At 43.2% G+C, this 264,786-nt stretch overlaps 3 protein-coding genes and 1 long non-coding RNA gene across 8 annotated transcripts; 3 read left to right on the top strand and 1 right to left on the bottom strand.

Moving 5' to 3' along the window:
* The first annotated feature begins 34,403 nt into the window (after positions 1 to 34,403).
* LOC138788684 (laminin subunit beta-1-like) lies at positions 34,404 to 111,026 on the top strand. 2 transcript variants are annotated; one of them, XM_069966793.1, is made up of 35 exons: positions 34,404 to 34,614; positions 52,079 to 52,167; positions 63,605 to 63,780; positions 64,738 to 64,861; positions 67,081 to 67,154; positions 67,237 to 67,425; positions 67,756 to 67,819; positions 68,630 to 68,832; positions 68,950 to 69,070; positions 69,160 to 69,348; positions 69,513 to 69,692; positions 69,852 to 69,964; positions 70,048 to 70,127; positions 70,209 to 70,365; positions 72,724 to 72,876; positions 76,169 to 76,330; positions 83,993 to 84,114; positions 84,780 to 84,900; positions 88,226 to 88,418; positions 89,515 to 89,658; positions 90,196 to 90,427; positions 91,874 to 92,037; positions 93,523 to 93,747; positions 93,827 to 94,041; positions 94,767 to 94,863; positions 95,289 to 95,667; positions 98,960 to 99,144; positions 100,271 to 100,512; positions 102,159 to 102,362; positions 102,491 to 102,635; positions 102,750 to 102,957; positions 105,646 to 105,787; positions 106,088 to 106,264; positions 109,535 to 109,691; positions 110,221 to 111,026. In XM_069966793.1, exons 2-35 carry the CDS (start codon positions 52,113 to 52,115, stop codon positions 110,352 to 110,354), a joined length of 5,526 nt encoding a protein of 1,841 aa, XP_069822894.1. In that variant the 5' UTR covers positions 34,404 to 34,614; positions 52,079 to 52,112; the 3' UTR covers positions 110,355 to 111,026. The 2 variants fall into 2 exon arrangements, with proteins under 2 accessions (XP_069822894.1, XP_069822895.1); XM_069966794.1 differs by lacking the exon at positions 34,404 to 34,614 and adding an exon at positions 48,463 to 48,634.
* Positions 111,027 to 116,374: 5,348 nt separating this feature from the next.
* Positions 116,375 to 180,461, top strand: LAMB2 (laminin subunit beta 2). Of its 2 annotated transcripts, XM_069966796.1 has the most exons (36): positions 116,375 to 116,530; positions 119,291 to 119,423; positions 137,016 to 137,188; positions 139,954 to 140,089; positions 147,565 to 147,638; positions 147,951 to 148,139; positions 148,576 to 148,639; positions 150,352 to 150,554; positions 152,649 to 152,769; positions 153,031 to 153,219; positions 154,053 to 154,232; positions 154,990 to 155,102; positions 159,065 to 159,144; positions 160,622 to 160,757; positions 160,977 to 161,135; positions 161,552 to 161,679; positions 165,034 to 165,154; positions 165,496 to 165,688; positions 166,477 to 166,620; positions 166,707 to 166,938; positions 167,386 to 167,549; positions 170,203 to 170,232; positions 171,340 to 171,405; positions 172,812 to 173,036; positions 173,709 to 173,926; positions 174,096 to 174,192; positions 174,571 to 174,943; positions 175,418 to 175,602; positions 175,985 to 176,226; positions 176,449 to 176,652; positions 177,094 to 177,238; positions 177,563 to 177,770; positions 178,192 to 178,333; positions 178,428 to 178,604; positions 179,599 to 179,758; positions 180,293 to 180,461. In XM_069966796.1, the coding sequence occupies exons 2-36, from the start codon at positions 119,396 to 119,398 to the stop codon at positions 180,427 to 180,429; spliced, it is 5,436 nt and encodes a 1,811-aa protein (XP_069822897.1). In that variant the 5' UTR covers positions 116,375 to 116,530; positions 119,291 to 119,395; the 3' UTR covers positions 180,430 to 180,461. The 2 variants fall into 2 exon arrangements, with proteins under 2 accessions (XP_069822897.1, XP_069822898.1); XM_069966797.1 differs by lacking the exons at positions 170,203 to 170,232; positions 171,340 to 171,405.
* On the bottom strand, positions 134,480 to 188,214 carry LOC138788687 (uncharacterized). The gene is made up of 3 exons (XR_011362631.1): positions 187,762 to 188,214; positions 154,046 to 154,241; positions 134,480 to 137,206 (listed from the first exon to the last, which is right to left on the bottom strand). It is a non-coding gene; the product is annotated as an uncharacterized lncRNA (long non-coding RNA).
* USP19 (ubiquitin specific peptidase 19) lies at positions 187,858 to 244,536 on the top strand. 3 transcript variants are annotated; one of them, XM_069966799.1, is made up of 26 exons: positions 187,858 to 188,169; positions 195,354 to 195,631; positions 202,919 to 203,047; positions 203,278 to 203,414; positions 204,752 to 205,210; positions 207,416 to 207,761; positions 210,485 to 210,641; positions 210,745 to 210,816; positions 210,922 to 211,037; positions 212,135 to 212,343; positions 212,878 to 213,067; positions 213,213 to 213,346; positions 214,868 to 215,026; positions 215,289 to 215,399; positions 217,124 to 217,234; positions 217,417 to 217,518; positions 218,642 to 218,782; positions 223,429 to 223,547; positions 224,024 to 224,161; positions 224,612 to 224,973; positions 228,251 to 228,361; positions 229,662 to 229,878; positions 230,536 to 230,688; positions 231,687 to 231,850; positions 231,928 to 232,106; positions 235,212 to 236,187. In XM_069966799.1, the coding sequence occupies exons 2-26, from the start codon at positions 195,490 to 195,492 to the stop codon at positions 235,440 to 235,442; spliced, it is 4,389 nt and encodes a 1,462-aa protein (XP_069822900.1). In that variant the 5' UTR covers positions 187,858 to 188,169; positions 195,354 to 195,489; the 3' UTR covers positions 235,443 to 236,187. The 3 variants fall into 3 exon arrangements, with proteins under 3 accessions (XP_069822900.1, XP_069822899.1, XP_069822901.1); XM_069966798.1 differs by having other exon boundaries at positions 187,859 to 188,169; positions 212,129 to 212,343; positions 235,212 to 236,186; XM_069966800.1 differs by lacking the exon at positions 235,212 to 236,187 and adding an exon at positions 243,889 to 244,536 and having other exon boundaries at positions 187,864 to 188,169; positions 212,129 to 212,343.
* The last annotated feature ends 20,250 nt before the right edge of the window (positions 244,537 to 264,786 follow it).

The raw sequence follows: 264,786 nt of genomic DNA, 5'->3' as shown, positions 1-264,786 counted from the left end.
GGGGTTGAATCGTGGTCATGGACTCTTTTTTTTCAGTAATCTTTGAAAGTTTTGATACATGGCAATATGTATATTTTGTGCAATAGGTAAGACATATTTCCTAAGGTATAATATGCACTGTGATTTTGCTTCTCTGTATCGTTTTGATCGATTGGCTAGGGACTGTTGTACAAAGTTTTATTTTTATGATACAAACTTTTAGGCCTAAGATGGTTTTTGGCGATTTTGCTGGAGCCACTTGAAGTGCAGAATAAGGATTTGAAATACTGGAGAATGTCATGGAGTCATAGTCATAGGAGCATAGACCTTTGTATTGTCCTTTTTATAGTCCATATGCATATCCTGAAGAAAGATGGGCCACCATGGAGCTCGGTATATCTGAATGAATAAAGTGGAGCTTTTCTTAAGGATATACCTAGTGCCTCGGTGATTCTTAGAGTTTTACCATGAATATCATGGTTGGAACTTCCTATGAATTTTAACATGGGTGTCTGTGGTTGAAAGGATGGTGTTGCTGAGAAGATCATGCCTTGAGCAATATGAACTTTCCATTCATGCCTAGAGCTGCCACAGTGATTGATGAAACTTCAGAACCTCTATTGTGGTCAGATTTGTGTAACTGAAATTTTGTGAGGATGTCACTTAATGTGAATCTGTCAGCTACAGTTCTAACTATTGACAAGGAGGTCAAGGAGACACATGGTACTTTTTATACTTCCATCTTTGCTTCCATGATATAGAAACATTTTTATTTATTGGTGTCAGAGGCTTTCCCAAACTCCTGTATTAAGCTGGAATGACTCCTCAATCCCCCTCTCATCTATTTTCCTGTTTTATTGACAGCTCGAAGCTCAAGCAGGGATAGGGATTGGAGGGGTACTTAGAAGGTATTCCAGTTTGCAGCAATTCAGGCACTTGGGGAAAACCTCTGACACCTTGCACAGGAGAATTAAGGCATTTTCTACGCTATGGAAGAACAGACAGATATATGAAAGGTACCATCTGTCTTTTTCCTAACAGCCCTCTATCCGTGTCAGTTTGGATGTGCATTACAGCTGACGTTTGCTTTAAGAAGAATTCATTTTTTACAGTTTCAATGTCACCACTTTCTTTACTTCAGTCACAGACTGTGCACGTTCCCATAACGGACAAGATACCAGGAGTTCTTCACATGTCATTATGTTAATTTGTTTTCTGACTTGTCTCTGGCTCAGTAAATCAGTCTGTTTTGTTCACTACTAGTCTAGGGACCTTATAAGCTCAAATGGATTGAGCAGATTGTTGGAGGTCATGGACTAGTTGTGAACAAAGTACTGTGTATAGCTATGTGGTACCCTTTTTGCTTCAGCAACACTGTCTCCATACTTAGGCCTCCTAACTTGGAAACATGATGGTATTGGCCAATCCTAAATATTCAATGTTCACTTTATGGTCCTTTAATGTCTAGATACTATGATGCCTTTTGTTGATACTGTGTAAGGTCAACTAAAACCTAAGGCTTACTGTGAACACAAGGGTCTTGGTGAAAGAGGGTCTTAAAAAAAAAATAAAATACAAGCAGTTTTGAGCCCTCAAAACTATTCACACTTTTAAACCGAAGATAGGGAAAGTTACAAAAAACTTCTGAGATATCCTAAAGAAATATTAAACGTTTCTATCTGTCTCTGGAACTAGGTGTTGAGGTCCCCCTGATCTTTGGAAAAGTGTGAGAGATGCGCTTGGCCAAGTACTTTACTCCCTGGCTTGCTGCAGCAGACTGGGTCCATAGACTTACCATAGAGACTGTGTCTCCTGCAATGAGTTGGAAATGGCAGCAAGCTGAAGCACTCAGGAGAGTGGTTCTCCTGGCTCAACCAACAGTTAGTGGGGGTCTGAACACGCGTACAGTTATCAATCGAAACTCTTGAGGTGCCTTGTTGGATGCTAGAGCTGTCGCCTAGCTAAAAGTTGTGGCCGGGGCAGTGCTTGGTGCATGGAGTTCCAGCTACTTATGAATGAACGCTTCATCTGCACCTGCAGTAGCGCTAAAAACTGCTGGCAGATTCCCTTTATAGAGGTAGCCAGGCTTAGAAATACAGAGCTTAGAAATACAGAGCTGCTTTCTTCAAGAAACTGCACTGCTCTGATCCTCAGTCTGGGTGTAGTTTTTCAGCAAATATTGAAGAGAATGAGGCTGCATTGTAATACCTCACACATCCTGGGGACAAGGGTGCTGATGATTTTTTTTTTTGCAATAAAAGTAGTTTTATTGTTATCCAGAATAACCCCTTTAAGTTGACCTTTACTTTGGGTAAGGTGTGTCCCTAAATAGTCATGCACTATGAGATCCTTTACAAAATAATTTTATAGTCTAGAAAATGGCCCAATGTGGCCTGCTACACTGTTGGCCTCATTAATTGTTTGACAGCTATAATAGGGCCAGAAACCCTCATGGATCTAAGGTCTTACTAACTTTTTAAAAGTGTACCTTCCGTTTCAAAAATGTATAAAGTATCTATTTTTCTATTGTTTCCATGCAGTGTTTTTTTTTCTTTGTGAGTGTTGCTGTCGTGGACACATACAGCGAAGGAAGCTATTTAGTGGTATCAACCTCTGCCATGGAGACTGTGTGAAGGTTTCTAGTTGAGTGTGTGTGGTCTGCTGGGTCACCCACATATGGCCACTACTGTGTGCAGGAGACCATGGACTATATTTGGTGATGGCACAATGCAGACGAAAATATTTTTTGTCAATGTTAAACGTGCATGAGAGTTGCCGGGATCATTCCTTAAGTTTTATGTTTTACCCTCTTTCTGCCAAATATCTGTTTTTAATTAGAAAATAAGATCCTGTTCCCTCTTGCTCGGCACATTACAATGCTGTTTCTATACTATGGCCCATTTAATTCTTATTACCTGAGTTAAGGAATGGACAATATGCTGGAGACTTTGTAAACTATACAAACTATATAATATTAAAATCTTTCTCTCCTTTTGCACAAGGCCCAGGAGATATGAGGAGCTGATTGATGAGGTCATTATATTGTAGAGCTACTATAGCTGTGCCTTCCTGTAACAGGGATTTTCTCCTATTGTAGCTGTATGGCAGGGAGGGGGAACCTTTGGCCCTCTATCTGTTTTAAAACTAGAGTTCTCATCATGGCCTGGACAGCTAAACCTTTGGCTCTTCCAGCATGATGGGTGACCTAGTTTTTAAGGGAGGTTGGGAGAACCCTTACACCCCCCCCCCCCCAAGAATCACCACTGTTTCTCTAAACATGAACATCTGGATTACACCTACAGTGTGAGGACCACAACAAACCGTCCATTAGCTTCTTAGACCCTTTTAGGTTTTTTGAGTACCAGTTTCTCATTTGATAAATTATCCTAGCATATGCCATCACTGTTGGGTTCCCAGTACCCACACTGGTTTGACAGAACAGAAATACTGTGCCAGGCACTGTGAGAGACGATGTTTTCTTTAGATTGTTGGGGACGTAGGACAAATGCCACCAAGTGATGGCTTATCCTAAGTAGAGGTCTTAGCTGAAAATCCCAAAAATGTATACAGGTTTATATAAGACAAAGGCTAGAAGTTGTCAACCAGCAAATGGGGGAGTGAAATAATACCTGGCCTTATGAAAAGGGCTGGAAAAAAAAAATACATTGCTGGAATTGCGGTGTCTCACTACTTGGCAATAGATTCACTGTTTAGTATTAGGCTCAGTGCACACAGAGCAAAAGTGGCGGAATGCCGCCAGCCCCCTGTCATAATGAGTCTATATGAGGCGTGCACGCCTCATCTCTCTGCACTGAAGAATGAACATGTTCATTCTTCAGCGTGAAGAGAGGAGCCGCGCGAGCCTCCTATAGACTCTCATTATGACGGGGCTGGCGGCATTCCGCCACTTTTGCTCCGTGTGCACTGAGCCTTAGGCTAGGACTACATGGCAACTTGGGTCAGTGTGACTGCAACGTCTCACAATGGACATTTATGGATTTTTGGTTGCAAGTTACACTTTGCTACCATAGACCTCAACGCAACTTTACAACTTTTCTGAGATTTAGCTATTCTTTAAATTGCAGTTGTTATAAAGTTGTGCGACAGCAGGTGTGATTGTGCTAAGACTGGATAAGACTCTCCGGCTGATGGCTGATAAATGTATATTGGGGGTTTTTTTGCAGCTTTTTTTTTTTTCTCCATGGAATCACAGAAAAGTCTTTCTGCTGTGATTTTGGGAAAATGTTGTAGTCTATACTTTAATATCCTGCTAATTTCCGATCACTTTGTATGAATAGACGCTTAGACGTTACAGTACGTTTACTGATCACCCGATTCTCGGTGTGTGTTTCTGTAATTTTACTTTCATTTTTTTGGCGTATTTCGCCCAAAAGCAATGTAATTTTTACCAATATATTTTACAAATGACCAGTTACAGGGATATGTGCCATATACTTGCTAATGATGGCATCTGTTACTTTACTGACATAGCTCTTAAAAAAGACACATGGTGAGTAACAATAAACAACAATTCTTTGTGGCTACACCCCTCCATTCCAAACATAAATGGATTTTACGATTATTTTATTTGACTATCTGCTATGTTTCCCTAAATCATGGGTCTCCAAACTGCACCCCTCCAGCTGTTTTGCGAAACCACAACTCCCATCATGCCTGGACAGCTAAAGCTTTGGATTTGGCTGTCCAGGCATGATGGGAAATGTAGTTTTGCAACAGCTGGAGGGCCGAAGTTTGGAGACCATGCCCTAAATAGTCAGATTGGTGTGAACTATCAGGTCAGTTGGGTGTGAATGCCCACCTGACTATTCAAGTGCAAATAGTCAACCAAATAGTTAATTTTTTTTTAGATCAGGAGGGGCATAGCAAGAAAGAAAGGGAGGAAAAAAATATATGCTTTTTTGTTTTTTAATATTGACCACACAGCACATACTGTCATGACAGTCAAAACCAGTCAAAAAGTCAAAACCAGACATGGATCTCGTAGAAGGGAAAAGTATAAGTCGTCATAATTCCCATTCCTTTTTAATCCACTTCTAGTTTTGGTTCGAAAACAGCAGTGAGAGCTTGACATAAAAACTGCGACAGCAGCCTTAGGCTGGTTTCTCACAAGCATGTTTTCTGTTCTTCCTATTACATACATTTTTTTTGTGGGTGTGGACAGTAATACTGAGTTAATATTAGTCTTAATATTGGATCTATAATACTGATGTATTCCCTCAAAGTGTACCTGCCATTATGATTCTTCACCCGATTGGTGGGCATTCGCTCCTTTTGCCAGAAGTTCGTGTAACTATGGATATGACCCCGCAGGGTCAGTTTCGCGCACAAGCCCTATTGGGTCAGAATAGTGTTTGTACTCGAAACCATCCCTGCGTGGTCGTATCCATTTTAAGCAAGTGTAAGCAGGTCATGTCACTGACAATGCAGCCAACCAGGCCCTATTCACATGTCTGCAATTGTGGACAGAAAATAGGGTCACTTAGGAAGATTTATTAAACATGGTGTAAAGTGAAACTGGCAACCAATCAGATTCCACCTTTCATTATCAAGAGTCTGTGAGGAATGAATGGTGGAATCTGGTTGCTAGGGGCGACTGATCCAATTTCACTTTACACCATGTTTGATAAACATTCCCCAATGTATTTCAATGGCCTCAATAACCCATCCATAGGTGTGTACAGGGCTGTGATCCGTACCGCAGAAAAAGACAGGCCCTAGTGTGGACTGTAATTTGTTCACGAACACACCAATAGAACCCTATGGCATCCAGATGTGGTCCGCAAATAGTGACTAGATTATTATTAACCACTCATTTTTGCGGATCAGCTAAAAATGTGGATGCAATGCGGATAGAAATTTGCGGATTGCTTATGAAAAATAGCAAAAAATATACTGATGTGTGAATAGACGCTTAGGCTGGGTTCACACTATGTTTTTGCAATCCATTTTTTGCAAAAAACTGATGCATGTGTGTGCATCCGTTCTAATCAATTTTTCCATTGAATTCCATTATAAAAAACATCCGTTTAACACAAAAACGTAGTTGACCATTTTTGTGTCCATTTAAAAAAAATTGATGCGTTTTGATCCATTTTTTTTTTTTATAATGGAATTCAATGGAAAGACTGATCAAACGGATGCATGTGTCCATCCGTTTTTCATCTTTTTTTGCAAAAAAACTGGTTGCACAAACGTAGTGTGAACCCAGCCTTAATGTAGTCAAATGAATAATAGAGATGGGGAATAATGTATTTAGCCATCTTTTGAGAAATCCTGGTTAATACCCATTATGGCTAATATATTGCCAAGCTTATCCAGACTTTTACATTGACAGCATTACATGCCTTATCTTGAATTGCTGCAGATTTACCATTAAGGAGTCTAGGGAAATTTGGTGATGGTGCTGATAGGAAAGCTAATGTTTAAGGCTATGCTGAGGAGGTGGGATTTTTTTTTACATTTTAAGGCTATGTTCCCACACAGTATTTTTGGTCAGTATTTTACAACTGAAACCAGGAAAGGATTGAAAACACAGAAAGGCTATGTTCACACACTGTTAAAATTGAGTTGCAAAAATACTCTGGGAACATAACTCTGGGTGAGTATAGTGCAGTGTCTGAGGGTGCTCCATTCCTTCAGGCCCTGTAACGGTATAACACTGTGTATTAGATTAGCCGGGAGTTTCTCTTAGGTCGATTTTATAATGTTTGTGTACCTGAGGAGAAAAAAACTGTATAAAAACATTGAGGCCAAACATAAGCTGAAAGTCTAATATTAAAGTAAATTTTTCACTGCGTCCTCATGACAGCACCACAATGGAGGATGTCACCCTTGACCCTATCAGGAACAGGAAATCACAGAGGTTAAAAGGGCACTTCCCACAATCCCCCTCAGTGTTTTTCCTGTTCCTCACAGGATCAAGGAACACGGAGGTTACCTGTAATCCTGTGTGGTCATGGGTCCTGGGACGAAGGCATGGAGCGGCTTGTGGGTCCTTCCGGATTTCTTGCCTGGTGGTCGCATCTTAAGGTGCCTCCGGTCCCCCGCTCCCCTTGCGGCGCTCCCAGAGTTAATGCAGGGAAGCTTGAAGTCGCCGCGGCCCTCGGGATCCATGGCGGGTCTCCTCCGTGGATGCGTACGCACTGACGTAAGTGCGTCACGTGCGTAGGTGGCGTCACGCGCCCACCGGAAGACTCAGCCTGATGGGCTCGTTAGGTTTTTTTTTTGTTTTTTTTTTTTGAATGGGGGGTCATTTTCAGCTTTTTTTTTTTTATCCAGTTACTGATTATTTTTTTTTAATTTTTTTTTCTCACATAGGTTTTTATTGGCTGAAATGCATGTGTATGTGTGATGTTTTTTTTTTTTAGATATTTTACAGCCCATCATGTGAAAGACATGAAAAAATGCAAACAAAACTTATGTACTAAAACACACTATTTTGGAAAAAAACGCTACAAAAACATTGCCACCTTTGGGGTTTTTTTTTTTCCCCCCCCTAAGGCCAAAAAAGTAAAAATGAGTGTGTGAAGAAGGCCTTAAGGATTTATGTATCGCTGTATTGGTATCATGATATAATGCCCTTCCAGCTGAATGTTCAGGCTGAGCAAAATATTTATTTGACATCACTATCCACATACCGGGACTCATTCCGTTCATACAATACTGCGACATTTCAGACAAATCCTATTTTCTGTATTAAGTTATTAAGCTGCAGCCCAAATATTGTGGAGTGTGATTTATGTAAATTACTTTTAGATTTCTATTTTATGTTTCGGTTAATATGTATTTTTACTTATTGAAAAAAATAAAAACACTTAATGCATTGTGTAAAAAAATAAAATAAAAATAAAGCAAAAAAAAAAACAAAACAACTAAAACACTTGTGTGACCCTTCATTTGCATCATTGTTGGTCACATGTCCCCTAGCTTGTTGCTTGGCTTGTTACACATAGCAGTATAAGCATGTTTGGCCAATAATTTCCCTGGGTAATATGGCCTTACTAGAATCACCTTGGCCCCAAGGTGAATGTTTTTGAGACGTTGTCAAGCTGTAATTAATGCTCGAGGGCACATGAAAAGTTATTCAGACATTGAAATTTTATTTTTTGGGGGGAGGGGGTTTATACTGTATACCCACCACAGTTGTTGGCTTTTGTTTCATTAACCCCTTAAGGCTAGGGCCAATTGTCACACTTGCGTTTTTTCCTCCTCTGCCTTCTAAGACCCATAACTTTTTTTATTTTTCCACCTACAGGGCAATATGAGGGCTTGTTTTTTTCAGGAGCAGGTGTACTTTGTAACGGCATCTTTCAATCTGCCATAAAATGAGCAACAGCACCCCCAAAATATCATATCATATTTAAGGGATAAATTTGGGTCAAAAAATGTGATTCTGCAAATTTTTTTTTGGGGGGGGGGGGTCCATGTTTACATAATGCACTTTATGGTTTCCTTTATTCTATAGGTCAGTCTGAACACAGCGATATGCATGTTTACATAGGTTTTCTAACTATTTTTATTAGCAGTAACTTTTTTTGTAAGTAGGTGTATTTAAAATGGCCCTTTTGTGACTCTTAGGTTACAAACACACTTGGCGGGTTTGCAGCGAGTCTCCATGCTGCGTTTTTTCATCGAGACTCGCTGCAGATCCCGGCCCTATACTTTTAATGGCAGACAAACACGCAGCAGGGATGTACATCCCTGCTGCGAGTTTGTCTGCAGCCCACCCCATTAACCCCCCGGCCGGAGCTGATACTTCACCTGATCCCGGCTCCGGCGGTTCCCGATGTCTTCAGCAAGCCGGAGCGGGGACCAGGTGAAGTATATGCTCCAGCCAGCCGCCCGCAGCCCCGATCTCCCCCCCGCAGCCCCGGCCGCCCGATCGCCCCCCCGCAGCACCGATCGCACGCCCCCCCGCAGCACCGATTGCACGCCCCCCCGCAGCACCGATCGCACGCCCCACCGCAGCATTGATCGCACGCCCCCCCGCAGCACCGATCGCTTACACGCCCCCCTGCAGCCCCGGTCGCTCGATCGGGGGGGCGTGCGATCGGGCGGCTGCGGGGGGGGCGATCGGGCGGCTGGGGCTGCGGGCGGCTGGCTGGAGCATATACTTCACCTGGTCCCCGCTCCGGCTTGCTGAAGACATCGGGAACCGCCGGAGCCGGGATCAGGTGAAGTATCAGCTCCGGCGGCCGGGGGGTTAATGGGGTGGGCTGCAGACAAACTCGCAGCAGGGATGTACATCCCTGCTGCATGTTTGTCTGCCATTAAAAGTATAGGGCCGGGATCTGCAGCGAGTCTCGCTGCAAAAACGCAGCATGGAGACTCGCTGCAGACCCGCCAAGTGTGTTTGTAACCTTATAGTGCTTTTAGTTTTTCACCTATGGGGTCATATAGGGCATAATTTTTTGCGCCATGATCTCTAGTTTTTTTTTTTTTTGTAAAATTGTTTTCTAGATGAAACTTATTGATCGCTTTTTGTTCATTTTTCATAAAATGTAATTTAAAAAAAACTATTTTTAACGCTTATATTTTATTTGAATAGATCGGACGATTACGCACGCTACAGTATATTATGTTAATTAACTTTATTTTTATGTGTTTTATGTATAAAATGGGAAGGGGGGATGATTTTCATTTTTATTGGGGGTGGGGCTTTGGGACATTTATTAAAACTTTTATTTTTTTATTTATTTTTTTTCTTCACTTTTTAAGTCCCCTTAGGGAACTTTTACATTACTACTTTAGGTCAGGAACACTGATCACTGCTATGCCATAACATAGCAGGAATCATTGTTATCTGTGATCTTCTGATAGTCTGCCTGCAGACTGACTGCAGAGGAAGGTAAGGGACCTCCGACAGTCAGGCCATGCGATCGGGATCCCCGCAGACACGCTGCGGGAGTCCCAATCGGTAAGTGAGCGGAGAGGCTTCAGGCACTTACACTTAAACGACGCCATCACCAGGGCTTACATATACGCCCTCCTGTGTTAAGGCCCAGGCAGTGGGGGTGTAAATGTACGCCCACAGTCATTAAGGGGTTAAGATACAGAAATCTATCGCTAATGTGAACTTTTTACGTTTTCCATAAACTTCAAGCCTGCAAGCCAAATATCTTTAACTTTTTGTGAGTAGTGTATATATTTTAACCTTCTACTTGATTACTTTTAGATCTTATAAATTATACCTCTTCAGGTATCAAAAATTATGCAGTCTTTTTTTTTTTCTCCAAATCAAAGAGTTGAACACAGCTAAATCTGCCAATTTGGTATAATACTAATTTTATCAGTTAATCTATTGGCACTAGATATGGACAGGGAAGTTTATATGTTGATCTTTCTTTCAATTTCTTTTGCCAGTGGTTTAGGGGTGGTGCATGAGCAATCACTGAGGGAGGTCCGCCTAGCTGAGTCATGTGAGCGCATCCTTCAACCAGTCGTGTGGACCAGGAGCCCAGTGCTTAATGTTGTGGCTCACAACATTAGAGGCTCACCCTAACTGTTCTGAGGAGCAGTGACCGAGTGTGATGGGGAACTGGACCCAACTGATGTGTTGAACAGTGGCTTGTAGCCCATAGTGCACAGACACACAGGTCACGTGTTACTTCAGTGATAGTCATGCAGACCGATGAGTGGTGACACTTGGGAAGATCCCCTGAAGCAAAGTAATGTGCCGGTAACTCAAGCAAAATAAACTGTTGGTTGAAAGCGGCAGAGCTTGGGGTAGATCTCTATTCTACATACGGTTTGGGGATGAAGCTTCATCAGCGGATGGACTCTCTGGGTCTTCAGAAGTTTAGGATTAGTATTCATGGCTTAGCTAGGATGACTAGGATAGGGAATCGCTGAGAATGAAAGGAGGTACTGTAAGATTTGAAAGGTGCGGTGTGGGCGTCTCTGATTAAAAATCACCAGCAGTAGTTTGTATCACGGAAACTCATTTAACAAAGACACAATAGGATATGTTAAAAAGAGGTGCTTGGCAAAGCAATATCGCTGTACATACGGCTTATTCAAGAGAAGTTAGCAGCAACAACTGTTGGCGCAATTATTAGAAAATAGAAGAAACACAAGATGACTGCCAATCTTCCTCAGTCTGGGGTCCATGCAAGATCTCTCCTCGAGGGGTAAAGATGATTCTTAAAAAGGTCAGGAATCAGCCCAGAACTACATGGGAGAACTTGGTCTTTGAGGTAGGATCACGGTCTCAAAGATTACCATTAGTAACACATTAAAACATTTTAACATTTTAAAGTTCACCAATGACCATCTGGATGATCTGGAGAAGGTCATGTGGTCAGATAAGACCAAAAAAGAACTTTTTCATATCAACTTCACGTGTTTGGAGAAAGAAGAAGGATGAGCACAACTCCAGGAACACAACCAGTCTCAACTGTGAAGCATGGGGGTGGAAACATCATACTTTAGGGGTACTTTTCTGCAAAGGTGATAGGACGACAGCACGGTGTTGAAGCGAGGATGGATGTGGCCATGTATTGCAAGATTTTGCCCGACAAACTCCTTCCATGAGTAAGAGCATTGAAGATGGGTCGTGGCTGGATCTTCCAAAAAGCTAAAGTTTTGGCTATCCAGGCATGATGGGAATTATAGCTTTTTAACATCTGGAGGGCCAAAGGTTCCATATCCCTGTGCTACCTGAGAGGTATCCAGATAAAGGAGTAAGAGGAAGAGGAAAACATGGTTGAGGAGGAAGCTGAATGTACAGGAAACTTAGAGGGAAATGAACAATTTTTTTCTTATCCAATAACTGAGAATGAGGTTTAATGGCTGAATGCACAGTCAGTTTCTAATGGATTATTAATGGAGAAAGCAGAACAAAGAGATATCTTTATAGGCTGTCAGAAATACTGGGAAAACTAATAAATGTTTAACCCTTTTAGGACCAAGCCCAAAATGACCCAGTGGACTGCACCAATTTTTGTTTTAGTCCCCCCCCCCCCTCTTCTAAGAGCTCTAGCACTTTAATTTTTCTATCTACAGGGCCATGTGGGTTTTTTTTTTTTTTTCCAGGAATAGGTGTACTATGTAATGGCGGCTTTCATTCTACCGTGACATGTATGATAGAACCCCAAAAATATCATTTATGAAAATATAAATTGGTGAAATCTATGCAATATGGTAACTTTTAGGGGCTTCCTGTGTCTACGTAATGCACTATATGGTAAACGTGACATGATACAATTATTCTATAGGTCAGCCCGAACACATTCATATGCAGGTTTACACAGATTCTCTAATGTTAAATATATATTTTTTATTAAATCCTTTTTTTGCAATTAGTTATTAATAAAGTGGCCCTATTGTGACGCTTATAACAGTTTTTAGTTTTTCACCTGCCTGCGGCAGACTCAATCAGCCGAGCGTCGCTTGGACCGTACAGAGAAAAGTAAGAGACCTCCGACGGTCCCTGAAAGCGATCGGGACCCCCGCAGTCACACTGTGGGGGTCCTGATCAGTAAGTGACAGAAGCTGCTTCTGTCATTTAAACTTAATTGCGGCTTTGAAGGGGTTAATGACAGGCTGCATGAAAATTTACAACAGCCTTTAAAGGGAATCTGTCAGCACCTAGGTCCTCCTTCAGGTGCTGACAGTGTGCCGTAGCTGGCAGTCCCCTAGTGAGCATGGTGCCTTTTGGTAATTTGTCCTTGCAGTGGATTATGCACAATCCTACTGTAATGAAGTGTCAAAGAGGAGTTGTTTCCGGCACACCTCACCACTTCTTCCTCTTCCCGGCTGTCCGTCCTCCTGCTCGCTCAACTGTCAAGACAGTGTCTCTGATTGCAGATCAGTCCTCTGTAGGCAGGTTATGTCTGAAAGAAACACTCAGATATAGTTGAATCTCCAAGCCCAAATGTGTTGGACATATGGTCTAGGGGTAACTCAACTGTCTAGAGACCTGCCGGCAGTTCATTCTTTGGTTCAAATCCCATGATGGAAATTGAATATAGGTTTTTTTTTTCCTCAGTGTTTCATTTTTAAGGCTATGTTCACACTCAGTATTTTTGCTTAGTATTTTACACCCAAAGCCAGGAGTGGATTGAAAACACAGGCTTTGTTCACATGCTGTTGAAATTTAGTGGATGGCCGTCATTTTATGGCAAATAACGGCCATTATTTCAAAACAACGGCTATTATTTGCCATTAAATGGCGGCCATCCACTCAGTCTCAACAGGGATTTTTCTTTATGCAGCACTTATTTTTAATTCTACCAGGTTAGTGCTGCTGGATTTATCAAGAGGTGCATGTCTCTTAATAAATCCAGAATAGTAGGAAGCTGCTGCGCAACAGGCTAAAAAAAGAAATCTCAGAACCTTTTTTTTTTTTTTACTACTAATCCAGGCACAGAATTGATAAATTTTACACATGGGGAGTACAGGCATCCCCAGGCCTATGATGCACAGGGTGCAAACTTGCAAAAAAGCATCTGGGTACAGAGGAAACTTGCAATCTCAGTAGTAATTATTAACTCTAGTCACTAGATGGCACTCCAACCCAACAATGCCTACCATCACAATCGCTATCAAATACTGAGACTGTCAATTTAGGCTTTGTTTTTAACTTTTGTGTATAGTTACCATTATAGGAACAATGTACAGTTTAAAGAAGTTGGGGACTTTTTGTACTTGGTTTTGGCCCAGTGCTGGGATCCCAGGTAGTTGGTAGAATGAAGGAACGTAATAGCTGTTCCCACAATTAGCTAAAAAAGAAAAACCCTGTCATTAGCCACACATTTGAGCCTCTTCAGTCTAGCGGTAAGTTATGACAGTGATCACACGGCTAAATACAGTACAGTTTTTAGGGAGTCATCACAGTAAAGATTTTCAACCTGTAGTTGTAAACGATTAAGGGTAGCTTCACACGTACCGTATCGCTGCGTTTTTAACGCTGTGTTTTTATCGCTGCATTTTTGGTGCGATTTTTTTTACATGCGCGTTTTGATTTTCACATGAAAATCATGTGAAAATCAAAACGTGCATGTAAAAATCGCACCAAAAACGCAGCGATAAAAACGCTGCGTTAAAAACGTAAAAAGTTTAGATAGCTTTGGGGGTTTGTTTGTTCATATGTTGGGGTCCTTCTACACAGTCTGATATAGAGCCCTCTACGAATGCAAGCGAGCTGCGATCAGTGAGATCAGCACTCACTTGCATTGCCTTCACAAGGCGTGATAAATTGCACGGCCATTAATATTCATTGTTATCTGCACCTCTCCTGTAGACACGATAATCGATAATGAATTTTATCGGCTACACAAGAGATCATCATTGACACTTTTAGACGGGCCGATTAACGGCTGAATGAGCTTTTAGTATTGGACTTTCAGTAAAGGGAAATTTATGGAGATACATTCCCTTTAACGCTCAGACCTCGACCAGTCAAAACTTTTGGTGTGTCATGTGAGACATGTTTAAATTATGATTGTGCCTTCCAAGGCATGTATACATTGCCACACTGTCAATTCCAGGAGCCAATTGACTGGCACAGGCTACATTTACTTCTATGGCTCTAACTTAGCTAGTGAATACCTTTTGTCCGTAAAAATAAATGGGTCATCAGTATTCAATTTTAAACGTATTTTGGTCAGAATGCACTTGCTAATGTCTGTCACTTTCACAGGTCTCGTGGAGTCCACGCTCAACATGGCTAAGCTTTTTGTTGGCATTATGGGGACTGGCAGGAGGTTTCTATGTTATGACAGTAACGTATGATCTACCTCCTAGTTTCAACTACAGACGGCCTAAATGTTACAATTCTATTCAGTTACACAATGCTGGCATTGTATTGAGGGGCACTGTACTGGTACTTTATATGGCCTATTGTTCTACTTGTGTTTATAGGGGGTGCACTTTTATGGGAATCGGCTATGGCTCTCTGTGTAAAGGCAATCGTCCAACATTGCTCTGTGCATATTTTCCAACTCTGAAAAGCAAAAAAAAACCCCATGCATTCCCCAGGTTGGTCACATGACAGTAGATGGTCCTGTGCTATTGGGGTGGTACAATTATTTGCCTTATTGGTTTAATGTTTGTTGTTTATTCGTATTGTTTATTTGTATAGCGCACACAGATTCCGCAGCGCTTCACCTATCTGGTTTTCCTATTGATCCTGTGGCGATAAATGGGTTAATATCTTTTGAAATACATGCGAAATTTAATATGTTCACACTTAATCACCATAATTAGGTCTTAGCGCCAGGTACTTGCTGCCCATTGTGTAACTCCTCTACATGTGGTGAAACTCTTTTATGTTTGAGATCCAAGACTCTCCCCATGTCTGTATCACCCTTTTATATGTAACATGAGGCTGGAGTCTCTTGGATATTACATTCCTGCACAAAGAACTAATGGGCCCGTAAATGAGGTAGGAGCTGTCAGATGTTTCATAGATATACTATGTGTAGCACCAGCGTCAAGGTCCTCAGGATCAACCACAGTGCCTCCATTGCCAGCCATGGGCCTCCAGTCAAAGCTGCAGTCCCCCACCAGCACCAGCAATGGCATGGGACTTCCATTACCAGGTACAGTAATTTACCTGCTGGTGCTGTTGTCTTCTGAAACTCTTGTCAGTCTGCAAAAGAGGGTCACTGTCATTTAGGACACTTGGGAGGTCTGCTCATCTGATCCATTTTCTTAAAGGGGTTATCCAGCGCTAAAAAACATGCCCACTTTTACCCCTCTCTTTTCCCCAGGTCAGGTGTGGCTTGCAATTAAGCTCCATTTACTTCAATCGAACTTTTGAAACCCCACCCAATCTGGAGATGAGAGGGGAAAAAGCTTCCATGTTTTTGTTGCGCTGGATAACCCCTTTAATATAAGTAGGACCTGAGGTATCATGCAACAGATTATTACCACCTTCTATTGAATTGAAATGCCTAATAGTAGGCTCAGTGAGTTATTGGGGGGTAAGAAGAAAACCGCTGTCAACCAATTTATCCCTTAAAGTGTCACTGTTGTTCTAAAAAAAAATTTGACATGTCGAAAGTTTTGATCGGTCCAGGTCTGAGTGTTAAGACCCGTACTGATCGGGAAAACGAGCAGGGAAAAGACGTGCTGAAGAGCATGTTAGAAATAAACAGTTGGACTTATAATGGAGCTCTATAGAGCCCAACTTTTTTCTTAGTTTTCTAGCTCAAAGCAAGGAGCGGACGCGCTGAAGTGTTGTCTTCTCATCGCTTGTTCTCCTGATCGCTATGGTCCTGAACACTCAGACCCTGACTGATGAAAATTTTTGACATGTCAAAAGTTTTTTGTAACGACATTGACACTTAAAGTGGCCCCTGTATGATGGTTTACCTCATTGAGTCTTTTCATATCCTCCCACTAGGAAGACTTATCTATACCCCAAGCCCATCAGTTGGGTCATACATGTGTTTTTGTCTGTTGGCCAGTGTAAGAATAAAATGTAGTTTAAAATGGTAACTATGTTCATATTTTCTAATATGGATGCCCCTTGATGGTGTCCATATGTCCTATTCTATCTTTTGAAAGGCCACCTTAAGGGTTCTTAAGTTCTTGCCACAATATGGCGGCTTCCACCATGAATAGGCAGCTCTTATACTTTAACAACAATGCAAACATAAATCAGATAGATCATTCCAGTCTCTATTCCCTCAGAGAACATGTGGCTGGTGAGAGGGTTAGAGGGTGATGAATGGATTTTACTGCTCACCTATATCCCCTTCACATACTCCTTCTTCTCCATTATTGGCTCCATCACCCAGCTGGTTTCCAGCTCAGCGGGGCAGAGAGTAGCTGCTCGCTCTCAGGATAGGCAGTAGTGATTTTATGTTTATTAATAATTACCAGGGGAAAAACTGAGAACCAAGACGGAGGTCACTATGACAACCTCTCCCCGGACAATATAAAAGAAGCTCTGTGTACAGTGATGATCACTCCTGCAGCACACATGGTGAGGGATCTCTGCACTGAATACATTGCATATAGAAGAATATCTGGTTTATTTATGTTCTTCTAATGGAAAGTTGTCAGAGCTGGATACTGAGCACTAACCGGAGGATATCGGTCCACAGAAATGACTCTAGGAATAGCCTGCTCTGTCGCAGTGTCTGCGAAATGTTGCAAGAATCATCAGAAGAGGAGGATGAGGGTGATAAGAGTAGCCAAAATCTGACTTATATACAGCAGCTGCAAAGGTAAGTGGCAGACTGGACTACATTTACCAATGCATAGAATTATGGACACTTATAACCCACAATATTTTTTTTGCAATCAGTAGGTAAAATAGTGAGAGCTCACCTCCGTAATAGCTTGGTAGATCTCAGTCAATGGTGGAGGGTGCACAGGTCCGGGGTCGGCCAGTCGCCAATTCAGCAATACAAGAAAATGAGTGATGGTTCCAAATTTAAAATTTTAAAAACTTTTATTGCATATAAAAAATAGAATAAAAAGAGTTAATGTAGTGGTAGCTAAAGAACCAATGCGTTGATATGCAATAAAAGTTTTTGAAATTTTAAATTTGGAGTGCTGGGACCATCACCTATTTTCTTCCAATATTTGCCCTTGCGCATTTTTTCTGTGCTGCGCAAAACCTTGCAGTCTTCGCTCAAACTTTATCATTAGGCGTACAGGCCTTGATGAATCTTGCACATTAAAATCTCAGGCTTTCATGTATGACCTGATCTCTGTTTATAGTCTGTTCCTGGTTTTGGCTTCAAATCTTTGGCAGATAATCTGTCAGATAATCTTTCTGTGTAAAAGGCCCTTATTGGCTATCTCTCTATTAGCATAATTAAGTAATAGGAATACATCTAGATGATCAACTGGACCCTATAATTAATAATAGATTTTAATTTGTCTCCAAAGGATTCTGGGCCATGAAACAGCTGAATACTTTCTACATCCTCCACCAATGGAGCTCCACATCAGCCCTTCATTACAGAGCATCCTGGACCAGATGGATGGTAAATTAATATAATAATATTAGTATTGTCTTCTCTATCACTAGAGGCAATAAGCATGTACTTATAAGATACAAGTGTTGGAGAATATCACAAAGCTAGAGAGAACTAGAGATGATCGCAACTCGAGTTTCACCCATCTTCATTCACGCTGTAAAAGGAAATTGTTGCCTTTTACTGGATGCAAATCTTTATAAACGCATGTGACAGTGAGATGCATCCAAGGTCCACATCATCTCTTTCATACAAAGAAGCAGCCCACAGAATACACATGCTGTGACTAGTTTTTAACTAGTTTTGAATAATCAATGCTGCCCGGCCTCCTACTTGCTCAGCTGTCAGCCAGTGTCTCTGATTGCAGATCAGTCCTCTGTAGGCAGTTCACGCAGCCCAAATGGAGCTGTGGTCTAGGGGTAACTCACCTGTCTAGAGACCTGCCAGTAGTTCATTCTCTGGTTCAAGTCCCCTGATGGAAATAAAATAGAGGTCTTTATTTTTTCTCATTATTCTATTATTTTTAAGGCTATGTTCACACACAGTATTTTGCAAGCGAAACCAGGAGTGGATTGAAAATATAGAAAGGCTATAGAAACACTGTTGAAATTGAACGGATGACCGTCATTCAACGACAAATATCGGCTGTTGTTTTAAAATAACAGTAATTATTTGGCATTAAGTGGCTGCCATCCATATAATTTCAACAGTGTTTGAACAAAGTCTTTCTGTGTTTTCAATCCACTACTTGTTTTGTCCATCAGGGGAATTGAACTAGAGACCAAACTGCTGGCAGGTCACTAGACAAGTAAGTTACCTCTAGACCACAGCTCAAACACATTTGCGTGTTTCTTTCAGCCATAACCTGCCTACAGGGGACTGATCTGCAATCAGAGACACTGGCTGACAGCTGAGTGAGGCAGTATTGCTTATTCATGAAGAAGAGGGAGGAGTGGGGAGGTGTGGCACAAACAACTCCTCTTTGACACTTCATTACAGTAGGAGACCTGAAATTGTACATAATCCACCGCACAGAAAATTACCAAAAGGCACCATGCTCACTAGGTGACTGCCAGCTACAGCATACTGTCAGCACCTTAGGTAGGGCCCAGGAGCTGACAGATTATAAAGCTTATGGCTGGGGTTACATGACAACTTTGGTCCCATGAAAGCAAGTTTCATCCAAGTCACCAAAATATTTGTCGGAGTCACACGTAATTTGCATTTAGGTCTGCAGTAATATGCACCGATCATTGGCTGATCGTTTCTTTAGGTCTAGACCTAAAATCATCGTCCATCGGCCGTCCGTTGCTATGTGTAATAGGTATTTTGCGGCCGATTGCTAACAATTGAATAAACTGTTCATACATTACCTTCCATGCCCCTGGTCTTCTCCTGCCCTCTGCCTTCTTCTCGGCCCCAATTTTGACCTTTTCTTCACCATTTTATGACTTTTCCAGAAACACCAGGAGCAGAACAACTGTGGAGAATTCTGCAAGAGAAATCTAAACAGAAGTTAAAGGAGGAATATGGTGAACCAGTGTCACAGGACAAGGTAATTACCCAGTCAAAGTGCAAATAAATTTTTAGGCCCCATGCACACGTCAGGAAAATAGATTTGCTGACCCTTCAGGTTCTGTTTTTTCCTGTCCATGGCAGAAAATAGGTCAGTAAATTGCCTCTGGGTGGCTGCAGTTCACCTACATACTGTTAGTAAGGGCCATATTACGTGGGACGATTATCATGCGGAAAATCGCTATATTGTTGAATCTAAGCAATAATCGCCCTGTGTAATTCCAGGCAACAATCAAAAAAACTTTCATGTATTGTTGATTTAGATCTGACCCTAAAATCATTGTTAATTGCTCGCTGTAATTTCGCATTCGTTCGCTGTAGTTCTGCATTTATTCACTAATCTTTCAGTGTATTTGTACATCCTTCCTTCTTTTGCTGGGATCAGATGGAGTAAATGATCATAGTAACGATTGTTGTAACGATCGGAACTTATGACTATTGTTCTGTGTAATGCTGCGTTTATATGGAGCGAAAATTCGTCCAATCGATCGTTTAACGATTTTTAAGCAACAATTTGGTTTTTATAACAATCAGCATTTAGACAATAAATCGTTAGAAAAATCGTTATTACGATCGTTTTTAAGCTCGATTAAGCCCATCTTTTACATAGGGTAAATCGGTGAAAGACTGTTTACACAAAGCGATCTGCGAATTTTCAGCGAACGACGATTTAAGAATATGTTGAAAGATCAAAATGAACGATTTCTTGCTCATCGTTTGATCGTTTGCTGTGTTTACATGGTACGATTATCGCTCAAATGCCATCGTTTATGCGAGAATTCGAACTATAATCGTTCCGTGTAAACACAGCATAAGGGTCCTTTTACACACACACAGATATCTGACCAATTTATCTGACAGATTTTTTACGCTGTGCAGCGCTGTCTTACAATTTCTTTTTTTGTGGTTGAGGCGTTTATGTATGCTGAACTTTTTTTCCTCTGCTATCACATGATCTAGCTGCTGGACCACAAAAGGTGACAAAAACACCAGAAAATAGAACTATATAAGCACAACAATGGCGTATTTGAGAAAACCCGAACAATCTCATTAAAGTCTATAGGGGAAAAAAACTCCACAGTTTGCAAAAAACAAAACAAACACCCACAGCATGCTGCATTTTAACAAAACTACCACAGCGCCTCAAACGCACCAGAGGAGAGGAGAGAAAATCGCCACCCCAACAAACGCCATGTGTGTAAGGCAAATCATAAACTTCCATTGCAGCTAACATCTGGAAGCTGGCATTTTTATTGGTGTTTTTCCAAGATTTTAAAGCAGTGTGAAGCCAGCCTCAGGAAGAATCCTAAAGGGTGTCCATGCCTTATAGAGTTCTATGGGTCTGGAAATTTATCCAAACTTCCTGATAAGAAATCCAGATACATTTTCCTGACATGTGCATGGGGCCTGATCGGCAGTTTTAGAGACTGTCCAGACAGAAATAGTTTATCACCATACCTACCTTTCTGACCGCTGCATACAGGGCTCTTACTGACTGCTATATTCACAGTGTACACAGTGCATACACGGTTAGCAATCATAAAAAATAAACTAATGTTAAAATAGGTTTTATGCCATAATAGGTCATAATGTGTAAAAGGAAATACATGAGTAAAGCGAAAACTAAATGAAATATAAAATAAAACAGAATTGATAAAATAAACCACAAATAGCCCCATCCCTGATATATGGCCTATATAAAAACAGCAATAATGGAAAAATACGCAGTTTTATAAATGCATTTTAGTGTTCGAGCCCGCCCCACCCCCCGGTGCACCCCCCAGATACTTACCCTTTCTGGCAAGTCCCGCTCCTGGAGCCGGTCCCGGGACGAATATATCAGCGCCCGAAGCCGTGCGTGTTGTATGCAAATTACCTGAAATTATAAAAATTATTTGAATAACTGAACAAACAAAAAATTACTTAAAAAAAGGAAAAAGGGTCTAATCATAAATGGAGGAAGCTGACCTTGTCCTAACTGGTTAATGAGAGAAATTCCTAATTTCAGTATTATCAAAATGCAGTATTTAATTTGACCACCAGGTGGTGATACAGCCTTTACCCACTTTGTTCTGCATAGACAATACCATAAAAAGGCAATAATGTGTCTTATAGTAACAGTATGATGGTATTATTCAGTCACTGTTTAATGGTAATGTTTGTACCTGACGTGCTGCTATTATTGTCCCCAATCTAGAGGTGTTGATAATATTGGTCAGTATACAGTAATTTCTTATTCAGTAATAGTATGGTGATATTATTCAGTAACTATGGTATTTATAACTTTATCAGAGTTGTTGTTCATCCCTTTTCTTCTCCATTTAGCCCAGACTGCCATGACATCTTTTAGTTTTTTCTCCATAGTAGGCTGAGAGGTCGCCCACTGGCCTCATTTATCCACACCGTTTAAATAATGAGACCAGGTGGGAGATGACCACAACCTCTATAACTAAGTGCATGTGTGCCATGCTTTAAAATCTACACCAGCTTTAAGTTGGCATACCTTATGCCTATTGCCTTAGGTAGGCCATAGCCACTTTTTAAGAACTAGCGAGAGTTTTTGTGAATGTTTTTGCTAAAGTTTGTGCCTTTTCTGCAGGAAAATAAGGTAAGTATCTTGTTATTGAACTTTATAAAGACTGTTTAAAATTTTTCCCTTTTTTTTCCCCTTTTGTTATTAAGTTCAATCTGCTCAGGAACTTTGCTCAGCGCCCGATGATGCAGAAAGTGTCCAGGAAACACCACCGACTTATCTACATAAGGCAACTGCTGCAGTCTCACCAAGACCAAACTGACCTGTTACTTTCTAGTAATCCATTCCCTGACATAGATGACAACCAGGGGGCAGAGGGGCCTACAAGATTTCTTCATCAGACTGGAGAGTCTCATATACCTTAACTTTAATTTTCATATATATATATATTCATACTTCTCAAGTAATAGAATTCTGCCTGCCTATGTATACCACTAGGGGGAGCTTGGGAGCTTAATGCAAACTGTTATTATTAAAGCAGTGCTGTAATTTGAAAAAAGAAAAAACTTTGGATATGTCACACAGATATGTCTTAGGTTTTGATCAGCGGTAGTCTCAGGACCAGTCTCTAGATATCTTGTTGCAGGAGATGCATGGACTAATATTGGAGCCTGTCTCCTGTAATGAGTTGGGGGGTGAGTGAATAACACTGCTGTATGCTTGTCCCTGCCATATTAACAGATCGGCAAACATATAAAGGACAACTGATCCTCTAATAAATCAAGAGCATAATCTTTATTGATGAAACAAATAAAATAAAATGAAAATACAAAGAAAACAATGAATCCCGACTGGAAGAAAAAGATTAAAAACAATAACCACGAAGTGGTAGATGGAAAAGGATGTCCGCCTGGTACCCCTACCCCGGACATCCTTTTCCATCTACCACTTCAGTAATATACCTTGTTTATTATCCTGACCATTGGGTGTTGATTTACCTGTCTTTGGATATTCACTGCTGTACATTTAAACTTTTATTCATGTCCCTTGTTGGGCCTATATCCTGTTTGATGTCCTTCTGTACTACCCCCCCAGTCGTGATTTATTGTTTTCCTTGTATTTTCATTTTATTTTATTTGTTTCATCAATAAAGATTATGCTCTTGATTTATTAGAGGTTCAGTTGTCCTTCATATGTTTGCTGGTGTGTCACTAGAACCCTTCCATAGTTACATTTGAGCAACACCCTGTCCCCCATTTTGTGTATTTAAATTAATTTTGTTTTGGTTGTGGGGGTGTTTTGCATGACTTGAATTTTGTACATATTAACAGATCGGTAGGGGTCTCAGCACCGCTAAATAATGCTTTAATGTTAATGTATTTGTCACAATGGAAGTGGAAGGTCGGTGAATGTACAGATGTAATGAAGTAAGTTGTTAGTACTGTGTTTCCTCCCGCAGTAAGACCTAGCTGCATTTTGTAGGTTTCTTGGAGTAGGCTTGAAATATAAGCCCTTCTCCAAAAATAAGCCATTCTTACAGTCAGCAGACCGGATCCCTGACACTGGGTGCTGAGCATTGGCCAATCAGTGCCAGACTTGTTACAGAGGGGAGGCGGAGGTATACAGTATGGGGAGTGTTACTGCAGGGGAGGTGTATACAGTATGGGGAAGAACTACAAAGGGGAGAGGGAGTTATACAATATGGAGGCATAACTTTAGGGAAAGTTACAGTATAGGACCCTAACAACAGTGGGATATACAGTATGGCGGCTAAGTACCACATAGAGTGAGGCATAACTGTGCTTCTCTGAAAATAAGACTTATTCTAAAAATAAGCCTAAGCCCTTTATACTGAGGGAAAAATTATATATATACACTGTATGTGTATATATATATATATATATATATATATATATATATATACACACACACACAGTGGTACCTCGGTTTAAGAGTAACTTGGAGCGCTTTGAAAGAAGAGCTCACAGTTTTTCAAAATTGTAACTTGGTTTAAGAGCATTGCTTTGGATTAAGAGCTCCCTGTACTGTGGGGGAGGGGCATAGTCTGCAGCACTGTACTCTGACCCAGAAAGTCTCCCTCACCTTTGAAATCAGTTTAGATCCACCTCAGGCTGGGGCAGGACGGTGGAGGTAATCTCTTCATAGCTGTAACCCCTCTCTCCCTGGACAGAGTATGCTGCTATTCTGTGCCCACGTATGCTTTGCTCATTCCTTCATGCTCCCTGCAGTCTGTCAGTCCTTGTGTTTCCCCATCCTCTCCATTCCTACTATAATGTGCCTGCACTTACACTCAGCTATACTCACTGCTTCTATAATGTGCCTGCACTTACACTCAGCTATACACACTGCTGTGTAGAGAAATCTCTGTCTCTGTCCTCCTGCACAGCTCTGTGATTCTCACTTCCTGATTGGTCCATGCTGAACACTGCTCTACAAACTGCTGCTGTTTGTTCAGGTTTATGCACTTACTATACATTACATACATGCTGATTTGCTATATCGTACAGTAACATAGTATGACTTATTCAGCTGTTTCTAAATATTTGTCTCATTTGTTCTACATGTTATTCAGAATTTTAAAAAAATCATTATATTTGCGGTGTGGAACCAATTTTCTGCATTTCACTTATTTCTTATTGAAAAAAATAGCTTTGATTTAAGAGTGGATTTGGATTACAAGCACGGTCCCGGAAAAAAATTATGTTTGTAATTCAAGGCACAGGGCTATATTAGGCTTTGGTCTTATTATTCTTTTATGCAGTTGCAAACTGTCAAATATTTCTAGAAAAGAGTTGGTGCAAATGTATTTTACCATTTTCTTGTGCTGCATTTCCTTTAAGATCAATGATGTTTTGAGCAATCAATAGGAATGTTTGTTCATTGACTTAATAATATTTATTTTCCGTCTAATAAAAACCACATTGCTGTGCTCCTAGGAGTGAACAGAGAGAGCGAGCGCACATTGCATAGAACCTGCTGCAGATCTGCTGCGGATCCTGTACGTGTGAACGCACCCTTGGTGTTCACATTCACTGTATAATCCACATCCGCTGTCACATATAAATAGTGTACAGTAAGCTCCCTCTATTGATCACTGCAAGCAGACAGAGTTGTAATGCCTATGATTTCATTTTGAGTTCTGACCCTATAAAGATATTCAAAGAAGGGGTCCGTGGAGCCTCAGTTACCGTGTTTTGAGACTCGTAACTGAGGCTCCACAGACCCCTTCCTTGCATATTCAAGTTTTGTAGGGGGCTATCAGTGGAGACTCGTAAATGAGTACTCCATTGGATTTTCTTTTTACTGTTCTCCCTGAGTTCAGGGATTGTTGTTTTGTTGGCCTATAAAGATATTGCAAGAAATTTAGAGATAATTCAGCCCAGACCATGGATCTAAAAAAAAAAATCTGTTAAAAATTGGTGGGATTTAAGGTGTTTCTTAGTAGAGATGAGCGAACATGATTCGATCGAGTAGGTATTCGATTGAATATTGCGGTATTCAAAAGATTTGAATACAATCGAGTGGTGTGTCGATTACGCGGCAAAAATTCGAAAGCCCTCCCATCGCATTTGGCCCTTTTTTAAGCCAATCACCATGCAGGGAGGTCGTGAGAGACCCTGGGAGTACGCACGCAGCGCGAAAACTGCGTCTACCCTTATTGGATGGCTGAACCACATGACCTCAAATATTTAATAATTGACTTCCGCCTCTCGACCGCAGATGCGCTTTCAACCTAGTCAGGGAGAGTTCTTCGAACAGGGAGAGAGAGATTTTAATAGCTTTTGATTAGGCAGGATTACTGCTGAACCCAAAAGTCCTTTTCAAGGCTAAGATCAAGCGAAAAAGTCATCTCTGGAGTCTGCATCCAAAGCACTTCTCAGTGCTAAGAAATAGACGATATAACAGCAGCATCAGCAGCTCTATTCATTCCAGTACCCTGTGTGTACAAGTGACTTATAGTGTCCCTGGTTTAGCCCACTAAGGGCACGTTAACCTTATACCTATTGTGCCAGTAGCCCAGTAAAAAGCACGTGATACCTATTGGGCCAGTTGCCCAGTAAAAGGCACGTGATACCTATTGGGCCAGTTGCCCAGTAAAAGGCAAGTGATACCTATTGTGCCAGTTGCCCAGTAAAAGGCAAGTGATACCTCTTGTTCCAGTAGCCCACAAAAAGGCACGTCATACATACTGTTCCAGTGGTCCACAAAAAGGAACGCGATACATATTGTGCCAGTTGCCCAGTAAAAGGCAAGTGATACCTATTGTGCCAGTTGCCCAGTAAAAGGCAAGTGATACCTATTGTTCCAGTAGCCCACAAAAAGGCACGTCATACATACTGTTCCAGTAGCCCACAAAAAGGCACGTGATACCTACTGTGCCAGTAGCCCATTAAAAGGCACGTCATACATACTGTTCCAGTAACGTTCGTACAGCATGATGCGTGATACGCGCGAATAACATGACACTCTACAGGCGCACATTGGAATTATGTATGTAACGCTGCGCAAGAAATATGAACGAAATGTGTGAACATTGCCGTAAACCATTCGCAAATATTTTTCCTTCGCAACTGAGGAGAGTGGCATTATACAAGGATTTTGGGGTGTTGGGTGCACCCAAACATGCTCCCCCCTAATGTCCCAGTGTCATTCCGGAGGTGTTCGCATCGTTTAGGGAGGTTTCATGGGGGACTTTGATTTTGATTTCCAAGTGCCGAGAATTTTTTTCCCATAGACTATAATGGGATTGAATATTCGTTCGAATAGTCGAATCTCGTTGCCTATTTGATTCGAATTCTCAAAAGTTGAATATTATAACATTGAAACTCACTGTCTGTGCCCTACAACCAGAGATTTGTAGGCATCCTAATGAACTGGCCATGTCCGCCTTAAGGGTACGTTCACACCTACAGGATCCACAGCAGATCCGCAGCAGATTTGATGGTGCAGATTTGATGCTGTGTTCAGTAATTTAATTGAAATCTGCTGCGGATGGTGTAGCTGAACTGAGATGGTGTGGCAGAGCTGAGATGGTGTAGCAGAACTAAGATGCTGAGACGCTGTAGCAGAGCTGAGATGGTGTAGCAGAGGTGAGATAGTGTAGCAGAGGTGAGATGGTGTGATGGTGTAGCAGAGCTGAGATGGTGTAGCAGAGCTGAGATGGTGTAGCAGAGCTGAGATGGTGTGATGGTGTAGCAGAGCTGAGATGGTGTAGCAGAGCTGAGATGGTGTAGCAGAGCTGAGATGGTGAAGCAGAGCTGAGATAGTGAGATGGTGTAGCAGAGCTGAGATGGTGTAGCAGGGGTGGGCTGCCGGGGTGTTTGGGGGGGGGGGGCTGCAGGTGAGAGGGAGGGGAGGTGTCAGTGGTGGCGCGACTGAGCCCAGGCGGGGGGATGGTGCCGGCGGTAAGCCGTGGGTGATGGGGGGACAGTGAGCAGCGGTGCCGCCGGTAAGCGCTGCGGGCGAGCGTATCGAGTGAGATGCGGCTGACAGCAAGTGTTGGGGTGTGCCGCGATTGAGTCAGGGGCTGACGGGGCCGCGGTTATGGAGTCGCGGGTGACTGGGGGCTAGTGAGCCGCGGGTAATGGGGGGGTGCTGAGCCCAGCCGCAGGTGATGGGGGGACAGTGAGCCACGGTGCCGCGGCTGACAGCAAGTGACGGAGGGGGAGGGCTGCCGTGATTGAGCACACGGTAAGCCGCGGGTGATGGGGGGGCCACGGTCATGGAGTGATGGAGCCGCGGGTGACGGGGGGGGGGGGTTGGGGACAGTGAGCCGCGGGTGACGGAGGGGGGGGGGAAAATGTCGCCGGTAAGCGCTGCGGGCCAGCATCGGGTGTGATGGAGGGGGGGAAGTGCCTCGATTGGACCCAGACGCGGGTGGTGGGGGGACTGAGTCGCGGTGTTGCCGGTAAGTGAGCCGTGGGTGACAGGGGGAAAGTGAGCCGCGGGTGGTGAGATGGTGTAGATGGTGAGCCGGGGGTGCTGGGGGCACACGGTATCGGTGGCTGCTGTCCTCCTTTACTTAAGTTTGGCTTAGTTAGAAGTGCTAACCCGGCCCATTAAAGAGAAGGAGGACACGTGATGCCGTCTTGGAGGGTGCGGGCCAGGAGCAGGGAGTGTGTCGGGTTGGACTGAGAGCTGATGATTCTATGTGTTTGGTGAAGGTGAATGTACCTAGATAACAGCAAAACTGTGCAGAATCCATAATAACTTTATATTGGAAAGATTAAAAGCTAGGGGTGGGCAATGTATTCATGCAAAAATAATTTTGGGGGGATACCCCTTTAAGTTACCAAGCGATTTCCCCGAACAGGGTCATAAGGGCTACAATTACCTTATCCAATAAAAATTTCTCAACAAAACTCTACTGTCCACTCACATTCCACCCTGTCCAAGTATAGGTAGTGCTTCATCCGCAACAGCCACTTATCATGTCAGTGACTGGAGGGCAGGTTGCAGCCATTCCTGTAGAATACACCCCTTGGCAACCAAGCAAAAGGCATGAAGCACCAACGATACCTGTTACGACTCCAGGACAGCGTGAAAGATCAGCATCTGGTAGTTGAGTCTGCCTCTTGTTTTATCACTTTACTTCTCTGACCTCTACCTTGTGTGACACCTCTGCTCCATCTACTGTGCCATATACTGCAGAGCATTGGCCCTGAGTGTCAGCAGATCAGGCGTAAGCAGTCAACCATAATGGGGTGAGAGGACCCTGGGCCCCTCTGATATTTGGGACCAGTTGCTGCTGCGACCCTTAAGACTGCTGTAGCTACACCACTGAAGACAAGGAAAGAGGAGCAGGAGGGAGATACAGCTGCACCTCTTATTCCTTGGCGTGTTTGTGAGGTTGGGTGCTGTGACAGGGGAGAAGGAGCATCTTATTCAATACATAGCACAGTATTAACTTCATCACATCAGAGAGAACCTGCTTAGTAAGGAAGAAACGAGATCCAAATCATGAAGGTTACACTCATATTAAAATCACTCAAAAGTCTTATTCCCACTAAGTTTAACGCGTGAGGTGGAAGCAGGGCACCATATCTCACCAGACCACCAGATGGCGCCATCATGAGAACGCCAGACACAGCATAAGGTTTTTTGAAGAATGGAACAGCGAGCAATCCTTAATCTTCCCAGATGGGAAACGCACGCTTGACTGCTACTGAGCTGTGCTGCTGTCCTTAGCCCCCTCAGGCATGATTCTGTTGTAGTAGGATACCAAATGTAACAGTTTCGCCAACACACAAGGGCAGAAGAAGCTTACGGTCCCCTAGTAGCTTAAAGTGAAAATAACAGCAGTTTGGGACTTTTATGTTCCCATAGGTCCTGAATTTTATTAATATGTAAATGAGGAAATATTGTGCACTGGGGGTGGGACTACAGCCCTCAGTGCACCAATCCACCCCACTAGAATATTGAGGCAGCCCTCTGTATTGACATCATTGGCTGCATAATTATTCACGAGGAGGGGCAGATGGGTTCTCCAAGGGGGGTAGTTCTGCCACCAGTGCACCAAACCACCTAATTTACATATTAAAGGGGTTACCACCCAAGAGCAAAAAAATTAAATGCTAGCTGGTCTTATTAACCAAGCCCCCCTGAGTATTTTGAGCCGTCTCCTGTTTTTTTTAGCTGCTGCCTTTCCTGAGTTACAGGTTTTACTAAAAAACGATCTATAGCCAAGATAGGAAACTACATTTCCCATCATGCATTTCCCTGATTGGTCCATTTTCATACTTGCCGCCTTAGCTTTCTTTCCTGCCTACTATTGTCATTACTTTTGCACAGTAAACACAGGACTGTTTTGTTTTTTCTTTTACAGATTTTGCATCAAATCACCCGAATATCTATTCCATACTAGCTGATGATGTAGCAGAGCTGACGTGCACATGGTGTATCAGAGCTGGCGCGTGCGTGGTGTAGCTATGTGCTGCATAACAGACATCTTTTTACCGGGGTGGGAAGTGCAGTGTAGGTTAAGATCTCTGCTTGCTGACTGTGAATGGAAACATTCTGGTTCCATCCAAACTCTAAGAACATCTATAACACATTATATTACAATATACAGAGCTGAGACACAAAGACAGGTACATGTGCCTGCATCCACTGACAGCAAGCAGAGATAGAACTATAACTTTTCATATTACTGAAACTTATGCTACGTTTACACGGAGCGATAATTCGCCCAATCGATCGTTTAACGATTTTGAAGCAACGATTTGGTTTTTATAACAATCAGCATTTAGACGAATAAATCGTTAAAAAAATCGTTATTGCGATCGTTTTTAAGATGGCTTAAGCCCATCTTTTACATAGGTTAAATCGGTGAAAGACTGTTCACATGAAGCGATCTGCGAATTTTCAACGAACAACGATTTAAGAATATGTTAAAACATCAAAATGAACAATTTCTCGCTCGTCATTTGATCGTTTGCTGTGTTTACACGGTACGATTATTGCTTAAATGCCATCGTTTATGCGAAAATTCGAATGATAATCGCTCCATGTAAACGCAGCATTAGGCTCAGGGACACATGTAAGTCTATGAAAGCAGCACAGGTGCATGGAGATGATGCTGATAATATCGTCTGGAAGTCAGGTTAACAAGTCAATAGACAGCTAACCCAACCCCCAGAGAGATCACATGTCCTGTGACTACAAAGGGAGGGGGGAGAGGGAGCTGAGTAGAGGATTTTAGACATCCAGAGCAGATAAGAATTAGAAAATAAGTATGAAGGGTCTCTTTGCCTGTCAGTCATCCCCGCAGAAAGCGCTGACAGGCAGAGAACTGTGAGTAGTCGCCACCCCTCTCCCAACCCTGCGGGCAGGAATAAAACACATTTTTCCCAGACAACAGACACCACTGATATGGTAGGGAAGCTGCATAGGAGATCTATTGGGTGCATATGCAAGCTATATCAGCACAATTGAGCTGATTGGTTCCCTTTAAGGACAATCCAGGCTGGCCTTATGTGAAACTTTTTTCTAGCAGACTGAATATGCAGGAGGCACATAGAAAGTGTTATGGTGCATTCACACGTACAGGATCTGCAGCAGATTTGATCTGCAGCTTCAAATCCGCGCCATCAAATCTGCTGCAGATCCTGTACGTGTGAACGCACCCTTACAAGGTATCAGCAATGTAGTATTATAATATGATATAATGGTAAGTGAGCCCCATCATTATTATCGTGCTCCCTGTTCCCTTACACTAACAATGCAAGCATTGAAAACTCTAATACTTCTGATTGCCCTGCAGATGGCAGTATAGTTATGGCTACAGTTAGAGTTAGACTTAATGCTCTCTCTTCTGCTTTGAGCGTCTATAGAAATGAGATGTACCCAGGACATGCCCTGACAGAGTCAGCTCCGCTGTATATAGCCAACATCATTTGTGTAATAGTTACCCAGGTGAGGTGCTGGGGAAAAGACTTTCATATCAAACACGTCTTGCAGCAATGGAGGGGCAATACCAATCACGGGTTAAGGGAATTGCTATCTATGCAGTCCTCTGAGAGACACCTTAAAGTTGAACTTAAACTTAAAGGGGTAGTCCAGTGTTCTGCAGCTGGGGCTTCCACTGTTTTCTGCAGTGCCTCCACAGGCCATATGAGGCATTACACCAGTCATCATTTGAATTGGACCCCTGCAGCTAAACTACATCCTATATTTACTATAAACATGTGTATGTTTCCGCCATAGATGTAGTGGCAGATGTTGGTACAAGCCTGTGGCCATGTGTTTATCTAGCACTATGTACTCACCGGTTGCCTCTATAGACAGAGCCTCAGTCTCTCCCTCAGCACTGGATAGACAGCACAAAGCAGGAATCCACCTCCTACCTATTTACTAGTTTCCTTGGGAACCTTCCATTAGGAGACGTCCTGTTAACCCTACCTGTCCCGGATATACTCACTGCCTTATCTTATGCACTACAACAATAAGGAAGATACCGGGGACACATTTTATTGTGTCTTTGATGACTATTTTATATCTTTTTTTTTACTTGTTAAAGAGAACCCGTCCTGTTGAAATTGTGGTCCAATCTGCAGGTACCATGTTACAGAGCGGGAGAAGCTGAACAGATTGCTATAAATGTCTGTGAGAAACAATTTAGCAGAAATTGAAATTTATTCATATAAACCTCTGTTTATTCTTAGCTTAGAAGTCCAGTGGGTGGTCTTAGGCCTCATTCACATGTCTGTGTCAGTTTTTACGGTCAGGAAATACTGAACAGGAAGTCTTTCAGAAAACTTTAGGAAATAATCACTATTTCCTGACCATAAAAACTGAAGAGAAAAAAACAAACAAAAAGACATACTACTCTCCAGCTTGTCTTCCCGCTTTCTTCTTGCTCTGCTCATGTGTTGAAGTGCTTAGGGGAGAGAGCGGCCTCTTGTGGCCAGAGGCATAATGCTGCCTCCGACCACAACAGTGATTGCGGGACAGGAGAGGCTAATGTCTCCTTACCCTGTCAAACACAGTACCGCATTTATCTGTATGTGCTCTTGATTAGGAGCACATACTGTTAAAGGGCCAGACACAGCACCTAGCGGTACTTGACCGACTGCTGATGTATCTGGAATTCCGTGCAGTTTCCGAATGCCCATCTGGAGCTTTCCTTATTTTGTGGAACTGACATCAAAGCTTTAGCTGTCCAGACATGATGGGAATTGTAGTTTTGTAACAGCTGGAGGGCCTGAGTTTGACATCTGTGGTCTAGATGAACACATTGCTAGTTCTACTGATTTTTTCGCCACAAACATGTATATTATTCTGCTCAGCGCTGTCCGCTCTGCCTACAGATTAACCTGTATTTCCAACATCATGTGTTCCTTTTAAATATTATTGTCCAAGACATGGGAATGGTTCTCCCTGAAACAGCACCACTTTTGTCCATAGGTTGTGCTTGGTATTGCTATACCCAGCTGAATGGTGCAATACCAGACATGGCTATTGATAAGAGTGGCACAGTGTAAGGCATGGGTCTCCAAACTGCGGCCCTCCAGCTGTTGCAAAACTACATTTCCCATCATGCCTGGACAGCCAAATCCAAAGCTTTAGCTGTCAAGGCATGATGGGAATTGTAGTTTCACAACGCAGTTTGGAGACCCATGGTGTAAGGCTTCTACAAAGACAGCCAAACACGTTTTTTCTGACTCATGAATGTCAAATCTGCTCATTTGTATGTGAAACATCTTCTGTTTTACATCATAAATAGACTTTTTTTTTAAGGGGGGAGTTGTCACCTCTGTGGGAGCTGTAATGGCAGCCATATGTTTATATATTGTTTTTGGGGGGAGGAATATGCCTCACATTAATACACTCTGAAGTGCCTGGAAACTCCCAAAGTTCATTGGTGGTACATCTGTAATGGCAGGAGGGACTGGCATTGCTATTAAGCAGGCAGAAGAAAAAAGTGCTGGTCCCTTTTGCCATCACTGTGGCTGTAAACATTATGGGGGCACCATAACTGTCACTAATAAAGGGCAATGTGGTGGTCGCTGAGACGAGGGCACTACAATTATCACTATTTTAGAGCACTGTTATGGGAGGCACTTTGGCTGTACAGTCTTTAAAAACCTTTGACATTTCATAAAGACATGGCAGGTTTCAGTTGGAGTCCCTGGCTGATTGCCAGACAGACCACAGAGAAGCACGCGGTTGAGCGTTTCTCTCCCCACATTCTGTGCACGCCACATAAGATGGTCCCATAGACTTATATCAGAGCTGGGAAGAGAAGGACTTCAGTGGAAGCGCTTCTACCCACCTGTCCGAATTACTGCTTAATAAAGGTGGCACTATGGCTGTCGATAATATGGAGGGGGCATTATGGTTGTCATTCTTATAGTGCAGTGTCAACGGCACCATTATGATGATAATTGCACATGATCGGGCATGGTGACGGTCACGGTTATGGTGGCACGTTGGCTGTTACAGACATGGAGACATTGAACACTCACTGTTATGGTGGCACGTTGGCTGCCATGGTGTCACAGGCAGCATTAGTTGGGGGGGGGCTACATTTTTCTAGGGCATAAATCTAAAAATGCACATATTCTTCCTGAAGTCATTTTACCATAGTAGATAAGTATAGCATATTATTAAGATGCCCCTTAATCCATCCAGTCCACCCTGCAAGTTTATTCCATTTGCAGAAACATTACATGTGAGCGAGCCACAGAACAATGGCCGCAATATCAAAGCATAAAGCTTACAAAAGACGAAACCATACACCCATGTTTGTCTGTACACCCTGCCTGAGCAGCCACAGTCCCATCTGCTCCCTCCCAGTGCCCAGCTCAATCCCTGTAGAGGGGGGAAAAGAGGAGGGGGGGGGGGGTACGCTAATCTCTGTGAGGGAATCAGGTACTTGTAGGAAACAGGTAATAATAACCACAGGCGAGCACAGTGACAGGTCTCGCCCAGTTCACTTCTTGGCAGGGGAACAGCAGTAGCGTGCAGGATACACCCCACAGCTATGAAAAAAAATATATATCACAAAGAAGATAATCCTCAAGACTGAGAGGAGCCGTCTTATTCCAAGCGGAGCTCCTTGCAGTCCTAGCAAAGACATTCCACCTGGATAGCCTCTCCGAGCAGCAGGTGAGTCTCAAACTTCCTCATTTCTTGCTCCTTCAAGACTTTGTCCCTAAGTATAAACTAGGGAACAGATGACACTGTCACGGTCACCCAGCACTGTAACTTTGCCTGGTGCACATGGAACATGGCTGCATTTCGCACCTAAATCTTTGGGGCTGCAATACTTGTGTTGGTGCTACCTGTCAAGATCCCTGCAGTTGTGCCAACTCAGCTCTGCCCATACTGCTGAGAATAGGTGTATGACTGTGTGACGGGTGACTGAGTAAAGGTTGTGTTCTGTATTTTACTATAACCTGATGAGGTTAGAACATTATTATACTGCAGTATTATAGATACATAGGTGTATTAATATATATATAATATATAAAAGCTATTAATATATAGCTATTCTTAAGTGATACTTTTGGACTGTGGAAGTTCCTATAAAAAAAAGTATTTGAAGGAACACAGCACCTAATATTCTATTGTTCCATTATCAACAATTTCGAACTGATTGGCCATACTCTTATTTAATTGAGGGATTATATTTATATATACATACTACTGTTGTGATACTACTGCTGGGAGTTGTAGTTTCACAGCCTGCAGACTACTGTTACACTGGCACTCCCATTTGTGTGAAGTTTCTCATTCATTTCATAAAAGTACAAAGTGCATATTTACAGAGGACTATAATAATTCCTCCCTCAAGTCGGACCTTATCTGCTGTGGATTTTCCGATTTCTATGTATCATTTCCATCACACTGTATTGAATGAGATCCAAGTAACCACAGCTGTGTGTGCCAGGCCTGCTGGGACATGTGATTGAGCATGGCAATACCTGCCTGTTTTCACATGTATGTTTATCCTGTACAATGCAATCAAATATCTGTATTCATACCCCTGTCATATAGCTAAACGTTACAGTGAATCCTTGCAATGTTAGTTTAGATTTAAAACTTTGTTCTCATTCATTTCTTAATAGTGGCCTGAGCTTTGTTTCCCTGATATAGAGCTCAAAATCGCTGGCAGAGATTCAGATAAAATCCTGCATGCAGTCACCATTAGCTGGGTGCTTGTGCAGACAGTTTAATAATTGAGTTCAATGTTTGAGCAGTATATAGCAAGACCTTTAGCTCCCCCTAGTGATGGCTGTAAACAGACAGAACTCTGTCACTGTACTCTATGGCTATGCAGGAGTTTTCATTCAGGAAAAACAAGCTCTAACCAATTTTCCCTCTAAGCTTCAGCCACTGCTGAGCGGAACGGCGAGTGAGCTGAGCAATGCTCAGGCAAAGTTGGGCAAATCAAAAACTTAACACAGGAACATTGGTACCTTAGTCTAATATGACATAGAACATTAACTCTAGTGGAACAGTTGGTGTACATTCACATGTACATCTGTTGCAGATTGAATGCAATATTTAGAAATTTAGTTGTATTGGTTTACACAGCATCCAATCAGTATCTTTCGTGATTACAGTGCAGTAACATCCAGTGTCTCACATAGGGGCGTCTTCTCTGATCAGTCGTTCATTTTTCCTTTTCAACCTGGCTGGGTAGTCTTGAAGACTTCTCCTGGCCTCGAATCATCTCTCCAGAATCTGTGAGAGAAAAATTTCAGGTTTCTTGCTCCAGCACATATAGTAGTTAAGGCCCCCTGTGCCCCTATATAGTTTTAATCCCCCCTCCCCTCCAGGATGCTCCTAGTACTATATAATTAACCCACAACCCCTCCAGGATGCCCCAGTACTATAGTTGACCCCTGCCCCCTCCAGGATGCCCCTCGTACTTTAGTTAATACCTGTCCCCTACAGGATGCCCCTAGTGCTCTAATTAACTCCTGCCCCCTCCAGGGTGCCCCTAGAATTGTAGTTAACCCCTGCCCTCTCCAGGGTGCCCCTAGTATTGTAGTCAACCCCTGCCCCCTCTAGGGTTCCCCTAGTTTGTAGTTAACCCCTGGCCCCTCCAGGATGCCCCTAGTGTTGTAGTTAACTCCTGCCCCCTCCAGGATGCCCCTAGTGTTGTAGTTAACCCCTGCCCCCTCCAGGATGCCCCTAGGTTGAAGTTAACCCCTGCCCCCTCCAGGATGCCCATAGTGTTGCAGGTAACCCCTTCCCCCTCCAGGGTGCCCCTAGTTTGTAGTTAACTCCTGCCCCCTCCAGGATGCCCCTAGTGTTGTAGTTAACCCCTGCCCCCTCCAGGATGCCCCTAGTATTGTAGTTAACCCCTGCCCCCTCAGGATGCCCATAGTATTGTAGTTAACCCCTGTAGGATGCCCCTAGTGTTGTAGTTAACCCCTGCCCCCTCCAGGATGCCCCTAGTATTGTAGTTAACCCCTGACCCCTCCAGGATGCCCCTAGTATTGTAGTTAACCCCTGCCCCTTCCAGGATGCCCCTAGTATTGTAGTTAACCCCTGCCCCCTCCAGGATGCCCCTAGTGTTGTAGTTAACCCCTGTCCCCTCCAGGATGCCTCTAGTGTTGCAGTTAACCCCTGCCCCCTCCAGGATGCCCCTAGTGTTGCAGTTAACCCCTGCCCCCTCCAGGATGCCCCTAGTATTGTAGTTAACCCCTGCCCCCTCCAGGATGCCCCTAGTGTTGCAGTTAACCCCTGCCCCCTCCAGGATGCCCCTAGTATTGTAGTTAACCCCTGCCCCCTCCAGGATGCCTCTAGTGTTGCAGTTAACCCCTGCCCCCTCCAGGATGCCCCTAGTATTGTAGTTAACCCCTGCCCCCTCCAGGATGCCCCTAGTGTTGTAGTTAACCCCTGCCCCCTCCAGGATGCCCCTAGTGTTGTAGTTAACCCCTGCCCCCTCCAGGATGCCCCTAGTGTTGCAGTTAACCCCTGCCCCCTCCAGGATGCCCCTAGTGTTGCAGTTAACCCCTGCCCCCTCCAGGATGCCCCTAGTGTTATAGTTAACCCCTGCCCCCTCCAGGATGCCCCTAGTGTTGTAGTTAACCCCTGCCCCCTCCAGGATGCTCCTAGTATTGTAGTTAACCCCTGCACCCTCCAGGATGCCTCTAGTGTTGCAGTTAACCCCTGCCCCCTCCAGGATGCCCCTAGTGTTGTAGTTAACCCCTGCCCCCTCCAGGATGCCCCTAGTATTGTAGTTAACCCCTGCCCCCTCCAGGATGCCCCTAGTGTTGCAGTTAACCCCTGCCCCCTCCAGGATGCCCCTAGTATTGTAGTTAACCCCTGCCCCCTCCAGGATGCCTCTAGTGTTGCAGTTAACCCCTGCCCCCTCCAGGATGCCCCTAGTGTTGCAGTTAACCCCTGCCCCCTCCAGGATGCCCCTAGTGTTGCAGTTAACCCCTGCCCCCTCCAGGATGCCCCTAGTGTTGCAGTTAACCCCTGCCCCCTCCAGGATGCCCCTAGTGTTATAGTTAACCCCTGCCCCCTCCAGGATGCCCCTAGTGTTGTAGTTAACCCCTGCCCCCTCCAGGATGCTCCTAGTATTGTAGTTAACCCCTGCCCCCTCAGGAAGCTCCTAGTGTTGTAGTTAACCCCTGCCCCCTCCAGGGTGCAACTAGTATTGTAGTTAACCCCTACAGTAGTGCCGAGACTTTCATTGCTTGTCTTGTGGGTTTCTCAAGATACTTTTTAGTGCTTGTTAGTGGACAGAAATTTAATGTCACTGTCAATCACTTACTGCACTGAGGACTAAACAAGTGCAGTGATGAGATTCTACCCCCCTGTGTCTGCAGAGCCAGCGGCATAATGAGAAGTGTGGACAGCAATAGAAAACCATATTAATGGAGAAATAGGAAACAAGATGGCAGACAGCCTATGCATGCCACAAAATACTCTACTTTATTATTTAATAATAGCCTATGCTCACTAAATTAGCAATGTGCTGTTGTAATTGGGGTTAGAGACCACCTTACACCCTTCACATTTATTTGTCCAATATCACATGACTGACATTTATAAATAATTTACAGGGACTGTTTATTACCGAGCTGACGTATCTGAGCCTCCTATGTAGGGAACAACATATCTCCATATTCTTCATCACGTCTAGTATAGTAATTTTAAAGGTATCTAGGAAAAAATAAGTTCTGTGTTCATGTACATTCACAAAAAAACATTGAATATAAAGAAAATGTAAATACATTAATGGATAGATGGATTTAAGAAGAATGCAGAAGAAGCCACATCAAAGGAGACTATCCCTTTAAATACACACACACTGACGTATAAGCAGCAATTAACAATCAAGCGTGAACATTCTTCAAGTTCAGGTTCATATTCCTGTCCATAGGGGGGAACACATATAAGAATATAAGAAGGTTATTATTCAATCTAGTTCAACGTTGATAAACTGATAGTGACAACCGTAATTTCCTGAGCCAGAAATGTGATCTAAGTAGTTGTCACCTTCTTTCCCCCAGTCATCATACAAAATACTAGATAATTTCTTTCTATTGTTATGATCAGACTACTCACTCATAGTATGGGTATGGTGGCAAGATTTGCATTCATTACATTATATATATATATATATATATATATATATATATATATATATATATTTTTTTTTTTTTTTTATACATATATTGTGGATATAGGATATATTCTGCAGCACATTACTATATATAATATATATATATATATATATATATATAATTTTTTTTTTTTTATATAGTGTTGATATATTCTACAGACATTACACCCTAATCATTCAAATAATTGGATCCTGCTCCCTAGAGCTTAAAGTGTCACTGTCGTTTACATTTTTTTGCAGAAATTAATAGTACAGGTGATTTTAGGAAACTTTTGTAATTGGGTTTATTAGCTGAAAAATGCATTTTTATAATAAAAAAAGCAGTTTGAAGCTCTACCCCCTGTCTTCATGGTTTGCTATGGAGAGGGGAGGGGTTGAGGGAGATGAGGCACAAAAATAGGACAACACAGAGTTAATTTAAAGCTACATCACCGGGCTATCTCCTCTGAAGTCAGCACTGACCTCTGAATACCGGCTTTCACATAGTTCCCACTGTGTAATCCTATGTTCTCTGCTCTTTGCTTGCAACTAATCTCCCTCCTCTCCCTCCCCTCTCCATAGAACAGACAGGGCCCGGCTGATGTAAAAGAGTCGAGATTTCCTGATAATGAGCAGTGAATGAAAGAGAGGTGGGAGGGGGGGGGGGGGACCTGGGGAAAGTCTTTTTGAATGCAGATAATGGCATGTTTGGCTAATAAACCCAATTACAAAGTTTTTTAAAATCGCATATACCGTTCATTTCTGCAAAAAAAAAAAAAATACTGACAATGACACTTTAAGTCCCTATTACACAGGATAATGATGAAGAGCAGACGAGCGCTTTCCCGGTTGATCGCTGGATTGTCTGGGCAGCCCGTAGGAGATAGCAGTGGTCTGCTGCCGCCACTCCTATTCCGCTGAGTGATGGCAGCATATCATGTTGAAAGACAACGACATCGCTCATGTCGGCTGACCGTTGTATTCTAATAGCCGATATCGTTTCGTGTAATAGGGCCTTTACAATCTATGGGCTCAGGAACAGTTCCTCATACTGTGAAAAGATATGAATCTTTAATCTACTGTATTGCTTCATGGGAGTGATAGACTTAAATAAAGGGTCACATGCAGTTATACACGCAGCAATACACCTGGTGAGACCCTGAAGCAATTATTAAACTAAGGACCCCCTAGCTATTTTTGTTGATTTATACTCCTCAATTAAGGCAGTTTTTTTTCTCCTTGTCACTTTATACTGCAGCACCCGGTGGATGTCTTAGTTTCTTCAGGGCTATCCATAGCCAGGGTCTTTCTCTTCATAGGTCCTATAGCAACTAAGGCTATGTTCACACTATGTATATTTTCGTATAACTACAGCCGTTGTTGCCGATTGCAATACGTGAATATACGTGTCGTTGCCGCCTATGGAATCCCGGACGGAGTTTATTCACATAGTATACACTCCGGACGGGATCCCTAGCGGCGCCGCGAGAAACTCACATGTCAGTTTTCAGCGGCCGCTATTTATTGAATAACGGCCACAGAAAACCCTGTCAGTGCACACTATGGAGCGAGCGGCTCCGGCTGCTTGCTCCATAGTTTGCTGTGGGGAGTTCTAATGCAGGCACGCACGAACTCTGCGGCCCTAAAGAACATCCGGTCAATACTGCAGTACCAGCCGGGATGATCTTTTCAGAGACCGTCCGTTCCGTGAAAAAAGCCTAATGGTGCGTTTACACAGACAGAGTTATTTGACAGATCTTTGAAGCCAAAGCCAGGAACAGAATATAAACAGAGAACAGGTCATAAAGGATAGACTGAGATTTCTCCTCTTTTCAAATCCATTCCTGGCTTTGGCTTCAAAAATTTGTCAGATAAATCTCTCTTTGTAAACGCACCATAAGTCTGTGGTATGGATGTCCATGTCTTTTTAAATTTTTAAAAATATATTCAGACTTTCCAAGTTCTATAATTTTCTGGGTAAGCTGGGTGACAGCCAGTATTACTGATACCCTACAGGGGTTGTGAGCTTTCCAATAGCAAATCAATCTGCCTAGTTGTAAAGATCTGTCTCTGTAATATTTTCCTGCTCAAAGAAAGTTGATTGATAACCAATATGGCCACTAGTACTGCTCCCACCAATGATATTAGAGGAAACAGAGAGGGTCCTATTAGACAAAGTGATTTTTAACGATTAATGATAAACGATCGCAAACGAGATTATCGTTAACCTGAAATCGTTCACCATACTACACAATAATTTCATTAATTTCGATCGCTACAATGATCGTTACTACAATCGTTTACATCTGATCTCAGCGAAAGAAGGAGCAATCTGGAATTACATTGAACGATTAGCGAGCAAATGCGGACTTACAGCAAACGATTAAAAATGATTTTAGGGTCAGATCTAAATCAGTGATCAATGACACACAAACCACTTTTTGATCATTGCCTGCAATTACACAGGATCATTATCGTTCAAATTCGAATTTCCGCACAATAATTGTCCCGTGTAATGGGGCCCTAATGGTGGCCATCATTCTCAATCTACTTTACCTGTGATGCAAATGATATAGAAAAAAAACTGGTTTCAGAAACAGATTTGTAAATTAAAAAAAAGTTTTAATATTAAAACAAACATGCATTCCTACCAGTACTTATCAGCTGCTGTATGTCCTGCAGGAAGTGGTGTTCTCTTTCCAGACACGGTGCTCTCTGCTGCCACCTCTGTCTGTGTCAGGAACTTCCAGAGCAGGAGAGGTTGTCTAAGGGGATTTGCTGCTGCTCTGGACGGTGGTGGCAGCAGAGAGCACTGTGTCAGACTATAAAGAATAGACCACAATAGACAGCAGCTGATAAGTACTGGAACTAAAAGAGAGTAATTTAAATAAATTAATCTAGAAATCTCTATAACTTTCTGACACCTGTTCATTTGAACAAATTTTTTCCCCCACCGGAGTACCCTTTTAGGAAACATTTGTTTATAAATTTTCTTTGTTGTACCCAAAATGACGTCTGACCATATGTGATAACTGTGCTGTGATTATAAAGAGCTTTGCAGAGCTACATGCTCGAGCGATTCCTATGCATATTCTAGTCTATGCTTTAAAATGATAATAGTTTTCATCCATCCGAATTGGATTTTGGCGGAGGAATCTGGGTCACAGGTCAATCACACAGTAAGCAAACTGTGATCAGGCCTCATTTATTCTTTTGAATAGAAAACGGCAATCCTTCAGAGGACAATATACCCATAAACCCCTGGCAGGGTGGGCATGTCACAGAAACACACAATAGATGGTTTAAGACAAAGGGATATTTTTAATTAGCTGTATGAAATGTATTGACTCCAGAGAGGTTGCAGTTGTATCCGGCTCCACGTACTGTATGGGCCCACCAACATTTAGACAACAGATGTAAGTGACACTTAATGTATCCCATATAGAATGGAGCCCTAGGCAAAATTTTAGAAAACAAATTAGTAATTTTGCTATTTAATAATAATAAGAATACCTTCATAACACAACATATACAGCTTACATAATACCCTCATATGGATCAGTGCGGATATGATTTAACCTTTTTGTGACAGGCCTGCCCGGGATATGCCAGGAAATGACTGACAGATGTGGGTCCTTCTTTTGGGACGTCCACTTATTGCTAGAACAAGAGCCCTCATGCCTCATCTAACTCGTAGCTGGCCAGAATTCTAAGAATAGCCAAGTGGGTTGTTTTAGGCACTTCATATAACTTACATAGACCTTAATGGGGATTGTGCAAACAGTGAAGCACTGCAACTATGTGGTTTCTAAAATTCACAGAAGTACAATTTATCCATAGTTATTAGGTCTCCAATTTTTTTCTAACACAAGAACTCCAATTTTGCTGGCTGTTGCTCCGTGTAAAAGAAAAGGCAGCAGTGGACCACTGCTCTCTTCTGTGGGCAGAAGATCGTCCGGGCAGACCCTCTTGCTGCTCCCCGCGGGCCCCCTGCTTAGTGTCTGTGCCTGTACTAGCACCGGCAGCGAGCAGGGAACGAGGAGTAAGCGAGCAATGACATGACAGGTTGGCACTTGCTTGTTCCCTCATATCGGCCCGCGTAGTAGTACCCTTAGATTTACCCCCAACCTGCTGCTGTTCACTGCTCTTGATATAGCCTGGCTCTGACCTTGGCCCTAATACCTTGATGAAAGGTGCAAATCTCATCAGAAACGTGTCTCCATTTATTTGTTACCATCCATTTGCCACCTGCTGCAATGTTTTAATCAAGAAAAAAAAAGTTATTTTAGATATAAAAAATAGGACATCCTTAGACTTCACACCCCAGACTAACTTGCACCAATCCACTTGCTGCCTAAGGATCCACTAAGCCAAGGGACCATAACATTGTCCAGTTTGTAGAAGGCAACAATAGAATCCACCAGCACCTATTGTAGCGTTGTGTTCCTGTGACCTGGCTGGACATATCCCTGGGGCATCACTACAGTCAATGAATAAGAACCCTGCTAATTATTTGTCTCCAGGTAAGACAAATTCGGTGATATGAACTCTCTCACCGGGGTCATATGTTGTAATAAGATCAGCCTGGCCATTGTCTTTAAGGAAATATTATCCCACTGATGCTTCTTGGAGGATTATGTCAACAGGAAATATGAAATGTAATTGATGTTCTTGTTTAGAAAGCCGATGCTATCTCACCTAAATGTCTACAGACAGAAAGGACTGCGGCAGATAAATAAATGTGTAGGATGTCCTTATCTGAGCTTAACATATGACTTAACATGAGGTCATCTGTCTATGATCTTTGCCTTCTATTGATCTTAGCACAGGTAAAAGGGGGTCAATACAACGTATAACCTGCCCTATTCTATCCTTGGGGTTTATTCTAAAATTTCTTCCCTACATCGTGTTTGTCCCACTTCCCTCTGGAAAAGGTGTTCAGCAAAGCCAGTCTTCCCTGTAGCACTGTCATTTGGTGGATGCGGTTGTATCATACAGCTTGGTTCACACTACGTTTTTGCAATCCATTCAACGTATCAGTTTTTAATTGGATACTTTTAATGGACAGAAAAACGTAGTCAACACTATTTTTGTGTCTGTTAAAAAAAACATACCCATTTCGATCCTATTTTTTTTTTTAATGGAAGTCAATGGGAAAACGAATCCAAACTGATGAAACACAATTTCATCCGTTTTATGCATCCATTTTTTTTTCGAAAAACGTATGCGTTAAACGGATTGCAAAAACGCAGTGTGAACCCAGCCTAACCCTTCTATCTGGCTGGCTGCATATGTTGTATATACCCACTAATAGGATTCAGATATGTTCATGGAGACTCGTAACAATACAATAATATCCCCTGAATTCGGCAATTAACAGAACAAATTATAATGCGTCCTATAAACCTGTCATTTGTTTTAATTACCACGTAGTTTAGCGATTTATCCGGACCCCACACGTCCCCCCGTCACCATGGACAAACACATTCCTCTCACCGTTAATTAGCTGCTCTATGAGACATTGCCACCGACTTGTTGGTGTTTCCTCTGCTATTCATCCGTCAATTTGTGCACAATACCCACTTATACGTAGGACTGTTCTGAGCTCAGCCAACTGTGCCAGGATGACATCTGCTACACGGGGAGACAACCAAGAAGAAAAGGGACAATAATAATACTAATAATAATTAGATACTGTCAATCATTGCTGTGTTATTCTGCAGGGAAAAGGAAGTGATGACCACACTCAAAGACAGAAAATGGCCGCTGTATATACACAATGTTCTTTAACTCCAAGTATAAGGAAGAGTAGAACACCATGGTACCCTATAGGCCATGATTACAGAAACATGGCCTCTCCAAACAACAGGGTCAAACCAGGGTGCAGGGTATTTCAGCTCACCCCCATTCACTTCAATAGAGGCAATCTGCAAAACCAGTTACAACCCACTGACAGCTGGGGCCCTGTTTCTGGGCACTCATATTTTAAATAATCTTGTACGACTCCTTTGACAAATACAGATTGAGGCTATGTTCACACTACGTATATGTCCGGCCGTATATTTTTCGCGGCTGGACATATACGTGTAAAACTGTGACCGGGATTTACGCAAGTTGCGGCCGGCTACGTACGGTCCGCAAACTTACGCCCGTAATCTACGTCCGCTTCCCGAGTGGCGTACGTAGCGATCTGACAGCGGTCTTTTACTTGGATATCTTCGGCTAGCCCCGGACACCCCACAGAACCTTTTGGATCGGCAAATCAAAGTGTAAAAATGAAGAAATCACCACTCCGTACGGGACCGCATGTTACGCTACGGGCGTAAGTTACAGCATTTCCGTCCCGAAACAATGGTCTGGTTCATTTTTTACGGCGCCACATACGATCCGGGCGTAAGTTCTTACGTAGTGTGAACTGTGCAGCCGTACATCGTATACTTTCCATTGTACGCAAACTACGTAAATCTCCGGCCGCTTATTCACAGAGCGCGCTACAACCGGAAACTCACGTAGTGTGAACATAGCCTGAGCGGGGTTCACACTACGTATATTTCAGTCAGTATTGTGGTCCTCATATTGCAACCAAAACCAGGAGTGGATTAAAAACACAGAAAGGCTCTGTTCACACAATGTTGAAATTGAGTGGATGGCCGCCATTTAATGGCAAATATTTGCTGTTATTTTAAAACAACGGCTGTTATATTAAAATAATGGCCGTTATTTACTGTTATATGGCGGCCATCCACTCAATTTCACCATTGTGTGAACAGATCCTTTCTGTGTTTTTAATCCACTCCTGGTTTTGGTTGCAATATGAGGAGCACAACACTGACTGAAATATACATAGTGTGAACCCAGAGCGTAGTTTGTCATTAGACTCCTTACATCTCAGCAGTTAAGATAACGCATAAAGTACAGATAATACTTTGTAAAATCACTGTGCTCGTTCATAGGTTGTGTCTGGTATTGTAGTTCAGTTCCTTTGCCTTCAAGGTTCAAGTCTGCACTGACTTCTGCTAAACAGGATTAGATCAGTACTATCACTTCTTCTCTGTCTCACAGCCCCACGCAACTATTTAACACTTTTACCTTACTTTCTATGCCTCTCGCTAAAAAAATTATTTGGAAGTTGAATTTGAAAAAAAATATATATTTTGTTCTTAATTTTTGGGGAGGTTTCGTCTTTACGTCATTTGCCATGTGGTAAAACTTACATGCTATCTATGTTCCTCAAGTCAGTATGATTACAATGATACCCAATGTATATAACTTTTAATTTATTTTACTACTTTAAAAAAAATCTAAATTTAAAAAAGTGCATAAATTTGCTCTATTCCGACTCTTATATATTTTTTTGTCTATAGGGCTGTGTGAGGGCTCATTTTTATACCATGATCTTTAGTTTTTATGGGTACCTCACTTGCGTATATGCAACTTTTTGATCAGTTTTTATTCTATTTTTTTGGAATGTGATTTGACCCTAAATCTGCAGTATTGTGCTTATGCTGTTTACCCTACAAGAAAATTCTGTATAATAGTACAATGATGGAAAATATGTTTATTATAGGAAAAGGTGGGTGATTCAAATGTTTATTGTGATTAATTTATTTATATAATAAAAAAAAAACATTTTTGAATTTTTTTTATAGTCCCTCTGATTGCTCATTGCTCATAGAAGAATGTGGTACATCAGGGTGCCTTAAAGGGGTAGTTCACAAAAAAAAATCTTTCAAATCAACTGGTGCCAGAGATTTTTCATTAACTTCTATAAAAAAATCTCAAGTCTTACAGTACTTATCCGCTGCTGTATGTCCTGCAGGAAGCGGTGTATTCTCTCAAGTCTGACTCGATCCACCGCTCAACCTTATCTATTTATCAATTACAGTCAATGGCTCCACTCTCTGCCCTGTCCCACAAGTCCTCTTCCTTGGTATCACCTTCAATCCGTCTTTTAAACAGCACATCCAGGCCCACTTCCTGCTGAGTCCACCCCGAAAACATCTCTCAAAATGTTCTGTGTTGACTCTTCTAAATTGCTGGTGGATACCCTCATCATTTCCTGCTTGGACTACTGCAACATCCTCCTACTTGGCCTTCCATCAAAAATATTCTTGCTCTCTCCTATCCATCCACAACTCTGCTGTCAGACTAATTCACCTCTCCCTTTGCTCCTCCTCTGCCTCTCCCTAATCCCAATGTCTCCCAGTACCCAAATAATTCAATTTAAACTGTAACAAGGACATCCACAACCTGTCCCCTCCATACATCTCTGACCTCCCAATATGACAGTTCACATAATCTGCAATGCTCACAAGACCCCTCAACCACCTTACACAAACGCCCCTTCTCCTGTGCTTCCTCATACACTGGAAATCAGTACCCCGACACATCCAGCATCTTAGAAAATGTGAAGAAGTTTTAAATAAAGTTAATAAAGTTAAAATGCCAATTTTAGATTGGACTTCAGGTGGCTCAGGCGCTAATATAATATGACCCAACCACAACAGATTTATCAAACATGGTGTAAAGTGAAACTGGCTCAGTTGCCCCTAGCAACCAATCAGATTCCACCTTTCATTCCTCACAAACTCTTTGGAAAATGAAAGGTGGAATCTGATTGGTTGCTAGGGGCAACTGAGCCAGTTTCACTTTACACCATGTTTGATAAATCTGCCCCATAGAGTCCAACAGGGAAAACCCAATCTAAACAATGCATTGAAATGGCCACACAAACAATACAGTGATTGTTTGTGTGGCCCAGTCACATGATTAGTTGAGCCATGTTTAGGCACTGCAAGTGAGCGCCGATCTGGCTGATCAGTGCTTGTCTGCCACACATTATGCCTTGTTAAAGGACACTTAGTCATGTGTTAGTGCCCAATGTCACTATTAGTAAATTAAATGTCCCAACAGTGTAGTCGGGTGTGTCGCTGTTTTTGGAAGAAAGCAGCAATGTTTTTTTCTAATTCTGGACAACCCCTTTAAACATACATTAATTCCCTATAAAAGTCTGTACCCCCAGTTTACTGCTGGAGTTTATATGTTTATAAAGAGGCAATGAATATATTTGCAGCTTGTTGATAAAGCAGCTGCCAGTCCTGTAAAACTTTCCACCAGGCTTGTTTCAGGAAGGGGGGCTCCATACGGTCCCGAATAAAAAAGCAATGGAGACTGCAGGCTTAGTGTATGACCCACGGAGCAGAAAAAAATCAGTCTCTGCATTCCTGTAGCTTGGAAACCATGTGCTCCCCTTTCAGCCCTGCGCTCACCAGTGACAGTACCAATTTGAATAAGAATCACTCCATTTAGGATCAGGGCTGGAGGGAGGGAGAGCTGCCCCGCTAGTCCTGCTCGCTCGCTGCACTATTGCTTGTATGTTTTCACATTGCTAGTGTTCTCACGCTGTAAGTTGGTATAACACCCCCATGCATCATTGGGGGGCCGGACCCTCTCTGAGAGAGATAAGATACTGCATTTTCATTCTTTAACTTTGCAACGAGTTTTAGTCCTTGGCATCAAGTTTTAGAAGACACAAGTGTCTGTGACGTCAACTTCAAGGTAACTGGCTTCATGTCACATTTTGTCTAGAAATATGTTTAGGTTGGTACAATAAGAGATTATAAAGCAGCATAGGGTGCAGGACTAAGGGAATTATCTGTAGACTTCTAGAAATCTTCAGGTTGTCAGAGAACATATGTGAGAGGCTGTCCAAGAACAAATAAGTGATAGAGAATTCCCTATACTTTATATAGGCCCTTGTAGGTAAAGCAAGTAAAGATTTATGTAGTATGTATATCTGAATGAATAAATGTGTTTACTTTATCATAGAATTATTATTATATATGAACAGATGATATAGATAGATAGATACATTTATACAAGAAGTGTTTTTTTATATTATTGCATTTTTTAGCTTTATTATAAATTAATAATTTAATTAATGTTTGTTTTTTTTTTTTTACTTTTTCCATCTTCACCAAATATAAAGAACTTGTTGCCTTAATAAAGTTTATTCCAAATACACATTAATGTAAGAATTTCAGGATAAGCATAATATATAGTAATAAAGTTATAATCATACCTATGTTAATGTAATAGACGGGATTCTTCTCTGGCTCCATCTTGTCTATAAATTCTATTTGTGAATGAGACTTTTGGGAGTATGTACTTGTCTTTTGTGTCGTATATTATTTATTTATTTTTTGCTTTTTTATTATTTTGAGATTGTAGAAGTTTTCTGTATATTTTATTTATTTAAAGATAAAATACTTTTTATCAGATTTCCTATTGGTCATAAATGGGAATATTTGACCTTAATCCAACCAGAGTGTCCATATTTTTCACCATTTGAATATAAAAAGGGCTTCCACATGGAATAGTTTGTGTAATACTAGAAATACTGGGGCTAATTTTTTATGTAACTAGAAGTGAGTAAATGGTAAATGGTCCTTATCAAGGGTCTTCTTTTAGTACCACACAGGATGCCAAACCTTCAAAAGACAAAGGCAGCTTTCCTAGGCTTAGGTGGAAAAGGGTGAGTTACTACCCATCAATTTAAAGGGGAAAACAAATAAGAAAAATCTGTGTGTTAAAGCAGATACCTATCTAAAGTAATCAAATACTATCAAATACTTAACAAATATTTTCATAATTTTTTTTCCCTGAGTAGTGGAGTATACTTCCTCCTTTCTACCAGGTTCATAGCATACATGTGACATGTGGACCTCCCGATTAGGAGGTCATATATAGTATGATAGGGTTTGTAAGCCAGGTCTTTTAGAACTGGCGGACTGATGTTTCTAGAAATGTCTCTTATAATAAAATTTGTCTCAGTGAGAAGATGCATTGCTATTGAGTAGTCCATGACCACCACCTGCTGGGAGGGAGGATCCCAACAATAAGTGGGCTGACAGTCAACTGGGTGTGTGGCAAAGCCATTCATTCATTTATTCAACCAATCAATTCGTATGTGATGACTTCACTCTGGATAGTGAATAGCATTATATTTCATTGTGTCTTTACACCATCCATTATGCCCTAGAGGTTTATGGGGTAAAGGATAGGGGTCCATATAACTAGTGTATAAATAGTGTTAATATCCTTAAAAATATTGACCACCCTCATGAACAGCCTATATTTCCATTTAGGCCATGTAACACTTTGTAAAACACTGTCCGCTCTGTCACAGAATAGTCGGTGTTTGAGAAGATCATCCCGGCTGATACTGCATCCCGGCCGGATGATCTTCACTCCTGCTGAATCTGTGTGCGCCTTCATCCGAATTCACCGCTGCACACAATGGAGCGTGCGGCAGCAGCTGCACGCTCCATTGTGTGAACCGACAGGTTCTTTTTGGCTGCTATTTAATGAATAGCGGCCGCAGAAAACTGACATGTCAGTTTCTCGAACAGCCAGATGGAATCCTGGCCGGAGCATATGTGTATATGCTCTGGTCGGGATTCCATTCATTCACAGACAACATATGGTTTGTATAAATCACACAAATTGCAACCACGGACATGATTTATACAACACATACGTTGTGTGAACATGGCCTTACTGTGTTATATATTTTTGAGATATATGAAAAACTAACATGTAGTCTTATGAACCAATCTAACCATATGAATATATGATTCTACCCTTGATACACTTTATTTTTAAGGTTAATCAAAGACTAAAACCAGGGTTTGGCAGGGTCACTTATTGCTTTGTGGGCTGAACCATTAAGGAATACATTTTAGAGTTTGTCCAGTGTTGGAACATTTCTTTTCAGAAACAGTGCCACTCTTGTCCATAGGTTGTGGTCAGCTTAGTCCCATTTACTAGAATGTGACTAACTTGCAATACCAGACACTGCCTATGGGCAAGAGTAGTGCGGTTGCTGGAAATAGAGCTGACCCTTTTTTAAAATCCCGGACAACCTCAATTGTGTTTTTATTTGCACTTGTGATGGCACGAAACCCTGTGGTATTCAGGAGTGGTGCCAGCTGACATTCATGCCACTCCCGGTACAATCACTGCTGGTTACTCAGCAGCAAAATGTCACTTAGTGGTTTGCCAGAATTCATGAAATAAAAATAATGAAGTTTGGGTGAAATCACCTGTATTTTATATCCAGGTTATTTACAACATTCACAGTAAAGGAAATGTTAGTCAATAGGGCTATTCATTGTGTTTCATCCATATGGATTGCGTAAAGGGAATGTGTCATCAGAATATGACTTATTAAATAATGTTTTTATGTTATTTTGGTGAAATTTTTTCTCATTTTCCATTCTCACCACTGGGGCTAAAACTAAGCAGTGATAGATAGCATCAATACAAGACAATGGCAGCTCTCTGTGGAATGATCGTTTCAAATGTCACAGAGCATGCTCAATGATGTTTTACATTCATGTCTATGTCCATGCTGTAAAGCATGTCACTAAATGCTGTTAAAACAGCCTAGGCAATATGGCAGCCCCCATAACAATGTAAAAGTAGTGAAATAAATTATAATTAAATTCAGAAAATAGAAACAGATTAATTGTAGTATGTGATTCTAATCAGTAAAAAAAAATTAGGTGACATACTTTAATTGTCTCAGTCCAGACTTTTTACTGGGCTAGCCCATGAACAGGACCACAGTGTGCTTCCAGCTTCGAGGTCATGTGGATATGTCCTCAAAGTATTATATGCTTGATGTCTTTGTGTTGGAGTTTAGAGTTTGCCTTAGGAAATTTGCTATCAATCATCAGTAGAGATGAGCGAAACTCGAGCATGCTTGAATCCCAGTGGCTGAAGAAATTAGATGCAGCCCTAAGGAGTCCTGGAAAATATTAATATAGCTACTCCCTAGGGCTGCATCCAACTTCTTCAACCAGCGGAATTCAAATGCTGAAAGATCAGACTCAGGCATGCTCAAGCTGCGCTCATCTCTACTCATTAGTTATATACAGCCCATGTGATTCCCTCCTATGTATTGCCTATTGCCTTCATTCATTCTTTTTTTTTTTTTAGGTGGAACACCTAGAATTTGGAACTAAATTGTGAGATGTTACATAGGAAGATAATATGGCAACAGGGATTTATGTGGGTCCTGATTTGGGGTAAGTTTCCTATGTTTTCTGTGATTATAAAGTGATAAAATATATTTTCCATTGGATAACTCATCATCAGGGACATGTAGGGGAGAGTCTTCTCACTATAATTTACTGCGACAGAGGCAGGAGGAAAGGAGGGAAGATCCTTTTGGTGACTGAGTGACAGAGAATGAGTGCTGACATGGCTGACCCAGACTAAAGGCCATATTACACGGAACGATTATCGGACGTATTTGGCCGATAATCGTCCTGTGTAATAGAACACAACGATCAGCCGACATGAATGATGTTGGCTGATTGTTGTAGTCGCTTGTCTTTCAATATGTTGAAAGACAAACGACTGTGATAGCAGCGATCTGCTGCCGTCACTCCGCGGAATAGGAGTGGCGGCAGCGGACCACCGCTATCCTCTATGGGCTGCCCGGATGATCTACCGATCACCCGGGCAGCCCCCCCACAGCTCCCTGCGCCCCCTGCACTTACCCGCTCACTGCCGTTGCAGCAAGCGAGGAATGAGGAGCAAACAAGCGCTGACAGCTGTTCACACAAAGGGGGACATGTATGAAAAGGCGTAAATGCCTTATTTAGGTGCAGATGGGGCAGATCAGCGTAAAAATATTCGTAAATGGTATCTTTGCAAAAAAAAATTCTGCATCTTCCCCAGTGGGGCGGAGAGGGGGACGTTATGGTGGGTGCGGCCTCTGCATGCGCCGCATCTATCATTTTTCCTGTGGAAAAATTATACTGAAACCTACGCCAGCTCTGAGCTGGTGTAGGTATCAAAATTTTCGCATGGCCGAGCTCTGTGCGATCAGGATTTATGTAGAGGCAATGCCCCTCTACATAAATCCCCTGAGCAACGGAGCTGCGGGGACATTTGTATGCCCGGCGTAAAAAACGCCGGACTTCATAAATGTCCCCCAAAGTGTTTCTGTCAGTCTTTTTTCAACCAAAACCAGGAATGGATTGAAAACACAGAAACTGGGCAAATCTTTCCATTATAATTTTGCCCTGTCACTTCTGATTTTGGTTGGAAAAAAAACTGACCAAAAGAATGATGGAAATACAATGTGTGTAACATAGCATAAACCTGACCAGGTGACCAGGCACAGCTATGTACATTTGGTTGCAGCTCTTGCTATTAATTTCAATAAAACAAGCTGCAGTACAAAGTACAGCCACTACCAAGTGTATGGCGCTGTGTTTGTCAGGAAGTGAAGAAGCTGCAGTGCAAGTGCTGAGGACCCTTCAATTAGGTGATCATTCAGGGTGCCATAGGCCAGCAGTAAAAGTAATCCTGGAAAACCCCTTTAAATAATCAACTGTAACGCCTGGAGTAGTGGATCCACTGGACCGTCACCAGCGATGGCACTAACCTCACCAGGGAGCGGAGTCTAAGGGGCCGCTGGTTTTCAGCAGAGCCCGCCGCAAGGCGGGATGGACTTGCTGCGGCAGGCGACCCCCAGGTCGCTACCCCTGGCTTGGTTGCTAGTGACGGCAGGCGAGGCGTGGCAGGAGCAGTAGGCAGGAGATGGTGCTGGCAGAGGTCTGTAGGCGTAACCGCAGGTGACAGGCTGAACACAGGAGCAATGAAGTGACAGGGGAGCAGGAACCAGGAACAAGGACTAGGGACCAGGTAGCGGATAGGAATGAGGAACAAGGACTTGGGACCAGGTAGCGGATAGGAAACAGGAACAACAGGGAGCTGGGCCAAACGCTATGGGAAGCATGTAGAGGCTCCAACCCAAGGGACAGGGCATGCTGGGATTTATAGGGAGTGATTGGTGCAACCAACCAATTAAGGGCAGACTGGCCCTTAAAATCTGAGACAGCCGGCGCGCGCGCGCCCTAGGAGGCGGGGACGCGCGCGCCGGCCGGCACAGACGGAGACAGGAGCGGAGGAGAGGTGAGGCGCCCCCAGGGGCCGAACTAGCAGCAGCGCCGGGTCCCTGCACAAGGACCCCGGCGGCTGCGTGGGGCAGGAGGAGGTCGCGGCGGCGGCCCGGAACACGGGACGCCGCCGCGGCCGTGACATCAACCCTATTCCATGTTTATTGCAGCCTGTGATTTTTATTTCTGTACCAGTCTTACCCAGTGTGGACATTAGTTCCAGTGAGCTAAATCATAGCTATAGGAAAGCAGAGATGGGGTTAAAGGTGTAACGGACTAGTCAGAATGCCAGCTGTATACTGTACGTTTTGAAGCATGGAATATATGTCTTGTGATTCCTGAGAGGTGCAGTGGATGGGAAAAGAATGCAAGCTTGCTTCATTGCTTACTTTTTACAGGAACAAAATGTTCTGAACATCAGCTTGACATCTCAGCAGGGCAGTGTTCACCTGTAACCGTGTAGTTATATTGCCTGGTACCTGAGGGGGCCAAAGGTATGAATTTAATATATAGATAAATTACTTAAAAAGTCTTCCTGTAATAAGGCTCTACATATAGTATCACCAAAGGGCGCTATACACCACTGCTGGTAAACAGTTGTCACTTAGTTTTTCTGTAACAAAGTACTCTACAGTAATATACTGGCTGTAAGTTTGGGTCTATGTCCTGCTGAAGAATCCAATTTTTATAGTCAATTAGATTACCTTCCTGATGAGCAGTGACTTTGTCCATACCTGTCTAAAACTTTTGGACAGTGCAAGGTGCCACACCAATCTGAAATTCTATAAAGGTGCTGTACCTAGCTCTCTCCAGTCCTTTGGCTGAGAACACATGGTGAGCTATTCTATCTGCTTCTGTGTGGTGCGGTGCCATACGGCAGCCATTGTTGCCTCGGTGCAGTGTCTGTTGGGTGGTGGGGCCAAGGGGATTAGGTCTTGCAGCAGTGGACTACTGGGTCACTCCCTCCTTGGGCACTGTTATTGTGGCGATGGTGGTCTCCATGCAGCACTAAGCCATTGTAGGTTTGGGACTAAAACGAATCAGGAACTTTGAAGCGGCCTGTTGGCTTATACAAATTGTAACTAACTCCTGAGGTAAGTATTAAGTAATGCTGAGAAGCAAATATTCAGTGTCAGCCATGAAAATGTGCGGCCATGTCTGTTTTTTCAACATCCAAGGTATGTATACAAAAAGTTTATATATAATTTCACATTAGAGAGAACTATACTCCACCATTGATAAGCAGATGTCAGTACCCTCACATGTCCTAGGTAAATCAATTCTCCAGTTTTGTTAGTATTCTTTTGACTCTTTGGGGGAGATTTATCAAAGGGTGTAAAATTTAGACTGGTGCAAACTGGCCACAGCAACCAATCACAGCTCCTCTTTCCTTTCACCAGAGCTGGAAGCTGAGCAGTGATTGGTTGCTGTGGCCAGTTTGCACCAGTCTAATATTTACACCCTTTGATAAATCTTCCCCTATGACTCCAATTTCATGGCATCCAGTTTAGGGGAGACCTGCTTTCAAAGAACTGTAGTCATGGTCATTATCCTGTATTCTTAAGTACTGTTATACCCCAATTTAAGGAGGTTTGCCCTACAAAAGACTCTCCTTCTGGGAATGTCCTTGCATTCATACGCGTTTCTCAGTGGTTTGCATCAGGGGGCCTAAATATCAAATTGAGTGTGATGTAGATCTATTCTTCTATTGTTCAGATTAAAGTCAGTGTATTAAGATGCACAGTGGTCCCTCAACTTAAAATAGCCTTAGGATACAATATTTTCAACATACAATGTTCCTTTTTGGACCATCGTAACTTGAGACCAAACTCACCATGCAATGCTACAAACAGTCAGGATCTGCAGGACATGTGAATAAGTAGATGACTGATCAATAAAAGTGGCCATTTTACTGGTAAAACCCTGGTATTACTATAGTATACTATAGTCAATAGGGTCTGTCGGGCAATGTCGGTATCTGGTACACAATGTATTTCCTGGCACCGTTTTTCTTCTTCATTGTTCTGCTTCAGTGACACTGAAGGTGAAAACCCAAATTAAAGAAGATTGCGAAGTATATAATCATAGTATTATAAGTGATAACCAGCATGGTTTTACTAAGGACAGAAGCTGTCAAACCAACCTAATATGTTTCTATGAAGAGGTAAGTAGAAGCCTGGATGGCGGCGCGGCTGTGGATATCGTGTACCTGGATTTTGCAAAAGCGTTTGACACAGTTCCTCATGGACGTCTGATGGGTAAGTTAAAGTCTATCGGTTTGGAAAATTTAATGTGTAACTGGATTGAAAACTGGCTTAATAATCGTACCCAGAGAGTGGTGGTCAATGATTCCTACTCCGAATGGTCCCCGGTAATAAGTGGTGTACCCCAAGGGTCAGTACTGGGCCCTCTTCTGTTTAACTTGTTTATTAATGATATTTAGAATGGAATTAACAGCAATGTTTCTATCTTTGCAGATGACACCAAGCTTTGTAGTACAGTACAGTCTATGGAGGATGTGCAGATGTTACAGGTTGACTTAGACACACTGAGTGTTTGGGCGTCCACTTGGCAAATGAGGTTCAATGTGGATAAATGTAAAGTTATGCACCTGGGTACTAATAACCCACATGCATCATATGTCCTGGGGGGGTTACTCTGGGAGAGTCACTGATAGAGAAGGATCTGGGTGTACTTGTAGATAATAGACTACAGAACAGCACACAATGTCAGTCAGCTGCTTCTAAGGCAAGCAGGATATTGTCATGCATTAAAACAGGCATGGACTCTCGGGACAGGGATATAATATTACCGCTTTATAAAGCTTTGGTGCGGCCTCATCTGGAGTATGCCGTCCAGTTTTGGAACCCGATTCATAAAAAGGATGTTCTAGAGCTGGAGAGGGTACAAAGATGGGCAACTAAACTAATAAGGGGAATGGAGCATCTTAGTTATGAGGAGAGATTAAAAGAATTACATTTGTTTAGTCTGGAGAAGAGACGTTTAAGGGGAGATATGATTAACTTATTTAAATATATAAATGGCCCCTACAAGAGATATGGGGAAAAGATGTTCCAGGTAAAACCCCCTCAAAGGACAAGAGGGCATTGCCTCCGCCTGGAGAAAAAAAAAGGTTCAATCTCCGGAGGCGACAAGTCTTCTTTACCATGAGAACTGTGAATCTGTGGAACAGTCTACCACAGGATCTGGTCACAGCAAAAACAGTAGAGGGCTTCAAAACAGGGCTAGACAAGTTCTTAGAGCAAAATAATATAAATGCATATGTATAGAACTTATCACCCCTCCCCCTTCCCTGTATCCATCCCCTCCTTGGTTGAACTTGATGGACATGTGTCTTTTTTCAACCGTATTAACTATGTAACTATAATTTTGTATGTTTGTCTCTCTCTCTCTCTCTAATATATATATTAGGGATGGTCCGAACCGAGTTCGGTTCGGGTTCGTACGAACCCAAACCCTCGGTAATGATTCCCGCTGTCTGCCAGCTCCGTGATTCACAAGGGTGGCAGATTCAGTGGTTTTATGCACTAAAGAAGAAAGGTCATTATGGTAATGCCATATTTTAGATATTCATCATGTAATCATTGACATAACTTGGCACTCCATGGACTAAGCCAAGGCTGTCATCGCCATCTGGCAGACATGCGAATATCTGATACTTCTTAGGACTCTTAGTAGCCATAGAAACATCATTGAGCCTGTTGTACCAGATGCTGCAGCTGAATGTCACAAATGCAGAACTTATTGGTCAAATATTAGCAAATAAAGCTGCTTAAATACAAGATTATTCAGGGTGATTTACTGGAGACATCATCCATTGTGAGTGCTGGCAGGGGGGAAATACAGCATATAGGAGTCTCATACTTAGATTAGGGGACCAGTGACCCATGCTTTATACTTTTGCTGCTCTCTCTTCAGTATCAGCAATTCCATTAATAGATCAGAAACAAATCTAATTTTCTACAGTCAGGAGAAAAAAAATTACTTTTTTGATCTTTTTGATAAAGTTCTATTATGGTGATTTTTTGATAAAGTTCCATTATGTATCTCTGTACCAATATGTAATATTCTTCTGCACTATTCAAGTTCTAACAGGCTCATTTATAGCAGTTGGATTGTACAGTGCCTGTTGTACACATTACTAAACCGAGTAACAGAATTTAAAGAGGTAGTCCAGTGTTTTACAAAAAGGTGGCTGCAGGGAAACCTCAGGTCTGTACCCTCGATATTGTGTCTGGTTCCAGAGTATATGTCATCAAAGCAAAGCAGGAGAAGCATAATCCAACAGACGAAGGGCAAGACAGGCAGTGTTTACATGCAATCCCAAAAAAACAATTAGGTAGGCAATGTAGCTGATCAGAAGGTCAGGGCAGGTGGCAGAAAGACAGACATGGAACACCTTTGCACTTCACTCAAAACTATGAACCCTATTGCTTAGGCACTGAAAATGGCAGAAGGGTCCCTAGCACTCAGCCTACTATTATGGCTGGGTGCCCTTCACCACTTATGGGCCATTCTATCCCTGTTCCATATCACACTGGACAGTCTGCTGTCTTTGGGTGGTGGGGAGTCTCCAAAGACATCTGTGACCAAACAGTTATGTCCCAATTCATATATTCAGGTGGTATAACATCAGGTTGTAATGTCTTAGAGAAGTAATTTTCTGAAGAATGTATAGGGAGTACAGCATGGCTCATTTTAACGTAAGCTGCTTACACTATGTACAATTGCTATGTGTAATCCAAGAGATGTCTCGTAGTTGTCCCATTTACTCATACGCTTATAAAAATGGAAATATAAGATAGTGTAGTTGCACATACCAGGCTGTGGAATGGTGTGGGCTAAGGATATTATATATTTTTATAGTGCATACTATGGAGCAATGGTAGAATACGAATGGCCCTATCACCCAAGGAATAATTGTCACAAGCACTTACCAATAAATATACTTATAACGCAGTTGAGCCAGGACATGTTGGTCAGTCTGTCCATAGCAGATGAAAGATATAGGGATCTATAGCAAATTTACTATAGCTGCCTCAGGTGCCCAGCAAAAGTGGCAATTCAGACAGTTGCCCTAGGCATCTGTGTAAGGTAATAGTCACACCTGATACTTGTGGCGGTCCATTGGCTCCTCCAACATATAGGTAGACACTAGTATTATAAATGTGAAGCTTCTGGGCTTGTTACAGATCTTGCCACTGTGTACAAGCAAAAGCTGATGTGCCATCATTTACCTTCTCACCCTCATAATCTAATTTCTTGTACGCAGTTTTACCATATGGCTTGTGTAATGGGGTAAGGCTGAGCTTCTTGTTCAGCCACCATTAAGCACCACATCCAGCCACAAACAGGGATCTATCCTTTTTGATGAGGGCTGAGATCTAGAAGTCATTAACCTCTGAATGACAATAATGCCCTCCTTTGTCATATAGTCCAGTGACTCTTAGTGCTTGTGCTTGTACCGCTCAGCCGCTCCTAGTACAAGGTAATGTTTAGCTCAGCCAATACCCTATGTTAGTAAGCTCTTAACATTCCTCCCATTCCATGGCCATGATTAACAGTTCTCTAAACAGGTAAGAACATATTTAGATAAACCCATAAAATATGCCATCCATATTACATCAATGAGGAGGATGGCAGTTTCCATTGCCCTTTATGTCATTAAATCATTGGACTGGCTCCAATTCCTTCATGGGTGAGAACAACATCATATTGAAAGGTGACAGACAAGGCTGTTTGTTTTATCATATAATATATATTTTTTTGGTGTAGCTATTGGGGGTACAGAGGTATCAGTGACACGAACCACATCATCATATTAGAACAGACATATGATGGGTGGTGGGGGGAGAGGTGGTACAGATTCTGCATTGGAGTCCAGGAGCTTCACCTTATGCCTACATCTTTATGATGGTTCATGCAAAAAAATTGTTTATGATGAGTCCAACTCAAGGTAGAGAAATAGTTTACAAAAGTGTATCTTGTACCATTACCAGATATATCACATAGCCCCATTCATGTTAAGAATGTGTCACATATGATAGACTATGGCATCAATAAAATTTTTCCTTTACAGACATGAATAATTTTTAGCATGACGCAGAGAAGTATCAGGGCAACAATGCAAAATCTATAACACCCCACACTCTAGATGCCATTTATTATATTGGAACCCCCTTAGACAACAAGACCCAGGGGTGGTACCTCTGCAATACCTATATAACTGGGTGATGTAAGGAACTCAATAAGTGCACAGTATTGCAGGAACTGTACAAATATTTGTTTAAAGGGAATGTGTCACCTAAATTTTCTTTTACTGATTAGAGTCAGATACAAAAATTGTTCTTTTGTTTCTATTTTCCGACTGTAATTTTTTTAAATTTCACTTTTTCTGCATTGCTATGGGGCTGCCATCTTGCCTGGGCTGTTCTTAACAGCATTTAGTGAAATGCTTTACAGCAAATCTCATGGACATAGTCGACAATAGACAGACTCTGTCCCCTTGGGATAAATATGAAACATCATTGAGTGCGCTCTGTGACCTTTGAGAGATGCCATTCCACAGGGAGCTGCTCTGGTCTCCTCTATCTATTGGTGTCACGTGTAGGTGCAATGCTGTTCAGATCACTTTACAGCAGCCTCCTCTTATCACCACAGAAAGAACAGGAAGTCTCAGCTTAGTTTTGGCCCCAGTGGTGAGAATGAAAACTGCAAGATATCAGGATTATTTTATAATATAGATAGAAAATGGAAAATTAGGAAAATGTCACTAAAAATTCTTAAAACATATGTTTACATAAAAACATTATTTAAACAAAGTCATTTTCGAATGACACATTCCCTTTAATCAGAAGTCATTTGTTTAAACACTTACATCAAGACAGAAAAAACTACTTGTAACATGTTCACTGACACATGTGTCAAGTTTTTTTTCTTCCATGACAGATACACTTTAAGCAAAATCCTGCTAGTGTTAGATCTGTGAATGCCTCCTAATAAATCTGGCACCTCAGTGGCTGGCCCAGCGCTGAACTTTCAAAACTGCCAGCTCTGAGCTGGCAAAGATATCAGCTATAATTTACACCAGCTTACCTCCGTAAATCTCTCTAAATTTGCCCGGACACCATGGCCACGAAAGCTTTCCATAAAGTGCTACCCCTTTTTCTAAAGCAGCGAGTGTGGCGTAAACCCTCCAAAAAGTCGCAAATATTTGCCAACCATGTTTGACATGGCATGCACAGAATAACAATTTTGTCAGCAAACTGATTTGTTGAACAGAAAATAACACAAATGACACAAAACAACACAAAATGCTATTTTGTAACACAGAATACACTTTTGTAACATATTGCATTGACTTTCTATTTTCCATGGTTATTCCTGCTGGCAGCAACAAGCAGAGAGGCTCACAAATTCCCTGGGTGGCAGCAGACTGAACACTGACTTCATAAGATGTATGATGAGGTCTGAGGAGCGAGAAGAATAGAATAGCAGCAATGTGACGAGAGGCTTCTATGAAGAACAATTCAGAGTTAGTCAGATGTACTGATGCGGCCTGGACATTCGATTTAACACAGAATTACCCACCAAATATCTCCTGCCCAGTCTAGCGGATATAGTAGTGCTGCATATGCAGGGACTTATACAAAAACTATAGATGGGGGGAGGTTTTGCTCTGAGCAGTAAATGAGATTCCAGCTGCCATTTTTAGTGGAAGGTAGAAAATAAATGCAGTCATGTAATTGGAGGAACTAAGAGGACGTGGGACTGGTACTTATGGTTTGCCTAGCCTGTCTCATGTCAACACTGACCCTGTATAGAAATATACTAAACCCTATTTACTGTATATGGTCATGAGTAATAAAGATCAACTTAACAAAACCCCTCCTCCTGAATACAGTATACAATTGTTATGGATGCACCTCAAGAGTACTGTCATATTCACTGTCTGTTCCTAATTACAAGTTATGGCTTTGTTCACACAACGTAAAGAGACCGGTCGTTCCATGACCCGGACGGGTCACGGAACGTCCGGTCTTTGCCCAGATCATCCCGACCAGTACTTAAGCACCGGCCGGATGATCTTTTGGCCTCAGTGTTCTGATGCGGGCGCATTAGCGCACGCCTGCATCAGAACCTCCCACAGCACACAATGAAGCTAGCGGCCGGAGCCACTCGCTTCATTGTGTGAATAGAGTTTCCCCTACAGCCCGACATGTCACGATGTGTATACGCTCCGGCCGGGATCCCATAGAAGATAGGCTACGTTACACGCCGCACAAAGTATGGCTGTTGTTGCTGATGGCAACAATGGCCGTACTTTTATGTAGTGTGAACATAGCCTATAAGTGTATAGTGCGCACTGAGAATCAAACACCCTGACATACTGATGGTTAAGGTGGATCTCCTTTATTCAAAGATGGCGGCCAGTTTATATATCCTGGGGGGGAGGTGGTGTTCTACTAAGGCTCGTGTCAGTACTTCATTGGCTGAGATGCAAAAAAAGTTTCGTAGCACTAGTGTTACTAATGTAAGCTTTAAGGAATGTAACATCTCTACTTGTTTAGAAGGTCTGCACCATATTGTAATGGCTTCATTAAATATACAAAATATCACATCCTTAACACGAGTTACCTTACCAAGTGTTCATGCATTTTCTTATTTGCTTAAAGTGTAAATGATCGTCCTAAAGTTAGTAAGATGGAAAGTTGATGATCGTTTTGGAAGGTACAGAAAGCTGGTTTGGTCAATGGAAATGACCTAAATGGGCATGACGTAGAGACAAACCAAAAATTTTACAGTCCAACAGCACCAAAATGGAGTCCATATGGCCATTCAGTAATTGGATTTGGGCTGGAATGTCTACAATCACAATAGTGGGCTTCTTAGAATATAAGGAGACAAGGTGTAACGGCATCCAGCGTAATGCAAACCCTTAAAACTTATTAGTACACGTGAGCCATGTTATATTTGTTGGGGAAGTTCTGCCTTGTCTTGACTGTGCTCCATACTGTATATCAGCAGCGTGACCTCATATGACTGAATTATTAGGAGAGGTAAATAAAGGACGATAACACAAGAAGCAGAACCTGTTCTGTATAGACAGGAAGTTAATAATTGGAAAGAACCTTAAGGGAAGGAATTATAATCTTGTTTGAAGTCGTATGGAAGCAGAGATTTACATAAATGACAAGTTATCGGAGAACTCAATCTGCTCATCTTCTACTCTATAACATGCTGCCTGGGCAGGGCAGGAGAGGTTTTCTATGAGGGTTTGCTATTGCTCTGGGAAGTTCTTGTCAGGGACAGAAATGGCAGCAGAGAGTACTGTGCCATACTGGAAAGAATACACCACTTCCTGCAGGACATACAGCAGCTGATAAGCACGGAAAGACTTGATTTTTTTTGAATATAAGTAATTTTCAAATCTATATAACTTTCTAACACTAGATGGTTTGAAAGAAGAACAATTTAGCTGGAGCACCTCTTTAAATACGTAAATAAAAGTATTGTATCTATCTCATTGCAGTGAAAGCTCTAGGTGTAGCAGCTGAGGAGCCAGACCTAATCCACCATGGCTGTACAGAGGGAGGGTGTTATCCAGCCACGGGAAATCTTCTCATTGGACGTGCTGAGAGTCTCACTGCCTCCTCTACATGTGGAATAGAGACCCCTCAGGAGTACTGCATTGTCAGCCATCTTTCGGTATGATAACATATTCAGTAATACAGTAACAAGATGTCTTAACATGTCTGAAAATACATCTGAGAAAACACTCCTAACCTGACAACTGAGACCCCTATGGATCAGGGCAATTTAGCAGCGCATTTTCAATTTGCCTGCAGTGCCTCCACAGTGTAAATTAAGTACTACACAGCAGTCATGGAAATGCATGGGCTGTCCATGTAATAGGTCCTTCAGATGGTGAGACACTGTGTATAGCCAGAGTAGGGTATTAGGAGACTGCAGCATTTGATTCCTTTTCCATAAATACAAAATAATTATAGTTCTGAATGTCTATTAGTGATGGGCAAAAATATTAAATGCTTTTAGTCAGCTTAATATCACTGTCCGCTGACTCATCGTTTCCTTCTGAAGGCCCTAGTCCATTATCTCCATATGAACACACAAACCTTATTATAGTCTTGTCCTTGAAGACAAATTCTTGGGTTGGCTCTAATCTGTGAGATAACAGAAAAATGCCAAGGAACACGGCCAACACCTTATCTAAGCAACTGGCCTAACAATATGGCTTTGTTGCTGCTGCCGATACCTCAAGACAGTGAATGAATGAAGTCACCAGATGCGGCGGGGTATTTTCTTCTCTAGTGTTCTTCTCTAGATTTTAAGAGGGTCATCCAGGATTAGAAAAACATAGCAGTACCACAAAATCAGTGCCACACCTGCGCCACGCGTTGTTTGTAGTATTGTACAACTTCAATGAAGAAGTGGCATTGTTTGTGGAAAAAAGCAGCCATCCTTTTTCGATCCTTAACAACCCCTTTAAGTTAGTCCAAATCTTCCGGCAGGTTGGGCTCTGATATTATAATGAGACAACCAGAACAATGCCTATGGGGTTCATCGCAAAAGACACCATCAAAAATTAAGAAAAGTTGTGTCGATCATTGACTGTTCACCGATTACATTCAATTATCATTACAGGAGTCCGAGAAATGCTTTATCTGTGACTCACGTGTCTACAACCAGAGGGGGAGCCACAGAATTCAAAATGTGATTTACTTGACGGGACAGGAAGGAGAGAAGACATGGTGGCAGTCGGAAAACGGTAAGGAAATTAAAGACCCTAATGTCGCTCCTGCCAAATGCTACCAATTTCTGGTGCCATTTGTGCTTGTGAATGTTTATCTACTTGTAGTTATTTCTATTAGTAGAGCAGCAGTTTGTACTTCAGAGCTGTTTCTCCTACTGTAAATGGAGACAGGTATGTCTAACGATAGCCAACCATTTTAGAGTTATGGATCTTTTGACCTCCCCAACACCACAGCGTACACAAACAGAGGTGTATCTCAGTGGCAAAGCTAGAGGGGGTGTAGAGGTAGAAGCCACAAGGATGTTGGAGATTTTGCATCGGGGTCCAGGAGCTTCAAGTTAAAACTCCACTACCTCAAAGTTTTAGGGCCACAATGCAGAATCCGAAGCAAGGCCCCGGTCCATAACTGGTCATTTAAAGGGGATCTATCATTAGTTTAGGATTGTCTAATAGGGCTGGAATAGTGAGAATGACCATAACTTTGATATTCTGGTGTGTTGTTGCTTTACTGAGAAATCTTACTGTTTATTCATATGTGAATTAGGGTGTTGATGCACTAGGGGGTTCCTTTACCCCCCCGTGCCCTGATTTACCCACTGGCTCCTGCAGAACTCCTGCTATGAATATTCAACTGGCGCTCTGCTCTTGGAAATGTCCAGATGACATCCCTGTAGGCGCTGGCTGAAGCAGACTCCTCTTTTTCTCGTTTTCATTCACTTGACTGGAAGCTACAACAGTATTTGGGTGGATTCACGTGTCAGTCTTGTTTGTAGAAATTTGTGCGACTGTGACTCAAATCTGAGCCAAATTTGCAAAAATCCGTGTGATTGAGGTCAAGATAAAGATCTGCCATGTGTGTATCCACCCCTCAAATCCTGCATTCGATTTTGGGTTGTTTCTTGGCAAAACGTTATCCCAAATGTTATGAGTTGGTCATCACTGGGTAGCTTTAGCTATGATAAATGCTGAAACGGCTTCTCTGGCCTTATACTGTACTTGCCCAGCTGTTGGGAAGACAATCGCGGTCTGTGCTTCTCCCCAGCTTCTTCCAGTTCTCCTTCTACCAACATTAGCCATGTGAATGCTGGAAAATCCAGCGTGACCCAGACATCACTTAGCATTGTTACATATTGGCCTTAATTGCACTAAATCTCCCTATTAAATCCTCATTTGCATATATTTCCATATCGTTAAACAGTTGCCAGCACAGAAGCACAACACACACAAATAGGATTGAGGACTGAATGAATCATGGTGAGCAGGCGGCCTGCGGTCCACTGGCCCTCAGCCACCATTCTTACCATTTCAGTCACTTGTAATTCATAAAAAGAATAGATCCCTGGGCCAGAACGATCGTAAATTTCACAACAGCAAATCTGGGGCCATTAAAGGGATGCAGCACTTCTTAATGTCTATTCAGGCTGTGTTCATACATGCAGTAACGCAATGAAAATGCAATGTGAATGGATTGTTTAACTGCTGTAATTGATCATTTCATTGCGTTACTGCATCACTTCTTTGCAGTAATTATTCCTTTAATTGTCATCCATCCTTCATTGCCTTAAAGTGTAACTATGATTTTGGAAAACTGTGTGTATAGGTCAAGATCCGGGTGCTGTGACCCCCGCTGATCGCTAGAATGAAGGTGCAGAAGCGCTCAGCATCGCGTGCTCTGCCCCTTCATCTTCGCTTTACAAAGACGAATGCTTATATTAGCAGTCTATGGAATTATAATGAGAGCCTATGGAACTTCCAGACGAAAGTTCAGTAGACTGCATTCTAATTCGGTAGACTGCAGTTATAAGCGGAGATGAAGGGGCAAAGCACGTGATGCTGAGTGCTTCTCCCTCTTCATTCAAACAATTGGACAGCACCCCCACCAATACGCACTTCTGACATTTCGCTATGACATGTCAGTAGTTTTTACAAATGATGGTTACACTTTAAGGGTGGGTTCACATTCACACTTTAAGGCTATGTTCACACTACGTATATTTGAGGCTGTATGTTTGAGGCTGTATAGCAACCAAAACAAGGAGTGGATTGAAACACAGAAAGGCTCTGTTCACATAATGTTGTAATTGAGTGAATGGCCGTAATTTAATGGCAAATATGTGGCAAATATGTCACTCAAGTTGTCCTACAAACAGATATAATTAAGAAAGCTGAATAGATTTATATCATTTTGACAGAAGACAATGACTAGCGATTTGTTCCCATGTTGATGTTTCTAGGGGTTGAGGCAGTGAGTATACGGCTGGACCTGGAAGCTGAATTTCACTTTACTCATCTGATCATGAAATTCAAGGTAAATGTATTAACTCTGTTCTCTCTGACCATGACATCATTTAACATCCTCACATATTTCACCCTCACCTTTTATTTTCTAGACGTTCCGGCCTGCCGCTATGTTGATAGAAAGGTCAGCAGATTTCGGGCGTACCTGGAAAGTTTACCGTTACTTTTCATATAACTGCACTAAGATGTTTCCCGGGGTCTCCGTCCACGCTCTCCAAAAGATTGATGATGTCATCTGTGATCAGAGATACTCGGACATTGAGCCATCCACTGAAGGGGAGGTCAGTATGGGGCCATGAACCTGGGGATATAAAAACCTAGAAAGATGTTGGCAGAAATGACCACCTGGTCTATCTAGTCTGCCCTTTTAGTATTCCCTTTCTTATTATCTTCGAATAGATATATGTTTATCCCAGACAGGTTTCAATTTAGTTATTGTAGATGTACCTACCACATCTGCAGGAGGTTTGTTCCAAGCATCTACTACTCTTTCAGTAAAACTATGTTTTATCATGTTAATTGGTTTAGTTCTTTTTTTAAAATTTTCCTGTATTTTGAATTATTGTTGATCACCATCAGTGTCAACCCTGGTTCCTTTTCCTTGTTTGTAGGTGATTTTTAAAGTTCTGGATCCAGCCATTAAAGTGGAAGACCCCTACAGTGTGGAGATTCAAGGTCTGTACTGTCAGATGATGGTGAAGTATACAGAATGCAGGGTAATTAATACATGGGGGGAGAAGCCCACAGCCAGCTCTCATTAAATTGCTCATTGTGTAGGTCACCTAGCTTCCACAAGGCCTTGATCCATAGATCTTTAGATCTCAATTCTATAACTATGCAGATATACATGGTATTCAAAGTGTGGAGAACTAAAAAAAACTAATGACTATGTAGAATAATAAAAGATTCAAGAACTTGTCTTGTCATGTGGACTTCTTAGCCCTTCTAATTTGTCTAAATTTTTAGCCCTTCTAATATGTCTACATTGTTAGCCCTCCTAATATGACTACATTCTCCTTGTTTCTACACACTCTGACACTGTCCAATTGGTGGTGATGGTGTCAGTGTGTATGGACACTTATTGAAAGCGTGAGTGGTAACGTTCAATGGTCAAGATATTCATGCATTTCCAGGAAGACTAGATACTCCAGCATAATTTCATGGGTTATTTAGGCTACGTTCACATATAGTGATATTTTGCAATGAATTGCGCAATTTGTGATAAAATATTGATATTTTTGCTAAAATTCCATCAAAATTGCGGCAAAAATATTGTTAATTTTGTGTCAAAATAGCACACATTAGCCATACTAAAAGCAGAATCTTTTCCCATAATACTGTACATGACTCCACTCAACTCCTCCCGCTCTGTGACATTATGCCGATAAATCAGATATCATTTTTATGGTGATAGGTTCCCTTTAAGGGTACAGGGCTTATTTCAAATTTCATAACAGATTTACACAATGATATCATTCTGTTCAGAACTTCTCCAGATTACGAACCTGAGAATAAACTTCACTAAGCTGCACACATTGGGAGATAACCTGTTGGATCAGCGGGCAGAGGTCTTGCAGAAATACTACTATTCTGTCTACGAGCTGGTGGTCCGCGGGAGTTGCTTCTGCTATGGTCATGCCTCAGAGTGTTCTCCTGTAGAAGGCATTGAAGGAGGAGTGGAGGGAATGGTAAAGATAACTTGTCTCCAGTCTAACATAGGAAGAGAATCTGACCACACCACTTGTTGGTTGTAATCTGTCTATGCCTGTCTGATAACACAGTCCTACCTACTGTCCTATCAACAGATTCATGGGCGATGTATATGCAAACATCATACAACTGGACTGAACTGTGAGCACTGTCAGGATTTTTACCATGATCTTCCATGGAGGCCAGCAGAACCCAACAATCCTCATACCTGCAAAGGTAAGATGCCCAATGGACTATGTGGCCTCCACTCATACATCATGGCACTATGTCCACAATGGATACAAGTTGTGTTTGCTGTCTTCTAGAATGTAACTGTAACAACCACTCCAGAAAGTGCCACTTTGACATGGCGGTGTACCTAGCCACTGGAAGGGTAAGTGGAGGAGTGTGCGATGACTGCCACCACAACACAATAGGACGCAACTGTGAGCAGTGCAAGCCTTTCTACTACCTGAACCCCTGGTCGGATATCAGAGCTGAGACCGCCTGCATTCGTAAGTCAACATTCAGTTTTTTTGACCATGTGCATCTTGTAAGGTAGTGGTCTCCATCTGCAGCTCTCTAGTTGATGTGACACCACAATACCTAGCATGGCTGTCAGGCTGAAGACCTCTTTTGATGATGGGCCAGAGCTAAACAATGGACTTTTCTTCTGCAGCTTGTGACTGTGACCCGGTGGGTTCTCTGGATGGTGGTGTCTGTGACAGTCACACAAATGTCAACCTGGGGATGATTGCAGGACAATGTCGTTGTAAGGAAAATGTGAAGGGGGAACGTTGCGACAGCTGCAAAGAGAACTTCTATGGACTCAGCAAAAACGACCCTGAGGGTTGTCAACGTAAGGAATGATACCCACTAAATTGCCCACATTTTATCATAGTGGGGCACAATTTTAATCAGATTCCTCCTGTACTAACCAGGAGCATATACAGTAAAGCATAGGCCATAGTCTTGTCTTCCTCCATTTCTTTATGTCTACTTTGCCTCTTGTCCCCAGCGTGTAGATGCGACCCCCGGGGGATCATAGCGGGAAGCACACCGTGTGACCAGATAAGTGGCGACTGTTACTGTAAGCGTTTTGTGACGGGCCGATACTGTAACCAGTGTCTGGTGAGTGATCTCTGTATTGGATGACATAAGCATTTATACATAAACATAGAATTGCATTATTTTTTATTTCTATTTGGTAACAGCCTGAGTTTTGGGGTCTCAGCTATGACATTATGGGTTGCCGGCCTTGCAATTGTGATTTTGGTGGAGCATACAATAATAGGTAAGTCTGTATTTTTCAACCCATTAAATATCCAATTCATAATATATCCAAACTAAACTGTCTCTGCCTATCTTCGCACAGGTGTTCCTTTGAGGATGGTCAGTGTGACTGTCGTTCCAATATCATTGGTCGGCAGTGTGATGACGTACAACCCGGCTATTTCTGCATGCCTCTGGATTATTACACATATGAAGCAGAAAATGCAAAGGGGCTTTCACCTTCAGACCCTCAAACACCGGTTAGTTTGTGAGACCTATTGTCTTAGCCTAATGTAACACATATGTCAGTTAATGTAATACTAGGCATACACGGGCAGCATGTGGTACAGCTGTTTTACCATTGTCTTGCAGTACTGAGATTTATAGGTTCTAGAAACAATCAAAAGTAATATTTCTTATGAAGCTGGACCATTTTATATGTATTGTGACTCCTACAGGCACAGATAGACATAAGATCTGCTAACTGTGTGGTCACTACATTGTCACCTCATCGACTAGTGAGAGCACTAAAATCACTGTCACAAACCTAAAGGGTTAATGTAACAAAACAGGGTTTTCAAATTCTTAAGAAATGACAAGTTTGCTTGAAACAATACAATTTTGGCTGCTTACAGCTACCACTAGGTGGAGCTTAGGAGTTTACTCAATACAGCTTATACCAGTGTTCCCTTAAGCTGTGATTTTCCAGCTTTTGTAGAACTAAAGTTGTAGTTTTGAACCAGTTGGCGAATTGGCAAATACTGGTAATATATATCCCCCCCCACACACACACACACACACAGTGGTGCCTTGGATTACAAGCATAATTCTTTCCAGGACTGTGCTTGTAATCCAAAATCCAAAAATAATGTATTTTTTTTTATTCTGAGTAACATGTAAAACAAATTAAACAAACATTTAGAAAGCTTGATATGTCATAATATAAAAGTTACTGTACAGTATAGCAATAAGTTTGTGGAGTATAATGTAAAGTAAGTGTAAGTAAGTAAGCATAAACCTGAAAAACAGCAGCAGTTTGTATATACAAGATACAGATCCCCAAAATGCAGCAGAGTAGTACAACAGGCTAGAATAGAGAAGCAGGCCTGCTGTCAGAGGTCTGTGTGGTCACATGCATGACAGCAATGGGGAAGGGGCGTGTGTTCAGCATGGACCAATCGGGAAGTGAGATTCACTGAGCTGTGCAGGAAGAAAGTGACAGAAACTTTTCAGTGACAGAAACAGCAGTGTGTATAGCTTAGTGTAAGTGCAGGCACATTATAGCATCAGTGTGTATAGTTGAGTGTAATGGCAGGTACGATATAGCAGCAGTGTGTATAGCTAAGTGTGATTGCAGGCAGATTATAGCAGGAATGGAGAGGATGGGAAACGCAAGGGCTGACAGACTGCAGGAGGAATGAGTAGGGCATATGTGGGCAAAGTATAGCAGCACTCTCTGTCCAGGGAGAGAGGGGTTACAGCTATGGAGAGATTACCTCCACAGTCCTGTCCCCTGATGCAAGCCCCAGCCTGAAGTGGATCTGCTATGATTTGGAAGGTGGGGGAGACTTCCTGGGTCAGAGTACTGTGCTGTAGACCCCGTATGCAGACCATGCCCCTCCTCCACTCGCGCTCTCACCCAGTACAGGGAGCTCTTACACCAAAGCAATGCTCTTAAACCAAGTTATAGTTTTGAAAACTGCGAGCTCTTCTTGCAAAACACTCTTAATCCAAGTTACTCTTACACCAAGGTACTTATATATATATATTCAGAACAGGATGTTGGACCTAAAGGGTTAAAAAAACCTTTGCTTTAAGTAATTAATAACATATACACCTGTACATTTGCATATGAAACAAAGCTATCACTGTGTTTTCTACAATAGAAAATGGCACCATTGTGTTAAGTAATCTCAATCAACCTCCTAAACTACCAACTATGCCGCATTGGCAGCTTAAATGTATCTTGCCGTCCGATTAGTGAGATGGAGAAATTTCACCTGCCCTGGATTCCTAAAGGAGCCATTGTTAGGGGAAAGAAATGTGACTAAATAGGTGGCGGGCTGCCAGGGAACGCACCTTTCCTCCTGCCCTCTGTGCCCCATTTAAATTCCTCAGACTCGATATTAGCCTTGATTACATGCTAGAATCTCTGCATTCCTACATTGGGCCTCATCTGTGGTCTATGATAATAATATATATACTTTTGAATGTCTATGTTCTGCTGTCTGCGTGCTAACTGTGTGCTAATCCTCTATGTTTCATCCAAGATGCAGGGTTTTGTCTGGGCACATGCCTGTATAGTATAGGTATTGGGCCAGTTTGTTCTAGTTGGGGATTTTGATTTGAAAATAGTATGTCTACCTGTGTTCAGATGTGTGCAAATGAGTGCAAAAAATGCAACAAAACTACACATGTTAAGCAATGCTGTAAAAAGTTACAATAAAAAAAGTAGTTTTTCCACAAATAGTACCACCCTTATCCATGGGCTTTATTTGGTATTGCCTCCTCGCGCAGTTGAATACCAAAATACACGACAGACAGGGGCTCTTTGCTGGTGGTCTGGGGAAAAATTGTATCGTGGTTCTATATAAATGTTTATTTCATCTGTTCTTCAGGGCAATCTCAAACCAGAAGCTCCAACTGACTGTGTAGAATATTACAATGGCATTCAGAATGGAAAGAAAGTTAGACTACGGCGCCATCGCAGGACGATTCGTGTTCTCCATCAGAGGTCATCCCACCGGAAGGCTCGCCAGCTACAGCAAAAGGTAACATCCTGGAATATGAATGTTCCAACTTGCACCACAATATGCATAGTGCAGAGCCTGATGGGTGCGACATGACACAGAGATTTAAAGTACACCAAAGAGGGGTGTCATATATCTCCCAAAGAGGGGTGTCATATATCTCAGGCCCTACACTTCATTTATCAGATCCTTTAATATCAATAAAGACAAGTATGATTGTGCTCCCTAAATGCTGAGATGTAGTCACCATAATCTATGTGCTATGCCATACTTATGTTCACCTTTGGACTCCATTTTACTGCAAATATTCTATATAAAAAGTGGAGGCGCTGTGAGTAAACATCTATACACTTTGTACAGATGCCCCTTTACAAACTGTGTTATGCCTCAGAGCTGCATTCACAATTCTGCTGTGTGACATTGGAAGTTATCAAAGTTTCTTATGATGCAAGGGGAAGGGTTAGTTTTTTCCAAATATATAGGATGACTACAGAGAGCCTAGGGTAAGGTGGTATTTGCATGTTCTGCAACTATGGTCCGTACACGAAAGATGATGCCAGGGGCTCTGAATTAGTTTAGGGGTGGGTTTGCACGTTGCAGCGAAATCTGTTGCGGATCTCTTCATCTTCACTATCCATATGATTACATACTCAGATTTGTCATCCCTCTGCAAGTATGTAAAAGACAGACCCCTTAACCCCCATATATTACCGGGTCCACACTCTGGCTTGCTTCAGGGGCTCCTGACATCTGGATGTCCCATTCAGCCAATCAGTGCGCCGCCCCAGTAATGTATGCACAGGGCCACCGGGGGGGGGGGGGGGGGGTCGCTGCATTTTACATGATCACAGCGAGATGATCATTCCGCTGTAGGTATGTAATCATATTGAAAGTGACAGTGAAGGAATCCGCAGCAAATCCGTTACATGTGAACCCACCCTAAACCTTCGTGACTGTGTTGGTACTGTAGCATGAAGATTTAACCTGATTCAGAGTTTGGACCATAATCGCGGAACATATGAATGTCCCCCAAATATGTTAATTTCCAGGATGCAAATTGGCAAAAGAAGTTCTGTGCAGACACTGAACAAGCATGGAATGGTGGGAGACTGCAGCTCTGGAGCATCCAAAATTGTGAATGCAGCTTGAGTATAACACAGGTTGTAATTAGGGATCAGTAGAAGGTAAGTAATGTAATGCATTTACAGGTACCTTGCAGTAGTTGCACTATAAAGACCAACAATAGTGGGAAATATTAAATGAGGTTAATATGGCCTGTGTATCTCCAGCCTTAGATAAGGACTACATGGATACTTATGTTATGAGATACCTGCAGGCTGTATCTTATAGAGCAGTGATTTTCAACCTTTTTTGAGCCGCGGCACACTTTTTATACTTAAAAAATCCCGGGGCACACCACCAACCAAAATGGCACAAGACACTAAAACAGTACATATTATACATATAGTTAATAATATAGATTCTAAATGGATTTATACTCACTCAGTGTGAAACCTGGGCCTGTTTTCTTCTTCCCCCCCTGTGCTTCTCTCCTGTGCTTCTCTCCACCATACTTCTCCCCCCTACTTCTCTCCTGTGCTTCTCTCCACCATACTTCTCCCCCCTGCTTCTTTCCTAGCTTCTCTCCACCATACTTCTCCCCCCTGCGCTTCTCTCCCCCATGCTTCTCTCCTGTGCTTCTCTCCCCCATGCTTCTCTCCTGTGCATCTCTCCACCATACTTCTCCCCCTGCTTCTCTCCCCCCTGCTTCTCTCCCGTGCTTCTCTCCCCATGCTTCTCTACTGTGCTTCTCTCCACCATACTTCTCCCCCCTGCTTCTCTCCACCATACTTCTCCCCCCTGCTTCTCTCCACCATACTTCTCCCCCCTGCTTCTCTCCTGTGCTTCTCTCCCCCATGCTTCTCTCCACCATACTTCTCCCCCCTGCTTCTCTCCTGTGCTTCTCTCCACCATACTTCTCCCCCCTGCTTCTCTCCTGTGCTTCTCTCCCCCATGCTTCTCTCCTGTGCCTCTCTCCACCATACTTCTCCCCCTGCTTCTCTCCCCCATGCTTCTCTCCACCATACCTCTCCCCCTTGCTTCTCTCCTGTGCTTCTCTCCACCATATCTCTCTCCTGTGCTTCTCTCCCCCATGCTTCTCTCCTGTGCTTCTCTCCATGCTTCTCTCCTGTGCTCTCCACCATACTTCTCCCCCCTGCTTCTCTCCTGTGCTTCTCTCCACCATACTTCTCCCCCCTGCTTCTCTACTGTGCTTCTCTGCCCCATGCTTCTCTGCCCCATGCTTCTCTCCCCTGGTTCTCTCCTGTGCTTCTCTCCACCATGCTTCTCTCCTGTACTTCTCTCCACCATACTTCTCTCCCCCCTGCTTCTCTCCTGTGCTTCTCTCCCCAATGCTTCTCTCCTGTGCTTCTCTCCCCTGGTTCTCTCATGTGTTTCTCTCCCTCATGCTTCTCTCCTGTGCTTCTCTCCACCATACTTCTCTCCCCCCTGCTTCTCTCCACCAAACTTCTCTCCCCCTGCTTCTCTCCGCTGTTTCTCTTCCCCATCCCCAGGTTTCTCTCTCCCATTCCCAGGTCTCTTCCGGTTCCTCCTCACCTCCTCCGAGATGGTTGCTGCTGCTGTCCGCCTCACCTACTGGCCGCCCGTAGGGCCCGGATGTGCTCCTCCAATCAGCGGAGATCGGGAGCGTGGTGCACTGCGGCAGGCCGTAGCGCACACGTTGATTGGATGCGTGCATCACATCCGCCGCAGCGCACCACGCAACCGCACACATAATAATCCGCCACTGATCGCTGCGCATTGCCGGGGAACAAAACACAGGGGCACCATAGTTTGGGGAACTTTCCCTGTGGCACACCCGACCATGTGTCGCGGCACACTGGTTGAAAATCACTGTTATAGATGATCACAGAATTTTTGGTAAAAAAAAGTAGAGGTAAAAGTTGCAACAAGACCCAACACTTGGCACCTGCAGATGTACTGGATCCTTTGGGTACCTGTGTTCTTTGTTATGGACATGGGCTGCTCAGTGGTATACGCCACATCCTAACACATGGTACATGAAGTTCTTTATGTCAGTGGTATAAACTTGGTAAAGCTATTGTGATTTCTCCTTGAGAAGTAGCGTGAAATCTGTGGCAGCCAGGTATTCAGCCAACGCCCTGATGTAATTGCTTGTAAATCCTCTGTGTCTTATGTACACAGAATATCAGACAGTTCTAAGCTTGTGTCAGGCAGCAATGCCATCATCTGCACGCTGATAGAAACAATCTCCCATTTATGTTGCCTGCAGCCAGACATAGAGATAATCCACCGAGAACACTCGCCAGATCACATGATCACCTGGACTGGACCTGGGTTCGCCAGAGTCAGAGATGGAGCTGGTCTCTTGTTTCACATTGAAAACATCCCGTACCCAATGGACTATGACATCATGATTCGATATGAGCCTGAGGTATCGTCATATTTTTCTAAAACATTACACTAAGGTGTCATGTTTCTCCTTTAGAAGTGTGCAATAAAGATGTGTAGGCTTATAGGCCATGCAAAGCAGCTCTCTGACACCACTTTTTGGAGGTAGCTTTCTTTGGAAGTCAGTGTCTGAGTCCATTAAAGCGGCTATCCAGCGCTTCAAAAACATGGCCACTTTTCCCCCTCTCTTGTCTCCAGATTGGGTGGGGTTTCAAGCTCAGTTGCATTGAAGTAAATGGAGCTTAATTGCAAACCACACCTGAACTGGAGACAAGAGAGGGTGAAAAGTGTCCATGTTTTTGTAGCGCCGGATAACCCCTTTAAAATGCTTTAGAACACGACTGGGGATTTAAAGTGTGTCTATGTAATTTTTCCCCCCCAAAATGAAGGGGCATGGGGGAACACGATCACAACTCATCTCCCCTCTCCAGAAATTGATTGCAGCTTCCAGCCCGCGCCAGGCTCCGGGATATCCACCAAAGCCAATGTCACAACCTGGTCGATGGACTGGCCACTCAGCTGGTCAGTGACTGCGGTGGGACACCTCTACAGTCATTGACTGGCTGAGCAGCCGGGATGTGAATTTTTACCCCAGTTGCGACGTCTTGACAAATAGGGGGAAAATGTCTTCCAGTGGAAGTCCCGGTCACATGGCGGATCGCTGGAGCAGAGAGAGGTAAGTGTGGATTGCAGGCCCGGACTGGTAATCTGGCAAGCCGGGCAAATGCCCGCTGGGCTGGCCGGATTACCAGTCCTTGGGCCGCCCGGGGCTGTATAATAAAAAAAAAAAACATTATTAAAAAAAAAACAAAAAACGCTGCGGCTTGCTTCCCTCTGTCCGCCCGTCAAAATCATTACATGCGGGCGCGGGCGGGCTGCTCGCATCCTCCAGCTAACGAAATAGCCCGAGGAGCGAGAGCGCTCAGCAGTGCCCTCTGTCACCGCCCCATTAGCAGGACGTATACGCGCGCTCCCTCCCGGCCGCACATGGAGGTCCCCGGAGGAGGCTGCAGATACTGAAGCATCGGGTGATAGTGTCGCTGCGGGTGCTGGAGCTGTATCGCAGCGACACTGTCACCCGATGCTTCAGTATCTGCAGGGACCTCCATGTACGGCCGGGAGGTGATATTCAGCACGGTATGGGGGCGGGTCCGCTGCGGGAGTATGTGCGGTAGGGCGGGAGGAGAACGCAAGTGCCGGCGTGTGCGCACGAGCAGGTATGTTCCCTCCTGCCCCAGTCTGCTCCATGCCCCCCCCGATCTGCTTCATGCTTGTCCCCCCTAGTGTGCCCCATGCTCTCCCCCCCCCCCAGTGTGCCCCATGCTCTCCCCCCCCCCCCAGTGTGCCCCATGCTCTCCCCCCCCCAGTGTGCCCCATGCTCTCCCCCCCCCCAGTGTGCCCCATGCTCTCCCCCCCCAGTGTGCCCCATGCTCCTAGCTATGTCCCTGACCCTCATCTGTTCTTGTACTACTACCACTACTACTACTACACCCCTCATCTTTACCTGTACTACTACTGCACCCAGGGCCGGACTGGGGCTGAAAAGCAGCCCTGGCAAACAAACCCCACCAGCCCACATATACTGTATATCACCCACACAGTATATGAGCAGAGGGGCACAGTATATGGGGACAGTAGCACAGGATAGTGGGACACTCTGCATTACCCCCATAGTAAAAGTCGCCCTGCATTGCCTCAACACAAAAGGAGGCAAAGCTAGTGTGCCCGCCAACAGCCCCCGGGGCCGCGCTCATCACCTGCCAGGCCGTCTGCTCCCTCCAGCAGGCGCAGTGATATGATGTCATTGTGCTTGTGGGAGGATTTGGCCTACTAATCCACACGCACACACGGTTTGCCTCCTTTTGTGTTGAGGCAATGCAATGGGGATCTTACTGCAGCGACAGATACTATTTTAATGACGTTTGAGACAACTGTATTAATTCCCAGTGTAACAAAGCTCACCCTGTGCCCCCATGTAGTATACAAGCCCCCTCTGTGCCCCATAAAAGTAGTTTTCCCAAATATGTGCCACTCTGTGCCCCCATATAGTATAGGAGATCTTCTTTGTGCCTCCATCTAGGTGTGGAGGCATAGTGGATACGGGGTATAGTAGTGGAGGTATAGTGGATAAGGGGTATAGTAGTGGAGGTATAGTGGATATGGGGTATAGTAGTGGAGGTATAGTGGATATGGGGTATAGTAGTGGAGGTATAGTGGATAAGGGGTATAGTAGTGGAGGCATAGTGGATAAGGGGTATAGTAGTGGAGGTATAGTGGATAAGGGGTATAGTAGTGGAGGCATAGTGGATAAGGGGTGTAGTAGTGGAGGCATAGTGGATAAGGGCTATATTAGTGGAGGCATAGTGGATACGGGGTATAGTAGTGGAGGCATAGTGGATAAGGGCTATATTAGTGGAGGCATAGTGGATACGGGGTATAGTAGTGGAGGCATAGTGGATAAGGGCTATATTAGTGGAGGCATAGTGGATATGGGGTATAGTAGTGGAGGCATAGTGGATGAGGGGTGTAGTAGTGGAGGTGTAGTGGATGAGGGGTGTAGTAGTGGAGGTATAGTGGATAAGGGGTGTAGTAGTGAGGTATAGTGGATGAGGGGGTGTAGTAGTGGAGGTATAGTGGATGAGGGGTGTAGTAGTGAGGTATAGTGGATGAGGGGTGTAGTAGTGGAGGTGTAGTGGATGAGGGGTGTAGTAGTGGAGGCATAGTGGATAAGGGGTGTAGTAGTGGAGGTATAGTGGATACGGGGTATAGTAGTGGAGGCATAGTGGATAAGGGGTATAGTAGTGGAGGCATAGTGGATACGGGGTATAGTAGTGGAGGCATAGTGGATACGGGGTATAGTAGTGGAGGCATAGTGGATATGGGGTATAGTAGTGGAGGCATAGTGGATACGGGGTTTAGTAGTGAGGTATAGTGGATAAGGGGTATAGTAGTGGAGGCATAGTGGATAAGGGGTATAGTAGTGGAGGTATAGTGGATACGGGGTATAGTAGTGGAGGTATAGTGGATACGGGGTATAGTAGTGGAGGTATAGTGGATAAGGGGTGTAGTAGTGGAGGTATAGTGGATAAGGGGTTTAGTAGTGGAGGTATAGATGAAGGGTGTGGTAGTGGAGGTACAGATGAGGGGTGTATTAGTAGTTGTACAGATTAGGGGTGCAGTAGTGGTACAGGAACAGATGAGGGGTGTAGTAGTAGTACAGGTATAGATGAGGGGTGTAGTAGTAGTACAGGAACAGATGAGGGGTGCAGTAGTAGTACAGGTAAAGATGAGGGGTGTAGTAGTAGTAGTACAGGTATAGATGAGGGGTGTAGTAGTAGTACAGGTATAGATGAGGGGTGTAGTAGTAGTAGTAGTACAGGTATAGATGAGGGGTGTAGTAGTAGTAGTACAGGTATAGATGAGGGGTGTAGTAGTAGTAGTACAGGTATAGATGAGGGGTGTAGTAGTAGTAGTACAGGTATAGATGAGGGGTGTAGTAGTAGTAGTACAGGTGTAGATGAGGGGTATAGTAGTAGTACAGGTATAGATGAGGGGTGTAGTAGTAGTACAGGTAAAGATGAGGGGTGAAGTAGTAGTACAGGTACAGATGAGGGGTGTAGTAGTAGTAGTACAGGTATAGATGAGGGGTGTAGTAGTAGTACAGGTATAGATGAGGGGTGTAGTAGTTGTAGTACAGGTATAAATGAGGGGTGTAGTAGTAGTACAGGTATAGATGAGGGGTGTAGTAGTAGTACAGGTATAGATGAGGGGTGTAGTAGTAGTACAGGTATAGATGAGGGGTGTAGTAGTAGTAGTACAGGTATAGATGAGGGGTGTAGTAGTAGTACAGGTATAGATGAGGGGTGTAGTAGTAGTAGTACAGGTATAGATGAGGGGTGTAGTAGTAGTACAGGAACAAATGAGGGGTGCAGTAGTAGTACAGGTAAAGATGAGGGGTGTAGTAGTAGTAGTGGTAGTAGTACAAGAACAGATGAGGGTCAGGGACATAGCTAGGAGCATGGGGCACACTGGGGGGGGAGAGCATGGGGCACACTGGGGGGGGGAGAGCATGGGGCACACTGGGGGGGGGAGAGCATGGGGCACACTGGGGGGGGGGGGAGCATGGGGCACACTGGGGGGGGGGAGAGCATGGGGCACACTAGGGGGGACAAGCATGAAGCAGATCGGGGGGGGCATGGAGCAGACTGGGGCAGGAGGGAACATACCTGCTCGTGCGCACACGCCGGCACTTGCGTTCTCCTCCCGCCCTACCGCACATACTCCCGCAGCGGACCCGCCCCCATACCGTGCTGAATATCACCTCCCGGCCGTACATGGAGGTCCCTGCAGATACTGAAGCATCGGGTGACAGTGTCGCTGCGATACAGCTCCAGCACCCGCAGCGACACTGTCACCCGATGCTTCAGTATCTGCAGGGACCTCCATGTACGGCCGGGAGGGAGCGCGCGTATACGTCCTGCTAATGGGGCGGTGACAGAGGGCACTGCTGAGCGCTCTCGCTCCTCGGGCTATTTCGTTAGCTGGAGGATGCGAGCAGCCCGCCCGCGCCCGCATGTAATGATTTTGACGGGCGGACAGAGGGAAGCAAGCCGCAGCGTTTTTTGTTTTTTTTTTAATAATGTTTTTTTTTTTTATTATACAGCCCCGGGCGGCCCAAGGACTGGTAATCCGGCCAGCCCAGCGGGCATTTGCCCGGCTTGCCAGATTACCAGTCCGGGCCTGACTGCACCCCTCATTTGTTCCTGTACTACTACTACACCCCTCATCTATACCTGTACTACTACTACTACACCCCTCATCTATACCTGTACTACTACTACACCCCTCATCTATACCTGTACTACTACTACTACACCCCTCATCTATACCTGTACTACTACTACACCCCTCATCTATACCTGTACTACTACTACACCCCTCATCTATACCTGTACTACTACTACACCCCTCATTTATACCTGTACTACAACTACTACACCCCTCATCTATACCTGTACTACTACTACACCCCTCATCTATACCTGTACTACTACTACTACACCCCTCATCTGTACCTGTACTACTACTTCACCCCTCATCTTTACCTGTACTACTACTACACCCCTCATCTATACCTGTACTACTACTATACCCCTCATCTACACCTGTACTACTACTACTACACCCCTCATCTATACCTGTACTACTACTACTACACCCCTCATCTATACCTGTACTACTACTACTACACCCCTCATCTATACCTGTACTACTACTACTACACCCCTCATCTATACCTGTACTACTACTACTACTACACCCCTCATCTATACCTGTACTACTACTACACCCCTCATCTATACCTGTACTACTACTACTACACCCCTCATCTTTACCTGTACTACTACTGCACCCCTCATCTGTTCCTGTACTACTACTACACCCCTCATCTATACCTGTACTACTACTACACCCCTCATCTGTTCCTGTACCACTACTGCACCCCTAATCTGTACAACTACTAATACACCCCTCATCTGTACCTCCACTACCACACCCTTCATCTATACCTCCACTACTAAACCCCTTATCCACTATACCTCCACTACTACACCCCTTATCCACTATACCTCCACTACTATACCCCGTATCCACTATACCTCCACTACTATACCCCGTATCCACTATACCTCCACTACTATACCCCTTATCCACTATGCCTCCACTACTATACCCCTTATCCACTATACCTCACTACTAAACCCCGTATCCACTATGCCTCCACTACTATACCCCATATCCACTATGCCTCCACTACTATACCCCGTATCCACTATGCCTCCACTACTATACCCCGTATCCACTATGCCTCCACTACTATACCCCTTATCCACTATGCCTCCACTACTATACCCCGTATCCACTATACCTCCACTACTACACCCCTTATCCACTATGCCTCCACTACTACACCCCTCATCCACTACACCTCCACTACTACACCCCTCATCCACTATACCTCACTACTACACCCCTCATCCACTATACCTCCACTACTACACCCCCTCATCCACTATACCTCACTACTACACCCCTTATCCACTATACCTCCACTACTACACCCCTCATCCACTACACCTCCACTACTACACCCCTCATCCACTATGCCTCCACTACTATACCCCATATCCACTATGCCTCCACTAATATAGCCCTTATCCACTATGCCTCCACTACTATACCCCGTATCCACTATGCCTCCACTAATATAGCCCTTATCCACTATGCCTCCACTACTATACCCCGTATCCACTATGCCTCCACTAATATAGCCCTTATCCACTATGCCTCCACTACTACACCCCTTATCCACTATGCCTCCACTACTATACCCCTTATCCACTATACCTCCACTACTATACCCCTTATCCACTATGCCTCCACTACTATACCCCTTATCCACTATACCTCCACTACTATACCCCATATCCACTATACCTCCACTACTATACCCCATATCCACTATACCTCCACTACTATACCCCTTATCCACTATACCTCCACTACTATACCCCTTATCCACTATGCCTCCACACCTAGATGGAGGCACAAAGAAGATCTCCTATACTATATGGGGGCACAGAGTGGCACATATTTGGGAAAACTACTTTTATGGGGCACAGAGGGGGCTTGTATACTACATGGGGGCACAGGGTGAGCTTTGTTACACTGGGAATTAATACAGTTGTCTCAAACGTCATTAAAATAGTATCTGTCGCTGCAGTAAGATCCCCATTGCATTGCCTCAACACAAAAGGAGGCAAACCGTGTGTGCGTGTGGATTAGTAGGCCAAATCCTCCCACAAGCACAATGACATCATATCACTGCGCCTGCTGGAGGGAGCAGACGGCCTGGCAGGTGATGAGCGCGGCCCCGGGGGCTGTTGGCGGGCACACTAGCTTTGCCTCCTTTTGTGTTGAGGCAATGCAGGGCGACTTTTACTATGGGGGTAATGCAGAGTGTCCCACTATCCTGTGCTACTGTCCCCATATACTGTGCCCCTCTGCTCATATACTGTGTGGGTGATATACAGTATATGTGGGCTGGTGGGGTTTGTTTGCCAGGGCTGCTTTTCAGCCCCAGTCCGGCCCTGGTGGATTGGTTGTTATGTTCGCCCCTGCCCCTGCTGCCTTTCAGATTTCAGCCAGGGCCGGACATTTTTCGTTTAATATGCCTAGTGTCTTGCTTAGTATATTGAATCCCCAGTCATGTCCTAAGGCTATTTAATGGAGTCAAAAACTGACTTTCAGAGAAAGCTTCCTCCAAAAGGTGGTGTCAGAGAGCTGCTTTATCTCTATTTTTGTAACACATGGACAACAGAAAAGTTTTAACACCTGTTTAGAATTTTTCAATATCTGATTAATTGTGAATGTGTTCATGAATGTCTGAGACCTAAATAAAAAAAAAACTAGCCAATCTAAACAAGCAAAGCTGCAGTGTAAAGCATTAGGGAGGAGAAGCAGTGTAGAAACCTGAGCCTCTTGTGAGGCAGAAGATGGATCTTAGACAACCTCCAATAGACATGTGGATAAATACTTATTACTGATCTGTGTTCTGAACAAATGATATATTTTCTGTCTTAAGTCGGCTGAGGACTGGGAAGCCATTGTCAGTGTGTCATCACAGACATTACCCATGAGCCCACGCTGTGGAAACGTGCTGCCTTTTGAGCAAATGTACAAGGAAAAAATGCCCCATTCTGAAAGGTAAGAAATTATTAATAAAATATAGTGCTACAGGCATCAAGTCCTATATTTAATAGGTATCAGTATACTCCCATAGGCCAGTTACCAATTTCATGGTAGCGTGGTTTTTCTGCGACATGGATCTCAAAGGGTAGAGGGAGCTAATGTAAACATGCCCAAAAGCAGGCTTGTATATAAGGTCTTGTGGGTGTTTTTGGCACTGTGAGGATTAGAACACTGAAACCTACAGTATGCATCAATTTCTCTATGCTGAGATTGAGCATTATATTCCCCCAGCAGTCTGAATAAATCATAATTTCATCTTTGACTCCATGGTTTGTGCCCTCATTGTCTTTTTAAAACAGGAGATTCCATGATTTTAGATAACTAATTATATCTAAATGATAAGATAGATAGATAGATAGATAGATAGATAGATAGATAGTAGAGGAAAGTCCACAGCACTCCTTCTTAACTTTTCAGATCAACGTGAAGTTTATTGTTCAAACATAGTGCAGCATACAAAAGACGCAACGTTTCAGTGGCTACCTGCCACCATTTTCAAGCGTACCTATATCTAGATAGATAGATAGATAGATAGATTAGACAGACTAATGAAATGTTCTGAAACTTCCTAATGTATTTAGACGTTTTGTTCTTTAATCTCATATGTTCTTTATACCCAGGTATATTGTCCTATCCAAACCCTTCTGCTTTGAGTCAAACAATCAGTATGAAATAATTCTCCGCCTCCAGCGATTTGAAGCTCCAAACCGACATCCTGGGAATTTCATCCTTATTGACTCGGTAATTATACATTACACACTAAATATTGGGAAGGAATTGACATTTTTTTTAAAATCTTGCTTACATGTATTATGGTGCAATAATATTATCTCTATAGTCTTTATGAAATATTTGCTTAGATTTACTTCTACAGCCTCTGCAGTTTGTTGTGTGCCAATCATGTCTACCTCCTCTCTACATAGTCCATACGATTCTCCCTTACCAACTACCTTTTATGTGCTCTCTTCTCTATCCCCAGTATTTGAGAGCTGTGCTCTAGGGTTTTCCTTTCCCCTGTCCACAGTTTAAGCTGGTGTTTAACTAATCCCCCCTCCCTAATGCTATCTTTAGCAATGACAGAGCAGAAAGTCCATCTGACAAATGCATCCTATGTTTCCCAGAGTCAGAGAGTTGGGAATTTTTATTGAAGCCTCTTTAGAAAGTTGCTTCCCTTTGTAGTCAGGAACTAAATTAACAATTAAAAAAATAGTGCAAAAAGACAATCATAGCATTTGAAAGGACACCTGGCACCTCAAGAAGTAAATAAGTCCCCATCAATGCCTCCCCTTTACAATCCTCCCTAGCAAGAACAACACCTGAAAGTGACTGTCTAAAGGTTTAGATGAAAATGAAGTGGTAGTAACTGCTGACTGTTGGAGTGATTAGGGAATATGGTCATGTACCCCAAAAGTACAAAATAAGTTATGCAAGCACATACCGTCAAAAGTGGATCAAGAAGTTACTACACTTGCTTACTGTAGTATACAGTGTTCTCTACCAAAACATATGCCTGTGATAACAGGAGACATTCCCCACCAGCACCTTCCGTGTGAGCACGCCTGAGCTGCACTCACTGGTGTCTGATTTACACCATCAAAGAGAAGCAAAAACAATATCATTTCTTCCGCTCGAATAAACTGAAAGAGAGATAAAGAGGTTTCCCACGATAACATGAAAGATAGTCGCCCCCACACCAGGATCAGTCACCCTGTGTCTGGTCACAGCACAAGTAAAAGATATTGCATCTGTGGCTTTTGGTCCAGAAAAAGCTGCCAATATTAAAAATTTAAAAGGGTTGGCCACTTTGTAGTAAAAGTATTCAGCGTACAGTAGGTGTACAGTAGGTGTACTCACTGCCCTTACTGACAGCAGCTCCCCTCCTCCAGGCTGTGCTGCTTTGCTCTGTGGGGATCCTGTCCATAAGATGGCTGACATGGAGAAGCATGTGACCATGCCCCACCCCCACGGGGGGCAGGGCGTGGTCACATGCTCCTCCATGTCGGTCATCTTATGGACAGACCCATTACATTTCCTATAGAATTATACCTTAAAAAATAATTCATATGTTAACCCTGCCAGGTGTCTGTTTAGAGATATACAACTATATACTGAGGGTGGTGCAGAAGTCAAATGTTCCTTCGAAGTTTTGTTGCAGACACTTACACATGTGAAAGCACATGCAATTATTATAGGTTGTTTTGCCGCATTCGATACACGTGGTTATTGCATTCTTTCTATTTTTTTTTTTTATACTGAATTTGTAATTAATTTAAAGGGGTAGTGCGGTGCTAAGAAATTATTCACAAAATAACACACATTACAAAGTTATACAACTTTGTAATGTATGTTATGTCTGTGAATGCCCCCTTCCCTGTGTTCCCCAACCCCCGCCCGTGGACCCGGAAGTGTAGTGCATTATACATACCTGATATGTGTCGACCCCCGTCCGCCGTCTTCTGACAGTGATGTAATCTTCGGGAGGCCGGCCGATCCGTTCCTGCCGGCCCTCATGCCGCCCCCCCCTCTGTCGCTTCATAACTGTGCTCAGCCACGATTGGCTGAGCATAACTGTGCTCAGCCAATCGCGGCTGAGCAGCTGATGACGTGTGCCGTGTCATCAGCTGCTCAGCCGCGATTGGCTGAGCATAACTGTCGACACATATCAGGTATGTATAATGCACTACACTTCCGGGTCCACGGGCGGGGGTTGGGGAACACAGGGAAGTGGCCATTCACATACATAACATATGTGAAATGGAGAGAAGAGTGCAGCTGCCCCTCACACCTATTGTATAGTTGTATAACTTTGTAATGTGTGTTATTTTGTGAATTATTTCTTAGCGCCGCACTACCCCTTTAATCTTATATAAATCAACTGTGCAACGTCTACCACAAGCAGCAGTACAGCACAGATGACATGCAGCCAGCTACTAAAGCAAAACATTAAGAATATGACTTTGATGAGGTCTATACAAAATACTCCTTGTGACTTGCTCTTCAAATTAGTCATTATGCTGTATGGGAATAAATCCTGCTGCAGTTCTGAAAACTAAAAATTTTTTGCGTTGTGTACAGCTTCCGCTATGTGAGACCCTACACTAACTCACATCAAAAAAACAAATGGCAATTTATTACATCCAGTAGGAATAATGGGCCAAATGTATTAACGGATGATGTTATAAAGCCCAGCACTGCCATCATCTGGTGTGTACCAGTACTGCAGATAGAATTTCACATGCACGCTTATTACCTAAATGCCATACCTATTTTTATTTCTGCAGGCCCATATTTAAAACTATTGGATTTAGCACAATTTTTGAACTTTAGCACAATTTGGACCACATTTACTAAGTGTTCTAGACCCTTTTTGCAGATTGCTCGACAAGGGGCAAGGCTTTTTGGGAAGGGTGCTTAGTTCAATTGCTTAATAATCTCTAACATTTAATTACATGGCATGATCAATGGTGATTGCCACATGCAAAGAGTGAATTGACAGGCACTGTGCCAGTCAGGGACCTGCTTGGCATATGTGTGATATGTATATCAAAAAAGATTTTAAAAATTTATTTAAAAAAAACTCTTCATTCCCTAATAAATATTTAAATAAACCTCCCTTTCCCACATGGAATTGTCCAAAATGGTAAGATGCAACATTATCCCGCACAATTAACAGCATAAACAATATATATATATATATATATATATATATATATACAAAATAGTTCATTTTTGGTGACCTCAAATCTAATTAAATAAAAAGGAAACAAAAAGTCCCATCTACCCCTAAATGACACTGATAAAAACTACAGATCACCACACAAAAACATAAGCTCTCATATGAGCCCATAGATGGAAATGTAAAACCTTTTTAAGGGTCAGAATATGCCTTTAAGCATTTTATTGGTCCTGCAAAAAACAAGCTCTCATGTGGCTGTGTATATGGCAAAACAAGAGTTATGGAGCTGAGAAGTTACAAATGTGCCAAAGATTGCTGATGGTGGAAGGGGTTAAGATGCAACACCATGCACCAAAATTCTATAGCCAATGTGACCCTTGTATCCTCCAGCTTGTCCTCCTGCCAAAGTTCTCAGAGCTGCCTGGTTTTCATGGGAACGATCCTGTGTCTGTGCATCACCGCGAAGAAATGGAAAATTACAGGTGTCTGGAATCCTTCAAGATGGCTACAATGCCGACCCTGGCAGAAATGTGTATTAAGTTGATCTGCAGCATCTCGGCCCTCATCCATGATGGAGCATTACGTGAGTTATATGCAGAAACTGTGAAAAGACGTAATTTTTTCATTTAAAAAGTTTTGATATTGAAAAAACAAATTGTTGGTTGGTTTCAGATCACTACGCCAAAAGCTAAGTGTTGGATAGAATGGTATTAAAAATATCTTCATGGGATAAAAAAATATTTTTTTAAAAATCTAATTTTGTCAGATGCCAGAAGAACTAATTCTCAAAAATGCATAAGGCTATTTGTAAAAATGCAAATGGGACAAGCCCCTATGGATGTGAGGTTTGGGTGTCATCTTTTAACCATGAAGTATGTAGAAGTATAACAAATAAAGGATAGAAACATAGAAACATAAAAGATTGTCGGCAGAAAAAAGTCCACTGGGTCCATCTAGTCTGCCCTTTTAGCATTTCCATTCTTATCTTAGGATAGATGTATGTTTATCCCAGGCAGGTTTACATTCTGATTTTGTAGATTTACCAACCACATCTGCTGGAAGTTTGTTCCAAGCATCTACTACTCTTTCAGTAAAGTAATATTTTCTCACGTTGCTTCTGATCTTTCCCCCCAGATAACCTCTCACTGTGTCCTCTTGTTCTTGAGCTCAGTTTTTTTTAAACTAAAAACACTTCCCTCCTGAACCTTATTTAGTCCTCTTACATACTTAAAAGGTTTCAATCATGTCCCCCCTTTCTATTCTTTCCTCCAGACTATACAGATTCAAATGCTTAATGGGGTTATCTAGTGCTTCAAAAACATGGCCACTTTTCCCCCTTCTCTTGTCTCCAGATTGGGTGGGGTTTCAAACTCAGTTCCATTAAAGTAAATGGAGCTTAATTGCAAATCACACCTGAACTAGAAACAAGAGTAGGGGGAAAAGTGGCCATGTTTTTGTAGCGCTGGATAACCCCTTTAAATCTTTCCAGATATGGCTTATGTCTGACAACCTCTACCATTTTTGTAGCCCATCTTTGGACCCGTTCTATTTTATTAATATCCTTTTTTAGGTGAGGTCTCCAGAGCTGGACACAGTATTCCAGATGTGATGTCACTAGAGCTCTATACAGCGGGATCACAATCTCCTGGATGACTCTTTTTTTTCCTTTTTCTTTGCAGCATGTCTGTGTAACCTTCAGGGTTCCCTCAGTGCTGTCTGTGACAAAATAGGAGGACAATGTATGTGCAAGCCAAATGTGATCGGTCAGCGCTGCGATCAGTGTGCACCTGGAACCTATGGCTTTGGCCCTTATGGATGCAGCAGTAAGTGAATATCTAACGATTTGGCAAATAAATACCACCATGTTAGCACAACAACTACCATGATTCAGAAACCCATCCAAGAACCACATTTTACTACCCACATTTAATTTATGTGAATTCACATGGATAAGGTTAGGTTCACACTGCCTTTTTGCAATCCGTTTTTTTCATCCGTTTTTTGCAAAAAAGATTTTGTGTGCATCACTTTTGATCTTCCATTGTAAAAACGTAAAAAAACGTAGCTGACACTACTTTTGTGTCCGTCAAAAAAACGGATCCGTTTTTTTTTTTACAATGGAAGTAAATGGAAAAACGGATTAAAACGGATGCACACAAATGCAAAAACGCATTTAAAAAACGCATTGTGAACCTAGCCTAAGGGGTACTTAGAGAGAGGGGACCAGCCCCAGTTTTTCTTAGCCCCTATTATGTGGTAAAAACCTGTGCAGAACTCCCCCTTTGCTATAGAGCCCATTGTTTCTATGTATGCCATTGGGTATGGACTATAAACAGTGCTCATGTCTTTCCTTTACACAGAATGTGACTGCCACCCTCAAGGCTCCACTTCTCGATTCTGCAACCCCATAACAGGCCAATGTCAGTGCCATGGATATGTAGCAGGCAGACAGTGTGATCAGTGTTTGCCAGGTCAGTGGGGCTTCCCTAATTGCAAGCCTTGCCAATGCAACGGGCACACTGAAGAATGTGACCCCAAGACTGGAACCTGCATTGGATGTAGAGATTTCACAAGTGGCCGACACTGTGAGAGGTAAGTTGAAGGATACTGGGTAATGCTAGGGGGAAGGTAATGAAGCACAAGGCACAATGTTTCTTAGTACTGTGACATAATCAGTTTCAGTTTCTGACAACCTGAAGAGATGGCATGAGTATGTTAACTTGGTTTAGCCTCTGTTTTATTTGCAAAATGAATGTGCTTCACCGCCTACTCTATTTAATACAAGCTTTGCCAATTAGCATACCCCTCCCTTTTTTCACCAGCTCTCCTCCTTCACTTGAAATTTGTGCCCATAAGCCACGTCGACTAGCCAAGTATACTCTTTACCGCTGTAATACACGGTTTCTGGTTTTGCTCAATCCTGTCTTCCCTCCTGGAGAGGAAGACCCCATCTTTTGCAGGTGGTCCAAGAAGAACAGTTTTTGGGTTAAAACCTTCCTCCAGGCCTCTTCCTGGCTCCCTCTTTCTTCTCTTAAGCATCTCTTGGACCCTTCCGCAGTAGGCTTTTGGAGAGCCTTGCAATTACACCATTTCCTTTTTTCTCTTCCTTCTCCCTGTTTTTTTTTTCCCACTCCCTCACTTCCTTTGATTCTCTCTGCATGGACTCTGGCCCCAGGCGCCACTCTCTCTCCTCTGGGCTTCCCGCTGGAGTAACCTAGCCCTCCATACCTTACTGCCTGGAAGGGTGATCTAGGCTTTTCCCTATCAGCAGCCCAAGTCCCTTTCAGCAGCTGTTTGTCTATTTCTTCCTGTTTTCAGGAGGCGGGAGGCAAGGTGCTTACCAAATTGAACCATGTTCCCACACGTATCCATAGGAACTTCCCTGAGGCCTCACCGCTGTGCTGGAAGAAATAAGGACAAGAGGGATCTCTCTTCCATATATTTTGGAGCTTCTCAAAACTGGTTCCTTTCTGGAGTGAAGTGTGGAGCTTAGCCTCTACCTTCACAGACTGCCAGGTTCCCTTCTCTCCAACATTCTCTATCCTTCACATCTTAGTGATCCCAATTAATGCATATTGTCGATCCGTACTCCGCCATTTGACTCTCTTTTAGTAGCTATGTGGCTGCGTAAAGTGGAAGACCTCATAGCTCATATGATCGGATCTCCCGCTTTTTCCATCCTACTGGGAGCAATTCACTGAAACTGACGAGTTTAAGAGCCTCTTAGCACAGTACCTCAGACTTCCTCCTCCCAATCTCCCCTTTCCCTGTCCCCTCCACACACCCCTTTTCTTTCCCCCCTCCGATCTCCCTCTCTTTCGCACCCCCCTTCTCTATTGTTTCTTTCTTCTTACTTCTATTTTTGGTCCACTAGCTCGTTGTTGCCATTTTTCGCTGCTGATGTTCTTATGATCCATAATGCCATGTAATTTTTGAAGCTGTTTGCGCCATATCTGGTGCTGTTTGTAATTCTTTTATTTGAAAAACCTGAAAAAACAATTGCACTTCTGACTACAACATGATTGATATTTCCTTTAGGTGTTTGGATGGTTACTATGGAGACCCTATTCTTGGAACTGGCCAGCAGTGTCGCCCCTGCCCTTGCCCTGGGTATCCTGGCACTCACAACTACCATGGCAGCTCTTGTTATGCTGATAGAGAGTCCGGGCACATTGTATGCCTCTGCGCACCTGGTTATACAGGTAAGAAATATGTACAATGAAGTAGATGAGGCAAGGGCCAAACACTCACCCAATCATAGACAAACCATAGTTAGGGTCGTATTACACATAGCGATTATTGTTTAAAGATTTGCTATAACGATCAATTGCTAGTGAAAACAAGCAATTTTGTAGCGAACGATTCTGACACTGATTACTGTTTTAAAGTTGTTATATGGTCACTAATTGTTCCTCGGAACAACCCACACAACATATTTTATCGGCGAACGATTACACGAACAGATATGCGAACAATCTGCAAAATACCAACAATAATTTTTTAACATGTTGAAAGACAAAAATGAAAGTCATCATTCGTCGCTTGATTGTTGGGTGTTATTACATGGACAAATAATCGTTAATTTTCGATCGTATAGTAAATTTTTTAAGGATAATCGCTCCGTGCAATAGGGCCTTTATCCATAGACATTATAATAATGCTGTCAATTTCACCATCCTTACCTGGATATACTCAAGTCAATAAAATCTACACATATGTCCCTAGACCTATTTCCAAGTGTTGATAAAAATTATGGGGGAGATTTATCAAACATGGTGTAAAGTGAAACTGGCTCAGTTACCCCTAGTAACCAATCAGATTCCACCTTTCATTTTTCAAAAAGTCTGTGAGGAATGAAAAGTGGAATCTGATTGGTTGCTAGGGGCAACTGAGCCAGTTTTGCTTTACACCATGTTTGATAAATTTCCCCCTATGTTTATGTGATATGCATCCTTTGTGTAGGACCTTAAAGGGAATGTCCACTCTTGAACACCCTTATTTTTTTTTCTTTTAAATTGTGACTGTCATTATAACTTTTAAAATCTAAATCAACAGTAGATGTGAAATAAAGCAAGTTTGCAATATACATTCATTATTTTTTTGTTGTTATCATGCTGTAAAACAAAGTTGAATTTACCAGAAATCCAGGTCCAGTCTCTTGAAGGCAAATTTCCTGCTGGTTGAAAACAACAGACTAAACACAGGAATTCTGTCCAGTACAGAGTCAGGGCTCAATGTGTCCATCAGTCACATGATTGCCTTCTTTCTGTGAGCGCTCAGATGGCCTGGGATACACAGGACTTCCTGTTTTCTGACTGTTTCCTGTTGGTTTTTTTTTTGTTTGTTTTTTTTAAAGAGTCTGAAAACAGGAAGTGCTGTGTGTTCCATGATAAGTAAAAAAAAAAAAGAATGTAAATTGCAAAGTTGCTGTATATCACATCTACTGTTGATTTAGATTTTGAAAGTTATAACGACAGTGAAACTTTAAAAACTGTGTTGCTCATTTTCATAATACATCTTTATAGCACAAGGGGAGTTATTTATTTAATAATAAAATAGGGTTCAGTAAGGTCTTAGGCTCCCCCTAGAGGCAACTACAGACAGGACCTTAAACAATCAGGATAATAAAGACAAATGTTGCTTACTTTAGTACATTCTAATTCAAGACTATATATGTTTTGGCACAGGTTTGCGGTGTGATCGTTGCTCCCCTGGATATTTTGGGAACCCTGACCAAGATGGAGGAGAATGTCGCCCATGCCAGTGTAACAACAACATCGACCCCAGCGACCCTGAGTCATGTGACTCACGTACGGGCATGTGCTTGAAATGTCTGTACAACACAGACGGACATCACTGTGGAGAATGCAAGGCTGGGTACTTTGGAAGTGCCATTCTGCGCAACTGCCGCCGTATGTAGTTAGACCACTATGCTCTTTGTATCCATTGTGCCTTATTGGTACCTTGATTGCACCTCTTGTCTTATTACAGGTTGTACATGTAATGAGCTGGGTACACTGCTGTCTCACTGCTCCCGAGATACCTGTTATTGTGACCGAATTACAGGACATTGCCCCTGTCGAGCAAACGTTGTTGGCAAGAACTGTGATCAATGTGCAACTAACTACTGGAACTTTGGGGCAGACCTTGGCTGTGAGCCCTGTGCCTGTGTTCCCAGCCATTCCTTAAGACAGGACTGCAATGTGGTAGGTCTCACCGACACTGGTTGGTTAAAGGGGTTATCCAGCGCTACAAAAACATGGCCACTTTTCCCCCTACTGTTGTCTCCAGTTCAGGTGCAGTTTGCAATTAAGCCCTATTTACTTCAATGGAACTGAGTTTCAAAACCCCACCCAAACTGGAGACAACAGTAGGGGGAAAGTGGCCATGTTTTTGTAGCGCTGGATAACCCCTTTAAGCAAAGGGGTTCTTTACTTTTATAGAATGTAGGCCAATAGGTAAATATCTTGACTGATCATAGGAACCTGTAGTCCATTTGTCTATTCCTTACAGTGGAAGATCATGCTTCAATTTCTCACTGAGCTCCACAGTTGTCCACGACATTGCCCCCATCTCCTATTAGGAAATTACAACTTCATGTACAAAACTGGGGAGTAATCACATATTTTTGGCCAAACTGTTGGCCTGTGCCCTGCTGCAGTCATTGTCTTGTACCAACTTACAATGACTGATTCATGTCTGCTGAATGCCGACTGCTTGTAGTTACCATTAGGAGGGTCTTAGGAGCCCACTATACGTTCTTTTTGTTATTCACTTCAATGTATAGTTAGTATGCAGTCGGCTCTTAAGCACCCTCTAGTGGTGGCTTTAGAGAGGCGCTTATATCTAATTTTGTGTCTATACAAGAAAGACTGAGCTCTGACCACTACAAAGATATTTAAGAAATTAATTTTTACTTTGTTTCTTTCAGTACACAGGGCAGTGCTATTGTCGGCCTGGGTTTGGAGGCAGAGTCTGCTCTCACTGTCAAGAAAACTACTGGGGGGACCCACAGCGGAAATGTGAAGGTACAGGATCTGCCAGGTGTTTTATTGCAGCGTGCTTAACAGAGCTATATCCCTAATCCAATTTGTTCCCCTGCATTACCCAATGGCTGTTCACACTGCAGTCCCCATAGCTGTAAGCAATGGGATTTCCATTATTAGCAGCAGAGCTATAGCCTGAAGCTCCTAGGCCCATGACCAGCAGGATCCAAGAAAACTAGGCAGATGCATGCGCAACATTATAAAGTTTGGGGTTTGGTAGACTGGGATTCCACTGTGACTGCTGGCCTACAATGTACATAGGGCTGGTCCTGCTTGCAACCTAATAAGAATTCTGTGGAGGCAACCCGACTATTACATAATACTTATAGTGCTGCTAACTTCTGTTTTAGAGGAGTAGGTTGGGGGAAGGCATTGCTTATCTAACTACAGCTTATTTTCCTCCTTAGCTTGCAATTGTGATACGTATGGCTCTGAGATACAGCAGTGTGATCACCTGACCGGTATGTGCCGATGTCGAGAAGGGTTCACTGGACGAAGGTGTGACCAGTGCGCCAGAGGTTTTCGGAATAACTTTCCCAGGTGCTCTGCCTGTCACCAATGCTTCTATCAGTGGGACAGTATTATCATCCAGCTCCAGGACCAGCTCCGAGGCATCCAGAAGAAGGTGTCTGACCTACAGGAAGGGGGAGAAGCTCCAGAGATCAGCAATAGCCTCATAAGAGAACTAGAAGACAAACTGAGGAGTGTTAAACAGATAATCGGTGATGGAGGCATTGAGGGAACGCGCATGCTGGAGCAAATGAACAAACTGGTGAACAAAATAAGGTAAAACTGAAAACTGGCTCTGCAACTTTATAATGTAATTTATGTTTAAGTTTCCTCTATTGTCGGACCTCTGTGTGCTGTCTATGGCTTAGAACTGGTTTATGAATACAGTGCTATACAGGCTTAAAACTTCTCAGAGCTGAGATTTTGCGATATTTGTAACCAGTCCAGACAATCCTCTGTGAGCTAAACAGCCTGGGTTCATTAGGCTGTGTTCTCACATTGCAGTTTCATTGCCTTACTGCACCATTTCACTGCAGTACTGCATCATTTTTGTAAAGATTCTGTAGTACTGCGCGACAGTACTGCAATGAAACTCCGATGTGTGAATATAGCCTTATAGGAGGGCAGAGTTCTTTTTTTTATTTATTAAAAAAAAAAAAAATGCTCATAGCCATTAGAGGCAGGTTAGAAGTATAGATGAGCGAACCGGCCGAGGTTCGGGTTCGTATGAACATGAAATCTCGGCTTCTGATTCCCGCTGTCTGTCCGCTCCGTGGAAAGGGTGGATACAACAGGAGGACCGCCTGGAAAACTGGGATACAGCCATAGCCATAGGCTGTATCCCAGTTTTCTAGGCAGTCCTCAGGCTGTATTCACCCTCTCCACGGCGCTGGCAGACAGCGGGAATCAGAAGCCGAGAGTCCAGGTTCATACGAACCTGAACCTTGGCGGGGTTCCCTCATCTCTAGTTAGGAGCTTATTGCAAATTGATACATACTGAACCTAAAGCTTTTTACTGACTAAAGCAATTGCCGTTATTCTTATTTCAATCTGTCTCGCTAGCGCTACAGGACAAAAGCTAAAGCCCAGCAATGTTCAGCCTGTCAATCTAAGCAGGGTGGATGGTGACATGTCGGCATAGTGGCATTAAGGCCCAATTACACACATAGATTATCTGACAGATTTTTGAGATCAAAGCCAGGAATGGATTTGAAAAGGGGAGAGATCTCAGTCTTTCCTTTATGACCTGTTCTCTGTTTATAGTCTGTCCCTGGCTTTGGCTTCAATGATCTGTCAGATAAATCTGTGTGTGTAATAGAGCCGTTAGGAGAGAAGGGTCTAAACACTGCTGGGCTGTTACAGGGGAAGGCACTGGGGGCTTTATCTCCTAATTTACATAGAAGTTCTAAAATTCATAACTCAGCGCTGGAGCTACGGATTGAAATGAGCTATATCTCCTGATTCAGGGCAAGAGGCCCTATTGTACATTGCCTTTACTTTAGGGCCCGATTACATGAAGCGATAATCGACCGAATCCATGTAATAGAGACAGTGATCAGCCGATGAATCGATCATCAGCTGATCGTTTTTTAAGGCCTTGTCCTAAAATCCTCAGGCGATGGGCGTGCATCGCTATGTGTAATAGCGATACCTGGCCAAGGGCTGACAATTGAACAAACAGTTAGTACATTACCTGTCCACACTTTCAGTCTTCTTCTGCGCTCTGCATGCATCCCAGCGCTGCAGCTGCAGCTTCACAGACGGTCTCTGAGCTGACATCCAATCACTGCCTGAGGTGGTCTTGTCCAGTGATTGGTTGAGTGGCCTGTCAGCTCAGACAGGCCACCTTGAAGCTGCAGCCACTGAACTGGGAAACATGCAGAGCGCAGGAGAAGACCGGGAACGTAGACACATGGAGGGGGATTTACAAAGACCGCCGTACAAGAATGCTGGTCTTATATTAGGCCACGCACCCTTTTCTCCGGCAGGATTCACTAAGAGGTGTATGCCTCTTAGTGAATCGGGCCGGGCGCACGAATCTGTTTCCGGCGTACCAAATGTACACCTGCTTGAGGTGTAGGTTTGTGTCTTGATTTACGTTTGTGATAAATTAGGCGCGGAAGGACAGCCTGCCCATCGGGCGAGCCGGGCGTATGGGAGGCGTAGGCCAGGGAGAAGGGGCGAATCTGCACCTTCTCCCTGGCGTACACCTCTGGCGTAAGCTTCGTAAATCCCCCCATAATGTATTAACTGTTTGGGCAAGGGCTGCACAGACATAGCTAATGATGTCCATGCAGGACTTCATGCTAAACGATTATCAGGCCCTGTAATAGGCCCAGTAAATGAGTGCCAATCTAGCAGATTGGAGCTAGTTTATAACATTGATCTGGCCCCATTGGTTCATCTAATAGGACCCTCAGTCAGTAAAAAGCTGCTGACAGATCTGTTTTAAAAGGGATACCCAGCCTGTAAAATATTGATGATCTATTCTCCAGGAATTCCACCCCCTGCCAATCAGCCGTTTAAAGGGGCGTAGATGAGTACACCTGATTTTATCTTTCCATTGCCATCTGACTTTTGATCTTGAGAATGAAGGGAGACAGATAAGCTATGCCCTTTCTTCTAAGTTTTCCATGCTCCTGGCCACCCATCTATAAAGAGCACAGCAGCGAGCCCCCTTCAATTGAATAGAGCAGTTCCTTGCAGAGTGGGTGGTCCTGGCACCTTTACAGGGAAAGGCTATGTTCACATTCCGTAAGAGGCTGGCCATTCCGTGACCCGGCCGAGTCACGGAAAAGGACGGTCTCTGAAAGGATCATCCCGGCCGGATTATCTGTAGCGCTGCAGAGTTCAGATGTGGACGCATCCGTGCACGCCAGATCACATCAGAACTCCCCACAGCACACTATGGAGCGTGTGGCCTGAGCCACTCACTCCACAGTGTGCGCTGACAGTGTTTTCTGCGGCCGCTATTCAATGAATAGCGGCCGCAGAAAACTGACATGTCAGTTGTTTTCGGCGCCGCTAGAGATCCCGGCCGGAGCATATACCATGTGTATACGCTCCGGCCGGGATCGCATAGATGGCAAGGTAACATATTTTTTCATAATACTCACGGCCGTTGTTGCAATGTGCAACAACAGCCGTAGTTTTATGAAAAAGTACATGGTGTGAACAGTAAAGGGGATACAGCAATACATCAGAACTGCAGTCTTTTTATACTTAAGATTAGTGGGGTCCGAGAGCTTGAACCCCAACTATCAAAAAAGAAATATTGTTTATGACATTATTAAGCAAATAATTTTAGACTAAAGAAATAACAATAAAAAAGTTGCTATGTAGTATTTTTTCATTCCAAGTTTAATAATGGTGTTTAATCTCTGGCAGATTGTAATCCGTCATCCTCTACTGAGCAGGAAGATGACATTAGGACAGGGTAGAGAGTTAAATATAGACATCCAGTGTTTATGATGGCTGTGAGCGGCAGTGCTATTTATGGCTGAGTGTTTATGATGAGGCGTCTTTATTATGACCGTTTTAACGCTTTATGTTCCTTTTCTCTCTTCAGGACGGAGGTGGCTCAGCTTTCCTATCTTCTCCATTCTCAGGAGAAAAAAATGAATGATACTGAGGGCAAAGACAGAAAACAAAAAGGAAAACTCGAGAAGCTGACCCTGGACCTGATACTGGTCAATGACACCGTGTACATCCTGAAAAAACAGATAGAAGCTATAGCAGCTTTGGGCTTCAATGGTAATGTCAAGAGATGAGTACATTATGTCAGTACTGATGGCCTATCATTGGGATAGGCCACAAATATCACATCGAAACATGTGGTGCTCAGCCAAGTACCATGTCCCCTACGTTTTTGGTTAGGCACAGCATGAACACACACTGATCTGCAAATGATGGCCTAGCTTAAGAATAGCCCAAATTAGTAGTCTTTTTAGGGTCTTTAACCAGACTTTTCTGTGCCAAACCAATACTGTGGGGGTGCATGATGTTTCTTCCGCCTGTGTTGGTTGATATGAATACATTTTCAAGTATTTAAAAAAAAATACTAAAGCAGATGCTGAAACGTCCACTGAAAAGGTGAAAATTTTGAAGCAAATGGTCATGGTGAAAGAGTATATCCAGTTCTTGACTAATTGCTTGCTCCTTTGCCCCATGGTTATCATGGCTATGTGTCACAGCGCTGAATACCTAACTGTTCATATTACAATATAAACAAGGAGCAAATGTAAAAATGAGGCCTGTAGGAATTCGTTGTTTAACCTTTCAAAAAAAACACCTCTCTGAATTATAACTATTTTTTTCTGAACTATTTCCTATATCTAATGTATGTATGCTTTCATAGGACTCCATCTTTACAATACCCCTTTTCAGTGCAGTTTGGGGGAGTCATGTTCAAAACAATAAGCTATGTACGGAAAAACTCTGCATTAAAGAACTGCAGATTTGAATCTTTCATTTGAAGATAACCATTGCTATCAATTCATTTTAGTAGTGCACATTATCCTCTAAGAAATTACACACATACTCTGCCAAAATAAATGTAAAGTTATGCCAATGGAGTCCCCACAGACATCTGAGCAAACAAGAGAAAGAATCAAGTAATTATTCTATCGTTGATGGCGTGAGAAGGAAGGAAACATTCCTGCCCCCATCCTAGGACGGAGAAAAAAAGCAATAAGGGGCTATCCCATATTCATCTATCTATCTATGTATTCCTAAGTGCTTCTCAATGGAGTGACTTGTGTCTTGGACATGTAGAGTAAACAAATATAGAATTTTACCCAGTATACTGTGTTCACCACTGTGACATTTCCGTGTACTTAATCAATTGGCTTTCTCACTGTTTTGGTTTTGTATTTTGCAGAGTCATATGGCAGTATCTTGAGTTCTTACTCACAGTCTATAGATGCTGAGAGGCTCGCCAATGGTTCTGTATATGGAGCTGCCAGCCCTGTAGTCCAATCCAAGCAGACTAGGCTGGAGACGGAGAGGCTTCTGAAGGACAATCTGGACAGCTACCGGAGGAATATGACAGCCCAAAAAACATCCCTCAAAGAAATTCAGAAGAAGGTTAAAGATCTAAACGTCTTCCAGATCAATGAGAAGGTAACAGGTGCTGTTGTTTGGCTCTAGAGTGGTTGATTTAATGCTGCGTTTACACGAAACAATAATTGGCCCAATCGTACGATTAACGATGTCTGAGTAACGATTTTTTTTCATAACGATCAGCATTTAGACGGTATGATATATCGTACGGAAAATTCGTTTTGCGATCGCTTAAGCCTATCTCACACATTGGTTAAATCGGCGAACGACTGTTCACACGGAACGATCTGCAAATTTTTTGCGAACGACGATTTGAGAACATGTTCAAAGATCAAAATGAACGATTTCTCGCTCGTCGTTTGATCATTTGCTGCTTTTACACGTATGATTATCGTTCTAATTCGATCGGTATCGCGAAAATTTGCACCATAATCGTTACGTGTAAACGCAGCACAAGTTAGTGCTTTTTGTTAATCTTTATGTGTACTTATTGACAAAAAGAATAATGCACCCAGATAGAAACATCGGATTGCTGTAAAACTCATGCAGGTATGCTCACCCACAGACAGCAAAGCTTTCTCATTTATGTCACTGCTAGATTACAATACATCATTGCCCTCCCCTGTCAGCAGACTTGTTATCAATCAGGCATTTATGTGACTAGCTGGGATGCCAGCTTAGGCAACTAAGAGTGTGCAGGATCTACAGGTCCAGCCGCAGCATCTGTGGGCAACAGTAATGCCATCTCATCTTGTGTCCAGTATAGAGGCACCCAACAGAGTGCTGAAGCTTCTTTCCAATTGTATCATTTTCACCAATAAACGTAACCTTTGACTCTGTTATTGTAATCAAGTGCAGCTGCTATGGGCTCTACAAATGGGGGTCAGATTGGTTGTCACTCTCTGGACTTTTACTCTGAACCCTCAAATTTACAGCTGCCTGTGAGGATCTTTGCTCTTCAAACTTTCGAAAACTCCTTTTAATCTGTCCTTTAAAAGAGAACTATGTGATAACAGAGGTGGTAGGGTCCTCTGTTATGGATCCTCATCTCTTGGCCAGAATGGAGAGCACTTACAAAGAGAGTCTCTCCCTCTGGAGGATCTGTTCTATCCACAATATATCAACAACCCATTGATTTCAATGGGTGGTTAGTAATGCTTACCTTCCTCTGTGATGGCCCTGCAGGGTAGTTGAACACTTTTAAAGGTTTCCCCACATATAACTGCTGATCAGTGAGGGGGCAGGAGAGGGGCAATTTTCAATCACCTTATTATCAAGGTACTCTTCTAGCATGTAGGGACTGTTCAAAGTTGTAGGACTTTTTTCAGGATCCTTCAATAAACTGCATCAAAGTATAGTTGCTCAAAATGTAAGAAGAACTAGCCGAAATCCTTGAACACCAAATTGATTATTTAATACACCCAAAACATGCCAAAGATTAGCCCTATTTTCTACTATAAAAAAAAGCCTCCAAACTAAGGAGTTTGCAGTTGTATCTCTGCTTTGATTACGGTTTACATTGGACTATTGGCTTTATCAACGTGCACCACCAGAGCGGCTACGTTGCATACGGGAGGCTGTGTTCTTGGAATGCTGGGAGTCGTAGTGCCTGCTTTCCTTCTCATGTTTCATTACCCCTAATATTTAAAAGGCACGTTGTCCTAATGAGGGGTCACATGACTAATTTGGGGTATTTTTTTAAAAAGATTTGTGGTGCCCCTGGGGACAAGCCCTGTGACAACTCTCCGTGTGGTGGAGCAAACTGCAGAGATAACCAGGGCCTAAGAAAGTGTGGTGGAGAAAATTGTAATGGAGCGGTGCCTATCTCAGCCAAGGCTCTAAAGTCTGCACAGAATGTAAAACAAGACCTGGAAAATATGGGAAATCAACTCAATGACATCTCTCAGAAGGTATGTGGAAATATTTATGCTGCATAAGAATTCTATTAGTCATTTAAAGCTAGCACTGTAGGCATTTCACTAGTGCTTTAGGTGCTTCTTATTGGCATTGATTGTATCCATATGTAAATGTCTCCAAGATTCAAGAGGTGCAGGGAATTGCACAAGAAGCAAAAGTGCAAAGTGAGTCTACACTAAGCAAGGCCAAGGATACAAAGCGCCGAATTGAAGACTCTACCGAGAAACTGAGAGCATTTATTGGCAAGATAAAAGACTTCTTGACCGGTAAGAATGCACCTCAATAAGACAAGTGATTTTCTTACTCATTTTGATCCCATAACTTAGCATAGGGGCATCCGAATGAAATTTTGAAGTTTATAAATAAGTTCTTATCCACAGAGGAAGGAGCTGACCCAGAGAGTATCGAGAAAGTGGCTAGGAAGGTGCTGAACATCTCTCTTCCTGCCAGTCCTGGTGATATTGCCACACTACTCAAGGAAATCAAGGAGACCATCGGAAATCTCAGTGGGGTGGATGTAATCCTCAATAATACTTCTGAAGGCCTTGCCACAGCCAAATCTCTACTACAGGAAGCCAATGAAGCCAAGTAAGTGATCTTAAAGTTTACAAATTATTTTAATACTATGGAATGAGGCTTTATTAGACATTAATAAAAACTCTCGATGCTGGTAATAAAGTATCTCTGTGTCTGGTTACTTCTTGTTTAAAAGTCTACCTCCAGCCTCAATAACATTGCCACACCAGGCTGCTGACACACGTCAGAACTGCCATCAGTGGCATAAGGGGTCCAGACCGGAAATCTAAGAAAGGCTCCCTGCTGGATTCGGTTCATGATATCATTGTGCTCTATTATTCCAGGAGAGATTGATAATAAAAAAATATATAAGCAGAGAAGGTGTTAATTACTTTTACAGACTGTGGTTACAGTACAGTTAATCATAAGCCACCGTGTACATGGTCAGAGGTGCTCTGGCATGCATTCCAGATGTGTCCACACAAGATCCTTAAACTCTTATAAAACAACCTGCTTATTATCTAACAGATGTGACAGATGAAAAAATATAGATGACAACACAGCACTACTTTTTCACTATAGGGTTGTATTATTTAGGATTGTTCTAGCTTATCTCCAGATAAAAAAAAGTCAGATTCAGGGGCCACCAATGTCTCTTAATCCCTATACAGAAGGGCCTGACCCCCAAGAATAATAATGGAATGACTTTGGGTCTACTCGCTGTCTCACTTGCCTTTTAACATGTCCCTATAAAGAAGGCAGGATGCCATTATAAATATAGAAAAGAGGGGAATGACAAAAATTGGATTTGGAGCTTGACCTTAAGGACCCCATAGCCACAGCCATACATTACCAACTTATATTGAAATTTTATATTAGTTTTATGCTGAAATTGTATTAATTCCACTCAGTATATTCATGTTACACTTACATTAGGTTTGGTTATCATGGGAAGCTTAAAATATATGATTTCACCCATTTTTATTGAACTCCAGAAGGGCATTTGTTAAAGGATCTGCTTCTATCTTCTCTGGTGCCAGGGACTACAGGACACACATGCCTTGATGTGTCAGTGATGGTTTTGGCATTATGAGGAAGACCTGCATAGTATCATCCTTTTCAGAACACAGCCAATTTATGGAAACATAATACTACTGTGGTGTCCCACCATGGGTGTTTCTAGTATGGGCACCTGTCGTAAAAATCCTGTACTATAGAGTATAGTGGTAATGAAGTTACATTCTCTATTTTTACCACAGGATGTCACTATGTATTACTTGTATATATTACACGGCTGTAGTCATTTAAGGGTTACTGTTATGTTTGTGATTCTGTGCACCAATGAGAGAGACTCTTTCTTCCCTACCTATCTCTAATCTCTTTTCTTCTGTACACTCTCTTCTTCACCACTCACAAAGGTTGTTACATACACCCTGTAGGAAGTAGTCACATAGGGAGAGGAAGTGTAGGAGCACACTTAGTCAGTTCTTCTTTGATTATCTGAGGAGTAGCACATACAGATCAGGCATCCCTGCTGAACTTCCAGGTTCCCTGTCTGGGACAGACCAGCTATAGTTGTGGACACGTATGGAGAACACAGAGACTTTCTTCACTAAAGCAACACATACTCAAGATGCAGTGCTAAAGTCAGAGAACACCCCAACCCACGCCGGTGACACTGGAAAACTTTGGACACTTTGCTTAACTCAGGTAACTAGGACTGGGGCTTGTGTCATCCTCGTAGGATGGGTACCCCGACACTGCAGGGCACAAGGTGGTTATAGTGACAAAGGTCAAAAGACGGGCACAAGTATTCTTCTTCTTCTCAAGTATCTTCAAGTATCTCTTCTTCTAAGTTCCAGCAGAGAACACTACTAAGTTAGGTTGGGGCTCTCCAAACAAACTCTTCTCCACTTTCCTCTACTTCACGCAACTAAGGCAGCACTACTGTTCTACCTCACCTACTCAACATCTCTCAGCACAGATTCAGTGAAACTCAAGTTTGTACTACAGAAACTACTCGGTACTGTATCCTCCTGTACTTGCCAGTAAAGATCAGTTAATTTATTATACTGGGACTCAGTGATAATTGCACCAGCACCTATATACACAGGCTACACCGTCCTTGGGTCATTTTCCCCTTTCTGTTGGTGGCAGTACTGGGTGGGTCATCTCTCCACTCAGGACCACAGTGATAAGAGCCCAATGGACCCATAATAGCCCGGCAGGTCACCGACCATTGAGGACAGATATAGCCAGCCACACTAAAGCAGGTATACCATGACACCTGTGTGCTGAACCAGCACTGGCGTAATGACAGAACTTTAACCGGCTGAGCTATATTCCGCCGACCAACCACCATAGAAGTGGTGTCACCCGGAACAACTTGGTAGGTGACCGGTCGAGCAGGCACCACACTATAATATAATTACACAATAATATAATTTGACCATATTTAATGTATTAAAAAATAAATATTTGACGGGTGGAATGGACCCCCCCCCCCCACACACACAAATGTTCCTCTTTTTTGGTGGAGGTTGTGGGGGCTTGTTTTACTCTGCAGTACAAATGACATGGCATCTTTATTTTGGTGATACAAGTTTAGCAATAGCAAATTTATAGAGTTTTTGTTTCATTTGTTTCAGTACTTTTTAAAAATAAAAAGGCTGTGTAAGGGTCTTGTAGTTAAACGTGTAGTGCAGAGGGCTGGCAAAGGCCCAACGTGTTTCCCACAAGTAAAACTTCATTTTCTATCAGGGAACGGGCTGATGGGGTGAGTGAGAACATCAATGAGGCGAAAATATTTCTGGATGCAGCTGAGGACAAAGCAAAGTCTGCAGAGAAAGCTGTAAATGACGCCAAGCAGAATGTTAACAGGCTGAAGAACACTGTAGAAAAGGTGAGGATTTATTTATTGACAAAAAACCAACAGAGACAATGTGAAGGGGGCTAATAACAGAATTCACATCCGCCTGCAATGAAAAGCAGAGACTATTTTTAACTCTTAGGATATGTTCACACTGAGTAAATGTGGCGGAACTCTCCGCTGCGGAATCCCGCCTACCTCAGTGTGCCATAGCCCGTCCATGAGAGGGCTTGCCCGCCTCTGCTCAAGCCGTTCTCTGTGCAAAGAATTGAACTCGGAAGCGCTCAAACACTGAGGTATTACTATAGTAACAGGTTATGTTTTTGCTTTCAGTCCATGAAAAAAATGGCTTCTGTGGAGGAGAAGGAAATGTCCCTCATGAATCGCTTGGGAAATCTGTCAAAGAAAGTGGAAGAATTAATAAAGAAAGTTGAGTCAAACAGAGAGATGGCTACCGAAGCCAGTGAAAAGGCAAACAAAGCATTCGCAGCCACAGATGGACTTGAAGAGGTACAAAATTATTTTTGATCACAAAGATCTGAACATTTTGCAGTACAGCTACATACAAAATCTATATTCAGACAGCCACTAATGGTGCTGTCAGGAACAAGTATAATAATAATATAGTCATCGCCCTATCACACACTATATAATGCCTGGACCAGACAGATATGGTGTGTCTTGGGCTCAGGAAATGGCACAGGATGCAACTTTAAGTGTGAATGGAAATGGTGTATCTTGTGAATGGGTTCGTCTGAAATTAGGAATATAGGGCTGCTTATTTCTAGAAATCCACCATCCTTGTATTTAATTTTGATTTCACAGCTCAACCCAGTGACTTAGCTACAGAGGCTTCAGCAGTTACAATTTCACCACATATGCTTATCCTTATACTTATTCTAATTAGGTTTGTATGTCAACAGTTGATTTGGGTTTGCAAGGTGCTACAGGAAGCATTCAATGGCAGGATCCCAAAAACATCCCTGACCTAATCAGCGAACTGTAGATAATGCCGATGACTAAATGGGGGTTTTCATTCAGGAGGCAGCACTGGGCATATAGTGAATGTACCAATGGGGCAGGTGCCAAGAACTTTATAGGTGGTAAATGGGTGAAGCCTGATTGGACTTTTCTATGTGATTATAGGAAAATTCTGCCTGGGAGAAATTACTTTTTCAAAGTTTCTAAACAAATTCTCCAATATTTGGGACTTATTAGTGTCTGGCCAACTGACAAGGAGGGAACTTTCTGCTTCAGGAGTCCTGATATTAGTGATGACACTCTTTTTAGCAAGAGTGATATTGGTTCTTACCAGAGAAGAAAGATGAGGAGTGAACTGAGGATAATGATTTATTTGAAGCCCTTAAAGCAATTGTTACCGCCAGTACATTGCTTTAAGATCTTTACGGCCCAGGTGTTGAATGACACCTGCCATTTGTCTCCTTCGTGGATGCAAATCAAATTGTAGGCCCCTCAACAGTAAAAAAAAAATCTTTGTCTCCTGAATTTGGTAAAAAAGTTTAGAAATCATTGAAAAAAAAATTGTTCTCTGACCCTGTTAAGATCAAGAAAGTCAATACAGAGGTGCAAAATAATGTTCTTTTTTTTAATAAAGAATAAGCCATCCTCTACCTAGGATGAGGTTTTACCAAAGAACCTTTTTCCAGGAATCTTTCCAGGCCTTTCCCCATTCCAGGCTCATTGCACATTGGTCTGTGTGCAGGAAAAGTGTTCGCAAGTTGGTTACTGAAAACATCAAAAGATGGGTGTTAGGTTAGGAACCTGTTGAATTAAATAATTCCTTTTACCTTTCACTGAACCTATTATTGGTTCGGTTGGCTTGTGAGATGAGGTCATCCAGGGACCAGCCAATTGATCTATATGTTATAACTGGCTAGACCTTGCCAATAAGAACCTACATGCACATCCTTATTCAAACACAAACCTAAGGCCAAGGTGTTAAATTGACTGACGTACTGATAGCATAATTAGTTAGTTATAAGAGAAACAGATCACAGATCTCAGGGAGACCAGCCAAAGATAACACTGCCGGCTGCTGTTCAAAGCGCTCAATGCAGTGAAATCCTAGGTGCATTGCCCCCTGGGAAACATGAATATGCAAAAAAAGAGCCAGTGAAGCCTCATTTAAGAGTCTCAAAACACAGGAATAACCAGATATCCCTCCGTGTTGGTTTTGGTGGTTTCCCTACAGGAGACACCCCTTGGCTGGGTCCTTCCCGGAGGGATATCTGGCTAATCCTGTGTTTCGAGACTCTTAAATGAGGCTCAACAGGCACTTTTTTTGCATATTTATGTTTCCCAGGAAGCAATGCACCTAGGATTTCACTACATTGTGCGCTTTAACCTGCAGCTGGCAGTGTTTGCTTTGGCTGGTCTCTTTGAGATCAGTGGTCTGTGTCTCATATGACTCTACAAGGCATTGCTCCCACCTAGCCAGAATCCTGCTCCACACTGATGAGGGGCAAAACCCCGAAACAGCTGTCTAAGGATGGATACTTGGCCTTGGTCTTTCCCTTGTCATTACATTGACTTAAAGGGCCACTTAATATGGTGGTTTTTCCCGGAGTGATATCTGGCTAGTTCTGTGTTTTGAGACTCTTAAATGAGGGTACATGGGCTGGTATTTTCCATATTCATGATTGGTTAGTTGACACAAAAGGAGCATGGAGGGAGCTGCAGGGAAGGCTCAGCTGGATTCAAGGGATTTCCTATAGGTGACAGGAATTCTTGCAATTTGAACTTCACTGAGTCTTCTATTCCCAGAGCAGTGATGCCTGAGCCAGTGCTTTCCAGGACCACATGAAGACAATATATGCCACTTTAGCCCTATGATAAAGTGATCAAGCCAGAAAAAGTAGGCACATGTACACGGGGACTGCTTGTGGTGAAGGCAGTGGAATCTGTAGCAACAGGAGGGGTCAAGGCATCCAATATGTTCTAAAGAATCCAGATCAGTTAGTGCTGATGGCTACATTGCCAAGAAAGTTCATAAGCCAAATTATAGGCTTCAGGCAGTGGAACATCAGCAGGGTCCATGGCTTAAATAAACTAACATGAAGCCTACCGGAAATGTGAGCCCACTGCAGTCACTGAGTAGTAGTAATGTCATTGAACGGCAGTATCATTTTTGTGTGGAAGGTGTCCTATGTATGAAAGGTGTGTGTGGAATTTGCAACATTTGTTTTAAGTATAAGTGGTGTGGTATTTGGAGCTACAGCAAGTTACGTGTGAATGGCAGGTTTGTGATGTGTTCTACATAGAACAAAAGTGTGTGAAATGGGACCTATGTATGAGAGGTGTGTATGCAACATTTAAGTGTTGTGTGTGAGTGGCTCCTGTGTCTTTGTTGCCATTAGTGGCCTGAGGGACAACACATACTTCTTGGTCCTTTAATGTATCTGCCCCTGTTGATATCTATGTGTGGTTCTTTGGTGAAAAAAGGAGTAGACAAATACAAGGCATACCCTATTCTATTTACATAGAGTTAAAAGTCACTTATATGAGTTTCTCTGGTTTTAATAATATTGTGGGTCTCACAAGGAAAACAAATCCTTTAGGGCCTGCATAATAGTCATGTGTGCAGAGTGTGTATAGTATCAGAAGACGACCATAAGGCAGAAGTGGGAAGATGGAGAGCGAATAAAGGTAACAGCCTTGCTCCTTCTTGGATGGCCCCTTTAATCTGTGAACAGAATCTGGATTAAGATATGTCATGTCTGCCATTTCAGTCATCAAACTTGTTATTCAAAAATTTTTTAGGAGATGGATGAAGTTAAAAAGAAATATAAGGAGCTGAAGGACAAGGTTGGTGGAGTAGACTCCTCCTCGGGGACAGCCATGCAGAAAGTGAAGCGCATCACAGATGAAGCTCAGGATCTATTAAAGAAGGCAACTGATGCAAAAGCAAAGCTGGACGGTAAGTGACCACTTTTCCAGACCTCATAGTTTCAAGAAGGACACAGGGATTTCATGGGAATGTTCCCAAGAGGCTTAACCTGAAGCTCCTGGGCCCTACTGCAAAATCTGAAATGGGCATCCCAATTACCCTGTGCTATTCATAATACAGTGTTTTTCTCATATGGCAGAAGGGTCTTTGGGCTCCTGTAGGCAGAGCTCAGATATGTACCTAGCTATTAAAGCATTTTTTTTTTTTATCTCGAGAACCAAGCATGCCCATTCTCTATAAGGACAACACACTGACAGTAAGAACTAAGCAATACCTCATTTCCTCATGGTGCTGCAGAAAAACGGATCCCTTGCTGCCAGGTTGATCTATAGATTACATCTGATCATTGGTGGTCCCAGCTGCAGGATACCTTGTAATTAGCTTCTTGTTAGCTTCCTTTTCTAATAAAAAAGGATTGTTTTATGTAGAGAATCCCTTTGATAAGAAGGAACCATGGCATGAATCCATTGCTCTTATCCAATTCTTTTGTATGTTTCAGGTCTTGATGAACGGTTTAAATCTAATGAACAAGAGATTAAGTTGAAAATATTAGAACTTCAGGAGCTGGAGAATAAAACTTCCCAACTACTTGAAGACATCAGGGAAAGATCCATCATATATTCTACTTGCTAACAACAATGGCCGCCATAATTCAGCAGTCACATCATTAACCCTTCTCAGGGCACACACTGATACAGTGATGGTACCCTCATATGAACACTGTGGATCATTTCATTTATTTCTGGAAAAGTTGAGTAATAACCAATATGGTCACCATTACAGCTTCCATAGAGGTTGGAAACCAGCTTTCTTCATACTCCTGAATGGCAAAAGTGTATTGTAGTAAAGTGATACACTCACTCCTGCTGTATAACTAACTAAGCAGAGTTGTTCTTCTGTAAGTCTGGGAAAGCTGAGTGACCACCAGTAAACATGTTGTAATGGTGGCCACATTAGTTATCACCCAACTTACTTGAGCAATGGATGTAACAGAATAATAATCAATAGAGACGATAAAGAGAAAGGACGAGGCAAGAATATAACTCTAGATATAGGCTTAGAAGGCAAACAACAGTGTCTGATAACCGGGATAGAGAGTGTGACTTCAATACAAACCGCTAAGAAGCCTGTAAAAGACATGGATCTTTCCCATTTATACAAGTGCTCCCATGTATTTGCTTAGCTAAGCTGGAGACAATGTGATGTGCACCACCAAAAGCCAACACTCTTGTGTTTTGGAAGGTCACAGTCTGTTTGTTTGTACATGGTCTTGCATGTGGATTAAAATGTATCATTCAAAACTTATGAACTTCTGCTTTTTGTTCTTTCCTTATGAATTGTAATCTCTATTATGGTGACTATAAACCCATGAGCTCCCACAGGGGTTGTTGACCAGATTTCTCAGATGGTTGAATCTGGCCCTCCAGCTGTTGCAGAACTACAACTCCTAACATGCCCTGAATTAACCATCAATTAGTAGGGGTGACAGTGTCATTAGAACACACTATAGGATCAGTCATTCTTTAATAGTAAAAGAGCTGTTAATAAAGGTAGATGCACAGGGAATATAAGAGCCAATCTGTGTCCTTCTGCTTAACCCCTCATGTACTGCTGTGTGTAAGTGACCCAAAGTCGATTTACATGCTGCAACATAAAAATGGGTTAATAAGCAGAAGACAAGGTGATCTCTGCTTCATTGGTCTGAAAACCCCTGACCTCTGTTCTCCGGAGCCCTGCAGAGGTCAGGGGTTATCGGTGCACTAGCCATCTCCTTCTCTTCTGCTTTTAACCCTTTTTTGTACTGCAGCAAGTAGGTAAGGTTTATGTCACTTAAACACTTCAGTACAAAAGGGGTTAAGCAGAAGGCAGTCTGCTCCTGCACCTATGTATTTAACTATAACGGCTCCTAATGGGCCCTTATAGTTAAATGCAGTGGACTGACAGAGCAAGAAGCGATTGTCTCTCTGCTCTGCTCTTTATTCTTTGGCCACATCACTGATTTTTGTTTTTGCTATGGGGCCTTATGAATCCTAGCTACGCCCCTGGAGAGGGCTCAGGACTTGAACTTGCTTTACACATGGTGCCTCCCAGCTGCTATCAGCACTGAGTGATCCTTTACACTGGCTATTTAACCATTTAGAAGCTGCAGGCCTAAAATACCTGCATTGGTGGTTCGGTGGTGGAGAGGGCGGGATCAGCTCCTTGCAGCAAGATCGCAGGGAGCTAATCTGTTTTCAGTACAGTCTGAGACCTCTGTGAGGCCTCCTGGGCGTCCTGACATTGGCTATTGCTACAGGCTGCCTTCAGCAGAACCTTCCCAAGCGCAAAATTGCTGATTTTTGACCACATTATATCCCAGAAAAAAATTAAAGGAATCAAAAAGTCACATATATGCAAATATGGTACTGATAAAAAAACACAGGTTAAAAATTAATTTCTTTTCTAAAGTAGTCAAATAAAATAAAAGTTATATAAATTGGGTATCATACTTGTACTGACTTGGGGAATACAGTTAACATCTCAATTCTACCGCATGGAACATGCCATGAAGACAAAATCCCCCCGAAATGTGAAAAATAGCTTTTATTCTTTTTTCAATTTCACTACCTTAAGGGTCAGTTCACACGTACAGACTCGCAACGTAAATCTCGCTGCGAGTCTGTCGGGTCCTGGCAGCCAATCAGTGGCTGCGGCTGGGCAACACACTGCTTGGCCGGGCAGGAGAGCAGTATGCCGGGACCCCGTGCAGCGAGGAGAGGTAATGTATACAGAGCGGGAGACGGGCGGAAGCAGAAGGGGTTAAGGGGCCGGCAGAATTACATACACGCAGCGGTCGTTCAGACAGCTGCGAGTATGTAGTGACAGTGAACTGCCAGGACCTGCCAGACTCGCAGCGAGATTTACGCTGCGAGTCTGTACATGTGAACTGACCCTAAAACATCAGGTAAACATCAGTGACAACCAATGTGCAGGATAAAACAGAGGGCACCTTGGCTGTCGCAGAATAACACTGATCAAACAATGATGAAATAGTTAAAAGACCCGTGCACTCGGTTGTCTCAGGATGTGGGGGCCTGACGGCATGAAACATGGGGGTGGATTTATTTTTTATTTTTTTTTTTATATGAGATTTCCCTTACCATACTCAGTCTTATACAATACAGTGCATTATATGCAAAAATGAACATTCCACCCTGGGGTCATCCCTAGCCCCCTCCTAACGCACGTATATTACTTTGTGGATTCTTCAATCCAGAAGAATATAGTAATGTTTAGATGAAACTGGAAAGGAAATTACATTCAGATCGCAAAGTTGTATAGTGGGGACCTGAGGACAAAACAAGGACCTAGGTGGCATGCCTGTGAATAACCTTTATTTCCTTATACTGTAAGATACCATGACCCCCGTCCTGCAAGCTGAAGCACTGTCTGCATCCAGGGGGTGACTATATGAGGGGTAATTGTGCATAGTTACCTACAGTGGAATCTCTACAAAAGACCACCTGTTTGAGAAGACAACCCCCTTATCCAGACCTGATTTTGTGTGACAGATTTTCAATCCACAATACCTTATGCACAGTAATCATTTTCTTTAATATGATCACTTTTCAATGCAGTTTTGGGTGGTCTCAAAAGGTTTGACTGTATTTACACATACAGTACAAGCTGTAGTACAATTATTCAATGTAAATATTACAGGTGCTATGTCAGCTGATCACCACTAGAAGGCAGTATATGGTAATTTGCGGTAACGCTGGACATTTACTTTTCCATGGAGCAGCAGTAATGTTCACCTAAGCTGAGGACTCCAGTTCAAGTAATACCTTATGTGCACTGTGGGGATTTTTTTTCTAACCCAGACTAATTCTAAGTCCCTAATTAAACACTACATATTCATAAATGCAACACACCAAATAGAACTTAGAAGATATATTGATCCAATATAGGAGAATGGAGAAATGTGAGGTTGTGTAACCCAATAGCTATGATAAGCAGGTTTCTGAATGCAGCCCTGGATGTAGCAAGAGGATGAGACGTGATGCATAACACCTAAAGGGCAACTCCAGTGAAATAATTTTTCTTTCAAATCAACTGGTGCCAGAGATTAGTAATTTACTTTTATTAGAAAATATAATTTCTTCCAGTACTTATCAGCTGCTGTATGTCCTACATATGACATATGACATATGACAGCTTATAAGGACTGGAAGACTTGAGATTTTTAAAAGCAGTAAATTACAAATCTCCGGCACTTGCTGGCACCAGTTGATTTGAAATCATTTTTCTTTGCTGGAGTTGTCCTTTAATTAACACTTCAGCTCCTGCAGAAGCTCAATGTAAAAAATCACCTGTTGTAAAACCGCATAACGTGCCTTAGCTGCTGCAGAATCTGATGAACACATCTCAGCCGCTGCAGTACAATTTAATACACGGACAAGGAGAGAAAGGAGCGCAGCACCTCACACCTATGGCTGACACTAATGCCTCTGGGCTACATTTAAAAACCAATGCCAGGATGTTGGTATATAATTTGATCAAACCATATTGCCTCATGTACCGCGTGCAGGTCCCCTGAGTCCCTACACTAACTCAACACTGTGTCAGTCAGCGACCGCTAACCCCGCAAAGCATGCACAAACAGGGAGGGGAGGCCATAGAACGGCCCTGCAACCCCAAGGACCAATTCTCAAGGGCCCCCCCAAACCCAGATGGCACCGCTGGCAGAGAAAGAGGTCCCCAAGCAACACAAGTGTGAACATGGTCTTAAACACTCACCATTGCTCCTGTAGGTAGAATGGGAAAGATAGAGGTACTAGACATGTGTGCACAGGTGCCTCCTGCTGATTGGGGTCACATGGGTCAGGAGGAGTGCTAACACTCAGAAAAGAGAGAAATGTAAAATACGGACAAGGAGAGAAAGGAGCGCTGCACCTCACACCTCAGCTGCTGCAGTACAATATAATACACACCTCAGCTGCTGCAGTACAATATAATACACACCTCAGCTGCTGCAGTACAATTTATGCACACCTCAGCTGCTGCAGTACAATATAATACACACCTAAGCTGCTGCAGTACAATATAATACACACCTCAGCTGCTGCAGTACAATATAATACACACCTCAGCTGCTGCAGTACAATATAATACACACCTCGGCTGCTGCATTACAATATAATACACACCTCAGCTGCTGCAGTACAATATAATACACACCTAAGCTGCTGCAGTGCAATATAATACACACCTCAGCTGCTGCAGTACAATATAATACACACCTCAGCTGCTGCAGTACAATATAATACACACCTCGGCTGCTGCATTACAATATAATACACACCTCAGCTGCTGCAGTACAATATAATACACACCTAAGCTGCTGCAGTGCAATATAATACACACCTCAGCTGCTGCAGTACAATATAATACACACCTCAGCTGCTGCATTACAATATAATACACACCTCAGCTGCTGCAGTACAATATAATACACACCTTAGCTGCTGCAGTACAATATAATACACATCTCAGCCTTCTGCAGTACAACATAATACACACCTCAGCTGATGCAGAATATGATGAACACATCTCAGCTAAGGCCAAGCTCCCACACTGCAATCACTACATGTGGCCGAAATCACACCCCAAGGCAATCACTAATAACCTCATGAAGTTGCAGGGATTGATCAACATTTTGCAGCTATGGGTTACCGCGTGCCGTGATCACAATGTGGGAACACAGCCTAAGTCAGATCTTTCTTTTACAAGATTATAGAGTTTCATATTAATCTCTGACAAGAATCTCCCCTTTAATCTACAAAAAGAGGTTCTGCAGCAGTTGTATAGAACAGAAACAACATACTTCCTATTTATTTTCAATTATAATAGTATAAAATAATGGAAGTCACTTCTGAGTCTTGATTTGAGGAAATTAACATGTTATCCAGGCTTAGAAGAGGATATCTGCTTTCTATCAAAATACAGCGCCACATTTTTTCTCAGGTTGTTTGTGGAATTACAACTCAACTCTATTCACTTCAATGAAACTGAGATGCAATACCACTCCCAACCTGAAGGCAGGAATATAGCGGCCATGTTTATCTAATCCATATCCGTACCCATAGACCTGCATTACCTTATGGCCTCTAATATAGTGTGATTTTGGCCTCAGTTCAGAAGGTTTACACTGGGGTTGAGGTTTATTTGCTTTATTGTATAGTACAGGCTGCTATGCTATTCTATATAATAGTATATAGCATATGTAAAATATATGTATGACAGATGCCACTGAGATGCACCCGATATAGGTATACATGTATGTAGATTACCTTGACGTATAGTGCCGACATACATAATATGAATAGTATGAAAATGGCCTATACTGCTGCAGTTTACAATGGGGGCGCCACCATATACCACAGTGCTGTACACGTACGTATTCTCCCACATCACTCCCAGAGGGTCTTCCAGTCTACACCCCACAATAAACACCACACAACGTGTTAATGTCATACACACAAATGTGTATAATGGAAACGTGGAGTGTAACCTGAGTGCCTGTGGGATTAGTACCACCCTCACATCCCCAGTATGCTGGGAACACTCCAGCTTTGTATGTACAGTTGCCTGGTTGTGTCTGCAGTGAGGGCTGTGTGGAAACTCTCCTCCTCCTCCTTCTCCTCCTCAATAACAGAACTTTCTTCTGACACTAGAAATAACTTCAGAGTGAGCTCCGATGAAGCAGCCTGCAGGGAGAAGGCTTACAGGGGGCTGACAGCCGGGAACCTAACCTGCCACAGGGCTAGCTGGTAAGTGTTCGCTGCCAGGAACCCCGGGCAATGACCATTAATAATATCTACTATTTTATTTCTGCTTCTCATGTTATATAATAAGATACCTTGCTTATTAAGTGCCAACTATCTATCTACCTATATATACGGTATCACGCCTATCTGCTTTCAGCTTGTATCTATTTATGTCATATCTATGTCATATATCGCATGTCTATCAATCTATGGTTATGATTATTAATAATAAATTACATTGCAGCATCAACTTCCATAGCACAGAATTGGGCTAGGGCATTATAACAATTTATAAGGACATCAATACTTTGATACGGTCAGTTGGAGCCCTGGCCTATCTACATACAGAATGTAATATTCCCAACTTTCATGCATTGTTAGGGCTCCTGATTTTATAACAGGTGGAGTCGTAGAATGCTGACCCCAATACACTATATGGTCTAGACTGGATTATGCTGAATATAATTTCCATTCATCTGTTGGATGCAACTAATTTATATAGTATGAGTGCAGCTCCTAGTAAATTCACCAAGAGAGGAGCAGTACTGTGCAAGGAGATCTGTCATTCTACCCGATAATATTGCCAGGGACAAACATTTTTTAAGAAATTCTTTAAGACCAGAGGCGGCCACGAAAATTAGAAACAGTTGGTTGGCAGCTACAATTCCGAGACAGAATAGATTATGTTCCCTGTCAGACAACAGTGTAATGTATTATGATCTGCAGTCATTTCACTAGACTGATACGATGAGTGATGAGAGTAAAGGAGAACACCACTCAAAAGCTTCGGGGGACATCTGAGGTTACAAGATGGTCTCTTTAAAGCTACCCTTTTGCCAAAAGGTGGATGCAGGACTCTATAGGACCACAGCTCCCACTTATTTCTATTACATCCTGCTGTTAAATCATTACCCATATGGAAGAACTCGGCAATAATGGAGAAATTATTCACATTGCTATTTGTTCACATTGCTATTTTTCCATTGCATTGGAGAAGGGACCTGGGACCCATGCCCCCTGTGTCCCTTGCAAGCAGTGGAGGTAAATGATAATATATTTTTCAGACACTACTAGAGAGTAGCCCCTGTATATGGATTTACTGTAGAGTTTATTGGTACCTGTACAAGCCTGTATGCAATGGGCTCACCCTAGTGGTGACTGCAGGCACGCAAAATTTTATCATCTACTGTTATCATGTAATTTTACAAGATAGTTCAGAATCAGAAAAATTAATCCCTAAAAAATTTAGGACTACAGTATAAGATTACATAAAAGAGGGTACTGGGCACATTTTAAACCCCTATTTAATGGAGAATTCCAGGCAGGGGGCTTTATTGCCAAAGTGCTGGGGAGGATGAAAGAAATCAAGTGTACTTACTAGGGATGAGCGTTCCTGCCGAGGTTCGGGTTCGTATGAACCTGAACTCTCGGCTTCTGATTCCCGCTGTCTGCCCGCTCCGTGGAGAGGGTGGATACAGCCTGAGGACCGCCTAGAAAACTGGGATACAACCTATGGCTATGGCTGCATCCCAGTTTTCCAGGCGGTCCTCAAGGTTGTATCCACCCTCTCTACGGAGCGGGCAGACAGCGGGAATCAGAAGCCGACAGTTCAGGTTCATACGAACCCGAACCTCGTTCGGTTCGCTCATCTCTAGTACTTACCTCTCCGGCTCCGGGTGATGTGCCTGACCCGCTCAGCCAACCAGCAGCCGCAGCGGGGTCCCCTATCAGCCGCTGACTGGCAGAGCGGGCCTGGAATGTTACGTCCCAGGTCCTCTCTCTAACCAGAAGGCTGACAGGGGTTGGATGACCGGAGATGCAGTATATGGGTATCAGCGCTAGAGGCAGGGAGTTAAGTACATGCTATTTCTTTTATCTTCCCCTTCCCCGGCACTTTGGCAAAAAAGCCCCTTGTCCAGAATTCTTCTTTAAAAATCCTGCCCCAGAGTAGACAGTCTTTTGCACTGTATACCAAGAAATACATCACTAAGTCCATTTATAACACATATTTGCACAAACCCTTTTAATGATTTGGGTTGCAGAAAGGTCCATTAAAGTAATTATCTAGGAAAACATGGCTTCTTTCTTCCTAAGTGTCCTTCTTTTTCTCAGTTTGTGTAATACTGCTGCTCATTTTCATTGGAGTCAATGGAGCTGAGCTGTAATATCATATATAACCTGAAGCCAGGGGAGGTGTTATTTTTGAAAGAAAGTAGATATGTTTTTCTAATCCTGGATAATCCCTTTAAGCGACAGTGCTGGAAAGTATGTGCACCTAAATTCCAGTCCAAATTAAAATTTCCCACTATGGCTTAAGAACACGTGACCCAGTGAATTGTCCTGTATTAAAAACTTTGTCTCTGGTACTGGACCACAAAAGGGGCAGGCATATGGTAATTTGCATTGTAATAGAACATTCCTGTGGTCCTGGGTGTTCTCCCAACTAATCAGAATGGAGCTTTCAGCTAGGAGAATGTGGCTCGTCTCTGAGGGCTATGGGGACATCATATGCGGCTTATAGCTGACAAACAAAAAAACCTAAATTGTCTATAACAAGCAATCAGGTTATATTTCTTATTCTACTTACCCTGAAAAATAAAGAACCCAATCTGATTGGCCGCTTAGGTAACAATTGCCAATTTATTTTTTTATAGTTTATTTAGTCCTAGACATTGGTTTGTCACAAGAGCAGAAAAATATTTTCTTTGCAGTGAGTGACGGTCATCTGAGCCAAATTTACAATTAATTCCATCTTTCTTTCAGCGCTGCCACATTTACTGGAGCAGACACAGCTTTTATAAACTTGTCCTGAGTGAAACAACACAACACGTTCCCCAGGCGCGGAGAGCTGCACCCGTCCTGTCCGCCATGCTGCCGGCCGTCATTATAATAGCTGGTATGTTACAGTGCATTTACTCATAATAAAAACATTTATCCAAAGATTGGAGCAAAATCCTACCAAACACAGTTCATTATTTCTTAAAGATCCAATATGGGATTCTGATCCCCCCTTACGTTCTGACACTGGTTCTATATCTTAACTTATGTTTTGGGTTGTCGTGGACTTACTATAAAGCCAGCGTTGTGCAGTGACGAGCTGGATGGAGAAAGAAGTGCTTAGCTAAGCGCTTCTCCTACCTCATTCTAATGATTAGTGAGGGTCTGAACTTCCAATTGGATTAAATCCAATTAGATGGAGGAGCCATCTACTTCCTCTGTCACGGATCTTACCATGATCTATACTTCCCAGCATTCCTTGTTTTCTAGCTCTAAATCAAATTTCATGCACTGCACAATAAGATTCAAGGGAGAAGATACTGTCACTGTAAGGACACTGTAATAGGGTGAACAGGTGACAGGAAAAGGAACCATCTGACAATATGTCCAGAATGATTGTTGTTAAAGAAGCAGTTCACTTTTTATTTTTTTCGCCCCCCCGGGTAGCCGCTGTCAAGTATACTTACAGAAGATGATCGGTGTCCCGTTCCCGTCGGTCAGTTCCGTCCCGCGGTGCCGTTCACATCGGGCGCGCGCTCACTTCCGCCGGCGCTGTGACTCCTCTTCTCTCCCTTGTCATTTGAACGCCGGAAGTCACGCGCTTCCATAGAGAATGCATGGAACCGAGTGACTTCCGGCGTATAATCACTGGGCAGAGAAGAGGACTCGCAGCAGCCGGCGGAAGTGAGCGTGCGCCCGATGTGAACGGCACCGCGGGACGGAACTGACCGACGGGAACGGGACACCGATCATCTTCTGTAAGTATACTTGACAGCGGCTACCCGGGGAGGGCGAAAAAAATAAAAAGTGAACTGCTTCTTTAAGGCTTCCCAGACAACCACTTAATAGGTATTTTACATATATAGTGGTGCCTTGGATTACGAGCATAATTCGTTCCAGGACCGTGCTTGTAATCCAAATCTACTCTTAAACCAAAGCAAATTTTCCCATAAGAAATCATAGAAATCCAGAAAATTGGTTCCACACCTCAAAAATAATAAATTATTATTCTGAATAACATGTAAAACAAATGAAACAAACATTCAGAAGTAGCAGAATATGTGATATTATAATTAGAGATGAGTGAACCGGGTTCGGTCGATGCAAACCCGAACGTTCGGCATTTGATTAGTGGCGGCTGCTGAACTTGGATAAAGCTCTAAGGTTTTCTGGAAAACATGGATACAGCCAATGACTATTTCCATGTTTTCCACATAGCCTTAGGGCTTTATCCAACTTCAGCAGCAACCGCTAATCAAATGCCGAAAGTTCGGGTTCGGATCGATTTGAGCATGCTCGAGGTTCGCTCATTTCTAGTTATAAGTTACTGTACAGTAATGGAAAGGATGGGAAACACAAGGGCGGACAGAGACTGCAGGGAGCAGGAAGGAATGAGCAGGATAGATGTGGGCTCATACATGCAGCACTCTCTGTCCGGGGAGAGAGGGGTTACAGCTATGGAGAGATTACCTCCACAGTCCTGTCCCCTGATGTAAGCCCCAGCCTGAAGTGGATCTGCTATGATTTGAAAGGTGAGGGAGACTTCCTGGGTCAGAGTACATTTCTGTAGACCCCGCTATGTACACCATGTCCCTCCTCCACTTCTGCTCCCACCCAGTACAGGGAGCTCTTAAACCAAAGCAATGCTCTTAAACCAAGTCACAATTTTGAAAAACTGTGAGCTCTTAAACCAAAATGCTTTCAATCCAAGTTACTCTTAAACCAAGGTACCACTGTACTAGGGACAGGTCATAAGATTACTTAAATCTCAACTAATATAGTTAATCTTGTAGGGATTGTCAAGATAAATATTTTTGCAAATACGATTATGTAGCAATCTTGCCTCCTTCTCCTGATATGCGGCTCTTTCCCTCCCATTCTTGATAGCTTGATTTCTAGGTTACCAAGCACTCTAAAGGTCCCCATACACCTTAGACATTAGTCGGCAAAACCCAATGTCCGTCCATTAAGCTGAGGTGTATGACGCTCTCCTATGATGGTGTTGATGGTGATGGAAAATCACTGGCCGATACCTTTGTTCTGGGAGAGATAAATCTGCAGTGAGAGAGAAAAAGGTTTGCTAAATGGATGTAGTATAACTATGTTAGTTGAGATGGAAATACCCCTATAAATTAGTAGTCCCACAGATTCCCAGAATGAATAACCACTGATATTTTTTAAACTGTGTGACAGAGGAGTGACGTCCTAGTCAAATCCAGTTGGGTTATGTTAACTTACCCTCCACAACTAAGACAAGTAGAGATGATCGAACTTACAGTAAATTTGGGTTCGCATGAACCTGATAGGTTGGCCATGAAAGCCTTGTGCCTGGAGAAAGTGAATGCAGCCCCAGGGCTGTCTGTAAAACATGGATACAACCATAGGTCTTCAATGGCTGTATCCATATTTTCCAGGCAGCTCTAGGGCAGTATCCATCTTCTCCAGAGGGATTGTCTAACCATAAGGCTAAACAGACAAGAAAGAGCAAAAAAAAAACAATGGAGATGGGCAGAAGAAAAGAAAATAACCTCTACCCTCTTGGAATGAAGTGTGGGCATCATTTTCTTTTATGCTAGCAACCATCCCCATCTCCCTCCGTATGTCTTCTAGTTTTCACCTTCAAAATACTACGTTTATTTTCCACCCATTTCATGTATGCCAAATACCATATGTTCTACAATATTACAAAATTGCAAAAACACCTTTCCTCTCTTTTTTATTTTTGTGGGACTGGACAATGGATAAAACATTGCAGGAAGCTGCCATTTCTCTCCCTGCAGCTTATGATACAGGGAAAGGGTCTCGAAAACGTGATTAATGGAATATTGTTCCCAGAGGTTTGGAAAGAAAACACATCATTAGTGAGACACTTTCCACCCACAGCCGTCCCCGACCTTTAAGCATCTGCTTCTGGAGTTATGTGCTTAGTCTTCACACGTGATTTCTGAGGGATAATTGCCCAGCACAGAACAGTAGGAAGAAAACCACATCAGCTCTCAGTTTACAAGCTGCCAAGTTTTATTCCCTTTTGTTACGTTGTAAAGGGAAACAATCAGCAGGTCAGAAGCCTCTAACTTGCTGTTACCTTCCCATAGGGAATTTCTTACCTTCATCCTGTTTTCGGTAAATCTTCACTTTATTCAATATGCAAATTAGATGTGGCGGGACTATTTACCATAGCGCACCCATCCTCCCCACTGGCCAACCACTGCTCTTGATAGTTTATTCGGGCTGCTGGAGTGCCTCAGTATTTATGAGGAGGGACAGGGCGGATCAATGCACTGAGGAGAGGAGTAATCCTGCCCCCAGTGCACCAAAGCGCTTAATTGGCAGATTGATCAAATTGAAGATTTATCAAAAATTTTGCTGAGGATGATGTTAAGAAAATTACCTTCATTCTCAATGTCCCTGACCCTAGTTTCCCTTTGATTATATTCTGTAAATAGCAACGTAACCAATGACAAACAGTCAGAATTCAAGATGTCATGGTAGTGACTAAGCTGCTGTCTGATTGGTTGCAAAGGGTTATGGCGTATTGTTGTCTTGTTTTTTTTGGAGGGATAGTATTAGTTATGGTTAACTGAGAATCTATAAGTAAATTCTGTGTTTATAGGTTTGGGGGTCACCTGATTAGGATCCTGGATGTCTGCACACGTTTTTATGTTTTTTGTTTGTTTGTTTTTTTTAAGTTACAAACTATAATAATAAACACTTGCATAGCACAAACACACCTCATGTACAATTTTCCTGTATTATACTCCAGAGCTGCATTCATAATTCTGTCAAAGCATTTGCTGCTGGTTCAATGTCTAACTAGTGCCTGCTCTGATGATTTGTCTTATTGGCTATGTCATTTTTACATGAAATACTGTAATCTGATGTTGGAAAAATGAACTGCCCCATAGGAGCTCTACTAAGTTATTATGGTAACGCTTGTTGACTGTTTCCAATAGCAACCAGCAGAATAGTGAATACAGCTCTAGAGCATAATAAAAGGCTGTAAATCAGAATATGAATAAGGTATGTAATATATACAAGTATAGTTCTCATATGTATAAAATGTCATAAGATGATAAATAGGAATAGTGATGTTTATACCCCGACAAAGTCTGTTACGTGTTGCCAGGGGCCATGGATGGCTACATTCCTGGCTCTGACGGCGCTGGCACAGGTGTTTGAACGTGACTGGGAATCAGTTAAATGCCTCATTAGAAAAGACAGAGTATGGTTAGGGTGATGCTCCAGTCCAGGCATGCAGCTCTGTGGGGGAGATTCTGCACACAACAGTACATGCGCTGCAGGTTGGTTCTCAATGCAGTTTTCTCAATATGGGAGGTAAAAAGAAAAGGAGATGGAGGGGAAAAAAAATTCTCTGTTAGATGGCGTGGAAAATCATATGACTGCTGGACAATTTCACTCCAAGGCCAGACCAGGAGTATTGTGCCAGTGATACCCTGACGTTACACATTCTAAATTATAGGAATGGAAAGGAAGTGAATCCTTCACCTGCTGATATATATCATAATGGGGGATGTTACAAAAAGCTATACTAGAGAAGTAAAGTATTGACCCACTACACCAAAATAATGATCATGACCATTGATTCTGGCTGTCGGTAGTGTTAAACAATAGCCTTTACGGTGGAACGGCCGTTGTTTGTAAAACATGTGAACATAGCCTTAATATAATATATATATATTTTCATTTCCCTTCTGATTCCTTCTGATACCATTAAATTAAATAGTCAATCTAGCTTGGTTTTGCCACCCAGGACAAATGAGCCTGGTGTTTGTTTCCCCTTCACTCTTTCCATGACCTTTGGGTTAGTGCTTTACCCGAATTATTGCTAACAATGTAGTCTCTTATTTGGGTTGAATACTGCATAGATATTTAGAGGGCCCCATAGAAGCTGCATCCAGAAGCTGGCCCCATAGAAGCTGCAAAATCTACCTCTATGACATAGTATGTACGCTTTTTAACTTCAGGTTTTAACCTCAAGGAGGAAGGAAGCTTAGCAGCACTTAGATCCCGTTGGTCTCTTCTTCTTGCTGATGTTTTAGGCTAAGTTCACACTATGTTCCCTATGTTGAGTGGGCAGGGAGAAATGAACATTGTAATGACCAATGCCATTACACCCATGACACATGGGGCCCAGTGCTAGTAATACCACTGATCACAAGTGATGTCTATTATCTTCTGCTCTGGGTTTACTAGTCACATTTCTGTCATTTACCTAAATAGTGATGTTCTGGGCTATCCTCCCAACTCGTCATATGTAGATCCATTGACGAAACAATTGCTGTCATTGAATGAAGGAGGTGAGACTTGTCCGCTCCTCCACATAAATGCTTTTTCTGTGTCTAAGCTCTCTCCACCTACTGAGGAAACAGTGTACACTAACCAGACCCTTCCCTAGGTGGGGACACAAACAGCTCCTTGTGCCCTGTTAGCTGAACTTCAATTTTCTCTCCAAATTAGCAAGTGAGTTGTACTAGAAGGTAACTGCGGTGTTCTCTGTAATGACTGTGAGTATCTAGGTGGCTGCGACTAATGATGAAATCCCCCAGGGGTTCAATTATAGCAAAATCTGTTTTGGAGTTTCCTTTGGTCGAGGTTTAACCACTTGCTGCTACAACCGGTTTTGGTTGAAGGGGAAATTCTTTTCATCCCCAGCTCCTGAGAGCCACATTCTTTTTCCCCAATAATATATTTATATGTAGCCTTGTTGTGCAAATTCATATTACATATGTTACATATTTTGCGCCAGTCACTGCACAGCATGCATGTTACATTATGTTTATTCTACCATTACAGTGATACCAGACATATATATATATATATTTATATATATATATATATATATATATATATATATATATATATATATATATTATTTTTTTTTCTTTTATTCTTTTACAAAAAATCATTTGTTTTTGTGTCCCCATATTTTGAGAGCCATCCTTTACTAGTTTTTATCAACTAAGCTATGCAAGGGCTTTTATATTGCGGGACACTGTGCAGAGTAAAAAAACTGCTCTATTTACAGGTCATTACAAATGTAGTAATACTATGTGTACAGTATTTTGCAACCAAAACCAAGAGTGGATTGAAAACACAGAAAGGCTACGTTCACACACTGTTGAAATTGAGTAGATGGCCATCACTTAACGGCAAATAACAGACATTATTTTAAGACAATGTTTTGAAATAACAGATGTTATATGCCATTGAATTATCAGATTGTCAACATTAATTTATTTATTAACATACACATATGTACACATATATATGCTAATCTTCTAGAATTGTCTTCACAGAAACTTTTACCACGGTACAACTTTTACTTAAACCATGGTGCATCGTTTTGCACAACTGCTTGACAGCCAGACATTGCCAAAAAGTGCCAGATAAAGAATGCTTTCATAAACACTGTCAGAGTGCCCATAGAAACCTTGCCAGCTTGTAAGTTGGGGTGGCATAAATGTTTTTCTTCTTCCTTAGGTCTAAGTAGTTTCCCTGTCTGCCAGCTTGCAGGGGGTGATGCCGACATCATCACACTCCAGGTAGGGCCTGGCACAGCCATGGGTACAAATGTTGCAGCATTGATTGACATTCTATGCTACAGAGTTGGTAGAAAGGTGCTAGAAGGTGTGAGGTGGTGGAACCATGTGAGGTGCCTGGAGAAGCTGCTGTGCCTAGTGAGGGAGACAAAACTAGAGCCTATCTGCTGAGCGAGGGCAGTGGGCTGGAAGATAAAGCAAATGACCTCTACCTGGGTAGCAGCTGTGTGGACGTTACCTGACAGCCTGTTAAAGGACATGAGTTTAGGAAGTGCCAGAGCTAGTGTGGTACAGCCCTGCGACCGGTCACTTGCTAGATGGTTATGTGTGATGCCACTGCCAGGTTGTGATGGGTCCCTTGGGCGCTTATCACGGTGGTCCGGAGTAGAGATATGACGCACCCGGTGCCCACAGAAAGGGGGAATGACCCAAGGACGGTGTAGCGTGTGTGTAGGTGCTGGTGCAAATGATCACTGAGTCCCAGTAGAATAAATAAAACTTTTCTTTACTGGCAAGTCTCTGGTTATACAGGTGAATAATACGTGACTGATACAGACTTGCTTTCACTGGATCTGTACTGAGAGTTGCTGAGGTAGAGAGTAAGATAGCAGTGCTGAGAAGAGTAGAGAGTTCAGAAAAGTAGAGAGGAGTTTGTCGTGAGAGTTCCAACCCAATGTAGTACTGTACTCTGCCAGAACTTTAAAAGAATAATTGAGAAGTGAATACTTGAGAGAAAAAGAATACTTGTGCCCGTGCTTCGACCTTTGTCCCTATACCACCTTTATATGTAGGCCCTTGGCTGCTTTGCTCTATCCGGATCAGTTCCTGTGCTTTAGGATACTGTCCTGCACTGTGTAGATATGTTCACAGGGTGGGTTGGGGGTGTCCTCTGAATTGTCCTCCCTGTTTGTAACAACCTCTGTGAGTGGTGGAGAAGAGAGTGTGAGAAGAGACTCGCTCTGGAATAGACTTTGAAGACTGTGGAGACAGCAGCCCTTTAGCCTTCATTGTGCAAAGATATTAGGATGAGTCAAAGGAGAAGTCCCCGGAAGAAAGACATAGTTAGGGATTGACTATACATACTGTTAGGGCACAAGTGGTATGCTGTGGGCTGCAAGTGAAGTGTATCCTTAAAAATTCCTATGATGTTGATTGGACCATGACAGAAGGTCAAGCTGTTCTGTGTTGCTGTTACTACAACAGATGGTCAGGAATAATTCTTTAGCAGGTAGTGATCTTATGAACTTCAGGACTTCCAGAGGCACAGGGCTTACCAGAGGAAAAGTTGCCTTTGCACCCCTGAAAAAAAACACCTCTGTGAAGCAGGCTAAGGGTATGGGGTAGCACCCCCTAAGCAGGACTAAGTGATGGGTGAAAGCTACTTCAGATGCAGCCTGACTCCTGGTGGACCAATGAAGCACAATGCCAAGCCCTAGAGAACTGCTCAAGAAGAGAAGAATCAAGTACATGTTCCACCTTGTGTTTAATAATCAAGCATACTAGCCCAGGTTTATCAAACTATTAAGACAAAAACCAAACACAAAAAGAAACCAATCACAGCTCAGCTTTTGTGGACTATGAATGGTTCCCATCTGTCAGAGACAGAAAAGTGTCTGATTTCTGTCTTAAATTGATAAATCTGGGCTACTGTGTCTTTAAGACTGTTCTCTTCCCAGTCTGACACAGTGCTCTCTGCTGGCAACTTTGTCCAGGTCAGGTACTGTCTAGCACAGGGCAGGTTTTCAATGGGCATTTGCCTCAGCTCTGGACAGTTCCTGACATGGACAGAGGTGGCAGCAGAGAGCACTGTGTCAGACTGGAAAGAATACACCATTTCCTGCAGGACATACAGCAGCTGATAAGTACTGGAAGACATGAGATTATTTTAATAGAAGTAATTTACAAAGTTTTATAACTTTCTGGCACCAGATGATTTCTGAAAGTCTGAAAAAATTAAGTAAAGTCACATGTTCAATATATCAGTTTGTGAAACATTCTTGAAGGGTCTGTCAAATCCTCCATTAACACCGCTGACCACTATCCCCAAACAGTACTAAAGTGACCTATTTATAGTGTCAAAAAGCATGGCTGCTAAAAAAGTAACATAAGAACATAGTTTGTACTGCTGAAAATGGACATCCAGTATATGTATCTACTTCATCCTATTTATCCTCCAATGTTGATCCAGACAAAAAATACCTCAATAAACCTTTCCCCAGATCAGCAACTCCTCTCCAGGATCTAGTGACTATAACCTGTAATATTATTCCTCACCAGAAACGGATCCAGAGTCTTTCAGTGAGATCACCACAACAATTTCCACTGGCACAGAGTACTATAGTCTCATTGCTCTTACAGTAAAGAATCCTGTAGAGGATGCCCTTTGTTGTAGATGCAGTCCTTGGTGTAAACAGCTCATGGAAGAAATCACCTCTATAAGTGATCTGGGTTTGCTGGCCTTCCAATAATGCTCATCCTACATTGTACCAATAATCAAAGCCCGACTGCTCCCAATAATAGAGCCAGACAAAGAGTCGCACACGTCATCTCTACTTCTGTTACAATCTCTTTTAGCTTAGAACAGTGACAGCAAAGTCTATACATAGACTGACTGCTCCAGTCTAACATATTCCCAGCTTTGCAGGAAGCTTTTTTGGCACGGATATAGCTGAGCATACATATTTAGTACAGGCACTTACATATATACAGATAGATGCATAGACCCCACCAGTAACTGATGATATATTCCAATGATACAAGAGGATGTATGTACTCATACCCTTGAACAGCCTGGGTAGAACAGATCAGTGGTTTTTATCTGCATTCAGATGTCTCTGTAGCTCAGAATGTTTCAGAGACGTCGTGTCCAGAACAGGATCTTAATAAAGTCTTTCCTGCTGCTTCTATATTAGGATCAATCATCTATTAATGGAACCTAAATGAGCCTTTTGTCATTGAATGATACATGTAAAAGCTGGATTAGTACCTTTAAAAACCTACAGCTGTTTTACCCTTTAGGCTATGCTCCCACTGCGGGATATTATCAGGAAAAAGCGTCCATCAATTAATAAGGACGGGCGTAAATAATGATCATGATTATTATTTGCGGCCATCATTATCAACAGATGACCACCTTTCCCTGCTAAATAGCCTTAAAATGATCATTCACACTACAAAACTGCTGCTGACAGCAATCTCTACAGATACCCCCATACATAGGTACACTCGCCTTACTTTAATGATGAGAAGAGGGCTTAGACCCAGGCAGTGGCTTATGTTCCTGAGAACAAAAGATTTGGGCTCTTAAAGTCCAACATACCTGAACCTTACCTCCCCCCGAAATAAAACCAGTAAGTACCCAGCTCATATCAGTTTTTCCTGTCCTTACTTTTTTCATCCTTGCCTCCCAAGAATCCATGACTTTGTTTTTTTCCTTTGACTTAGCTGTATGAAAGCTTATATCTTGCTGGATAATTTCTTCTTGTAATGCCATCTTTTATTTTACCATACAATGTGATGAAAAGCCCCCAAAATATTTTTTTTTTGTGGGGTGTATAAAAACCACATAATTTAGCATTTTGAGAGGTTTTATATTTATGGTGCTTACTCTGCATGTTAACTGCATCATGTGGCTCAGCAGAATTTCAGCAACACGAAATGTAGGTTTTGCTTTGTTTTACTACTATTCTTTCCATCTGTTGAGCTGTATGAGGAGTCCGTTTTAGAGGAGTGAACTGTGTTTTCTATTGGTACTTTTATTTTTATTCCATTTTTTTTTCTTTTTATTGCATTCACCAACTGCCAAGTATGTTTATTTTTATAACTTAGATTTTTAGGTGTTTTATATATATATATATTTTTTTTTTACATGTTTAAAAACGTACTTTTTCAATACAGTTAAGTACTTCTGTATAGCAGATAACTGGACAACCAAATGGCACCTAATGATCACATCACAAGGGCTGCAATATCATGTAGGAGCCCCTCCCTTCATCTAACCTCCTAGATGCTGTGGTCACTATTGACGGCAGCATCTAGGGGGTTAACAGCTGGGGTTAGCGTTACCTCTGATCCTGGCAGCTGACTACTGTGTGAACCCACACTAAATTTTCCCAGTGCACATCTGCCATACAAAAACAACTGGGTAAAAGGGTTCTTTTTTTCTGGAAATAATGCCACAGTTGTCCTTAGTTTTTGAGTTTTTTTTAACACTATTAAAAAGTATAGTGTGTAATACCAGGCATCGCCCCGAGTTTGTCTGTTTATGGAAAAAAGGCAGACCTTTCTTTATAACCTCATCCTTGTGCATTAGGGTACAATATCAATAGCAGCAATAGTTCGGGACTATGTGGTATCCGATTTTGAGACTGTTCCATACATACTGTGGCTCTGTCAACCTAAATATAACAGTTCTAAAAGTAGACTTCTGCTGTGTTGCTATAGAAATAGTACATGATAGAAAGCACATTGTTCTGAGGGTCTGAATACAGATGCCGCTTTGCGATAACACTATGGAACACGTTGGCACCAAGCAAGCAAGTTCCCTGGAGAGCCTTATACTTCCCATCGTATGGATGCCATGAACAATCGTATCCCTGTTCTGCAGCCACCGCAGCTGTAGTAACGTCGAGCCAGGCTACATATTTGTGCTGTAACATAATTTTCCTGATATTACTTCATTATAATATTATTACGGCCAGATTGCGTTTAGTCGGGAGGAATGTGCTGGGTTTGGATACATCTAGTCATACGGTTGGCAGCTTCCATTTCTCCAGCTGTTGATCAACTCTCCCATGCTCAGCCAGCGTGGGGATGGATGGTTTAAAGGGGCACGCAACCTACAATCAGCAGCTTAAAAGAGTCACACACATGGAAGGTATGTGGAGGTTCATAGCACTGGATATATGTGACATAAAGTGCTGGTCATTGGGACAGGGGGTCTTCCAGACTTCCTGTCAGTCAAATAACTAAAGAGCACTGGCTTGACCTCTAACCAGCCTTAAAGGGGTATTTCAAGTTAAATCATTTATGCCCTATCAACAGGCTAGGATATTCGGATGAGATCCCAGGGAGTTTGACTACTGGGGATCTTGAGAACAGGGAGCCGAGTTTTTCTTTTGAATGGAGAGGCAGGTCACACATGCCCGCTGCTCTGTTCTTTATGTATCGGCACAGCGAGTTTGGCTATCTTTGGCAGCTCCATAGAAAATGAATGTAGCAGTAGTGCACACATGGGACTTGCTGCTTCTTTTAAAACCACACTCTGCTATAGTGTGGTAACTATATGGTATATCATGCATTCCCTAAGGAATTAATGGGGGTGATAAATGTATTGTTATTTATACACTGTACAGCTATGCATTATATATAAGCATCACACAAAGCATCGCTCAAGATAATGCTTCTTTCATATGCCTATTCACATTTCAGATTATTTATAATTGTTCTCCATGACATCCTGGGTTGGTAGTGCACTGACAGGCCTGCAGATTATAATCAAACCCTCCAGGTTGGGAAGGGAATGACTGTAATAATTATATTAGGTGACTGCTAGCTGAGTCCCTTCAATGTCAAAGACTGGTTGGTCCTTCAGCAACTCTGCATACAAGGACATGATGTGTATATAGATCAGTCACCAGTCATTGTGTATGCATGTATTATTTACAGAACTTGTCTATTATTCCCTCCTATAAAACATGGCAGTAGTGACAGCTCTACGGAAAGACTCTTCCACCCCACATACACCTCCTACACTGTTATTCTTACTATTATAAGCTGCTCCTTAATTTTGCCGGGATGGGCTGTTTGATCCATCTGTCGGGAAAAAAATGAATAAAAAAAAATGAAATGAGACACTGTTTTTTGGACATAATTTGTGCAGTATATATAAATGTATCCTGCAGGTTAGTATAATAATTATGGTAGTAATTATGCATAGTTTTTGTCATTTTTGCTACTTAAAAAACCCTTATTATATAATATTCCTACACCCATAATTCTTTTTATTTTTCCATCAATGGACTGTGAAAGGGCTTGGTTTTTTTTTGCAGGACCAGCCGCAGTTTTCAGTGGTAGGATTTTGGAGTAGATGCGATCACTTTTTTTCAAAATTGTTCTGGAGGTGATTTTACATGAAATCTTGTGCACTTCAGATGTCAAAAAGCTGCAGTGTTGCCCTGGCCTTAAACTGTATTTAAAAAAAAAAACAAACAACTTTTGGTGTCAAAACTTTTAATCTTTGATGGTCTAACCACCACTAACCACTAGGACCAGTGGGAAGATGTGCTCGCTAAGTGAGTTGTCTTCCCACTGTCAGGGACTGGCCATCTCCCTGCAGCTCTGGAGCGTGTGGCTGGCTTCCTGACAGCGGTGTCCCTGGCAACTGGCATTGCAGGGAGCGCAGCGACGGCCTCCCTTGTGACTGGCCCGGCCAGTTGCAGGGGGCGCGGCAACGTTTTTTTATTCTTGATCCACCAACCCCGGCCAAATGGCATCAGGTGTTTTAGTGTTTTAATGCTGACTGATGACCTGTCCTGGGGGTTGGAGTCTCATCCCCAATCACGCCTGCTCCAAGCCCCATAAGTATCCTCCCCTGTCTCAATACCTTGCCTGCAATAGAGCCTAGTTATCTTGTGTTTTCTTGACCTAGCGTTTGTACTGACTTCTATTCCGTGTTATCTGACTTTTGGTGTGCACTTTGACTATCTCTTGGATCCGGATTCTGTACCTCGTTTAACCAGCTGTTACCGACTAGGACCTTTGACCACCCTTTCATTGTGTTTGTACATCTGTCTCTGTTTTGTGTTCACCAGATTAGGTTAGGGAACGTCGCTCAGTTGTCCGCTGCCGTTTAGGATTGACGTGGCAAGTAGGCAGGGACAGCCGGGGCAGGTGTCAGTTCTGGGGCTGCGCTTGTCCGTTGTCTTCCCTTGTCACTATCTGTTACCCACTAGACTGCTTGTACAACACACTGCAATACTTCTGTATTGTAGTATACTGCAACTGACACTTCTTCCAGTACACCCTGCCTAAGAGAAATTCATCACTAGTGGAAAAGAAAGAACTGCTTTCCCTTTTGGTTTATAAATATTACTTATTATATTACGCCAACGTATTCCACAGCGCTGTACAGAGCTTGTCATTACTAAATCATAGATCAATCTTTGTCCTCATTGGGAGGGGGACACAATCTAAATTCCCTATCTGTATGTTTTAGAGTGAGGGAGGAAACACAGGGAGAACATACAAACTCTGTGCAGATGTCATCCTTGGTGGGATTTAAACCCAGGACATCAGTGCTACAAGGGCCCACTGCTAACCATTATATTCGACCCAGCCTAAACTCTAAATTGAGACTTCTTGACATCTAAGCCGTTAATAACTGCAGATCTGGCATCTAAAACCCCAGCGATCAGCTTTCATTTCCTTGCAGGTCTGACAACAACCAGCAACTACAGGAGGAATGTGGTATTGAATGGAGGCTGTTTAAAGCAATAGGTTACCAGTAGAGATGAGCACAACTGGAGCATGCTCGAGTCTGATTGTTCTGCATTTGAATACCGGTGGCTGAAGAAGTTGGATGCTGCCCTCGGGAGTCAGAGAAATCATAGATACAGCCATAGGCATCTAGCTACCATGTATTATGGTGCGTTTACACAGACAGATTTATCTGACAGATTTTTGAAGCCAAAACCAGAAACAGACTATAAACAGAGAACAGGCCATAAAGGAAAGACTAAGATTTCTCCTCTTTTCAAATCTATTCCTGGCTTTGGCTTCCAAAATTGGTCAGATAAATCTCTCTGTGTAAATGGACAGTCCTCCAGAGCACCATAGCAATAGCAGTAGTTAAAAGATGCATAATCTATCATGTTTATATGCCTAATAGAACTCTTTATTAAAGGGGAACTATCAACAGGTTAGAAAAAATCTAACCTGCTGATAGCCCTCTATAGCACCCGAGACCCTGAGGAGGAAGGTATGTGTCTTACCCTCCTCCTCAGCGCTGGTCCTGCGCTGTTAGACGGGGTAAACTCCGCTCCAGAGCACCCTTAGGAGCACTGCCGCGTCATCTGACCTGCCCCCTTCATTGATTATTATTAGAAGGGGCGGGCCAGATGATGCGGCATTGCTCCTAACGGTGCTCTGGAGAGGAGTTTACCCCGACTAACAGCGTGGGACCAATGCCGAGGAGGAAGGTAAGATACATACCTTCCTCCTCGTTCTCCCCCATGCTATAGGGGGCTATCAGTAGGTTAGATTTGTCTAACCCGCTGATAGTTCCCCCTTAACTAGAAGTTCCTTCTGTCATTATAACTATAAACCCTTTACCATGATAAAAAGTGAAAATTAAGATCTGATCAGATGTAGAATATAATGCAAATAAAACAATATCACCATTCTAAATATGTTTACTAAAATACATTTTTTTTTCTTCAAAGTAGAATATCCAACCAGCACCTATACAGGGCAGACATGACAAGCTCTAAAAGTCAACATATTCAGCCAATGATTATATCTGTTCTAAGCTGAATAAAAGCGCAAAAGAACCAACAGGAAATCACCATTCATGCTTATTATTTCACATAACAGTCACAAAAGATGTTATTAGAAGATAAGCAGGCCGAGGCTGGATACACTGCAGACCTACATTGTGCTTTCCATAGCACTGCGCCATGAGAGACGAAAGACATGGGATAGGTGCCAGGGCTTCTGATGGAGGAAATACAGTTTTACAAGCAAAACATTAACCTTTTCATTGTCCCAGCCCTAGTTCTTGACATTAAGTGACTGTGATAATATTTTGTTACTATTTATCTACCGAATGCCATGTTGGTAACTGTGGTGTAGATATAGGAGTTGCACAAGGTTCTCATGGTCTCCAAAGCCCCTCTGCTACATAAGCCATAGATGTAACATAGTAAGTGGAGGGCCTGTTTAGAGATTATACTCCGAGTCGTGCCACTGGTTGAAGAATTGTGGGGCCACTTGTTTCTCCGTGACTATTTATGTGGCCTCTATAGTCCACAGCTGTGACCACCAATCACCATAGAGCTGGAAGTTGCAGTTTCATAGCATATACTTTCATATCTACATACTGTAAATTGCTAAATTAATTTATAAAGATTTTTTTTTCCGTTTGCTATAGACATTCCTGAAAATCGGATCACAAGTGGGAAATTTATCATGCGCTTTGCGTCTATTTTTAGGTGAATAATAGAATTTTTTACCCATTTTTTGTTCTATTCATGAACCTGTATTCGATGGGTCAATATTTTTTAGATGCAACTTATTATGGCTGTTTTGAGTATTTACCCAAAAGTCTAAATAATCTGAGATTAGTGCCTAATCTATAATTTGTGACTTTTTAAAAATCGCAGGCGCAGGTGCAGGCCTACATCTGGTCAGTACCAGGTGAATATGGTTGCGCAATCTTTGGAACTTTTTTTTGCAACTTTTTACTTAGATAAATTCACTATGGCAGTGCTACATTTTAACAAATCAATCACAAGATATTGGAAAAAAAATATACACCAATCCCCATTAGATTAGTCAAACAGATTAGACTGCTTAGCAAATGTCCCCCTAGGTGTCTTGATGTTGGGACCATTATCAATTTCCTATTATCTGCAGGGAATCTAGAAACTGCTGTTCAATTCCCCTGCAGTGCCTCCACAGGAGGAATCAAGCATTACATACTGCCCACTGAAATGAAGGGGCTGGCTGTGTAATGCAGGGACATGCTGGGTCATCCAAAGTGAGACGTATTCTTTGCAGCAGCTTTGCAGGTCAGGAAATTAATTGAGGACCTGCATAAAGGATTACCATCAGAATGCCCCCAGTATAACCTGGAAATGGGAAAAAAAGATGACAGATGTTTTCATAGGAATTACTAGAAGCTCTCCAAGACCTGCAATGCCAGCTACAACCCATGTGGTACCAGTCCTTTACCAAAGCCACTGCTAATAGTGTAAAGCCCTTAAAGGGTTACAGTACAGTGCCATCAAACCTGTCCACTGTGAGTCAGATGGTGGGAGTCCAAGCTCTGATCTCCGCTCAGAGGGATTTCCCAGCTGGAATGTGGGAGTGATGACTCTGGAAAGCACAATAACTGACAGGATCAAAATTCTTCCTCTGAAATGATTAGATGGGAATTGCAACAAAAAGCAAATTGTCCTGGCAGGGATACTGTCTTACAGGGAGGTGGCACTGGAATTCTGACATGGGAGAGATAGGGGGTTGGTGCACTGGGGCCCGTCCTGGGGAGATGCAGTTGTTAAATATACGCACATTCTGGCGAGGTGTCGCTTGGTCACTCTGTGAGTGTATTTCGGGAGAGACAGGAATGAACGTGGTTCGCTTTTATTTCTATGAGATGGTTTTAGAACGTATTTAGATGTTTTCAGGACACGTCATGGCACAGTCTATATTGGGATGGAGCAGGTGTGCGGTGGAGAGAGACACAAGGGTTCTTTCTGGGAGTGTGGGAGACAATGTCATCCTTCTCACCTCCAAGCAGCACGTTTGCCTATTTACCTGCTTGCAGAATCTTCACAAATCCTATAAAACTAGTGTAAAACTGGGAGGAGGGAGATGTTCCTGCAGTTCTGTCTGCTGAAGCCTTGTACATAGCTAATACTTCCAGAACTGATGGTTTGCTACATTTGGATCCATAAAGACACTAAGGTTACTTTCACAATCTCTGCCACAGATTCCTTCTTCTCACTGGAGGTTTAGTTTCTTGTCCCTTCGCCCTTCTCTGATGGATGTTACTTTAGCTCTCATTTTTAAGACCCAAAGAACCTCCAATAAAACTGTATCTATCATCGTTCTGCATTTACAAAATGGCAGAATCTGACATCATGTGCAATGTTATGAGGCCACTATGCACATATTAATATAAACTTCTGAAATTGTTCCTTCTCCCACAGTGCTGGCTGCTGGAGCATCGTCCCAGTATCCTGAGCAGCCACATGGTTGTTCTCAAGGCAGCTGCTATCCTGCCACTGGGGATCTTCTTGTGGGCCGGGCAGATAAACTAAAGGCCACGTCAACCTGTGGATTGCACAGAGCACAACCCTACTGTATTGTGAGTCATCTTCAGGTAAGTGATGCCAAAAGGCTGTAAAAACAAAATGTGCAATTAATTAACAAAAAGTATCAAAGCCAAAAACATTGTCTTATAAACCATGTAACCCCTCCATGTAATGCAAACTCAAGGAGCACCATAACATTACTTTTTAAAGGAGAAGTCTGGCAAAAATTTTTATTAAAGTATTGTATTGCCTCCCAAAAGTTATACAAATCACCAATATACACTTATTACGGGAAATGCTTATAAACTGCTTTTTTCCCTGCACCTACTACTGCATCAAGGCTTCACTTCCTGGATAAAATGGTGATGTCACGACCCAACTCCCAGAGCTGTGCGGGCTGTGGCTGCTGGAGAGGATGATGGCAGAGGGATGCTCAGTGTCCCTCCAGTGCCCTGTGTCCCTCAGTGTCCTCCTGCCATCATCCTCTCCAGCAGCCACAGCCCGCACAGCTCTGGGGGTCGGGTCATGACATCACCATTTTATCCAGGAAGTGAAGCCTTGATGCAGTAGTAGGTGCAGGGAAAAAAGCAGTTTATAAGCATTTCCCGTAATAAGTGTATATTGGGGATTTGTATAACTTTTGGGGGGCAAAACAATACGTTAATAAAAAACTTTTTCCGGACTTCTCCTTTAAGGGAAATTTCATGAATGCTTCTTTTTCCTCATTAGGACAACCCTTTTCTATTCGACTTTTAGATAAGCGAACAAGTGTTCCATGGTCACCCATGCATTTGTCGCCATATGACACTAAATTTGTGTGTTCTTCTATAGCTGTTCTTCAGTACTTTTAAGAATCATAAGATTATCATAAATCCTGTCATGTTGATTTGAAAACTTTTTTTTTAATCACCACTTTACCACTTTAATATCTGTTTCCCTCATGGTCTAGATGATCCTCTTACCTGGATGTCTATGGCAATGGACTTGATATTATCCGCTTCCATGGTGGTCTGGAGTGTAGATATAAGGAGTCCAGGGCTTAGGGTCCCATTAGACAAAATGATTTTTAACGATTAACGACAAACAATCGCTTGTGGGAATGACCTGAAATCATTTACCATAACACAAAGAAGAATTGTTACTAAGGGGCCTATTCCAGGGAGCGATAATCGGCCGATCATCGCTCCGTGGAAAAGAGAGAACGATCAGCCGATGATCATGTTATCGGTTGATCGTTCATTTAGGTTCAAACCTAAAATCATCGTTCGCCACCAGCGCATCGCTACAGTAGAATAGCGGTGCGTGACGATTTCAAAAGATCATACCTTACCCGTCCGGGCTGCAGGTCTTCTTCTCCCGGTCCCGCGTGGCAGCAGGTTCAGAGCGAGGCTGTCTGAACTTACAGACCGCTCAGCCAATCACTGGCCGGAACCTCTGCAGCCAGTGATTGGCTGAGCGGTCTGTCAGTTCAGACAGCCCCGCTCCAAAGCTGCTGCGGCGCGGGAGTGGAAGAAGAAGACCTGCAGCCCGGACAGGTAATGTATGAAACAAGGGCTGCAAGGACATCAGTAACGATGTCCCGGCAAGCCCTTGCTAACGATCATCGGGGCCGTGGAATAGGCCCAGTAAACGAGCGCCGATCTAGCAGATCGGCGCTCATTTACATCGTTGATCGGGCCCTGTTAGGCCCGTGGAATAGGACCCTAAGATTGTTACTATGATCGTTTACTCCTTCTGATCCAAATAAAAGAACGAATGATGAGTACATTTAGCAAACAATTAAAAATTATTTTAGGGTCAGTTTAAAAAATGCGAATGACACGCAAGGTGTTTTTCAATTGGGAGCTGCATACACACGAAACGATTAACATTTAAATAGAATGATTTTTCTTAAGATAGTCGTCCCGTGTAATAGGGCATTTATTGACCTCCCCAGGCTGCAGCAATATGTGCTGTGTTGTGTATTTGTGAGAAGCTGAAGGAGATGTGCTTATCAGCTCTCAAGCTTTACGATCCCTGCCTTGGACTGGAGGATTGAATGGCTGTGACTGAACAGCTACACAATTTTCCTTGTGATTGGGTTGAGTTCTTCACGAGCACTCTGTCCTATTACTAAGACATAGGGAACTTGCAGAGGAGCATACACAGTTAAAGGGCCAGCACTCAGGGACTAGTGTTGAGCTGATCTTTTAAAAGTGCTCGAGTTGGCAACTGAAAGACTCGGCATTTGATTATCGGTGGCTGCAGAGATTGAATGGCGCCCTAGGGCTGCCAGGAAAACATGGATACAACCTACGGTCAGCCCTAGGGCAGCATGTAATCTCTGCAGCCACCGGTATCAAATGTCGAGTCTTTAAGTTGCGAACACTCGAACACTTTTGACAGATCAGCTCAAAACTACCAGGAACATGTAACCAAAGTGATAATAAGGGCCCTATCACACAGGGCGCTTATCGTGCAGAAAATCATTAAATAGTTCTGTGTAAATGCAGGTAACAATCAAAAAATCGCTTTTGTGCCGTTTATTCAGATCTGGCCCTAAAATCATTAATTGTTCCCTGATCGTTCAGTAATTGTTCAATGTCATTCCACATTGTTCATTCTTTTGCGGGGATCAGATGGAGTAAACGATCGTAAATAACGACTATCGTTCTGTGTAATATGGTGAATGATTTCAGGTTAACAATAAACTAGTTTGCGATCGTTAATCGTTAAAAATCGCTTTGTCTAATAGGACCCTAAGACAGCATGTATTCTCTACAGATCTCTATTTGATTCTAAAACTTTTTAAAAAGTTTGATATAAACATATCACCTTACACTGTAATCACCAGGACGAGAAGAAGTGTTTTGTCTGTGACTCGCGGAGACCTTACAACCGACTGACCAATCCCATCAGCCATCGTATTGAAAATGTTGTTACCACATTTGCTGAGGACAGGAAGAAGGCGTGGTGGCAATCGGAGAACGGTAAATTTACATTTTGTTTTCTAAACTTGTTTTGCTCAATTCCAGCCCACTCCTCTTCTGAAATACTCTGTGCTTCCAATCCTGTTACTTCCCACTTTTCCTGTTTACCTTCTGACATCATGACACTGCCAATGTCACATCACATGAAAGCACATGTCTCTGTGTTGCAGAATATTAGCACCCTCGGGAGAGGATACTAAGGAGGACATTTATCAATGTTCCGCCCGTGGCATATGCCAGGGAGAAGGTGCAGATTCGCCCCTTCTCCCTGGCGTACTCCTGCCATATATAGGTGTAGATTTGGTACGCCGGGCTCAGGTTCGGGCACCCAGCTGCCCGAATTCCCTAAGAGGCATGCACCTCTTAGTGAATCTGGTCGGGAAAAGGGGCGGGGCCTTATTTAAGACTGGTGCACTCGTACTTCATACTCGTACTTCATGATTCCCCCCCCCACCATGTGTTACTGTGAACACTGACGGTCTGACTGTTGATGTCAGGTATGGTCTGGGTAGACAACAGACGAGTGGGGCCCTGCAACTGGCACCCGCCCCGGTTGACCCTACTTACTTGCCACAACAGTTCTAAGACAACTGCGGACAACTGAGCAACATTCCCTATGCTGTAACAAGTGTAACACAAAACAAGGACAAGACAAACTCACACAATAACAGAATGGTCAGAGATCAGGGTCGGTAACAATCGGGCAGCGGAGGTACAAAATTGGAATCCAAAAAGCGAAGTCAAGGTCACAAAATCCAAAGGTCACAAACACTATAAACACATGGCCAGGGAATGCTAGGTCAAGGCACTAGAAACTAGGCACTATCACAGGCAGAGAACTAAAGACAGAGTGAAAGACTTATAGGACTAGAAGGACCAGCCCAGATACTGACAACTAACTGGGAGAGTCAGTTGTCAGTTAGATCACTGTGATCCCAAACACATAGTGCTGATCAGCAGGTGGAGTGCAACACTGGACACTGCTACAACCAGGAGCAGCAGAGCAGAGTATAGCAAAAACCAGAAGCATTCAGGTTGCTATGGACGCTGAGCCGAACGCACAGTCCGAATCCTAACAATTGACATGCTCTTGTTTTACTTGATTTTTTAGGATTTTAATATTGTGGTCTTTCATGACTGTAAACCCCTATTCCGACTAATAATAATAATAATAATTATATAATTATATATAACATAGTGTATTAGCAGTTCTGCTTTTCCAAACTGCATTGAAAGGAATAGTTAACCCTCTACAAGGCCCAAAAGCCTGTGTGTGGTATCTGCCAGGGACATACCTACAATGCTTTGTCTGGCCGCCTTACAATCCCGCTAAGCCCCTGTCTGCCTCTTTTTTCCTTCCTTTTCCTCATTAAAGTTGTTTAATTTAATTACATATATTCTTCTCTGGGATTAAAGCTGTAAAAAAGAAAAAAGGACGCAAAGGCTTTGAGGATTTCACCAGCTTATCCCAATAGCTTTTTATCTGCAGTCCTATTAAAATTCCTCTATTTTATTTTGAACAATTTACATCCCTTGGAGCTCAGGGGAGGGGCTGAAATTAGGGCTTAGGAAGAATATATTAATCTTTCCAATGTCCACAGGAAACCCTGACTCATATCTCCATTATTCAAGTCTAAAATCATGGAAAATAAGTATTGTCCATGAAAGTTGTTGAAGGACCCGGGCAGCTTGCGATGTTTACATGTCTGGTCAGGTGATTATATTTGATTCTGGGGGATAGCCACCAAGACAACTATTTACCCAACTTTTCTAGAATCCAGTGTGGTGGTGAGAAAGGGATGACAGCGTTACAAGGATGAAACCACCCAAGTCAATGGCCACAAACGGCCAATATGCAGCAGCCAATCGGCAAATTAGTTTGCCAGCCGGCAACTTGTGTGGCTTCACCCTTAGAAGGACAGTGTTTTTGGATATGTGTGACCTTCCTTAGGGCCACAAATAGAATTCAGTGGCCCCTGAAATTATAATGTTTTATTCTACCAAATCAGACGAAAAGGCTGTGCCCTATGTTCTCAGCCCCATCCACCCTCCATGCCTTATAGTAGAGAAAAAAGCTTTAGTCTGGTATTGTGACTATATTTAGAGTGACACCTGATCTGACGTACACGGCACACTTCTGATGACAAAGAATTAACAGGTGTAAAAATTGCTTATGAGGCCAACCTCAAATACAACACTGACACACTGATACAACACCATTGACAGTTCTGAAGTGCCTCCTAAATAGTGCCAATGCAGCTTCTAAACAGTGCCAGGGTGCCACTGTGGCCTATACAGTGGCAGAATGACTCTTGAATGGTGCCAGACTGTTCCTAAAAACAGTAGTCCCACAGTAGACACATTATGTGCTTTCAAACATTACCCCTCTTAGGGGGGCTACACCTTTCTAACATGTCAGAGTTACATAAATTTAGAGGCGCAAAGAACAGTTGAAGTCTCTTACTGTGGCCATTGAACGTGTAACACAACAAATCATGGAAGTCAGGTTAAGTCAATGATGGCTAATTGCTCTTGGCTGAACTTTCTGTATTTGCATGTGTACATGTGTAAGAACCTCGCTCATGAGCTGCACTGGACTATGGCTTGCTCAAAGCTGAAGTTTGTAGAAAGAAGGGATGACACTCTTTTTCATGTGGTTCACTGTCTTCCATTGAAATTAATAGGAGCTAGGTTTTTTAAGGGAAACCACATGGTTATAGAACAGAAATCAGCACAGTTTCCAGTTTAAAAACCACAGGATAGGAAAAACCACTCCCTCTGCTGAGGCTTCCGGACACCGCGATCGTGTCGGGCAGCCTCATCCCACCCGTGTACTATATAAAGTAATATACGGTACATAGAGGGAAACAAACCCACTGCTCTGCATAGTGAGGCTGGGTTCACACTACGTATATTTCAGTCAGTATTGTGGTCCTCATATTGCAACCAAAACCAGGAGTGGATTAAAAACACAGAAAGGCTCTGTCCACACAATGTTGAAATTGATTGGATGGCCGTCATTTAATGGCAAATATTTGCTGGTATTTTAAAACAACGGCTGTTGTATTGAAATAATGGCCGTTATTTACTGTTATATGGCTGCCATCCACTCAATTTCAACATTGTATGAACAGAGCCTTTCTGTGTTTTCAATCCACTCCTGGTTTTGGTTGCAATATGAGGACCACAATACTGACATTATAAAGTAATGTAACTTTATTAAAGCAATTTATTAAAGATACTTTTTTGTCTCCGGAGTGCCCCATTAATTAAAGATACTTTTTTGTCTCCGGAGTACCCCTTTAATATGAACAGGAATCCACTATATGTACTTGAGATCAGTCTGGTCACTTGATGCTGTCTGCATCATTTCCACTCTATCCTCCTCCGCAATTGTGTCGGGAAGCCTCCCCCCACACGTGTACTATAAATGGTAATATACGGTATATGGAGGAAAACAAACCCCCTGCTCTGTAAAGTGCACACATTAAAAAGTAATACAACTTTATTAAAGCAATTTATTAAAGAAAAGATGCCATCTGCATCATTTTCACTCTATCCTCCTCTTTATTTTAGTACTTCAAAAATACTGTTTGCAGTGCCGCCATCACTGACACTAGCTGAGGTACCCCCAACACTGACACTAGCTGTGGTGCCCCCATCACTGACACTAGCTGAGGTGCTTCCATCACTGACACGTGCTGAAGTGCTTCCATCACTGGCACTAGCCATGATGCCCCTATCACTGACACTAGCAGAGGTGTCCCCATCACTGACACTAGCTGAGGTACCCCCAACACTGACACTAGCTGTGGTGCCCCCATCACTGACACTAGCTGTCGTGCCCCCATCACTGACACTAGCTGTGGTGCCCCCATCACTGACACTAGCTGAGGTACCCCCAACACTGACACTAGCTGTGGTGCCCCCATCACTGACACTAGCTGAGGTGCCCCTATCACTGACACTAGCTGAGGTGCTTCCATCACTGACACGTGCTGAAGTGCTTCCATCACTGGCACTAGCCATGATGCCCCTATCACTGACACTAGCAGAGGTGTCCCCATCACTGACACTAGCTGAGGTGCCCCTATCACTGACACTAGCAGAGGTGTCCCCATCACTGACACTAGCTGAGGTGCCCCTATCACTGACACTAGCAGAGGTGTCCCCATCACTGACACTAGCTGAGGTGCCCCTATCACTGACACTAGCAGAGGTGTCCCCATCACTGACACTAGCTGAGGTGCCCCTATCACTGACACTAGCAGAGGTGTCCCCATCACTGACACTAGCTGAGGTGCCCCTACCACTGACACTAGCAGAGGTGTCCCCATCACTGACACTAGCTGAGGTGCCCCCATTACTGCCACTAGATGAGGTGTCCCCATCACTGCCACTAGCTGAGGTGTCCCCATTACTGCCACTAGCTGAGGTGCCCCCATTACTGCCACTAGCTGAGGTGCCCCCATTACTGCCACTAGTTGAGATGTCCCCATCACTTACACTAGCTGAGATGTCCCCATCACTGACACAAGCTTAGGTGCCCCCATCACTGCCACTAGCTGAGGTGCCCCCATTACTGCCACTAGCTGAGATGTCCCCATCACTTCCACTAGCTGAGGTGTCCCCATCATTGACACAAGCTTAGGTGCCCCCATCACTGCCACTAGCTGAGGTGCCGCCATTACTGCCACTAGCTGAGGTGCCCCCATTACTGCCACTAGCTGATATGTCCCCATCACTTCCACTAGCTGAGGTGCCCCCATTACTGCCACTAGATGAGGTGTCCCCATCACTGCCACAAGCTTAGGTGCCCCCATCACTGCCACTAGCTGAGGTGTCCCCATTACTGCCACTAGCTGAGGTGCCCCCATTACTGCCACTAGCTGAGATGTCCCCATCACTTCCACTAGCTGAGGTGTCCCCATCATTGACACAAGCTTAGGTGCCCCATAAAAAAGGCCAATGTAATCACCTAAATTGTTGCAGAAAGTGATCTGCTTCTTTGTTGTATTCTGGATGTGGACCCCTAAAAGTACTGAAGAAATATAAAATTTCCAGTTGTCTCTCATTATTAACAATGGGCAATTTCTTTTCCAGATCTGGAGATCGTTTTTTTTTTGTTTTTTTTAAATGTGCTTCATATCAGGGTGTCAGGATAGATATAAAACTTGTCTTTGGCTTTTTACCAAGTAGAAAGTTCAAGCAGACAAAATGCTGTTAATACATCTGTGGGGGGAACAGGTGGAAGATAACAGAACATTTCTGCTCAGAATCATATGCCAGCATATTACTGCATGCCTCCGCTGTATATGCAGCTGCCTCTCTGCTTCAGATGTAAGAAGCAGATTGTAAATGTTCGGCATCTAATGGCGGTCCATATTAATGTGGCAAGATAAATAGTACACAAGCCTGGTTATTTCATCACAGCTTCCATTCTAAATTCTAACCAGGTAAATAAAATGTACTTAGCACCTGCGTTGTGATCTCCTTAAGGGTCTGTTCACACGTACAGACTCGCTGCGTAAAACTCGCACAGAACTCGCATCAAACTCGCATGAAAGTAGCTGCGTTTTTTGTGGTGTTGAACTTGCCTGTGAAAATCAAAACTCGCATGTAAAAATCGCACCAAACACGCAGCGAGAATACACATACATTGGCTTGATAGCAATCAGTATCGCTGTGAATATATGTGCGAGAAACTCGCAGCGATAAATACGCAGCGAGTCTGTTCAACACCACAAAAAAACGTTGCTACTTTCATGCGAGTTTGATGCGAGTTCTGTGCGAGTTTTACGCAGCAAGTCTGTACGTGTGAACAGACCCTAAGAGTTATGGGAAGCAGCAACTTCACCTCTAAGGTCGCTTTTATCCACCATGTGTTTTTGATGGAGTAAGACCAGCCTTAAGTAGGTGGTCTTAACCATCAAATCCCTGCAAATCTGACTGCTGATTCTCAGAGAAAGTCAGAGAAAGAGTCATTGCTCATTTCCCCTGTAGAATGTAGTTTTATATGGCACCCACGTGTTAAAATTTGTGTTTTTTTCTAATAATTGTTGGCTACCACTGGGTACAGTTGTTATAATTTTTCTATAGCTCCGCAGTCATTTACCATCCTGCAGAAATAAACATTTAGACGTAATCTGTAATTTCTGTCTACATGTACTGTATTCTGAATCTAGACTCTTAAGAAGTTTTAAGCCTGAATCTATTGAAGTCCATCCAGGAGAATATTGAGATCAGTGATACTTAATCTTTGTTTTTCATTCCTTCATTATTATCAATTCAGCTTCAAAGGGGAAACTCTTTGATGTATTTGTTATTTCCAGCGGAATCTGGTCAGAGAGATCTGGGCACTAACATGGGGGCAGTGACATGTGCCAACATAGGAAGTGCATGGCCGTGTTTAGGGTAAAAGCATAGAAAGATGAGAGAGGGGCCCCTGGCAGAGAACAAAATGGACCACCCATATTACTGTGTTTTACCACCCAGGGCAGAGGGCCTGGTATTAATTTCCCCCCTCAATCCCTTTCCATTACCCTTGTGCCAATGCTCCTCATTCTTGCTTGTTAGAAATTTAATTTCTCTAGAGAGTGGAGTCGTGCACTGGTTCTTGTCAAGTAACAGGACCCACCAAAACTAGGGCCCTCACTTGAAAGACTCCATGGTAGCAGCATAGTTCCCTCTCCCACAAAGTGTTGTCCCCCCACCACCAAAAAAAAAAAAAACAACAAGAAAATGTCACCTAAGTTATTTTTAAACCATTTACACTCCAAGATGTATATACACCCCAGGCACATGCCCTTTTGTTCAGCTGGGCATATCTATTGGTCCTAGTTAGAGATGAGCAAACCTCGAGCATGCTTGAGTCGATCCGAACTTTCGGCATTTGATTAGCGGTGGCTGCTGTAATTGGATAAAGACCTAAGGCTATGTGGAAAACATGGATATAGTCATTGGCTGTATCCAGGTTTTCCAGACAACCTTAGAGCTTTATCCAAGTTCAGCAGCCACCGCTAATCAAATGCCGATCGTTCGGGTTCGGATCAACTCGAACCTGAACACGGTTCGCTCATCTCTAGTCCTAGTGATTGCACTTACATGGCCCATTTGCAGAGCCCATCACAGGAACTTCTTGGCCATTTAACCCCTTCAATGCACACAAAAAAACTGAAATGCAGACGTAAATAGATGACATGGACAGCGACTCTCAGGAGCAGATGGGAGTCAAAAAGTCAAATTATTCACTTCAGATCCATAAAAAGATGTAAACAAAAATGTAGAGAGATTCAGATTCCGTATGGCATTCAGCTCCTATTGTTCCTTGAGAATGGAATAAAAAATTGTCTAGTGATTGTGTATCTCCCTGCCCTCCTCATGTGACCGAAGAAGGGGGCTGGGGGTCAATCTAAACTTAGGTAAAACATTTATACATGGCAGAAACCCATTGTGTTGTCTTCCTTCTAATACAGGTGTCGCTGAGGTCAGCATTCAGTTGGACCTTGAAGCAGAGTTTCACTTCACTCATCTCATCATGACTTTCAAGGTAAGGATAATAGTCATGAAATTATGGGCACAGGCTTCATGCGGGCCACTAACTATATTGAGGCCCAATGCATAGACATAACATAACTTTAAAGCGATTTGCCCCCCATAATGTATTATGACCCATCAATAGTCCATAGTCCATGTTTGGGACCCCTTGTGTTATAAAAGGGGCTTGAGTGATTTCTCGTTTTAAGTAAAGCTTCATTCTTGTGTAATGAAATGCACTGCAGCATTCTAATATCATTTTATAAGAGAATGTTATAGAACTCTAGTGTCTGTTCATTTTTATTTATTTATTTTTTTGCTTTAGACTTTCAGACCGGCAGCCATGTTAGTGGAGCGATCTTCTGATTTTGGGAGGAGTTGGCAGGTTTACAGATACTTTGCTTACGACTGTGCGGCCGTCTTCGCAAACATTTCACGCACTATCCAAAGAAGGGTGGACGATGTGATATGTGAATCTCGGTATTCTGAAATTGAGCCATCCACTGAGGGTGAGGTAAGGACTGAAGGGAAATAAACCACCATGGCACATTGTAATGTTGTATACTGTAGGTATAACATAGTAGTGCCAGGCTTCATATACCTGGTCGTAATATGGCTCTGTACAACTTTAATGTTCTACAGAGTCATAACATGGGGCACTATTGTATCTCTGTAATGCTTCTAGATGAAAACAATTCTGCAATACATGGCCATTTGGTTCTGTAGTTCTCCTGGACACTAGAAGACAACCTCATCTATCTCAACCCCACTATGCCATCACTGACCTCACTGCCACTCCATGCATCTAAAACTGATATTTTAGAGTTTTTTGTTGATACTTTGACGGTTCTTCTAAACCTACCATATCCCATGGGCCCTAATAAAGTGCATTATAATGTCAAGTTATTCCGGTCTTATAGTATGTAATCCTCTTCTATCTTTGTCTTTAGGTGATATTCAGAGTACTGGATCCTGCTATACACATTAGGGACCCATACAGCCCTCGTATTCAGAGTAAGTAACCTTATAAGCACTACCATATTATGTTCAAGATGTATATATCTAGAATACTGCACCCAAAGACTTCTAAGGGGCTGTACTGTACCTCTGTAATCTCTGTATATAATGCATGTAACTCAAGATCAGTAAAGGAAAAATAATACTTCCCACAGTGACTTCTTTAGCAGAATATAGTACAGGAGGTAATTCAGGATCACTACGTGTAAATAATGTATTCATGGTGACATCCTGCGGTATGTATTTTCTATAATATTATTCCGGGGGAACATTCTAATTTATGATCCATCCTCCAGTAGCCGGGAGCGGGCTGATACAGAAGACTTAGAGTAGAATTAACAGATCATTGGTGAGTTATTTCCTACAGTTATGGGGATGTCTGACTCCCCTGTGAACGCTGAAGAGCTATTTGTGATCTCAGGGAAGATGTCTGAGGCTGTTACTGATTTAGCCTCTTGCTTTGCTGCACTTCCATACATGGCAGACTCCCTGTATAACGGATGATACTGGGTATTGCTCTTGGCTCTATTCCAGTCACTAGCCTTGTGAAGAGTTTATAAAACAGATTACTGTAAAGTCCTGACAAGTCCCAGCTGGTGGAATAAGTGGAAGTGTCACCCTGTAGACCCTAGTCGAATGCATAAGAGTCAGTAACACTAGAAAGTAGCATCAGTCAAGAACAATGCATGGACTGCTTTGTTGTATGTAGCAGGTGCAGAGAAGGCGACCTGCCTTAGGGCTCATGCATGTGGCTGTATTAAGCCATGATCACATGTCTGACAGAAAAAGGTGTCAACTAGTGTTGAGTGAACTTGCTGAAAGTTTGTGTTCGCCAACATTTGTTTGAACCCCAACGCCCGGTATCTGACTCCCAGCGTCTGGAGTGTTGGATGCAGCCCTAGGGCTGTCAGGAAAACATGGATACAGCCTATGGCCATGTGCAGACTACATAAGAGACCGGGCGTTCTGTGACTATGAGTAAGGAATAAAGGCTGGTCACAAGTAGACTCCATTCAGTGACTCTTAAGGCTATGTTCACATTCAGTATGAGACGGGCCGGGTCACGGAACAGCCGATCTCTGAAAAGACCATCCCACACGGTACTGCAGTGCCAGCCAGATGATCTCTGCAGCCGCAAAGTTCTGATGCGGGCGCATCCGTGCATGCCCACATCAGAATTCTCCACTGCACACTATGGAGCGAGCGTCCGGAGCCGCTTGCTCCATAGTGTGCACTGACAGGGTCAGTTGACTGACATGTCGGTTGTTTGTGGCGTCGCTAGGGATCAGGGCCGGAGCGTATACTATGTGTATATGCTCTGGCCGGGATCCCATAGACAGCAAGGTAACGTATATTTTTCATAGAAAGTTACACACAACAGATCATCTCAGGAGGATAGGGAAAGAACCCACATTTATACTCTTTATATCTCACACATATGTTCCTGGTAACCTTCATATAACAAATACAGACTATTAATTTGTTCCGTATTCGGATGTCAACCCAAGAGTGTATTTAATTTTTTTGGTATCTACATGAGGTCATCTACCACAATCAAAGCTGCAGAAGTTTCTATAGGATACAGAACTATGTTGTATTCCTATCCATTGTACTCCTATCCATAAGGGCAGTGTCCTGGACTTTCAATTAAGCAGATTTTTTAGGTCCTACTATACAGTATATAGTGTCCTCTCTGTTTCCCGTTTCAGATCTCCTGAAGATCACCAACCTTAGGATTAATTTCACCAGGCTCCACACTCTGGGGGATAATTTACTGGATTCCCGACAGGAAATAAAGGAAAAGTATTACTATGCTCTGTATGAGCTGGTGGTCCGGGGGAACTGCTTCTGTTACGGACATGCCTCTGAGTGCGCTCCCATTGAAGGTGTCTCCAAGGACGTAGAGGGCATGGTAGGGGTCTTACCTTTGTTTTGAATTTTCATTCAGATTAAGTGTATTAACTTCACTGTTTCAAGTTTTTGACATATTTATGTTTGTTGTCAGAAAAAAATTCTTGTTTCCATTCTTGTTCCATTCAGATTCTGCTTACACAGCAGTTGTTACAAGAGGGAAATTTGTGGCTTCTGGGTGCAGTGCGAAATCTGTAATAATCTTTTCAAGTGCCATAATAATACTGGTCCAATAATACAACAATATCACTGCCTCTTCCTCGAGTTTGTTAGTGCGTGTAATTAAGGGGCCTGCCACCCCAACGCATCAGTCCAATGTAAACACACACACAAAATTCAGTTGCGGTTTTCTTTATATGAAAATTCAAGTCTTACATTCTGTAAACATTTCACCACTTGTGCAAAATCGCGTGGTAAACGAGGAAGATATACAGTCACTAGCTCAAACAAAGCTCTGTTAGTCCATTCGGATCAGGATCTTGATGGAACGTCCGCGTTCACATGCCGTGCGACGTTTCGAGAGGAATCTCTCTTTCTCAAGCATAATACTGGTGTCTTCTTAAGTGAAAAAATACCATTTGCAGGCCCGCTTCTGCCATGAGGCGGAATGAGCCTTCCGCCTCAGGCGGCAGATTTTGCGGTCCCGCAGTGGGCGGCATTATGTCCCCCCTGCTGTCATTTTAGTTAAGTATCACTTAACAAAAATGACAGCAGCCGCTCACCTGTCCCGTCGCCCGCGCTCTCCACATCCCGTCAGGTCCCGCGACGTCACCCTGCAGCTGTCATGGACCTCCAGGCTGTGGTGAGTGCCGGGGGTCGGTGGGGGATGCGCTGGGGACGATCGGGTCGCGCGGGGCCGCCAGGGGGTTGTTGCGGTTTGATGCGGTGTGGGTGGCGCATCAAACCGCAACTCCCCCCCACCGCCCCGCGCGACCCGATCGCCCCACTCACTCACCACAGCCTGAAGGTCCATGACAGCTGCAGGATGACGCTGCGGGACCTGACGGGATATGGAAACAGCGGAGAGCACAGGCCGGCTGCGGCATGGGACAGGTTAGCGGCTGGCTGGGGGGGGGGTTTGCCTAAAGCCGCAGAGACCCCAGAATCGGCCCTGGCTATTTGACCCCTGCAGGCACCAGGTCAAAGGTTTGACTGCTACCCCTGTACTCTCCATACCTACTCCTCAATGTCATCAAAATCAAGCACCCTAAAAGAGATGTGTGTTGTCGCTGACGGAGGATTGCGTAGAATGTGAAGGCGCAATAACACTGGCCAAGGGCTGCGCAATGATGGCCACCAATCTCATTGATCAGTGCCCTTTTAATAAACCTTTACACAGCCCAAACAATTGCTGGACTATTGGTGCGGTCTTTCCTTATTATCAGCTGCACATCACCCGTGTACACAGGACAATGTGTGGCCAATAACGATGCCCAACTCTCATTTATTGGCTGATCGCTGGCCCTTTTACAGAGGCCAGTTAACAGGAACAAGCTTTATTATAGACATTCATTCAGCCGATAATTGGCCCATGTGAAAGGCCCTTTAGTCAAGACAAGTATCCAAGCTCTGAATGTAAACCAGAATGATCTTACTAACTAGCATGGAGAGCTCTTGGACGTTGAAAATACTAATATAATAGACATGTTTCTGCTATGCTTCCACATTCACTTTCGGAATGTGTTTCGAATGCAGTCAAAACCATGTACCAATTTCTTCCTCAATAGCCTTGGGAACTAGGATATTGGGAAAGAACCAGGCCTGTGGTTTCAACAGCAGCTGGAACGCATTCTGAATGCAAAGGTGGAAACAGCCTTATAGCAACCTTATAGCATTATGACAGAATCTGTTTTTAGCATCTGTTAACGTATATGCAAACAAAAATACAGTATGTACTTAGTTTAAGGGTTATAATAATGGGCCCTGATGAAGCCATCTGAACCCACCTCAGCCAATATAAGGTAGGCCACACAATTTAACCCCTGATTCTCTGGCAGAAGTAATAAGAGGCACAGCATGGTTCTTAAAATCCTAATTCAATTGCCATTAAAATGCTTATAGCCAGATTAAATTTGGGGTATTTTCCCCTGTTCAGGTACATGGCAGATGCGTCTGTAAGCACAACACCAAGGGGCTGAACTGTGAGCAGTGCGACACCTTCTTCAATGAAATTCCCTGGAGGCCGGCTGAAGGGCGCAGCACTAACGCCTGTAAAAGTAAGTGAATGTTTTGGGGTTGTTTTTTACTCTATGTCAGCTACTCATACTCCTGTCCTTGTCCTCCTTTGTAGCTGGGTTATAGCAGTCATTTTAATCAGATCAGTTATGGAGCTATTGTCAGTAGGTCACCCAGGCTTCATAGACATTTATAATCCCTGCCCTACTCTCCCTCCTCCCCTTCTTCTAGTTTCCCGAGTACCTGATCTATCTTCATAGGATGTCTTCCAGCAATCACTATAAATCCTCTTTCATTTTCAGAATGCAACTGTAACAATCATTCCCGAAAGTGTCACTTTGACATGGCGGTTTACCTGTCGACCAGAAACACGAGCGGTGGTGTCTGTGATGACTGTCAGCATAATACAATGGGGAGAAACTGTGAACTTTGCAAGCCTTTCTACTACAAAGACCCCACCAAGGATATTCGAGACAGCAATGTCTGCAAAGGTACATGGCACATGAATACCCCACTCCCCGATCGTCTGTTCTTTTAGATTTCATGCCAATGTCATAAATGGTGATATTCTCTGGAGTTCCCAAAAAATACACAGATCTACAATATGCTTTAAAGGGCGTGTATACTTTTCTAACCATTTTTGCTATCGCTTCAGTGCATCTAAAATTTAAATTCAACCTTGAAAAAAGTCCTGATTAAAAATCCTTCAGCATTTTTGTGTTTCCAGCTATTATGCAGATATATGTGTCTGTGCAGTCTATATCTAAATAAGGGTCCTACTAGATGGCCTGATATGGGGCCATGCAAGGACGCAATCAGCACAATCGGCACTCGTTTCCAGTGGCTTCAGAAGGAACGACCAATTGCACAGCCGGGCCGCACGAACAAGCAGGTTCTCTGCGGCTGCTATTCATTGAATATGACATGTCAGTTTTTTGCGGCGCCGCTAGGGATCCCAGCAGGAGCGTATACTATGTGTATACACTCCGTCCGGGATTCCATTGATTCACATACAACGTGTGTCTTGTATAAATTGCGGCTGTTGTTGCAAATTGCAACAACGGCCATGATTTTAACAACACATACGTTGTGTGAACATAGCCATAGAAAGCAAATGAGTTCAGTTTGTCAATACGCACAAGTTATCATGATATCAACATCACTGAGTTATTACAATGCATACAATGAACAGTTCATTGAATAGTTCAGCTCTGCAACATCTGCTTTTATCTTTCCATTTATTAAAACTATACCTATGCTACTTCCAATGTAATGCACTGCAATGATAACTATGAATGAATATTAACAATTATTTACCCTCCAGCCTGTGATTGTGACCCGGATGGCTCCTTGGATGGAGGACTCTGCGATGCTCAGGATGACCCGGCTCTGGGGCTTATCGCTGGACAGTGCCGCTGTAAAGACTATGTTGAAGGTCCCAGGTGTGATAGATGCAAGTCAGGGTTTTTCGGACTCAATGCAGACATCATCCAAGGATGTAAACGTAAGAATCCTGAAAGATGAATAAATTATTGTATTAAAGGCATACATTCTGCTAGGGTTAAAGTGGAGTGGTCTTTTTTTTTTTAAACTAAGGTCAGTAAAATTACATATAAAAATGTAAATTGAAAGGTTACAGACGGTAGAACAATCACAATAATTATGAAGTGACAAATACTGTAATACCACCGTTCAGTGGTCACATAATAATATCATACAAGGCCTAAATAATACCACTATACAATGCCATCATACAGTGCAATAATAATATCCCTACACTGTGCTGACATAATACCACCACTGTTTAAAACATACCATCATTCGGGACCTAAATAATACCTTCAAACTGCATTACAACAATACCATCATACAACATACAGTACTAGCACACAGTACTCAAATTATAGAATAATACAATTCTGAAATAAATACCATCATCTATTGTCTAAATAGTACTTCTATATAAAGTATAATATACTATCACACAAGGTGTAAATACCACCATACAGTGCCCACATAATACCACCATGCAGTGCTCAAATAATACCACCAAACCATGTGCAAATGATCTCATCATACAGCGCTCATCTTGAGCAGGGAGGCACAGACTAGATGCTAGATGGAGGTGGCTTCAGTCCTCCCTATTATTCAGCACTGTATATATATTTTTATGGTCATATCACTTTCATATTGTATTATTAACAAGGCCACTTTGGCAATTATAAAGAAAAACATTGTTATCAGATTGGTTCTTTTCCTAGGTTGTCAGTGTGACCCCAGGGGCACCATCTCTGATGGTTCCCATTGTGACCCCATCAGTGGAGACTGCTTCTGCAAGCGCTTTGTAACTGGAAGAAGCTGTAATCAGTGCATGGTAAGCAGGGGCGTTGCTAGGGTCTTAAAACATCCAGGGCACGGGCCCCCTGAGTTGATTTCTGCAGTGACGTTACACACACGCGATATATATATATATATATATATATATATATATATATATATATATATATATATATATATAATGTGTGTGTGTGTGTATAACTTTCTTTTAAACAGATGATCACATAGGCTAGTATTTGAAATTGTGACTCACAGTTGACGTCTTCTCTGATCAGATTCGCTCACTTTTCTCTTTCTTTTCCATTCGGCCCCAGCCATAACCCTTCTCTCCAGAATCTGCCAGGAAAAACATTTTAGGCTCCTTGCTCCAGCACACACAGAAATTAGGTCTCCTCTGTGCCCTATATGCCCTAGCTGTGCTCACATAATATAAGCCTTCTCTCTACCCCCACATAGTTGTAGCCCCCCCTTCCCTCTGTGTCTGCATAAATTATAGGCCTCAACTGTGCCTCCAAATAGTATAGCCCCCCTGCTCAGCATCCTTCCTTATACAGAATAACCCCCCTGCTGTGCAGCATCCCCATATAGAATACCCCCTGCTGTGCATTATTCCCGTATAGAATACCCCCGCTGTGCACCCAAATATAGTAATAATGCTCCCTGCTGTGCCATCCCACATTGTTAAATGCCTCTACTGTACCTACATATAGTAATGTCCCCTGCTATGATCTCATATAGTAATATTGTCCCCTGCTGTGCTCCCATATAGTAATAATGTCTCCTGCTTTGCCCTCCATATAGTAATAATGCCTCCTGCTGTGCCCCCATATAGTAATAATGTCCCCTGCTGTGCCTCAATATAGTAATAATGTCTCCTGCTGTGCCTCAATATAGTAATAATGCTTTCTGCTGTGCCCCAATCTAGTAGTAATGCCAACTGCTGTGCCCCTCATATAGTAATAATGTCCCCTGCTGTGCCTCCATACAGTAATAGTGTCCATGCTGTGCACCCAAATATAGTAATAATGATCCTGCTGTGTCCCCCATAGTAAAAATGCCCCCACTGCTGTGCCCTCTATATAGTAATATAGCACCTACTGTACCCACCATAGTAATAAAGTTCCCCCTCTGCCTACAATAAACCTGCCCCCTACACACACTATCCCACCTGACCCCCCCCCCCTACACACACACACACACACACACACACACACTTCCCCCACACACTACCCCCACCTGACCTCCCTACAGACTACTACCCCCATCAAATCCCCATACACACACTACTACCCCAATCTGACCCCCCATACACACTACTACCCCAATCTGACCCCCCATACACACTACTACCCCCATCTGAGCCCCATACACACACACACACACACACACACACACACACTACTACCCCCATATGAGCCCCCATACACACACTACTACCCCCATCTAACCCCCATCACACACACACACACACACACTACTAACCCCCATCTGAGCCCCCATACACACACACACACACACACACACACACACAGAGTACTACCTGGTCACCATCCCCACACACTGCCAGACCCCCGCCCCCCCTGGCGCCAATACTATTCCCCACACACTCCCCCACCTGGAATCACACATACACTACTACCCCCATCTGAGCCCCCATACACACACTACTACCCCCATCTGAGCCCCCATACATACACTACTACCCCCATCTGACCTCCCCATACACACACTACTACCCCCATCTGAGCCCCATACACACACACACACTACTACCCCCATCTGAGCCCCCATACATACACTACTACCCCCATCTGACCTCCCCATACACACACTACTACCCCCATCTGAGCCCCATACACACACTACTACCCCCATCTAACCCCCATACACACACTACTACCCCCATCTGAGCCCCCATACATACACTACTACCCCCATCTGACCTCCCCATACACACACTACTACCCCCATCTGAGCCCCATACACACACACACACTACTACCCCCATCTGAGCCCCCATACATACACTACTACCCCCATCTGACCTCCCCATACACACACTACTACCCCCATCTGAGCCCCATACACACACTACTACCCCCATCTAACCCCCATACACACACTACTACCCCCATCTAACCCCCCTTACACACACACACACACACACACACTACTAACCCCCATCTGAGCCCCCATACACACACACACACACAGAGTACTACCTGGTCACCATCCCCACACACTGCCAGACCCCGCCCCCCCGGGCGCCAATACTATTCCCCACACACTCCCCCACCTGGAATCACACACTACACTGCCAGCCCCAGAACCCCCCCCCCCCCCCCGGGGTTACAATACTCACCCCGAGCTGCAGCCTGAGGTGGAGGAGCGCGGCGGGGCAGAAGCTTGGCCCCGCTACAGCCGGCTGTGACGTCCCTGGAGCGCAGGCAGGCCAGAGCGTGCAGCGTCCTCCGTCCAATGAAGAGCGGGGTGACGTCACGAGGCATCCGGAAGTGATTCCGGCCGATCCCGCTCCCGCGGCTCGCCAGCGCTGAAGTAACAGCAGCCTGGAGCCTCTGATAGTGATCTATTACAGGCCCCGGCTGCTGTTATTTCAGCGCTGGCGGGATCAAAAAGACTTTCGGGGCTAGGCTGAAATCATTCGGGGCTTGGGCCCCGAATGATTCAGCCTAGCGACGCCACTGATGGTAAGTATGATGGAACCAGTTTTATCAGACCAACTTCAAGCCTACGGTCAGTGTGTAGCAATGAGGGGTTACGAATGAGTGGTCTCTTTTTTGAAAGAGGACAATTGTTCATCCTAGCAACTCTCCTGCAATGGGGCCTAGCTGCTTTTATAGGCCCAACTCTGCCACCGGATATTGACCATATGCACTCTCCTATAATTTCTACTATATTTTTGCTTTTTATATATATACAGTCATATGCTGTACATATATTTAAAAGACACAAAAAACTACTCACAATACTCACTACTCACAAATAATCATATAATCCGGGGAACTATTAATAAAGTATATATCATCCATATGTTAAGATGAGGTTTACCCCTTAGAAACCTTAGGGCTTTGAAACTCATGTTGTTACGTGTAACCCTTTTATCTCTGCATATGCAGCTAACCGTGATTGGCAGGCTGAGTATTGGCTGGAGTGGGGTAGCCCAATTTCTTAATCTGTTTACTTTGAAGAAGGAGGGTGGGGTGCTGTTCCGGGGTATAATAAATTGTTAGGATCCATTCCGTACATACAAACACCTTACTAGCTGCCACAGGAAATAACATTTCCCGATGTGTAAGGCTTATATCCTCCAATGCATTCCAGCCAGCAGCTGCCGGTAACTGTATCCGCTATGAGAAGGGAAATCTATGGGAATGTGCTGATTGAGTCCACCCCATCCACACTTGTCATCTCTACCCAGGGACTAGGATACGGTGTAGATAAGCAGATCATAATTTATAGGTAAAAAGGCAGGTCCAGGAATACCAAAACAATTGGAAGTTATTTCCACATATGTGAGAATATGAAACATAAAAGGCAAAATATATGTCCAGCTCAAATTAAAAAGCCTCTATGAGTCACTTTCCTACGTCACTGATAATCACTTTAGCTGTTTATCAGATTTATGGAAAACTAGATTGATGACCAATATGGCCACCTTTGCTGCTCCCACAGGGGAGAAAGGCGTACAAGAGGACATAGGGCCCAATAGCAAAAATTTAGAGGGCCATCTTCTAGCTGGCTGATGACACAGCACTGACCCAATGTTGCCAATCTCCTTTCCTGTGGATAAAGGTGGTGACTTCTCCTAGGATGAAAGTGGGACGGAAGGTTTAGGTTCACACTCTGTAAGGGAAGAACCATCTTGGATTGACCCCACTAATTAGTACATGGACCCCAAAGTAGCTGAAAGTACAGCTTCTAAGACTTGCTCTTGATCGTGTGGCCATTCATTGTTTTTTGTATCTTTAAATTCACCAGGCAGAATACTGGGCTCTAAGTCATGACCTCCATGGATGCCGAGCCTGTGACTGCGACATCGGTGGCGCATGGGATAATCAGTAAGTCTGAATGGACTAAGCCACAAATACCAAATTACAGTTCTATATTAGGAGGGTATTTCCACTATTCCAGTAAACCGCCACTTTTTTGGCTAAAACAAAACAAAAGTAGATCTAGTCTAAGGTTGTGCAGTGAACTTCACATTTGTAAACAGTTCATAGGCCCGCTGTTATATTATTAGCTACAGGGATTATGCACTTTTGCTTCAAGGGATTTTCCAGACAAAATTTATTAATGATCTATGCTTAAAGGGAACAAGTCACATCCCTCGTAAAGTATTATTCTTTAATCCCCGCTCCTGAAACTTGCTTGGCACCCTAGGCCTGACACTCAAGTGTCAAACAAGCATTATACAAGATAAGCAATACTTATCTTCTGAAACTGAAACGCAGACTGTTGGACACAGCATTGGAGACCTTTGCCCAGCAGATATAAGATACTGGGATGGAAGGGTATATCAGATCAGTGGGGGTCAGACCCCTGACACCCTGCCAATCAGCCGTTTGCCACAGCTGCAGCACCGACATACAGAATGAGACAGAGCAGGAAACAGACAGCTCTGTACACTGTGTGGCTATGTTCACACAACGTTCTTTTTAAGTAAAGAACGGACGCTGATTGTAATTGCAATTGTGTGAACCTAGCCTGTTATGGGCAAGCTGGGGTATTGCATTGAAGTGAATGGAAGCTGAGCTGCAGTAACTTAGAATGCCCCCTACACAATGTACAGAGCTGTCTGCTTCCTGTTCTGTTTCAGGCTATGTTCCCATGTCGTCTCGGAGCGGCCGGTCTCTGCCAAGATCATGATGATCTTTATGGCCGTAGTGTTCTGATGCGGGAGCATCAGCGCGCACCCGCATCAGAACTCCCCAAAGTGCACAATGAAGCAAGCGGCCGGAGCCGCTCGCTTCATTGTGTGAACTGACAGGGTTTCCTACAGCCGCAATTCACTGAATTGCGGCCGCAGAAAACTGACATGTCAGTTCTTTGCGCCCCGGCATGGGATCCTGGCCGGAGCGTATAAGATGTGTATACGCTCCAGCCAGGATCCCATAGAACAAGAGGCAATGTTCCACACTGCATTAAGTACAGCTGCTGTTGCCAATGGCAACAACGGCCGTACTTTTACATAGTGTGAACATAGCCTCACTGTGTATGGAATTGCCACATCTCAGGTAAACAAGCTCCATATAAAAGTCCTTGTCCAGTGTTCTGTAAATGTGAAACATCTTTCTAGTACATTTTTGTCCTTATGACAATATTCAATTCTCTGTGCTTTGGCAGACCAATGTTATGATGGGGACATTGTGTTTCCAAGAATAATATTCCCATTTCTCCATATGTATACAAGAAGCTAAGATATGTGGAGCTGTTTGATGGGATCCTCACTATATACAGGCTTATGTAGTCCGCCATCCTTGGATAGTGAAATAGTTGCTATACACAACAGATTTTATAACCTAATCTTATCATCAGATGTGCGGCTGAGACAGGACAGTGTCGCTGCAGAAACAACATGGTGGGCAGGCAGTGCAACCTAGTCAAATCTGGTCATTATCGAATTGACTTGGACCACTACACCTATGAAGCTGAAGCTGCTCTGCTGCGTCAGGTAACAAAACCCTGAAGACCTTATGATTTACAGCCTATCCCATTGCCTGCTATTAAAATGTTAGCGGCTTGCAAACTGTGGCTTTCAGCTGTTGGGCAACTACAACTCCCAGCATGCCATCACAGCCTTTTAGTAGGAGTTGTAGATTTATAATAGCTGGAGAACTGCAGATTGGAGACCACTGTTCTTTACAATATTTGTTCCCTCTCTCTTCTGTAGGGCAGCTCAGTATCTGAGCGGGAGCATCCAGTGGGGCGTCCTGCTACATGGACCGGCCCGGGATTTGCACTGGTTCCTGAGGGAGGAGTTCTGGAGTTTCAGATCAGCAATATTCCATACTCTATGGAGTACGAGGCAATCATCCGGTATGAGCCAAAGGTAATATATACACAAGACCTATACCTGTACTGTAGACCAGACTGATAAATAGAACAGGTCTTCCCTCACTCATGAAGATTTACAGCCATCCAGTGTTGGTGTTGCTGAAACTCTTGGGCCCTGGGGTGTAACCTCATGTTCCTAGGCCACAATGCAAAATGTAATTCCTGATATTGGTGTTTTCCTATATGGCAGAAAGATCTTAGACTGCAGGGCCCGGTTACAGTTCTACTTCTGTACTCCTTGGACGTGATGTAAGAGTCTTACAAGTTCCAAAAGGGCTTGGAAATGACTGTAACTCCTCTGGATTTATTGCTGCAACTAGCAACTTTTATAAAGCCTATATACTATATGGTTAACTTGCTATGGATGGCTTCTCATAGTATCTATCTTTTTTTAAATTTATTTATGGGTAGTTTCCTGAGAGATGGCAACAAGTGAAGATATCCATTATTAGACCAGGCCCTATTCCAACAAGCAGTCCCTGTGGCAACACCATTCCTTCTGATGACCTGATGACTACTTCTCTTCCCACCACTTCCAGGTGAGTTGTAAGAAGTGTGGTATTACCCTGCTAGAATGTTGAAACACTATTTATATCATACAGCGAGGTACAATGATCTTGATGGTTACACTTAAAAGTGTACCTGTCATCATAAAAAACCTTTGACATGTCAGAGAGACATATCATACAGCAAAAAGTCCAACAGCACCTGAGTTAGTAGAAAATGCCTCTTACGTTGTAGAAGAAGGACGCACGCCAGAGGGTCTCCAATCCCAGTTAGAGACCATGTAACATCATAGAATTGTTCCGACAGCATCCAATAGTGAAGAAGTGGTGGAAGTTTATTCAGGCAACATACACCATAGCAACGTTTCGACCCAGCAGGGTCTTTGTCAAGCCTATATTACATGTGCAATGTGCTAGTATATATGGGGGAAACCCAAAGACATCACCAATACACGCCCGTTGACATCATCAAAGTGCTAAGTGAGTAAAAACACAAAACTGGAGTGGATCGCTATCCCACTCATACATAGTGCACATATAAAACCATATAGAGTATATATATTAGATGTGGGCAATGTCTGTGTTCTTGTGACAGCAGTCATGGAAAGCAGGCACGTAAAGCAGAAATAGGACTCGCGGGCAAATGTACATGAAACCGGGGGTATATAAAGCAATGAATTATGAGAGTCCTTACCAGGATTCCTGGTAGGGACTCTCTTTCATAATTCACTGCTTTGATGATGTCAACAATGTATTGTAATGTATTTGGGTTTCCGCCATATATACTAGCACATTGCATATGTAATATAGGCTATTGGATGCTGTCGGAACAATTCTTCTATGATGTCAGAGAGACATGTCAAAAGTTTTGATCGGTCCGGGAGAAGACAGTCCTCTTTCGCCTCTGTGTCACGTCATCAGTCACACTCAGACTGATAAACTATGTAAGTCTTTAGAGTCTGACTGATTTCACTGACACAGAGCGGTGAGCAGACCGCACTGCAGCGCAGTCCTCTCCCCGCTCGTTCTCACGGTCAGTACAAGTCTTGACACTAAGACCTGGACCAATTGAAACTTTTGACATGTCCCTCTGACATGTCAAAAGTTTTTTATGATGACAGCTACACTTTACGTGGTACAGTAGAGGTCCACAGTTTGACTTTCCAATCACACTTTTAGGTTAACTCAACTAAAAAGCACAACTTCTGGTAATCTCTTAGGCCCCTTTCACACATCCCTTATTCGCTTGTCATTTGTGGACCAATTGATTTCTAGGGCGTATACACACATCCTTAGGCGTTACTGATCTGTGTTGGGGCCATGATCTATGAAGCAAATTAAAAAAATGGCCGAGCCAGTGTGTGGTCCGTAGTTGTGGCACAGATAACTTTTTACATGAAAGGGTCAGTGCAACTGCAGACGGTTGCATATCCGTAGTTCTGTCCATAGTTGTGTGTCCACAGCTCTATGGATGTGTAAATCAGGGGCCTTTCTGGGGCCTTTAAGGCTATGTGCGACACTACTAGCCAGGTTGTACCTAACACAGCTGTCAACTCTTGCTGGTCTAAAATGTTGCTTCAACAACTTTTTTTTTAGAAATTGCTCATGACCACTCACACCAGTGGATGTATGTTACACATATAGCACAAACATTTGTCCATGAACATTTTGTGGCCAACAAAGTCATGATTCTACTTCTTGTAATTGGGATACGAGTATAGTTTTAACAAGACACAGCTGAACTTGTCAATCACTCTATATATGCTTATTTTGTAGTAGTGACCCCTGGGGTGCTCAATGTAGATCTAATCTTTGTCCTCCATTCATAGCACATGTTGGCCTTTGGTCTGAATCTCTGTACGCCATTCCTGGTGGTATCAACTAACACACCATCGGCCACACTGTTGAGACAGTACATTTCCAGCATCTACTGTAAGCCTATAGACGGTGCCTAGACTATGGTGTGTTGCAGCAGTGTACAGCACAACATTATCCAGATCCACTCTCCATACAATTGCCGAGAGGCTCCAATTTGCATTCCTTAAGCCAACACACTCAGATCTGCAGTTTCTTGGTCTGACTACACAAATTCTTCATACACTGCATTCAATTACTTGTAGACACTCTGCACGGCCTCCAAATGCAGATTAATCTATCCCTAGTCTAACAAGGTTCACACAGTCCTAAATTTTCAGGTCTCATATATGCTGTGCTCTAGTGTCCCTTAAACCCTTCATTAAGCATTTTCAATGAAAACGTCATCATTATAGATGAGTAAACCTACCGAAAAACTGTATCCATGGTTTCCAGGCAGTCCTTGGGCTGCATCGACCTTCTCCAGGTGGTGGGATTCAAATGCTGATCGCTCATCTCTATTCATGATCAGGCACACTTAATTCAGTACTACTGTGTTTCCCCGATAAGACAATGTCTTATATTAATTTATGCTCTTAAAGATGGGTTAGGTGACGGTCTTATTTTCAGAGAATGTCTTATTTTTCCATTAAGAATTCACATGTAACATGCACATCAGGGACAGAGCATACAGTATGGTGGCTTCCGGATACCAGGGGGAGCTCATCATAGCACACTCGTACAGCACAGCAGTGATAGCGTACAGTATGGCGGCAAGCGACAGGAAACAAGCTCTGTAGGGGACAAAGGGGATGGCAACAGGCGGCAGGCCTCTTGATGTCTTGCCTGCACATTTCCTTACAAGTGACAGGAACATTGGGCTTGGCGGGAGGTGTTGGTCTTCATGTCTTACATGCAGCTGCTCTGCAATGGACAGTGAAGATAGGGGACAACAGCATTAGGGTAAAAAGAATCAGAGCTTCATGCCCTGGTTTTCTGTTCGGTGGGCACGCTTCCAACAAAAACTTTGCTAGGTCTTACTTTTGGGGGAGGCTTTATATTTAGCAAATGAGCAAAACCTCTACTAGGTCTTTTTTTCACTGGATGTCTTATTTTCGGGGAAACGGTAAAATAAGTCCTGAGCGAGTAAAGTTTTTTTTTATCTTTATGTCAGGTTACAATACAACCTGCACACAATGGCTAGAAATACTGGTATTCCTCATGTAGGCACATGACAGCTACAAGGACAATTTTGGCATTTTGGGTAAGTTCACATGGGCATAAAAAGGCCTTAAAAAGGCCCCCAAAATACATATGTCTGATGCCATCAAATCCATTAGGATGTAGATATTAATGTAGATGCAGATAAATGTTCCTATGAATTACTGAATAGGCGAAAAGCACAGGCCAGAAGTTTAGGCATAGTGAACTAGAAATAGTACAGGTTTAGGCCTGTAACTTTAAGCCTTTTTATGTGACAAGTATAGTATTTCTTAAAAACAAACTCCTTTATTATTATTTTTTTTTTTATAGACATGTTGTTTTGCCTCAGCCAGTTTGCCTGGAACTTGCGGTCAGTTACACCATTCGCCTCGAATTCACCAGATATAGCTCTCGGGAGAGGGTTCAAGGAGCCAATATACTGATAGATTCTGTGAGTATCATTGGAGGTATACACAAACCTCTCTATAGTGAGACCAAGGTGTTATGTACCATACAGAGCTCTGGTTGGTCTTATTCCCTTTGCTATTGATTGACTAGAACCTGTGTAGAGCTCCCCTCCCCAGAGGAACTGCACTGTTAGCAAGCATGGGGATGGGGGATTCTCCCCAAAGTCATGGAAAGGAAATGAAGGGGGCAAAGAAACACCAAGCTTTTCTGTCCTGGTAAATCCCAACACCATAACAGCTTCCTGTTTTCTATAGGTCTCTGCTTCTCCTGCATACAGTACACTATTTAGTTAACGTCTTTTTCACTACGATCTTTTGCCCCCAGTTGGTTCTTGTTCCGCGCTATTCATCACTGGAGATGTTTATCGGGGGAGACCCGGCGTCCAATCATCGGAAGGATGCTTTTGAGCGTTTCCGGTGTCATGGTAACAGTGGCAGTGTCCTAAAATCCCCAACTAGTGAGGTCTGCTCCAAACTGATCACCAGCATGTCCGCCATTCTTCATGATGGAGCCCTGGGTGAGTTAAAATCCACAATAGACAGGATGATTATCACTGGTGTATTAGATATTGATTAGGTTTATCCCAAGCTAACACACATGCTAGTCACCTCAAATTGTTAAATATCCTATTTATTTATTTATTTATTAGTTTGTTTCTTATCTATTTTTTGAAAAACCCAGTAAGCCTGCCATCACAGCCTCTTCAGAAGTTTTTACACAGCTATACTAGAAAAGGCCAGCTTAAAGTTAGGCTACATCTTATTTTGGGCTATGCCTCCGGCATAGGTCGGGATACCTGTAAAAAAGAGTCACTGAATGGAGTCTACTTGTGACCAGTCTTTTTTCCTTATCCATAGTGGACTACACTTTTGAGTACTGCAAAAAAAAAAAAAAAAATAGACATTAGGGATAGACACTAAACCTACTGGTCGATTATGTTGGTCCATTACAGACAATTGGCCTGCTACAGGTACGTGTCCGTAATAGCTGTTATACCTTTGTGCCAGAATCCTGAAGTATACTGGCTACTTTATAAGGTCAGTCAAATTGTCTTTCAGTGCCCCCCAGTGGTAAAAATAAAGAAAGCAATAACAATTAAAAAAAATTGGAAATCATTTTGAAGGAATTGTCCATGATTAGAAAAACATGGCTTCTCTCTTCCATAAACAGTGCCACACCTGTCCTTAGGTTGTGTTTGGTATTGCAGTTTATCTACATTCATTTCTATGGACCTGGGCTGCTCTTTGTAGAAGGCAGTAGCCGTGTGCACATCCCTTACTGAAAAATCTTTATTGCCTTTCCCAGTGTGCAACTGTGACCCTCAAGGATCGCGGAGTTCAGAATGCGACCCCAATGGTGGACAATGTCAGTGTAAATCCAATGTAATAGGCCGTCGCTGTGACCGATGTGCTCCTGGGACTTATGGATTTGGACCAGCCGGCTGTAAAAGTAAACTCACCTAGCTAAATAAGAGAAAGAAAATATTATTATATACCTGTACTGTATGTTATATGACATTTTATAATATGCTGCAGGCTGTGACTGTAATCTGGAGGGCTCCAGCCATAACTTCTGTGACCAGTATAATGGACAGTGCCCTTGTCGGACTGGTGCCTATGGACCTAAGTGTGATCGATGCCAACCAGGCCACTGGGGCTTCCCTAACTGCAGAAAATGCCACTGTAATGGCCATTCAGAAGAGTGCGACCAGAGGACTGGAGCTTGTCTGAACTGTCGGGATAGCACTGCAGGAGACAGATGCGAGAGGTGATTTGTAGCTCTTAATAATATAAATGAATGTGCTGGGATTGTTGTCAGTCTCATCAATTAAGGGGAAGAGCTTTTTCCTGTGATCACTGTCGCCCCCTGATAAATAAGCCTCTTTGTATGAGTTGTCAAGAAGAGTGGGGGAAGGGAAGTGAAGACAGATCAGAGCTGATTTGTTTTAGAAAAATAGACATGACATTTTAGTAGCCTGTTGTGATCAAAAACTCTACTGGATATGCTTGGTATACCAGGACCCTATATACACTAGATAATGACATTTTATTTTGGACACAATGTGACTTTCTATAAAAGGAGACAGGTCTGGTCGGTTCTACTGACAAGTCTGTCTTACTAAATAGTTTTATTCTCCAAGAAAAAATAATTCAGAATTATTTTTTTTAACTCAACATGCCAAGACAGCTGATCTGTGTGTAAACTTTTTTCCAGATGTGCAGCTGGATTCTTTGGAAATCCAGTGCTGGGATCTGGTGATCAGTGCAGGCCCTGCCCTTGCCCTGAGGGTCCCAATAGTGGAAGACACTTTGCTGTATCCTGTCATCAAGACCCTCGGTCACGACAGGTCATCTGTAACTGTAACCAAGGCTATACAGGTGAGTTGTTTCATCCAAGAATAACTGGCAGGTTTCAGACAGACCCAGAATAATTACAGCAGATGGAAGATGAGAGGTGCACTACATGAGCTCAGTAAGTAACACTGGTGCTATAAACAGGATCCCACACAGTTCACCTTGCAAACTTACCCACTGAGCGAAAAATGGTTTTCAGATGTTAACTATGCCTAACGTCCACATTACAACCACCATTGTGTGTTCACTTTACCATTTTAGAAGGTAAAACTTATTTCCTTAGGGTCCTAGAGGACCACCCAGTAATATTAAGCGGTGTATGGTAGTATTATAGGGAAACTTTATGGCAGTCCTTAAAGAAGAATTCTGAAAATCTTATTTGCCATATAGTTCTAACTTGTAAGCCCTCGCGGGCAGGATCCTCTTTGCTGATTTACCAGTCTGCCATTTAATGTACCTTATTCATGTAATGTGTTTTTGATCTTGTAATGTTCCTGTCTGTCCTCCCCTATTGCTTGTATAGCGCTCTGGAATATCAAGAATAAAATATCAAGAATAAAAATAGATAATAATAATAATAATAATAATTATAACTCATAAGTAATTTTTGCAGTGTCATTTGTTCACCCCAGCTCAGCTGCATCCAAGTCATGTGACCACCAGTCAGGCCACCAAAATAATTTTTTTCTGTGTTGCCGACTTCCTGTGAACAATGTTATCACATCATCAGTTATTAAACCCCTCCTGGCAAGTAAGACGCTTCTCTACCCACCAAGTTCTGCCTTTCTTGTTTCTTTTAATGTCCCTCCATGGATAGTGTGCTGACAGGGAGAAACTTTTCCCAAGGAGACTTAGTAATACACTTGGACTCTATAGTGGAAGTAAATGACAGAAGTTCTGTGTCACTGATCAATCACTTGTTGCAGTTAGGAAGCAAGTGTAGTGAGACCTTGACTACTGTGCATCTACAAAGTTAGAGGTTTCCTTGGAAATGTAAGCTGCATTAAGACACCATGTCAGAGAGAAGAAGGAATCAAGGTGACAACCTATAAATGGCACATCAGCTAAGTATGTGCAAAGTATATACAAGAGCCTCTAAAATATTATTTAAAATTGGTCTATTCTACACTATATAAATAAAAATTTAAGATTCCAGACTGTTTATTTAACAGCTGCTGTCCCACAGCAAAAGTTTTTTGGGAAAGGGAAAATTGCCAATGCAGTTTTTCAACCAAAGCTAAAGGTGGATTCAGCAGGAAGCAGAAGTATAAGTCCTTCCCATATATTCCCATTGTAAACACACTGTTAGTATTGGCTGAAAAACTGCTGTGGCAGTATTAAAAAAAAAAACAAAACAAAAAAAAACAACCCTGCCGTGTGTGACAGTAGCCTAGAGCGTAATGTTTACAATTTGGGGGCTATATTGTGTGGGCTATATATGGCAGTATTCTATGGACATTGGATGGAGCTATTATTTAAACATTATATTACAGTATTATCTTATGAATGCGTCTTTTGAAATTATGAGGAAAAACTAAGTTTGAATTCAGAGAGGAATCCCTTTGGAATCCCTTTTTTTTTTATTAAGCAGACCCTAAGGAGTGACAGCTGGGAAGGACAAAAGGAAGGTAGTAGAATGTGCTACATGGTGCAAAAAAGTGCACCACAATATTCTGTTTTACTGTGTACATAAGTGTTGGTATAGCGTATGTAAGGCCTGTTTACAGAGGCAAAATCTGAGCTGATTTTGTTGCAGAACATGCTCCCATGGAAAGTGTGGTTTTGCACCAACAATGCCACCATGTACAGTTTACAACAATTTTTTTCTAATCATTTTTGTATGGGCGCTCCCCATTAAAATAATGTGAGCTTTAAAGAGTACCTGTCATGATAAAGGTTTGAGATGTAAAGCTTGAGGTGTAAATTTTGCTGTGTGAACAAGCCCTTAAAGGGGTACCCCGGTGGGGGGGGCATTTTTTTCCTGGGACCGGGGATAAGGTGGCTGAGGGAAACGAGGTCCACTCACCTTCCCGGTTCCAGCGACGGGTCCCTTATCGCGGCGCTCTTGTCCCTGGTGCCTGGCCGCTTCATGGTGTCTAACGCGGGCCCGAGATGATACTTCTCAGGTCCGCTCAGCCAGTCAGTGACAGAGGCGGGATCTGAGCGGACTTGAAACGGATCCAGCCTCCGTCACTGACTGGCTGAGCGGACCTGAGACGTCACGTCTCAAGCCCGCGTCAGACACCAGGAAGCGGCCGGTAACCGGGCACCGGAGCGCCGCAATGCCGGACACGCCGCTGGAACCGGAGAGGTGAGTGGACGTCGTTTCCCTCAGCCACCTCATCCCCGGTCCCAGGAAAAAAATGCCCTCCTGCCGGAGTACCCCTTTAATGGACATAAGTCTTGTGATCCATTAATCCAATTGGCCATAACATGAAAACCACTGGTGGCAGGCCAAGTGAATTACAAAGACTACCTTGTGACAATGACACCTGTCAAGCAGTGGTATAATTTAGACAGGTGGTTTTATGTTATGGCTGTGATTATATATATATATATATATTTTTACATCCATTCCACATGGTTAAATCCCCCATCCCAATTCACCATTGAGAGTGTTCGGTGGGACTTTTCTGTGAACATATTGTGCAGTATTTTTTATCATTTCTCTTCTTAGGACTGGTAAAGAGGTCAGGAGGGGCCCGGCGTGAGTAATTGGCTTCCCTGCCTTGTCACCCACCCCAATGCATGGCTTTCTATCACTCCTGCGGGGGAGACAGTGGTCTCTGCTATAAGCACAGCTAACAGATCGGGCTCTTACACAGTTCTGTTAAAGGCACAAATAAAAAAAGAAAATTACTGGATTGCTGGATCCACTACAAAAACTCCATCAACTGAATTAAACAATCATGAGACAACCACTAGAAGACACAGCACAGAGTAATGGGGGATGTTCAGGGGGTGTAGCTTGGTAGCGTAGATATTTGGACAGAATATTAAAGGTTTGTGCCATAATCTGCACACACTGGCTTGGTATAACCCAATCTGCTTCTTCATCTGGAGTTGTCAATCACACTAAACTGCAATCATTGTGTAGTTATCGCTATACTAAAGCTTTACAATCACACCTCACAAATACTGAATCACTGCAGTTTTTTCTCGAGTTTTGTCATAAAACACTAAGCCTGTGAGTAAGGAGAGAGCAAAGTGGGCACCACAAATACCGTCAATAATGACAAAGGGTGCTATTGTGTACCCTATAATGTGATACCAATGTACCAAAGCAAGAAAGGCAGGAGAATATAGGGTATATAAACCACAATGCACACCAATAAGCACTAAGCTTGTCTCCAGGTCAGGCCCCTTTACGCAAGGGTGTCCCATAGATGCCCTATTAATGCTGAGTTAGCAAAGGCAGTGGTACCAAGTGGTCCCAACCCCAGGACCCACAAAATTCAAAGCTATACTATAGAGGCAAACCATGCTGCTGCTATGGGGGCCGAAGCGGCATTTAGAATAATGGCGGACATAAATATCACTCCTTACATACGATATCGTATTGCTTTTAGTAAGAGAAACAAAGGCAGATAGAATAGCTTTTAATGTCTAACAAGAATAAAGGAATCACATTTGGCTGAATGATATGCACTATTGATCAGTTCAATTCCACAGATCACATTTGGCTGAGGTCTACACATATTTCACCCATTCAATGTGCACAACTCGTATATATGGCTGAATTGTGAGCACAATTCTCCAGCTACATCATTAAACCACCATCACCTGAACTATAGAGACATTATTTTATCCCTAGTCATTTCTGGATCCAAACGCTGCCCGAATAGGCCAATATGCAGACATGTCCCGTGGATCTCAAGAGGTACATATCTCATGGTCCAATGTGATGACCAAGAACTAATATTATTGCTCCCCAGGACTTGTAATCATGTTTTATTCTTTCACTGTCCCTCCACACAAGAGGGTTCATAGGATTACATGGCCACTTATACTTTATCAGTGATGCAAGAGTCACACTTTCTGGAATGTATGTTGTAAAACTTCCTGTTCTTTTCAGCACAGACTTTTGTTTTATACACAGTGATAATCTCTAGTCTCACAAAATGCAACTTCTGGTGGTTGCTAGGAGTAGAATATATTGTGCGGCATTAGAGTGTAAAGGTCTATGTAATAAAGAGACCATTAGTCAAGCCTACCATGGTGAAGAGAAGCCAAGGGAGAGCCCACCACCTTGACCTTCACTGACATATATGGGCCTCTTGGAGACCAGATGGGTCCTCTTGGTGACTGAGGACCTATGGATACAGTTAAACTTACCTAAAGCATACAGTAATAACCTAAAAGTGGACATGATGGTTACATGACACAAACACTTGAGAGCAGTGTTGGCGATACATTTTAGTGATGTGTACAGAATTAGGTGATACCCTGTAACCTCCATTCCATTTTAAACTAGGCCGGGCCCTTATGTGTCTGGTTAAGATGGGATAATTCTAGCATTTCTCCTGGGTAAGCTGTAAACACAGTGGTACCTCGGTGTTCAAACACTTTCGAGTTGGAGCTAATTGGTATGCAAACAAAAATGTACCCAGAATTAACGTTCACAACTCAAACTTTGCTTGATATCTGAATGTTTTTGCGAGCGTGGATCGTGGGTTGCACCTGGTGAGGCTTTACATACAGTACAGTACTGTATAAGATTGCTGGAGTGCATATACAGTACAGTAGTAGTACAGGCAGTGCACCACCATCTCCCATCCGTTACAGTGCTGGGATGAGGGGCACTATACAGTAAAGTACATTGAAGAGTTGGTGACTAGTGTACTATAATTGCTGGTTTTGTTGAACATTTCTTGTTTAGGGTGCCTTCACACCTACCGTATCGCAGCAGAAAATCCGAAGCGGATCCGAAGCAGATTTAACTAAATGAATGAACACAGCATCAAATCCGCACTTACAAATCTGCTGCGAGTGGTTCTGGAGTGATTCAACTCAATGCAATAAATGAGTATAGTAGTTGATTATTGGTAGGTGCTGGAACCAACTAAACACATTTCCATGCAGAGGTACCACTGTAATGGACAGAAAAGCTCCATCATTCTTGGTTTGGTTTAGTTCCAGAGTGAGTGGCAGATCAGCAAAAATGCTACCCTATTGCACGTATAGATGGGAACCACCTAAAGCAAAGTGCCTACCTCATCTTATGAATAGAATATTTCATCTTCCCTTGCTTCAGTACTGTCCATAACAATGAGTTCTTATCTCCAGGCTCTCGGTGTGAGGAGTGCGCTCCTGGTTTCTATGGAAATCCTTTTCAGATTGGAGGGCGCTGCCTTCCCTGCCAGTGCAACAACAACATTGATATGACAGACATTGGATCCTGTGACCGCCGCAGTGGACAGTGCCTAAAGTGCAAGTATAATACAGAAGGGAGGTTCTGCGAGCACTGTCGACTTGGCTACTATGGCGACGCCTCAAGACGCAACTGTAATAGTAAGTAAAAAAGTATCGGAGCAAACATTTATTTTAATTACTGTACGTGTTAACCTCTCAATATTCTGTACAAGTAACTACAGTTAAGACCAACCTGACACTTCGATTAACCTTCATTAAATGCCATCTTTCTCATACAGAGCTTCTCTGAATTTTAAACTTAACATTCTGGCTGCCTGTGGCTACCACTAGGGGGAGCTTAGGAGTCTGCCGCATACTGATGTATTACTGAGTTTAAGAGGTTGCCTGGACAATAATTTTATAGCTAAATAAGCTCTGGGTGGGATAAAAAAAAAATCAACAATAAGAAATATACACTTTGATTGTCACTTAAACAGTACCAGTCCACAATACCCACCACTAGCCATTCAGCTGTGTGCAGCAGTGCCCAGCCTCTGCTAGTGACTTGCTCAACAGGCATTTTCTATGTGTCCAGACACAAGCAGTCACTCAGCAGCTGGAACCACTACCACTAAAATGGCACCAGTGGGGATTTGTAACAGGTAACAGATAACTCTCCAGAAAATTTCTTTTAGCAGTATGTTCCTACTCTTCCTCTAGTGGAGGCTACAGACAGAGGTGTATCATTTAGCTGTTTTTCCATGCAGAGGAATCTATACACAGATTATTTTATAAAACCCAGACTCCTTTTCTCACCATTATCTGTAACAGAGTGTGTATGTAATCACCTGGGGACCATCCGCAGCCAGTGCACCTCCAGGGATGAGTGCGTATGTGACAGAACAAGTGGGCAGTGCCAGTGTCTTCCTAATGTCACAGGCCAAAGCTGCGACCGCTGTAGTCCTAACTTCTGGAATCTGGCAAGTGGAAAGGGGTGCGTACCCTGCAACTGTGACCCGCACAACTCTTTTAGCTTAAGTTGCAACGAGGTGAGTCAAACAGAAATAAATATATATATGTCTCCCAAATAACTGCACCTACACTGAGTGATAATAACACTGCTCAGTGCCAAAAGGAAAGCAACAATCATAGCGCCAATAATAGTTCCATACTGTACCTATATAAAGCAACTATCCTTTCCTCCATTTTTTCCCCCAGTTCACTGGAAGGTGCCAATGCAGACCAGGATTCGGTGGTTCTACATGTACAGAATGTCAGGAGAATTATTGGGGAAACCCCAATGTTCAGTGCAGAGGTAACTTTCTCTTTGTTCATTTTTAGTTTCCTATTGTATTACTTTCTCACATACTTAGGATTGTAAGCTTTTGGACCAGTTCTTCCTTTTGTTTTTATTTTGTTATTGTTTTCACCTAAATAAGGCTAAGCTGTATATATGGAGGCAGTGCCTTGGCTAAAACTGAAATAGACACTAGATGGATAAATGTCTCACCTTTCTAGTAGACAGGTCATGCACCATTTGGTGTGGAATAGTCCTTTTCAAGGTTGTACTGTGTAGCATTACTTACAGTGTAATCAGAAATGTGTGCTCCATCAGTTCTATAGCTATATATGTCTGAATGATATCCTGTCTGTCGACTAACAACATCATATCCCCTCTTTATTCCTATGGTAGCTTGTGACTGTGACCGACGAGGCATTCAGTCACCCCAATGTAACCGTGCTACCGGCCACTGCACCTGTCGTAAAGGAGTATCAGGGGTGCGCTGTGATCAGTGTGCCCGGGGGTTTGCAGGACAGTTCCCTGACTGCCAGCCCTGTCATGAATGCTTCGGAGACTGGGACCGTATTGTTCAGGACTTGGCAACCCGCAGCCGTGACTTGGTACGTCGCGCTAAGGATATCCATCTGACAGGTGTGGCTGGAACCTACAAAAAGAACTTTAAGGCGATTGAAGAAAAACTGTCCAGAGCACGAAAAATTGTTAAAGCCCGCAACGCCACTGTGGAGTCAGTGACCAAACTGATGAAGATAATGGACGATTTACGGTCAGTCTTTAATGATAAAACTCAGCAAATATCTGTACTTTATTTATAGTATAAGGGAGAGGCCCCTGGTTGGTCCCTACCACTAAGGTGCTGAGAACCTGTGCAGGACACTCTATGGAAGAACTGCACCACATTGCAAACAAGGGGAATGAAAATTGGCCCAATGGATAAGGCAAGGGGGCGAAAATAGCACCATACATTTACAATGGGGCCCCTGGTATTTTATCTGTGCTTTTTAATATGTATGCCATACTACTCAAATAATGCTCCCTGATGTCTGATCAGTGATGGTTAGGCAAGTGCTGAAAGTCACTGCTTTGAATACTCATTACATTTAATGGCTGACTATGCAGTTTCTGAGCGTAGCGGACAGGAGCCAAAGTGGCATATCTTAGCACCTGCATCATAGAGGTCCATTATGTCAGGGGTGCAGAGAGCTCTGAAGTGCTAAAATGTGTAACTTTTTCTATGTAGGAATAAAATTAATGATTCCACTGAGACCCTCACACAGCTAGAAGGAGAGCTGACCAGCATACAAGACGAAAACTTTGAGGCCAACCATGACCTGGCAGACCTGGAAAGGGAGGTCCGGAGCCTAAACACGACAGCCAAGGAGAGGGCTCACCAGCTGGATGTACTGAAAAACTCCAACTTTTTAGGTATCTTGTTGGGTTAAAAATATATTTATAAGTCAATATCGTCTTCTAAATCCCATAGTGTGCCAACCACACATTGGTCCAGCATTGGTGAAGGATAGCCTTTTCCCCAACTTCAATCTTTTGTGCTCTTTGAATACAATGGTATCTTAGGACACAAACAGGCCCTTTGTGTTTTTCTTTATTACAGGGATATTGCTAAATCTTCCAACCACGAGTACTTTCCCCAAAGCCCTGTTCATTGTGATCTTGTCTAAACTAACACAGACAGAGCAGTAGAAACCAGGGAAGAAATCACCCAGCATCAGTTACCTATAAATATTAAACTACAAACAAGAGGGTAATACTGTGGCTAAAACAATGACACCACTTCTTTTCTATACAGGGGCGTACGACAGTATCCACCAGTCCCATGCACAGTCCAGAGCTGCCGAACAGCTAGTAAATGATTCTGTGATAAGTGTCCCCAGCCCAGTCAGTGATTCCGCCAAAACCAGAGACAAAACGGAGCAGCTCGTAGCTCATAAACGAGACGACTTTAACCGGAAAAATGCAGCAAACCGCCGGGCGCTAAATGATCTCAAGGGAAAAACGGATACGTTAGATCTGAAGAACATCAATGAGAAGGTTTGTTTTTTTTAATCCATGGTGATATCTCCTTATTTAGGCCCATATATGCATCCACTGTTAGATTACATGCAGATAGATAGGGAGGTTGCTAAGTTGCTTCTGCCTTTATTAGCCAAAAAGAGAGCTGCTGCTGCAAAAAACTTTCTAAATGATGATTTTCTTACATGATATGAACTGGGGTAAGACAGTAGTAGACTTATATATTTTGCCATTTCACAGGTTTGTGGAGCCCCTGGAGATGTTCCCTGCTCAGAGAGCCCCTGTGGGGGTGCTGGCTGCCGTGATGATGAAGGCAACAGGCACTGTGGTGGTCTGAGCTGTAATGGTGCTTTTGCAACTGCAGATAATGCGCTGGATCGGGCCAAGCATGCAGAGGAAGAGCTACGGAAAGCACTCGGAGAGGTGGACATCCTATTCCGAAAGGTATTCACTTGCCAATCGTTAAATCTTCTATTCCCTCATATATGAAGTTTGGGCCTGAAAGGCATATATGTATGTTCATGCAGAATTATGTAAGTAGGAAGGCTATTGATAATAAAATTAAGCAGAAGCCTAAGAAAGCTGGGTCCACTATGGGAGATCTATTGCAGTTATGTTGGCCGTCAACCAGCTTGATCGAATTGTTATAAATATTGTGTAACCATAGGGTACAGTTTACATAGTGATTCCTAAATGAGTGTCTCATCTGTAGCAGATGTAGCCATGTGATCACGTCTTAAGGTGGCACAGTATATAAAAGTAGGTTGGTGGTTGAACTGTTGACCCTTCTCTCCACCGATGGATGATGTCAGGAGAATTGAGTTACTTCATGGAGAATGCAAGTGCTTACTGAAAGAGACATCTTTTTGTTTATTTATAATGTAGGTGGCGGAGGCGAAGGCAAATGCTGACATGGCTAAACAGCGGGCACAAGCGACTCTACAACGAGCCAGTCAGACCAAGGGAAGGGTAGAACAATCCAATAAAGAGCTTCAGCAGCTCATCCAGCAGATCAAAGACTTCCTAAACCGTAAGTGACATATCAGATCCTTACATCAATGGTGTAATGTTCACTCCTTCTAAAAAGAAAGCTGCTAAGCTTGCAGCTAAAACCTCCAGCGATGGGCTGCTATTTCCCAAAAGTAAGCCATCAAGCACATTCTCCTTAGGAATGTAAGGCCTCTGTTTGAATGGAAACCATCAGCAGCTCTCCTTGTTGATAGTCTCCGAACTATCATAAGATGATCACAAGTGATTAGCATAGCAAAGCCAGAATCCTTATGTCTTCGTCAAACGTTGCTCACTGTCTGTACAAGCAGGAAACAATATTCATTTTTTCTATTTATTAATGCAGAGGAGGGAGCAGACCCAGACAGCATAGAGATGGTTGCCAGCCGTGTCCTGGACCTCTCCATACCTGCAACTCCCCAACAGATCCAACGCCTTGCAGAGGAAATAAAAGACAGAGTGAGCGCCCTTTCTAATGTAGACACCATTTTGGACCACACGGCTGCTGACGTCCGCAGGGCCGAGCAACTACTGAATGAGGCCAAGAAAGCTAGGTATGTTTCATGCTTTTCCGTAAACAATCGTAGATAGAAAGAAGAACATTGCTATTGATCATCTACAGGAGGCACCAAAGAGAGGGAAACGGGGGGGGGGGGGGGGGGGTGAGGAGAAGAAAGATCATGCATGTCTATGAAGCCTCAGTGACCTGTGATGACAAAATGTACATTTTTAAAGTGTCTGTTGTGACTTTTCCGTATCCATTGACCTAAGAGAATATGAGAAAACGTATGCCACCAGTAGAGCGTTCAGATGCTACTAGAGGCAGCTCACTGCACACATGTTCAACTCCCATAGTGATCAGTGCTAGCTGTATAATACCATATCACATAGAGGTGGCTGTGGGCCGTAGCCATCCTGACAGAGCTACAAGGTTTCCCTTTTACTATAGGCTTTTGTGTCCATTTTTTTATTTAGGAATCGTGCTGAAAATGTGAAAAACACTGCAGAATCTGTGAAGAAAGCTTTGGAAGATGCCAAAAGAGCCCAGAATGCTGCAGAGGGTGCTATCCAAAGTGCCAACAATGACATACTAGACACAGAGACAAAGTTAACTACAGTAAGATAAGAAAGAGTAACCTGCGGGCTAAAAGGAAATCAGCATACATATCAGTTTAAAATCTTATTACCATCCTTATGTTTTTCCACTACAGATCCAGTCGGAAACATCTAATGCTGAAAGTCGTCTTAATGATGCCATGGATCGAATTGGTCACCTGGATAAACAAATAGATGCGCTCAAGGTGAAACGAGCCGGGAACAGTCTGGCAGCGACACGTGCAGAGGAATCCGCCAGTGCCGCTCTGGACAAAGCCAATGATGCAAAAAAGGTAAGGAAGACTATTACTATTAAAAGGCTTTGTCTTAAAAGCTATGCTTACTTTAGCAAAAAAAAATTTTATTGCTCATGCGAATCTACATGTTTTCCTAGCATGGTCTAAGGGCCCTTTTACACCAACAGATTATCTGACAGGAATGGATTTAAAGAGAGGAGAAATCTCAGTCTTTCCTTTATTACCTCTTCTCTGTGTATAGTCCATTCCTGGCTTTGGCTCAAAAAATCTGTCCGATAATCTGTTGGGCCCTTACAATCAGTGGGGTCTAAACACTGATCAAAACCTTTGATAAATCTGTGTAACATGTCAAAAGATTTCTACAGTGACAGTAAAGGCCCTATTACACGTAGCGATTATTGGTTGTATTTGGTTGTATTACGGCTGATAACCGTTTTGTGTAATAAAAAACAACGATCAGACATGCACAATGTCGGCTGACCATTGTCTTTTAACATCCTTCAACATGTTGAAAGATGAAAGACAACCATAGCAACAATCTGCTGCCGTCACTCCAGGTAAGGGCCAGTTCACACGGAATAAAACTGGCGGAATCCTGCCAGCCTCTGTGTCATACTGGCAGTCTATGGGAGGGCTTGTGCGCCTCCTCTCTCCGCTCGGAAGATATGACATGTCGTGAGGCGCAAGCCCTCCCATAGACAGCCAGTATGACACGTGAAACTCTCCGCTGTGAAATGCCGCCAGTTTTAATCTGTGTGAACTGGCGAATGGGAGCGGAAACAGCAGACCACTGCTAATAGCTCCGTCAGCGAGTGGAGAACGAGGAGCAAGTGAGTGCAGACCTGACAGGTCTGCGCTCGCTTGCGCCCTCTGATCACCCTGTGTAGGGTTTTCAACAACCACTGATACTAAAGACAGGTTCAGTCATCAGGACACATTATCTAGATTATAGGGCCATATTATCTACATTGATTACTGTTTGTTTCTGTTTCACTGTCTGTTCCAATAATTGTATTTTATTACTTTTAAGGTGATGGATGGACAACTTGGAGATCGATATAAAACCGTACAGAATTTTGTAGAACACAAGGCGAAAAACATAAAGGATTCAAAGAATAAAGCAGATCAACTACGGGATGAAGCAAAGCAGCTGCTGGAGAATGCACAAGATAAACTAAAAAGACTTCAAGGTAAGTCATAAAGCATAGGGCTCTGTGGCCTCCACTCATCACAGTAGGTCCAGTGTTCAGACCTACACATGGCTCCAAAAGCTACTCCAGGAGAGAATATGGGCATTGTGCCATCTACACAAAAGTACAGAACAATTCAAAAAACTATTTTAAAAAACTGGGATTCTAAAATATTGGAATATTCGGATGCCGCCCTAGGGAGCCCGAGAAAACATTGATACAGCCATAGGCTTGAGTTGCGCTCACTTAGGGCCCTGTTACACCAAGCAATTATTGGCCGTATTTAGCCAATTACCGTCCGATAACCATCTGGTGTAACAGGACACGTTAAAAGGCAGATCACTTTACCATGGACACAACCTCACTGAGATCTAACACAGGCAGAAGCTGCGGCAGCGAGAAGTGATATATCTGAATTTAACCATTTATGTTTAATATTAATGCACTCACAAAGCTACATGTTTCTTATATAAATTTATTTAGTGTTAAAAAGTAACTGTGCGAATTCACTAATGTTACCATTTCCCATTCCAGAACTAGAGGTGGCATACGAGAAGAATGAAGTCATCCTCCAAGAAAAAGCAAAGCAGCTTGACGGCCTAGAAGGCAAGATGAAGACCATTCTTGAAGACATAAACCATCAGATTCAGATATATAACACTTGTCAATAAAGCAAAATCACTCGTGTAGGACCAAACACAAAGTTTCCAGCACCCAGATGGTTCTGACAAACAGAAGCTGAATATTACTAAAGGGGGTATAAAACTAATAGACAGTGGGTATTATCTGCTTAAAGGGGTTATCCAGGATTAGGGAATAAAGGGCTGTATTCTTTGAAAAACAGCACCACACCTATTCACAGTCTGTGGATAGTATTGCAGCTCAGCTCCATTTGCTTCAAAAGAGATAAACTCTAATTTCTGTAGCCATGTCCTTAGCTGCTCTGCCTCCCCTATCCCTACTACTCACCAGTGGCTAGAAGCAGCAGTATTTTAATATTGTACTATTGTAGCCCTTTCTTTTATTAGTATAATACCTCTTTAAATCATCACCTGGTGTGCTATATGGAGTGGTCACAGATATTCCACTTGTCATAACACAGGATTCTTTCTGAGCCTTCATGGTCAACATATAATAAAACTGACCTGAGTGTCCCCAGTACATGCAAACTGCATTAACACTTTATAGTACGGTATTTAAAGGTTACATCTGGTGACAACTGTAGCCATGGCCACGGGATGATCCCAGGGGAGGGTGAGTGGTCTAATTGTCGATGTGAAGTGTGGTAGTTTTTGAGTCAAACAAACCAAAGCATACATTTAGTAAAATAGACATAATGTAGTCACTGGTAGACTAGGTTCTGTCTATTAAAGGAGAAGTCCAGCAAAAACTTTTATTAAAGTATTGTGTTGCCCCCCAAAAGTTATTCAAATCACCAATATACACTTATTACAGGAAATGCTTATAAAGTATTTTTTCCCTGCACTTACTACTGCATCAAGGCTTCACTTCCTGGATAAAATGGTGATGTCACGACCCGACTCCCAGAGCTGTGCGGGCTGTGGCTGCTGGAGAGGATGATGGTAGAGGGATGCTCAGTGTCCCTCCAGTGCCTTGTTTCCCTTAGTGTCCCCCTGCCATCATCCTCTCCAGCAGCCACAGCCCGCATGGCTCTGGGAGTCGGGTCGTGACATCACCATTTTATCCAGGAAGTGACATCACCATGTTATCCAGGAAGTGAAGCCTTGATGCAGTTGTAAGTGCAGGAAAGCACTTTATAAGCATTTCCCATAATAAGCGTATATTAGTGATTTATATAACTTTTGGGGGGCAATACAATACTTTAATAAAAATTGTCGCCGGACTTCTTCTTTAAAGTCAATGGACCTGACCCATTAACAGAATACATTTCTTGCCAATATCCTGATGTATAAAAAATTTAGAGAAAAAAGCAACCTGTGTGTGAGGCCTGACAGTAGTCATGTGGGTGGTCCTGCTCAGGGACTGACAGTTATCTGTGTATATGCTAACATACACATGTCAACAACTAAGTAGGACCGCCCAGCATGAGCAGAGATTTACATGAAAGGATCCTGAAATTTTTCCAACAAACCTATTTATCATTCTGCTCAGCTACTTTTGCTCCATAATGTGATGTCTGTAGATTACACTGTGTTGGTCAATGGGACAGTTCCCCTTTAAGGTCATGACTACATGTTACAGCATAGCATATTGCCTGGCAGTTGCATATCTCTCCCTTCTACTGACTAGGCTATGTTATGGCTATTGCCTATTTAGACTAACTCACCTTAGAAAGGTGAAGCTACGTCTTTCTTTTAGGGTAAGCCTAGATTCACTATATTATATGGAGAAACTCTAACAGAATAGAGACTTCAGAGGGCTGAAGGTATTGTATGACTTCACAATCCTGCTGAGTGGTACAGGGGAAGCATGGCCTGGACTGTCAGCTCTGTGTGATGTTAAAGGGGTTATTCAGCGCTACAAAACATGGCCACTTTGGCAACACTCTTGTCTCCAGTTTGGGTGCAGGTTTTAAAACTCCGTTCCATTGAAGTAAAATGGAGCTTAATTGCAAACCACGCATGAACTGGAGACTAGAGTAGGGGGAAAGTGGCCATATTTTTGTAGCACTGGATAACCCCTTTAATTAATGAAGACAGAACTCTTATCCTAGTGTACTAACAAGCAGGATGGCAAAAGTACATGTCATACATCATACACAGCACTGAAACATCAGGATTGAACACAAAATTCTAGAAAAGTATTATAATAAAAACTATAACCATAATAATATTCATATCAGTAAAAATCATCCTGAAATGGTTTGTAACCTACATAATTTAGCATTTTTATTAGATTTCTGCTCTGCAGTCTCCATTTCTAATTTTTAGTTTTCCGTGAGCCTAGCCTCCCCATGCCTTGAACATGCAAAGAAACTGAGAACCTGCTCTACTAGATCTATGTAGTACACTGTCAGAGGCAGCAGCAGTATGGGGGACATTGTAGAGCAGTACTGAGCACTCTTTACAATATTAATCAAGCACTGGGGTGAGATATAACACTTGCTACAATATACAACCCACTATCTAGGATAAGCTTCCTCTTGCATCACTCAAGAAGCTCTCCTTGCTTCCTCTCCCTACTCCATAAACCTCTGTGAGTAGCATGCAATCGGATGCCTCAGTGAGTCACCAGGACTGATTTTGCAGCAAACTGATAGTACATGATAAGTGCAGCAGGTGGTGGGGAGAGAGAAGTGGCTCATAAATGGAAAAAAATTTATTTTTCAAAGTTTCTTATAGTTATTTGAAAAAAACCCAAAAAACTTTCTTGTAGGCAGAGGGTGCTGGGGACATAAAAAAAGAATGTATATTTACCCGTGTCCCTACAGTGCAGCATTACCGCTCCTGGACCCCAGCTGGCGTTGCTACAACATCAAGACCCGGCTGCCGAATTGCTTGCTTAGCCAGTCAGTAACTGGGGTGGGACATCTCTGACTGGCTGAGCAAGAAATCCATCAGCTGGGTTGGGTACTTTCATTCAAGTCGTAATATCGCAGGAAGCTTGGGGAGAATGAGTAAGTATACGTTCTTAATAGAGATGAGCGAACCTGGAGCATGCTCGGGTCGATCCGAACCTGAACTTTCGGCATTTGATTAGCGGTGGCTGCTGAAGTTGGATAAAGCCCTAAAGCTATGTGGAAAACATGGATATAGTCATTGGCTGTATCCATGTTTTCCAGACAACCTTAGAGCTTTATCCAAGTTCAGCAGCCCCAGCTAATCAAATGCCGATCGTTGGGTTCGGATGGACTCGAACCCAAACCCGGTTTGCTCATCTCTAGTTCTTAATTATGTTCTTCTACCCCCGTCGGTATGGCAGTTTTTAATTTTGTTGGACTTCTCCTTTAGAGGACTTTTCAGCTCTCCTGATCTTTTGTAATAAATACTTGCATTTCCAAATGGTAACAATTCCAGAGCAACATTTCTTGAATAATTTGACGACATTTTCATGGTCAACAGGGTGTGTCCCTATACATACTGACTCTAGTAGTGGTGATTGGACAATGTCTGACTCTGTAAGAACACACCCATTAGGAAGGGAATAGTAACACCCAGTTACCTGTATCAGAAGAACACTGCAGAGAGTACTCCAGAAGAGTGGAGAGCTATTATAAAGGTAATGCAAGTATTTAGTAAAACCAGATGAGATAGATCCTATAAAATATTTCTTACTTTGCATTGAAATCAAGTGCCTCTCAAATCTAGTGCAGTAAAATATGATCACTGATACTAAGCTGATGTCTATGGGGGACATTTATGAAATCTGCTCATTGGCGTACGCCAGGGAGAAGGCGCAGTTTTGCAATAGCTGGGAAGTAGATGAATTTCTATAGTAGCAGAAGTATAAGAAGGCCCTAAGGTATGCCATAAATTTGGGCCTACTTGTTTTTGCCTCCTGCAAGGTCGGTTAGGTCATCTATCAACATTCTATTGACAGGATAATACATTGCACTATACTAGTAGTACACTGTATTATATTCGCAACTGAAAGATTGCATTTTAAAGTCCCTTTGTGGGACTGATAAAAAGTAAAAATTAAAGCTTTGGAAAATATAAATTTATTATATTAAATCCCCCACCCCTCTCCCTCCAAAAAAGACAACTACACAATTTTCCCTTACAAAATATTTTCTTTTTTTTTTGTTTTATAAAAAAAGAAAACACACACATATTTAATATCATCACATCGGTAATGAGCTGAACTATAATATTAACCCATTATTTATCACATGGTGATCCCTATAAAAAATAAAATTGAAAAAAAAAAAAAACTACACAAGACTTGCTGTATTTTGTTAATTTTCCACCAAAAAAAGGAAAATAAAGCAATCAAAAACTCATATGTACCTAATGGTGCGTTTACACAGGCAGATTTATCTGACAGATTTTTGAAGCCAAAGCTAGGAACAGACCATAAATAGGGAACGGGCCATAAAGGAAAGACTTAGATTTCTCCTCTTTTCGAATCTATTCCTGGTTTTGGCTTCCAAACTCTGTCAGATAAATGTGCCTGTGTAAATGCACCATAAAGATGGTGCCAATAAAAAGAACAAGCCCTCATTTAGGTACGGAAAAGTTTGGCGGATTATAAAATTCTATTGCCGGCAGGGGGGAAATTGATTGCAAGTACTAACTTACCTCTCCCCGTGCCCACGGTGAGCTGCGGGTCCCGCAGCGGAAACCCCGTCTGAGGGTATTTTCAGCTAAATTGTAAGGACATCACAACTTGGGAGGAAAAGGTCTGTCCGGGCTGATGGATTGGATGCTTAGCCAATCAGTCACTGGCTGGCTGAGCAGCCAGTCCCCATACACCTTAGTGGAGTAAAACTGGTGGAATGCTCTGCCGCGGAAACCTGCCAGCCTCCATGTCATACCGGCAGTCTATGGGAGGCCCACGCGCCTCCTCTGTCTGCGCGAAAGAATTGACATGTCAATTCTTTTGAGCAGAGAGGCGCGGAAAGAGGAGGTGCGCGAGCATCCCATAGACTGCCTGTATGACACAGACGCTAATGGGATTCCGCGGCGGAGAATTCTACAGTGTGAACTTGCCCTTATGCTTTTGTCGGCCGTAACCACTGCTTGTCAGTTATTGAAGGTTTATGGGGACCTTTAGATTCAATTGTAACTAGAGATGGGCGAACCTCGAGAATGTTTGAGTCCATCCGAACCCGATCGTTCAGCATTTGATTAGCGGTGGCTGCTGAAGTTGGATAAAGCTCTAAGGTTGTCTGGAAAACATGGATACAGCCAATGACTATATCCATGTTTTCCACATAGCGTTAGGGCTTTATCCAAGTTCAGCAGCCACCGCTAATCAAATGCCAAACTATCGGGTTCAGATGGACTTGAGCATGCTCGAGGTTCGCTCATCTCTAATTGTAACCAATTCAATTGTTTTTCCTGAAATAAGCAGCAATAGAAATTTCTGACAGATCTGCTCCAGGGCAGGTGTAGATTTTTGCCATGAATTATGCTTCCTAAAGGTATGTTTACACTGAGCAAATGTCAATTCTTTGAGCAGAGAGCGGAGGCACATGAGCCTAGTGATCGTCCGAGCAGCTCCCCGCGCTCCTTCTGTACTCACCTGCTCGCTGCAGACGCTTGTAATAGTGGTGGCAGCGAGCAGGGTAAGAGGAGCAAGCGAGTGCTGACAGCCCTGTGTAATAGGAGCTTAAGTATACTTCCTTTATTATTTGAAGTTGGCTGCAGCCCTAGGGGGTCCTGGAAAACATGGCTTCAGTGCTTTATTAATGTTTTCCAGGACTCCCTGGAGCCGCATCCAACTTCTGCAGCCACCAGTATTCAAATGCCAAGTGATCACACTAGAGCTCTCCTCTCTAGTTTTTATGTTGAGACTCCATTCATACTCTATGGAGACGCAGAAGAGAGCAAAAAGCAGCAGCCCACAGCCCTGTTCTGTGGACATTTCACAATCAATAGAGAGGAGCGAACCTGGATCATGCTCTAGTCGATCCGAACCCGAACTTTCTGCATTTGATTAGCGGTGGCTGCTGAAGTTGGATAAAGCCCTAAGGCTATGTGGAAAACATGGATATAGTCATTGGCTGTAACCATGTTTTCCAGACAACCTTAGAGCTTTATCTAACTTCAGCAGCCACCGCTAATCAAATGCTGAATGATCGGATTCGGATGGACTCGAGCATGCTCGAGGTTTGCTCATCTCTTACGATCAACAAAACACAGCAATCTCAAGGAGATCAGCAACAAAAAATCCAATGGAGTACTCACTCAAGAGTCTCCATTGATACATTGCCCCTTATAAATTTACATATACAAAAAGAAAGCCTATTGCCAAGGGGGGCCTCCCAATGGGGAGATCACCAAAACACCCTGATACATTTCAGGGTCCCCATTCTCAAGATCACAGAGGCCCCAGCAGTCGGAGACCTCTGCAGTATTTTATTTATACCCCAATCTGTGCATACATTGGTTAGGGTATACCTAACCCAGGTGGGAATACCTCTTTAAGTGACACATAGACCCAGATTTATTAAAGCGTGTAAATTAGAAACAGATATAAAGCGTCCACAGCAACCAATCACAGCTCAGTGTGGTGAAATGAAAGCTGAGCTGTGATTTGTTCCTATGGGCAGTTTACACCCGTTTCTCTTTTACACTGATAAATCTGGGCCATCCTTCTACTAAAAGGCTATGTTCACACACAGTATTTTATCTCGGCATTTTTCAACCAAACCCAGGCATGGATTTAAAACACAGAACGGCTATGTTCACACACTGTTGAAATTGAATGAATGGCCGCCATTTAATGGCAAATAATTATTAATAATTAAATATTTTAAAACAATGGCTGTTACTTGCCATTAAATGACGGCCATCTGCTAAATTTAAACAGTGTGTGAACATAGCCTTTCTGTATTTTTAATCCATTTCTGGTTTTGGTTGCAAAATACTGAGCAAAAATACTGTGTAGCCTAAAACACGTGCAGCGCATGCATGGGGAGTTGCTGAAGCGGATTGTGAACCTGGCAGACTCAATGGGGGAAATTTGCCATGATTTACAACTACTATCAGGCGTAAGTCAGCGGTACGCCATGCCGCACCCCCGCCTCCTGGTGCCCATCCATCTTTTTACCATGTCCATTTGTTGTAAGCATTGGGTGGGAAAAAAATAAAATAAATCCCATACCACATGTTTATGGATGCGTGTGGAGAAAGTCATCCAGCGGACGTTACAACAGGATAGCCATTCTTTCCCATCACAACCAATCACAGTTCCGCTTTTATATATATTTCAGTATACATTTTCAGTCCTTCACATAATACAAGAACTGAATATGAAGATAAAGGGCCGAAATACAAATGATAAGAAGTGACATGACTCTTCATTACATAAGAACAGAGAAACCCTTGAAGGACAGCTCCATCCTTCTAACCCACCTGTTCTCAACCTTTCCAAGGCAGGCACGTGACCAAAACAGCCGCTCCATTAGTGACGTCACCCTTCCCTTCTGAAGCCTTTGGATCACATGACTCAATCCTAAAGCCTCCGCCCCGTCTTGGCTGCGTCACATGACCCCAAGAGAGCCCCGGTCACGTGTTAGGACTGTGTTCGGATTCAGGAAGTGAGGGCGGCGGGGGCTGCGGATGGTTGTCAGGCTCTGGAGGAGGAGGAGGGGGGCGCTGCACGGCAACAAGCGGCCCGACCACGGCCTCTCTGCCACAGCGAGACCGGCAGGAGGAGCGGCTCCGGGGACTGGCGGCACTCACTGACCTCGTCACTGGGAGAGGCCTCCTGCGGCCTGACTGCCTCTCAGCTGCTGGGACTGGAGGAGGCGGCGGCTCAGGGTGAGTCAGCGCCGGCTGCACACCGGACTACCGGCAGTCACCGCCATTGTGTGCTATTGTGTGGGCTCTGCGAGCATGGCTTATGTATCCTGTCTATAGTGCATGATATACACGGGGCAGCGGTATATACAGGAGCTTGTATCTGTATACTGTGTGCTGCCGGGATTATACTCCTATACAGAGAGATCTCCAACTGCTGCAAAACTACAACTCCCAGCATGCAACACTCTGACAAGGTTACAGTATACATGAGAAACATGAGAATGATTTTATCCATATAGTCGGAGACAGAGATGCTTGTGCTTCCTCTTAAAGGGGTTGTTTACCATTTAAAAAATTAAAATTGACTAAATGTTAGAAAATAATATAAAAGACCCTGCTCTCCTCTCCTCTGTTTTGGTTGGTTTTAAATCCGTATATATTTAGTTTTTAGTGTGCTTTTGTGGTGTAAAAACTTCAAAACACTTGAATATTGCAAGCAAAGATTGATTTGCCTAAATGTCTGAATACTGCTCGGAAAAAACTCTGCAAAGCAAAAATTGCATAAAAACCCCATAAGAAAGAGCAAAGAAGGCTTGAAAGTTGAAGCTCAGTTTGTTAAACACGTCTTTGAGCTACACAGCATGAACATAGTCTTATGGTGCGTTTACACAGACAGACTTATCTGACAGATTCTTAAAGTGTCACTGTCGTGAATTTTTTTTTTTTACAGAAATCAATAGTCCAGGCGATTTTAAGAAACTTTGTAATTAGGTTTATTAGCTGAAAAATTCAATTATATCATGAAAAAGCAGTTTGAAGCTCTCCCCCTGTCTTTATTGTTCTCCTATGGAGAGAGTTAAATAAAAGACCAAAACAGGACAACAAAGAGTTAATCTACAAATACCTCACCTGTTATCTCCTCTGACAGTCACCACTGACCTCTCTGAGCTCTAAATACAGCTGTCACCCAGCTCTGTGTCTGTAATCCTCTGTTATCAGCTCTCTACTGTCGGCTAACTCCCTCCTTCCTCCTCCCCCCCTCCCCTCTCCCTAGAACAGACAGGGTTGTGTCTGATGCAACAAGTCACAATTTCTTGATTTTTTTTTTTGCAGTGGATGGAAAAGGGGAAGGAGGGGGGGGACCTGGAAAAAGGCTTTTTACATGCAGATAATGGCAGATTTGGCTAATAAACCCAATTACAAAGTTTCTTAAAATCGCCTGGACTATTGATTTCTGCAAAAAAATAATATATATATATATATATATATATGACAGTGACTCTTCAAAGCCAAAGCCAAGAATAGGTCTGAAAAGAGGAGAAATCTCAGTCTTTCCTTTATGACCTGTTCCCTGTTTATAGTCTGTTCCTGGTTTTGGCTTCAGAAATCTGTCAGTGTAAACACACCATTACATTCTATATTATGCTCCAGAGCTGCACTCACTTTTCTGCTGGTAGAGTTACTGCTTACATACATTACTTTTCCTGTGCTAATCCTGTGTCCGGCTAGTTTTTTATACAAGTGTATTACATGTACAAGTCCTGGCCTGACCCAGGGGTGTGGTGACCTGAACTCACACTCACTGACCCAGCTGTCAGTACCTATCATCACAAATGGTGTCAGGCTGAGACTTGTGTCCATAATATGGAATTGCACATTCAATACACTTGTGTAAAACTGGCCTTAAAGGAGAAGTTCGGCAAAAATTTTTTATCAAAGTACTGTATTGCTTCCCCCCCCCCCCAAAGTTATACATATCCCCAATATACACTTATTACGGGAAATGCATATAAAGTGCTTTTTTCCCTGCACTTACTACTGCATCAAGGCTTCACTTCCTGGATAATATGGTGATGTCACTTCCTGGATAATATGGTGATGTCATAACCCGACTCCCTGAGTTGTGTGGGCTGTGGCTGCTGGAGAGGATGATGGCAGGGGGATGCTCAGTGTCCCTCAGTGTCTTCCGCCATCATCCTCTCCAGCAGCCACAGCCCGCATAACTGAGGGAGTCGGGTTATGACATCACCATGTTATCCAGGAAGTGAAGCCTTGATGCAGTAGTAAATGCAGGGAAAAAGCACTTTATTCGCATTTCCCGTAATAAGTGTATATTGGTGATTTGTATAACTTTTGGGGGCAATACAATATTTTAATAAAAATTTTGCCGGACTTTAAGGCTCTATTACTTACACATGTGTTTCGCAAGATTATTGAAGCTAAAGTTGGGAACAGACTATAAACAGAGATCAGGTCATAAAGGAAAGACTGAGATTTCTCCTCTTTTCAAATCCTTAGCTTCTAAAATCTGTCAGATAATCTGTAATAGGGCCATGAGATCAGCTGATTAAACAATCATTGGATGATCGTTTCTTTAGGATTAGACCTAAAATCGTTGGGCGTCTATTGCTACATGTATTAGTGATGCGCAGCCAACGGCTGGAAACTGTACAAAAAATAAACTCGCACATACAAGCCGTGCCGTGCCGTGATTGGCTGAGCGGCCTGCCACTTCCCACAGTGCCAGGTGCGAGCCAAAGCTAGCAGGACGTTAGGGAGCGTGGAGAGGTATATTGGAGTTTAGATTTTTTACAAGGGCTACACGGACATCGTTGCTGCCCGATTATCGGGCAGTGTATGGGCACTGTAAGTGAGCGGTGGTCTATGATTCGGCACTTGTTCAAAGGAATTAATTGGGCCATGTAATAGGGTCCTTACGGTGCGTTTACACAGAGATTTATCTGACAGATTTTTAAAGCCAAAGCCAGGAATGGATTTGAAAAGGGGAGAAGTCTCAGTCTTTATGACCTACACCCTGTTTATAGTCTGTTTCTGGCTTTGGCTTTAAAGATCTGTTAGATAAATATCTGTGTAAACGCACCATTAGGCTGTGGCAAACATCATCTATTTGCATCCTGTGGAAATGTCCTGTCTTTTTTTTCTTTTTCTTTTTTAATGTATGTAGCAGAAAACTGATCTTTTTGACAGATCAGTCCATTGTATGCATTTTTTAACTTTATTTCATTTAAAATATATGTTTATATTTTAATATATTAACAAAAAAACTGAATAAGGAATGCAACAGGATGTTTTAATAGGATAGCAAACATGATGTGGACAGGCCCTTACACTTTGTATTCTACTCTGTACAGCTCTCCTAGATGCTGTTGGAAACAGTCAACAAGCCTGCCCACAGGATCATGGTAACAGTGTAGCTGAGCTCTTGTAATCTTGCAGCAGCTGGTTTCTCTGAGATAGTTACTGCAGGTTAATGTGTTTGGTTTCTGCTTCTGCGCATGCACATTGCCATAACACACTCTGTGCAGGGAATGCTGGGAGGGTTAAAGTGACTGTACCACCAGGCCCAGGCTGAAGCACTGGAGGCGGGCCGACCCATCCTTAGGGGGAGGAAAGCCCCTCTATGATAAGGTTCCATTGATTCTAATGGAGTCACGTCATGGAGGGGCTCGGGTTTCTTCCCACTGGGGGTGGGTCAGCCCGCCTCCAGTGCTTCAGTCTGGACCTGGTGGTACAGTCACTTTAAGTTCTTACAGGGCAACTATTAGCAGGTTAAACACATCTAACCTGCTGATAGCTCCCTAGTGAGCACGGGGTGCTGAGGATGAAGGTAAGAGACTGTGCCCCATGCACACTAGGGAGCCATCAGCAGGTTAGCTTCTTGTAAGCTGCTGATAGTTCCCCTTTAAACCTGCAGGATTTAGATTTCACCTGTGGAGTATAACACAGTCTAGAGTGAATAATACTGTTTCTTTTCATTGTAATGTTCTTGTTGCGTTTAGCCATCCTGTGTTTTTGGCACAGAGCAGACATCTAGTTGTTTCCAGTGGGGAGCGCTGCCAATGTGTATTATATCCCAGACCAACAAGAGCAAACAAGATGATATAATCCCAGCAATAACACAAGTTTAGCAAAAACAAAATGTATTTTTGTTCTCAATTGTGGATCCCAGATTCTCTTCCTTTTTAGGGTGGCAGTGCGCAGCCTCATGGTCATGGGTAAGGACCTGGCAAAACTGTTCTTACAAGGAAACCTCATGTTTGGAAGTATTGTACAGCTATTCAGATGCCACCATATATCTGGATCCCCATCATCTGCATGCGGCCGGTGGGGGTCAGCTGCTTTTATTTACAACCATTTCACCCCCGCTATAATGGTGATAAGTAATGCATATTCCATATGGCACTTCCACCTGTTCTCAAGGAAGACCGGAGTGTGAAGTACGGTGGATGGACTGGGATAAACTGAGAGGAGGTTTTCTAATAGTGCAGATCCCCTGAAGTAGCTGGTACTAGCTGCCAGCATGGAACAAATCTGTATATCCTCCCTGAGTCTGCATTGGTTTCCTCCCACCCACAAAAGCTGGTTAATTCTGACTAGATTGTGGGGATTGATGTAAACAATGGTGGTCTTCATACAGCACCTGAGTATGATTATTCGACAAATAAGTCTGATCACACTATATGTAGAGGTTGTCTGATAAAGACATCCTAGAGGGGGTTCCTTTACTGGTGGGGTTCCTTCACTCTCTGGGGGCAGCTCCCATGCACCTTTCTGCCAGACATGTGCTCTGCTTGTAATACATGAGCTGCCATTCATCTGAGTAGCCACCATGTAGAACTACACTTCCCTCACCGCAGACATGCCTAGGTATGGTTTTCCCACAATTAGGTGTTTGGCAGATTCCAAAAACTAAGGCTGTTCACATGGGCTGATTTATTAGCCAAATTAACATTCATGTGAATCCCTGGCCAGGTGTACACGGGTGATGTGCGGCTGATGATGATGTTATGATGAAAACCATGCCATCATTTGGGCAGTCCTGCAGGTACGAGGTCCAATACAAGACGATAACATGTTTAAATAAAAAAATAAAAAAGTCAGGCTGTCACTTGGAATGTAAAATTTGCCGCTTTTTGCACACTCCTTTAAAAAGACATCTAACAGCAGAGGACAGACACATGACATACAGGGGGTGCAGGTAAAAACGTCGATACTGTGAAGGTAGTTTTGATTGTTTTGATGCATCTCCTGTTGCTTTCAGTGTGTTCTCTCGCAGATGAGTAAAGGGCATGTTATTCAGAGTAAGAGGCCGAGCAGCCGCCTGCTGCATCTTCCTGTCACTGCTGCTCATTGGCCTGGATGCTGTGTGGATTGTGCACTAGGCCTATTATTTGGCTGTAATTGAATTCTCTCTCTGTTCACAGACTGCAGGCTGATGCTTTCAGCTGAGACCTCCTTCCTCAGTGCACAGATGGTGACCGGGTAATCCTCCTGCCCACATCTGTGCCGATCATGATTAGAGGCCAAATTAATACAAATGGCTCCATGCACAAGTAGCCGCATCTTACTTGCTGGAGGGAAACTTTATCCGTCAGTAGATTGGCTGCTTTTCTGACCACAGTCATCAAAGCACCCAACTAGCTACTGCCATATTAAAAAAAAATACATAAAGTGTCCCTGTTGTTATAACTTTTAAAATCTAAAAAGGTAGATGTGATATAAAGCAAGTTTGCAATATACATTCATTATTTTTTGTTGTTATCATGCTGTAAAACAAAGCTGTACTTACCAGAAATCCAGGTCCAGTCTGCTGAAGGCAGATTTTCTGACTTGAGCTGGTTTAAAATGAGGACTAAACACAGGAATTCCAGCTAGTACAGAGAGTCACGACTCAATGTGTCCATCAGTCACATGACTGTCTTCTCTCTGTGAGCGCTCAGATGGCCTGGGATACACAGGACTTCATGTTTTCTGACTGTTTCCTGCTTTTTTGAGAAAAGAGTCAGAAAACAGGAAGTGCCGTGTTTTCCATGATAACTAAAAAAAAAAAAAAAAAAAAAAAAACGAAAAAAAATTGCACAATTATTTAGAAGTATAACAAAGTCCTTTATTTACATGTACAAAAAATTGATAAAAACTAGGGAATTTCATGGGAAAAGACACAGATAACACAAGGCCAAAGGGGGAGAAAGATCTGTGTGGTAAATCAATGTAAAATTAGAAATGATAAGTGCTGCAATATTATGTATACCAATTGCAACACTACCATCTAGTGGTATGATATAGTATAATGGAGGAGAGACTGTTTGTAACCCCTCAGCGGCCGGTCAGGTAATGAATAGAGCACCACAAGTAAGGCCCTACAGATTCCAATTCCTATACGACCACACAAGTAAAACAAAGCAACACTGAGATCTTACCCCCGTCCAGCCCATCAGCCCGACGCACGTTTCGCTCACTTCATCAGGAGCTTCATTAGCTCCTGATGAAGTGAGCGAAACGTGCGTCGGGCTGGTGGGCTGGATGGGGGTAAGATCTCAGTGTTGCTTTTGTTTTACTTGTGTGGTCGTATAGGAATTGGAATCTGTAGGGCCTTACTTGTGGTGCTCTATTCATTACCTGACCGGCCGCTGAGGGGTTACAAACAGTCTCTCCTCCATTATACTATATCATATTATACTATATCTATGCTGTCACTGCATTGCAGGTTAAACACTTGTCATTGCTATAATTTCAGTGACCACTAGATGGTAGTGCTGCAATTGGTATACATAATATTGCAGCACTTATAATTTCTAATTTTACATTGATTTACCACACTGAGATCTTTCTCCCCCTCTGACCTTGTGTTATATGTCTTTTCCCATGAAATTCCCTAGTTTTTATCAATTTTTTTGTACATGTAAATAAAGGACTTTGTTATACTTCTAAATAATTGTGCAATTTTTTTCGGTTTTTTTTATATGGTTTTGTTGCACTGTATGTTGTTTAGGCAGGAGTTTCTTTTGGGTTGTCTAAAAAAAAAAAAATTATGTAAATCGCAAAGTTGCTTTATATCACATCTACTGTTGATTTAGATTTTGAAAGTTATAACGACAGTGACACTTTAAATGTATGGGTTAGTTTAAAAGGCGTGTGTATACAAGTGCATTTAAAATATAAAATTTAAACAACTTTATCAACAGTGTTGCTACAGTGTTATTTTTTGTGTTCACCCCTGCCAGCACTTTATATGGCATGGTCTTTTGTTTGCTAATGTCTTTCTCATTAAGATTCAGCCTAGGAAGCTTTGCACTGGCAGAATATAGATGTAATTGGCTATATCTAGTTTCTATGTTACCTCACAGGTAGTTCTGATGACCTGAACAGAGATTCTTACTGTACTCTATTTAATATTTCAGACTATTTCTTCTTAGACGGAGAGTTTAGCCACAGAGAGTCGCCAAGATAGCTGGCCCAGGTAGAAAACGTCGAACCCCTGACCCAGACACCGTTACAGATCCCGGGGGCCCATTTGTTTCCACCAAGCGGCAGAAGATGTCCCATCCTGCTGAAGGCACAGGGCAGAGGAGGGTGACTCGAGGCACCGAAGATGCGATCAATAAAAAGAAGCAGAAGGATCGAGTCAACCAGGAAAGCAAAGAAGGCAAGATGGTGTCCAGCAGTGAGCAAAGGAAAGGTCGGTCTTGTGGCTTTTTTTTAATTTAAACTTTTATCTGTTGCTCTTTATTTCAGTCCAGTATTTCACTGATTTGTGGTAAATGATGGCCAATATGAAGGACTTGATCAGGCTTCATACACCACCCACCACTCTTTTTGTAAGCCAGAGGGTTGAACCAATGCATTATCTGGTCCATTTGACTTAGTTTGACCATGTAGTACATGGATGTCCATTCGTTTAGATTGGTGCAATGTGATACCCACATTTTCCACTGCAAATGCAGCATTAAAGTGTCACTGTCATTAGTTTTTTTTTTTCAGTTAGTACAGGCGTTTTTTTTTGGAAACTTTGTAATTGGGTTTATTAGCCGAAGAATGCATTTTTATCATGAAAACGCACTTTGAAACTCTCCCCCCTGTCTTCATTGTTCTCTATGGAGAGGGGAGAGATGAGGCACCAAGACAGGACAACAGAGTTAATTTACAGCTACATCACCAGGCTCTCTCCTCTGTCAGTCAGCACTGACCTCTCTGACTACTGAAGAGGGGCTTTCAGCATCTCTCTGCTGTGAAATCCTTTGTTCTCTGCTGCCGACTAATCTTCCTCCTCCCTCCCCCCCCCCCTCCCCTCTACATAGCACAGACAGGATCCAACTGATGTAAAACAGAGATTCTGAGCAGTGGATGACAGAAAGGAGAGGAGTAGGGGGGACCTGGAAAAGTATTTTTAAATGCAGATAATTGCATATTTGCCTAATAAACCCAATAACACTTTCTTAAAATGGCCTGGACTATTGATTTCTGCAAAATAAAAAAAAAATTACGACAGGGACTTAGAGGTTTATATATACCAGGCCAAACATCTTAAGAATTTTCTTTATTAGGGACTTGTTTTATATGTAGGAAAGGAAAGTTGGATGGCTCACCATCTTAAACAACATAGAAGAAGGTATTCCAACAGATATGGGATATCCTCATGATTATACATAAATGATTAATACATAGGGTTCCCTTCTATTGTAAATAATATTCCAGCTAAGCAATTGTAGCTAGCAAGCAGGGCAGTTAGTGACCAGGCCATTTCTCCCTTTAGCATACATTTATACATTCTTAAAGGGGTATTCCACTCAAACATAACTTTTGATATGCTGCTGCCCTTGGGGAGATTCAGTTTATTCTATACTTGTTATTATCTATTCTGTCTCCTTCCCCCAGTTTTGAGCTGCTGCTTTCTGCAGAATACACACAAACTGTGTGTGAATTTTTCTGTCTCCCCCCTCCTCTTCCCTCCCTTCGGAGCAACTTTGTAATGCTGGGAGGATTGATCACAGTGAGTTCATCAGCAACTTGAACTCAGCATAATCCTCCCAACGTTGAACAGAAGCTACAATGTTGCAGATAAAGCCAGTCAGGGACTTGTTTACATCAGCTCTCTCAGAAGGGGGTGGAAGGGGGAGAGAACAGCTTATGCACAGTTTTCAGTGTCTACAGCAGAAAGCAGCAGCTCAGAACTAAGAGAAGGAGACTGAATAGATAATAAGTATGAATAAATTGTTAGTCTTGCAATGAGCAGTAACATGAAAAGTTATTGTTTGAGTGGAATACCCCTTTAATCTGCTACAGACTTTGTCTTCTCTGGTGCCTTTTTTAGGTTCATAAAGCGAATATGCTAATTAGTCGTTTCGGTGAACTGGGGGCGTTCCTCAGCACCCTCAGTGCATCGTCCACCTGCCAACTCGGACATCCCAGTCGGCAGCAATGGGGGTGCTGAAGAACGCTCCCAGTGCACCAAAAGGACTAACTAGCATATTTGCTTTAGCTCTAAAAACTCAAAATTGCACCACAGAGGAAAAAAAAACTAGTGCTGGGATCTGCAGCTCTTCTGATACAGGTATGTACGAACCTGCTAATAGTTTCCCTTTATGCTGGCCATACAGAACAGTGTCACACAAATATTAATGCACAAACCCTAATAAAGCAGACTGACCTACAGGAACACATAAAATCCATGGCAAATAGTATAAAAACAGCTTCCAGGTCTAGCACAGTGACTGTTATTGTTTGTGGTGGTCTAGAACAATGAAGGTATTAAAAGGGTCATACAGGTAGGTAAAATACATGTTCAATCATCTCCCCCCTTCCCCCCCACTCCTGGAGACTAACAATTCGTTCCATACTTATTATTTTTTCAGTCTCCTTCCTCCAGTTTTGAGCTGCTGCTTACAGCTGAAGACACAAAAAACTGTGTGCTGCTTACTCGTCTCTGCCACTCGTCTCGTCTCTCCAACCTCCCTTCCCAGACAGCTCATGTAAACAGTGTCTCTGGCTAGCTGTCATTGCTCTCTAATGCTTGGAGGGTTAATCTGAGGTCAAGTTGCTGGTGACCCCACTGTGCTTGCAGGCATAAATTGTGGTAAATCTGGTGCAAAGGGAGGCCAGACCCACTCCACTCCTTGCTGCACCCTCTTATTGGGTGAGCGGGGGTAATTCCTGGCGAACGCCACAAAGAAGGTTAAATATCTTCCCTTTCTCAATGGTTTACGCCAGGGGTGCAAGCTTCTTAAATGTCCCCATTATGCTACAGAACTTGCCTATCTTCGGCACTTGTATATAAAATAGATGCGCACTGCCACTCCATTCAGAGTTCTGTTTGGGACGTTCTTGTATTGACCCATCCATGATCATTATGCCCTATCGTGGACTAGAGATAACTGTCTGTGGTGCTAAAAACCTCCTTAAGGGTACAAACACACACACCGTATACGCAGCGTATTTACTGCTGCGATACGCAGCAGATTAGATCTAAATAACTGAACACAGCATCAAATCTGCACCATCAAATTTGCTGCGTATCTGCTGCATATACGGTGTGTGTGTTTGTACCGTCAGGGTGCCTTCACACGTAACTGATCTGCAGCGGATTTCTCGCTGCAGATCCCTGCCCTGTACACTCCATTGGCAGAAAAACTCGCAGCAGGATGCACATCCCGCTGCAAGTATGTCAGCAACTTGTCCTGTTAACCCCCCCGCCACCGGAGCGTATACATCACCTGCTCCCCGCAGGCGGGCTACTTACGTACTAACAGCGGGATGTCCATAGAGTGTACAGGGCAGGGATCCGCAGTGGGTCTCGCTGCTAATTTGCATCAAGAAATCCTCGGATCTGTTACGTGTGAAGGCACTCTTAAACCAGGTCCACTCTTGGCAGAACCGTTTCACTCTAGTCCTTTTTCCAGTCCATGATTTAGATACATTACACACATCAGGAATAGGGAGTCGGTGATATTGCATATATGCTGATCTCCTTTTAGACCAGTGATGAGCCGAGTCTTCTTTCTTTCAGCACTGGGGATTATGGCACTTTGCATCTCACCTTGGTATTGTTGCTGTGTGATAATCACTATAACAGATGACCGGCATGTCCGATTAACCTGCACATTACCTGCAGCAGTGCTCTGCCAATCCCAGTTGTTTGTGTTTACATTGAAGTATGTGGATGGAATTGTAGAGCAATACAAGTGTACCATGTTGTCTATAAATGATCAAAACTGATAATGTGAATGGAAATACCTTCTGTTTAGATCCTTCCTCATTAACTATAATGTAAAAAAAAGTGCACTTTCTGTTCAGGGTGAGTCCAAGAACAAAGCAGAACACTGACGGCTTTGATGAAAATGGAGCACAATAAAAACCTATTGAAATTATTAGGGGAGTATGACTGCTTCTCTAGGTTACATTTCTGTTATTAAAACAGAAAAGAGAAACTGAATTGTGGCAGAGGGTAAAACACTAGTGTGAACCTGGCCTTATCTGATTTCTTATATACATTACAGCTTGCTGATGTGTCTAATAACAATGCATTTAATGGCCGCACAATGAATCATACCTTGTAATCTCCCTGATCGGCCTCATATTGGATCGCCGGAAAGTACCCTAAGAGCAGTGACACTGAGGGCAATTTTGTAAACAAAAAAAAAATCGGTTTTCACCTTGTAAATTAAAGTGTCACCCCCTTTGTGCATTCTGACATCTCTACACAGGCGTAAAGGGTAAATTTAGCATTTTTCATACCTTATTTCATATCATATGTCATGGTGCTTGTTCAAGTAAAGTATCCTTTTATCAACTGCAGATTGTATTAAGTAGGTGTGGCCTTGCAGCATTAGCGCCACTTAGCCCCGACCATAATGAACCCATTGGGCCCGCCCCCTTGACGGCCATTGGTTGGTCGACGTAAAGGGGGTGGGGTCTAGACCTTTCGGCCAGCCTGTTCCAATGGCCGGAGAGGGGGCAGAGCAAACTGTTGCATTGTGGGCGGGGGTAAGTGGCGCTAATGCTGTGAGGCCACGCCCACTTAACACAATCTGCAGTTGATAAAAGATGACTTTTTACTTGAACAAGCACCATGACGTATGATATAAAATAAGGTATGAAAACTGCTAAATTTACCCTTTACAGCTGTGTAGAGATGTCAGAATGCAAAAAGGAGGTGACAGTGTCCCTTTAATGGTTTCACTTACCCTGTAGAGCAGGGATGGGGAACCTTCGTCCCTCCAGCTGTTGCAAAACTACAATTCCCATCATGCCTGGACAGCAAAAGCTTCGCTTAACTATGTACCTATGGGAATTGTAGTTTTGCAACAGCTGGAGGGCCGAAGGTTCCCCATCCCTGCTGTAGAGGGTTCACAACCTGTATTATACTGCAGAGCTGCGCTCCACTTTTTGCTGGAGTTACTGTGTTCTTACCTCTACGGTTCAGCCTGTATTATATGCCAGACCTGCTGTCACTAATCCTAAAAGTAATTATGTGTTATCTGATATTCAATGACTTTTGGTTATATGATCTGTCCCAATCTGTTCTGATCTGGCTATAAGGATGATTGGGTGTTAGACTGCTAAGGGTCCAAGCGAGCACCTTTAGAAGACATGATAAATTGTGGAGCCATTTAAATGTGTTATCGGCCGCATGTCCCCTGCTTACACAGTTGTTTTCCCGCTCCCCTGCTATATCACTAACACTTTTACACGTTTCTGTTTATCAGCCAAGGGAGCGTCTCTAGCTGATAATCGGCCCTTATAACGCGCCGAAATAAAAGATACATAGTTAAGAACAATCATTCCAGTAAATGGAGAACACCACGATTCTCTAAAGCACAGGGGCAGCAGTCGGTGCTAGTCAAGAGCATTCTGTAGACATAGGTCTCCTATATTATTAGGTCACCACCCAATGTTTTGTTTCCTTTTTCTAAATTAGATTTTAGACTTGGACTGGGTTCCCATGTGGCCCAACTGGTTGTGCAGGAAGTAGCATTAATCCGTCGTCCTGCAGGAGAACGTACATGTGAGCAGTATCTTTGGAGTCACATGGTGCTGTTCATGGTGTGAATGAGTTGGCATCTTTTTAAAGCAAGGTGCTGTCATGGTAGCAAGACTCTTGTACACGGCTACTTGTCATGAGGCTGTCTCTAGAGAGCTGTAAACAGATGAGGACATTGCACTCGCTAAAGCGTGACCAGTGTCTCAGTATAGAAGTACACTGAGCATACACAGACACCAAGACACTGGACTACCCCTTAAGGTTATGGAGCTTTTCTTTAAAGAGTCACTGTCGTATTTTTTTTTTTGCAGAAATCAATAGTCCAGGCGATTTTAAGAAACTTTGTAATTGGGTTTATTAGCCAAATCTGCCATTATCTGCATGTAAAAAGCCTTTTCCCAGGTCCCCCCCTCCTTCCTCTTTTTCATCCACTCTGAAAAATCTGAAAATTGTGACTTGTTGCAGGAGACGTACCCTGTCTGCTCTAGGGAGAGGGGAGGGGGGAGGAGGAAGGAGGGAGTTAGCCGGCAGCAGAAAGCAGATAACAGAGGATTACAGGCACTGAGCTGGGTGACAGCTGTAATCGAGCTCAGACAGGTCACTGGTGATGGTCAGAACAGATAACGGGTGAGGGATTTGTAGATTAACTCTTTGTTGTCCTGTTTTGGTCTTTTCTTTAGCTCTCTCCATAGGAGAACAATGAAGACAGGGGGGAGAGCTTCAAACTGCTTTTTCATGATAAAAATGCATTTTTCGGATAATAAACCCAATTACAAAGTTTCTTAAAATCGCCTGGACTATTGATTTCTGCAAAAAAAAAAATTCACGACAGTGACACTTTAAGAGTATGCATAGGACTCTGTTCACCAAACTCTTTTGCAAAGGGGACCTATGTGTTCTTTTGTATGTCTATATACTGGTGTACATCAAAGCCTCGTTGTAGAGCGATATGCGCTTTTCCTGGTTTAGGTGTCAGACAGAGGCTGAAAATGTGATAGCAGGTCTTATGTTGGTGTAAGAACTGGTACTGAAGTGGCTGTTCAGTGTTTACATTGTATAATACACAGTTATTGGACTTTAATTGCTTAATTGCTGCATGATTCACAACATGAGACATGGAGGTGCCACTATCTGTACCCTACGCCCTTTTCTGGGAGGCTGTACTGTCTCCACCTGCCTTATTTATGGGGAGAGACAGACAGTCAGCCTTAACTGTGCTTGCATCATTTACAGGAAAAGACACAGAAAGAGCACTATTTATGCTTACATAAACTACAATGTGAAACCAGGAGAAAGTACTGTAATGGACACAGCACTGTCTGTACCTACGTAATTTACAGGAAGCACGCAAAGGAAGTACTATCTGTGCCTACTTCACTTACTGGGAGAAACCAGGATAAAAAAAACTCTGTATTTACAGGGAGAAGTGGGGTGGAAAGGGGGCAGTATGGTAAATTATACTTACATAAGAGAAGGTAATATATTTTTGTGTCAGCCTCTACAACCCTTACAAAGAGATTCAGGTAGGCCATCTGTGTACATAACTTACAGAGAAGTGACAGAGGCAGTATTGTCCATACCTATATTCAGGGCTATGCTGAAACTTTTTGTAGTGCTACATCATTGGTGGCAAGACTGCATACAAATCATTGTATTGCTTTGGACCGCAGCTGTAACACTACTGAGTCCGTGTACCCTGACCTTACAAGGAGAGACAGCAGTATTATCAGCTGTACCTACATCACTTACAAGGAGCGACATGACGTGCTGCCATCTGTGTCTGTTGTTTTGACAACTGTAGAAAACTACTAAATGATGGGCAAAAGACCGCAGCCATCGGTTTGTGTTATCTTATGTTCTGTCTTATTGCAGTCATGCAGTGTGCAGAGTTTCGGGCAGCGTGTTCAGCCCTTCTCTATGCTGATTTAGCAGCAGACATCTCATGCATACACCAGTGAGTTCTGCCACTAATAAGGTTTCTGGTTTCAGACATGATGATCGACTGGAAGCAGAACTCCGGAGAAGTGATTGTAAAGCTGAACGCGGGGCCAGGAACTATAAATGTGGAAGATCTTAAGGCAGAGTTCACAGATACAGACTGTGTCATCAACTTCCCAGGTATCTCTAGAAGTAGAAAGAAAATATTACTTGCTGGGTTATCATAGCAGGTTGACCACTTGGAACATTACTGCATTTCTTCTTTATGACACTGATACTGCCGACAGCAGAAGAAAGTAGATGAAAACCTTCCGGCATTAAAAGTTGTTTTTTTTTTTTTTTTGTTTTTTTTTTAGGTTATGCGTCTTCATTACATTAAACCCATATTTTATTTTATCTCTTATTTGTAGAAGGAAATCAATGGAACTGCCATTTCCACGAGGAAATTGAAGGATCTTGCAGTAAAATTCAATATAAAGAAAAAGGGAATTTCCTTCAATTGATTTTACAGAAGAAAATTCCAATGAATAAATGGCCAAGCCTCCAGGTAAACTTAATGGTGTCTTCCTCTGCAGCTCTATATTTAGAGATCCTTAGGGTAGACATTGGTGGTATAGCTATCATAATAAACATTCAATTTTGGATTGCTGCCCACACACACACACACACACACACACACACACACACACACACACACACACACACACACACTCCTCTTTAGAACAAAGTGACAGCAGCACCAAGAAACTACACCCCCCCCCTTCTGATCTCCTCAGTCATGCCCAGGGGGTCAGATAACATGGAACCCTTCTAGCACTGCTGCCACTTTTTATTGGCAGTTGAGAGTCACAGAAATCGGACTAACAGATTTCCCCTTGATGCTCCTCCCAGTTGTCAGGAGGTCTGTGGTAGTGTTTAAATTAAAAGTTAGGATATTCTAGCAGAAATATCATTTTATCATCTTATGATCATAAAACTAAAGGAAATAACATGAGAGCAGACAAGATGAAAGGGCCTACCGATTCATTGCTGCACTCTGTTCATTCTAAGGATCAGTTGGGGTCCTGGAGGTGCTATCCTTATAACAATAACAATAATAATAATAATAATAATAATAATGTTTGTGTATTCTACAGTTTGCCATCACTTTACAAGTTCAGAAAACATCCTTTTAACTGGTCTGAGCTGTCGTACCACTTGTGTCCCATTTATTGACTTTCCCACTTACTACAGAGAGTAACTGTGTTGAGCACTTTTCTCTTCTGTCATCTCTTGATGTCATCCTATAGCAGGCTGTGGTTTATAGAGATTTCTGAGGATTAGGGTACGTTCACACTGCAAAATACGCATGGAGACTTTAAGGGGCATTCCCCGGGCATTCCCGCTGTAAATTCTACCCGTTCCATAGACTTAATGATGTTTGCCGGCGAATTACACCATTCGCCCAAAGAATTCACAATTCTTTGGGCGGACGGTGGAATCCGCCGGCGAATATCATTGAGTCTATGGAATGGGCGGAACTTCAAAGGGAGGCAGCTTGGAGGAATCCACTTGAAGTTTCCCCTGAAATTCCGTACTGTGCACGTACCCTTATGCAGAACATTTGAATTACCCTTACAGTAAACTTTTGCGATCTCTTGGTACTTAAGTTCAGCTGCTAGGTAAAATATAAAAACCTAAGGTAATTGTCATTTGACCGGTCTATTTTTATACATGGTAGACAGTGGGGCTGCACTTAAAATTACACCTCCTCCAGTTTTCTAGATCTGATGTGGACTTCATATACAGAACGCAGGCAGCTTTTTATTCATTAGAAGCTAATGACATTAATATGGCCTACAAAACCAATTAAACTCGTAATTTCTCTTATATGTTTCTGAGCAGAAAAAGAAGAAAGATATTGTGAAAGAGCAGGCTAAGCCGCTTCCAGTGAAAGAAAATGGAAAGGTGAAAGCCCCTATGAAATTCCCAATTTCAGATACCAGTAAATCTCAACCGGCTGGGAACCCAGAAATTAAAAGGATTAAACCAGAGCCTAAAAACATCAAAAGAGGCCAGGAAGTGGCAGAGCCAAACTTAAGGAGTCCCCTCGCAAGCAAACCGGTTTCTAGCTCCACCCCGCAAGGTGGGCCACAGGGAAGAAAAGGCTCACACCATAAGCTTGGCTCTACACGAGACAGCAGTCCAAGGAACCAGAAAACAGCCAATGCGGAGGACTGTCCAAAGTGTTTAAGCAGTAAAGGGCGGAACAAATGTTCTGACAATATCCAAGCAAAGAATAACTCAGTGACCCCAAAACCTGTGAGTCCTAAGGTTGAAGCCCATGATGCTGTTGCTGAAAAGGTGAGACTTTATTTAATGCAGTATAAATTTAGCCCTTAGGTTTAGTATACTCAGTAGAAATACTTGAAAAAGCAGCGGCCTAATTTAAATCATATTTTATTCATATAAGTGGTGCTTTCACTGTGCTGCACTGTATAAGGACACAATATTACAGGAGCAGGTCTAGTTCCCTGTAAGCCAGCATGGTGCAAAACAATGATTGTGCAGATTAGCTAATAGGAGTGATCGAATAAGGGGAACACTCTCTCCTCATGAAGCAGCAGGCTCATAAGGTTTCCAGCTATCAATTATCTAAGGCACAGGGTAGCTGGGAACTTGGTAGTGTGTATATATAGTGTTGTGCTGGATAACTATGTATGAGTCTCTCCAGGAAGAGGTATACAATCATCCAACTTTGCCTGCACCTGTCAAATGATTCTGATATTAACAGTAGACATTTAATTATCGAGGGTGGCCAACATGGTAAATGTACACCCAATCAGCCCAATTGGGCTGATATGGTTCCCAGGAGCGCTGTATAAAGCTCCAGCAGCCACGGCACATACCGGCCATGGCTGCAGCAGGAGCATTATACCGGACACGTGACAGACACGGGCGGGGAAGTAGTCATCTGGGCGGCTCCCCGCCCGTATCTAGTCACTGCACTCTGCCTGTCAGCGCGCTCCGAGGGGATGATTGACAGGCAGCAACATGTTAAAAGACAAACGACTTCAACGATCAGCCGGCATTGTTCATGTCGGCTGATCGTTGTGTTCTGTTACACGAGACGATTATCGTCCGAATGCAGCAGATGATCGATTTGTGTATTGGGGTCTTTATTGGTTACACTTTCAATAGCTGACAGTCAAATGTTCATATGTCTTCTATGGAGAGGGGTGGGGTAAGCTGCGGATACGGTACCATTCACCCCTATGATAGCACATATTCGCAGCGGGATGTTAATCCCGCTGGAATATGTGCTATCATAGGGGTGAATGGTACCAGATCCGCAGCGGTTCTCGCTTCAAATCCGCAGAAGTGAGATCCGCTGTGGATCCGGTAGGTGTGAAGGCACCCTAAAAGCAGCTATCTAAAGCTATCTACAAGCGGTTTGTGGGGAAAGATTGTGGGTACAGTCTCTCTTTAAGGGGCTATGTATTAGGGTGATTTGACTGCCCTCTTAAAAAAAAAATAAATAAATAAATAAATGTTACAGAAGCCTTACACACTCACCCTGATTTTTCCTTTCTGGAATGAAGATTCCTCTTACACTTTCAATACTAACCCAAAAAGCCCTACAATCAGAAATGGAAGGGGTTTCATTTGGGAAGTTATACCCTGTCCTGCTTGCTGCCCCTTGTGATGCCTATTTATGCGGGCATCTTTAAATGATCTGAACTATGTTAACTTACCATTTTTTTTGTGACGACTGTTGCATCAGTATTGAGCTTTAGCAGTGACTTGTTTGATGCAAAATACATTGTACATGACTGGACTTGAGTATAGAAGAAAGTAAGCAGAGCCTGGATGACTGTTCATTTCTAAAATTGTACTTCTGCAGGCTGTGTCCTGACTCGGCTTACTAAAATGTAGCGTAGAGTAGATTCTAAGAATAGCCTCTGTCCATGCTAGTGTGAAGAGCCGGAATGGCCATTGTGCCTGTGTATGATTGTACAGAATATCAACCCTCAAGACCGGAAAGAAGGTTTGTAGTCCTAAGTGCATGGCCACGTTTGGCAAGAGGCTCAAAGTAGACTTTACCACATGTGGCCCAATTTACGTTTCCTTCAGCAATATTGACTTAGGTGAGTTGCTGTAGTGACAAGAACATGCCTGTTACCTTTTCAATGACTTTTTAACTGTAGTTGCAGCAGACGTCACTCATCTTTAGTAACAGAATAATGCTAAATGGGTGCATAGAAAGAAGTCTTGTCCGTCTTGTTGTGTCTTAGATGCAGCACCTAAATTAGGGCTAAATCCCAGCATGTCAGCATGCCCTATGTGTATTCTGTACCCAAAGCCACAATTTTTGCACCTAAACACATCCCATTACTTTCACTGGCACGTGCTGTTCTTTACTTGGTGCAAAACCTGGCAGAAAGCTTTGTGAAAATTCTAATTTATTTCCCCTCACCATCATCTTGGGTTATAGCCTGTAGCATTTAGTAGTTGTATAATATACAATTGACTTATTGAAGATGTCCCTAAATGTCTTTCAAGTTACAGGTTGTCATTGCTGACCCAGAGAAGACACCTCTTCCCAGTCACGGAACGCTACACCAGTCCGCCACACCAACCATACAGCCCGTATGTTCTAGCAGTCAGAATCCCCTTCTCACAGGTGACTTGACTTCAGACCTGCTAATGCCATCTAAAGAGATGTCCGAACTTTCTTCACAACAAGCTGTAGATTGTCAGGAGGACCTATCAAGAACACATGTGGTGCTTGATGATAAACAGACTATCGCTGCTTCTTCAGGAGATTCATCACACAGTGAAGTCGTCGAGTCAGAACATGCAGCTGGAAAACCAAGTTCTTCCGAAGATTGCAGTCTAGAAGACAGACCAGAAGGTAATAGCTTGTAATGCGTGTTTGTAATAAAGGAGCAATTTTTTTACTGGTTAATTTATTGTTCAATAATAGTATATTGCCGGCTTCTTTCAACGTGCTTGCATTTTCCAAATCTGGTTGGCTTGTGAGTGGAGTTGGAGTTAAAGGGGTTGTTGGACATATTTTGGACTTCATATAGAGAGTACCTGATCAGGACTTGCAGCACCCGTGTAATACATGGCCTCTCATTTCATTGCAGCAGATATGAAGACAAGCCACCTGGATTTTTACTTACAATAGTGGCCAGGCCAAAAAAAAAATAAATAAAAAATCTGTACTCCCCTGCTGTAATCTGCTTCAGCTGCAGCTCCTACTGTGCCCACTCTCAGCGGTGTCTCAATCACTGCTATGGTGGTGATCCACTGCCAGTCACTGGCTAAGCAGACATTTCCTTCTGTCAAGACTGGGACCGGGCACAATCAAACAGCAGTGGACAAGCTCACTTCTAGAAGAAAAAGACCATTAGCCCATTCTGGGCTGCATCTGTACAAAAGGCAGCCTTTACTTGGACAGCTAGTCCATCTGAATGGCAACTGCAGTAGAATTGCCTGATTGGTTTTAACTTATCTCGGCAATATCAGCTTTTTGCTTAGAGCAGGTCCGGGGGGGGGGGGGGGGGGGAATTAGATGATTTCCCCCGATGGCACATTCTGTAAGGGGTTGTCTGTGAGACCACCGCTCTAACACAAGTTAGGGAAAGCTAATGCACTTGCAAGGTGGCCCATAATCTCCTTTGTGAGGATTCTCTGTGGAGTTTTGGGTATTTTTGCACCCACATAATGCCTCTTCACCAGTTGGCCACGGCATTTATATATTGCTAGTGCTATTGCAGTGCACCAAATGAACCTGCACTCACAGGCTTATTTTAATTCCCTAGTTAATAGAGGTTCCTGTGGCCTGATTCATTACCAAATGTTCAGGAACGTCCTTCTGCTTTTGCAGCCTGTGACTGTGTATGATATGGAGGCCTCTGTCCCCAATCATGACACACTTCATACCTCAGTCCTGGCTTTGAGGAAAGGTTATGTTATCCCAGCCCCCAGCAGTCATCCTACTTCTAGGTTATATTACAAGCTGCGTAGTCATCTTAGGGACGGCAAGAGGATTCTGCTTCCCACCCCCTCAATGTCTTCAACTACAAGTTGTTTATTCTGTTGACTATCGTGCCGAGTTATAGTCACCAGATCTGTCTCAGCTTCCTCGATATAACTACACTTCATCTGGTAATACTCTGGATACAATGCCCTTACAAGACCTGGAAGGTAACTGAAGCAGAGTGCATGGACATTTGCTGTGTAGTAGTGTGTGGGAAGGTGCACTTTAAAAAAAAAAGGCTATGCACTGTGTATATATTACTATAATAAGACCTCAGGTATATAGTTATGTGTTCTTCTTTTAAATGACCTTTTCCTGTGATGTTATAGTTAACTATTCGAAGTACCATTCGCACTATATAGAGAAGAACCACTTTTTTGCAGCACCTAATCCTTTTGTTTTTACCTGTTGATGTTCCGGCAATAATAAATTGTATTTTTTGACAAGCTTATTCACAAGGGACCGTGAATAGTGCAGCAGTTCCTATTGTCACAGACATGGGCCCCATAAGATTTAGAAGTTACCAAAGACATTATTGACCGTATAAAGACTCAAGACCGCATAGGTTTATCCTGGTCCCCAAACTCCAAGGTGACTTCTAATGTGCCTATAATTGATACGTATTGACAGCAGGTATATTATTCCTCAGATTCTACAGAACCTCGTTTAGCAGAGTTAGGAGACATTTCCGTAGACATCGTCCTTTTCTAAAGACCCTATAGTAGCCAAAGGGGTATTGGGATATTCTGCAGCAACTGAGGGATTGGTGTTTTACAGCTATTTGGGTAGTAAACGGTTTAAAGTGTTTATCCACCGTTTAAAAACACGGCCACTTTCTTTCAAAAACAGCATGGCTCTAGTCTCCAGTTCAGGTGTGGTTTGCAATTAAGCTCCATTACCTTTAATGGAAAAAAGTTGCAAAACCTACAGCCAAACTGGAGACAAGAGTTGGTCTGTCTCTGAAAGAAAGTAGCCATGTTTTTTTCTAATACTGGATACCACATTTTAACAATTTTTTTTGTATTTTCTTTTAAAGAGAAGGAGCGCTGCATGTTGATCCATCAGTGGCTGACAGTCTTTTTACACAGCCCTATATGGGACCGTGCAAGGACGCACTCGTTTGCAGTGGCTTTAGAAGGCCCGGCTGCACAAACTGTATCGTTCATGTGGCCATTTAAATGTACAAGGAGGTGTGCGGCCAATAGTGATACATTTTTAGGCTACACAAAAAATTTGATCAGCTGACGAGCAGGCATTTTCCCGCTCCACGATTGATCACTGACACTTTTACATGGGCCGGTTATTGGCTGGAGCATTTCTAGCAACTCTACTAGCCAATAATCCGCCAGTGTAAAAGGGGCTTTAGGACGGGGGAGCGACCAGCTGCAGTGATCGGTGACGGGCCGTTTCTGCAGGAAGAGCGATGTGTCTATGCTCCCCACTCATCTCTATAATCAGAATGTGATGATTATGCAAATATTACAGAAAAATGTATTTCTCATTTATCTGTATTAATAACCTAATATCAAACCAGAATGACTCAAAGATATTTTTATTTATTATTCTCTTGTTACTTCCCTGGCTTGTAGATATAGAGCCTTATGTGAATCTAACCTTTGTGAAGAATGACCATTATGAAAAGGGGAATGATGTGGTGGTTGTACATGTGTACGTGAAAGAAATCTCCAAGGAGACATCCCGGGTATTGTTTCGAGAGCAAGATTTCACCCTGATCTTTCAGACTAGGTAAGAAAAGCTGTAAATGCACAAATTGTCATTCTTACCAGTATCTCTTGTATGCATGACAGTGTTGGCAACTTTTTTTTTTTCTCTTTCTCCCCACCTCTAGAGACCTAAACTTTCTCAGACTTCATCCTGGTTGTGGCCCTGATACTGTGTTCAGGTGGCAAGTTAAACTTCGGTAAGACATTGTTGTGCTCAGCTGTATGGTGTCATTTTAGTTTATACTACCCTGTGTTTATTTACCATCTTTGGGGTTTTTTTTTTTTTTTTGTTTTTTTATTAGGAACCTTATAGAGCCAGATTTGTGCAAATACAACTTCACAGGCGCTCGCATTGATATCTCTCTTCAGAAGAAGCAGTGTCAGAGGTGGGGTGGTCTAGAAGCACCCGCCGCACAAGGTCTGTACCCCGAGTCCTACCTTTGACCTAAACCTAAATGTTCTTGTTACTGAATTCAATTAAAAATAAAAGCTTGGGTGGTATGTCATTTTTGTCTTTTATTAATGGGGGGAGGGTGGAATTAAAAAAACAAACAAACAAAAACCAGGTGTTAAATAATGCTCAAAGACTATGCTGATCTATTGTGGTTTTGCTGTAAATGTTGAAAAGTTTATGCCTTCAGAGAATAGTCAGTGGATACTTATTGCCTCCCTCTGCATTTTCTGAAACTGAACTGTGGTTTGTATATCAAATATCATTTTGTGGGTGTTGCTTTTGTGCTACTTATTTCAGCATCAGGACCACAACTGTAATACAAAGCCTTGCTGCTGATGGAACTCCTTTTTATTTTTTTTTCTGTCAGTCACTGTGGGAGTAAGTGTTCTGTTTTTTGCAGCACCTCCATAAGGAAGCCTAGAGTCATTTTACACAGTCAATATGGGTCTGTGTACAGGGGAAAATCACTTGCCTGGGCTGCATGAATGATTGCTGTATTCTTTGTCCAGCCATTAACCTGCATTGTTATTGGCTGCAGGTCTCCTGTTTACACAAAGATATGAGGCTGATTATTTTTATACCTTCAGAAAAGATCAAATGAGCAGTCAGCTGATCGCTGTGGGTTGTCTGGCTTGTGTAAAATGTGTGCAACAGACAGCAAGAGGTGTAAAATAACTCTTATACTTGTCTCTCCCTGTCCAGTCTTAGCATTTTGCCTCTGTGCTTCTGTTTACTTGCCTTGATAACCTTCTTTCCTATAACAAAAAATACACTCCTATTTGGGCACAAATTTCTGCATTCAGGTCAGCATGGTTTTGCATGAAAAACCACCTTTCGTTGACTTGTATGGGACATTCAGTTTCCTGTGTGTGCAAGCCCTAAGAGGGAAATTGTACGGACCTTGGACAAACGTATAAGAGCACAATATAACCTAAAATGCCCTCATTCTGTTGACCTGGGTCTGCAGTAGCGGTGGAGATTGAAATATGGGGTGTTTTTTGCCTATATGTTGACACACAGCTGCTAAACAAAGCCCTACTTTCCCCCTTTTTAAGGTGCAGTGGGTGGTGCAAAGGTTGCAATGCCTGCAAGTCCTGCCCCTCTCGCCAAAGCGCCATCTGGAGGCAACCAGCACACACTCTCCAGCAAAGAAGAACCTAGAGCCGTGGAAAAGGAAAAGCCCCGGGCAGAGGATGCCAGCTTGGATAAGGTGTCATCCAGGACTGCGGCTGATCATGTTCCTGTAAAACCAGAGCAGCTCATGACTTCGGTTGGTATCTCAGGTTTATGTGTAGTTTGGCAGTTCTTAATGAAAATGTTTAAATATTTTATCATTCTTCACATTAAGGGTGCGTTCACACCTACAGGATCTGCAGCAGATTTGATGCTGTGTTCAGTTATTTAAATGAAATCTGCTGCAGAAAATCAGCTGCAGATCCTGTAGGTGTGAACGCACCATAAATGTGAGTTTACCTTTCCATAGAACCTCTAGCCATACTGAATGACAAGGGGCAGCGTGAGAGGATTGTGGTGTCCTTGTGGGAGGCAGTGACCCATCAACTATTGTAGGGAGAACAGGGCTGCATGAGACGTGCGTTGTGATTACATCACCATAAGCAGCAATACCTAGAGTGCCTATAAGTATCTAATACTGCAGGACTTTAACTAGTTTTCTTGACAGTACTCATTAACTTGACCTCTAACTCAAAAAATGATGCTTATTCTAGGAGTTCTGAGACCATGCATGGATAGTATTTACTCATATGCATGAATGTAGAACATAGTTTGCTTTTGTTTATTTTAGCCTAAGCCGACCTGCATGGTGCCCCCAATGACTCACAGTGCAATGAGCAGCGACAGTGCACAAGAGGAAGAGGAGAAGAGAGTCTGTCTGCCAGGTTTTACCGGTCTGGTCAACCTGGGCAACACCTGCTTCATGAACAGTGTCATCCAGTCTTTATCAAATACGCGAGAGCTGAGGGATTATTTCCAAGGTTAGTGGCTTTATTCCATGTCAGACTATGTGAGTTATTTTTGAGGGATGTGCTACAACCATGTAACCTCTAGTTTTAAAAATATAAAGATGCATTTCTGGTGTCTGTGCCAATGTTTGTTAATGGTGTTTCTTTTCCTTAAAAGACCATTCATTTGAGTCTGAGATCAATTGCAACAACCCCCTGGGGACCGGAGGGCGTCTTGCTGTCAGTTTTGCTGTATTGTTGAGGGCTCTTTGGAAAGGAACTCATCATGCCTTTCAGCCATCAAAACTCAAGGTGAGCATAACCTTGGAACAACTTCTTAAAGGGGTATAAGTCTTTAGTAGACTACCCTGTTACATAGTATTTTTTTTTTAAGTGTATACTTTTCTATGTGGCACACTATATGGACCAAAGTGTTAGGCCCTATCTAATTCAGGTGTTTCATTCCGTCCCATTGCTAAAGGTGTATAAAATCCAGCCTCTGCTCATGTAGTCTGCCTTTACCAGTATTTGTAACAGAATGGGTTGTTTAGAAAATAAAGAACCTTTTACACCAGAACGTGGAGTTGGTGTCCAGTAACATTGAGGAAATGTAGTGATCCAGACAGACTGTGCCAGAAAAGCCACCGCTTTTTCAACTTTTCCTATGTGCTAATCTTGCCAACGTGGCTCTGAATAGTGTTGTGCCTAATTCAGTACGACCCCATCAGGTAAGCATACATATGGTGTACTCGGGTTTGTGGCTCCCTCAGAGTTATTTTCCTGCACATGCAGTGCCTATTGTTTGTATCTTTTATATAAACAGAGAATGGGTTGTATGAGAGAGGTCACGGGTACCAACATGGTCCTGTAATTCATGAAATATCTTCCTCCCAGACTTTCCATGACCTTCTGTGAGTTGTATTACTGAGAAGTGGTAGCGTTTAGGGAGTTCAGCCTCAAAATGGAAAGCACCTAAAGTTACAGTGCTGGGTGACCTAGTGCTCACGTGCATGACTGCCCCAGTGCACAAAGCAAGGTCCATAAAGGCACAGCTGGGTAAATCTGATGCAGAAGAAAGTGACTGCAACGGTGTCAAACACTCTTGGATAGACTAGAACAGAGTGTGTGAGCCAGGACATATAGTCCAACATCTGTGTGATTTCACAAATGCTCTTTTGGATAGATAAAAATAAAAAAATACCCCACATAATCCACAATCTTATGCGTGCAAGCTGTTAAAACTGCAAAAGGTAAACTGACTTAATATTAATGTCTATGGATTCAGAATGGGATGTCCTTAAAGCTCCTGTTGGTGTATATATGCAAAGAAGGGGTCCGTGGAGCCTAAATTGTGAGTTTAAAAAAAATGGGAATAGCCAGATATCCCCCTCTCCAGAGAGAGGAAGCCTGTTGCCAAGGGGTGCCTCCCAGTGGGGGGGAAAACCAAACCACCCTGATACATAGCCCCTTAAGTCCCCACTCTATTACGAGCATTGGGACATAAATAGGGAAACAACAGGGTGGCCCCTTTTAAATCAAAGTCTAACTCTGTTGCGAGTGTGATGACATAAGACAAGGGTTACCAAGGCTAGGCATTAATCCACAGACAGCTGTTTCGGGGTATTTGCCCCTCGTCAGTGTGGAGCAGGATTCCGGCTAGCGGGGCCAATAACAAATCGACCAACAGCGACACCTAACAGGATTTTCCCTTTTTTTTTTTTTTTTTCTTTCATTTATTTTTGCTAAAACTGTGCTGCATTTATTTTCAGGCAGTGTCTACTTTTGCAGATCGGTTTGAACTTAATGTCTTTTAATACATATGCATTTTCCTAGGCGATTGTTGCCAGCAAAGCTAGCCAGTTCACTGGTTATGCTCAGCATGATGCCCAGGAGTTTATGGCTTTCTTGCTGGATGGACTCCATGAAGATCTGAACCGTATTCAGAATAAGCCATACACCGAGACCGTAGACTCGGATGGAAGGCCAGACGAGGTAGTTCCAGAACTGTTCTGCTTCTATTGTTGTTTACAGACTATATAATGTGCTTCAGTGTATGTGATCTAGATACTTTAGGAGCTTTGCTTTATTACTGGAACTGACTTGAGGATAATTACCATCTATAACATTAAAAATAAATGTTCCAGAGAATTGTATGTAGATGCTTGCAGTAAAGTAGCTAAATCTGAATTGCTCTCCACTCCCTTAGGCCAAAGAAGACATTAACTGTCTGTATTTTATTTTTTTATCCTTGAAGGAAGTTGCTGATGAAGCGTGGTTGCGGCACAAGATGAGGAATGACTCCTTTGTGGTCGATTTATTCCAGGGCCAGTACAAGTCAAAGTTGGTTTGTCCAGTCTGTGCTAAGGTGAGAATAGATCTCCTATAGAGTCCATAGTAAATTGGGGAATCAACAGAATGTGTCTTGGCATTTGATTTATTTATGACCCTCCAGACTCTGCTGATTTTTTTAGCTTCTACACAGAATACACTTATGCATTAGTCACAGAACTAATCTTGGTGTCCATGGTAGACCACCCCTTTAACCTTCCCCATTTGGCTTCAGGTAGTTACTGTGACAGATTTTCAGAACTTGTATCCTACATACACCTATACAGTCCAGTATGGGAAGTTCATTCTCTTTTCACTGCAGTTTTGTAGGTTACTTAGTCCTCTTCCTTGCTGTAGGCCTTTTATCAATTTGCTTTGCACCTATGATGTAGTCAGACTTGGAACGCACAAATGTATTCTGGTCTGCTGCTATGGATACTGATTCTGCAGATAATTTTACAGGAATATTATTGTACTACATTTAATACTCAAATCATGTTTAAGACAGTGGTTATGTATCCTGCTGCCATTAGACTGCTGACATCCCCTTTTGTATCTGAATTTCTTGGTGAAAGTCCAGATTTTTATATCTTAAAGGGAACCTGTCACCCCCCGTGCCGGGGTGACAGGCTCCCGACCCCCCGTTAGAGCCCCACATACTTGCCTAATCCCGCCGGGTCCCGCTTCTGTAGGTGGTCGGGTGACTGAGATCTCAGCCGCTGCAGCCCGGCGCGCGCACTGAGAGATGAGTACAACACCCATAGAGAATGACAGGAGAGTCCAGCGCTCCGTCATTCTCTATGAGCGTTGGACTCATCTCTCATCCCGCCTCTGCCACTGAGTGGCTGAGTGGACTAGAAATGTCATGTCTCAAGCCCCTGCAGAGACCAGGAAGTGCCCGGATAGCGCAGACCGAAGCAGCGCGATCCGCGACACAGTGCTGAAACTGGGGAGGTAAGGGGACGTCATTGCCCTCATCCACCTCCGGCCATAGACAAAAAAGCCCCCCAGCCCGGAGTACTTTAAGCCAAGCCAGCCCATTTACATAGAGCAATAAACATTCTCTGCCTGGAAAGTAAAGCTCCCATTAGGACTTAAGTTTTCAAACACAATTATTATGCTGTCCGCTAGACCAGGGCCCGTATGACTACTTTGTAGAATCATGACAAGTCTGATCAGTATGACTGCATGTAAATGGATGGGTCATTGACTGATTTTAAACAGTGTCTAATATATGGGCGACCATGTAACACATAGATTACTGTCATCTTTCATCATGATTAGAGATGAGCGAATCGGGTTCGAGTCGATTTGAACCCGAACGTTCGGTATTTGATTAGCTGGGGCTACTGAACGTGGATAAAGCTCTAAGGTTGTCTGGAAAATATGGATACAGCCAATGACTATATCCATGATTTCCACATAGCCTTAGGGCTTTATCCAAGTTCAGCAGCCACCGCTAATCAAGTGCCGAAAGTTCAGGTTCGGATCGACTCGAGCATGCTCAAGGTTCGCTCATCTCTAATCATGATGTACATCTGACCTGTAACAGACAGGAACTATCGTCAATAGACAGCCCCTTTTAGCTTGGTATGCAAATAAGCATCTTTATATTTACCCTGTGTGCAGTGTTTGCCCTTTACAGGAGCATATAAGAATGTGCATCAGTCCATGTTGCCTTCTGAAGATCTCGCTGTCTGTTGCACAGCTCTGGGCCTTCTGTTCATCTCTAATCTTCCCTCATTAAACTTTGTCTTGCAGGTTTCTATTACATTTGATCCGTTCCTGTATTTACCAGTCCCATTACCACAGAAGCAGAAGGTTCTCACTGTGTATTATTTTGCAAAAGAACCACATAAGAAGCCTATAAAGGTGAGACTCCTCACAGTTGTCTGTCTCTGTAACACATGCTGCTCCAGAACATGGTGGTGCTGTATAGGTGTAAATGAATAGGAACGGCTATTTTTCGTGCATTTTTTCCCCCCTCTCCCTCAAAATATTTAACAAAACAAATATATATCCATATAACTGTTTAAAACTTTTCTCCCTTCTAGTTCTTGGTCAGTATCGGTAAGGAGAACTCCAGTGCGGCAGATGTTCTGGAGTCAATATCTCAGAGTGTCCGAGTGAAAACTGAAAATCTAAAGCTTGCGGAGGTATTTTGACTCTTTAGTGCCAAGAATCTGATCCCATCTGGTCAAAGTTTAGAAATCCTTTGTGAAGTTCCCTTGTTTGTTCCCAATGAGTGGTTGTTCCATATTTTACATTAACCACCTAAGGAAGATTTTACTTAAAAATGTGCCATACCAGGTCCTTAAACTCAGTCCAATGTATCCTTACAGATCAGGCTTAAAGGGTTTATCCCCTTTATGCAATAAAATGGATAATTAGTGGATCATTGGATGTCTGACCACTGTGACTTCCCCTGATCTTAAAAAGAGCGGTCAGTGGCCCCCAAATGAAATTACTTGTTGTCTCAGGGCTTCCAAACATCGCACAGAAGACAGAAGTTGTTTTCATGTTTTTAGCCCTCTGGTGTGGCTTTCACTTCTATTGGATTGGTAGTAGTAGGAGGCTGCTGTTGTCTCCGACTGGACCAAGTGGAGCCTCCAAATCAGATGTTCAACCTAGCCCAAATCTGGGAATATATATATATATATATATATATATATATATATATATATATATATATATATTTTCATTCTGCTGTCTTAATATTGGCAACTGTTTTTCTATAAGATGTTCGTGTGGGGTTGCAAGTGACAACTAGGAGCACCCTGCTTTTATTCTCCTTTTGTCTAAAATCCAGGAGTCCTGAGAATATTTATAAAAAGCCCCTTGATCTAAACATTTAGAGAAACTATAAAAATAAAATTATCTAAAAGCCCCCGTCATGTCATAAACCTGAGTTATCCAAAATTACAAATACGGGAATTTTATACACCACAAAATGCTCTTTGGGGAAGAGGTATGCTGCAAATTAATGTTTTTGCAGAAGGGTGAATGCTGGCTCACCAGTGCCACCTACAGGAAGCTTGTAAGTCTGTGTCTAACCTCTAGAAGATTTTCCTTTTTTTTTTTCCTTTTTTCCCTTTTTAACCTCAAGAAGATGACACATTACCCACTTCAGTGCTCCCCACTCAGCCGACCAGCATTATGCACTGTACAGATGAGGGGTTAGAAGCCTGAAACAGTAGATCCTGTGTGTGCAAATAGACCCTCATGTGTTTTTGTGAAACTGCCTTGACCTGAGTTTCTTTACATATTTTTTCCTCTTAGGTGGTGAAGAATCGTTTCAACCGCATGTTTGAGCCATCTTGTTCTGTGGATTCTGTCTCCCCCTCTGATCAGCTATTTTGCTTTGAGGTTTTGTCTCCTGAACTCGCCAAGGAACACGTAGTTATGCTACAAGTCCAGCAGGTAATTGTTAGTTCTCGGCTTTATCTCATGAGTCGTCCTTTAGCAGGAACATGTTTTCTTTATGTAGGTCATTTCCTTCTCTGTATTTTGCACAATAACATATTTAATGATGGTGATCCTCTTAATCCTCCAGCCTTTAAAAGCCCTTGGGAGGAAGAAGGTTAGTGTCTTATCAGAGAATTGCTATTCTGTTCATGCCAAGTTTATTACTCTTACTAAAAATTGCATCAGGACAAAAGACATTTCACAAACAATACAAAGGTATTGAGCAAAAGGAGAGTAATGTGAATAAATGGTTTCCTATTGTTAAAGGAAATCTGTCCGCACCAGGAGCCGTCTTGAGGTGCTGAGTGTGTATTAAGTGACCGTTAACTAGTTAGAAGGGTACTATTGCTCCCGGGGAGGGTATGCTGCTCAATTTCATATCTTCCACCATAATAAAGTGTCAAAGGGGAGTTGTGGTGAGGTGCTGTTGCCGCACTCTAGCACTCCTCACCACTCCTTCCTCCTCCTTTTTCTCCTTTAAATATTCTGTGCTGAAAGGCCTCCTGCATGCTTCTTCTGTTTTTCTCTAGGTCCCGCCATTTAGGATGTTTGATATGAAAATCCTTAGGGGTGTTTCTCGGCCCCACAGAGTACTCCCTCTGCCCGCCCACTGCCTCTTTTGGTGACTCCTGCCATGCATATTTATATTTACATAATCAGACCAGTCTTTTGAAGCGCATGTGCAGGAAGAGCTCCTTTACAGAGAGTCTGCGATCCTGCGCATGTGCGTCAAAGATCGGCCTGATGCAAACAAACCTGCTGATAGCCGCAGCTTGCACCTTATACATGGCAAGAAAACTTGTAGCCCAACAGTGGCTTGATGCATTGCAACCTTCTACTAGAGTTGAACTAATTTAAAGAAAAATAATAATTAGTTGGTGTCTATGGAGAAAGCCATTTCACTTAGATGTGGCGCTTTCAAAAAACATTCCCCCAACCTGACCAGAAACAGCTGACATGATTTAATTTGCTAAAAAATATTTCCCTTCTCATTGGAAATTGCAATATGTTGTTGCTTAGGATATGTGTTTTTTTAGCTCTCCCGTCAAGATGCCACATTGGGGTGCTCTGTTTTAAACATGGGAACGCAGTGAATCAAATAGCCATGTAAAATAGTGTTATTCCTGTGCTATGTGCAAAGATGATTGCCACAGGCATAGACATACTCTTTTATGTTTGTTATAATAAAAATAAAAAAATGACATGATCTAAAATAAATAAATAACTTCAGTGTGCAGACGCAGCCAGTGCTGCAAGTTGTGGTTTCCGCTGAGATGTCCCGTGTATCGTTGACTTCTGTGCACTAGTGTTGCACGATGCACCGAAATATCGATACTACTATCGATATTTCGGGTAGAAAAACGGTTCGGTACCAGGATTTCCTGGTATCGATACTTTGTTAAGCTGCATAATAGCGCAGCTTAATATAAAGTACAGCGCAGAGACCACGGCCGGCAGCTAGCTGAGCGCCGGCCGTGTTCTGTGTGCCGCCCCCTGGTGTCCCCTCCTCCGCCCGCGCGCTCTCCGCTCCCGGTGGCGCCAACTTCAAATAACCGGCACATAGCGATCGCTAGTGCCGGCTATTTTACAGGGTAGAGGCCCCCCCCCCCCCCCCCAGAGCCACTCCATATGCAGCAGAAGTCTGCTGTATATGGAGCGGCCCCCACTGCTAATGACTGCAGCCCGCGATATTACGGGTGGCAGTTATTTAACTATTCCCCCCGCTGCGGCTGCGTCCTTCCAGTCCTGCCCCACATTGTCAGCCCCGGCAGCCACCTCTGCACCGCCAGTCCAGCCCTTCATCCACCCCTCCCCTCCGTCCCCCGGGACCCGCCGCTGCACTTTGCGGTCCCTCACACCGGCCAGTCCCCTCCCAGCATACCTGCTTGTGCACAAGAAGGTATGCTAGGAGTTGTAGTGCACAGAGGTATGCTGGAATCGGGAGGCTGCTGCTGCACAACTACAACTCTCACCATACCTTCTAGTGCACTACAACTCTCAGCATACCTCTTTGCACAAAGAGGTATGCTGGGGGTTCTAGTGCACAAGATGTTGGGAGTTGCAGTTGTGCAGCAGCAGCCTTCCGACCCAACTCCCAGCATATCTCCTTGTCCACTACAACTCCCAGCATACCTTCTTGTGCACTACAACTCCCAGCATATCTGCTTGTGCACAAGGAGGTATGCTGTGGGTTGTAGTGCACAAGAAGGTATGCTGGGAGTTATAACAAACAAGGAAATATGTTGGGAGTTGTAGTTGTGCAGCAGCAGCCTCCCATCACAACAACTCCCAGCATACCTCTTTGTGCATTACAACCCCCAGCATACCTCTATGTGCACAAGAAGATATGCTGGGAGTTGTAGTGCACAAGAAGGTATGCTGGGAGTTGCAGTTGTGCAGCAGCAGCCTCCTGACACCACAACAACCCCCAGGATACCTCTGTGCACTACAACTCCCAGCATACCTTCTTGTGCACAAAGATGTATGCTGGGAGTTGTTGTGTTGGGAGGCTGCTGCTGCACCACTGTACCTCCCAGCATACCTTCTTGTGTACTACAACCCCACCATACCTCTTTGTGGACAAGGAGGTATGCTGGGAGTTGTAGTGCACAAGAAGGTATGCTGGGAGGTACAAGGGAATTAAAAAGTGTAAAAAAAAACCTAGGGAAATCCTACTGTGCTGATCCAGGGGAAGGCGAAAACCCCTATGAGGCAGATGACAATTAAAAAAATTTCAGAATAAAAGTTCTAATAATCCCCGCCTTTCCCTTTTATTCATGTCAAAAAATAAACATTTGGCATCATTGCATGCGGAATTGTCCGAACCATTAAAAGTAACAAAAAAAGTGATCAAAAAGTCACATAAATAAAAATGTGGTGCATGGGGGCATCATACCCACAGTCTGGGTGAGGGGGGGGGATGTCATTATATTTGTATTTTAAGTGCTTTTTTTCAAAAGTATCGAAATGGTATTGAGTATCGGAAAAAAAAGGATGGTATCGGTATCGAACTCAAAATTCTGGTATCGTGACATCCCTACTGTGCACAAGCGCTATTCTAAAATAATAGCTGATGCAGAAGTTTCATAGAGCTCCAGTCCCATCTGCACAGCACTTCTAGGTTAGGCAATGTGATGTCATAGGTCAAATCAGTGGCTGAGGGAGGAGACCACTGCAACCACTGACTGGCTGAGTAGGCCTGTGATGTCACACCTCAAAATTTAGTTGGCAGATAAGACAGCCTTTAAAGTCTTAAAAAAATACCCCAAAAAACAATTTTGCATCCGAAAAAAGGCCCAAAGAAACAAAGTGGGCATGTAGCCCTGCCTGTTAGGTGACTGTTTAATTAAACATCAGCTTTTTAGCACTGGTTTGTCTTTGCACAATGACCAGTCCTTAAAGTGCTTAAAGGACAACTCTGGCGTTTTTCTATTTTTAGCTTATTTAACACGCATTACAAAGTTATATAACTTTGTAATGTGTGTAAACGGCCTGGCCCTGATCCCCCCCCTCCTCAAAAGTTAAGTAAACTATACCTACCCGATTACAGTCGACCCCTTCCTCTTCTCCCGGGTGCCATTTTGTGACTATGTCGTCACAGCAGGGGGCGGGCCAGGTCTTCATCCTCCTCGGCATCTTCTGTTAAAGTGAATGGGACATGGAATGGGCTGGACCGCATCACATGGTTTCCAGCTTGCTCAGCCCTGATTGGCTGAGCTTGCTGGAAGCCATGTGATGCGCTCCAGCAAATGAAAAGGCTACCGGCAGCCTTTTCTCCCATTCACTTCACACGGACCCGGAAGTAAGGGAATTCCGAAGATGCCGTCCGGAGGTGACAGAGTTGCGGGAAATTCAATTGCTGATAGTCACCGGAGGGATGATGAGTATGAACTGTGTGTGTGTCTGTGTTGTGTGTGTGTCTGTGTTGTGTGTGTGTCTGTGTTGTGTGTGTGTGTCTGTGTTGTGTGTGTGTGTCTGTGTTGTGTGTGTGTGTCTGTGTTGTGTGTGTGTGTCTGTGTTGTGTGTGTGTGTGTGTGTGTCTGTGTTGTGTGTGTGTGTGTCTGTGTTGTGTGTGTGTGTGTGTGTGTGTGTGTGTTGTCTGTGTTGTGTGTGTCTGTTGTCTGTGTTGTGTGTCTGTGTTGTGTGTCTGTGTTGTGTGTCTGTGTTGTGTGTCTGTGTTGTGTGTGTGTGTGTTGTTTGTGTGTGTTGTGTGTGTCTGTGTGTTGTGTGTGTCTGTGTTTTGTGTGTGTTGTGTGTGTGTGTGTGTGTGTGTGTGTGTGTCTGTGTTGTGTGTGTGTCTGTGTTGTGTGTGTCTGTGTGTGTCCTTTAAGATATATTAAGTTTTATATGGTTTAGGGGCAGGATATAAGAAACATCTCTGAGCAGTGGGACTCCTTGTATTCTGAGAACTGAAAGCTTTATCTTTGTTCATGAAGTGACTGCGCATGTATGGTCAGACAAAGCAGATTACTCCTCTGTTTCCACATCTCCTTTTGACTTTCACATGACAGTAACAATGGATGTGGAAAATATACATCTATGTGCTTAAGTTGTGCATTTTGTGTATTCTTCTGATAAATCAATCTGTTACTACTTTGCAGCGTCCCCAAGTACCAAGCATCCCAATTACCAAGTGTTCAGCGTGTCAGAAAAAACAGCTTTCTGAAGAGGAGAAGCTTAAGCGGTGTACCAGGTGCTATCGAGCTGGATACTGCAACCAGTAAGTGTCTCTTCAGATCTCTTGCACGTAGGCTGCCATTTACTTTGTGAGCGTTAACGTGTACCTGTGAAGCTGGGCTCATGGCCATTCTGCAGAATAGGCATGGAAATATGCAGGTCCACGTAGAGCGGTCAGGTTGCCAAAGCAACTGTATGATGTCCATTTCTAATTCATAAGACTTGTGCGTGAAAGTCTCTAGTTGTCCTGAGGTTACCTCCGTAAATGAACCACTCAGCATGGACCTGTATCTCCTCTAACCCGATCAGTAGAAAGGGCATAGACCTACAATAAACCACCTGACAGAGACAGCTGACCTCTGACACTTTTAAACCAAGAACTTGTCACATTTTACCTTTACTTTCTGTATAGTTATCACTTAGGTGTTACTGTTATCTCTCCTTGCCTTTCTGACACCCTGGAAAGTTTATTTGGATGTATTTTTTCCCGAAGTAAATACTACTCCTTCCATTCCTCAGGGTTTGCCAGAAAACACACTGGCCTGAACACAAAGTATCCTGTCGACCTGAAAATATCGGGTATCCCTTCCTAATTAGTGTTCCAGAGTCGCGGTTGACGTACTCGCGTCTTGCACAGTTGTTGGAGGGTTACGCGAGGTAAGTGCTACATCATATGGTTGTGTGACTCATCACAATCCTACAAAAAAAATAAAAATAAATAAATCTGTAGGCTGCTGATCATTGACACCGCTCCTCCGGATTAAAGTGTCCATAGGTGCTCTTATGAAAGGAGCGACACCAGATTTGCACCCTAGGACTAGATATGGATTGTGGCGGCAATGCAACCAGCGGTTTGTGTGTGTGTGTGTGTGTGTGTGTGTAGGAGTGTTAGGGGTGCCTACATGCTCCATATTTTAAATTCCATGATGTAAGTGATTGGCAACCAAAATACTTGAATAGATAATATATTTTTTTTTTTTTAAGAGAGACTCCCATCTGAATTCATTATTAATGGAGCCAGTGATTTTTCATGAGTAAACATAAAACAATGTTTAATAACTGTACACAGTTTGTAGTAAAATATATAACTTTTGCTTCTTCCTTTAGGTATTCAGTAAATGTTTTCCAACCTCCATTTTTACCTGGAAGGACTTCCCCTGAGCAGCCTTCACAACCACTAAGCCCAGAGAAGTCCGATCTCCTGTCCCAGCCCACCTGTACATTATCAGAAGAAGCTTCTGAGGATGTTAGAGACTCTCATTCTGCACAGACACCCCTTGCAGCCTCTCAGTGTCATTCACTACAGCCAGAGCTGGGAGAGTCCAACATGCATGGAAAGACCTGTGTGGACAGGCACTCATTGATCAGCACAGACTCTGGTTTCTCAGACCAATCTTCAGACACCTTAAGGGAACTTGACACGGGGGGTGAGAAAGAGACGTCATATGAAAAATCAATCAAACCTGAAGGTATTGGTAGTATAAGGAGGGGATAACTGACTGCATCCTGCATTATTACAGACTACCACAAAACTAGCTGTGTATTTACTCCATGTCTTGATTTCCGTGTTAGCTTAGTCTTGCATGTACAACTTTGTGTATATTAAGTTCAATAAGCAGAATCTATTAGGTTGTCGGGAGAAAGGAATTGTACGAGTATCGTACTCGTGAATCTATTGGCTCTGGTACATCTGCCATCTGTTGAAACCTTTGGGATTGAAGGTAAAACCAATCCTAACATTTTACCCCACAGAGGATGGGATTATTAGCTCCCTCCGTCACCCACTGCGGGGTGCCAATGGGTTTGGTATTAGTTTAACAATAGTATGGGAGCAGTAAACCAAACCGTTGTGAGGTACATGTCTCCTTCCTTTTGTGCATGAGGAAGGAGGCGTGTAACTCTGAATCTTCTGCTTTTGAGAAGCGTCTCCGCGTACTCTCATGTGGGGTTTGCCTTGAGCCAATTTTTGGATATACTGTTGTGAATTTCAGTGAATGAAAAACTTTTAGGGTACCTTCACACATACCGGATTTGCAGCGGATTTCACGCTGCGAGTTTGTAGTGAAATTGGCTGTGAATCCATGTAGTGGGAAGTTGAATGGGGTTACATGTGAGCCTCACATGGCGCTGAGCAGGTAATGTATTCTCCAGGCTCTGGCTGCGGGGGGGGGGTTTAAAGGGGCCAGATTACATACTCGCAGCGGAATGAAAATTCCGCTGCAGGTATGTAACCCCGTTCAACTTCACACTACATGGATTCGCAGCGGACTTTGCTGCAAACTTGCAGCGTAAAATTCCTCTGCAAATCCGGTACGTGTGAAGGTTCCCTTATGGAGACTTAAAAATTTGAGTACAGCCTCATGATTATATTTTTGGAAAAGTGGAAACAAACCACACAACTTAAATTAGAATTTTTGTTTCCATACTAGTGGTAAACAAGTGTCTGAGAGACTGAATACAGTCTGAGTTTAGTGGATTGGAGTAGGGCTGAACGATTAATCATGGTAAACCAAGACCCAATATGGCCTTGGTTAACAGACCTGATTTCCCGCAGTGTGTGTGTGTGTGTGTGTGTGTGTTTTTTTTTTTTAAATGATTAGCTTGGAAGTTGATCACACAGCACAGACCACAGGTCCTGGAAGTATTTCCTGCTCATCATTCACCGCAGTTCAGTCAGGGTGCTCTTATCAGGACCTGTGGCCTGTGCCTGCCTGATCTTCTTCCAGGACCTTTGTGCAACCCATTAAGGTGTAACTACCTCCATAGCAGCCGGGACACGGCACATCAGAGGGCCAGGGGGCCCAGTTTGGTAATGTGGAGAGTGGCTGAGCAGAGAACTTGTCTTGAACTGTCCTCTCTCTGCCACCATGAGTGGGGGATTCTCCTTGGCTGATGACTGCCTTTTGTGAATGTTCTGGGTGGGCGAGGAATCGCTTTTGAAGCACACAGAGTGTGGACGCAGATTCCAGGATTGAGCATTGCTTTGCTGTGTATGGTGCCCTTCCTAAATGTGTCCACTCACATCCAGAGTGCGGCCTTGGGCACAAAGCTTGTTGTGTAGTGATAACTGGGCTGCTCTGAAGGGATGCAGCCCCGAGCGCCCTACAGTGTACCTTCCCGCACATCACAGGCCTAGCCAGGTAGGTAGCGCAGGGTGAATGGGCACTCTGCAGTGTGCACGGTGCCAGGGACTCGTTACGTTTCCTGCTGGGGGGTCAGTGACTGTGTCCTACTTACTATTCCTTGTTACTTATTCTCTATGGAGTTTTCTATTAAGTTTACGGCACTGTAGCATAGATACAGGAGATCTACCAAATGAAGCCCAACTGTGTAGTGTTCTTGTGCTCTAGTAGTATTGTGTTTTCTTGCGTGAAAAAAGTAAAACATAAACAAATTGCCATAATCCATACTGACAGAATATAGTGAATCCTGTAAAAAAAAAATCCTAAATATTGTGTAATTAAAGGCATACCTGTCTTTGTACAATTCTTCCCCATAGGGCCCTTTTACACAGAAAGATTATCTGACAGATTATCTGTCAAAGATTTGAAGCCAAAACCAGGAACAGACTATAAACAGAGATCAGGTCATACATGAAAGCCTGAGATTCCTCCTCTTTTCAAATGCAGATGCCGCTACCAGGTGTTTGGGTTGAATTTGTTTGTGCCTGGTGAGTTTTGTGCAGGAGCCCTGTTGAATCCAGAATAGGGCTTGTGCATTAAACTCACCTGGCATGGAATTATCCATGTTTTGGCTGTAGCAAATGCATGTTGATCAGGAAAGATCTGCTGAATGGCAGGTACACTTTATATAAAAGTCCTAATACGGCTACATAAGTGGTAACATTAAGGGTATATTCACACGGGCGGGCTCGCAGTGAGATTCTCGCTGCGGGCCCGGCAGGTCCTGGCAGTTCCCATACACTACATACTTGCTGCTGTCTAAACGACCGCAGCGAGTATGTAATTATACCGCCCTTAACCCCTCCTGCTCCCGCCCGGCTCCCCCGCTGTAAGCATACTTTACCTGTCCTTGCTGCACGGGTCCGGCGTCCTGCTCTCCCGTCCGGCCAATCAGTATGTTGCCCAGCCGCAGCCACTGATTGGCCGGGCGGGAGAGCAGGACGCCGGACCTGTGCAGCAAGGACAGGTAAAGTATGCTTACAGCGGGGGAGCAGAAGGGGTTAAGGGCGGTATAATTACATACTCGCTGCGGTCGTTTAGACCGCAGCAAGTATGTAGTGTATGGGAACTGCCAGGACCTGCCGGGCTCGCAGCGAGAATCTCACTGCAAGCCTGTTCGTGTGAATATACCCTAAAAAGATAATGTTGGGGGGAAGAAAATCAGTTTCTTTATTGAGGTGAATAGAATAATAGATTTTTTTTTTTTGCCCTGAGTGAAGGTGCCCTGCTTAAACTTGCTGTTCACTGCCATGTTGGTTGTCACACAGCCCTAATTGTTTCTAGCTTGAAGTGCTGTTTTCTGATCTGGGAAAACAAGACCACCACCTAAAGCCAACAGATTCCATACATGCTTATTGTCTGAAATCCCTTTAATCACCCTGCATGTTTCCTAACCCCTGGGAATGTATTTTTGATTCTTAGCTGATGGATAATTGGTTGTGAACTGGCACTAGTGTATTAGGTGCTTTTTCAAATTCCCAGGCATTCACAACAATCTGTATCCATTTTATTTAAAGTGCTTTTGAGTGTCCATTATTCTCATGTTTTGTTTCCTCCATTTTAGCTGCTGTCCCAGGATACCAGCAGTCAGTGGACTCCTTAAGTTCTCACGCTGCCCTATTTTACATCAACCTTATTGATTCCTCTGGCAGAGAGGTGAAGCTGGAAGATAAAGGTTTGTGTTAGCTTAGTGATATTCTTACATGAGAGAAATATACAGTGGTGCCTTGGATTATGAGCATAATTCGTTCTGTAATCCAAATCACTCTCAAACCAAAGCAATTTTTCCCATAAGAAATCATTAAAATGGTTCCAAACCCCAAAATGATTTTTTTTTACTCTAAATAACATGTAAAAAAATGAAAAACATTCAGCAACAGCTGAATGTCATATTAGAAGTTACTGTAAAGTATAGCAATCAGCAGGTGGTGTATAATGTATAGTAAAAACAGCAGCTGCTTGTAGATACAGGATGTATTTGCAGATCCCCATAATGCAGTAGCATAGTACAACAGGCTAGAATAGAGAAGCAGGGCTGTGTGGTCACATGACAGCATTGGGGAAGGGGTGTGTGTTCAGCATGGACCAATCAGGAAGTGAGAATCACAGAGCTGTGCTGGAGGACAGTGACAGAATCTTTTCTATACAGCAGTGTGAGTGGCTGAGTGTAAGTGCAGGATGGGAAACACAAGGGCTGACAGACTGCAGGGAGCATGAAGAAATGAGCAGGGCAAATGTGGGCGCATAAATGCAACACTCTCTGTCCAGGGAGAGAGGGGTTACGAAGAGATTACCTCCACAGTTCTGTCCCCTGATGTAAGCCCCAGCCTGAAGGGGATCTTCTATGATTTGCAAGGTGAGGGAGACTTCCTGGGTCAGAGTATAGTGCTGTAGACCACGCTATGCAGATCTTCCACCCAGTACAGAGAGTTCTTAAACCAAAACAATGCTCTTAAACAAAGTTACTATTTTGAAAAACTGTGAGCTCTTCTTGCAAAATGCTCTTAATCCAAGTTACTCTTAAACAAAGGTGCCACTGTATATATTTGTTCATGGATAATGCATTTGGCCTTAATGGAGTCCATCTGTTATGTTATCTAGGATAGTTCTGCATACTATACTCGTCTCACTGTAAAAAATAAAATGTGTAGTACCATAGTTAATGGGGCTTAAAAAAAAAAAAAAGAAAGAAAAGGATCAGTTCCATTAAGTCCAACCTATGATCTTATGAAGTTGGTCCTGTTGATCCCTTACAAGGCAGATTGCAAATGTTTCATACTCGCAGTAAAATTTCTGCCTGTTCCAAGTCATCAGCATCTCATCTATTCTATCATTTGTAGTATATAGTACAATCGAGCAGAAACCCTAAGTAACCCTATTAATTTAGTGAAAACTAGACCTTAGCAGCAACAATCTGTTGTGCAGTAAGGACACCAAATATATAATATTGACTACTTCATTTTTGTATGGTGCAGGGGACGGTGCTCTGGAAGTGTCAGATGACTGCTCACTTGCTCTAGTTTGGAAGAACAATGAGAGAATGAAGGAGTTTGTGTTGGTCGAATCGAAAGAGTTGGAGAGCGAAGAGGACCCAGGCTCTGCCAGCGAAGCTGCCAGAGTTGGACTCTTTACCCTGGAGCAATGTCTTAACCTCTTCACCAAGCCAGAAGTCCTGGCACCAGAAGAAGCATGGTGAGAGCTGTGGAATTATACACACTAGTAGTCTCTAAAGGCCCTATTCCACGGAACGATTATCGGCCGCTACGGACGATTATCGTCCCGTGGAATAGATCGCAACGATCAGCCGACATCGTTCATGTCGGCTGATCGTTGCAGTCGCTTGTTTTTCAACATGTTGAAAAACAAGCGACTGATATAGCAGCGATCTGCTGCCGTCGCTCTGTTGAATAGGAGCATCGGCAGCAGACGCTGCTATATCCTATGGGCTGCCCGGACGATCAGCGATCACCCGGGAAGCCCCCCCGCAGCTCCCCACCTCCCCCTCCCGCAATCACCCGCTCGCTGCAGCCGCGTTGAATAGCGGCGGTAGCGAGCGGGGAACGAGGAGCAAACTAGCGCTGAGAGCGCTCGTTTGCCCCTTTTAAACGACCCGTGTAATAGGCCCTTAAGGTGTAACTGCTGTAACAAGGTTACATGACCCAGTATGCCCAGAAGTTCTGTCTAAAATAAAAAATTAATTGCACAAATTTATAACTGATCTATGACAAATGTTGAGTGTTTTTTTTTATAATTGAACTTGTTTGTAATGCAACACTAAACCAATTCATTGCTTAGGATTCAGTACTTCTAGCTTTTATATGTTATCATTTTTATTTGATAATGTTTCAGGTACTGCCCTAAGTGTAACCAGCATAGAGAGGCTTCCAAACAACTTATGCTTTGGAGGTTGCCGAACATCCTGATCATTCAGTTGAAACGTTTCTCCTTCCGCACATTTATCTGGAGAGACAAAATAAACGACTTGGTGGACTTCCCTGTCAGGTAAGGTTCATTCTTAAAGGGAAAACCAAGAAAAGGTAAAATGAACAAACCATTGGTGACACATGGTAAGACTTGGGACACTACACACAAAATAGATATATATTTATACGACCGATCTGGCAGTGACTCCATCAATTTTTCACACCGCCGCCTGGCTCTCACGAACTGCGCTGGTTTCTTTATATGCAAATGGTGTCGCTCCGTGCACTGGGGGCAGGCCCAACGCCCCAGTGTTCCAATATCTCCTCCCCAGGGGAGGAATTATTAGAACACTGGATCACTTTTTTTTTTTTTTTTTTTTTTTTTTTTTTTTTTTTAATACTAAGGGTAGTGGTGCATTTGCTTTAAAAATATAGGTAGCTGCCTTGTGTAAATATTTGTATGCATCATTTAAGTAGCTCTAAAACAGTTGCGCTTAAATGGGCACTGTCACCTGTCACTGCGTGTCTCCCTGCCGAGACCCACTCTGATCAGAAAATATAGCTAGGGAGAGATTGAGGCAGCGTGATCCTCTCCCCGGCCTGTCCTGTATTCCGTCAATTTCTTATGGATGAAAAAGAGACTATTAACTGGGAGTGCATCAGCTGCCGCAATCTTTCCCTGGCTATATCTTCTGATCGAGGAGACCCTCTGTGATTAATAACTTTGGATATGTCTTTAGTTGTGTCAAGGTTTTTTAGTTTCAATATCTACTCCCCTGGGTGGAGGACACTTTAATCCTTTTCCTGGATGTCCCACACTAACTTTATAAATGTAATACTTCTTCCTACAGGGACACAATAGAGAAAACACATGGGTATAGTTTAAAACATAAAAATTACTCTTTTTATTCACATACCTAAAAATTCAGAATGCACGTGCACAGACAAGTATGTATTAAAAAGTGATCACAATAATTAAAAAGTAATAAGACACTGCAATACTCCCCATATACTGTTGGTTGTATACAATTTCGATCACCAGATCACTAACCTTTTGTGTTTTCATTCTTCCTGCAGAGGTCTGGACCTCACTACATTCTGCATCGGTCAGAAAGAGGACCACCAGCGGCCTATCTATGACCTGTATGCAGTAATAAATCATTATGGGGGTATGATCGGAGGTCACTACACAGCTTATGCCAGGCTTCCAAATGAGAAGAACAGTCAGCGAAGTGACGTGGGTGAGTGTTAGTCTCTGTATGTTCAATTCATTGTAGTTTCCTTGCTGCGTCTTACTTTCTCTCCGATTTATATTTAGGCTGGAGACTGTTTGACGACAGCACAGTGACCACAGTTGACGAGAGCCAAGTGGTGACGAGATATGCATATGTGCTTTTTTACCGTCGGCGTAACTCTCCTGTGGAGAGACCAGTGCGGGGGCACCCGACAGATCACAGGCCTGAAACAGGAGCATCTGCTGAAGGGGCTGCTAGTCAGGTGAGACTTGAAAAGCGTATACACACTTGTCCACTGGTGACTGGCAAAGTGTGTAGTAAATGAGGGCTACAAATGGTGGTAGTATACAGGCAGATGACTGATCAGCAGCAGTGGCCAGTGAGGTACCTGTCATTTTACTGCACAATGCACACTGCATCTGAGCTTTACAATCAGTGCATGCATTAATAGAAGCTTCTGGCATAAAAATTAAATATATCCATAGGCCTCTGTTTAACAGACAGTGGTCAAAAGAGTGTCATTGTGGCCTCCATCGGACCAGTACATTGGTGTGCCTTCTGTCTTAACTGTATAGAAAAGTGGGCAAGTGTGATTTTTTTTTTTTTAATTATTATTAATTCCCCCTCTCTACAGTGTGACCCTATGAGTGACACATGTTACTGTATATGTGTTCAGTAGCATATGTTGGAAAATTCTATTGTAGCTATGTTGACAACTGTTCCTAACGTGAAAAGGGTTATTCATTGTAAAGTTTGACCCATATATGTAATATGTACAAAACCCTTACCTGAAAGAGTTTAATTCCTGGAATCCCCATCATTCTAAGACTGAAGACTGAGTCTTTACACAGATCAGCAATAGTGAGCTTATACTACCCAATGAAATTGACTGGCTTCTTGGGCGTTATCTGTAACTCACGGTTTTATCTGCTATTTTGAGGGTTTTCAAAAATTTAGTTCCCAGCGGAAACATATGGTACCATAAGCATCCTATAATAGATGTGTATTGTACATGTGTTAGGTGGATGGCTATGTAGTCTGGCACTGAAACAGTAGACTTGACTAGAATGAGAGAATGAATGTTTAAGCTGATTGAGCAATGTTTAATGGCAGCTACCCAGGAAAGGCCTAATATATTCTGAGTTTAGTAGCCTCCAGTTTTTATTCAATACAGACCTGGCCCCTGGATAACATCTACATAATGTCTGCTTAAACTGCACAATTTACACTCCATTCACTAAGGACCAGCAGTATTGGACTGTAGAAGGGGCACCTCCATCAACCAGCGCAGCAGTAACATTTACCGTATGCATATATTTCCAGGAGGAATAATAGAAAAATTGCACTTTTGTTTACCAAAACTACCATTCCAGGAGAACACAGGTACACAAGTACGCTGGTCTTATATTAGGCCCGCCCCCTTTTCTCCAGCAGGATTCACTAAGAGGCGTAGTCAATCCAGCCGGCCAGGCGCCTGAACCTGCACCCAGCATACTAAATCTACACCTGCTTCCAGCAGGTGTAGATTTGGATCATGATTTTACGTAAATCATGATAAATGAGGCGCAGGAGGAGGCCACCCCTCCTCCCCGCCGTATCACGCCCTCCAAGCTCCCCCAGCCTGCCCATCCGGCGAGCAGGGCGTACACCAGGGAGAAGGGGCGAATCTGCACCTTCTCCCTGGCGCATGTCTCGGGCGGACGCTTTGTAAATGTCCCCCATAGTCCCTTTTGCCAACAACAGTGCAACCCACAGCCAGTCAGCACATGGAAATAGTGTGTATTGCCCTGCCCGTATTGCAGCTTTTTCTCAGATTTATGGTATCAGTTGAATGTTTATATAGGCACTGTATGAGGATCTCCCTTGACCTGTGTAGTTATGGAGCTGAAAGCTTAGATAGTACAGTCACTTAAGTTTGATAATGATTCTATCAGGCCCAGGCTGAAGCACTGGAGGCGGGCCGACGCCACCCCAAGTGGGAAGAAACCCCAGCCCCTCCATGACGTGACTCCATTAGAATTAATGGAACCCTATCATAGAGGGGCGGGGGTTTCCTCCCACTAAGGGTGGGTCGGCCCACCTCCAGTGCTTCAGCCTGGGCCTGGTGGTACAGTCACTTAAAAGATGTTCATATTCTAAGATTTTTTTTTCTTTTTAGCTTTATCTACAGCAACATGTTTTTGAGCCTCTGGATGTAAATAGTAATTCCGTTTACTTTCAGCAAATGGGGACACACTGAGCTGACACACAGTTTCTGAATTCTTTTTTTTTTTTTTTTAATATGGTAGGCATCTATCCAGTGCAATGACTACAGTATGTTTCTGCCCTCTTAAGCCTAAAAAAGGCTTAGAGAGGGCAGACATGTACTTTTTCACATTGAGGAATATATATATATATATATATATATATATATATATATATATATATATATATATATATATATTTATATTTATTTATGAAATCTGGGACCAGCAAGATAAGACTGATACATTAGTCCCACCTTCAATAACCAGAGAGAGTCTCGACTTTCTTATAGTTATTGATAAGAGCCTCTTATACTACTTATGTATGCGTGTATATATAATGAGTTTCTTAGAGCTGTGAGGCTACATTTTTTCCTTATGATTTTGTACGTAAGAGTAGCATTTTCTCTTTTTGATAAATTTTCCTTTGACAAAGGAAAGATTATTATAGGTGTTTTAGAAATGGCTCAGAGGGGCTGATCTCTTTCAATGGTTGAATTCACATGGGTGGGATTTGTTGCGGATTACAGTAGAAGATTTTACAAATCTCCTCCACATGCTGCAGACAGTTCCCGGGAGGATATTTGAGCATGCTGGGGGATTTTCAATCCGCACAAGGCCAGTTCTATTGCAGACTTGGCTTAGATTCTGTGGGGTTTTTTTTACCACTTTCACTGTAGCAGGCTTGAAATCCAGTAAGCTGCAGCAGCGTCCATATGGAACGTGGATTTTGTCATGCGTTTTCAGTGAGCTCCGCAGCAGATCATGAGGAGCTAGCCTGTTACAGTAAAGAGCCACTAGAAATAGCATTTTGGTGCGACCATGTATTACATTGCCACCTTGCCTTTAAATGAGCGCCATATAATACAACCCGTGCGTCAGTGCATGATCATCTGGTCGCTTTTGGGTAGACCTCTGGGATTCAGCAATTTTCAAACAATTTTTATCCATTCGGCAGGAGGCCTCAGTTGCTATATTAAATAAATAGATATACAGCTGATCTATACTGTGCTGTTCACTGTGTATGCTTGGCAATTGGTGCTATGTAGATGTTGTGTGTCTAGAAGCTTTGTGCTCCTGTATGTCGTCCCCCCAGCTCTGACATGGGTTTCCACACATCGCAGGCTTCTCTGATCTGGCAGGCACTGGAGGCCGAAGAGGAGGAACTCCACCATGATGCAGACTTACGGCGATGTCACAGAGCCCCCAGCACTCATGAGCCCACCCACCTTCAGCTCTCGGAGTACTCTGACGAAGCTCGCATCCGTTACTTTGTCCTTGGCACCATGGCAGCAATTGTTGCCTTCTTCTTGAATATATTCTATCCCTTTATGTACCAGTCGCAGGGGAGGTAGAACTGTCCGATATGACTGTGAGACTTTGTCGCTATTGTCTTTTGTCTCAGGACACAGGGTTACCAGTTCCTATGGCTGGCCTATGAATGTTACTGTTGTTGAAATGCAATAATTCAATGCCGATGCATATCTGGGTGGGCAGAGACAGAAACCAAACTTCAGTCCAAGGGTTCATTTCACATGGATATAGTGTAAGCAAGGACTGGGAAGGCACCACGGGAGATTTTATAGGAAAATATGAATCCCGTCGAATAGAAACAGTAATATTAGCTATTACATTGAAATAACATGAATAATGATTCACATATGTCCACCGCAATAACATCAAATATTTTATAAATGAAATGCCAACATACAGCCTGCTGGTAAAGTATGATTTTCTTCAGATTGTGTAAATTCTTCTCATATTTTACATTTTCCCTCCCAAGGAAAACAGTTCTTTCATGGAATACATGATTTGTTTGATAGCATGGCCTCTAGGGGAGCTAAGCATTCCATTCCATTCAGCTGCATGACATTGTAGTTTCTCAGCCAGTGTATGATATGTTATAAAGTATTAAGTTTTACTTCCAACTTAGGCAGTGTGATTGTCCAAGATGATTCCTTGTAAGATGCACTTTAATACTTACCAGGTGAGTGTTTAAGTTGGGTTGGCATGCTGGATTTCAGACCCCATTATCCCCCCCCCCCAACTGTGTACCTATCACTATCACATATACTAGAGATTGTGACCATCTGCATTGGCTGGCCGTTCTTAAAGCAGGCTACGTTTGGGGGGGGGGGGGGGGGGGGGTTGGTGACTTTAAGTCTCCTGAGGTCAGGTGTGGTAAGCCATACTTGTAGCCATAGTGAGGCAGTATTGGGACTGCCGTCCTGTGTAAGGCCTTGTTGTGTAGCTAGGAGCTTTCCAATGTTCTGCATTTGACTTTTGGATACGTAGAAGATTATTTTCTTAGCTCCCTGCTGGCAGTGATTACAGAAAATGTTTCTTAATTCATTAAAGAAACATGAAGACTTTTAGTACTATGTATTCTGAATCTGTATCTTATAAGGCACCTGTACATCAGGTGCTTTAAGCAGATATACTAGGTAACAAATATCAGTTCCTTGAAGAGGTTGTCTGAGATTGCCATGATGTCCAAAGGCAGTGTGTCTGGCGTTACAGCTCTGTTGCGTTAGAGTTCATAGGGCAGATGCAGGCCTTGGACAAGGCTGGTGCTGCTATATCATACAGTCCCTTCAAAGAAGTCCTGCTATCTGCAGAAGCCGTCCCAACATAGGTTACTGTACATTACCAAGCTCTGCGCTACCTTACTGTAGTCCAAGTCCCTTTTGCAGACGACAGAATGATATGGTGGCCAGTAACTTGCCAAGAGGGCTTTTTGTGACAGCTTTTTTTTTACCCACCCCAGCCCCACTTCTAAAGCATGATAAGTCCCATTCAGTGGATATTACATAAATATCTGCGAAGGGAATACTCTTTTAGGGTGCGTTCACACCTACAGGATCTGCAGCAGATTTGATGCTGTGTTCAGTTATTTAAATGAAATCTGCTGCAGAAAATCAGCTGCAGATCCTGTAGGTTTGAACGCACCATTAAGATGTACAGGAAATCTGTGTCCCAATATCATATACAACTGTATGCTGCCAGGGCATGTTCACACTGCTCATAACAGTGTGGTATTTGGCATGGAAACCATACCCAGCGGTGTCTGGTTTAAAACCACTACTCCCGCTGACTTCATAAGAGACTGAGAACTGCACAGCGAAGAAGTGTTATATCACTTTTAAATGCGGTTATGTGCTGAAGCTCTCATTAGTCAATAGACGCTAAAGAACCCCCCCTCACGTGTGTGTGGCTAAGAGTGTCACAATTCAAGGCTGCATACGGGCATGAATTATACTGGTGTCACATGCCCTTACAATGGTTACTAAGTCACATGACTTGACTGCTGTCTGTTTCCTGGGCCAACCAGCAGGTAAATTTGACACACAACAGCAGATGTATGAACGATCCCTTACATTTCTCATTACTCTGGTAGGAGTCACATTTGGCTCAGTAGTAATCTGAACATTTATTTTGACATAGCTTTTTGTTTAGTGCCACTTAAAGGCACTAAAAACATAACCACTTTATTCCAGAAACAGCACCATTCTTGTCCTTGAAGCTCAGTTCCCATTAAAGTGAATGGAACATATTTGTAATACCACACACAACCTGGGGACACGTGTGGTGCTGTTTTTGCAAGAAAGTTACTGTGCTCTTTCAAATCCTGGATAGCTCCCTTAAGGCTCATGCTCATAGCTATAATGCATCAAGTAGACTCATAATACAGTTGTGGGGGCTCGTGCACTTTTAGAAACTATTGAATACTGAGTTACTGCTCCTTTCAAAAACCTTTTTGTGTTTTATTATATCTGAGTATTTATTAGGTAAATTTCTCTGTAGAGAGTGTTTTTTCAGGAATAAGCCAGACTTTTATCTTCTCTCACCCCCTCTGTCTAAATACTTGGATTTACTGTCTGATAATCCATCCAAATCCCAAATAAATGCCCTAAACAATTTATGAATGTTTGGGTAAAGAACACTGATTTGTAGGGGATCGCTGTACAATTGGTTACATACAGTATATAGAATAGGAAACTATAGATGGTTGACTATGTTTATTAACATATCACTACATGATGCTTTACAACAGCCCTTCAACCATTGTTTTAGAAAAATGTGTTCTTCTCGGTTAGTAGTGTCCCGACAATCCTCCTCTAGAGTGAAGAGCAGGTACAGAGTGTCTGACATGTCTGCATTACACAGATAGCACATTGATTTCAATGAGAAGTGTTCTGGCAATGCAAAGAAATTAGACAATCGCTGCCAGATACACCCCAATGGTCTCAGGTGGTCCCTGGTGGCTTCAGCGGCAGGATACGTTGTGATTGTTCTAATTAAATGACTGTCTAATGCCAACCTCTTTAATGTTAGGGAGATGGTCTTTATGTAATTGTATAACATAAGTTCATAAAATGTCTCAATTTATCAATAGGACTGGTCCTGAAACTAGAGCAGGGCAATTCTTGCAGTATATAGCAGTAGTATATAAATACAAATACCAGGATGTTTTTATCCGCCAGACCACCAGTGATCCTGATAATTTTTACATAGTGCTGGTTTAGAGCTGTGTCCCTTCCTATGTGTTCCCTGTAAAGCTAGGCTCCAGGGGTCCCCATGTGCAGTGAACTGATGCAAACCCTGTTCACTTCAATGAAGTCCTACTTTAGTTCCCTGCATGGCAGAAGGCTTTGCACCATTGTTGCAGGTCTGATTGCTATAATTGGGCCTTAGTGCTGAATCCTATTTTCAACAGTTATTCATTGAACAATCATTGCGTACATTAGTAATATACAATACTATAACATTACATTACATAACATAACATTAGTTCTCCTAAGACAGTGAGTCCAGTTGTAGGTGGTTTGGTAATGCCCTTGGTCCTGTGGAATGGAGTAATATAAGTTGTGCCATGAGTGGTTGACGGGCACAATCCTAGTGGGGCTCCAGGGGAAGGATGTTTTGTAGTAGAAGCTCTGCACAATATGTGGACTTACATTACTTACATTCTAAATGGTCTCATATACACAATGCTTGCATTTTTGTAAATTACTAGGAACCCTGTGGGGGAGAAATTTTTTATTTTTTTTGTTTAGGTTTTGGCAAAATGTGGCAGATTTTTGTGCGACCGTTCAAGATTCCCCCCCCCCAAGAAAAAAAATTATGAGCGTTTGTGCAAAACCTTTTTTACACTAATTGATGAATTAGCACCCCCCCCCCCCTTGTGTAAGGAAATTGATTGGTCCCAACAAGGGGGTGCAACCAAGATTTAAAGCTTAGCCGTCCATAGTGACTCTTCCATATTAAATTGGAGGTCAGATTTATAATCTAGTGGTGTTGATGTTGTTATCAATGAATGACAAATCTGCTCAGTTATTCAGTGATGCATCCCTCGATTCATGACTAGTTACATTTGCCTTTTGGGATAGCTGAATGACATGCCATTACAGCTCCTACAAGGATGGTCACCCAGCATTTCCAGAAGCAAATGCAACAAGAATTAGCTGACTGGCTGTTTAAAGGGAATCTGTCACCCCCCGTCCCGGGGTGACAGGCTCCCGACCCCCCGCTACAGCCCCCTATACTCGCCTGATCCCGCTTCTGGATCGGGTCGGGTCACTGAGACTCTCCGTCATTCTCTATGAGCGTTGGACTCATCTCTTAGCGCGCGCGCCGGGCTGCAGCGGCTGAGATCTGTGACCCGACCGGATCCAGAAGCGGGATCAGGTGAGTATAGGGTGCTGTAGTGGGGGGTCGGAAGCCTGTCATCCCGGCACAGGGGGTGACAGGTTCCCTTTAAGTCCAACAACACAATGGTTGTCGCCTTCCTGTAGTAGGGACCACGTAAAGAAGAGAATACATAGTCATTTTCTTACTGTTGGTCTCCAGAAGGTTAAAGGATTTAGGTACTGTGTAACCAACCAGCATGGTTAATACATGGCATTTGCAATAATCTGGTTAATCCTTGTGGGCATTAAGACCTGTGCAATACTCAGATGTGTATTTTTGTACTTTTTAAAGAGCTCTGTTTCACATTGACCTTTATGTATCCATAACTTAATAAAATGTCTATTTATATTGAAAAATATTTTTATGACAACTATTTAAAACTGCTCTCAAATGTTAAAAGATGTTTTCGTTTGGAATGTTTAACCCGAATAAAGCTGTTTAACTTTTAAAGCGTAATAGTGGGATTGTGAGTTTTTTTTATATACTGTATGCTCTTGGTGGTTTAAAGAAAACAAAACTCAAAAAAATCTTTATAGTGTTTTGTTTTGTTTTTTTCTTTTTTAGAATTTTTTAGGTTTAGAAATATATATTTAAATAGCTTTCATTTCTAAATCTGTATGAAATGAATAAAAAATTAAAAGGGGTAGTTTGGGATGGCTGAAGCCTTCTGCTTCCGAATGCTTACATCTGTAAATCCATAATGATTGGGATATATGCCCTCACCCCTCCACATCTTGAAAGGTTTACTTCCAAGATGTGGTTTCACAAGAAATGAGTGCTAGGGAGCAGAAGGCTTCAGCCATCCTCTGTTTCCTGAACAACCCCTTTTAACCTTTCTCAGTGTTCAGATATCTTTTTAATTTAACAAGGCTATAGGTTAAGAAAGCATAAAAGGCATTTCCTGCTGGAATGAAAGTCACAGGAACTAACATTGCCAGGGATTGGGCACTGGGAAAACAGCAGCAGTGTGGGATGGGGCAAAGTGAGTATACCACTTTTATTTTCAACACAGGTTGAAAAGCTGCAATCCTGGACATGGCTAGACTAGAAACCATTATATTCACTTCTTAGCTATGCAAGCCAATTACATCAGCAGCAGCAGCTTGATGCATTGTCATTAGGGAGTCCAGGCTGTTTAGAATATTGCCTACACTGGATATAAGTGTATATACTACTTATCTTAAAGCAATGGACTTGTTACTGCCTCTGAGTGTCACGTGACAGCAAAGAGATATTAAAAATGGTGAAGCACAAAGCATATAAGTTGTAGAACTCATTTTACAGTGGTCAAGCTGTAGTTCCATAAACCTGAAACCCCCTGAAAGCATTTAGGATGGCTTCAATTGACTTATGATTTAATATAGCTTAGCTGTTTAATGAATGTTCCTTGTAATTGTATTTCACAGTTTCCAGATTTGCTCCTGCTTTAAATCCAGTAACACAATTGAGTGTTCAGCAGAAGCTAAAATACTACAAATCCCAACATGCGCCATTTTTCCTGTGCTGCCAGCCCTGTGCCTGTCTCTTCTGTTGGTGCCAATCAAATCACTTGACTGCAAGTTGCTGGCGGTCTAACTCTACTGAAGCACTGTGTGGTCATGTGATTGGCAGTATAGGCAGCCCCCAGTCATTTGGCTCTGTAGTGATATGTCACAGCTCAATAAGGGTCCTATTACACTGAGCGATTTTTAACGATAAACGATCGCAAACGAGATTGTTTATCGTTAACCTGATATAGTTCACCATATTACACAGAACAATAATCGTTAGTTGCGATCGTTATTGCGACCGTTACTATGATTGTTTATTCCTTCTGATCCCAGAAAAACAATGAACAATGTGCTATTACACTGAACGATTAGTGAAAAAATGCGGAACTTGAGCAAACGAACGTGGAATTACAGCGAACGATTAACGATAATTTTAGGGTCAGATCTATATCAACGACATACGAACGATTTTCTGATCGTTGCCTGTAATTACACAGAACGATTATCGTTTAAATTCAAATGATTTTTCGCACGATAATCGTCTCGTGTAATAGGGCCCTAAGAAACTGCAGACCCTCCTGTGGTGCATGTCTGAGGGTCAGAATGGGGATCAGTGCGTCTATGACAGTAGGTATTCATTTATGCCTTCAATACCTTGTAACGGCGAGTATTTTTCGCTCCCAGGATAACCCCTTTTAACGTTTTCCTCCTCACTTTTTCCCTATAAATGTGAGATGTTTTTTTTTTTTTAATTATTATTCAAGGGTATATCCATGTGAATCCAAGTGTAGTTGCAGAAGTTTCAACAAATCTGCTTTGAGTGAATATACAAAGAAGTGAAGCTCCATCTTACTGTATCAGGCCAATACATTATACTGTATACATATTACCTGCCTCATCTAATTAATAAATGACTGGGGATAAGAGTAAAGCAATGTCCAGCAACCCCCATTCTTTTCAATATAGTAGTTCTATTTCTATTAATGTATTTATTGCATAGAACATTGCTGCCTACAGAACAAGAAGGACGATGCACCATAGGTGCAGTATGACAGCAGGAATACATAATGTATTCATATATTGATTTACTGGCAATGGTTGCAAGGAATGGATGTGTTGGTTTTGTATGCTATCAGTAGATGGGAAAACAATGAGAATAAGGACCTGGTCTTGTTTACCCACTGGGGTCAATGTTGTGGTGGTCAGTACTAGGGATTAACCATAGGCTAAATACAGGAGTTTCTGTAATTTTAGAAAGAAATATTTTTGGCATGACATTTCAAGACGCTCACCCCTATGAACTGAAAGACGTGAGGGGAAGTGTTCAAATAAGCAATGGTCTTTATCTCCTCCTCAGTGCAGGAGATGGACTCATAGACTTTCTATAAAATCTTTCTACAGCGAGGAGAGAGACTGGGAGAAGACTGCTCTGTGCTTCTTCCTGCTCATTCTAGAGATCAGTGGTGGTCTCTGAAACCAGACTGCAACTTATAACATGTCTTTGACTTGTCAACTTTTTTCTAAAATGACAGTAACACTTAAAGTGACTCTGTACCCACAATCTGACCTCCCAAACCGCTTGTACCTTCAGATAGCTTCTTTTAATCCAAGATCTGTCCTGGGGTCCGTTCGGCAGGTGATGCGGTTATTGTCCTAAAAACAACTTTTAATCTGGCAGCGCTGTGTCTAACGGCCAGGGCTTACATTTGTATATGCATTAGGCTGGCACCACCTCTCTGTCCTTCCTCCCCACCTTCCTCATCATTAGGAATGCTCCAGGCAGATTTCTTCCTATTCCCCACCAGTGTGCATAATGAACATGGGCTGGATCGTTAATACACCTGTGCAAAGCTCAAATAGCAGTAAATGTTCCTGGATCATTCCTAATGATGATGAGGGTGGGGAGGAAGGGCGGAGAGGTGGTGCCAGCCTAATGCATATACATATGTAAGCCCCGGCTGTAAGACACAGCGCTGCAGGATTAAAAGTTGTTTTTAGGAGAATAACTGCATCACCTGCCGAATGGACCTCAGGACAGATCTTGGATTAAAAGCAGCTATCGGAAGGTACAAGTGGTTTGGGGGGGACAGATTGTGGATACAGAGTCACTTTAAACTCCCCACCTGTCATTTAAATAGACAGTTACCTGCACTGACACAATGGAAAAGTCCTCAAGAGCCGTTTGAGCACAATATAATTTATTCCCTGATTGTAAAAAAAATAGTGTTCTTGAAGTCATTAAAACTCAACATATTTTTAGAAAAAAACTTTCATACAAAAATATTAGGCAGCATTTCAAGCAATAAATGTTGTGTAATGTATCCCTGTCACTTAAAAAAAATTAGAACCAGGAGAAGTGTTCCGCTAAACATACCACTCCCTCACTTGTTGTGATCTCAGAATAGAATCCTGGAGCAAGATTGAGAGGGCAGCCTATGAACAAAATAGATCTTGTCTAGTGTATGGCCTGGGGTCGGGCATGCCTGAAGGCTGAAGTTCCTTATCCTGCACTGCCCATTCAGGCCTTGATATCTGGCTCTGTTTACATCTGTATAATGAATTGCCATAAACTCTGAATCCTGATCTGTTTTTAACATGTACCTGTTTTCTCTGTCCATAGGGGGTAAGCCAAATGACATTTGGGACAAACCTAAATTCAGAGGACACCTCCCAGGTGGCAGCTGCAGCAGTTTCTGATCTCTTTCCTCACCCCTCAGAGCCTGCTCCATCCTACAGTAACATGGAAGACGTTGACTAACAGAAGTTTTACATAAGAATTTTTTTTTTGTTCCCCACTATTCGTCTTTGTATCCTGAAGCAGCACGCTGTTTGTACATAGCTGTTGAATATTTTTATGTTTTGGGATTTATTTTGGGGGGAGGTTGGAGGAGAAGAGGGTATTTGCTGTGGTTTATTTTCTCGCATCCATGTAATTCTCATGTCAGTTTATTCTTTTGAGTTCCTAAAGCCCCACAGTGTCAGAAGCTTGAGTCAGTTCTCTGTGCGCCGCTGCTAGGGGGACGTGCACCGAGGAACCCTTTTTGTTCCCCCCCCCCCCAAAGTCTATTGGACTCTTTTTGGGGGAGTCCTTATGCTTGCAATATGTACAGCTGCAGTGTTTGTGTTATAAAGAGTACTCTCCCTTAAAGCAGCATTAACCTCTACGTACGTCATGTGGATCTTATCTACAGCTCTGTGGTATTGAGAAAAAAATGCTGCATTTTACTTTTATCCATATGTATCATATTAAACATTAAATCTCACCAGGCATGTGTCTTTAAGATTGTCGCAGATTCTTGAGCTGGGCAGGTAGAAAAAAAAAATCTGGGTCTAGTTGCTATGGATGACCACAATCTTTTGCATGTTCTTAACAAGCAAGACATCTATAGTAACTAGTTTATCATAGATCGGTTGTCAAGGGCTCATCTCAAACCAGTTCCCACTATGTAATATCTGTAATAATACATCTAGGGTGAAGTAAAGCTCATTTAATAAATCTCTGTATTATCCCAGAATGGATTCCTAAATATAATTTGGTTGCCTTTTAAGACACCCCTCACTTGGTGTTTTCCTTGACTTTTTACACTTCATTTGCTTTTTAGCAGCAATTTTATGTGTTAATGGTGCGTTCACACCTACAGGATCTGCAGCTGATTTTCTGCAGCAGATTTCATTTAAATAACTGAACACAGCATCAAATCTGCTGCAGATCTGCTGCAGATCCTGTAGGTGTGAACGCACCCTAAGGGTATAAACCCACACACCGTATAAGCAGCGTATTTACTGCTGCGATACGCAGCAAATACGCAGCAAACACGCAGCAAATACGCAGCAGATTAGATCTAAATAACTGAACACAGCATCAAATCTGTACCAACAAATCTGCTGCGTATTTGTTGCGTATCTGCTGTGTATACGGTGTGTGGGTTTGTACCCTAAAGGAGTTTTCCAGGCAAAACAGATTGATTGGTCTATCTACAGGGCAGGTCATAAATCACTGATCGATATAGTTCTGACACCCAGAAGCCCTGCCAACCAGCTGTTTGACACCTATACTACAAATTTTGATTAGTGTTTTTGTTTTTCCCTCCTTCCCTTCTAAGAGCTCCAGCACTTTCAGTTTTCTATCTACAGGCCATGTAAGGGCTTGTTTTTTACAGGATTAGTTGTACATTGAATGGCATTGTTCATTTTACCATAACATGTATGATGGAATTCCAAAATTATTATTTATGAAGATATAAATAGGTGAAATCGTAAAACAGAATGCAATATGGTAACGTTTGGGGGGTTCCTGTGTCTACGTAATGCACTATATGGTAAAAGCGACATAATACCATTATTCTATAGGTCAGTCCGAACACAACCACATGCAGGTTTACACAGATTCTCTTATGAGATAGATAGAGATATATATATATATATATATCTCTATTTATTTATTTTTTTTTTTTAATGAAATCCTTTTCTTTGGCAATTAATTAATAAAATGGGCCTATTGTGACACTTATAACAGTTTTGTTTTTTCACCTATGGGACTGTATGGGGTATCTTTTTTTCTGCCATGATCTCTAGTTTTTATTGATAACATAGTTGTGAAGATCGGACGTTTTTATCACTTTTTATATTTTTTTTTTATATATATATAATATATATATATATATATATATATATATATATATATATAGTAACATAAACCTTTTTTCCCTCTTCGTGTACGCCATTCGTGATGACGCTTGTTATATTTTAATAGATTGGACAATTACGCACGCTACGGTATATTTATACGTTTATTTTTATGTTTTATTTATATAATCAGAAAGGGGGTGATTTTAACTTCTTATTGGGGGAGGGGCTTTGGGGTAGTGTACTAATGATTAAAAAAAACAAAAACATTTTTAACACATTTTAAGTCCCTTTGGGGGACTTGTACATACAATACTTTTAATTTACTTCACTGATCATTGCTATGCTTAATGGTGCGTTTACACAGAGATTTATCTGACAGATTTTGGAAGCCAAAGCCAGGAACAGACTATAAACAGGTAACAGGTCATAAAGGAAAGATTGAGTTTTCTTCTCCTTTCCAAATCCATTACTGGCTTTGGCTTCAAAAATCTGTCAGATAAATCTCTCTGTGTAAACGCACCATTAGGCATAGCATTGATCAGTGTGAAAGGCGATCTGCTCATTGAGCCTGCCTGTGCTGGCTCAGTGAGCAGATCGCCGATCGGACGGTACGGAGGCAGGTGAGAGAACTCCGGCAATCCGTTTCAACGATCGGGACCCCCGCGGTGTGACTGGGGGGGTCCCGATCAGTAAGTGACAGGCGACTCCCCCTGTCACTTATACGCTGCGATCGCGGCGTTTAAGGAGTTAATGGCACGCTGCTGCGCGATCGCTGCAGCGCGATCGCTGCAGCCGGTCATTAATGGTAAGGTGCTGGCTGCTCACTGCAGCCGCCCCCCACCTGCTATGAAGCGCGCTTCATAGCAAAGGACGTACCGGTATGCCCAGGGTCGTGTGGGCACAGACCTCCAGAACGTTCCGGTACGTCCTTGGTCGTCTGGGGTTAAAATCAACTGGTTTCAGAAAGTTTATATAGATTTCTTATTTACTTCTATTTAGAAATCTCTGGTCTTCCCATACTTATCAGCTGCTATATGTCCTGCAGGAAGTGGTGTTTTATTTCTGTCTGACACACAGAGCTCTCTGCTGCCACCTCTGTCCGAGACAGGAACTGTCCAGAGCAGTAGAGGTTTTCTATGTGGATTTGCTGTTGCTCTGGAGAGACCGCCGGGCATAGTGTCTTGAGAGCTGGGCCCGGCAGACGTAAGGTACTGTGGCCAGAGATTGGTTCTCCAGTTAAAAAAAAAATAAATAAATTATATATATTGCTGCTCTTTGCTGTACAGGCATGGCCAGGGCATGTGCAGTAAAAAGCTGAAATTAAAGGGGGTTATCCAGCGCTACAAAAACATGGCCACTTTTGCCCCGCTCTTGTCTCCAGGTGAGGTGTGGTTTGCAATTAAGCTCCATTTACTTCAATGGAACTGAGTTTCAAACCCCACCCGAACAAGAGCGGGGCAAAAGTGGCCAATCTTTTTGTAGCGCTGGATAACACCTAAGTTAATTTGTTTTCCTAAAACTTATTGCCAATGGGACGTAACGGAGGTTGCAGCCTCGTACAGCTACAATAAAGGTATGGATATTCTCACTACTTAGGCTGAAATCACACTACGTTTTTGCAATCCGTTTTTGAAAAAAACGGATGTGTGTGTGCGTTCGTTTTCATCCGTTTTTCCATTGAATTGCATTATTTAAAAAACATTTTTTTAACGGACATAAAAATTAGGTCAATTACATTTTTGTTTACGTTAAAAAAAAGGATCTGTTTTTTTTTATAATGGAATTCAATGGAAAAACGGATGCACACACATGCATTCGTTTTTTGCAAAAAACGGATTGCAAAAACGTAGTGTGAACCCAGCCTTAGCAATGTATTATTGTAAGCAGTTTGTGCTGACTTTCTTAGCTTACAGTTTCCACACTTTCTATTAGAAGACACCTTTACACCCCTAATTACAGATCTAGGCTGGGTTCACACTATGTATATTTGCGGCTGTATTTGGTCCTCATGTCAGGTCCTAATAGCAACCAAAACCAGGAGTGGATTGAAAACACAGAAAGGCTCTGTTCACACAATGTTGTAATAGTGGATGGCCGCCATATAACGGTAAATAACTTCCATTATTTCAATACAACAGCCGTTGTTTTAAAATAACAGCACATATTTGCCATTAAATGACGTCCATCCACTCAATTACAACATTATGTGAGTCTTTCTGTGTTTTCAATCCACTCCTTGTTTTGGTTGCTATACAGCCTCAAACATACAGCCTCAAATATACGTAGTGTGAACATAGCCCTAACATGTAAAATCTGTGATTAGAGCAAATATTTAGAGCAATCCCTTTGATGCCATCCAGCGATTGGTGGGATATTGGTATGCATGCTGCCATTTTGTGGTCAGATACTGTGCAAGAACATATGGCTGATGATTACAAAATGGCTTCCCCTGTCAGCATTTAGCAGGTTTCCTTTATGTAAGGGAATGGGATTGTATATGGCCATCTGTTACTGCACAATCTCATTTGTAAATGGCCTTTGTGTTTGTAGATAGTTCTGTTTTTGCTAAGAAACGCCAAAACTTTAATGCGTGACTATTGACTAAATGCAAAACCTGCCCGACAGCAAAAAAAAAAAAGGAAGATTAGCCGCTCCCAGGCGCTCTGTGTTATCTGCCGGTATTACCATTCTTTCTTCCCTTTATTTTGCCTGCTTATATATTCCATCCATGGAAGTCAGTGCAGTCAAGCATTTAATGTCTTTACAGTTCTCTTCTCCTGAGCCTACATTGAAGTTACCTTTTATATGAAAAGCTCCTGTCATTAGATGCGTGCACTTTCATTTCAGGCCTAAAAGCAAGCATAAAGGGTTAAAGTATTTTTGGCGTAAAGCCCACATTGTGAAGAAAAGGTTATTGTGGTAGCACATTTTTTTTTTTATACTTGGCTCAGAGTGCTGTAAGCATACTCTCCTACCCTAAATACCACCTCCCCTCACCAGTCACTGCCATTACCACGGCTACTGGTCCCTGCTGCCCCCAGCTGATTCCGGTCCACCACAGTCACTTGTCCCAGACTGTGATTGGCTGAACAGAACTATCCTTCATGAACGACACATCACTGGAAAAAATGGAGACGGTGTCCTCAAAACAGCAGCAGTGAGGGATTGGGGTGTCAGTATGTTTTCTTTATCTCCCAAAATTGTGTCAAATTTTGATCAGTCAAGGTGTGCGTGTTGGACCCTCACCGATCGGTAGATAGAGCTGTGTTAAGTGTACTGAGCACTTCACTCGGACTCACAACCCTCCTGTCTCTTGGAGGCAGATTCTATAGTAAGGGTGGGTTCACATTAGAGAATCCATGCGGATAAGTTCCGGTGGATTCCGTCAATCGTACCCACTCGTGGTGCGCATCTCCGCCCCTGCTATAGACGCCATTCTATCGCCAGGCCAATTCTGCCTTTCGCCAAAAGAACTGTCATGTCAGTTCTTTCAGTGGATGGCGGTATTGGCCTGGCCATAGAATGGTGTCTATGGCATGGGTAAAGATGCATGCCGCTGTGAGCAGGTACGAGTGACGGTACCCACCGGAACTTGTCTGCGCGACTTCCGTAGTGTGAACCCGCCCTAAACCTATAGCCTAGCCCTTCTCCTGCAAGACAGAGAGTGAAGTGCTCAGCAGCGTGCTTCTTGCGGCTCTATCAAGCGATTGCTTTAGAAATTCATACTATGACCTGACTTGTTGCTAGGGACAACTCCATAATTTTCACTTCCCCCTTGCATTCTTTGCATCGTTCATAATGTACAACTGTGTGGAAACTGCAACTCCCAGCCTGTTGTGGCTTTCGTAGCACGTTAGGAATTGTAGTCCCAATAACGAGTGTGTATGAAGTCACTATATCCTAAAATACTAACCAAAAAATACTGTCTTTTACTTGACAAAGGGGTATCTTTTGCCCAGAAACGCGTTGAACATGTGACCATTAAAGAGTCGCTGTCGTATTTAAAAATTTTTTTGCAGAAATCAATAGTCCAGGTGATTTAAAAAAAAACTTTGTAATTGGGTTTATTAGGTAAATATGCCAATATCTGCATTTAAAAAGCCTTTTTCCAGGTCCCCCCCTCCCTCCTCATTTCCATCCACTGCAAAATATCAGGAAATTGTGACTTGTTGCATCAGACACAACCCTGTCTGTTCTATAGAGAGGGGAGGAGGGATGGAGAACAAAGTATTACAGGCACGGAGCTGGGTGACAGCGGTATTCAGAGGTCAGAAAGGTCAGTGCTGACTGCCAGAGGTGATAGCTGGTCATGTAGTTGTAAATTAACTCTTTGTTGTCCTGTTTTGGTGTGTCATTTCCCGCTCTCCATAGGAGAACAAGGAAGACAGGGGGGAGAGCTTCAAACTGCTTTTTCATGATAAAATTTCATTTTTCGGCTAATAAACCCAATTACAAAGTTTCTTAAAATCGCCTGGACTATTGATTTCTGCAAAAAAAAATTTTTTATGACAGTGACACTTTAAAGTTTATTATTGCACCTATTGAATTCTGATGCTGTCAAGGGCTGTTATTCTGGTTCCTGTAGTCCCCGGGTAACTCTGTGGATCTCACACCTGAACTATAATAATGTAATGGGATTCATAAAGTGGTGGTCATTTTTGAGATAAGGACCTAGGTCAGGGATGGGAAACCTCCAGCTGTTGCAAAACTACAATTCCCATCTTGCCTGGAAGACTGGAGACATGGCTTTGGCTATCCAGGTATGCTGGGAATAGTAGTTTTGCATCAGATGGAGGGCCAAGGGTTTCCCATCCCTGGCCTAGGGTATATGTAGATCAGGGCCATTAAAGCGACTCTGTGCCCACAATCTGGCCCCCGAAACCGCTTGTACCTTTTGGTTAGCTGCTTTTAATTCAAGATCTGTTCTGGGGTCCGTTCGACAGGTGATGCAGTTATTGTCCTAATAAACTACTTTTAAACTTGCAGCCCTGTGTTAAATTGGCGTGGCCTAGAGTGTCTGTGCCCTAGGATTGCACCTCCCCTCCTCCTCCCCCTCATCATCATTAGGAATGCCACTGGAACAATTTCTCCTATTCATCACCTGTGTGAACACTGCACATGTTCTGGATTGTTAAGGCACCTGTGCAGTGTTCATACAAGTCATGAATAGGAAAAATGGTGAAGAGGGCATTCCTAATGATGAAGAGGAGGAATGGAGGGGTGTCGCAATCCTTGGGCATAGACACTCTAGGTCACGCCAATTTGACACAGGGCAGCAAGTTTAAAAGTAGTTTTTTAGGACAATAACTGCATCACCTGCCGAACAGACCCCAGGACAGATGTTGGATTAAAAGCAGCTATCCGGTGGGGGGGGTGGGGTGTCAGATCGTGAGTACAGAGTCGCTTTAAGCCTGAGTTCAAACTGTGTTTGGGGGGGGGGGGGGGGGGGGGGGGCGTGGCTTAGCCATGGAGCCGTGAGGAAGCACTGCGGCAGAGCTCTGGGTCCAGCTGCACGTATTCAGCCCTTTTTAACCCACCTACCGGTCTGAACCTCATGTCAGGCAAGAGGGATAAGAGTGTGGACCCCTCCAGAACCCCGGTGACCCGTTCCAGCAGCTCCACATTGCGGATTGACCGCTTTCTTCAGGTGACGAGACCGGACAGCGCGGCTGCAGAGGGAGCGAAGATGGCGCCGATACCTTCACAGCAGACCAAGCGGGACACGCACAGTAGCCAGTCGACCAGCTCCAGGCTGCAAGTCAGGACGACTCACAAGACCCCTTGGCCTCCTCTCCGTGGCCCCTGCTCCCCCTGACCCAACAGCTAAGTGGGCCCGGTCCACAGTCGACAGATCGCCAACATGGCGCGCTGGTCCACAATGAACTGCAGTAACTGCAGGAGCTGATCGAGGCGCTCCCCACCCGCAACGACCTGGACGCGGTAGTCCACTGCATCGAGCTGTCACAACAGCAGGCCATTGCGGCGGTGAGTGCGGAGGTCACACAGATAGAGCACCGTACCTCCGCTGCCGACTCTGGAGAGTGACATGGCGCATGCCCGAGCCCATACGCAATGCCTTGCCATGCTCCTGGATGACCAGGAGAACAGGGGGAGAAGAAATAACGTCCGCCTGAAAGGGTTACCAGAACGCCTACAAGATGATGACCTTATCCGCCGGGTGACTGAGATCTTCAACATGGCTGCCGCGCGCCCACTGGACTCTACCTTTATCATAGACAGAGTGCACAGAGTTAACCAGTCCCCTCAGAGTGATAACACCATGCCGAGAGATGTGTTATGCCGGCTGCACTACTACACGGACAAGGACCTCATTGTTCAAGCAGTGCGAAACTCAGGTACTGTTGCCTATGAGGGTGTGCAGGTACGGCTGTTCCCTGATGTCTCCCCCCGCACCTTATACATGCGGAAGCAGTTACAGCCAGTTCTTCTGGCCATCAGGGAGGCGGGGGCCACATACCGCTGGGGGCACCCCATTCATGTAGTAGTCCGCAGGGGATCGTCCACCTTTGTTCTACGCTGGCATGAGGACCTGCAGCAACTATTCTCCTTCCTGGACATTCCTCCAGTGTCAGTTCCGGACTGGCTGGCTCTTGACAGGCTGGATCCCCCACCTCGCCAATCTCGCCGCCGTAGACGTTCGATCCAGAGGGATGCCTCCCCCTCGCCGCCACGTCCGGACCCCACGGTCATGGACCTCTCCCAGAGGATGCCTCAGGAAGCCTGACTTGGACACGTACCTGTCTGCTGATATTCCCTAACGGTGGCCTCCTTAGTGGGAGCTACGTTGCTCATGGTGTCTGCAACTACAGAGTGCCTCTACGCCTCCTCCTTAAGTGACTTCTACGCCACTGTTGCCTTTGAGACACCTTTTGTGTAAACTCAGTGAGGTCTCCTTAGCTCTCATTTTCGTTGCATCCCCTCTTGTTACACCATATGTAATTTGTGGTGGGTGAGTTTTTTGTAACTATGTTTGTGCCCCGGCGCCTCACCCCTGGAGTTCCTGACCCTTTTCTTCTGTGGGGCTCTGGAGGTGGGGCGCTGGTGAATGTTTATGTTCGTGTGGCTGGCCTGGAGCCGGCTCTCATGGTTTTCTGCAACCCCGTCTTTACTTTCCTCTCCTCCCTGTTCTTCTTTCCTGGACCCTTTTCGGGTCTTTCTCTCTGTTTTGCACTTTGGTGCTCCTAACTCTTGGGGCGCACCCTCTCTTTGCTGAGCGCCCTTCTACTTCTTTGTTTCTGCCTGGTCTTTTTCTTTCCTTACCCCTCTCCTCTTCTACCCCCCTCTTCCTGCCTCTCCTACCCGTCCCTCCCCCCTTTTCCCGCCTCCCCTTTCCCTCCTGTTCCTTGTTGTCTCTAGTGCTCGCCTTTGTTGGTAGCATTCCCCATGTCACAGCGGTCTCAGACGGTGCTGAGGGTGGGCTCCCTCAATGTAAAGGGCCTTCATGATTGTGGGAAAAGATCCATAATGATGAACCTCCTTAAAAAACGAAATCTACATGTTGCTTTCATTCAGGAAACTCACATGTTGTCTACCCATAAATTTTCTCTCTCTAACTCTTGGTTTCCATTTACTTACCATAGCTTTTCTCCTATCCAGAAGGCAAGGGGCACATCTATCCTGATTGCGCGTTCGCTCCCATGGGAGTTCATGGACTCTCGGTGTAATGGGGAAGGACGTAGTCTGTTCGTTAAGGGCCGCATCGCCTCACAGGTATTTACGTTCGCCTCTGTCTACCTGCCGAATTCAGGTCAGGCCAGGGCCCTGGAGTCCTATTTAAAGACCCTTGAAGACTTTGCTGAAGGGGTGGTCGTGGCGGGTGGTGACATCAATGTGGCTTTGGAACCCTCCATTGACACCTCGAAGGGCATCTCACACCTGAACCGGGCCACATTGCGGAAAATCTCCTCACTCTTACATGCTCATCAGCTAATAGATTCCTGGAGGCTCTGCCACCCCCGAGACAGGGACTACTCCTTCTATTCGCAGCCCCACCAAATGTACTCTAGACTGGATTACCTATTTCTGAAACATAGGGACTTAGCCCTCCTAATGGATGCTTCAATTGATAACATAACTTTCTCGGACCATGCACTGATTTTGTTGCAAATTGCCCTCCCTACGCCCTACCCCACACAGTGGCATTGGCAGCTGAACGCTTCCTTGATTCAGGATGTCACGATTTTAGCGGACCTGAGGAAGGAACTGGAGCACTACTTCCGACTTAACGGGACGGATGACATTTCACCCACAGTTTTGTGGGAGGCCCACAAATGCGTCGCCAGAGGGGTATTGGTGAAACACGGGGCGCGCCTGAAGCAGGAAAAATCTGCTAAGACTGCTAAACTCCTGGATAAACTTGGGGAGCTGGAGGCCTCCCATAAGGCTTCCCCTTCCAGTGTGGTGGGTGTGGAGCTGGCGCAAGTTAGAGAGGAACTCCGTACATGCTTGTTGGACTAAGCCAAGGCAACATTGACTAGATGCAGGCGGCACTTTTATGAGTTTGGGAACAAGTGTGGACAGACCTTAGCAAGGGCACTTTGGACCCAGCGCGCTCGCACATTTGTACCCTCCATCTCTACCTCTCAAGGCCACAAACTGCATCTACCGGTTGAAATTGCCGAGGCCTTTAAAGCCTACTATGCTGCCCTGTATACCTGTGACCGGTCTAACCCCCTAACTCTTAGCGCAGACTTTCGGAACAAGGTTCGGTCCTACATAGCAAACTCGGGCATGCCCCGCCTCCCTGAGGAGGCCCTTGCCTCCTTGGAAGCTCCCATTTCGCCCACTGAATGGCAGGCTGCACTGAAGGATACTCAACCTGGGAGGGCTCCTGGCCCTGATGGCTTCACCCTAATCTATTATAAATCCCTGGATTCCCTCTTAGCCCCCGACTTCTTGGCAGCCTTTAATTCCCTTACGTCGGGGGTCGCTCCCCCACGTGATATGACCAGAGCAATTATAGCCGTGATCCCCAAGGAGGGGAAGGATCCCACGAAGTGCTCTAATTATAGGCCCATCTCATTGCTGAACGTGGACCTTAAACTATTTGCGAAAATTCTGGCAAGACTTTCTGTGTACTTGGGGGGTGTCGTTCACCTGGACCAGACGGGCTTCTTACCCGGTCGCGAGGCCCGGGATAATACGATACGTGCAATTGACTTGATCCATAAAGCCAACATCGGGGGAGTCCCTCTGATGCTTTTATCGACTGACGCCGAAAAGGCCTTCGATCGAGTCAATTGGACGTACATGGAGGAAACGCTCCGGGCTTTGGGTCTTGGCCCCAACTTTCTCTCTTGGGTCCTGGCTCTGTACTCAAATCCCTCAGCGGTGGTCCGGGTGAACGGTATCCTCTCGGGGAGTTTTAAGATCGCCAATGGCACCCGCCAGGGGTGTCCCCTCTCTCCTCTCATATTCGTCTTAACTCTTGAGCCCTTCCTCTGTCAAATTCGCGCCCTGTCAGATCTGGGGGGTGTTCGGGTGGGGGGGACCACACACAAGGTGGCCGCCTACGCGGACGATCTCCTGTTCTTCGTGACTTCTACTACATCATTGCCCATCCTGTTGCGTGAGTTGGGCATGTTTGCCTCGCTCTTAAACTTCAAAATAAATTACTCCAAATCCGAGGCACTTAACGTGTCGCTCCCGCCTAATGTGGTCTCGGCCCTCCGATCGTCCTTCCGGTTCCGATGGGCCACGAAAGCTATTAAGTACCTTGGCATTTCCCTACCCTCTAACCTGCGTGACCTATACCAGCTAAACTTTCCCCCCATCCTCGCTCACATTCAGTCTTGTTGCCAGACCTGGGGATTGGGTGCCTTCACCTGGTTTGGCAGGTGTTCTATATTCAAAATGACACTTTTACCCAAGCTCATTTACTCTTTCCAATGCATACCCGTGAAGATACCAAAGGCCTTCTTTAGGGCCTTGTCTTCAGTGCAGATTAAATTTGTGTGGGGCTCTAAACCTGCCAGATTGAAAAGGACTTTGCTATGTAGGACCAAAGCACAAGGCGGGGTGGCCCTTCCAGATATACAGAGCTATTACTTGGCGGCAACGCTAGTTAGAGTGATTGACTGGATGCGTCATGGTGACCTCAAGCAATGGGTGGGTATAGAGCAATCCTTCACCAATACCCCCCTGGGATGCATCCCCTGGCTTCCGAGGCGCTACCTAAATGAGCTCAGGCTCCATCCCTCTATTGGCCCGTTAATTCTGACCTGTAATGAAGCTATGATCCGTTCTCGTTTTCTTCCCTTTCTCTCGCCCATGATGCCCATTCTGGGACACCCTGACTTCCCACCGGGTCTGACGGACCCCGTGTTTCGCACCTGGCGTAGAGCCGGGCAGGGTGTGGCCTCCGAATTCATAGTCAATTCGGCCTGGGCGGATCTGACTGCTCTCTTGGCACGTTCTGAACCGGCGCCTTTGGGTCCTTGGCGTGCCAACCAAATCGCTCACTACCTACGTGCCCTACCTCCCCCAACCCAGATTCCCTCATCAAAGACACATTTTGAGGCATTGTGCTCCGGTGTGGGTGTCCTTCGACATTCTCTCTCGCTGATTTATGCTGACATGGTTTCGCCGCCTGACCAGGACCCCCCCCCCCTTCCTGCTTAAATGGGAAGAGGACTTGCAGTTGTCGTTGACCCCGTCCCAGCGGACCGATATACTCACGTTAGCGCACAAGTGCTCTATTAGCTCTCGGTTCCAGGAGGCAGGTTATAAGCTGACCTCCCGCTGATACAGGGTCCCCGTCAAACTGCACGCAATTTGGCCAGATGCCGACCCTGCCTGTTGGCGATGCGGCGCCGCTGAGGGCACATTTCTTCACATATTTTGGTCCTGTCCCTCTCTTACTCCCTTTTGGGATAAAGTTCAGGACATAGCCCGAAAAATCTCTGGGACCACAATAGCCTTCACCCCGGCGTTGTTTCTTCTTCATCACACTGAGATGTCCACCAAGAAATACAGGCGCTCTGTTCTGAGATTTCTAGTAATGACTGCCAGAGCATGTATTCCCCTATATTGGAAGCGTACAGACGCCCCCCCCCCCTGTTGCACTCTGGATACGGAAGGTTAACGAGGTAATGAGAATGGAAGACATGACCTCCTTTCTCTAGAATGCCAATGCCCGGTTTAATCGGACCTGGCTCCCATGGATGGAATTTCAACAGACAGCAGAATATTCTGAATTGCTGGGTGGTAAGGTTACTCCTGATGTATGAGGGACACATCCTCGGCCCCTCTGGATCGCTTGAGTCTCATGCTGTTACCTCTCCCTGTTATCCCCTCTCCCTGTTCGCTTTCCCCTCCCTGTTTTCCTGTCCCTTCCCTTCCCCCTTGCCCTTTCCCCCCTCCTTCTCTCTTTCTTCTTACGCTCTACGGCCCTCTGGGCTTGGAGCGGGCTCCTTCGGCCTGCTCTCCTTTGTTGGTTTTCTATTTCTATTTTGGTTTTACGGAAAAAAGGAAATTGGAGAATTGGGGGTTGACTGGGGGTTCCCTCAGTGTCGCCTTCTATTTTCTTTGGCATTTATTTTCACTTGCTACTTTTATGTGGTTTTATTTATGTAAATGCGCTTTGTTATTCAGTTTTTTGATGTGACGGCTGTGGGGCTGCGACCCCTCTGTTATACCTGCCAATTGTGGTGTTACATAAATAAAGAGTTTATAAAAAAAACAAACTGTGTTTTGGCAGTCTGTTTAACATATGCGTTTTATAGGGGGAGGGGGGAACCATGAAAAAATGGATACAATTATGTGCCATCTGTGCCATTGGATCTATTTTGCCATTGACTTCCATTATAAAAAGAAAAAAACAAATAAAAAAGATCCCTTGGTTTTTTTCTTTAGCGGTTGACCACATTATTTGTGTACGTTAAAAGTAACAGTTTAAAATGCATCTGTGAAACAGACTGCAAAAACTATACTATATGTAGACACAGAAGGGTTTATACTGTATGGGGGCACAGAGAGGGTCTCTACTATATGTGGGGACAGAGGAGGCTTGTTTATGATATTGGGGACACAAAGGCGGCCTGTCTACTATTTGGAGGCTCATATTAGGCATAATTGTTTATATGGGGGCACTGTTACAGCAATACATGGGGACTTTGTGAAGACATGAGTGATTGTGGAGCAAGGAGTCTAAAATGTTTGGCAGATTCTGCGAACTTTAGGTGTCACTAAGAGAAATCTTCATTATGGTCGGGGCCAGATGGAGAACAAATGAAAATTAAGAACATCACTAGCAATTCTTAAAGAGAAGATGCCTCCTGTGAGTCACTGGATGTAACTGCACTATGACCAAGTCTGCAGAACCTGTGTACAGCTAGATTTACCTCTATATGTTCACTGCCTTGGGAGAATATTGCTCTTTATATAGTTGATATTATTTTATTCAGGGACTATACAGTGGTATGATCCAGTCACTGTATGGTGATAGTAATGGTCATTATGTTGACAGTATTTTTTATGCTGGTATTATTGTTAATATATGTGTTTATATGGTAGATTAAATTCATTTACAGTATAGTGGTGTACATTCACTGTATGGTGAGGTTAGTGGTCATGGTGTAATGGTATTATTTGTTCTGTGACTACTGGTATTATTGTTAATATTTGTGTTTTATATAGTGGATTGTATTCAGTAACTGCATATAAATATATTTATAGTACAGTATAGATTGTATTCAGTAACCGTGGTATTAGTCATTATGTGGTGTTAATCTTACTGGTCATGGTGTGTTGACAATGTTTGTTACTTGTATACTGGTATCATTGGTAATATTGGTCTCTGCATTCCAGGTTGGTCATTAGCAGTATGGCAGCAACATGTATGGAGAATGGAGAAAACGTTTTTTTGTTTTTTTTGCCCCCTCTGCTGTAGTCTGCCCACAACTTGGCCCGTTACATTGGTAGCAAGTGTCAAAGAGGAGTATTGGTGAGGCATTTGTGCCACATTTTGGCATGCCTCACCACTACTGCCTCCTCCCTGTTTGGCATGCATATTCATTGCAGCCCGGCCTCCTGCTTCCTGGTGACGTCATCTTTAGGCCGTTGCTAGCGCAGGCCGCACGCGCCCACTTGCTGGTTCTTGCCTGCGCCCTGGATCTGTGCAGTCTGCACGCTTCTGTGGGCATTAACACGCATGCTCCACAGTGTGGAGCAGTGGCGCCAGCGCACTGAGGGCCTAAAGCCATTGCCCTTAGTTGATACGCTCAGTGCACCTACCCCACTCCTCCACACTACAGCACATGCGCGTTAAGGCTGACAGGAGAGCGCAAACTGAACAGATCCAGGGCGCAGACACAAACTGGCAATGGGTGCGCGACCTGTGCCAGCAACAGCACATGCACGCCTGAAGCAGGAGGCCGGGCCGCAATGAATATGCACGTCAAACAGGGAAGAGACAGTAGTGGTGAGGCATGCCGAAGTGCGGGTCAAACGGCTCTACGCTACTCCGCTTTGACACTTTCTACCAACAAAATGGGCCAGATTGTGGACAAACTACAGCACAGAGGGCAAAAAGAAAGGTAGGCCACACAATGGGGGACAAACATCCGCACTACACTGTCAGCACCTCGGGACCAACCAGATGCTGACAGATTCCCTTTAAAGTAAATGTTAACATGTCTGCTACTTGTGGGCCACTGCTTTGTGATTGCCCCCCAGGTTACAATTTGCAAGCCAGCCCCTGGGAACAGATTACTTATAACACATGCATGGTAAGAATAGCTTTTGCTTCTGCTGAAGACATAGTCCAATTATTTGTTGTTGATGGTTTGTAAGAGTATTTTTCACATCACATTTATATGTTGAATGCAATTATTATCAGTACAAAAAAGTTTGAGGGTTAAAATAAATAAATAAAACTTACCATGTTTTATTTTCAGGACCGTTTAACTTTGGTCAGCCAGGCATGATGGGAATTGTGGTTTTGCAACACCCAGAGGATTGCAAGTTCCCCACCACTAATAGGGTACTATTACACGGAACGATAATCGGCCCAATTGGCCCGATTCAGCCGATTATCGCTCCATGTAATAAATACAACGATCAGCCGATGACAGCGATCATCGGCTGATCATTGATATAGGTTTGGACCTATTTTCGCCGGGCTCTGACCACGCACCGCTATGTGTAATAGCGGTGCGCGGCCGGCGACTGACGATATACATTACCTATCCACGTTCCAGGGCTGCTGCTGCAGTCTTCTTCTCCCTGGGTCCTGCGCACTCTAGCTTCAGAGTGGCCTGTCAGCTGACAGGCCACTCTGAAGTTAGAGCGTGCGGGACCAGTGGAGAAGACGACCGCAGCAGCAGCCCTGGAACGTGGATAGGTAATGTATATAGTTAAGCAAAGGCTGCAGCCCTTGTCTAACGATTATCGGGCCATGTAATAGGTCCAGTAAACGAGCGACGATCTAGCAGATCGCTGCTCGTTTACAGGTATTATCGGGTCCCCATCCGCCCGTGTAATACCACCCTTAGACATGGGTAATGCGGCCAAAGGTCCATCATACTGTGCTTCCCAGATTTCCCAGGTTAGGAAAAGGATAAATGTAGTTGTTTCCCACCTGGAGGGAGTTATATTCTTTGTAACTGGTGAATGGGACATATCTGGGAGTATTCCAATGACTCAGTACTGAACTTTTCACTTCTGCTGGAAAAGCATGGCTGCTTTCTTCCACAGTGTCCATAGTTTGTGTGTGCTATTGCTTCTAAACTCTGTTCGCAAAGCATGGAACTAACCTGCAATACCTAACACAACCTAAGCACAGGCATGGTGCTGACACTTCCTTTAAAGTTCAAGAATACAGACATGACACTTCAGTCCATTCTGACATGAAGGAGTCAAAAGCCTCAATGCAGATATTTGGAGCAAGTGGATTTCAGTATCCAATCTATCTTAAGCAGCTTAGACTTTATTTATACAGCTCATACTTTTAAGCTGGAGCTGAGCCAAACACCAGCGAGTGGTGAGAGTGGCGAGTTCTTCACATACTCTGATAATTGAAGCCGAACAGTTATATAAATGTTTTTCTCTATATATTATGAGTGAAATATCCCACCATTCCACTATGTACATAGAACATCAGGGATTCTAGAACACCAAATATTGTATTCTCTCACTCATAACAGTCAATGTTTGAGGACGTGTTTCTCTACGTTACATGGGATGGCCAGGATTACAAAAACATGGCTGTTTTCTTATAAAATAAATAAATCAAGATTGCTGATGGTCATGACCAATTACTAGATTGGTCACTGTCATTGCAAACAACTCTCCAGGTGATAGCCTAATTCCTAACATACTTGTAACTCACTTCCCTGCAATCTGTTGTCCACTGCCTGTTCCTATCCTGTGCAGGAGAGCGAGCGAGCGAGCATGGGCTGTCTACCTGCATGCAATGAGCCTCCTGCCATCTGCACAAGCCATACAATGTAAAGGCTTTCCTCTCAGCAGCAGAGCTTATTGCGTTTTGCTTGCTTTGCTGCTGTTCATTTCATTTCTGCTCATATAGCACCTTAAAAACAGTGTATCAGTAACCCCTTCTCCGCCTATGTGCCATCTATAGCAGTGTACTGTATAACTTATCAGCCCAGCACAGTGCCAGCCTGTTTAGTGCACAGTTGCCATTAATATGTATTTCAGGAAATACAGTGTTCGGCAGTATTATATTCAGGAGCACTGTGTGTACCAGTATTGTAAACTACTATAAAGTGTAGAGCTTCAAATACATCTGGGCAGCAGGTTCTACAGAGACAACATGTAGAAGAAGCAGTCATGGTGGTCGTCTGTTCTGTGCCAAATGGTGATGATGACGGAGAATGATTCCAATCGCTGAAAAGACTCTGTACCATAGTCACTGTATGATCTGCTGCTAAATTCTGTCTGGTACCTTTATAGCTTGTGAAACAACTACCCCCAAGCATATCCTTATTGTTTAGGTCTTGCTGGAATCTGTAGTTTTGCACTCTGACTCTGCGACTGGTTTATATGAATATTAGAGAAGGAATAAGTTTCTACACTTATTCGCAACAAGAATTGACCAATTACAAATTTAAAATCAGCATCACAGCTCAATTTCTGTGCAGATTTTTTTACATACTGTGAGAGTTATTAAAATGTCTGGGTGGCTGTAACTTATACGCCATGTATAGACATAACCTTATCCTGACCTTGAATCAGCAGGGGATTTTTCATAAAGATTAATGAAACACAAAAGTATGGCCTTTTCAGTGATCTATTGTGAGGGCTTAGATAATACATGTCCTCAATATATGGTCTGTGCACGGACAGTATACTGCAGACTGGACCTCAGAACTCCTGGCACCAGCATCCATTATGAAGCAGGGAGCTCCAAAACTGTTTAAATACTTGCACTACTCTACAGATACAGCATATTAGTACACTCCTTATGATCCACACCAGGGGTGTCAAACTCAAATACACAGTGGGCCAAAATAAAAAAAATGGACAAAGTCACGGGCCAACTTTGATAAATATTGAATCACAAATTCAGCAGTCCTGGCATTGTCAGATTAGCATGCGGTGTTCCTGGCACTGTCAGTGTTGTGCGTCTCCCAGCACTGTGCACTATGATAAATTACATGATAAATTGCTATGATATGATTAAACCCAAACCCATGAAATAGCCAACCCCCCCCATAGTGCTCCATGTTGTAGCCAACCCAACCAAAATTGCCACACATATTAGCCAGCCCTCCCCAATAGTGCTTTAATAGTAGCCAGCCCCACAAGTGTCCCATATAGTAGCCAGCCCTCCCCTGTAGTCTCATATAGTAGCCATCCCTCCCCAATAGTCTCTTTATTTAGTAGGCAGCCCTCCCCAATAGTCTCATATAGTAGCCAGACCTACCCAATGGTCTTTTATATTAGCCAGCCCTCCCCTGTAGTCTCATATAGTAGCCATCCATCCCCCATAGTCTCTTATATAGTAGGCAGCCCTCCCTTGTAGTCTCATATAGTAGCCATCCCTCCTCCCATATTCTCTTATATATTAGGCAACCCTCCCCAGTAGTCTCATATAGTAGCCATCCCTCCCCAGTAGTCTCATATAGTAGCCATCCCTCCCTAGTAGTCTCATATAGTAGCCAGCCCTCCCCATAGTCTCTTATATAGTAGCCAGCCCACCCCCATAGTCTCTTATATTAGCCAGCCCTCTCCCATAGTCTCTTATATATTAGCCAGCCCTTCCCCATAGTCTCTTTTATAGTAGCCAGCCCTCCCCAGTAGTCTCATATAGTAGCTAGGCCTCCCTAATAGTCTAATATAGTAGCCAGTCCTCCCCAGTAGTCTCATATAGTAGCCAGCCCACCCCCATAGTCTCTTATATAGTAGCCATGGTGGGCCAGATGTAATTCAAACTCTCAAACTCAGATGTAATTCAAACACTCAAACTCTGAATTGCCTGGCGGGCCAAAAATAATGGCACCACGGGCCAGATTTGGTCCGCGGGCCAAAGTTTGACATGACTGATCCACACTGTGCCTGAAAATTAATTCAAGGTTTCTCTTGTATCTCTCACCAACTATAAACCTCTGAGTAGCTGTCACTTGTATTTAAACTGTGTATTTACAGCTGTATGTCCACCGTGCTGCAACATAACCACTTTGCTTGCTTTGCTGTGGCTGCTTCTTTCATTGCTGCTGACATAGCACCTTGCAAAGCCAGCACATCAGTAACCCAATCGGCTTCCCCTGGTACAATGCAGCTTCTTCTGTCCAGCATTATGTTATGGCATAGCAGAGAAGTAAGGGAAAGGAAGCCTTGTGTGTGTACTACTGGCAAACAGCCCAGCTCTGATCTTGCCCCTGAAATCACCTTGTCATCACTCATGAATCTTTTGAAACAACCGTAATGTGTTAATAAAAGTTTCACCCTTGGCGCAGATAAACAAGCCTATAACAGATGAGAAAGCTAGCTTAAATCTGACCTATCACAGGGTTTTAGGTGATTAAAGTAAGTGCATGATTGTATAGGGTTCCTCAGTCTGATTTCACTCATACCCTGCTTTCTCTGATTGGGTTCTCCAGTGCCAAGAGTTGTCTTTTTATTAGAGATCAGCGAACCAGGTTTGGGTTCGAGTCCATCCGAACCCGAACGTTCGGTATTTGATGAGCAGTGGCTGCTGAACTTGGATAAAGCTCTAAGGTTGTCTGTAAAACATGGATACAGCCAATGACTATATCCATGTTTTCCACATAGCCTTAGGGCCACCACTAATTAAATGCCGAACGTTCGGGTTCGGATGGACTCGAGCATGCTCGAGGTTCGCTCATCTTTTTATTAATATGGAAATTAGTTCCATAAGTCAAAGGGGTGTTCCAGCCTGGATGCAAAAGTCCAGCTATGCACATCCTACTGCTTATTTGGAACACCCCTGTTCCCTTTAACAATGTGTTTACAGGGGAAAAAAAACAAATTAATAGGGTTTTCAAGCCTCAATTAGAGATGAATGAATCTTGAGCATGCTCCCATTTGTCTGAACCCAAACTCTTTGCATTTGATTACTGGTGGGTAAAGAAGTTGGATGCAGCTAAGGCTGCCTGGAAACCACAGATACAGCGTATGGCCTATGGCTGTATCCATTTTTTCCAGGCAGCTTTAGAGCTGCAGCCAACTTCTTCAACCATCGGTAATCAAATGCATAGCATTTGAGTTTGAACAAACCAGAAACCGCTCAAGGTTCGCTCATCTCTAGCCTCAAGCCTCAAGCATAGACCCCCACCAAATGGAGTAATGCGGGACTGTTGTATCCTATTCTTCCCATACCCAAGTAACTTGGCGGAGATTAAACAGAGCCGTAGCCAAGAATAATACACCCAGCTCATAGTCTGTA

This window comes from Dendropsophus ebraccatus, chromosome 4 (genome assembly GCF_027789765.1).
Source record: "Dendropsophus ebraccatus isolate aDenEbr1 chromosome 4, aDenEbr1.pat, whole genome shotgun sequence".
In the NCBI taxonomy this organism is placed as follows: domain Eukaryota; kingdom Metazoa; phylum Chordata; class Amphibia; order Anura; family Hylidae; genus Dendropsophus; species Dendropsophus ebraccatus.
The sequence above is the reverse complement of the archived record's forward strand: the minus strand, read 5'-3'. Positions and strand labels throughout refer to the sequence as shown.

Coding starts and splice junctions, on each gene's coding strand:
- LAMB2 (XM_069966796.1), top strand. CDS start 119,396: ATGCTGCCGGCCGTCATTATAATAGCTG. Junction 137,189..139,953: donor GTATTGTGAGTCATCTTCAG/GTAAGTGATGCC, acceptor TGTAATCACCAG/GACGAGAAGAAGTGTTTTGT. Junction 165,689..166,476: donor TCTTCATGATGGAGCCCTGG/GTGAGTTAAAAT, acceptor TGCCTTTCCCAG/TGTGCAACTGTGACCCTCAA.
- LOC138788684 (XM_069966793.1), top strand. CDS start 52,113: ATGTTACATAGGAAGATAATATGGCAACAGGGATTTATGTGGGTCCTG. Junction 67,820..68,629: donor CTACAGTGTGGAGATTCAAG/GTCTGTACTGTC, acceptor CATTCTGTTCAG/AACTTCTCCAGATTACGAAC. Junction 94,864..95,288: donor CCCACAGCGGAAATGTGAAG/GTACAGGATCTG, acceptor TTTCCTCCTTAG/CTTGCAATTGTGATACGTAT.
- USP19 (XM_069966798.1), top strand. CDS start 195,490: ATGTCCCATCCTGCTGAAGGCACAGGGCAGAGGAGGGTGACTCGAGGC. Junction 205,211..207,415: donor ATGATGCTGTTGCTGAAAAG/GTGAGACTTTAT, acceptor TTCAAGTTACAG/GTTGTCATTGCTGACCCAGA. Junction 217,235..217,416: donor CACATAAGAAGCCTATAAAG/GTGAGACTCCTC, acceptor TCTCCCTTCTAG/TTCTTGGTCAGTATCGGTAA.